The 251,396-nt window shown below is 37.8% G+C and overlaps 2 protein-coding genes across 5 annotated transcripts; one reads left to right on the top strand and one right to left on the bottom strand.

The window, feature by feature from the left end:
• Positions 1-23,073: 23,073 nt before the first annotated feature.
• LOC149789241 (uncharacterized) lies at positions 23,074-144,932 on the bottom strand. Of its 3 annotated transcripts, none has more exons than XM_089975411.1 (18): positions 144,737-144,932; positions 119,895-120,087; positions 81,299-82,097; positions 80,369-80,471; positions 79,559-79,704; positions 79,058-79,204; positions 78,714-78,808; positions 75,158-75,301; positions 72,804-72,944; positions 66,302-66,438; positions 63,777-64,022; positions 62,195-62,319; positions 57,921-58,145; positions 51,744-51,834; positions 36,560-36,808; positions 35,893-36,052; positions 30,982-31,164; positions 23,074-27,667 (listed from the first exon to the last, which is right to left on the bottom strand). In XM_089975411.1, exons 2-18 carry the CDS (start codon positions 119,977-119,979, stop codon positions 27,654-27,656), a joined length of 3,090 nt encoding a protein of 1,029 aa, XP_089831537.1. In that variant the 5' UTR covers positions 119,980-120,087; positions 144,737-144,932; the 3' UTR covers positions 23,074-27,653. The 3 variants fall into 3 exon arrangements, with proteins under 3 accessions (XP_089831537.1, XP_089831538.1, XP_089831539.1); XM_089975412.1 differs by lacking the exon at positions 144,737-144,932 and adding an exon at positions 132,308-132,433; XM_089975413.1 differs by lacking the exon at positions 144,737-144,932 and adding an exon at positions 131,102-131,168.
• Positions 144,933-172,350: 27,418 nt separating this feature from the next.
• LOC149789240 (uncharacterized) lies at positions 172,351-186,846 on the top strand. 2 transcript variants are annotated; one of them, XM_089975409.1, is made up of 3 exons: positions 172,351-173,211; positions 182,819-182,950; positions 186,240-186,846. In XM_089975409.1, exons 1-3 carry the CDS (start codon positions 172,923-172,925, stop codon positions 186,341-186,343), a joined length of 525 nt encoding a protein of 174 aa, XP_089831535.1. In that variant the 5' UTR covers positions 172,351-172,922; the 3' UTR covers positions 186,344-186,846. The 2 variants fall into 2 exon arrangements, with proteins under 2 accessions (XP_089831535.1, XP_089831534.1); XM_089975408.1 differs by lacking the exon at positions 186,240-186,846 and having other exon boundaries at positions 172,352-173,211; positions 182,819-183,147.
• The last annotated feature ends 64,550 nt before the right edge of the window (positions 186,847-251,396 follow it).

The raw sequence follows: 251,396 nt of genomic DNA, 5'->3' as shown, positions 1-251,396 counted from the left end.
AAGCTCTCTTAATTCTGGATCAAGCGCTCTATGATCATCGGTTATTTCTTCATAACAATCTACAAGCGTTTTTAGTCATTCGTGTGGAGACAATCCAACAAAAGGTGGCGGTTGACCATGATCGCCGCATATTATTACATCAATATTTTTTGTCAACAACCAATCAAGAAATGTTTTCAATGTTTTTAACGATACTGTACATATTTTATCCCTAACGATAATCATTGTAATGTATTTTTCTCCCATTCGCTCAGGAGTTCATTTATCTCCCTTCCATCGAAATAATTTGTGATAAGTACATGATTTAATTTTTCTTTCTCTCGTTTCTCTTGCGAGTCTGTGTGGAGGGGTTAAAACGACCATATCAAAATTCCGAAATATAACCCACACCAGTTGTTTTACCAGAAACTCCAGGTCCATTGAGATAAACAATCTTATTTCTGGTCACATGATCATACACTGACGGTTGATGAGGATAATTTTGATATTGATGATTATTTTTGTACTAAATATCTTTGATTTCAACGTCTGCGGATTCAGAATAATAAAGTATATGTCCTTGTTTATTCTCCATTCGTGCCGTGATGCATAAGTGCCGATATTCAATTTTTCCAACAATCCTGAATATTTTTTATTGATATACAAAGAATACATAGCGACTCTGACAGGAAACTTAGAAATTCTATTTATCATCGAGAATAGATTTATCGAAGCGTACACAAGCATTGAAGATTTTAAATGAGTAAACTGCGGTGACTCACCATCAATATAACTCACAATTGTACCTAATTTAGTTCCGTCCGATAACTTAACAATACTTCGACTTTTAAACGTATTTCTTTTTGTTGAATCAGCAATTATAAAATCTAACTCAGCATCGTCTATAACTAATCTTGTACAATGTCGTTTATGATCATATGATCCTCCTTAGATAAAATGACCGATTTTCTGCCGTGATCTTTTGGGATTTTATTTTCGTAATCGGTTATATCTGGATTTTCATCATCAGAATATTTCTTTTGTTGTGGTAACCAAACTTCTTTCTGCGGACGATATGATATAATTGCTTCACTTACTGTCAGAAATATCAGTATTTTTACATCGAACATATACCTTAATAATACTGTTGGTGCCCACATTTTTTCTGAAAAATGTTTGCCAAACCAGACATAACAAATCGGATGAAGATTTTCGGCGAACTTAAATGACTCGATACAAGCGAATCCAGTCAGGTCAAAATCTGGTAATGGTCCATTTATCGATACTCTGGTCATTTCGTGTGTGGGATGACCAAATCGCTCAAAATACTAAGAACATTCTCCTATACCAAGAAAACTTCAGGAATAACTTGTAACCATATCAACCGAAATAACATCTTTATGATCGTATTTACTATTCCACAATCCACCTTGTCCGTATTCGACACAACTCGATATTATATCAGTGAGAAAAGCCAATCATGGTGGTTTCCACGAATTTTTCTCTCTAGCAAAATGAGCAGCAACTGACGGAACAGTAAAACAATTACTCAGTAATTGTTCAGCATCATCTGTATATGTTAAAGCAAGATTTTTAATTTCAACGTGGAGAGATTCTATGCAATAAATAACGCCATTAGGTCGTATAAACTGATCATAGTTTCCATCATCAGAACTTTGAAATAATCATACTGATACAAGGTCGTTTTTACTAATTTCGTTAATAAAATCAAATATATCATCGTTATAAAACTTAACAGTTCGATTTCGTGGAAATATTGTTACTGCATTAATCCATTGTTACTGCATTATGATCAATAATTTCAATCGAAGCTCCTTTTGATTTATATTTTGATTCGTACAAAATCTCTTTGGCTATAGATTTTACTATTTTTGGAAATTTTAGTTTCTTTCCTAGCTCAGCGACATCTTTGACAGACTTTCTGGTATCTTTAACTATGTATCCCCACTCGTTTATTATTTTACGTCTTTTATCCGTTAGACCGTTTCCACGAGTCGAAACGGTAAAATGTTCCGTTACTCGTTCGGCTACACAATTTAACCTTGAAAATTTCATTGGTTGTAAATTATTAACGCTGATTTTATCATTTATCGGATACAATACCAGTCAACTTTCCTAGTTTGGAATTTTTACTCAGCAGGGCAATTTTTTCACCATGAAGGACAGGATTATGTTTGCCAGGATAATCGAAGTATTATTATCTGTTTCTGCTAATACAATAAATTTTACTTTTAAAAGATATTTTCGATTGTCGAGATAAATAATGATCATTCCAGTTCGTTTGTCGTTCATCATAGCATAGATACCTTTGGTGTTGCGAATGATTTTGAACGTCAACCACACATGAGATGCGCAATTCTTTCTTGGCGTCATAAATTTTATTAATCAAATTTTTATTCGTCGGATCAGCCAGAGCTATTATCGCTAAGTCAGAGGATATTCTTTCAAGATTAAATTTACATTTAGAAGCCTTAATCGTAGATAATCACTCAAATTCGTTCATATTATAATTAAGACAAATATTTAAATTGAAATATTATATATATATATATATATATATATATATATATATATATATATATATATATATATATATATATATATATATATATATATATATATATATATATATATATATATATATAAAAGGATTCAAACAAAGAACAAATGCAAGTGGCTAATGATAGGATCTACGACTCCTTGTAACAAAGACTGCGTAAACGAATTCTGCGGAAACCATTTACAAAGATTTCGAAATGGAAGTCTAGGGACCAAAACAGTGTTTGAAATGCGGCGTTGGAGTTAGAGGAGAAACGCAGTTGTGTGTGCAACGTGGTGGTAAAAAATACAGAGAACTGAAACGATATTATGATAAAAGAAATAGCAACGACAACAATATAAAAGTCATAAAAAGTGCAGAAGACTATGTAGCAAGATTTTCAAAGTAAGGATTTAAACAAATCATTATTTAAACAAATGATATTATTATATAAAATGGAAAATAAGTTTGTTAACCGTCCAATCATCAAAAATTACGAAGCAAATCGTGATGGTATAATTAGGGACTGTCGACTGAAAAAAAAACAGTCGGTTATGTCATTAATACTGGTTATTTCATATTCAGTAACGGGCAAAATAAAATATATCTTTGTCATAAATTTATTTACAAATGTTTTCGGGGGTAATCGAAGACGGTCTTATGATCCATCATATTGACCCAAATCCCAAATATAACTCTTTATATAATTTGCGTGCTGTCACACAAAGCCAAAATTGTATATATATATGTATTATATTTCACTTTTATCGTCAGTGGTGAAAGTCAGATAATTACCACTATAATTATTATATAATTTTTGAGACTTTTCCCAGTCACAGGAATATCCAGGTAGAATATGTTTTTTCTTTCTGATACCTCGATAAAATTTCAGTGTTATTAAAGAGAGATAACTCTTTTCTCTTCAGCGGAGTAATTCAGTAGTTACCTCCCTTTGTTGATGTCAATGAACTGAAAGAAGGGTGATATCTCTGTTGTATATCTTTTTTTCGTAAATCGTAATTCATTTTGTCATCATAATTAATTAAATAAAATCTATGTCATAATTCATATCAGTGAAGGAACATAATTGTATAACAGTTCAAATTAATAGAAGGATAGTTTATGGTATCTAACTTGAAAACAAAATCTAGGAAGAAAAACACGCGTTTATATGTACAATATAACAAAGCTTTTTTTAGATGTTTTACGGAAAATACATATTTTTCAAACCTGACTTTGTCAAGGCAGAAATATATAATATACAATTATTTGATACATTGTACTGGAAAATAGAAAATAAATCCACGCTGTAATTTTTACCCAGTATAATAAGCATCTATAACAATCCAGCATAGGTAACTTTGTAATGATTTCTGATATATATAGATATAGATATAGATAATATGCCCATCAATTTAATGAAATCTGATTTTTTATTCAGAATTAGACAATATTTTAAAAAATTTAATACAGGAATGGGCATACTTCAGAATCTTGTCACTATCACACATGATCATAATAATATGTTCTTTCCGCAGATGATTCAATTGTGAGGCGTCTATAATAAGTCTTCGTTGACGTATTGATCAATAATTATGTAACACTAAATTGTTCTGTGTTGACTGGAGACTTTGTCATTATTGTTCTGATGGCGTTTACAAGTACATCCTCCTTGTCAGTATGAAAACTCTCACACGTTGGTACATTATATAATCCACCTCTTGATTTTAATTAATTGTAATTCACTCTACAAAAATATCTCGTTAAGATTTGACATACAGATTTAATTTTAAATATTCTCCACGCAAGTCAAATAAGTGTCCGCTCTGGTTAGTAAGTTTGAAATTTATTCTTGATAATAACGGATTATGACAACGTAGATAAACAGGATTGATTGTTTCTTGTACGATTAAATATCCAAGAGGTACTTGGGGAGTAAATGTATATAGAATATATCTTGATTTGATTTTTCAAGATATATATGATAACTTCCATCAATTACATCGCATATAAGATTGACTGCAATAGTTGAAGTTATATTAACGATTGCTGATAAAAATGACGACCTTCACCATACGGATTATTGTTATGCTTGAGAATACCTGGAGGAGGGGCTATTTTTTCCATTATTCAACGATTTTAGAAAAGTTTTCGTTGATAATATCGTTAAGTCTTCTTTTTAGATCACCGGTTTCAAATCCTGGTAGTACAAATTTTAAGAAATTCGCTTAAGCTATTTTATAGTGATTAATATATAATTGCCTGATACTTGTTGTTGTTTATCTACTATATCATAAGTACTAGCATTTATTATCTCAATAGTAACTCGAGTAGCAAATTCAAGATCTGATACAATTTGATATAAATGTTGTATCGTTTCAGTAATTTTCTTTCTTAGATCGTTATTAGGATACTCCAGGATATAATATTTAAATAATTGCACTAATATCGTGGACGTAGTTATATACTCTTTTTTAATTTTATCAGCCAATGATATAAAATATTTTCATAAACAATATGATCGGAAGTTTTTTAAAAATCAAAATCTATTATTGAAAACGGTCTATTAGGAAATATTCTACCATCAGAAAGTTTAATACGATTATCTGTACATTGACGCAAGGGATATCCATCTCATTTGTTAGAACTTCACTTAACTTTGGTTCTAGTGGTCCATGATACTCTGGTGGAATTTCAGGCCAACCTAAACAGATCTAACTGACGACTGATAAATATCTACAACGTAATCTGTCGAATTTATTTCAATTACAGCCGATAATGTTGGTTCGTGAACTGTTATAGCTATTTTTGCTTCTCTTCCACTTATAGATTTTATTCTGCGCTGAAATTCATCATTGATTTGTTCAATCTCATAACTTCCTGTATGAATAGAAACAATTAACCAGTCGGGGGTTCCACCTTGTTTATTTTTATTTGCAAATACAAGCGAATTATCCGCCTGTAATCCACCAAATGATTTTGATCTGATATTTGGCCAACTGTAATATACTCGTAATTGTGCAAGGGCTATTTCTTTCACTGGAATTGCAGTTGGAAAGTTAACACTAAATTCTGGATTAGTTGAGCTTACCGATATCCTTTTTGTTTTTGACGGAGTTGTGTTCGTTAGGATTTGTTGAAGTAGCTCGACGTCAGTGGAGTTGACATTCTTATTTAGATCTTGATTTCTAAATCAATCTCAGTCATTATTTCTTACTAGATTTTGATCATATCCGTGAACTCAGAAGCTGATATTTTTCCATCACTAAGACTTGTTGATAATAGCGAGGATAATCTGGAGTAGGGTACCGTCGCTGTGTGTAATTTTATTATATAATCATGCAATTTTTGCATTTGTGCACGTGCATATATTTTTTGCAATGATATTAAGAATACCGGCAATCGTTGTCGCAGCTTAAACACAAATTGTCACAACTGCTGGCGGCATTACAAGTGATGGTGTTATTGCTGATAATAATACACCGGTTCAGCAATAACAGCATACGCTGAATAAACACTTATATGAACAATGCCTACACGGCTGCGATATTTCTTTATTTTTACTATATACCCGTTAATGCTATTTTTAATTTAGTTTGCCATTCACGTACTTGGTTGTATCTATTATGCTGCGCTGCAACATCATTTTGAACGTTGATCGGAATACTCATTGTATTTTAATTAGGTGGGAATTTAGCTACTAATTCAAGGCACCAATAATATATCAAACCGAGCTTTTTCCCCTCAGGTTCCACAGTAAATGTTACCTCGTCCTATTGATCTAACACCACTAAGATAGATCCAGGAGATCCAGTCAGTGGATAACGCCGCGAAATCGTGGTTATAAATGTTACAACACCAGTTACTGAGAACATGTATATACCGGTAACTTTAGCGCGATGTTTATTGGATTTATTGACTGGTTACCATTACCAGGTTCATAATCTGCTTATGGGGAATTTTGATCAGTTCAATTTTTTTTAGCGCTACTAGGAATTCCACTTATAACATCTAGTTTTTTCTAATCGTTTCAATGTCTGACATAGCTGTCTTAATATCATCGATTTCTGTGTTAATATCAACGAGTTTCACGTCAACAGTCGACGGGGTGCCAAATAAATCATCTGCGATTTTATTAAGTTTTTGAAAATTTCTACTAGTGTTCATAAACATATTTACGTGAACGCCATACTCGGCCCGCAGCGTGGATGATTTAGTATCTACTGTATTATAGTTATTGTCTACATAATTTTTCTGTTGCGGCATCTTCATCAAATGTTGGATCTCTTAAAACAATTATTTTATTTCCGTTCATGCTAAGTTCACCTGTCATTATATCACCGGTAGATGTTAAACGATTCGCAATACTTTCTGCAATTTCATCTTTAATAGCTGAAACTGATATTTTTGAATCTCTGATTTTACCGTCTATAGTAAATACCGGAATGTTATCCGTAGTAGCACCCAGTACTCTACGAACTACGTCGCCTGTAGCTTCTCGTGGGTCGGTGGTTCTTTCTGGGGTTTTCTCGGGTTCTTCCTCCACCATTAATACTGGCCGCCACATATAGCCTATCGTGTGCTGAAAAATGGCGCTAAACCCTACAACAACAACAACAACAACAACGAACTACGTCATTCCACTTAATGTTATTAGTCTTTAGAACACTGTGTTTATCCTGAAAAATAATGACCTTATCTCGATCAACTCCATAGAGGTTCATACTATCGGCAAGTTCATCTTTAGTTGCGTAATTTGACAAATCAATGTCATCTTTTTTTCTTGCCATAAGTACCACTAAGAGAAGATCTTCCGTAAATATCAACCATTATATTTTAAGATTTGTTTAAAACGACGCGGTTACTTGCATACTCGTGCACGACTTAATGAGGTGGTAATGTTGATAAATATATAGCATTGAGTACATTAATTATTTCACGGCCACATGTCGGTGGATCTGTCGTTGTTTGTGTTGGTAATGTTGAATACCAGACTGGGATATTTTTTTATTTATTTGTATATTTTAAAACTTCAATTGGTGGTGCCAACCCATACAAATTAAAATAAACAATTCCACGTAGATCAATTGCGTATGCAACCCAGTGAGTTCCTGGACCAGAACTGTTATCAAGATGAATAATTCCTGTTTCAAAGTTGTTTGGTTGTCATGGTTATTTGGTCACTCATAAAAATACCACTGAAAGTTTTTATATTTAAGTTTTTAGCAGCATCGAAAAAATCAAAATTTGACATAGGCAAAATGAGCGAAGTGTTCCTGGAAGTCTCAGATCTTTTCCGTATTGAAAAGGGGTTCCTCGTAATCTTAGACTCCTTCCCTTTTTTATATCTTTTTCCCGTTATTTTATCAACAAGCATACTACCAAGCTTTCCGGCAGTACCGCTTAAAAACCAAGTGCAGCTGTTTTTGCAGTGGCTGGGGCTTCAGCGGCTATTAAACCTGGTATAGCTGCAAGAAGTGGAAATACTCCATGAACTTTAACTACATCTTTAATAGCGCTCGAAGATGAAGTTAAACTCCGGGTTTTTATTCTAAGGACTTATTAAAATGTTTAAGTTGAGTCTTGGTTAATGATAATTTGTTTGGATCATCACTAGAAATTTTATGATGTTTTTAGTGATATTTTTGTTCCGCATTTACTTGCAAGTTTTGATTATAATTGTTTCACCTGACCGGAAGCTAGAGTGACATTAACGTGACTATACGACATTTGTATAATATGATAAGTGATTTAATTACATGTTTTCTACTGGTGCGTCAACAACTCGCATTCGTTCACCAACACCTTCGAGTAACTTTGATTTATCTCTCAGTATAACATCGATTGCTCTGTAACCAGCAGCGGTTACGTCGTTTACTCGAGCTCGGAAGTGTATATCAACGATAGTTTGTCGTGCTAAATCAAGATGCTCTAGTGAAAAGTAATAGATTGGATATAATTTTGTAAAATCTAATTGTGATATTTGTAAACCAGTATCTATATTTTGATCACGTCCCATAAATGTAATCAAACGATGATAAGCACGTGCTACATGATTTGCGGTATAATCTAACAATATATCCTCAGCTGGCTCTTGTTGGCAATTCATTCTTAAAGAAACCTCGGTGACCCTGAGTTGGTCAAATATCATATAACTAAGTTCTTCGGAATTTAGTCGATTATTTTATTTTGCAAAGCAATAAAACATTGACGCTGTGCAGAAACATCCTGTTGTGATGCTACATGCCATGTAAATACACATCGAACAATGCTTTGAACGCTATCTGTGGTCACTGTTAACCACGATAATAATGATTTACCGCCTTGACCCATAAAAGAAAGTAATTTTTGTTCTTCAGCAACTGTTGGGGTCCATACTGGCATACACAACGAGAGTTTTATTATATTTACTTGACCATCACCAGTAGCACCAGCGCCCCGCCAGATTGCGTCGTTGTCATTGCCTTTTCTTACAAGTACAACTGTATGCTTAGCCTCGAAAAAACCTGTCTAACATTTCTACAAAATCCAAAAATATGTGACGGTGGAATTGCGCATGAAAATCTTCTACGTCCTCCTAACAACAATAATGTACGTGTTGCAAATCCTATGTTGTAATTCATATTAACACTTCCTAAAATATAAAACTTAGAATATAGTCTAGCCGTAAGTTCAAAGTCATTTGGTTGTGGATCAACTGCAGTATTTCGTGGTGTAAATATTTTAGTATTTTGAACATGATCATCATTGTTCGTAACATCTATAGCAAACATCATTGATAGACCAGCTGATTTTACATAATCATCAGAATATCTTGCTAAACCAATTATCGTTGTAGCAACGTCGACGTCCTTCTAATTGATTCAGTATTTCTTCCATCAATCATATATGTAGCGCTATCAAAACAACGCCATAATTCCATTATTAACAAAACCAACACGTAGATTTTCATCATATGGAGTATCAGCTGCAACATTTGTTACAAGTTGCCCTTCTACTTCAATAAATGCTTCAGCGGGTAAGAAATATTTGTTTCCTGAACTTGGAATTCGATTCTTCCACGCTGATTTGTTTGTCTTGCTTCATAAGAATAAAACTGATAATCACGTATCGATTCATCTTGGAGAATCGGTGCGTCCATGTTGAATGCTGGATCAGATATACTTTTAAACATTTTATTATATTTATCATCGTCTAAAACGAAGACCACTGCCTGCTATTCAATTTGCAGTTATATTTCTTTCTGCTTTACCAGCCAACTCTGATAGTTTTTGATTTGAGGCTTGATTTATTATTTTACTGACATTTGCAGTCATAACTTCAGTGCTAGGTAGTTTTACTGGTGGTTGCGGTTTTCGTCTAATTAACCGTGCTAGTCTATCCTTGATTGTCGAGAACGCTTTACCGGCAAAATTACCAATAGCGCCGATGCCTTTATCGCGAACAAAATCAATATCTTTCACTCCTAGTTGTTTTGCAATCGGTATTGCTTTTGGGGATATCCTTCTAAATAAATCTTGAACAACATCGCCGATTCCATCTCCGTCAGTTGCTTTATAGGTTGGTAATCGCGAATTTACTACTCTAACCATGATTGGTCCACGTTAAGCAGTGTGTATAATCATTTTATTTATTACTTATTTATCTAATCACTGTGATACTCATCAGCAATTTCATCATTGAGAGAACGATAAACATTGATATCCATAATACCGCAAGTAAATAATCTTCGACAAATATCAGATATTTCATTAATGATTTCCGGCGAATTATTTCCAGCACGATTTCCTCCAGTCAGAATTTCTAATCTACCTACGTCAGAAAGAATATTGTTAGGACAAGCAACAAGACCACTTCCTTGAATTGTAATACCACTTCCGGTTGATTCTCCTGGATAATAAAATTCCTCTCTTTCAGCTTCTTTTACTCATCTTATATTCCTTTAAAATTCAAGAAATTCACCATCAAATTTGAAAGGTTTATCTTTATATACAGAATATTCATCTCTAACCCAATCATCCTCATCTTTCCAATATTCAATATTTCTAGGTTTTACATATTTTGATTTTTCATGGTATCCATGTGCGGCCACGTACAATGCATCATTTTTGATGAGTTCAATACCTCGAGTAGTAAATTTATCCTTGAGATTAACTAGTTCTGGAAGTTCTTGCTTAGGTTTTTGAGGAGATGTTGGTTTAGTAGGTGATTTTGAAAGTGGAACTGTCGATGGATCAATTTTTTCTGTTTTGCGTTTAGTTTATATTCTTTTGCAGAGAACTTAACAAAATCGGGATCACCCGTACTAATACCACCCTTATTACGACGAATTCTCAACATCATTTTACGATAATCATCCTCATAAAGTCCATGATGTTCTGGTAAAATATCAGACGAATAATTAGAATCGTCGGCAGTATATTCAGCTAATTGATCATCATCCATATCTTTAATTTTTTTCATAGGTTCCAGGTCTAAATTGATGGAAGAATTTCTTTCTCTTGTGTTTTCTGCTGTTCTTATTCTTTCTTTCGTTGTTTTTGTTCTTTCATTTTTTGCTGTTTTCGTTCTTCATATTTGATCATACACATCGTTCACCGCCTTGATGTATTCTATATACGATGCACTGTTTGTGTCGATTCGACCTTTTTAAGTTTTAATTTTATAAAACACATCAGCCCAGTGTTGTAGACTGGAAATATATTTTCCATGTGTTTGTCTCAACATTTTATTTTTCTCATTTCATATTGTGTAACAACAAGAACTGGAAATTCATCTGGATCAGTTTTATCGATTTATTTAAAAGTATTTTCAGTAAATTTATTACGTAATTCTTAGACTATTTTACTTTAGTAATAGGGTTTGCTGGTTGAGGCATTCGACCAGGAATATCTTGATGTTTCTACAATTTTTTAAGCTATTTTTTTCAAGTTGCGGAAGAAGGGGTTATTTGTTTCAGTAACAGGTCTGACTAATTGCTGAGGACTTTCTGCAAATTCTACCAGAGATTCTTAACGTTCTTTAAGTTTTCGTCTACAGGAAGAAATGCTTTGAATGCTTCCAATCTTTCTCGAGCTAATCTAGCTGTATTAGATTCAGTACTAGGTGCCATTATTGATATAATAATGATTTAATTACAGCAGCAGAGAGGGTGTGACCTTAATGCAACGTTTGGTGAGTAAACGACAAGACACATACAAAATTAGAAAAACGCAAAGTTCGACAGAAGATAAAGTAACAAAAAACCTAACCAAATTAGAGAAACTCTCGGTACGTTAGAGGTTTAGCGTTATTGACCTTATTTTTTCATTTCGTAAGAAGCTTTTATTTTAATCAAATGGCGTTTCAGCAAAAGGTCTGTTCACCCTCTCTGCTGCTAAATGTGTCTTTGATTCCTTCTTTATTGATTGCATCATTTAATCCATTGAAATGTACTCCACTTAACCGGTAGAGGACAACCATATTGCTTTCTACCTATGATGAGAGACTGTAGTGGTCACGTTCCTAGAACCATTCCTTACCGGATGACGCTGGTATGGTACGGGGGATCATACCAATTAAATACAAAAATTGTGTGTGTGTGTGTACGCATGTATGCATGGTTTGTGATTTTATATATGTAATTGTACGTCATTTCCGTATTACCATGGTGTCTGTGTTATTTTCCTGTGTTATTAATCCCCAGAAGGGGAAATTAAGATGGTTCATGAATGTGTAAAAATCAATACCTATTCCATGTCAAGTATTATCAGTCGCATGTTGAGGTATGAAAGAAAAATCGGTCATTCCTAAAGTTATGGTAGCTTTGATCTGCATTACATACTACATTTTAACAAAAGTAGACTGTTTTGATGGGCAAAACATAAAAGAACTATAATGCAAAGGTAAGAACCACATAAGTAGAAGATGCATACACTTTCTACTTTCACTTTTGTAGTCTGATTGTCAGTTGTCTAAAAACTGAATTATTACGTTAATCAGCTTTAAGATAGAACATTATCTCCGTATATAAATATGAAATTCTCTTATTTTTAGAAAAATAATCTTCTGATAATATTTTGTTGTGAATCGTTTCTTTTAATATGTCTCAGTATAATTTTTCCTCTTACAGCACCCCCCCCCGAACTTTGATATAGCCAATCATTAAATACACTGCAACTGTTTATATTAAACTCGTGAAAGATTGCCGCTGCAAAACGTTTTAATGAAAGTATTATTTGATGCAATCATCCTATGTTTTTAAGGGACGATAACAAACTGTTGCCCTTTCATATTATATTTTTATAATTAATTATCTTGAAAAAACTTGTCTCGAAAAGGAACAAAATTCTGGTAATCCGTTTTCAAACTCAGGGCTCAAAACCATTTAGTCTCAGTCTATATTAGCGATATATATGTTGACAGTGCTGCATGGAGATATTATAATATAATAGATATGATAATATAAATGATTTGGTCTTAAAAATACTAACAGTCTCTATTGAATAAAGTCCAAATAACATTGAAATGTAAGATTTGTTTTTTTTTGACACATTATCATAATCGGTAGATACGCGTTGAATTTGTGACACGCACGTTCCGATTCTCAATACAGAACCGACTAATGTGATGCTAGTTTTCATTTCTTTGTCAAGTACAATCGGACATTCGTTGTATGCTCTATTCAGAGTAAAAGTGAAAAATAGATGACTATACGCATTTAAAACAAAAAATTTAAGTCACACCAGTGACGAAACAAGGGCTAAATGCTCACTTAACCTAAATGTTAAAGTTTATCCAGTGATAATATGACAACTTGGTTTCAATTCCGTTTACCCATTGAATGCGTTCTTGTTTCACGTTTACCTGCACTTCTTGTCAATGAAATGGGTTGATACTGATATGGACCATTTATAGAAACGCAGTGTTGTTTAGACGTGTCACATCGTAAGGAGAGGACATATGATTTATAAAAGGTGACCGATAATCCCCATATGATCGGAAATACCCTTGTTTACCATGTGATAATAGACGAACCCTGTACTCTCACACATACTACACATTTGATCCGACATCACCGATAATCACGAATTTGAATGCCTAGACAGGATTATATCTGCACATAATATATCTCAAAAAGTTGTTTCCAAACAGTAAATGGTTAAATGGGATAGGCTGAAGGATAACAGCAGGCTGGTTAAACCCACCTCAATGAATCCGAGCAATGAAGTCAATGAAGGGCCACCTCAATGCTGGTCAAAAAAGTCTATCGGTTGTTTTCAGGTGACGTCACAAAACGTCCATATCGCTATTTTGATTCTCTAGCCACGCAAGCCGGCACCTACGAACATTGTTCATCCCACATAATTATGAAGGCATGTCTCATTTTGTGCGCAAAGATATAATATAATACCACACCATGTTGTGCATGTCAACTGCACGAAACCAAATGCGTGACTCTTCCCCTTTTGTCTTCAAGTACAACATTAAAATTTCAACCATCTTTGTTATTCTTTCATAAACAAATAGATCCATCAATAAACAGACGCATACGCAAATGGATACACAAACAAGAAGAAACATGTAATGATTTTCAATTTACATGGGCTGAAATCAATCATCTGATTATAGTTCAAGTTAAAAAGCCAATTATACATACATACATACATATATATATATATTCATACTTCTAAAAGTATTTCAAGAATAATCGGTTTTCACATTCGAAACAAAGTCATGATCCGTTAGGCAAATGTTTCGTTTTAGACGAAACGTCTTTGAACGGTTATTGCTTTCATTCGTTATCATCCTACGTCCATCATCTCCAACACAAATACAATATTTGACCGTACCTATTAAAACTGGTTTGTCAGCGGGCTTTGGCACATGCATGTTTTTGCAAAAGTATTTGTACATAAAAGTTCTGGCATAATACACATGCAATGAAATATTTCCGTAACTGTTCTTCGAACGTGACAAGCTTAGGGACATCCCATAAAATACCTTTTTAATTATTAAAAAAAGACAATATTGTCTGTTGTATAAAAAAATAACTGCAGATCTATTTGATAGCAATATTCACGATTACGGTTTAACTTCACTCTTCTGTCTTTTGATATAAGCCATGTAGCTTAGTTTTATTTTTATTTTCGTGCTATAGGGGTGCATAATTTCAAGTATAATCTATGTATTGTTTCGATTAAGCAAATATCCTAATCGACAATTAAATCAGATTATCTTGAATATACGTGATGGCTTGTGTTGATAGCAGTTTTTTAGGTACACAAAATGGCGGTGAAAGGTACGCGCTCTTTGCATTGTGGGTATTTGTTTCACAATTGTGACGTCTGTAAAATCAACCCATACGGCCTACCCTAACGTAGGAGAAAGAGGTCGCACCCCCTTTGCTGCTGTTAATTAAATAAAATTATAACAAAGAATGGCCCCAGCGTTGGAGTTTCATTCAGCTAGATTAGCTCGAGAGCGACTAGAAGCAATTAAAAAATATCTTCCCGTGAGAGATTCTGTTAGAAAAAAACTACAAAGAACGTCAGGAGTCACAAGTTGAATTCGCAGAAGGCACATAATAATTATTTAAGCCTATTACAAAAGTTACTGAAAGAGTTGCAGTTACTACTGAAAAAATAGCAGAAAGAACTAAACAAACAAAAAGGCTTCTAACGAAAACGTCCAACTGATATAGCCGCCGCACAACCACAACCACAACCACAAGATTTTTGTCGTTGACCCTGTCGTGGATAAAGATGTTGGTAAAGAAGAACATAAAAAGGAAATTGGTTTTACGGAAAAATTTACTGATGGTGGTACACGAGAAATAAAAAGACGCATGTTAAAAAGTAATAAGGAAGTATCGGAGTTTGGTTTGTTTGCTGCTGCAAGTTATCAATCAAAACATATTTTTTTAAAAACCTGAATATGTTAAAAATGTTAAGTCGTAATACGTGGATTTATTGGGTGTATAAAATAAACCAGAGTATTAGTCGGATACCCAAACAAGACGATATTTATGACATTTTTTTTAGGCGGAGTTACATTGCATGATGAGATGCAACATAAACAAAAAGAACAGAAACAAAAAGAACGAGAACAGTGAAAACAAGAATGAAAACAACAGAAACAGAAATAGCAAGAACCGCAAAAACAAGAACGACAACAACAAGAGCCTTCCTATCAACTTCCACCACCTCTGCAACAAACGGAAGAAGAATATTATCCAGAAGAAGAATGCACGTATTATTCAGATGATCTTTCTGGTACTACTGGAAGTGGTTTTATTACTCGAGGTAGTGGTCTTGTTACTCCATGCCCTAATACTATTCTTTCTGATTTAGAACGACTATAAATTCTCATAGGAGGGAAACGAGCCGGTAATAATTCTCCAGAAATGATCAATTAAGCAGCTGATATTTGCCGACGATTATTTCAAGGCGGTATCATGGATATTAATGTTTATCGATCTCTCATTGATGAAATCGCGGACGGTGTTACCGTCAGTTGCTACTACAGTGGTTAGATAAATGAATAATAAATATAATGATCATACACAATTCTTAGCCTCGACCTGTGTTGGTCAGAGTAGTAAGCTCACGATTACATGTTTACAAAGCGTTTTACTGAGATGGACTCTATAATGTTATCCAGGGATTATTTGCAAGGATGGCACCCAAAGCAGCACCAATCGCAAAACAATTATCAATGAAAGCTATCGACGTTATTCGAGAAAAAGCTCCGGGTGCAATCGGTAACGTTGCTGGTAAAGCGTATTCGGCAGTCAAAGATAGAATAGCACGATTAATACGACGAAAACCATAATCAGTGAAATTACCAAGCGCTGAAGTTATGCCCGCAAATGTCAGTAAAATAATAAATCAGGCCGCAAATCAAATACTAGCAGCCTTGGTAAATCAAGGAGAAATTTTATCTAAGTAGGAAAAAATAAACACGAGTTTCATTTCAGGAAGTGGTCTTCGTGGGCCTGACAGGTCAAGGCGATAATCATTTGGAAAATGGGCAATATAATAGGATGTTCAAACGTATATCCGACACAGCATTCGATATGGATGAACCAGTTCACAAAGATGAATCCGTACGCGACTATCAGTATTATTCTTATGACGCACGTGTACCTAACGCACGAGGAAGAATTGAATTGCATGTCCATGAATCAAGTAGATATTTTCTACCCACGGAGGCATTTAATGAGGTAGAAGGTGAGCTTGTAACATATGTTCCTCTCAATACAGCATACGGGGCTAAGGCTGTAGTTGGTTTTTTGTTAATAATGGTATTATGGCGTTATCTGACAGCGCCACATATATGATTGATGGAAAAAACATCGAGACAATTCAAAAGGACGTTGACGTTTCCACAACAATAGTAGGGTTAGCAGGATAGACCGACGATTATACAAGATCAATTGGCCCGTCAATGATGTTTACCAAAAATAACGATGATTATCCTGATCACATGCAATTTCTTCAAGTAAAAGTACCATGAAATACTGCGACTGACCCACAACCGGCTACAACGATATATAGACCAGCTGCTGAATTTTTGATGTTACAGAGCACCAACAACAATTATAATTATGGATTTGCTGCACGTAAATTAGTGATGAAAGATGGCCGTAGAAGATTTTCATGCCCGATTCCACTGTCACATAGCTTTGGATTTTGCAGAAATGTCAGAAAAGTTATCTTTGGAGCGAAACACACAGTTGTGCTTGTAAGAAAGGGTAGCGATGATGAAGCTATTTGGCGATCAGCCGCAGCTGCTGCTGGTAAAGTAATACTGTTTCACCTCTACTATGGATGCCAGTGATGACTCCATCAATGGCTGAAGAACAGCGATTACTTTCTTTTATGAACACAGGTGGTAAGTCGTTATTGTCTTTGTCTACAATGTCCACATATAGCATTCAGAGTAATGTTACCGGGTTATTTACTTGGCAAATAGCGACTCAGCAGGGTGTTTCTGCACCGAGACATATATTCATTGAGCTGCAAAATGTTCATCGGTTACATAATCAGAAAAATATCACATGATATTTGACAGCCTTGGAGTCAGTGAAGTTCTTTACGAATAAATGGACACGAAGAACCATCTGAGGGTATAATCTTAAATTTTGAATATAATCGTGTTGCGCGCGCATATCATCGATTGTTGTCGTACATGGGACGTGATCAAAATGTAGACACTGGGTTGCAGATATCTAACATGGATTTTACAACACTGTATTCAATCTACTGCTTTTCACTGGAACATTTAGATTTATTTAGGGAATCTGTTGTTGATATACACTTCAGAGCTAACGTGAATCCAGGTGGTATTAATTACAGAGCAATCGCGGTCATACTAAGCGACAAAGCAGTGATGCTTGAAGGCGCTGGTGGTCGAATGAGAATCGTTGACGCACCAGTAGAAAACATGTAGTGTTTTCCAAATATGTAATCGCACGGTGATTTAAAAACACGAGTATTATCATAAATGTCATCATACCATCATGTTAGTGTCAGTCTGACTCCTGGTCAGATTAAAAAACTACAATCCGCACGAGTGATAAAACAGGAACCACAATAACTCTAAAGCACAATCAGATCACAGGCGGTGAAAACAAGTTGTCGCTGACATCGCGTCAACGAAACCATCTTGACAAACAATCCCGAACTGGAATACGACTTGTACTCTCCGCTGGAGCCATCAGCGATGCCGCTAAAACCGGTGGTATATTTCCAGTTTTCGCGCCGATGCCAGCATTGATAGCTGCTGAAGCTCCATCCGTCGCAAAAGCGGCTGCGTTAGATGCTGTTGGAACCGCTGCTGGGATGGCATTAGAAAAAGGAACAGGAAAAGGTCGGAGACTTCCAGGAACTCCCTATCGACACGGAAAGGGTCTGAGACTTCCAGAAACATTTCGTTGATTTCACCTATGTCAAATTTTGATTTACTTGATGTTGCTAAGCAACTAAATATACAAATCATTATAGGTGTTTTTATGCGTGATCACTTACCGCAACGATCAAACAACACGGAGACAGGTATTATTAATCTCGATAATAGTGACAGTGTAGGAACTCATTGGGTAGCATACGCGATTAATCCCCGTGGAATTGTTTATTTCGATTCATATGGGATAGCTCCACCGCAGGAATCCCTGTTTGGTATGCAACATTACCAACACAAACACTAACCGATCCACCAATATGCGGCCGTGAAGCAATTGCTGTACTCGACGATGTATCAAAATCAGCGTTGCCACCTCACAAAGTCGTGCCCAATTATACAAGTGGACGTTATAACGAATAATGGTAAATATTTACGGAAGATCCCGCGGTGATACTACTAAGAGTAAAAAAAAAAAAAATCGGCGAAATAGATTTTGTCAAATTACGCGACAAAGGATGAACTCGTCGATATTATGAACCTCTCTGGAGTTGACCGAGATGAAGTTGTTGCTTTTCAGGATAAATATGGCGTTCTATAAACGAGTAATGTCAAGTGGAATGACATAGTTCGGAGAGTTCTTGCTGCTACCACGGATACTATTTCAGTGTTACCAGCGACGGTAAGATCAGAGACTCAGGTATATCAATCGCGGTTATCAGAAATGAAATTGCAAGAAGCGTTGCTAATCGTTTGAAGAATACCGGCGACACAATGACAGGTGAAGTCAGCATGAACGGAAATACAATAGTTATTTTAAGCGATCCAACATCCGACGAAGGTGCCACAACAAACAAAATACGTGGACGTTAACTACAGCACCGTAGACAATAAATTATCTACGCTACGAGCCGAGTATGACGTTCACGTAAATATGTTTATGAACACCTGTAGAAATTTTCAAAAACTCAATAAAATCGCAGACGATTTCTTTGGCACCCGGTTGACTGATGACGTGAAACTCTCTGATATCAAGACGAGCTTTGAAACGAGTAAGAAAGATACTAGAAGATGTCATAAGTGGAATTCCTGATATCGTTAAAAAAACTGATCTGATTAAAATTCCCCAGAAACAGATCATCAACGTAGTATACACGATATCATCAGGATTCTCAACATGGTCACATCAAAATAATACTATCAAACATACCGCGGAAGCCACTGGTGTGTATAGACTGTGTTCAGCGCTGCAAAATTTAGTATATACACTACTTATCCCTGGCGTCATTCAACCGATAAGTTTTCTGGGGTTGTGTATATTGTGTTAAATAGCGGAGACGAAGAAACATTTATACTAGAATCAGCTGATAAGAAATTAAACGCAGCATCTTACTGGTGGTGTCTGGAATTTGTTGCTGAAACGCCTCACATGGTTACTGTGTAAAATATAATAATGGCCTCAGCAGTGTTAGGCGTTCAAAAATTTAGATATGATCAAGTACGTAAATGGCCAGCAGCTATAAAAACCATCGTGTACGCGTATACAACGAAAGGAAAAAAATATCGAAACGTGCGGTTCTCATTGATGTTGTTGTATACTCGGTATCTGTGCTCACTGCTGGTACCGGCGTCGTATTATCAGCGTTAACAACAGTAACATCAGCAGTAGCAGTGACAATATGAGTTTCATCATCGGCAACCATCGCTGAATTTTTTAATATTACCGCGAAAAAGATATCCCCGTTCACGAGCACCAAATTGCAGCATTACTCTGTAAAATTACACACCGCAACACACGCGTATTCTAAATTATGGTCGTTGATATCATCAAGCCTTAACGATAAAACGATATCAGATTCTGAATTATTTGACACAATGCTTAAGAAATACAACGAAGTCAGTGATTTAGAAAATGGAAATTTGAATAATGACAGAACTACTTCAGCAGACAGTCGCAAATGCAAGTTCGCTGAAAACAACAATGGTATCAACAAGCTCAGCCTGTCCTGAATTCAACATTGTTTTTCCAACCGCGATTCCAGTAAAAGAAATAGCTCTTGCGCAGTTGCGAGTATACCACAGTTGGCCCAATATCCGGTCAAGATCATTTGGCGGTCTACAATCGAATAATTCGTTAGTGTTTGCAAATAAAAATAAACCAGACGGAACACCCGATTGGCAGAGGTTGTTGGAATACACACGGGCAATTATCAAATCGAACAAATCAGTGATGAATTCCAGCGTAGAATAAAATCGGTAACTGGACGGGAATCCAAGATAGCCATAACGGTTCATGAACCAACGATATCAGCCGCAATAGAGATACATTAACCGGATTTAGCCTTTGATATATGTCAGTCATCGATTGATCCGTGCTAGGATGGCCTGATGTTGCTCCAACGGTGACTGCTACACTGATACCTGAACAAACACGGGATGATTTGTTTACTAAAGTAAAGAAATATATAAAGGTACCAAAATATCGAAGATAATATCTGTGGAGAGGAACAACCTATTATCACTCTACTTCCAGTGGTTAATGAACCTTTGAACCTTATCATCGAATAATAGGTGATTTATACACCTATGATGATAAATTAAATCCGATTGTCCGTGAGCAATTTATCAAATCACTTTCCGAACCTTTCAACGTCGAGATTAGATGATCATTAAATCGATTACAAAATTTATTTTCCAGCGCTACACAACACTACAACGAAGGCATAAAACAGAGACATCATTGCAGATACAACATATAAACTAGGTTATATCAGATTTTGAACATACGAATAATACTGTTATTTGGAATATAAATCGCCTCGGCATTAAATTTGTTGATTACCATGGAAAACCCCGCACAATAACCCTTAACCAATTGTTTCTAAAACACTACTCGATAAAAGAAGAACAAATACAAGATCTTATATTTTCAGGATTTGAAACTATCCTACTAAGAAAATCCGTCAAAGATATCACTGATGAGTTTTTTTCTAAAATGCTTTCTCGAAGCATGGAGAAAAAAAAAACGCCGCCACCAAGTATTCTTCGATACAATAATAACCAACACTGTGAAGGCCGTCATATTTCGCCGGGAATTATAAATATAACCTCAACGATAGCTGTCAATCTAGCATGTGACGTAATTGATGGAAATTATCAGACAAACACTGATATATCAAATCAGGCGCAGCAGAGATATATTCTTTATACTTTTACACCGCAACTTCCGGCCGGATATCTGATTGTGCAAGAACCGATTAATCCGGTTGACTTACGATGTCATAATCCGCTATCATCAAGAATGCATTTTAAACTAACTGAAAAGACCGGCCACTTGCTTGATCTTCGTGGAAAGGTTTTTGAATTTAAATTTATATGTGAGGTCTTAGTGATTTTTAATTGTAGAGTCCTTGATTTTATCAAAGAGACAACATATACTTGAAAAACAGGAGAAAAAAATGCATAACAATCTCCCTCCTTGATTTTTATCCTTGACAGAGTCATTGATTTTATCAACGGTTGGGGGTCATTTTTTGACTAACAAATCTACTAAAATCAGTCATAAAAAGGGACAAAAATCTGACATACTTTCAATTTCATTTTCACGAAATGACTCTAACTTTCATTTTCATTACTATAATTACTGACAGATTCTGACATAATCTTTCTTAATTGTCTTATGCACTTGTTGATTGTCTTTTTTGCTTCGTATTCACGAGACAGTTCTAATCTAATTTTTTCTATTGTGCGAGAGAGATACGAATCACCCCACTTCAGCGCCCGAGAAACTACCAGAGGCACAAAACTTGACCTGACGGACAGATGGACAGGGTTAGCAGTATATGTACTCGCCATCTTCGAGTCGAGGTAGGCTTATGCGGAGTAGCCAACATACGGGTAACTCTGTTTTGGTCTGTAAATGCTTACAATATACAAATTAAACTATAATAAACAAAAAAATTAAAAAATCTATTGAGATTTTGTACACATTAACTTAGGGCGGGTGAAAAAAGAAAGAAAAAGGAGTCGTACACGTATGAAAAATGATGTCATCAATGTGTCTAATTACATTATGACGTCATCATATTGTCATCCAAAATCTTAAGGTTCGCTCAAGAGATATTACGTACTTAGAGTGACATGTGTGAGGTACATTTGTTTGCATTTGCAACAAGCACAATGGAAAGAATGCTTGCATACCTCTATGCTAGTTTCATGTACTGTGGTTGACATTGCTCAGCTTGTTGTATCTGTGTAAGTCTTGTTCGAAACATCACCCTGAACAAGTCCAAATTTATAGTTATTGAAATAGGAAAAACAAACATTACAAGAGTTTCTGATACCATCTTCGGAAAGTGCAATGAATGAATTACAAAATATATAAAAAGCAACAATCATTATCGGCTCGTGTTTTTACATCTTATCTTTGAAGTAGAATAAGTGAAGCTATAAGTCAAATAATATATACCAATCATACGCCATAATGAAACAAATAAATTGAAGAATGCCTAGTATACAATATGTTTATTTTAAAAAGCCATATTGACTAGTGAGGAAAACCTGGGAAATTCTTTATTTTAAGAAGTCTAACCCTGTGCAAATTATAAAACAGTAGAGCGCAGCGTAACAAAGACAAGATCGCAAATCGTATCTCATATGGGTAGGAATGATTTATTCAACACAAAATAATAAAAAATTACACATGTGCACTGAAAAAAAAAAACAAGATTTGTTTTGGAACAGTCTAACAAAGTAGTTACTATCACAAAAAAACAAAACGCTGTTATTCACATTACGGAAAAGATGAAGAGTTCTTCAACGAAGAAAACCATTTAAAATGAATGGCAGGCAAAAGTAAAAGTGCTGTAATAGAAAACTAATAAAACTAAAAGTGCTACAAGCCTTGAGGTTTTGCGTGTTAAAGCTGTCCAGGCTGCTAATTAGAAAATGAATGTATGCCATGACAAAGGGAGCTACTGATGTGGTGCAGGGTATCCAATTAGCTCATGACTGAACTAGCAAAGTTTTAAATAGATCCCTCTAACGGCTAGATAAAAGAAAATCAAATCATGTAACCACACAAGTATTAACATAAAGAGATTAAATGAACTAATTTTCAATGATTCAAGTAGCTGTTGATGAGGGTAAGTAAAATGGAATAATAGTTAAAATAAATATACAATATCTTATATCTATGTTCATAATTACATTACTTTATCCTATAAAAAAGATATAAATACAAACCCATAATGTAACTTTCTCTCTGAAGGTGTTGATATTTTCATGTAAAATTACATGAAGATGTACACTTAAAACTAATATCTTTTAAATTAACAAGTCGTATATATATATATATATATATATATATATATATATATATATATATATATATATATATATATATATATATATATATATATATATATATTGAAAATCAGGTTTAATTCAATCATATACTGTCCAACATGTTAATCTTTACATGTGATATGCGATTTCACCTTCTGATATTATGTAAATTAAAACAATCATAGAGAGAAAGTTCTATTTTCGAGAATTTCTATCGGAAGCAGAGGGTTATATCGCAGCATTCAAGAGGTAATGAGAAGGAGTGTTCAATTGGAATAACAAATTGAATCAAACCCCCACAACGCAGTGATAGGAACTAAAGCAATACAACTGACACAGATTAGATAAACGACAAGTTATAATAAAACCACCATTAAGTTCGATGATGGTTATATTTGCTATGCAAATACTTGTATAGCAAAGTGGTGTTCGTGATATTCTAGATGACAAGCACAGAGATTTAATTACAATTCAGAACAGATTATCTTGACAGAGATGATTTAGCTTAAGAAAGATCCTGGACAGCAATAAAGAGAATTAAAATTAAAATTAATTAATTAAAATTAAGAGAACAAAAATTATTTTTAAGAATCTATACTCCATCTCGAGATTTTATAAGCAAAATATTGATTAGAGGTCTGATGATTGATAAAGGAAGAAACAATGTACATCTTTTAAGAAAGTGATTATGTCAATATGATTGCGTTTTAAAATAATAAAAGAATGTATCAAGCATCAGATGGAAATCGTACAACCTAACTACTGAAATTATTAAGTGGTCATTTTGATCAGATGGCGTAATTAAATGGACTTGCAATATAGATATTTATAGTGCTTTTATTTTAATAACCTGTTATTTCCGCTGAAAAATTGGAACAAACACATTTCCAAGGAAGCTGTACTTGCAACGTAAAAATTATATATAACTATTTGTTTTGGTAAATCTTGATGACCAAATGTAATACAGTAAGCCTGAGCAAAAGCAGCGCATTAAAGGAAAGTTTAAAAAAAGTAATATTGTCATCCACAGCAAATGTTTACTCATCAAATAATTTTCTTTTAATTAAATTACAAATTCAATTTAAGGTCCATAAAGCGGGTTATATACAAGCGATGTAAAAAGTTTCAGCGATTCGTCAAATTTATTGTCTGAAGAAATAAATGTCGTACAACGTTTAATCAAGTTTTGAAACTTTGAAATATAATGAGACAAAACAGCAGCAACATTTCTTCAGCGGGAGGGTTTAAAAGTGATTAAACAATGATTGCTGGTCGTAATCGAAGTTAATGTTTATTCTTTCCTTGTATATCCAGTCTTTATTAAGCATACATAGAATAAATAATTAATAAATTAAACGGTTTATGGTCATTAAGTACAATACATTAATCGCTGTCATATATGTTGTGAATAAAGTGTTAAAGGGAAATATCCATTACTATAGATAATGTATGCTTACTAGGTGAGCAAAAATCTCAAGACTATTAGCGTTCATGATTAACATGAGCGGTAAGTTTTAATTACAAGAGCAAATCGATGGTCAAGAACAGAAACTAAGAAACATCTTCCTTGTTATTGTATCTTCTCTTATTTGTAGCTAATCGCGTTACCTAATCAGCTTTGTTAGACACTGGAAGCAAACATTATATACGTTGAATCAACAAATACTTGTCATTTTTATTTTCAAACTTGTAAAAATAGTCACAAATGTTCAGAGCAGACCTAACTTACATCCTAGGTACTAACTTCAACGGTCGATATTTTGTAACACGCCTTATCCTCGGTTAGTGAGGAGTATATGCTCTACACGTGTTTCAGTTTCACAGTGTTGGTTCTACTTGTTCGCGTAGCGACAATTCTTGTACGCGTAACACAGTTTGCATATTGGTAGTAAACAGGATAAATAAAGTCAGATATTGTTTATAAAATGGCAGGTTAAGAAATAATACTTCAAATAGTACATTGCATCTACAAATCAACAGACACATAAAATGAATAATCGATTTTAAAACTAAATTATTGAGGAAAGTGGTCTCCTAAAATTAAATATAAATTTATTGTATTGAATCAATATTACACACACAGAACAGTTGATGAATGGGATCAGGTTTCCGCAGTGTCAGTGGTTAGGTTGTACAAAGAACATCCATCGATCAGTGTAACTACCTATCAATCTTAGCATGACTAAGGCCAAAACTAGCATTGGAAGGCAATAAATCTAATAAGAATTATGGTCCTTTATAAGTAGTTTTATAAGTAATGCGATAAGTTTCAACACATAGTGCAAACGAAGTTGCCAGTCCTCCAGTTATAAGAGATGCTTCATCATGGATTCATTGCCACAGTACCGACACAAATTTCTTCTTTCTTTATATACAGATCTACAAAAATTTATATTCATTAAAATAAATTAATGCACTGTGCTGTGCAACATTTGTTAGGGATCAGATGAAGAAAAAAAAAACCTCCAGAGAAATGAATGTGTATTTACTTAAGTCAACTATCGCGACAGGGTAACAAATACACGTGAATGTTGCGCAGCTATGGCACTACCATTCCTTTACACATTACCTTTCCTCCATTAATCCCATGATAATTAGATTGTCTTTTTCATTAGCCTAGATACTCAGCTTTATCAATTATTACATTGCTATCAATCCACCAAACTTGTCTGAGTTATATTTAATATTTTAGTAGCGAGACTGTATTCATGCATGTTGTGGTTTTTCTCTGTTAGAATGTGCGTAAAAATATTAAGACAATTACCGTTCAAATTGTCCCCGACTTTATGTTTCGTACAGGTTGAACAATTATTAATTGTTCAACATAGGAATTAATAGGAATTACATATAGTAGTGATGTTTGAATTTTTATATCTTTCTAATGCTCTCTTATCAAAACTGACGTTTACAAACGTGAATGGCTCGTTAATAGCAGGTTCAGCCATTGCAATGTTCTTTCCGCTAAAAAGGCAAATGTTGGTTTTCCAACATTTGAAAAGGATCAGCTAAGTTTATTAATGCTCCAATTGTTCACGTTACATACGCGTCATTCTTCTTCTTTTGCATATATTTGTTGTCATTTTTCCAAACATCCTTACTAGATTTTGTTCTTTATTATTTTGTTACTTCCTCTCTTAAAACCAGCAACTATGTGGAGAAAACCATTCTATCATCCTGAACATAATTTTAGATTCTCAGAAGAATGCTTATATGGCGTTTACGTAAGGTCGAATTCCCCATTCGATAATTTCTTTATCGCAAACCGAATGAGTTCTAGAAACTTCGTGTATTCACTAGCTTGCCGTCCGCGTATGATCAACAAAAACCCATGGATAGTTAATGATGAAAAGAAATTCAACAACTAATATAGGTTTGCATCTGTTATGAATCTATACGATATAAATTACAAAATATGGAAGAAAGTTAATTACCATTATAAGCAAGGCATAAAGATTAGTATGATTCATGCAAAGGCTTAAAAAGATATATACTGCAAGAAAATTCAGAAATTACATTAAGTCAGAGGAGTTTTTACACATGACAATCCACAGATTATCTATGTGTTTGGTCTACCAACATGTTTATTCTTCAGTTTAATTCGTGACTATTTATATGCAAATGTTGTACATGTCATGATCCCTTGCATATAAAGCTAATTCGAAACGTATATTGATAGATACAGCAAATATCGATGGAATCTGTCAGTGCTTGAGGAAAGGAGACATATTGTTTAGTTTTACATGATCATTTTTGATTTGACCAGGTTTTCGCTTGACATTCCTTCGTACAACAGAACGTTGAGTGATAAACTTTCAAGTCTTTTGCTTGGAATCAGCCGTTTAAGACTTTTTCGTGCGCATCCATACGACTTGCTTTCTGTACTATTTTACTTTTTTTTGCCTGCAAAATAAAAAGTTTCTATGAATATCTATTTTTCAGATACTGAGCTACTAATGCTAATTGAAAAAATCATCTAAATTGACAGGTAACTATTACGGAATCGATATCCAAAGGATCCAGGTTAGGAAGTTTGCACCAAAAACATCTTAAACAAGAACTAGAACTGTCAGTAGACAACAAAGCGCTCCTTAATAAGTTTAATACGGCTTTATAATTTATTTTTGAAAGCCCATGATTATAAATTTGCATCTACTTCAGATATTGTAGTGTAGTACTCCGTAGTAAGCATTAATATGTCCAAGATATTTTCATCAAGCTTAAAAGAGCCTGAATGTGACTTAAGTATGAAACTAAGTCGCAGCGACTTAATATTAATATCATGGTATTGAGTGTTTAAGGATGTATGCATATAATCAGCATTAGTGTTCAGAACACTTAATAAATTATGAAAGGTGTACAATATTTTATGGTGGTTGATAACAAAAAAGACAATAACAACAGGAATGATTAAGAAGATGGATGATATATCATGACCTTTCATGCAGTATCGATCAGAGGAACCGATTCATCGATGTAGAAAACAACTAAATATCGTTTATTACACATTGCATTAAATATTACATTAAAAATTATCACTCTTAGAAAAAGTTTTATCGCAACTGTAGCATTATTAGCACTGGAACTACAATCGTTTCCCATTTATGAAATATATCTGCTCTTACGTATGGTATACCTCCATATATATGTCAATTTTATTTCTCAGTCTTTCTCTCTCTCTCTCTTTCTATCAGGATGAACAGATCTTGTATATGCAAACGCCGATGAGGTACTATAAAAAGCTTTTAAAATCAATACAGTATGTAGCTTGAAAGTATTAGCTATTTAAAATAGTTTTCCAGATGAATCTGGCAAATTGTTATTAACCGAATTTACGTGACCTGTTTATATTCAATATTCGATGTCACTCATAACTGCTACACTCTGCAACAATAGATAAAACATGTATGGCAAAGCTATGGATTAAATATAAAGTTTGGTACCAAAAACAATTTTGTACTGCGATATAACTCGCTATTTCTGAACGTACCTCGATACGTACGACGTTATATACATAGTTTCATCTATACCTTCATAACGATTAAACATTCATGACAATGAATTTGCAACATATGTCTGGTACAATTCACCATTTAGAAAGGGTACATCATATTTATTGTCATCTCATTCAAGTAACAAAACAGACTCTCTAAAAATGTTATGACTCTCTAAAACTGTTATGACTCTCTAAAACTGTTATGACATAACTTTTACATACATCATATAGAAACCATATTAATAAAGGTTTACTTTATACACTTCTACAACCCTGAAATTAACACCGTCGTTCAAAAATACTGGAGAGAAGTCACAGGTCAAATAGCGTGAACAAAACTGGTTGTATATCCAGTCTCTCCTTTGGTACTATTTTCTGATCTTTTCTGAATCTCGTACAAGGTCTCAAGAATGGTATTTGGCCTGACCAACTTGTATAGATCTTCTCGTACTTTGGGCAGACGAAAACAGGTTTTAAGTCTTTAACTTTAAACCTGTGTGCATGCACTTCCCATTATATCTAACTCAGGAAGAACCAAATTCTATCTTAGCGTTCATTTTTATCCCTGTTGTGTAGGAGACGAAAAAAATAAATGATTTTATTTCACTGTTAACTATATTACTTATGCATAGTATTAGATACCTCATGAGCAAATGTCAGAAAACCCCTTACAAGTCGTGGCCAACACAGACTGGGCAGCACACCGGAAAGCCATGCTTCTGGTATACAAGTCTTTACTGAGATTTGACTTGCTCATGGCTCAATCGTGTTATGCATCGACAAGTAAATCTCACCCAAGAATGCTTGATTTTACATACAATGAAGGATGCAGACTTTGCGAGCATTTAGAGCTTCCTAAACAGAAAACCTCTATCCTAATTTAAATGAACAATCAGTTTATATTAGACGAATAGAACTGTCTCATCAGTATAACTCCCAACATATCGCCGAATCGTCCCAATCTTGCATATAACGTAGTCCTTAGGCCAAATCACCAAATATTGTATTCTCAGAAATCAGATTTCATTCAACCTTAAAGCACGAGAAGTAGTCTTCCCCTAAATGTAGCGAAATGATAATTTTCCAGCTACCACCATGATTATCAATACACTTCAAGACAATAACTTCATCCTTACCAGTAGAAACAAATTCTCATAAACATCCTGCCTTTTTGTAGATAAATTCAATAAATTCAGGGCCTACTATCGTGGGGAATAAACCCCATATAAAGGCGGTTAAAGTAATAGAGTCAAACTAGGAGCTAAAGTCTCGCGAAACCTTATAATTTCAAATACTTATTTCAAATATTATATAAATACGTATTTTCAATATACTTGCAAACTATGTGGAATGAAATCAATATCACAAATTTCGTAGCATGAAACTCATTGGAGAGTGACATTTCTCATATAGAACAAAATTGCAAAGACGGGTTAGCATTGTGCCAGTCGTGCATAGGACTCACATCCCAGACTCACGCATACATCCAAAAGGGTGAAATTCAACCAGAGCATAATTCATGCACCTTTTCAGTGACGGTGGAACACGTATTGACTGAGTGTATAGATTTCCACCCTGTGAGACATAAGGTGCTTATTATTTGAACTCAGTCTATGAACATTATGATGAAGTGCCACCAGACAGAATCTCACAATTATGAAATAATATGGTTTATTTAAGATATTTTAACGATATATTGTTAGGATTTTATATTTGTAACCTTTATCTTATATTTGACAAACATTTTACATGTGTTTAAATCTTTGCTTTTTATTGGCTTATTTTGTGGCACTTATGTTTAAACTAATGGTTTTATATTTCTTAATTTATTTTGTGAAATTCTATAAATTGATATATTTAGAACTTTACCTTTAATCGTCATCATGTAGCCATTATTGTGCTGACATACTGCTGAAACTTCAATGCTTACCTACCTACCTTCTTACGTACATACACACATACATACATATATACTACATACATACATACATACATACATAGATACTGAAGTGTTCACACACAACTGATAGAACATATCCTATGAACTGCGAAGGAGACCGAAAGCTACATGGAGTCATATTAAGATAGGTTAAAATTGCACACTTTTATGGTGGTGGTCCCAGGATCTAGGATGCATTACACGAATAATGCATAAAATCTCGAGATATTGAAAACACTTTATATATTCATTGATGGGATCCAAAAAGGATGAAAGTTTTACCTTTACAAGATTGCTTGTGATTTGACCAGTCCATAGCTTGGCAATCCCTTCCACAGTAGAACGCTGATCGGCATCCTGTACAAGTTTTCAAGAGCTGCGTTGGTCGTAAACATTTTTGACAAACCTTTGTAGTACTGTCCAGGTTTTCGTTGACGGACGAATTTAGCTTTGCATCGTTTGTGCCTGTCAAAGTTACGTTAAACTGATTATTTAACTCCAATAATACGCTTCAACGCGTCACATCTGTGAGGCAAGAATGGCTCTGCAGCTAAATAATCTAATTTCAATTGACACTTTATGTTTGTAACAGTGGGCACAATCCAGTGATTGGTCTTTGTCGGATAATTATGTTCGAAAAGCTTTGAAAACCGAAAACCGTTTTATGAGAGTACATGCACATTTGAATCTGAAAGGTGTTCATAGTGCGTCCAATAAGTACAATTTGACAAAAATAAAAAATGAAACTAGATTTTGAAATTATGACTTTTAGACATTTAGCAATAATATTTTATCTATGTCTTATCAAAAGTATCCATACTATTTATGTCAGTCCATACTATTTATGTCAGTCCATTCTATTTATGTCAGAAAAAGATATGCATGTCAGTAATTGTCCTCTAAAGCATAGATTTATAAACTATGGAAACTTATAGAATTTTTTAGCCAAAGTAAGGATTATATTTTGTAGTAAAAAGGAGACATGCAGTTTTACATGCGAAATAACACGTTTACGCAATTTAAAATTATGTCAAAAACTAATTGCTACTTGGGATTCGGGCTCAATATTGGGCACAGGTTTAAATTACAAGTTTTATTTTTGAAGTTAGTAAGTAACTTTTAAAGTCAAATATGCACTTTTATGTTAAAACTTCAAGATCTGTCAAGCCTGAAAACCCTGCACAGTTCTAGTTTTACATATTACGTAAAACTGCATTGATAATTTACATGGATTAAAGTTGAGACAGGCGATATCTCTTCCTCCTGATACCTTTGCGGAAGTGGCCTCTCGGGGGGAAATCAAATACTTGCCAAAAGAGAGGCTTTAGTGAAAGATAATATCGGACAAGAAGAAGAAGGAGAAGAAGAAGAAGAATTAAAGAAAAAGAATGACGAAACGAAGAAAAAGAAGAAGAAGAAGAAAAAGAAGAAGAAGAAGTAGAAGAAGAACAAGAAGAAGAACAACAACATGATGAAGAAGAAGAAGTAGAAGAAGAAGAAGAAGATCAAGAAAAAGAAGATCAAGAAGAAGAAGAGCAAGAAAGAAGAAGAAGAAGAAGAAGAACAAGATGAAGAAGAAGAAGAAGAAGAAGAACAAGAAGATGAAGAAGTGTGGGTGTGTGATTTTGTTTTTTAACGTAGCTTTAACAAATTTTCAGTCATATGGCTAAGATGTCTGCAGTGTGACAGTTTATAGTAATGTCTAGCACTGGGGCATCATGCCGCAGACATATAGCACGAAGAAAAAGAAGTGTAAGCAATTCAAACTCAATTGACTTAAGTTACACATTCAGTCAGTTTAGTCATCCACGACTAAATGTAAAGGCAATAACTCAAATGAAGGCAATGGTGTGTAAGAATTACGAATATACTGTGCATTCCAATGCATTAGTGCAAACTTCTGGGTGATACATTTTCTAACCGTGATATTATGTAATGATACAGAAAAACTAATTGTAGCACATTACCGATTTAAAAAAAAACAAACACTTATAGTCATAAACGTTTAAGAAGAAACAACACTTGACTGTGATTTTAATGAGGAAAAAATTGTTTCCTTTGTTTTGCTTGATGTTGTAAACTGTTGAAATTACAAAATGTGTTAACGTTTTTCTGCAATAATTGAGAACGATTTATTAACGTAATCTCTCGGTTACCCACTGGACATAGTACCTGCTGTGAAAACCCCGATTACCTCGAGTCCTCTGGCTTGATGATTTCCACTACAGCCAGGGAGTAAAGAGAGTAAATTCTCTATATCTTATCACAAAAGAACGAATTATGCCAGGAAACTGTCCACATATAGGAGCAATCTTCAGCTGTAGAGGTGTGTGAAATATACAATTGGATTCTTTCTTGCTATTCCTTTTATATTATAGAGATGTATCAGATTTTGATATTTCAGAATTTATTGTAACTTTTTACAGTGTCAGGCCAATGTCACATAACGCCATGCTATCAAATAGAGTAAAGTCTATTTGAAGTATCGATCTTTTAAACTGAACAGACGAATCGAATACGTTGCATGGCTTAAAAATGATTAATGTTCGAGTTCTTATAATTCAGTGAGAGTATTCTTGTCAAACACACATATTTGTGTGCGATCGTGGTTACGATAATAATTATCTCTTACAGTAGTTCTGATAAAATGATTTAATGTATACCGAAAACAATTCAAGTGCGTTCGTTAGTAATGTATACTATTGCATTCGTACCTAATCGTGTCTTATGTACTACACGGCTCAGTCATTTTATGTTTAAGTGTTTTCGACGGGGAGTTTAGGTTAGGTTATTTTAGGTTTCATGGCTGTGGGGACAGAATTGGTTCACTCATTGCGCGTGACCAAAACTTTGGGACGAACGAGTTTGTATAAAATATTCAGCCTTTCGATGTATCTTTTGGCAGTCTGGGAGTGACGACAAAACGTCATGGCTCCTTGACCATTTGACGGGAGATGTGGAACCGGATAAATCGTGCTCGTCAGCTGGACTCCCACGAACTATATATGTTTCGCATTTGAATTAATATTAGTAAAAATCACTATATTATTGAAATCAATAATTCAACATTGCTATATGAGTGACAATCAATGATATACACATCATATTTGTAGACGAATCTTACATTATTCAAATTTGTGTATCGTTTCTTTAACAGATCTAGCGTGAAGAATAAAAGACGCCATTATATACATATGTTTCACTTCTGAATCAATATTCAGTATCACTATGTGAGTTAAATCAATAATTCAATATCGCTATATGAATGAAAATCTATAACACAAACAGCATTCTTACGGATGAGTCATACAAACATTTATATTTGTGTATCGATTGAATGCTTTGATCACCCGTGATATTAGAATGAATCGAGCATAGCTCATATGTATATCTATATTATGTCATCCATGGTGATAGATCCATGCATCAGTGATATTTGTTTATAGATTCCGTAAGTTGATTCTCGTTCAAATTACATATACTAATTAGTTCTGTTGTGGAAAAATATTATTTTATTAAATCAATTGTTAAACTCGGTCCGCATAATTCTTGCAAATCCATTATTGGGATCTATACCCACGATTATGTTGTCGGAATCATTCATCTTTCAATTACGTTGTCAATAAACAGGTTATCCACACATTTGCTTTTTGTGCCCTCGATAAATCCAATCCCAATCCGGCTTCATCTTGTCACACGATGTATACTATCTGTGCCAGTCTCCCTTTTAAGCAAAAGGAAACGAATTGGCCTTTTTGTTTTCCATCGCAAGCTGTGACTCTATGCTGCACGAGGAAAAGTGTGTTATTTTTTTTACTTATCATATCAGGTTTATAAATGTACTTCCATAGCAATGCACAGTTAGCTCTTTCTGGAAAAACGTCAAACATAACAACGAACCAGCATTAAGTTATGGAAGATAATGTGCGTAATTTTAAGCAGTCCAACTCCTTTATAATTATAGTGCCAATTACTGAAATGTATCAGTAGTAAACGCTACGTCTAAATCATGTTTTCATATAAGAGGTATTGTGCCATTCAAAACATAAACAATTTAAGTTTTGAAGGTTTTAACCAAAAATTAAGCTTTACAATGTGAACATGTACCAGTATATAATGAATTACTACGACTCTGTGGTCTTAAATAAGTAATATAAAAGAGTTATAAAACCTAACAACAAGCTTCGTAAAATTTAGCAAATAGTTTATTTCCCTAGAATAAAAGTAAAAATGTGAAAAAAGGAATGTACGGCATTGCGAATTAAATCCCAAATAATCCTAGAATTACAGACACAAGTCCTAATTATTCACTACCTGAATAAACTTAGAAGAAATCGAAATTAAATTCAACGCTGAAAGTGAAGACGCGCCTGTGGTGGCCCGTGTCGTGGTGATGTAAAAACAGTCATTATTTGGATCAAAATAATACAATACAATCTAAGAAATAAATCCCTATTTTAAATTTTACTATAAATTCAGGTCTCAATTTCCTAAAATGTTTTTTGTGAATAGCAGAGAAGAATCACTTGAGTTAAATAATTTGAATAAATAAATTCCAGCACAATGACTTTCTTGTTACGACAATAATACAACTGTTCTGCTAAGATCATACAGCGCGAAAAAATAATTGCTAGAAAAAAGCAAGGTTACTTAGTCCTCTACCTGAACTCATGTCACAATTAGCATTTTTAAACAAAAATTATATTTAACCAAATACCCGAACCTCGTTAATATCTGCATGGCAGTTCCCATAGGCAGATAGGGTTGCCAAAGAAAATAGCTCGTCAAAAGATCCAACCTGATGAGTAAAATACAAAACTATACAATATATGTCCTTTCCCAACAAATATTGCACAATATATATCAAACACCCATACGGATTAATTAAATACGTTGTTGGACCTATTCTGTTCTACATGTGATCAAAAACTGTGAACTTAAATTATGTTCTGAGTTCTAGGTTAAATGGGACTGTTATTTGATCTATCATATCCTTAAATCAATAGGGTGTTTGAAAACGTCTTTTCATTAATATCTGTTGATACTGGATCCATAAAAGCACTCTTTCTCTTTCTATCTCCCTCTCCATTAATGTATATATATATATATATATATATATATATATATATATATATATATATATATATATATATATATATATATATATATATATATATATATATATATATATACCTGTCATAGCCTTCATTTGTTCTTGATTGAGATAGTTGTTATTGATTGTGAACACTGGTTGAAGAAAGGAGTTAAAAATCCATTTGCATCTTTGATCCACGGGTCGCTGCTTGGACTTCATTGTGTTTAGTTCCAGCCATTTTCGTAGCAAGAGAGCTTCCTGGAGGAATTATATAATTCAAAATTGTAAGTGCTTAAAGTTGAGATATAAATTAAGATAATGTATGGAGTCAGCTTACAAATTAAATGTTTTAATTTGAATGCAAATTACTTACCACTACTGTGCAAGAAATTATAGAGATATATACAAAATTCTGTCCCTCATCATATACCAAGTGAAGTAAATTAGAACAAGTCCTAAAGCGCTAAGAAATTCAGCAAAAGAATGGTAATATCGTGGCATTACGAGTGTCCGAAAATAAATCTCGGGCGTTGACGTTATGTTATAGAGATCTCAAAGTCAATGTACGGGATTTGCCGCCCTGAAATGCCTCCATGTCATTTTTGTAACATAGCACTAACATATCCGAAAAGTATCCTGTTTTATAAGCTATCAAATATTTCTGAAAAGAAAACACCTAACTGGCATTTTTTCTCTCTTTATATAAGGTTATACAAAGTAAAATAGCAAGACACATAGACATTGATTTTGACCGGACTGACTCACCTTTCGAGTAACTTTCAATTTACTATGCCTTGCCGAGGATTTTGGGCAGTATTTATCCACTTCCCTCTCGGAGAGTTTGCCTGTTTTAATGAATAGGTTGACTTTCTCAAAGTCAACCCAATCGACGTCAACGCTCAGTATTTCATTAATGAGGTGACATTCGTGAAGAAAGATGAAAATGTTGTCAGGGACGTCCCCGAATGATTGGCCAGGATTTGTTTCGTTTACCTCGATGAAATAAGATCTCACCTAAAATGGAATGATGAAAGAAGAATACAAAAGTTGTTCGCTTTGAAAAGAGTACGATTGTTCAGAACATCTTCCTATTATCCATCTAGACTGATCTCTACCATATATTATTTTATTGTATAATGGACACTGGACAGCAAGGATGGTAGCAAAAATGGTACAGTTTGTGTTACATATAATAAATATGACAATAATTGTAACATAGTGAAATTTTTTACATTGTTTGCTTACTTGAAATCCAGTTATAACAAACATTACAAAAAATATTTCCTTTATAAAATAATCTGGGAGAAACAACCTTCGTGAATTTGGCCGATTATCATCAATGAAAAATGAAAATGTTCTAAATTCATTTTTACGCTGCAGAACAGTATTAAGATTGTAATTAATGAGAGTCACTGAAAATACTGCGCGATGGGGAACACACTATGAGGTATCGTTGTCGTAAACACGCCTAACTACATCGCCGAGGCGCACAGGAATCTTTCATATTAGTGATTTCATAAGAAACTCAGTTATGACGCAACAGCTGAACACCCTGACATCGTGTGTCAGACATAAAAATACATGCATACCATTGGTCACATTGATTACAGAACGCTTACTTAAACTCCTGCCAGTTCACCTCAAAGCTCATATCACACATATTGCCGAAAATATATATCCTAAATTGTGCATTTACACACAATGTGCTTTAAAGTAAATGATAAGAATTTGGCCGATTATCATCAATGAAAAATGAAAAATGATGTGCAAATTTCCATTAGGTTAGGTCGATTAACTTTGACCCATATTATCGTTGTCATTTACGATTAGCTTGCCAGAATCAAGCCAGTAAAAGGAATCTTATCATTGTACAAAGATTTGCAGTTCATACACTTTGTAAATTAATATGATCAGAATATTGAAACTGTGCATTAAAAAACAATTAAAAATGTTTACAACTTCAGCGATGAAAGCTGATTTGTTAATGCGTCATGGGTTGTATAAGCTTACTTTATGTTATTAATAATTCGAGAGAAAAAATATTCCATATGATGATGATTCATCCCAAAGATATCACATATTTCAACCAATTTTATAAGAAAGAGAGAGAGAGATGGAGAGAGTTTTTAAAAACAGCTATATCTTATATAGCGTGTGAGGCATTTGTTCTCTCTCTCTCTCTCTCTCTCTGTATATATATATATATATATATATATATATATATATATATATATATATATATATATATATATATATACACACTCCACATACCGAGGATAACAGTTCTGATAGATTTATTGGTAAGACGTTGAGTGAACAGGCACTGCTTTCTTATTATATGTCAAATGAATCTCCAGAATGGAAGGTATGAAAAAAATACAAGACAGATTATTACAAATGCATTTATTCCAGTGCACACTTCCCCCTACCAATGAACATTCATCGACAACATTACTGTGGCATACCCAATTAGAACTCAAGATTATTTCGTCATTTCTTTTTCTAAATTACTTGGAATTTATCCCTTAAGCTACAGTATATTTAACGGTTAATATAATCAGGAATGGCTTTAACTGAGGACGGCATATAATGCAGAGGTGATCTGATGCAAGTTCATGGGATACCAGGGAGGACCGTAGAATGTTATCATCAGGTCTATGAAGAATCCAGTCTAAAATGTGACCATGTTTATGGGTGGGTTGGTTAACTGACTGTTTGAGGATGAAAACATTAATGGAATCTAGGAGTTTTGATGTGTTTGGGTTTCCGGGACAGTCAAAGTGAAAGTTGAAATCTCCAAGAATAATCAGGTTGCCACCTATCGAATTTCCATACTCCAAGAGATTCGGAAACTGCTCCAAAAAGAGAGATTCAGTCAGCTTGGTTTTTCTATATGGAGGAGGGCGGTATAGGCAGAAAAAAATGGACTGCTCCAGTGTGAGAGAAGTTTGGACTAGTTCAAACGATGTGTGGTCGAAATTGGATGTTTTGGTGTGGTTAATACGTTTGATCATGGAGTTCTTTGTGATGACAGCAATTCCACCTCCGCGAGAGTTACGGGGGAACTACTTGACGGAGTAACCAGTGGATGTTAGATCCGCGCACTTGGGCTCATAGCCTAATGTTTTTAGCCATGTTTCTGTCAGGAAAAAGACGTCGATATTCTGGTCGTTGATAAAATTAACTATTTCTGTGCGCTTTTCTGGTGGTCCTACTGAATGGACATTGAATAATGCAATACGTAGAGGTATCTCTTGGATAGTTGACACAAAGGTTGACGATTTAATAGGGATTTGAATTAGGTTATCTAAATTAACGGTCAAATTTTTAAATTGTTGAACCGGAAATGACATCAGGGAGATAATTGGAATTCTTCTTCTTGTTCTATGCCGGCCAGATTTGAAACAACGTTTCTTTGTTTGTTTCTGTTTACATTTAAGTAATGCTGAATGTAGTCTCAATTCGTTTAGTCTAGAGTACAATGTAGTTTGGAGAGCCAAGGAGTGGTCATTGAAAGCAATTAATGAGGATCCATCATAGCATAAACGGGTTGACTGGCGAATATCACGTGATGGCGGTTGTTCAAAAACAAAGGAAGTTGTAGCAGTGGAGCAAGACAGCAGAAAAAGTCTAATTGTTCTCGTTTCCAAAACAAGGAGCTGAAGAAACACATACGAACTGAACAGCCAATACATGAAGAGCTCAATAACGTATACGAAGACAGGCAAGAAGCACATATATCATGAAAACGGCACAAAAAAGGTATATATAGATTGTTGCAGTGTCGGGTTCTTTTGTGTTCAAGTCACTTGTGTCCTAAAATTCGTCCGTTTAATAAATGTTTTATTCATACCTTTGCGTGACAAGTAGAGTAAAATGTATAACATTGAAATAAAATACCGTTCTTCAATAAATACTTCTTTAATAATTACTGCATTCAGTTTGTCAGCTGGAGACCCAAATGTATTTTATAGCAGAGGATACTAAGAAGTTGTTTACTTAAGCAATTCATCAGATTGGAAATATTGAATAATAATAATAATAATAATAAACACATATTGAATTTTAAATTTGCTCCATGCTGATTTTAGAACTTTCATAACTTGAATGTTTATGATTCACAATATTATTTCAAATGTTGAAGAGGTTTGTTAGAATTTAGGATAGAGAATTCATATATTCGTATAATATAGTGTACAAAACGAATTAAAACAATACATACTATTTTTAATGATCGTTGTAAATAAAAGATACATTGCATTACTGTTTCTATCATCTTCAATTATTTTTTAGGCCCCTTTAGTAAACTAAAATTGTAAGATGCTTGTTGTTGTTACAGTTGTCGGTCGCCTTCCTTAATAAGCCTATTATGCATTTAACTTCCCTTTTCCAAGTATCCAGAATGTTACAAAGCACTATTAGAAAAAGGGCACAAAACTACAAGTCACCAGCCATATTTGAATGTCAATTATTTATTCGAAACAAGACGAGACAAGGGGCATTTTGTGATACTTTATACTTGTGTGTTCCATATGGCAATGGACATAAGAGGTGAGCTGAGAACACTGTCTTATTTGTCTTTCTGTTACGGAAGAGCGCATATGAAAATACATTTGACATTTTTATACATGTTACATTGTTTAAAAAACGTGTCTGCTGTCGAAGCTAAAACATGTTCTCAATGATCTTTAGTTTGTGAGGTCTTTTGAAGGTTCATAATTATGGCGAAATGTGTGGGCTTTTAGGAACATACGTCCGTTTATTAAGAAACAAGATTAAATGTTTATTTCACAGTATTTCAGTATCATATTTATACGTGTTACTGTTAACATATAATTATTGTGGTATGTGTCAAAATCATTTTATGCGTTTATTGTAACAGAAATGTCAGTTGAGATGTAATTAATACTTGACCGTTGTTGAGATGCAAGGTACAGACCTAAATTTTATCATTTTCCATATGGACCTCATCCGGGAACCAGAATGATATTCTAGAAACAAAAGTCATTCACGCATACCTTTATAGTATGTAAAACTATAAATTTGTTTTCCGCTTTCGGACTACCTTAATTTCTACATAATAGCTTCAATTTTAGCACAAAGTAGGTATCTCATCGCCAAAAATGACGTCATAAGCACATGCCGATGATGTTATATCAAATATGTTTTAAAAATCGATTGAAGTTTAAGTTTTTCAAATTTTTATTCATTCTTGGCAATGATATTATCAAATAAACAACGTTTTTCAAAATTTGTGAATTTTTGGTCCAGCGTGAATATGATCATCTGTGTGTGTGTGTGTGTGTGTGTGTGTGTGCGTGTGTGTGTAATATCTATATTGTGAACAATGTTCTTGACCAATGAAAACAGACAATTGAAACGTTGAATATTGCAATGAAGAGGTATTAATATGTCCAAAATAAGGTAGCTATCGAGTACAGTTTAGTAAGTGTCTTGAGTCTGCTTTGCGTGACCGCGAGATTTTAAATACACATTAGTGAAAGTAACCTTAACGAACTTATTGTACCAGCGCTGCCAGTCCCTCCAGTTACTACTAATATGGCTCCAACAACAATTCTTATTAGTGCGCCTATAATAGTTGATGCGTTTGCTCTTCACACCACACTCAGACCAAAGGTGGTTGCTGCACCGATTCCACAAATATCATCTACAACCGCACACATGCGTTTGTATTTCCCGAGTAGTTAGGTTCTCTTGGTGATTTCATCCCACAGCTCTTGTTCCGCTTCAATTATTTTCTCGCGTCTCTAACCTTGATTTTTTTGTAATGTTTTCAATAAATAATGTGATTGCAGAGTATAATTGCTCGACAGGTTGGCCTTGTCAGGTGCAACACGCACAAGAACTTTTAACCAATTAATCTTTTACTTCTACAACTTCCATGTAATCATATAAACTATCTACTTGAAGAATATAAGTCTCTGATGATTGTGCGTTATCGGGGTCTAGCGTCTAGATCACTTAAAACCTTATTGATTTGCGCCATTATTTAATGTCAGAAATGATCGTTCTCGTTTATGTCCAAAAACTGTTACACGGACAAGTGCGTTCTTGTTGAATAATAGTAGAAAATTTTCTATTCTTAGCTGAATCAATGTTGGTTCAACATTTATTGATGGAGAATGCATCCAGCATGGATTTATCAGTGAATTCCACTTCATCGTTGTAGAAAATATTCCTGGGTGTTTTAACTCCTGGTAGTGAAGGCTGCAACCGGGTGTTATCACGTTCAAATGCAATGATTTCAATCTCGTAGTTCCAGTTCATATAAACAAGTATGCTCCTGACTCGTGCACCTTTAAGATGCGAGGTTTAGGTGTATCCCGGACCTTACTGAAAATAGGTCGGCCATTTGCAAGGCCTTTAGTATTTCCTTTGCATCGCTGGTTAATATTTACGTCATTTACGTCATTCCGGACCTTATAGTTACTACGCGTACTGGCGACGGCATGGCTGATAGCAATCGGGCAACCTTTTCACGGACGTAAATTACACCAACACATCCACGTCTCTGATTTACTGGCGCTATCATGGTTTCAGCCGGGTTATTTTTTGCGACGGCATCAAAACGAAACCTTGAATGTCCACATTAAACATTTTAAGTTTTCCAGTTTGATCATAGAAAATGACAATCTTGCCTGGGTCGATGTCAACAATTGGGCTGCTTTACTCGGACAAATATAATAAACTGGATTAGGTCTACATCAGGGCTACGTCGGGTTGATACGAATTCGTGTCCGTAAATGTCAACATATATTTCATATACTATAAAGCGTAGTTTCTAAGTGGTAATGTAAAATCAATAAACGCTTGCCGGGTTGGCCAACAAGATGTCCATATATTGCGCCGTCCATCCGAGTTTGTAATATCAGTGTTGAATAAAACATTGGTAGCCGACAGTCACCAGTGCACTGGGTTAAATAATCAACAACTTCATTTGGTTGTATAAACCCGCACGAGTCAAAAACAAAAACAAATGTCGAGATGTTACCACGAATGAGACTTAATGCGTTAGTTATGTCTACGTGCCTTTTGTTGAATCCAGGTTAGTAATGCCCGGCTTCCTCGTGCAGGGGAATCATCGGTGCAAGTTTATCTCGCATAAAGACACTTCGGAAATGCTTGACTAATTTTTTCATAGCGAGTAAATCAAAACTGGTCATTGGTGAGACCAAGCTGGAAGACCTATGTGAGTAATACCGGGTAGTGAAATACTTCTGGATGAAAATATTTCGCGAGTCATCCCAGGCATTCGAAGGCCTTTTCCTTATTTATTTTTCTCCGAGACACTATATGTCGACCAACCACCTAATTTCAGCGCTATCCCCAATGCTATTCCGACGGCCCATAACGCAGCCACTTTCTCATTCGCGCCAGCTTCAGCCGCTAACAACACTAGCATGGCTGCGAGTGACTGAAATATTCCGCCACTCTTTTACATTTCCATCACTTCTGATTTGGATAACTTTAACATCACTGATGCATACTTTTGTATGACCACATGAAAATAATTAAGTAGTGTATGGATAAACCACATGGGGATAATTCAAATTTACTTTGCCCGAGAAAGTTTCAATGTGAGCCCGCAGTCGTTTCTTATTGCGTTTTTTTCATATTTTCGCAAGCTTGTTTTACTAAGGTCAGCCTTAACTTCGTGATATGACGCTATTGTTAACTAAGCTGTTGAGAAAACCACTATAGTGTTCCCACATGCACATCAATATGTCTCATTATATTAGGCTACCTGCGCCCTCAAACAACTGTAATTGGGGACAGCAAGGAGACCAGTCAGATCAATAACACGTGCATGAAAGTACTTGTCAAGCACTGACTGTCTGAACAACTCTAAGTGTTCTAACAAAAAGTATAATACAGTGACATCTTTCTGGAAATCTGCATACCCGTGCCAGGTTTTGGTGCCGGTGCATCCATGACCATAGCTTGTGATATGCACATGCGACTTGATTGTTTCAGAAGTCATGCAAAAAAATAATCGGTGGAATTCTGATCACCCTTTGATAGCAGAGAAAAGTCAGACACTCCTAACTTGTCAAACATTATCTCACTACGTTCATGATCGCCAGACTGAGATGTATCTTGAAAAGGCATGAACACGTCTTTAGGTTCTCTGAAACCGTGTTGGGTATTTATTTACCATGAAAACTGGCATGAACAGTGCTTCGAGTCAGTGGTGAGCGCGAAAAACGACACCGCTGATGCGTCTAGAGATTGCATAAACGTAAATAAACGGACTTGTGTGGTCATTGAAGGGATTAGTGCAGGCACACACAATGTCAATATTGACAACACAGCGTGGCCATCGTTAACACCGTCATGGTACCAAAGTGCATTGTTGGCGGAACTCATACTTGTTAACATGACCGTGCACCTAGCGAACATCTATGCAAAACCTGACATTATGACTGATATGATTCGCACATGAAAACGACAACAAAGCTCACTAAGTGTTTACCGGTTACGCGAATTCAAGGTAGAAATTATCGTTTGCGCCAGTTACTCTATCTTATACATCTACGTCACCGCTGACTGCATGCTTTCGAGGTCGCAGGCTTCCGCACGGGAAAGGGTCTGCTTGATTTGTTGTATCTTTGATAAATATCGTTGACGGGTCAGCGGATCTCACGTAAAGGTCTTTGTCTCTGTCGAGTCCGAAAATTATAGTGGCAATGTGAACGTTTTCGAGAATTGAATCGATTTCCTTTCCGTCGATGGAATAATTGGCACTGTCGAAACAACGCCATGAAACCGTTGTTGATAAAGCCATTAACATTGACAGAGTCATCCTGTACAAAGTTTTCCTCGATTTCAAAGAAGTTCTCACAAGGAAAAAGAAACCTAGAAGTGTAATGCTACTTTTAATGGCTTCATGACCCTAGCTGGGGACGATAATACTGAAAATGTCTGATGCTGCGATCTCGACCCAGGTACATCGTTGAATTGGGCCATTATTTGGCACTTATACATCATTGGTTTGATCAAATACCTTTTGCACCCAGTCCAATTTACAATCGTCGAAACGGCTATATGTTTTTGTCACTTTCACTAATCATTTTACCATCCGTAACTGGCGTTGCTGCTGTCAATGGAAGTGTAAAAGCTTTTGACAGTGTGTAAGTCACTAATCGTCGAAGTTGATCTAATGGATCGCCTGGAATCCCAGATTTGTTAACCGATTCACAGCAACATTTTTGAAGCCCTCACTGGTTCGCATTGCCACTTGTTTAGCGTTTGATGAATATAGCGAGGTCAGGGCCACGAGTACATTTGACGCGCCTTTTTAGTAATATGCCACATAAACAGGTTTACACGCAATGACAACACGCACATGTATCTCACGTCCACGTACAATTTCCGAATATTCGATCAGGCCAGTCTCAAAAGTTGCATTGTTAAGGTCTACTCCCGATATCTAGCATATGACCGTCCAGGTCCACAAATGTAAACGAAGGTGTTTCAACCGGGAATAGAGGAATGGAAGATAAGCGGGCGTTGAAGGAGTAATCGAGAGGAAAGTACAAGGAGATACATTTGTGAGAACCCAAGCAATATATAACGCTGTGAGGATACTCTTGCGAGATCTCCGCTTTCGTAACTGTCACAAGTAAGATTAATCTAGACTGTTGAGGTAATCGTTTAGAATTCATTTGTTCACATGAATCTTGTTAATATCTTCAGACCAACCTTGAATTAATGTCAGCGACGACAGTACGATGTCAACTTCGTAAGATCCAGATTTAATCTAGTTGACATATGTAAGTATGGTCTCGTTCGCATATCAAAATTGTTGAGTCCTTGCTAGTCATTAACTAAATTCTTTATCTAATCTCCTCATTGACTGTGTTAATGTCATCGGCGTACATGGAAAGTTTAACAACATGCTAGGTTGAGCCTTCGTCCGACGAAAACATAAACGAGTTATTCACATAAAGACCCCCGAACGGTCGCGATTGGATATTAGGCCAACAGTAGTATACGCGCAACGATGCTAGTGCAATCTCACGTGTGAGTGATTCCCCCGCAGCGAATGTTATAGATAAAACTACCTTAAATTCTCGTTTCGGCTACGAAATCATCATCATCAAGGTAACGCTCGGGGTTTAATTTGCAATGACACGCTGCATCGCAGCATTGATTTCGAGAACAATGGAAGGGGCTTCAGATCTCATCATCAGTTTCGACAATGAGTTTGTGCATCAAAGCTCAAAAATACTCCGGCTCCATGTGATCGTTGCAAATCAATCGCTGACAAATTGGTGAAGCCTCATTTGTGACATGTAGTGCATTGTTGCCGGTGCGAACCGACCCAACGAGTGTTTCTGACCGATACACAAGGTCATCGGGTAATAGTCTATCAAGGCCCTCAACCTTTCTATGTTTCTCTAGTCATTTCTTTCTTTTATTTTTCTTGTTCTTTTAGAAAGTTGAAAGAATCTTTAATTCCTTTGCGCGTTTGCATGAGGGTGCATGTGTTTGTTGCTGTTGATATTTTCTTTGCGCCTTTTCCTGTTTTAAACATCTTCCTTCAAGTTCTTTTTCCCGAGCTGGTGGGCTCAGGAAAAGTCCATAAGTGGTGATTGGTAAAAGGGTCCAGATGGTTGGAATTCGAGTTGAAGATCAGATGGGAATGTTTGCCCCCGAAATGTTGTTTCGTAGGTCTCATAACATCTGCGAACATTGCCTTCCCTTTCTTCAAGTTTTCAACTTGAAATATGTAAGTATTATATTATAATAATCCCACGGCTTGCAAGAAGCTTATTTATACCAGGTAATTTCCTTGAATACCTCTATAGTCCATACGTTATTCATGTTATAATCACTTGAGTCCGCTGGTATTTTCAAGACGAGCTGCTTCCAGTTGGGGCTTAAGGTACGAGCGGCATGTACAAGAGTTTCAAAGATCCAATAGCGTCATTGTTCATTGAGCTGTCCTGGTAATCCGACTGGTCTCTTCGTTACGTCGGTGGTTCTCACGATTTTTATCCCCCGTTCCGCGGACTCGCTCGTGGGTTTGATCAGCGTTGCGAGTGTTTCTTTGAATTTCACTGTTAGTAGCAACAGGAGATGATTTTTTTCATAATTACAGAATATATAAAAATGGAATCTTTTCGGCATAATTTGAGTGTGCAGATTTAAAAAATGAACCCACCTTTATGATATCTTTTCAAATAAATTCACAGGAAGCAATCAAACACATGGACCGTCCACCATTTTAAATATTGGTCTTTGGCAATTTTTGAAAATTCTTGACCTCATGTTATTTTAAGCTGAAATTTGCATATTTCTTACATATATTTTATACAGAAATGTTTTGTGAACATTCAGCTTTAAAAATAAATGGACTTTTTATATGTTCCAGGTAATTCATAAGCACCCCTGTGCCTTTTCATCAACCCCCAAACTCTTTTGCATGAAATACTATATTTTTCAGTCATACACAAGTTGAAGTTATATGTTGCTTTTAAAATGGAATGTTTTCTGCTTAATTTGAGTGTGCAGATTTCAAAAATGAACCCACCTTTATGATATCTTTTCAAAACAATTCACGGGAAGCATTCAAACACATGTACCGTCCACCATTTATAATATTGGTCTTTGGCAATTTTTGAAAATTATTTACCTCGTGTTATTTCAAGCTGAAATTGCATATTTCTTACATATATTTTATATAGAAATGCTTTGTGAACATTCAGTTTTAAGAATAAATTGACTTTTTATATGTTCCAGGTAGTTCAGGAGCCCCCTCCGTGCCTTTTTATCATCCCACCCAACATTTTTGCATGAAATACTATATGTTTGAGTCATACACAAGTTGAAATTACATGTTGCTTTTAAAATAGAATATCTCTGCTTAATTTGAGCATGCATATTTAAAAAATGAGCCCATCTTTATAATATCTTTTCAAATAAATTCACAGGAAGCAATCAAACACATGTACCGTCCACCATTTTTAATATAGTCTTTGGTCACTTTTTGAAAATTCCTGACTTCATGTTACTTCATGCTGAACGTTGCATATTTTTTACATATGGTTATATATTAATGTGTTGTGAACATTCAGCTTCAAGAATAAATTCACTTTTTATGTTCCAGATACTTCTGAAGACGTTCTGTGCCTTTTTATCACATGCCCCCTAACATTTTTGTACGAAATAGCATCATCATGAGTCACACCAAGTTGAAATTGTATGTTATTCTTAAAACCAATAGTGCATATTCATTACAGTGTTCTTGTACATATATACATTTATCTGAAATCACAATTTAGTAAATAACAATTGCTATTTTAGAATTTATTTATCATAAGATATATTTGGTCAGTTTTCATATCTATAAAATAAAATCAATGACAAAAGGTTTTCACTAAGTTTTCAATACAGTAAGTCAGGATTTCTATAGTGTCAACTTAGGATGGTGTAACATTAAATTTTGGATGTCCTAACTTTGCGATATTTTCATAATAATTCTGACCATTGTTTTGAGCAATATTACATAATTCATGAAGTAAAGACAATTGTGGTATCAGAGACAGAGAAGAAACTGGCACTGAGTTGGTTCTCAAGAAATATTTATGATTATGTATTTGTTTAAATGGAGAAATACTACAGATCGATTGTCTATTCCTTGGCTTATGATGACAATATTCATATTGATATTCACAAAAATGGCATGATAATTTAAAATGAATTTGTTTTCATTTTTCAAAAGTCTGAAAAATAGTTGAACTTTTACCTCTTTTCCGTCTGAACATTTTAATTTTAATACCAGTGTCTCTAGATAAGAATCGTACGTAGAACAGCTGACCTGACATTGATAATATCTCAGTGATCACAATCACATAATATTATCAATACGTTTAGTATCACTGAGTCGGTGAGTGAAATTCTCGTCGAGTCTCTAACCTCGAAAATATATTACACAACAAAAGTTGTACAAATATATTGTAATAAGTTTGGTATAATAAATGACAGTACGTCTGTATAATCCGATTCCTTGCTATAAACGTCTGCCTTTTCATACAATCAAGTTTTCGTGTGTTTTTGAACCCAAATTATGTCGTATTGTTGTCATTGTTTACATTTGTACGTACCCATGTGCAGGGAAGAGTTACCGTTCTTGCTGGCATGGGTGACCTTTGAAAAAGACATAATTCATGGATTTTCCGCAAATATTCGCACACATTTTACCATTATTCTCGTAAAAAGAACTCCAAAGTATTTAAAAAAGCAGACGTAGGTGAGCGTATATGTTCGTTTATTTAGTTTTTCAGCGTTTTGAAAAGTTCGGTTTTCGTTTTCTTCCGCTGAATAAGTTGTAGAAATGGCCCAGTGTCATATACGCTAAACATAGACATTTGACCTTTCAACCATGAATACATTCAGATGTAATAATGTCGGCTTTTTACATATTAAAGCGGAGAATGTACCGGGTGTAATGAGGTTGACATTTTGAGAAAACGTTAAGCTTGATCGCCAGTGCCCTCTAGCGGCGTCCTCTGTTGCTACTGTCAGGTCTTCTCATTCAGTCTGTCGCTATTCTAGCATGTGTTTGGCACGTTTGCGGGAATCTAAGACAGTACAGATCAGTTCCAGGTGAACGCGTGCAGCTTTACGCCGTGGTGTTTGTCAGCGTACTCTGGGATGATATCAGTCGCAGGTTGTAAAAATTTATTAAGGTCATTTTAAGTGTCGCGTGGGACACATTAATTTCCAGATCCACATGGCACTTAAACCGTGCACTTCCGCTCAAGTCGCTCGCGAGGAAACTATACGGGTCCTGCGTGACCTCCATGAACTTATTCCGATAATCATCCCTCTATTGGTAGGTGTCACAAAATGACTGTTTGCATGGCCATGCTCATCAACGCCACAACATATCAGGAACATGTTACAGTTGTCACGGATGACTTCAGGCATTGCGCTAATCGTTTTGCAGAATAGATCACTTGTCTATCTTTATGTTGGCCTCAGGAAAATATTCTCGTTGGGTTGTCATGGTGTTCAAGCATCCCAATGTAGTAATTAGTTTCAATAATTCAGCAGCCTTCCTTCTTTTTAATATAGTATTTAATATACCATCACATGTATACTGGTTCCGTGACTCATATAATAATTATTTGCCTGTGACCTCACATTACATTTTGATTTATATATTCTCAGTCAGCAGCGCTTTCAATGAAAAATCCTGCATAAAGGATATTTGTTTCCCAACTGACGTTTTGAAAATATCGAGGAATTTATTTCAGTTTGGTAGCCTTCTCAAGTAATAAATTGATAATATTGTCCACAGAAGAATAGAACATTTCCTCACTGAAACATCTTAACATATCACAAAAGAGAGGTCTTTTGATTCCTATATGGATATATAGTGCGTATCTTAGGCTCAACGATTTGCAACACACATAGCACCAAGACTCTGACAATGGGAGGTGTTTCGGAATTGTTACATAGGCTCCAAGTTGACATAAACTGTTCCAAGCTCTTACGTTTCTCAAAATATTATTCAACGTTATTTGAGAGTCCTTGCATAAAATTTGTATAAATTTGCCTTTGTTTCTTTAGAGAGCGATTTCTGGCAGATGCTAATATGAATAGTGAGCGTGTTCATGACTGACGTAGAAAAGGGAAGTAAATCTTGGAGCCCACTTCTTTTTCAAAGACCACACTTTTCTTCACGTTTTTGAAACCAAATCGGTTCAACTCGGTGTTACTGAAATCCCAAGTGAAATAATTTAATAACTATCAAAGGGAAATATTTCCTCAAACATCAGCGTCATTGTACGAAAGGAAGAGTGCGATACACTCGTAATAGAATCAGTCAATCATTACAGAAAATGAATGAAAATGAGAGAAAAAAGAGAAAACAAACATAAATAAATTGCCTTGTGCAGACAAGATAGTAGACCTATTATATGTAACCATGCAATCTCGTTTAGTGGTGTGGCTTTTTTCTGGGTAGGTGCACATGATTTGACAAAATAATAAAAGTTGGAATATTTTTTTTATATATACAAACTTGAGTTCTTGTTATTGTTTGGGTGTAACACCATTTTTTCAGCACCTGATAGGCTATGCATTGAAGGCAGTATATCTGTTGGAGGAAAAACCAGGAAAAATCCCGGGAAGAGCCACTGTAATTATTTGCTTGTGACCTCACATGCTGGCAAGCCTAAGCACATATCCATCCTGGGCGAGCCTGAGACTCGAACCTGCACAGAGGTGAGTTGTTGGTGATCAGACAAGCGCCTTAGAACACTCATCCACCCGGGGTCCCACAAACTTTAATATAAAAACTGTGCAACTTTTTATCCTATGACATTAATAACAGTATTTACACAGCTACACCTTAGAAAGTCGAGAACTGTGAATCAAACATTTACGTTCTTGAAATTGCGTTTTGGGGGATATATATATATATATATATATATATATATATATATATATATATATATATATATATATATATATATATATATTCCTAATAGCGCTGCTGAAACTATACATTATGCAGCGTTTAAGTAAGCACTCCCTTAATGAAGGTGTTAAATATTAAATGTCATTTAAATTGTTGCTGGAAGTAAAAATGTCTAAGATTTTCACACCTGACAACTTATTCCTAAATTTGAAAATTAATTCAGCCAAACTGGCTCATAACACGAGTGAGAAGGAGTTTACACATTATTCCAGTCCTTAATGGGGTGGTGGTGGTGGTGGGCTCTATAAATATTGTCTACTTCTGAGAGTGTGACAGGTGTAACGTGAAGCTGTTTGCTTTAGCAAGATGCACAGTGGAGAGAATGTTGGCATGTCGCTTATACCACAAGTAGACGTCATAATATAAGACAAGTTATCTATTAGCGCTTCAGTGCGTATGTGTATGTGTGATTAACATTGAATATTCATTACTTACCCTTGGTTGTACCTTGGTAGATTCCAGAATGTCTTGCACGTACTGGGTAACATTTAACAGAGTGTCGTCCGTATCAATTAGCATCCTTTTACTGCAAGAATATTGAGATGATACTATTTCCATCGTATAGTATAAAGAACATATGTTCAGTGCATGGAGAAAAAATGATTATAATATTGTTATCGACTGATGTTTATACTTCAAAGGCGAGTTTTGATGATTTTCTAAATGAATGAGAAGAGTGATGAAGAAGAAACCAGTTGCAAAATGAGGAACATTTGGATTAGGACGCAGACAATCTGAGCGCAGGGTACATTTGATGATTTACTCGTTCAAGAGCACACGCTATTTACGCCAATCCAGTAACCTCTTTAACACGCCAGGTACAGCTTTATAATACACAAGCATTGACCTTTGCTGAGGTGAATAGGACGTATTATGAAACAATATCGTAATAGACCAGGGGGCTCTAAAGCTTTAATATGATAGATGGGGAGGGTGGTTTTCTGTCATAAATTTAACATGTTGTTCATGTCAATGAATATATAAACTGCTGAAAGAATGACTTTGAACATTATAATGTATTAGAAATATATAGATTACGAATTACGTTGATATCTGTATTAAACCGTTCATGTCGTACGTCAAGTGTGATTGCCGGTCATGTGGTAACATGCGTCATCAAATTCAACCTCGCACATCGTTAAATATTCACAAAATCTTCTGGAATCTTATTTTACATGAATTTGTCACACTCAGAAATATGTCACACTTAAATTCCCATCCAAATCATCCTTTGAATAGCACTAAGCTCGATGACTCCAACAGCTGACATCTTGAAAATAAGTCTGCAGGCAAGATGGTCGACATTAGATCACATGACCGGTTCAACACAGTAAATTTGTCGAGTTCACATTTTTGATTAAATTTCAATTGTTAATTGTAAATGCTGGCCTTTTTTATACAGGTATACCGGTAAGTATGTTTTGAATATTAAATAGTGTAGTCTTCATTTTTATGCTGGTCAATATATTTTCAATATTATCAGCGTTCATTGGTAGTTGTGTACTCTTCACTCAAGCTTAAGAGTCTTGGTTACGATTTCAAGTACGTTGATGTTTGACGGACAACACATAGTACGTAATGTTTAACTATTTGCTAATGACAGAGCGTAAATGGACAAGTGATGATAATTAAATTGTATATTAACCATTTTGTGTCGCTGGTTGTAGAGAATCTGTTCGGCACCATCAGACCTATTCGGCGTCCCGGACAAGCAATGACTGGTTAAATTTACGTCACATGACTATTTTCCGAAGAGTATATATTGGAGAGAAATTCTAAATTCGGCAGATAGCTGTAACATTAGCGCCTCTATCAACATCTCTTCGCCAAGTAAAAAGAACACTGTATTCAGGTAGTTAAAATTACAACTTTATTGAATGACATTAACAAGTTCATAGGTACTTATAACAATAAGACAAGTCTACAAATTTTAATTTCTTTATTCTCAAAAATTGACTGGAATTTTATATATATATATATATATATATATATATATATATATATATATATATATATATATATATATATATATATATATAGTACGACAATAGGAATAAATTCAATTCAAACAAATTCAACTCACTGCTATTCACTCAAGCTTAATATAAAAGTAATATTGTGCCACATAAATAAGTAGCTATCTCCCGCCACGCTAAGTATTTAAGGTTAACTTTCAAAATACTTACTCCGTGGGTCGTCCATTTCTTGCTGAATAACTACGTTAAGATTATGAAGGCCAGTATATTATAATATCTGTGTACTGCATATGTGACGCGTGACCAAACACATACATTCATGTTTTAGTCATATTTCTTTCATTAAGCATCTTATCACAATTTCATAGTCAAAAATTAAAAAAGATCCTGACTTTGAGCATTTCTTTAAATTTATTATTACACTTACACAAGTTAGCCCATACTCTCCCAATTTGTTACAATAATTAACCGATAAAAAAGTTGTATGCTCGCAGAAACAGGTCTACAATTGTATTCAATCTGTCAGCCATGTCAGTCATGTAGATTTAGTTGAAATCTTTTAAGCTTAACATATCTCCTAATAGCGAACATCGTTTTACATGCTCATAACGCTACTATTTTAAAGTTATGAAACCACGTAATAATAAAAAAATTAATAAATAATAATAATAATAATAATAATAATAATGAGGACTTTGTATAGCGCCTAATCTTTAGAAGCTCTAAGCGCTTTACAACATTAGACAACATCTATAAGATAAAAAACATGTAATGATATGATTACTAAAACAAACACCATGAAATTAGAAAACATAAAAAACATGCTGATAATATTTAAGGTATGAAACATTATTAGGTCTTTAAGTTTGTTCTTGGAGTCGGAATAAGTGAGTTTTGAGAGCACTCTTGAATGGGATCACTTTGTCTTTGTGTCTATGTTCAGTGGGCAATTCATTCCACGTTGCTGGGCCCTGGTATGCAAAAGAACACTGTCCATATGACTTTGTTTTCATAGTGGGAATAATGAGTATACGATTGTCAGAAGAGGAGCGTAAGTATCTTGCTGGTGTATATACTTAGGTGAGGTCGGATAGGTATGTTGGACTAGAGTCCGACAGTGAATAGTAGCACAGAGAACAAATTTTGAATTTGATTCTGGATCGAATGGATAACCAGTGTAGGGTGCAGAGCAGCGGCTAGGTGTGCTCTGATCATGGGACTCTAATTATGATTTGATCAGCTGTGTTTTGAACTTTTTGAAGTTTCTGGAGCAGATATTGAGTTGAACCAGACATAAATGAGCTACAATAGTCCAGTCTTGAAAGTACTAATGAACACACAAGTGTTTTAGTGATATCAACTGAAAGATATTTGCGAACTGAGCTGATGCGTCTCAGCTCAAGTTATGCAGGCTTGCATATGTTCATGACATGTTGGTGGAATGTGACAGTACTGTCCAGAGTAACACCTAGGTTTCATACTGATTGTGTGAATTTAATGTTGGTGTTGCTGATATTTATTGTTTGAGGTAAAGGATGTGAATGAGAAGCTCTTTGTGTTGTAATCAGAATGGCCTCAGTTTTGTCATCATTCAGCTGCAGCTTGTTACATGTCATCCATGATTTCACATCAGAAATGCACCTCTCTACACCTTGGATGGTCGCATCAACTTCAATTGGGAGGCTAGATTTGTATATTTGGGTGTCATCAGCGTACAACTGATCAGACACTGGATGATGATCTATAACACTTGAGAGCGACTGAGTGTATGAAATGAAGAGAACAGGTCCAAAAACAGACCCCTGTGGAACACCACAACATGGATCAACTGGGCTGGAGTGTATTCCATTTGCAGATACAATTTGTGTCCTGTTGACCAAGTAGGACTTGAACCACAGTAAGGCTGTATCATGAATGCCAAATGCATCCTGGAGACGGTGAAGTAATATATAATGGTCTATTGTATCAAATGCTGCAGACAAATCAAGGAGGGTGAGAACTATAATTTTTCCGCTATCCAAAGCAGAGAGAATGTCATTAACTACTTTTAGAAGAGTAGTTTCAGTGCTGTGACAAAAGCGATATGCAGATTGTACATTGCTAAAAAGACTGTTTGAATTCAGATGAGATACAAGCTGGAATAGAACAACCTTTCCAAAGATTTTTTTTATATGAACGGGAGATTAGAAACTTGGCGGTAGTTCTTTAAATCGTTATGGTCTAGTGTTGGTTTCTTCAGCAGAGGCCTTACAATGGCAGTTTTGAAAATGATGGGAATTCCCCGGATGAGAGAGAGAGAGAGAGAGAGAGAGAGAGAGAGAGAGTATTAATAACATCAGTTAGTGAAAGCAATGCTGGATCTAAGCACTCAAGCAGCAGTGATGTTGGAATTGGATCAAGTTCACATGACTTTGGTGCACTCTTCATCAGGATTGTACGTACGAAATCCATAGAGACAGGTTCAAATGCTGTTAATGGTTGCATCTCAAATTCTGCATCCAAACTGTATGGTGATAACGAGTTAATTGAAATTGTAGTGTTAAGCTGATCTCTAGTGGTTTGTACTTTGTCACGGAAGAAATTTGCAAACATGTCCGGAAGGTCGACTGGAGCGAAGGTACTTGGAAGTGGTGTAGATTTGTTCCTTGACATTAGCTTGTTAGTAATCTCGAAGAGTTCTTTGCAGCTGGAACTTTCCACGATCTTAGTAGTGTAGTGGGTTGATTTCGCTGCATGGACTATATTTGTGTCATTCTTCTTAGCGGCTTCGCAGATTTGCTTATGAATAGTAAGTCTGGTGGAAAGCCAAAGCGTCTCAGCTTTAGGGTGGTCCCTTTTAGCAGTGCAAAGCTGGTCCCTAACACTGTTACACCATGAAGAACACTTTTGAATTGATATTCTGCACTTGGTAGCTGGGGCATGTTTGTCTATCAATGAATGCAGGCAGTTATCGAGTTGTTCTGCTGTAGGAGGTAAGCAAGTTATTAGGTTTGCTTGGCTGTCGTGCATTAGTTTAGTTCAACTTATCATAGGGAGGTTTCTCTGAGTAGCAGATAAAGGTGGAGGGTTAGGGACAGATACGTCAAGATGGCATATAATGCAGAGGTGATCTGATGCAAGGTCATGGGATACTAGGGAGGACCGTAGAATGTTATCATCAGGTCTATGAAGAATCCAGTCTAAAAGTGACCATGTTTATGGGGGGGGGGGTTTGGTTAACTTACTGTTTGAGGTTGAAAAAATTAATGGAATCTATGAGTTTTGATGTGTTTGGGTTTCCGGGACAGTTAAAGCGAAAGTTGAAATCTCCAAGAATAATCAGGTTGCCACCTATCGAATTTCCATCCTCCAGGAGATTCGGAAACAGCTCCAAAAAGAGAGATTAAGCCAGCTTGTTTTTTTCTCTACTAGGAGGAGGGCGGTATAGGCAGAAAAAAAATGGACTGACCTTTGCTCCAGTGTGAGTGAAGTTTGGACTAGTTCAAACGATGTGTGGTCGAAATTGAATGTTGTGGTGTGGTGTGGTTAAGACGTTTAATCATGTAGTTCTTTGTGATGACAGCAATTCCACCTCCGCGAGAGTTACGGGGGAACGACTTGATGGAGTAACCAGTGGGTGTTAGATCCACACACTTGGGATCATCGCCTGATGTTTTTAGCCATGTTTCTGTCAGGAAAAATATGTCAATATTCTGGTCGTTGATAAAATTAACTATTTCTGTGCGCTTTTCTGGTGGTCCTACTGGCTGGGCATTGAATAATGCAATACGCAGAGGGATCTCTTGGATAGTTGACACAAAGGTTGAATAGGGATTTGAATTAGGTTATCTAAATTAACGGTCGAATTTTAAAAAAAAATGTTGAGCCGAAATAAGGGAGATAACTGGAATTCTTCTTCCTGTTCTACGCCGGTTAGCTTAGAAACAACGTTTCTTTTTTCGCTTCTGTTTATATTTAGGTAATGATGAATGTAGTCTCAGTTCGTTTAGTCTAGAGCACAATGCAGCGTGGAGAGCCAAGGAGTGATCATTTAAAGCAATTAATGAGGGTCCGTCATAGCATAAACGGGTTGACTGGCGAGTATCACGTGATGGCGGTTTATTCAAAAACAGTGGAGCAAGACAGCTGAGAAAAAGTCTAATTGTTCCCGTTTCCAAAACAGGGAGATGAAGAAACGCATACGAATTGAACAGCCAATATATAATGAACACAATAACGTAGACGAAGACCAGCAACAAGCACAAATATCATGAAAACGGTACTAAAAAACGGAACAGCTGCTTCAAGCAGGTTGAGCGATAGCGCCATCTTGTTTTCCTACCAAGTATTATTGACTTCAGCAAGGTGTTGAATGATCAATTATCTCAAATTATACCACATAATCAACTGATAAAAATATATCTCATGGGAATCAAGTAATGATGGTATTTTTCAGCTCCTCAACTGATTCTGTGGCTAATTGTTAACCACAGTTATTGCTTTCTCACACTAGTCACATTCATTATTGATACTAATGTCAATAATCCTCAGAAAAATCCAAATACTCTTTAAAGTAATGTCTAATAATTATATAAGTATATGACCATGAAAAGAAGACCATATAATAATAATAATAATAATAATAATAAACACATACCACGACTCGTGGGTAAAGTTGTTAGAAAGGATCCTGTCAAACTGCCAGGTACTCTTTCTTTCCGTAGGATAGCGTTGTATGTCCAAACGTCTGTATTTCAAGATGAATGGCCCGTTTAGAGCTTTGAGATCTTTCTTCGCTCTAATTGTCCAAGATTTATCAGATAAGGAAGGTATCGTTTGAACATCTGTTACTGGACACTTGAGTCTGCATGTTGACTTCGAGCTAAACAAGGTATGAAATAACATATCAATATAGAGATTATTAGTTTATTATTACCCCCGCCCCTTTTTATACAGTTTGTATTTATTCTTTTATAAATATTCAATATCAAATTTAATACTTTAAATATCTTTTTATGAAATTTACAATAAACTGTATTTACTTGGTGATATTGGATGAAAACAACAACTGTTATTCAGAATAAATACCATACCTTTAGTACAAAGCGACTGTACATTCACATGAAGCAACACTATGGCATAGTTAATTCATTTGTATTTTGAAAGGCACGAGGGCAATATGCAGCCATAGATCTATGTATTGATGTGTCAGTCTATCTAAATGTTTGTGAGTTTATATAGACTATGAACATAAAAATTATAATTTCTATAAACTGAACATTTTGCAACAAAATGAAACTCCTTTTCTTTGTCAAAATATCATTTCTTTCCCCCCTTTCTAGCCATTTTTATATGAAGATTATGGATCACATGGTGGCCTAGTGGTTAGAGCGTCCGACTCGGATGCGGGAGGTCGCGGGTTCAAACCCGCGCCGAGTCCAAAGATTATAAAAATGGTACTAACAGCGGCCGGTGTTAGGACTGGTCGGACTGGTGTGAGGATAATGTTACTGGGTGGGACATGATGCTACATGTCTGCGGCATGATGTCCCAGTGCTAGACATTTCCATAAACTGCCACACTGAAAAATTGTTAAGGCTACGTAAAAAGTCCAAATAACACACATTAAATTTTGTTTGTTTCAAAAGCTCGAACAAACCATCCCATCGTTGAAGTTTTTTAACTGCATATTGGAAAATAAGAGTTCGAAAATCAGCAGCATTGCCAACACTTTCGTTCAGTTGATATTGAATGCTTTCTTGTCCTGTACTAATATTTTCATTTAGGACTTGACGATTATGACTATTTATGAAAGAATATGTTTACGAACAAGCCTATGTGTGACAAACACTTTCTTCAAATGCAAGGAGATCCACCAGGTGTCGTGGAGACACCCACGTTCACGCCACTGGCACCAGCTAGACCTCGTCATCACCAGGCGTGCAGAAATGGCCAGTGTCCTCCTTACCCGCAGCTACCACAGTGCCGATTGTGACACGGACCATTCCCTCGTGGCCAGCAAGGTGCGAATATTACCCAAGAAGCTGCACCACGCCAAGAAGAAGGGTCACCCACGTATCAACACCTACTGTCAAGCAACCCAGAGAAAACACAGCAGTTCATCAGCAAACTGAAGGAAGCCCTCACCAAAGTGACACCTGATGACACCATTGATTCCAAGTGGTCCCATATCCGTGACTCTGTGTACAAATCAGCCATCACAGCTTACGGGAAGAGGGAGCGAAAGAATGTCGACTGGTATGAGGCAAACTGGGAGGAGATGGAGCCCGTGACTGAGGCAAATAGGAAAGCCCTTCTGGTATACAAGGCTGCACCTAGCCCCAGAACACTACAAGCCCTCAGGATTGCAAGGAATAACGCCCAGAAGACCGCCCGCCGCTGTGCCAACACCTACTGGCTGAACCTTTGCAACAGTATACAGACAGCTGCTGACACCGGGGATACAACAGGAATGTATGAGGGTATCAAAAAAGCGACAGGCCCCCCAGCTACAAGACCGCCCCCCTCAAGTCCAAGACGGGCGAAGTCATCACAGACCAGGGGAAACAACTGCAGCGATGGGTTGAGCACTATCTTGAGCTATATGCAACCCAAAACAATGTCACTGGAACTGCCCTGGACGCCATTCCAGACCTGCCTGTCATGGAGGAGCTAGACACACAGCCCACCCTGAAAGAGCTCGGAAAACAGGGATACATCCCACAGGACATGCGTGATGCCAACATCGTCACTTTGTACAAAAACAAAGGAGACCGTAGCGACTGCAACAACTATCGGGGCATCTCCCTCCTCAGCATCGTCGGAAAGGCTTTCGCCCGTGTTGCTTTGGCACGCTTGCAGATCCTAGCCTCCCGCGTCTGTCCCAGAATCCCAGTGTGGATTTCGAGCCGGCAGGTCAACTGTAGACATGATCTTCTCACTACGTCAGCTGCAGGAGAAGTGTCGCGAGCAGCGGATGCCCCTCTACATTGCCTTCATAGACCTGACGAAGGCGTTTGACATGGTTAGTCGGAGTGGACTCTTCAGACTCCTGCAGAAGATCGGCTGCCCCCCACGTCTGCTTGCTGTCATTATGTCGTTCCACGAGAACATGCACAGCACAGTGTGCTTCAATGGCGCAACATCTGAAGCATTCCCAGTCGTTAGCGGAGTCAAACAAAGCTGTGTCCTTGCACCGACGCTCTTTGCCATCTTCTTCTCCATGCTTCTCCAGTACGCATTCAAGGACTGCAGCGAGGGAGTGTACATCCATACCAGGGCTGACGGCAAGCTGTTCAACGTCACCCGTCTCCGTGCTAAGACTAAAGTCACAGAGGTACTCATCCGTGAATTGCTCTTTGCCGACGATGCAGCCTTGACATCACACACGGAAGATGGACTTCAGCAGCTGGTATGCTGCCTCTCCCATGAATGTAAGGAATTTGGACTGACCATCAGTTTGAAGAAAACAAATGTCATGGCACAGGACACAGACTCCCCTCCCTCTGTCTCCATCGATGGGTACAATTTGGAAGTTGTCGAGAACTTCACATACCTCGGGTCTAACATCTCCAGCTCACTCTCCATTGATTCTGAGGTGGGCGGCAGGATTGCCAAGGCAGCAGCAGTGATGGCCAGACTTAACCAGAGGGTCTGGAACAACCCCAACCTCACAGAGAAGACCAAACTGCGTGTCTACCAAGCGTGCGTGCTCAGCTCACTTCTCTACAGCAGCGAAACATGGACCACCTATGCAAGACACGAGAGGAAACTCAACAGCTTCCACCTGAGATGTCTGCGGCGCATTCTGCACATCCAGTGGCAGGACAAAGTACCCAACACAGAGGTTCTAGAACGCGCCAACATGAACAGCATATTCTCCATACTCAGCGAGAGGCGCCTTCGCTGGCTCGGCCATGTCAAGAGAATGGACCCAGGTCGCATTCCCAAGGACCTGTTATATGGGGAGTTAGCAGAAGGTGCACGACCAACTGGACGACCACATCTGCGCTACAAAGATGTTTGCAAGAAGGATATGAAGACAGCAAACATCAATGTCAACGACTGGGAGAGCTGTGCAAACAACCGTTCCAGCTGGCGTCTAGCTGTCAGGCAGGGAGTTCAAAACGCAGAGGAAAAGAGAAGAATAAAGCAAGCTGAAAAGAGAGCTAAAAAGAAGGATAAGCAAAAGCGTACTTTGGAGCTATGCCATCGTCTCTCGTAGACGGACGGATGCCAAGAAGATGTTTACGAACAGCTTAATTTATGTATAAAGTTTCTAATGAATTCTATGCCCAACTATATAAATGATATGTTCAGTAAAATGATAAATAATATCAATACAGCTTCTAGTCTATTCATTACACTCTCTATGTCAGCTAATAACATTCTTCTTCCAAAGTGCAAAACGGAATTGTATAGAAAATAGTGTGGCTGTCACAGGTCCAATCATTTGGAACTAACCAAAGATGTTAAAGAAGCATCATTAAATAACGCTTGGTGTTCACGCGCGCGCGTGTGTGTGTGTGTGTGTGAATGAAAAACATTTTAATAATCCATGTTGGTGTACGCAATGCCGTGTGTGCTGAATCCATACTTAGTTGCTCTAATATACGCCAATCCATTATACATTTTCTGTGTTGTTTTTATTTTCCCCGAGCTTTATTTGATATATTTGCCTGTACATTTGCAGATAAATGAGTTCGCAAGGGAGATTCCTTTATGTACTAATTTTGTCACCCTCATAAAATAGGGACTTTATTATTATTATTATTATTATTATTATTATTATTATCATTATTATTATCATCTTTATTGTTATTATTATTATTATTATTATATTTATTATTATTATTATTATTATTATTATTATTATTATTATTATCAACCAGCCGATATGATATATAATGCAGGATCTAACCATGCACTTACCTTTTACTGACTATAAGCAGTTCGGTTGGATCCGGACCACGTTCAACTTTCAAAAATGGAAACTCTCCAAGGCTTTCGTGCCATTTCATATGTATTTCATACTTATCTTTATATTCCGTCACTTTCTGTAAATGACAAAAAAAAGCAATATTCTTCGACCTATGTCATTAGTACAGTAGAGTTTAATGTTATGTATGGAGGACGTTAAACAACCGGCATCTAACTGAACCCTACAAATGGATGAAAGTCTACTAACTGGGTTAAACAGGTTAATGCGCGTGCTCTGTTCTCTTTATGGATTGTGTTATGAAATTTTCAAGCTCCGCCCGTCTCTTTATGTTTGTGTAAAAGAAAAGTTCATAATGCAGATCTGGTATACCCAGAAACTTATGTCTGGCTGCTAAATATGTGCTGCTGATGCCAAAGGCTTCTGATAATGTGTTAGATTCTCACACTAAAAATGATTCATTTTCCGTAAAGATGCATTCATTACACATAGATTTTAGAATCATTATAAGATGTAAAACTGAACAAGTTTTAACAACAAAATCAAACAACTTGAACGGAAATTTCGTCAGTAAACCTGATAAGTATAATATTAGTCATGTTTGATATAGTTGCAGTCGAAAGCACAAACAGCAGACAACCATGTCTTGACAAGAAACGAAGTAACATATACAAATCCACATTTAAAAAACGACGAACATAAACATTCAAGTAGGTGTTGAATTTGAATCATTGGATTCGTTTGGGATGTAATGGTGTGTGTTTTAATAATCAAGTTGGTGATGGCTTGAAGTTCATTTGTTATAATATTAAGTTGTATGGATTTTGACGGATATGTTCTTTGTACTAATGCTCGTAATTACAAAGGCTTTATTATATAAACGTGTCTATGTGGATGATGCAACGTAAATGCATTGTTACATATTCCTGTTACAAAACTATGCCTTATAAAAATACTATTCTGAACTCTTTTCGAATTTCAAATTGTGATTTTCAATAGATGCTAAGGGTTTAAAAACCTAAAATTGTAGTATGAAAGATACCAAATCAAATCCTTTGTATTTTCTCGCACTTGAATTTAATGCATCTCTTCCTCCGTTCTCTTCATATATTTAGGTCTCTCTCCATGTCTAAATGTATTTGTTTCAATACATTATTACAAAAGGGATCCCTGAGAAGGAATTAATAACGAATAAAATGTGTTTATAGTTTGTGTTCTGGGTGAATTACTGCCTTTGTTTTTGTCTCAAAAAATTTTCATCATCGTCTCGTCTGTATTTGGTGTCACTGACCTTGCTGAGGTATGAGAGCACATGCACTGTATAGGAGATTCGGCGACCATATAATAATGAACTATTCTATATTTTAAATTCTCTTTTTTTAAATTTGTATCGATATATTTAATGCAACGTTTACTTACAGCAAAGAAATAAAAAACTCTTGTGTTCCGTATCTATTTGACCTATACGACACTTTGATGAAAATAAAAGTATGTCGGCATTTCATTGAACAAATAAATTTTCTTATCATTTATTATATTGAATTTATTATTATTATTATCAATGAGAAAACATACCAACTGGCTAGGTTTCTCTTCCTCGGTGACTGCTTTGGATGCTATAAAGAGGCGTTCAACTTTCTTCACTGATGAAATGGCTATCGGTACAAATAACTGATCTGCCCTGCCAGAAGCTCCGTGTAGTTCTAGAATGGATGAATGTCCTAGAGAATCCCATACGTCTATCGGTAACAGGAGTTCGATTCTTCCCGCCATATTATATGCCATCGTAGTAACGAAGAACCATGGCTCATTTGGTGGTAACTATGAAAATGGAAGCAATGAAATTTGGAGAAAATGTCTGTATCTATCTGTCTGTCTTCCTGTGTGTCTGTCCGTCCGTCTATATATATATATATATATATATATATATATATATATATATATATATATATATATATATATATATATAATTTGTTTGTTTGTTAGTTATTAATATTATTTATTTTTTATTTTTTTATTTTTGTTATATGCTATGGGTAATGAAACATTGTATCTCTTGCTGACCTTGTTTCAAAATGAGTGACATTTTTGGTAAACAAGAGTTTTTATTTTTTTATCTTTCTCAGAGTAAGAATCATTAAGTTGAGTCAAGGTCATACTTGGACTACGTGAACCTTTGACCCTCATCCGGGGTATCTGTTTTGCGTCTTAATTTAGTCGTATAATTGAGGTTTTAATAAAGGTTTGTCAGTTGCGCTTTAAACACTTTCACGTCAAGTTGTATTATGTTGTGTACAGTTTGGGCTGAATTTATTTTCTTCAAATTACTGAATTCAAGTGACTATTTTCCCTGGAAATACAAAAGTGCTCTGACAAAATATTTGGATAAAGACATTCATTGGAATATATATTGAATTCAAACCTGGAATAATATTTCTGTGATTCAAGAAGAGACTGTTGACACATCATTACTTCGCTGACAACAACAGACACGTCATCGCCTTCAATTTAGGATTTAGGGACTTGAACTCTGTTTCATTCAGGACTTTTTATTACTAGGACTTATGTTTTTAATTCTAGGATCATTTTTGTATTTAATTCGTAATACCGTAAGTTATTTTTTCTCATTTTTTACTTTGTATTCTAGGGAAATAAATTACTTGTTAAACTGTACAAATCTTGTTGTCCTCACTCTTTTCTGTTACATATTTTAAGAGCATAAACTCATAACAGAATATATATATATATATATATATATATATATATATATATATATATATATATATATATATATATATATATATATATATATATATATATATATATATATGCACATATGTGTGTGTGTGTGTGTGTGTTGCTTGAGTGATTGGCTGGTTGCATTTAACGGCGCTTTCAACTTAGAAATTTGGAAGTTAAGTACCTTTCAAACCGGTGTGCATCTTTGAATTACGAGTTGAACGCTATGCTAACTGAGCAACAAAGATTCTCATGTATGTATGTATGTATGTATGTATGTACAATACAAACTATATCATAACTGAGTAATTTTCTAACTTCCCGAAAATATTTTCCCATATTTTATTAATGTCCATTGATGAGTCAAGGTACTTTAGAAAATAACACAACTTTGTTGGTATTTAACATAATTATAAGATCTGGCTCCTTTTTAAGTTGAAAAAAAACTTTATCATACATAAAATAAATAAACAGATTGAAGTATCTCTTCATTGATTTAGTCAATAAATATGAATATAATGAACACATAGTACGGAAATATACAAAGTGAACCATACAGTCTATGACATATATCCTTTGGCAAGTTGAAATTTTCCCTTTAAAGAAACTCTTCGACGTGTGGCCTTTTGTTTCATTTATTTGACTTGTAATATCTGGGTGGCAGCAGCTGTCATATTATACACCTTACAGTTTACAGTCAAAACGCTGTGTAAATAACGTTGCAGCCGTATTTTTTTTAAAACTCTGACAACCAGATAAACATAATTATCCTCGACCGTATTTCCTGGAAAAGTCTCGTTTTCCATATGTACAGATTCAACATTCAGACACATATAGTCTGCGAATTCGAACTGTTTTTTGTGTGCATATTTCAAAGGGTTTTCACTCTATCATTTCATGTTTGTAACGTATTCATGCTTTTAAATAACTAGCATAATGTAGCTTACAAAATACATTTCTCTTTGTTTTCAATGCAAATCATAATAATGTTGTGTTTTTACAGATAAAGAAAAAATAAACAATGCAGCAATTTCATATTTTTTTTATTAAAATCTTTTCCGAGTTTTCTCACGTCAAGCCTAAAGGAACAGGGTTTCAAGGTGATTAACAGCTAACTGGTACATAATCTTACATTGAAATAAATTATATTTATTTTTATTTTGAAAAACATTTTTAAAACAGTTTTAAACTGTAAATTTTGAATGAATATACATTTTAAAAAACTTGCTTTCTCTTTTATTAAAAAGCATTAAAACCTGCCACGTAAGATTTTGTTTTGATACTTTAATTATTTATTTTATAAAATAGGTAAACAAAATTTCGGTGTTTTTTTCTTCTATAAAATGATTATATATACGAACCGCATCGTGTGGATTAGCCAAAGAATCCTCAGAGTTCCTGGAGATTTTCCCTATCTGAAGTCTTTCTTTGCTGAAACCTACTTCCTTATTGGGTTTTGTATAAATTTCAACCATCGAAAGTCCATGTTCTTCTTGATCTAAGAAAAATAAAAAAAAAAAACATTTTAAATATGAAATACACAATGGTGCATACACCCCAGGGACAACTAAATGACAAGCTACCGTTTATTGAACAGGATTACACTTTGTCAGTTCAACCAGTTAAGGAGAGAACAGTCATAATATGGGACACACGATGAAACGCAATATTGTTATTTTACCTGCAAGTGGGACATTACAGACGAGTCTTTCAGATTGTTCTTTCGTACCTTTAAGCAAACTCCAAACGCTTCTAAAATTTACATTTCAATGACTTTTAACTCATAATACGATATCATGAGGACGTAGTAGCTTTCTCAAGCACTGTCAAACACATACACACACACATTTTATATATATATATATATATATATATATATATATATATATATATATATATATATATATATATATATATATATATATATATATAAAACTTGTTTATTTACAACGCTTATAGTTTCAAAATTAGGACAATTTAGGTTTTAATTTGGCGTTTTTTTTGTCTCAGTGGTGCATTATATATATATATATATATATATATATATATATATATATATATATATATATATATATATATATATATATATATATATATATATATATATATATATATATATATATATATATATATATATTGGTGAGAAAACCGGCACTAAACCCTGAACCACTTTGTGAAGGTATATCAGTCGGATCATACTACGCTTGTCTTGGAGTCTTGGAGTGTTGGTCGACCCTGGTCATTTAACATTTTGGTGACGTATCTTGCTTCACTAGTTATATAGTCGCCAGATACAACTTGGGCTTCCTGGCGATGAACCTTCTTGTCAATATCCTTGGGATCTCAGACAATACAAACAATTTCTAACATGGATCTGACTAGTGCTAGATTGGCGGTTCGTCTGCATGTGTGTGGACAGTGTGGTTTCTTTTGAGAAATGTCACTGTGCAATTTGTTTTATTGGAAGCAGGGCCGGCGCCAGACACGGCCAGACTATCTGGCGCCCTAGGCAAGGTTAGATTCTGGCGCCCAAACCGGAAAATATCAATTTCAAAATTTATAAACAATATTTTGTTTTTTAAAAATGCGTCCTCTGAAATCAGCGCCCTAGGCGGCTGCCTAGTTTGCCTATATGGTAGCGCCAGCCCTGATTGGAAGATTTGATAATATGCGATTCCCACTTGAAGTCCTCGGGTAATGTTAGTCCAATATACGAGTTTTCACTGACTTGTTGTAGTAGGAGATTATTTAAGTTGGAGAAGTGAGATGATTTTGTTGATTTGCTGGTCATACTTATGAGGTAAAATTTAGTGGCATTAAAAGCCATACCCCAATCTGTCGCCCCATTGATCGAGAGATGTGAGGTCATTCTGGATGGTATGTGGTCACTCTAGTTTTGAATTATTGTGTAAAGGAGACAGTCGTCTGCAAACAACCTAACCTGAGATTTCACAGTCTAAAGGTCATTTATGTAACTATGGAAGAGTAGCCATCCCAACACGGTTTCCTGAGGGACACCGGAGTCGACAGGGACTGCTTCAAATGATTCTCCATCTACCACCACTAGCATGTCGCTTTGTCAAGAACATCTCAAGCCAGCAGTGTAGTGGCCCAGTGATTACATAGTTTTCCAACTTGAACAGTAATTTATGATGTGGAACAGTATCGAACGCTTATAAAAACTCTAGTATCACCATGTCGGGTTGTATGTCTTGGTCATCGTTTTGGAGTAGGTCATGCATTGCTGTAAGAAGCTGCGTTTCGCAAGAGAATATTAATCTAAAGCCTTTGTTCAGTTTAGATAAAATATTTTTGTTTTCTCCAGGTGTTTAAGAAGATGCTGACAAATTATATGTCCGAGAACTGATGCGACTAAATCATGGCACAAATACTGATATTTTGTATAGTTTTGATGGAATCTTTTTGTCCATGATGCTTAATGAGTGACCATAGATTTTTTAACATTATTTCCATTTTCGTATTCTTCATTAATTGGTTTAACAGATGTTCTGCTTCTAAATAGACTGTGTCCCAGTCGGCTAAAAGTACACAAATTATTTCCTTGTGTTTCGCTTGGTAAGTTGAGGTGTCATATCAGTCTGTATCCACGATATCATGATCACTAATGTCTAGGGTATTGCACGAAGTCTTCACTAAAGTTGGGTTGTTACTGAACACAAAGTCCAACACGTTTCCGTAACGGGTAGGTTGATCATGCACTGGAGTTAGTCTGTGGTCAATGGCTAAATCAATCAGAGCTTGTTACATGTCCCTGTCTAAAGCTCCAGGTTTTATGGTTAATTTCCCCAACTCTACATCTGAACAATTGAATAAAATAATGTTTTTTTTCTTTTTTTAAATCACACTGTGACACAGCTAATGTAAAGAGACATACAGTTGCTGGATATCTTTCATCTTCCGGTTGGGCATATGGATGATAAATATAAATCTATGTTGCTTTTAAGTTTAACCTTTGTCAAAGCAATCTCGCACTCGGTAGCAAGTTGAGGTTGTTCATCTGACTTTTTAAGTTTATTACGGTAGATTTCCACTATCAAAATGACGGAAGTATTAGTCTACTAAAACCAATCACAGTACTATTTGACTACTAAATTCTGGACACAATGATATATAATTATTAAAGTTAATCATTGTAGTACTGACTGCTATGTATCATATTAGATATTTCACTGTCATACGCGTATTATTCATTGTCATGATGTGAGAGTGAGATACTAGATATATAAATACATACGTACAGTTATTTGATAATTGAGATGTGCTTTGTAAAGTTTGAAGGTAATAATATTCTTTTCATTTGTTAGGGATGTAACCTCTGTCAGCTAGAATGTTTTCATGAAATAGAAATCTGCACTATCAGACACACATTAAGTACCAAAGGAACCTTGTATATATGGTTGTATCGTCTATACATACTCATATAATCAAATGAACAAATATAAGTCTTGACCTAAAGTTATGTTTACCTTCGTGAAAACATTATAAAGTCTTTTTTCACATCTGTCTTATTTACGCTATCTTTAGTTTGCCACATTCATGTACTTGTTATCATCAACGAGTCATCAAAGGAAAAGCTGATATTTCATTGTTGTAGAGATTGGAGTATTTATATAGGTCTATGTAGTTAACTGAATAATTGTTCAAGTTGTGATTAAACGAATCTTCACCTTGAAATCTTTTAAAAAATTAACATCTATTTATTAGAACAAAAAAGTTTTGTTCTTCAGCGAGATTCACTTTGACTATCATTAAGGATGTTGACCGTAGTAAATACTTTTTGGACGCCATTTATGTACAACGACACAATGGATATCATGTATATATCTACATAGTCTACACGCAATACGATTCTTGAAAGATTCAGTTGACCTCTTGGTTCCGAATATGTTGGTCAATTAAAACAAACTTTGAAGTGTAGTGCTTTCCAGTTTGACCATCCAACTTGGTGTCTGTGTTTACTTGATTACATTTTTACATGTACATCTTGGTGTTTAGAAAAGGATTTGCCTAAACGAGTGGGTCACCTGGAGAGATGCGTAGATTCGGTTACAAAACATCTACAGTTTCTTAATTTTACAGTTTATCAGATTTTCATGAAACTTTACAACTTACAAGCACTCTGTCAGACGAACGCCGACTGAAATAAAAATGTGCTAATTACTTAGCTGAGAGCTCCGTTTAAATCACTGGCATCACTTGTAACAGTGTCCAATTATATTTGGCAAAAAGCAAACAAATTAAATATATGCATTGGTAATACAGCCACTATTTGATTCCTGACTCACGGTGATAAAGCAGGCTGGCTTATGTCCTACTATAAAAGTGTGTTTTCTGAAAAGTAAATTATTGATCCAGATTTTTGTCAACTAATTTAAAGGTATTTAATGCGTACTGCTTGTGAAACAAAACTTGAAAGGCTGATATTGTCACTTTGGCTGCATATGCAGTTTTGAAAGAAAAAGAATAATAAGAAAGATATTTTCGCCAGAGCGGCGGAATAGGGGTGTTTGTAGCAATTGTCATTTCTCAGGGTGTATAAATTGTTTCACAATATCTTTCATGGAATGCCAAATGCCTAATCCAACTTTTAAAAGTATACTTAAAAAATATTGAGAAAAAAAACTGAACAAAAAGGATAGTTGTAACAATCACAAATCCATATAAATTCTTTGTTCCGACTGGAGGGAAAGAACTTGTTTGATACGGAGTAGTACGTATTCCTACGTTGTATCAAACTCGTTCCGCCCCCTCGGAACATAACACGTATGTAGTTTTGGCTATGTATTGAATAGACGATATGGCAATGATATCGATGTTCCTCGATTTTCAAAAACACTTATACGATTGATTTATTCAATTATGTCGAGTGAGGCCTAAAAAATGTTTATCATTTTAGAATATTTGTACATCGCCCTCTTTTTTAAGGGAAGGCCGATTTAATTAAGAACACAACAGAAGTTCAGTCCAAGTAATATTAAGACAGACTGCTTTTGATGCACATACCAACATATAATCTAGTAATAGGACTTATATATATATATATATATATATATATATATATATATATATATATATATATATATATATATATATATATATATATATATATATATATATATATATATATATATGTGTGTGTGTGTGTGTGTGTGTGTGTGTGTGTGTGTGTCATTGCAACCAAACACATAATTCAAGTAATAAAAGTTGGTTATTAAATATTATACAGCTATAAAAATACATCATTAAAATTTAACACAGATAACTAAGGCGAATCTTATTAATCCACGCAAAGTATACGAGTGAAAAATCAACATTTTGTATTAACAAAGAGTTAAGGTCAATGCAAAATAGATCGACGACCCTGGAAAGGAAAGAGGAGTCAAATATCAAAAGTGAAGATTATTTTATCACGTTTATAGAAACCAAAATACCTCTAGCGGGGATGAAAACGATGAGAATAAAGATGGTATAAATAAATGTTAATGATGACGATGATGATGATGATGATGGTGATAGTGATGATGAATTACTTCATTCAGTCATTACTAAATCAGAAATTCTAACCTGCCTTAAAAATACCTAAAGTCCATTCTTAAGGCAATGTTGTAAATGAACTATAAAATTTACATTTAGCTTACTAATGTTATTGGATGTTTCATTTTTCATTAAAGCTTATACGGTTGGGTGATTCTAGATGCATGGCTAACGAAAATAATTATACATATATATGTAACGTAAAAGGCGATAGAACACAAATCAACAATTATAAACCTACTACAAATTTAATCTGCTTTGGCAAGAGGCTTCACTGTTTTCTTGATTTCCATGAAATATTTAAAGAAAAGCAATCTGTATTTTAGGCATAGTTATTCAGTAATAGATAATATCTTTGTCCTTCACTCATTTTCTGAAGGATTAAAAAGTACAAAAATACAACTTGTTCGTGTTTTCATTGACATTAGTGAAGCTTTTTACTCGGCATGGCGGGGAGGACCGTGGATGTGTGTGTAAGATTGTGTGTTAAAGAGTTTTAACGTAGCTTTAACAAACTGAGTCAAGTCGTTACGATGTATGCAGAGGGCAGAGGGGCAGTTTGTAGTGGTGCCTATCAATGGGTCATCGTGCCACAAATATGTGGCATCATGTCACATTATCCAGACACCGGGTCAACCAGTCCTAACACGACCCTCTTAATACTGAGCGCCAAGCAAGGCAGCTGCTAGTGCCATTTTTAGACGTCTTTGGTATTACTCGGCTGGGGTTCGAACCCGTGATCACTCGCATCTGAGGCTTAGGCTGAGGCTCTAATGTGGATGATGTTATTAGGCAACAATGTTAATGAGACGTTTTTCAGGTCTATGCACAGCATGTATCAACAAATCAAGTCCAATATTTTTCTCGCACTAATTAAACTAGTGTAAAAATATGACAAATATGACAATTTGTAATTTGCTCTCAAAAATTCTTGTTTTATTGCTTGGTGCTGATACAATTAGTTTTGGAATTAACGATAAAACGTTTCAGGATTATCGTGAATATTCACATTGAATATTAGCTTTGCGGAAACTAAGCTTGAAGATGAATATCATTTATTTAGTATGTCTTTTAAATACTAGCTTGCGTGTAAACCTAATTCGAATCTATGTCAGCACAAGTGCAAGTACATTGAGTGGTTAACTTCTAGAAATAAGAAAATAACATCGTCAGTCTTAAAAAATCTTTTAAAATAATAACTTTATTAAACTCTTTTCATAAGCAGTCGAATGATTCAAAAGAAGAAAAATATCAGTTTCTAGACTTGAAATATTTGGTTCATCTGACTGACAACAATTATTTGTTTACCTCCAGGCCAATCACAACCGAGTTGATCTCTGTATGCCATCCAAACAGCCCGAAAGCAGTTTTCGTGGGGATAGAAAACGTTACCAGACTTGGTCTTAAGGCTTGGCATTGAGTTGATAATGATATCAAGTAGAGTCTTTGCTGAAAAATAACATAAAACGTGCCAAAGATAAAGCTCATTGGGTGTACTCACTGTTAAATCAAGCAAGCAATTCACATATTGTCATTTTATTGAAGTAAATTTTGGCACGAAATTAGGATGATCCCAGTCCATATACTACTAAGTCATCTCTCTCTTTCTCTCTCTCACACACACACAAAGACACACACACACACACACACACACACACACACACAGAGGACTACACACACATTATTAAAAGGTAAAACAACGGACACAAGAAATTTAATACAAATATTTCAAAGCCAACAAATAATTTTGTCAATATATATATATATATATATATATATATATATATATATATATATATATATATATATATATATATATATATATATCACAAAAAACGAAAAATAAATCAGTCTCCCTGATGCAAAAACTCAGTGTAAAGAACCTTTTAAAGTACTTTGGCATTTAAGTGTCTCTGTTCATTTTGTCACAAACTAAGTTCATATGGTCACAAACTAAGTAACAGAAAGAAGCAAAAGCAGCAAGTTTGGCAACTTAACAAACAATTTAATTATCAATATTATAAATGATAATGTGAGAGGAACTTACAGTATTATGAAGTAAATTAAAGTACCAAAGAATGAAAATTTCCGTATAAATTTCAGAACTGGAAATGTACCGGTTCGCCAAGAATCATATCCTTGTCAAAATGACATTGCCCAGAACTCATCTGAATAATTCACAATACTAAAATTATAGTCCATTGAGCACTTTTATTTCCAATGGACGGTCCAAGCAAATGTTTTCTCTCTCAAATAATATACAAGTACAACATAAAACACGTCTGCAGACTTACAACAGGAACACAAAACATAAGAATGAAATCTGATTGCTAAATTTTCTCCTTATGTACACCTTCAAGAGTCTATTACGACGATATGTCCCAAAACCCCATCTGACCTAACTCATCAAACAGGAATTAACCTTATTTCTTATAAGTTACCACCTGTCCAATGGGAAAAAAGCCGAATCTTGTCAACAAATATATTAATACTTTTATTATTGGCAACTGTAACGCATATGTATCTGTTTATAGATCGTATGCAATTTTACGTATGCTACATTACAATTGACTCTGTGTGTATGTGATCTGGATTTTTAACGTAGCTTTAGCAATTTTCAGTCATATCGCTACGATGTATGCAGTGTTACAGTTTATAGTGATGTCTAGCACTGGGGCATCATGCCGCAGACATGTAGCGTGATGTCCCACCTAGTCACATTATTCTGACATCAGGCCGACCAGTCCTAACACCACCCTCTTAATGCTGAGCGCCAAGTAAGGCAGCTGATAGTACCATTTTTGTAAGTCTTTGGTATGACTCGACCGGGGATCAAACCCACGACCTCCCGCATCCGAGGCGGACGCTCTAACCACTAGGCCACCGGAGCGGTCAAAATTGACTCTGTGCACGTACGCCAAATCCAACTATAGATGATAATTACCATAATTTACAGTCACAAAAATTAAACAAAATCATGTACCAGGAGTTACAGAAAAGATATACATAGCAATACAAAGTTTCAAACATACCGTTACTTAAACTGGCGTAGTTCCAATAATTTCGTGACACTTTCATTATGATCAACCGATCTCATACTTGTAAGAGACTTTCAATATATTTAAAAATTACATAATATTTTGACATCCAGATTGACATGGACACCTTTGTGAAATATTTCCCGCATGACAAAGAACTAATGCCATGACGTCTCGACAAACCACTACCATATTCGTGTATTTTTGTGTGCTGCATACAAACGATTACAGCTTATCATGTTGCCTGACGTCACTACATTGTACCGAAGATCATAATACCTAATGGCTGCAAATATCTGACTATGGCATGAGCAAGCAATACGATTTATGCTTTTTATTAAGGACCCTATTTCGTTACCAGTAGCGTACTAACGGGGCCGGGGGTGCGCACGGGGCGGTTGTCCAAGAGGTCGTGGGGCACCGAAACCCCTTTGGGCCATCTTCGTCGTCCCGGGCCCCATTTACCCTTAGTACGACACTGTTCGTTACAAGGATATACTACCTTCGTTAGTGCATGAGATGATTTAGCAATTTAGCCCTACGTGACAATAAGAGCAAAGTACTCTATGATTAACAATGTGTCCATCAATTTTGAATGTTTATCATGATCTGTGGAAATAGTACCTCCGCCGACTATATTGTCCTTCATTTTCCTCACAATATGGACAAGCAAAGTGGGGTTCTTGGAGCCTTTCAGTAAACAGTGTAGATCTAGTGGCATACACTCTTGTACAAGACCTCTGAAAACTGCCAGGAATTCTGGAGAACCTACAAAGACACTTACATTTTAGATTAGACAGATCTATTTGCTTACCTAGCATCATTCAGGTCTAATTTCGAACCTTCATAAATGCAGTCAGCTAGCAATACATACATACCTAAATACATACATACATCTGAGCATAAAGTTAAAGAACTAATAAGCGTTAGGTAATATTACTGACATCAATGCAATTTGGTAATAATCTTTTCCTAGGAGTGAATACACTGGAGTTACGAAATACCTGATATGACGCTTCTGACATGCAGTAGTTTTGTAGTTTTAAAAAAATAAAAACATTCTTTATCTCTTAAATTTACTCATTTCCCAATGTGCACGTAGAAATGAAATTGCTTTAATCTTCTGCGCGGCACGTGCGAAGTATAGAACCCAGCTACATCTTTAGGCAATAGGTATAATGCAGCAGACACTGCCGTGGAGGGTCATTTTACGCCTAGTCTTAGAATGTGTCTTGATGGTGGATGTATTTCTTCTTGTTTGAGCCCAAATGTTGCGTGAGTTAGGTTAAATATTATATTTGAAATTAGTGGAAATGGACTCGTGTTCATCTTCGTATTATGAAGCAATGGTGTAATGTAGGTTTGCGTTGGTGTTTTATTCTAATCAGTTGCTGCCGTAATTTTAGCGTAATTCACCGAGTATGTTTGGTTTGTGTAATGTGGTTATAGGCGATGTTTATGGTTATTAGTCATACATATGGATATGCTCACCTACAAAATGCACCTTAAATAAGTTGAATGTGTTGTAATATTAACTAATAGTTAATGGGATGTTGTTATATGTATTATAATATGACAGATCATGTTTTAGGCATCATCAACAGTACACGTCATTCATGCATTGTTGGAATTCTTTCCAATGGAAGTGCTTGTAGTATGCAGTGCCTGATTACCAAATAGGCAGAGTAGGCACCGTCCTATGGGCCCCACGCCTTTTAGGGGCTCCGCGACAATAATATTGATAAAACGAATTCGAATTTGCGAGGGGGCCCCATGATTTCGACTGCCTAAGGGCCTCCACAGGGTTTAATCCGGCACTGGTAGTATGTATTTACCCATTAGTGTTTTGGGATGTGTATTGCAGAGAGCATCTGTATTTACTAATTAAGGCAGTATTCGTGAAACATTATTTGTAAAGTATTATGTTTAACTAACCATATGTGACTGGGAGCACGAAGGTGAGTGGAAATAAGGAACTACTTGGAATGCAGTGGAATAATTTGCAGTAAAACTCGGCGATATAGATACGTGGTATTGGGCCTGAGGTAGACGGGTGAATGGTTACCAGTTTTACCTATACAACTGTTTGGCAGCCGTACCGTTGTATTGGAGAGGCCTGAGCCACCAGTCGGACCCAGGAAGTGAAATAGTATGCTGGGAGCAACATAATAATAATAACATTATTATTATTATTATTATTATTATTACATTCTGTATCGTAAAACCTATACGTCAGTTATGTATTTTAGGATATAATTTTCACGTACGTCATTTGTTCGATGTTAGTGTGATACAAATATCATTTTTATAACCTGAAATATACCAGCTGGGCGGTATCTCCAACGTGTGGCCACAGCTGCCCTCTTCCGACAATTCTAAAACATGTCATAAGATTCGACAGCCTCTCACTATATCATGCTTTCAAATGAATTTATGCTCGTTTCATTATTTAAAAATTGCACAAGAGTGGTGACACATGCAAGTCTACTAACAAAGGAGAGATTAGAGGATGACATACATGCAATTTTCTGATGAATCATTTAACTCAAATTAGTGAGTTATTTTTAGTAACTTTTATTCTTTTTGAATGCAGTTAGATAAGTATGACTCATCATTTGATCGTTTAGACAACAACAATTTACGAAATGAAGGAGATGACTTATTTCCAGTCTCATTTCGGTGTAGAAAACACAGAAATGAATGATTATGGTAGATCACCTGCTTGCCTGTGAGGGAGAGCAAATTTATTAAGGATCCTCATAATTGCGATTTTTGTTTGGAACCTGTCTCACTTTACTAAAGATGTATTTTCAGTTAATCCTGAAGATTTTACACAATGTGGATGAGAAATGAAGTTATTAAACATGGAAATTATACATTTTATAAAATGTAATCTGCAAGTGTCTAAACATGAAAGCAAACGTCATACAAATTTAGCACAACTGGTGTCATTTAGAATGATCTACTTTTATGTGCACACGGACCTTTGTAACCCCATCCACCAAGAATAAACTCTCTCTCTCTCTCTCTCTCTCTCTCTCATACCTATTCTCACGAGTTTAAGAGTTTGTGTGGTGAAAGTCCCTGTTGGTCTTCAATATAATTAATTCTCATTGTAACGAACAGATGGAAATGAGTATTCTTGGAGTACTCTTCGTGGGCCTACCAATTTCAATTGCCTTGCTCAGTTTCTGACTAAATGTTCTTACGAAAGTCTGTATTTAAAAGCAAAAAGTCAAATAGCGTCATCTATTTATATGAATATTCACTTGCAATTGTTTCTCAACGATAGGCATTTTCTACACGAAGATGGTGACTGCTAGGATATAAGTTCTAATAGTGCAATAAAAAATTAAATATATGAACCAACAAATAAACGTTACAACAATATTACTTAAATGTCATGTGTAAATTTGCATATGAACATACTGACTTTTTGAATTTCCTAGGAAAAGCGCTTCTGTGCATTTATGCCAGAACAATGTCAACAGCAACACACACACATACACACACACACTGATAAAAAATACATAAAAAATTAAAAGTGCCTAAATTGGATAATAAAAGAATTATGTAATCTACTTATGCATATAGATATAGAAACCAAATGTCATTTTCCATCATTCTGCAATCTTGCTACGTACGGATATGGACTGGGGCGAATACAAATACCATACTATACTTCTATTGCGGGGTCAAACTTTTGTAGTCGGAGAAGATACGTTAAGGTTGATTCTGTGTACTAATTTGACTTTTGTCTATAAACATTTGAAATAACAATTGAAAAGGTTTACACCAACGCTAGATTTTTTAAATCATCCGCACAACTATTTTAAAGCTCAAAATCGGGCGAAATACTGAATGTATGACATTGTTTTTTTGTGAAAGTTCGGGAGAATGTTTACCCCACCTAAAGATGCTATGTATAAAGTAGAATTCTGTATATTTTCGTTCCTGAAAATGTATATTGTTCCCTAAAAAGTATGAAGTACATAAACTGTACAATGTTTTGTAAAACTGGATTAGATAAAAATTGCACGATCTCATAAATACTCCAAGATGGCCATTTTAATGGATTATGTGGCATTTTATATTTATCCTGCCCAAGATGATATCACAATATAAGATCGATGAGATGTTGACAAACAGGATTGCGACTTTTTTCCTTCAGCTTTCTCACCATTGATATCGATGCGTTCCGCTGCTTTTCCAGAATCCAGCCAACGAACACGAACATTTACCGAGTCAATGTGGCCAGGAAGACTTCTAGGGGTACTGATCAAATAAGGAAAAAATGGCAGAAATGTAAATGTATTAAATATGAGCACCAAAACCGAGAAAACTAATCAATAATACGCAAAGAAAAAACCAAATTTGACCTTCTCACCTCTCTTTAGCGAACAAAAAATCGAGGATCGAGTGGAATTAAATAAACTGGCATTGAAAGAAATGAAATTATTTTGACTGGAAACTAACTATATCTGTATTTCGTCCACTTACCAATGATAATTAAAGTATGATTACCTCGTGCCCATTTTAAAATCTTCTGCCAAGCGTAAACCAAACACAGTGGGAAAATATGAGGACGGTACGAAGATCTGTTGAAGGTAATCCTCCATGGAGCAAAAATACTCAGTCCAATGCATAATTTCCATTGTCAGCAACCCCGATCTGGCAACGAAAATTATTACCAACATGAGAAAATACACATCGAAGGCAAATATAAATTATGGATAGAAACAAAAGACAAAACTCTGTGAATAATGCGGAAATAAAACAAATATTTTTAAAACTAGATTTCTACACATAAATACATTGTCACAGTACTATTTCGAGAAAGGTGTGGTTACAGTCTTTAAAAAGTGTTTATTTACAAGTCTTTCATCGGGTCCCCACGTCTGGTTGCAAAACGTGACATAATATGCAAAAATATGTACCAATTTTAGGCCGAAAGCGACCTTAGAAGTTTCAATTTGAATTTGCTATTTTCCGTTCTTTCGTTTAAAGAAAAAATTGCATACTTACCTCTTTAGCAGGCCTGAGCACGCTACGATGAGGTTTAGTAAGCCCACGTGATCTGCGAGGTTAGATGTATGAATAAAATCAAACTTCCTGTCAGATGGTGAGATGTTGTTGCAGAGTGTCAAACAATTTTCAAGGCACAATGATACCTAAAATGTAAATAACGTTCGATGAACAATTACAGCTGCATTTCTCATAGACTAAGCTAAGATTATAAAGTTTAATGAATATTTTAAATATGGAAAATGGGCATAATTGTTACAGGCCGTGATCAGGAGATTAATTCTAGCTCCGAACAGTTTCTAAAATTGATTCTTCACAATGAAAAATTCTTGGTTTTGTTCGCAGACTTTCATTCTGTTGACCACGAGTGCTCAGTCGTATCAAGTATCAGCTTCCTTTCTCTCGTAATTTGAATATCCGCCCCATTTATAGCCATCTCCAGGAAACATGTTCATATAAATGTTTTTCTCTTCTATATTGTTTTCCATCTCATTAATATAGAGATCTTTGACGCTGTTAGCTTTCAACAAAAAGTTAAATTTGTGTCTTTACATAATTCTTTAAACGGATGATTTATTTCTTGTTCTTTGTACATTCATGTATTTATACAATTTTTGGCCTGTCTACCTGACTTACCTTTATTCATTCTGGCTCGCTTCCGGATTGACGGTCTACTTATTAGAACCATCCATGTGAAAGAAAGCTCAATATGCTTAGATGATTTCAATAAAGAAATGAAACGATATATGTAATACCATGCATAGAAAGTCTTTTCTTAGTAGAAAGAGCTTTACCTTCGAAATAAGTTACCTTTATCGTACTGCCATTTCTCGTTCTAAGCCGTTTCCATGCCAAAACCATCATCTTCAATTGGGACAAACAATTGTAGAAAAGGCTATGTCCTTCAGTCAACCTAGTTACAAAGACGATAATGCAAGGAGATATAAGTTTTAAGTAAGGGTCAAGTTCGTGATTTTTAAGTCATCATATATCATTTAGAGTGTCAAGTTTTCCGACGATTTTTTGTCTTCGTTTCAAACATTGTCTGTATCTCGAAAGAAAATCGACTAGTCACGTTGTCCGTTCTGTACATTTTATGGAACAAGATGTAAGGTAAAGGCCTTTCGTATAACTACGTATCTCATCATACAATATGGGATCCATGAATATGCGCTTTCCTCCATCTGGTATGTTGGTGTCAATTTATCCATATGAAATATATAATACAGAGAGGACAACTCGCAGAAGATCAAATATGGAAACGAAAACGTAGTCGCATAGGAAAACTGGTCCTAAACAACGGTCTCTTTAAAATCTGAAGTATACGCTTTTTAAATCGGAGTTTGTGGTATTCACTGTTTACTTGTATTTATATGTGCTACCTCTGGTATCATAAGATGCAGCTTACAACATTATCAATGTTTGATTGCCTTATCTTTAGACAAATCTCTAATCAACATTGATGTTGCAAATCAAAATGCCCAAAAATGTTGTTATATTAGTCAACAAAAAGACAAAAAGTAACAAAACAAAACAACATTGGATGTCTTCAGTTGCACCTGAAATGAAATAGGTCAGACAGGTATGCAATACGCAAATTGTTGATAAATGACGACAAAATAGAACAGTTGTTATACAATAAAGAACTCAAACGAGTAGCTCCGTAAAACTGGCTTTCGAAGAAAATAGGTGCAATAAACTGGAGTCCAACTTAAAGTATAATTTTACGAAATATCTTACCCATTCAGGTTGTATGAATGGAAAGGAGTTCCATCAGGATGAACCCGCCATCCAGCTACACAAGGACAAATGAGCGTGGGGTTTGCACCAAAATCGCCCGACCCTTTCATATAGCCTTCTTTATAAGTTGACCCTGTATCCGCAAAGTTCACGACTTCTTCTCTCCATGTTCTGACTTGATCTTCATTGTGAATAAGAGGTGGTACTATATTTTTCTCCGTCATCTTCGTTCTTTCCAAACGTTCATGAAGTACTGTAAAACGTGACCCCTTAACGCCTTCAAGAGTAATATTTCCTAAGAGCCAGTACTTAAGGACATTCTTCAGTTCTTCCTCCGTCTCCTCATTCATGTACTCAACAATTGATGGAAGATTTTGCAGAAGGTCCTGTATGATAACGTTTAATCTGCTCAGAGATTCTTTTGGTATTGCCGCGTCGTACCAAACGGACCATAAAAACTCAACGTCCTCGTCCTTTGATGGATCAATTTTCTCCAATATGCTAAGAAGAACCAGATTTCTGGCAAGGATGACACCCTCAATATCATTCAGGTAAAAATGAAGATTCTTAGACTTGCTCTTCTCGTCATCTATCTCGTCATCTAAAGTTTTGATTGTGAATAGAATATTACGAATGTCACCACATCCTAGTAGGAGAAAATCAACGTCACGGTTTGTCTGGCAACCTCCAGTAAGATCTACAGCAGGACAGTTCCCATACGGGTAGAGATAACTGTGATTTAGATAAAATAATGCTGTGGCGGGATTCGATGCTATTTTGTAGACCTGGCACATTGCTCCTGGACAAAAATATAAAGCAGTGACTCAGTCTATGTATAAACAAAATGATTATATTTAAAAATTTACAAATCCAGTACTGTTGGTAGACACTTTGTGCTTATGACACCAAATATTTACGTTTCAAAATATTGACAAAAATTCATATATAATGGTTTAGCTAGATCCAACAATATTTAATACAGTATAAATTTCTCTCTAACAGGTTTTCGTCAAGTGCGATTATATTCACTACTTGGATTTAAATGGCAAATGTGTACATCCTGATTGTTGAACCAGTGAACAAAATATTCATAAAGGTCTAAGTCAACTTTCTAAACAATGAGCAAGTTTTTTTTAAATTCTCTATTTTTGGATCGTAGTTTTCCTTTAACATTTCTTTTAAATCCAAAAAAAATTTTATGACAAGAAAAGCGAATTCAGCAGAGCTCATGTTTAGCACGAATTTAATTAACAATGTATGAAATTATATTTGGTTTCCTTTCCAGGTAAGAAGTGTTACAGGTCAAGAATGATTAAAACAATATCGTTGAAAAGTACCCACACTAGTTTCCAACCTCTTTCCGAAACTTTGTAGCTGTCTTGGCACTATGATCTTTACGTGTCATGTTCAATGTTCTTTGAATGCGCATTACTATATTTTACTTCACTCCGTGACTAAGCGATCAGATCTCTACTTAACACTACTCTTTTTGAAAGACCCCTCCAATATTCATTTTCATTACTGAATGTTGAATTAAATTGCATTCATTTTGGACATAACGAAATATTTTTTTTTATGGCTGTATTTTGTTGATTTATCGTATAGATGTCGAGTTAAATAGTAGATAGTGTGTCCCAAATGTTTGTAAATGTACATTTTGTAATGCGTGTTTAGTTCTTAAGTTTTAATCGGTATAACATAGTAACGATATAGTCTCTCTCTCTTGATTTTCTTTCCAGGTAGGAAGTGTTACAGGTCAAGAAAGATTAAAACAATATCGTTGAAAAGTACCCACACTAGTTTCCAACCTCTTTCCGAAACCTTGTAATGTCTTGGCACTTTGATTTTTATATGTCATGTTCTCTGTTCTAAATGTGCATTACTATTTTTTACTTCACTCTGTGACTAAGTGATCAGTCTCTCTCTCTCTCTCTCTCTCTCTCTCTCTCTCTCTATATATATATATATATATATATATATATATATATATATATATATATATATATATATATATATATATATATATATATATATAATAACATGACATTTAAAGTGTTAGTATAAAGCAAATTTATATACCAGTACTACTGATATATCAAATTGTGATCCGTCCATGGCACAGTAGTACGAATATATACATTCTTTAAACTTCAGCTGCAGGCCTATAGATCAATGACGAATTTCTACTCATTCTTCAATCATAATGACATATGAAAGTAACGATAAAAAGTATTAATAGTTCCTGTTGTCTAAATAAAATTAAAATGGTACACAATTTCATCGGTATCCCTTATTTTTTCCATTCCCCTTATTGCGTTGGACGAAAAAATTAAAACTGAACTTGTACCATGTATCCTACAGTAAGCTGGTTCGTCATAACGGTAGGTTTACGGTAGGTTTACGCTTTCGTTGGGATCTATCTACAGTGTTTATAATATCAATAATACACAGTTGCAATAACCAGTCGACACTAGGCCTATATGATAAATTTATCGTCAACGAGGCACACATACTTTAATTACCTCTTCCTGGTTAATCATTTCGCTTAGCTTCTATTCCACGCTAATTTCCATAATTTCCATATGCCAGTACGTAAATGCCTAACAGTTCAACTTCAGTGTACAAGAAGCAAACCGTGTTTATAGTGCACTACTTTCTTCATAAAAATCATATTTTATGTTTAAATCATGAGTGTGTCTTATATTGATGCATGTGCAGTTTCATATTTTTGATATTGCCACACTTAGCAGCAGAGTGGGCGAACAACCTCTAATTGGTTCACCCTCAGATTTGCAAAATAAGCCTTCCTGGAAAATCCCAAAAATCGCGATTTTTTCTCAGTATCCGACATGAGACAGCCCTGTTCACCGAACTTAATAGACTCCAACTTGACTTACTGGTTATCGCGACCAGCAAAAAAATCTCAGGAAAATCAGCGATTTTGTCGGTGCCAAGCTGAGAGTCCGCCCTCTCTGCTGCTATGAATTAAACCATTGTTATATCAAATAATGGCTAACGTCGGAGAATCATATACAACTAGATTAGCCCGAGAGCGACTAGAAGTAATCAAAAATTTCTTCCCGTACGAGATGTTGTCAGACAACAACTTCAACAACGACAAGAAGCACTGGTTGAATTTGCTACGGGTGCAGAACAGTTATTTAAACCCATTATAGCGGTTACTGAAAAAAGCTATATGGGGAGATATTAAGGATGAGGAGGAGAGGAAGAAGGGTATTCTTCCAGTATTAAAACAAACCGCTACGCAGGCTGAACAAATAGCAGAAAAAAAAAGATTTTACGAGAACTTCCAACTGATATAGCTGCAGCTCAACCTCCACCCGTCGGCGAAGAAATACTTGAAGGTTTTAGCAAAATTCGTACTGAAGTCGCTGACGTAAAAAAAGAACTTGCATCTAAACCAGTAAGAGAAAATATTGAACTGATTGCAAGATTTAAGGAAGGTTTTGTCGAAGATATTAGAAATACTAAAAGAGAAAAATTACCTGAAAAAATATTAATTAGCATGTTAAATAAATCCAGTATTTTAAACCCCGGTTCTGAAAAAGTAAATCTTATTAAATGGATATATGGCATATATAGAAACAAAAAACAAGCCAGAGATGATGATTTAGAATACAGAAGTCTTTTTGAAGAAATACAGAGACTTTATAAAGAGAGTGTAAAACAAATAGAACAACAACATCTCTCCCAGCAGAAACATATAGAACAACAACAATCTCCTTCACCGCAGCAAAAAATGACGCAGGAACTTAAAAAACAAAAGAAGAAAGATCACCCTTAAGATTATTTAAGAAAAATACGGAAACAACAGAAGAAGGAGCAACCGGAAGTCGTTTGGAAAGTGGTTTTTTTTCCTGTCCTGATAATATCCTCAATGATGTGCAACGACTAGAAATTCTCATAGGAGGAAAACCAGCTGGAAATAACTCACCGGAAATAATTATTGAAGCATCTGATATTTGCCGACGATTATTTCAAGGTGGTATCATGGACATTAATGTTTGCCGAGAGGTTATTAATAAGCTCGTTGACGACTATCATAGTGACTAATTGTTAGATAAATAAATAATTAAATAAAAATGATCGTACACAATTCTCATCGTAGACAAATTATGGTCAGGATGGTAAATTCACGATTACTGGTATACAGTATGACTTTTGGAAACGGACTCGGTGATGTTGTTAAGGATTTATTTACAAGAATAGCTCCTAAAGCAATGCCAATTGCAAAACAATTATCTATGAAAGCTATTGATGTTATTCGTGATAAAGCTCATGGTGCTATTGGTAACGTTGCCAGTAAAGCATTCATGACAATCAAAGACAGACTAGCACGATTAATACGCAGACCAAAAGTGGTTCAGTCAGTAAAATTACCAAGCACCGAAGCGATGACCGCAGATGTCAGTAAAGTAATAAATCAAGCCGCAAATAAAAAATTAGCAGCGCTGATAAATCAAGGAGCTGAACAAATAAATACAAGTCTGGTGTCGGTAAGTGGTCTTCGTTTTAAACGATAATAAATTATAATAAAATGTTTAAACGTGAATCCGACACGGCGTTTGACGTGGACGAACCGGTTCTTAAAAACGAATCAGTGCGTGATTTTCAGTATTATTCTTATGACATACGAAGTCCAGATCAACGTGGACGAATTGAATTGCATGTTCAAGACACAATGCCAACAACGCTGACGCTGATGTACAGGCGGTGGTTCTTGGTGCTAATACAGAATTTAATTTAGGATTTGCAGTGCGTAGATTAATGTTAGATGGTAATCGTAGAAATTTTTCATGTGCAATTCCGCTGTCGCACATATCTGGATTTTGTAGAGATGTTAGAAAAGTAATTTTTGGAACAAAACACACAGTTGTGCTCGTGAGAAAAGGTGATGATAATTACGCTATCTGGCGACCTATAGGTGATGCTGGTAAAGTAATACTAACAAAACTTTCGTTGTGGATGCCAGTAATGACTCCGGCTATTGCTGAAGAACAGCGATTACTTTCTTTTATGAATCAAGGTGGTAAATCGTTGTTATCATGGCTTATAGTAACCACAGATAGAGTAATATTAATGGTACATTTATATGGCGTATAGCATCTCAGCAGGGGGTTTCTGCGCAATGACATATTTTTTATTGCTCTCCAGAATACTACACGGTTAAACTCGCAAACGCATATCCATATGATATTTGATAAACTTGGTGTTACTAACGTTTCCTTGAGAATAAACGGACATCAAGAACCATATGAGAATATACTGTTAGATTTTAGGACTAATCATTTTGCACGTGTATATCATCATTTGACAACATATCTGGGACGTGATCTAAATATTGATACTGGTTTGCAAATATCACAATTAGATTTTACATCATATTATCCGATTTATTACTTTTCACTGGAACATCTTGATTTAGTTAGACAATCTGTCGTTGATATACACTTCAGAGCTCAAGTGTTAAGAGGAGCTATAGATAATTACAGAAGAATTGCTGTTATACTCAGCGATAAAGCAATGTTACTTGAAGGTGCTAGTGGGCTGATGAGAGTTATTGATGCCCCAGTGGAAAACTTGTAGACAATTAGATCAACAGTTAATTAATAAAAATGTCATACAGTCACGTTAATGTCACTCTGACTCCCGGTCAGGTGAAAAAATTACAATCGAAAAACGCGAGTACATGGGGGACGACAATAATATTAAAAATTGATCAAATTGCTAGTGGCGGCCCAAACAAGTTATCATTGACTAAAACTCAACAAAAACACTTTAATAAAGAGCAGCAAGCAAAAACAGGAGTTCAACTTGATTTCGCTCCAAGTGTCATAAAAAATATGATTAAAACCGGTGGTATATTTCCAGTTCTCGCAGCAATACCAGTGCTGATAGCTGCTGCTGCCCCAGCTTTCGCAAAAGCCGCTGCGTTAGGGGCTATTGGAACCGCTGCTGAAATGGCATTAAAGAAAGCAACTGGACGCGGATATAAAAAAGGGACGATTCGTTCACGGATACGGTCTAAGACTTCCAGGAACCCCTCCCTCATGGTACCCAAAACGGTTTAGACGCAAAGCGTCTCACACCGATGTCAAATTTTGATTTAATCGATGCTGCTAAACAATTAAATATAAAAAATTTCAGATGTGTTTTAATGCGAGATCAGTTACCACAACAACCAAATAATCCAGAAACATGAATTATCAATCTCGATAACAAAAACGGTACTCACTGGGTTGCCTACGCGATTGATCCACGTGGAATTGTTTATTTCGATTCCTACGGGTTAGCACCGCCAGTTGAATTTCTAAAATATGTCAATAGAGTACAAAGTGCTCCAGTTTGGTACTCAACACTACCAACACAAACACTTTCCGATCCACCAATATGTGGCTGTGAAGTAATTAATGTCCTTGATGCGTTATCAAAATCAACCAACCCACCTCACAAAGTCGCGCACGAGTATACCGCGGATAAATTTAACATTTTAAGCAATCCCTAAAGAATAATGGTTGATATTTACGGAAGAACTCTCACAACAAAGACAAAAAAAACCCAAGATGTTGATTTATCAAAATATGCGACTAAAGATGACGTCGATAATCTTTTATCGCTGTCCAGGATAGACCCAGATGAGGTTGTTATTTTTCAGGATCGATATGGCAAACTAAAAGCCAGAAATATCAGATGGAATGATATAATTCGCAGGGTTCTTGGATCTACCACGGATAACATCCTTGTGTTTACTGATGGCGGCAGAATCAGAGATTCAAATATATCATTTACAACCATCAGAAATGAAATTGCAAAAAGTGTTGCTAATCGTTTAAAAAATACCGATGCCACAATGACAGGTGAACTCAACATGAACGGAAACAAAATAGTGGTTTTAAGAGATCCAACATCCGACGAAGATGCCGCAACGAAAAAATATGTTGACACTGTAGATAATAAATTATCCACGTTGAAGTCCGAGTAAATTAATGAAACCGCAGAGGAATTCTTTGGTACTCCGCCCACCGCTGACATGAAACTTTCTGATATTAAAACTAACATTGACACAATCAAGAAAACACAAGAAGATGTCGTAGCGTGGATTCCTGAGATTGTAAGCAAAATTAATTTGATTAAAATTCCAACCGGAGTAACTCCCGGGCATATTACCAACATAGTATACACTGTATCATCCGGATTCGCAACATTGTCAAAACAAAATAATACTATCGAATATACCGCAACAGTCACTGGTGTGTACAGGCTATCTGTGTTCAGTGCTGAAAAATTTGAGATATTTACAACATATCCTTGGATCCACTCCACCGACAAGTCTCCTGGAGTTGTGACTATCATATTGAATACCGGAAACGAAGAAACATTCATACTAGAAGCAGCTGATAAGAAATTAACCGCAACATCTTACTGGTGGTGTCTGGAAATTTTAGCTGAGACACCTCAATTGGTTATTGCGTAAAATAATAAATGGCCTGGACGAAAACGGAGTCAACAACAGCATTAGTTGCTCAACAATATAGATACGATCAAGTGCGCGAGTGGCAATCAGAGTTAAAAAATACTGTCAGCGCATATACAACAAAAGCAGAAAAATACAAACGACGAGCCGTTATTCTTGACGTTGCAGTATACTCGGTATCCGCGTTAGTTGCATCCACCGGAGTAATATTATCAGCGCTGACCCCGGTAACAACCGCAATCGCGATAACAATTACCGCATCAACATCAGCGGCGATCGCAGTTTTTTAAATATCATCGCGAAAAAAACATCAGCTTGCACGAGTACGAAATTACAGAATAGTATTACACGCTTAAACACAGCTACAGCAGCGTATTCTAAATTATCGTCGATGATATATCATCAAGCCTCAACGATGAAAAATATCAGATTCTGAATTCGCGCTAATGGTTAGGATATATAAAAACTCCAAGCAGTCCGAATCTCACTATCTGAAAACAACGAAAATAAATAATGACGGAATTACTTCAGCAGATAGCCGCAAATACACGTCCCGCGAAGATCTCAATTATAACAGTAAGCTCTACCAAACTTGAATTCAGTATTAATTTTCCAACTGCGATTGCGGTGACCGAAATTGCGCTAGCACAATTACGAGTATAGCACAGTTGGCCAAATATCAGATCAAAGTCATTTGGTGGATTACCAGCAAATAATTCGTTTGTGTTTGCAAATAAAAATAAACCAGATGGTACTCCCGACTGGAACGTCATTGAGATACCAACCAGGTTTTATCAAATCGACGAGATCGATGAGGAATTACAATGTCGAATAAAATATGTCACAGGAAAAGAATCCAAGATAGCAATAACCGCCCATGAACCAACACTGTTTTCTGCAATCGAGATAAACTCTCCTGACTACGCCGTGGATATATATCAATCATCGATCAGAACAGTGATAGGTTGGCCTAAAATTCCTCCAACGGAGAAACCAATACCACCAGAACCTAAAGAATCTGATTATGTCACTGATAAACAATTATATCATGAAACTTCTCAATATATTAAAGATCGTTTAGTTAACCTAAAAGACACATAAACGTTTGATGAAACTTTTATCTTTAGAGATGACAAGAAAAATATGTATTTGGGTTTTTGCTACTGAACATGGTCTTTCTCCAGGATCATTTATATCACTAGCTCTGAAAGATATCACAACATATTTTGATATTATTAAATTTGATCATAACACGCGACAAGATCAGCTACGACAAAGTTTCCAAGAACATATTTTTGCTATAAAAAGTTCACGTAGTGAAATCATTAAACATATTGAAATATTAAATCAATATGCATCCGATATGGAACATTTTTACCAGCGAATAATTCGAACAGTAGCTAAAAGTGACAGCGAAAATAGAAATTTTTAGATGAATATAAAATAACAGAAGCTGATCTGCCGAATTTTACATTTCCAGGGGCGTATAACCCAGCTGAGTTAAGAAAATCAACCAGCAAAAACATCGATAAGTTCTTTCCTGATATTGTCGCTGAGTGGAGAAAAACCCAACCCGTGGCAACTATCCTCCAACACAACAATGACTCATAGGGAACAGGACGCCATGTATCTCCGGAAATCGTAAATATAAACCCGGTGGTCGCGGTCAGTCTTGTGTGTGATGTAATTGATGGAAGCCTCAGCATAATCACGACAATATCAAGTCAAGCCCAGCAAGGATTTATTCTTTATTCATTCACACCAAAAGAACCGCCGGGGTTTCTGATTGTGCAAGAGCCGATCAATCCAGTCTATCTACGATGTCATAATCGTCTGTTAACAAGAATAATTTTCAAACTAACAGATCAATCCGGGCACTTGTTGGATTTGAGGAATGGTTGCAAATATTAATTTACTTGTGAAATCCTAATCGCGAGGAGTTTCAATCTTCAAATCAGCCTGATTTGATAAATTTTGAAAGTATTTAGGTAGGCAAAATCATAACATTTCAGTGAAAAGCAAAAATATTATAAAAAATTTATTTTTTTTGCTAAAAATCAGGCTGTTTTGTTAATTCTGAAGGGTATTTAGGTATCAAAAATCATACGAATCGACTCTTTTCTCAACGTTGAAGAGGTAATAGGTATTCAAAATCATACAAATCAACTGATTTCTCAACGTTGAAGGGGTAATAAGTAGTCGAAATCATATAAATCCAACAATTTTCAGTGAAAAAATACAATATTTTACTGAGATTTGTCAGTGAAAAACGAAAAAATAAATAAATCTGTAAGTGTAACCAGAAATTTAGTTTTTACATTCGATTTCATTTCCACGTACTTGATTTCCAAGTACTCCTTGATGATATCAACGAGTCTAACTTTCGTTTTCGATCGTTTCACGATTTGACATAATTTTTCTTAGTTGCCTCACACGAGTATTAATTATCTATTTTGCTTCATATTCATGAGATAATTCCAATCTATTTTTTTTCGATTGCACGAAACAATGAAACAAATTCCTTTATTCGCGTTTCTTCTACCGTAGCTAGCCGTCACATAGCCGTCTGAATCTTCTTGATAAATCTATAATGGGATGGCAGGATTTAATTCATCAGATAAATGTATACCGTCATGTTTTAATTTTTTAATAGAAATTACATCATTGATATTTTCGTAATTCATTATATATATATATATATATATATATATATATATATATATATATATATATATATATATATATATATATATATATATATATATATATATATATATATATATATATATATATATATATATATATACCGAATATTATATATTTAAAAGAAAAAATATTTTATACCATTATGTGAACTTCTAGGTTGCTTTACGATATCCTAGCAAGTCCAGAATGTTGTACACAGAGGACAACACAACCACGTATGAGTCTCTAGGGTGTTATATAACACCCTACCAGGCTCAGGGGCATTAGGTAACACAAACCCCCTTTGTGAACCTCTAACCTGTCAAACAACAGTCTAGCGGCTCAAGAGGACGTGTTTCGGGAAAGACGTCACAACACATATTTACATCTGTAAACTCCTAAGGTGCCACCGCATCTTAGCGAGTTTACAAACATTAATTAAGGGACATAGCAACACATGGAATTACACTATTTACAACAAGGACGGTACGCTACATGTATTTACAGGTATTTACACTATTTACAAGTATTTACAAGTATTTACACTAAGGACGACACGGTATATATATTTACACTATTTATAGTAAGGACAGCACAACATATATATTTACAGGTATTTACAACAAGGACGGCACAAACAGGTACGGGGTTATATTCTAAGCTCAACAGATTTTCACACCCTCCCCCAAGTCAATCCCGTGGGTGATGCAAAAACGTTGCACCCACTACGTGGGTGATTATGGGAGAGATGTACATGGGCCTACGTCGACAATATGCTGGTCACTAGATTCGAACTCTAAGCGTCGAGAACGAGAATTCTACACTCTACTACTGCGCCATGTTTCAATCTACTGGTATAGGATTTAAAAAAATTATTATGTAGTTAACCGTTAACGAATTATAGGGCTAACAGTTAACATTTCTCAGTTGGATCATAAAATACAGATGAACCAAGAAACCAAACGAATGTAATAAAACAAGTATATTGTCTGTGAAAAAATATTATTTATCGTGAATGCCAGCCCGTGTTAAAATCTACGAGAAGTAATTGGAGATATTTACTTCCGTGTTATAATCCGTACAGCTAGGACGGTGTTGTAGTGTGTATAGAATAGACGGTTCGTCACAAAATCTTACTTTGGAATAGATTGCAAAAAAATAATAGAACCTGAATTTAGTTCTACTTTTTCTGGATAATATATTACCTGTAAAAGGTAATGACGTGTGTTGCGCAATCCCAAGATAGGTCATTCCATCAGTGACTTTTACACAATCGCTGAGTTATCTCCGTTATCTGTATCTACATAGGAAAACGAAATCCAGCTTCCAAACCGGTATGAAAATGATGATTTGATTATCTTATTTGCGATTGTTTGTACTGAACGCGGTTGAATACCAAAATACTTGCCAGCTGAATTCATTGACTGAAAAATTCTCTCTTCACCGGTATCTACATTGAAAGATTTAACCGCTCTCTTTCTAATGCTCATAAACCTACCAGTCCCTCCTCGTGTAGAATTCTTGCGCTGTGTGATGGCCTGAAGATTGTGTAAAGAATTATCGAGCTTGTCGTTGTTGATGTGATTGATCACAAGACCATCTTTGATCTCTCCAAAGAAACATTCGAATATAAACCTGTGATTGTAATACCCTCTTTTATTTCCAACGTTGAACATTAGATAACCAGAATTGCTAACAACACCAAATGGTGTTTTGAACCTACAATTTCTAACAACACCATTACAAGACGCTTCATAATTTTTGATGGTGGGATGTCTGAGAAATTCATTTTGCTCCATTTATGTATAATGTATTTGTCTAAATTATAATTTGTCTGAAAACTTCTTTAGATAATCTTCTTCACACTTTACCACTCTGCCCCTGACAGGGTCATTATTGTTTTATCATAATAACGCTTCAGTTCCCTATACCGTTTACCACCACAATGCGCACACAGCTGTTTGTCCTCTCACTCCAACATCACATCGTAAGCAGGGTTTTGGACCTAAACTACCATTACGAACACATTGTGAATGTTGCCCGCAGAATTCGTTTACACATGATTTGTCACCTGGAGTTACATATCCCACCATAAGCCATTTGCATTGATCCATTATATATAATATTTTTATTTAAATACTTGTCTGAAATATAATATTGATGAGTTTGAGAGATTATGTGTAATCAAGCCTTGGAAAACTTCCAGATTCGATCTTGACAGACTAACCCCTGACTCGCGGAGACAAGCTCTGACTGATCTGGTTAATATTATCAGAGATGCCAAGAAAGAATTTCGTGATGATGGAGCATCTCATGTATGGTCGACATTCGACATTATACACAACGCTGACGAAGTAAACGTCGACGACGTCGTTGATGCCACAATGAACGATACACGGGCGAAGACGATTATCGATTACCTCACTGGTGATCAAAAATATCATTTCAGAATAAAGTTTATAGTGCGTTCGGATAATAGCACGTGGATTATCCGCAACAAACGCGACCCTGTCCTTGTTAATGGAAAAACCGTTATATTAAGTAAAGATTCCAAGCCAGGAGCGCTGACTGAGATTGACAGACCATATTATGCTCGAGCGTATCCTGTGACCGCGGTTGTTTATGGAGTTTATCAACTAAATGATAGACCTAACATTAATGATCTTGCCCTGATGAGATTCTCAAAGCTAAATTGTGTAGCCGAGCGAGTAACAGAACATTTTAAAAATGCGAGCGAAGCGTGGAAATGGTGTAACTGATTTGCGACATGAAAAAATAGCGAAGTGGGCTGAACAGGTCAAGAATACAGGAACAACAATAAATGCTGCGTTATCAAGTAAATTAAAATTTCCAATAACTGTAAAAACGTTAACGGAAGAGGTTTTTTATGAATCAGCGAATAAAGGAAATGGGATACCAAATGAAATTATTGATGATAACGCTCACGCATGGACCAGCGCAGTAACAATATTTCCACGAGATCGTGTTGTAAAATTGTACTCCCCGGGGGGTGGGGTGGGGTGGGGTGGAAATATGTTCGATGCTATCAACCAGATAAGTAAAAACGATCCTGTGGCAGTGTGGTTGTTTATGAGTTCCGAAGATGGCGAGTATGATCAATTTGTAAGACCTAACGGTGAAATATATCGTAAAGAATCTCTCCACGAGGAAATGAGAAATCTTGCGCTGAAGTTTTCAGCAGAGAATATTGACGAATTACTAACTAAAAATTCGTGGAAGCCAACACGATTTGAACTCCTCGAGGATGTACAATTAAGTTGTTGTGAATACCGACACGGCGGATTGTGGAATACCGAATAAAACCACAAGGATGTCATTTCGGTGGATATGGTTGCGTGTTATCCAGGAAGTTTTTCGGAATGGGTGAGTGTTCTGGATACTTTAAAAGATTTGGACACCCCACAAACGAGATGACAAGAGTGGCCATTAATGGACAATTACCCGATTTTGACCTGACTGGATTTGCTCGTGTAGTGTCGTTTGAATTCGCTAAAAACTTCATCCGTGTTGTTATGTTTGGTTTGACAGAAACTTTTCAGAAAAACGCTGGGCATCAATAATACTATTACGATATATGCTTGATTGTAAAATATTAATGTCGTTGGTTGTAGGTGAAGCAATTACATCATATCGGAAGCAGACCGAAGTTTGGTTACCAACCCGTCAGAGTTCTGATGATAATGATGATAAAACCGCAAAAGATCTCGGCAGAAAAATTATTGGCAAATTTACTCAGGGCGGAGGATATAATCATAAACGGCATTATGCACGATTAATTTTAGATGATGCTGAATATGATTTTATAATTGCCGATGCAACAGCGAGAAATATATTTGTAAGCCGAGAAAACGCCTATTTATCCGACAGAACAAAGTTGGCTAAATTTGTTAGTTACATTGATGGAGAGTCACCTCAGTATGTTCATTTAAGATCTTCAATGCTCGCTTATGTTTCGATAAATTTATTATCAATGATAAACAGATTCCGTGACACTGCAGTCAGAACTGCAACGGATTCGTTTTATATCGATAAGAAATATGCAACGTTGGTAACGGGTTTTACAAACACTGATGCATCATGGGGATCGTGGAGAATAAAAGAAGAATTATTATGTAATTATTCCGAATCCGCAGATGTCACGATTAAAGATATTTATTACAAAAATAATCAGATATCGGAAATGTCGAGTGCGGCATCTGTGTATGATCTAGTATCCAGACACAAGACCGGGGGTTCTGGTAAGACAACTCGGGTGATCGAATTACTTCGACAAAATTCAGATATGATTGTGCTAACACCAACACACAGACTCGCCAGGGAGATGAAACAACGAGGAGTCAATTCTTGTACTGATCACAGCTTTTCAAATACAGCGGCGGTGTTTGCAATTTTGATTGCATTAACGGGTTTCAACGCAGTTGTTTGACTTATTTCATTATTTACCACAGCTATCACACTTGATAATCTTGCAACCCCTTCGAGAGATCTCTTGTCTTGAATGAATTCCTTCGCGTATTGATATCCAAATAACCGCTCAGCAAGTGTTCGATTAAATCATTATACAATTGCCTGATCACGTTGAATTGCAATATGTCCTCGTCTGATGGTGACGTTATGTTGCTTCATCACCGATGATACTGCACCCTGAAATTCCTTGCCAGGATCAACCTGTAACAGCTTTGGCCATCGTAGACCACCACGTTGATAAATTCGTTCAAACGCAGAAGCAACTTCAGCAGCTGTCTTTATTGACAACAGTTCTGCATCTTTTTATCTACTTGCAACATCAACTACAGTTAACGCGTACTTGTGTTTTATTTGACGTCTTTGGATTTTTAACGGTATCATGAGGTAAAAATAAAATATCAGCCTGATGAACTTCATTAGGAACTCTAACATCACAATGTGCAAAGTGAATTTGTTTAGATGGTGGTTGATAAATTTGCCATATTGCCTGTCGGGATAACAATATTTTAGCAGTGGCACGTGTAACCATTGCCGCTTCGGCGAGTTTGCTAATCCAATATCTTCTTGGAGAATAATAAATCGATTCCATGTATAATTAATTACCAGCACCTAGCGCTAATTTACCTTTCATTGCGGATTTTATTAACCAACTAGCTAACCTTTCCTTGACACATTTATCAATGATGGAATTTAGCGCATAAATCAATTTCACATCTGCGATATGTCTCTGCTGTAGATCCCTACTTTTGTAAGCTACATCATGAGCATGACACGCTTTATAAATAGCGTTTATTGGTTCCTCGCCTGGTTTTAGTTGGTCTTGGTTGTCAAGTCTGATATCAAGTCAGGTTCCAGGCCCGCAGTAATTATATCCTGGAAGATGTTTTTCTCCTGGATATTTAGCCCAAGGGGCTCCGGGTAACTTTGTTAATTTTGCTGGAATATCACCTCCATATTGCATTTTTTAAAACCAACTGTGTGGGAGTAAATTTAAATTTTTTGGTACCGCATTGTTCACACTTACCTGTAACCGCTGATCTATTATTTATTGTTGTAACAGTTGTTAGATTACTTGTTGGGGTGCGCGCCCTGCATTTTACACAATATAAATCCATATTATTTTATATATTTTCTTTATGGAAATCACTGACTTTTCTGCAACAAGGAAACGAGAACCAGTTAAGCATCATGCAGCGCTACCAAATTCTGTTCGTATGATTATTATAGGTCCAGCTGGAAGTCGTAAGACGCAGTTGTTACTTAATTGAATAATGAAGTGGATGAAGTGGGATACGTTGTATTTGGTAGTCCCATCAGCTGATGATCAGCGGTGCTACAATGTACTAAAGGATTTTAATGAAAGTGCAAAATCGTTGGATGAGCGCGAAAACGATGTTGTTGAATTTATAACCGATATTGATGAAGCACCAAGTATTGATGATATTGATGGATTTATTAATAATTTAGTAGTGTACGATGATGTAATGCTTGATAAACAATCAAACCCTCCTCGGATATTCTCACGCGGAAGGCATAAAAACACAGATGTGATTTATGTAACCATGCGGTATACACAAATTCTTAAAGTGATCAGGGATAACTGTAATATTCTTGCTGTGTTTAACGGAGTTGATACTCACACGTTACGAAATATTCATCAGACCTGGTGTGGCGGTGATATGGATATAAATAAGTTTAGAAACTTCTTTTCAAGAGCGCAAGCTACTCCACACGGATTTATAACAATAAACTTACACGATCCTCGAGCACAATACCGAGTCGGCCTTGATGCAATTTTTGGATAAATTTATAGCAGCAGAGAGGGGGCTCTCAACTTGACACCGACACAATCGCTGCTTTTCCTGAGATTTTTTTCGCTGGTAATCGCGATAACCAGTAAGTCAAGTTGGAGTCTATTAAGTTCGGTGAACAGGGCTGTGTCATGTCGGATAATGAGAAAAAATTGCGATTTTTTGCGATTTCCAGAAAGGCTTATTTTGCGAATCTGAGGGTGAACCAATTAGAGGTTTTTCGCCCTCTCTGCTGCTCACGGTAACATATCACTTTATGTGAATCTGATTGGTCAAAATCAGCTCATGAAATTATTGTGCAGTATTCTCTTTACTGATTGGCTGAGATAGTGTGAAAACCTTTTTAACCCCGCCCACTGGATTTTTTTTTGTTTTCAATGAATATTTTCGCCGCCATTATCCGATTAGGCTCTCTGAAAGGGAATTGGAAATAAATAGTCTCGTCTGTTTCAATATGGCCATTTGAACGCATCAGGGATTTGTTTTGTCATGTATAACAAATCATAAAAATTGGCTTAAACCACAAGACAAGAACAATAATATGTGAAAGAACTGGTATTCTCAGTTTATAGCGGGTGTATGGGTTGGGGGTGGAGGGAGCCGGTAGATGTGTAGCATGGAATCTACCCTATAAAAAAGTGTGATTTAAGTGTTAATTTACAGAGGTAAATAAATTAACCTCTGTTCACAGAATAATGTGGAGAAAAACCGGTCTCCAAACTGACAGAAATTTATCCAGCAACTGCGTATTTAAGCAGTAAAGATGTGATGCGATTCCGAGTCAAAATGAAATTTGATTTCATTTCCTGTAGTGTACTGTTCCAAATGAAACACTGCAAATATCCTTTCACAAATACATTACAGCAGATATGGTAATTTCTGCATCCATTAAACCTTCTTTCATATCGCAACAATGTAATATTTTGCTGTGAAAGTGACACTTTAAGGCTATCTAAACATGGATCATCAACTGTATGGGAAGTGCCTCAAACAATGCGACATCACACATATTGAACGTTCTCTGTTGAAAAATGATATTTGTATGCAAAATCTGTTCTGTTTATTCGGAAGGAAGTTTGTTCTTTGATTTATAGTTTGTAAGAAAAGTATAATTTACTTTCAAAGGTCAATACTAGTTCAACTTTGGTTGGGACTATTTTTACGCATCACATATGAAAGGTGCAGCATCTATTAAAATGAACGAAATTATGTTTTTCTTCCCGTCGAAACAATTTCCACTGAAGCAAAAACTATGTCATAAAAAGAATCTCAAATGGGTAATGATTTAAGTTTATGAAAAACGTTGAAAAATGTCCAGCTTTTCCATAACTTCAATATTGAATCATTATCTATTTGAGATCCTCATGTTAAAGCTCTGCATTGGTATATATTTCCTTTCATTATAATTGTTTTGTAAGGGTCATTTTGTTAATGACATTTTTAATACTAAAATCCCATTATCGTAGTTTGTACTTTAAAGATTAGTCATCTATCAATTGCGTAAATTCATTCATAAAGTTCCAGGTTTGAGGCGTACTGTTACTACAAGTTAAACATAACGTTATCCGACAATGACATGAGTTCTTGAAATTGCCAAGGTGACGTAATGCATGATTAGTTGTTGTAAAATATCTGATTATGTTTACGAGATCGGATTATTCTATATTTATGTGCGACGACCTATCTATTGCGTTTTAGTAATCTACATAATTAGAAGTGTTAAATAAAATCAGGCATTTTTAATAGTATAACCAGTTTTGAAAATTATTCATCTATATTGAGAAGAAACATTTATTTAATTTAATCATTTGTTGGAATTAGTGCTTGAAATATTCAGATTAGAATAATAGCTGTCAAGGAGATAATGTGAAATCACTTTAGATTTGTGTGGATATTCAATAGCTGTCATAAAATTACTGTGAATTCATGTCAAGAGTATTGGATAGCCATAGATCTCACGGAAATACTGTGAATTCATTTAAAGCCATATTGGGATTATATTATAGTAATTCTTCTGTACTGTGATACATCATTAAGATACAGACCATCATTCAGTATACCTCTTGAATTCATTTGTATTACTCGATACTTTGGAATCAATAGAACATTGATGATTTTAGGATTCCATTCACCATACTGTTTTCTTTTCCAGTTTGTAGTTTAAGGAAATAAGTTATAATTATAATTTTACAAACCTTGTTGTTGTTCGCTCTTTCTTATTTATTTTAAGACCACGGAGTAGTAACAGGAGTGAGCCATAGCGGTTTGTTGTCAGGAAGAATGGTTGGATAGTTTTAAAGTTAAGTTATGGTTGCACGTGATCAATTAGACACATTTATGAACATTTCAGTGGGATAGATGGCACAGAGTGGTATACAGTTTCATTCAATACGATATGACTTACAGGAAGCAACCGTTGTTCAAGAGTTGAACATGTTTAACATGTTGTTTTTTTATTGCTTTTTTAGACAGAGTTGTGTTTGGATACTTAATGCATACGATATTGCTCTTCTTGAAGATTTTCAATTTAATATACTTGGTTTGATTGCTGTGGATCTTATACATTTATACTTTATTCAGCTTTAGTTTATAAGAGATTGTGATATGTTTTTGTCTTTGGATTCTGATGAACATACTTATCCATTTCTTTTGAAAAGTCCTATGTTTGTTTTCTTTGCATTTGCTGTAATACCGTTTGGTATGTCATTGTTTTACTTAAGATCTGATTGCATTGCAAAATCTGCTTATATAAGAAGTTGGTTATGGAGTTAATGTTTGTTTACACGGATTTTTCTTTTGGGTAATATTTAAAAAGAAGCATTTGTCTGAGTGGAAAGACATAAGCCAATAGCCTTCCCACTTTGCTGGAACACTAATTTCAAAATGTAACTTGGTGTTATTATTATGTGATAGATAATGTTGATGGTCCCATTCAAGTCATGTATATATTTCTGCTTTATTTTTCTTTTCCTTAGTTTAGACTTATTTATTGTCGTAGAAAGTTTGCTTCTGTGTGCCAAATTGTCAATATTGACCGATGTACACAAATAACACTTTATGTTACGTCTATCTTAAGGTTTCTATTGTCCCCTATAGAACACATTAAGTCCAAACCTAGAGACGTGTTATTTTCATATATATATATATATATATATATATATATATATATATATATATATATATATATATATATATATATATATATATATATATATATATATGTATAAATATGTAAGTATAAAAATATGTATGTATATATATGTATGTAGATATATATGTATGTATGTATATATATATATATATATATATATATATATATATATATATATATATATATATATATATATATATATATATATATATACACACATACATATATATATATATATATATAATGTTAAGGTATCAGTATACATAGCTAATGTTAAGGTATATATATATATATACATATACATACATGTATCCTGTTACTTGAATTTTAGCATCATTTTTAAATAATGATATATTTATATTATCAAATAATGCTATTGCAATCACCTGAATTAATATAATTTGATTTCTCAAACATAAATAAATTATGTGGATCTTTCTCACAAGCATTTATGTACCAGTATCCCGAGTGTCACTTACACTGAATTGAGGGTGTCATACGCCGTTAACAATATATATCGTAGGTTGTAAAATTCAAAGTAAAAAAAGATAGTGCCACCTGTCATGTGTTTAGTATTTGTCTTTATACCAATATTCTGTTGATTTCATTATTGCCCTAAATGCATGTAATTTAGTAAGTTTGTCAGTTTTATATGGATTGATATTCTGCTGACTGTGCACAATTACCTTAACAATAGGACTGACTAGTAATTAAAAGGAAGAAACATAAATAGTTCAAAAATAAAAAAAAGCATGTGTGGACAGTTTCCTGACCCTTACGGACAAACTGAATGAGGACTAGGAGCTAGATTACCATACAATCTGAGAGAAAGTGAATTTGTTTTACAACTGAAAATGGTGGTTATGTCACTAATAATTTTTGACGAATATTTGGAAAGTGTAATTTTCGGTACAGTAATTTAAATTTGTATAATTTTAACAAATATGGTGATTGTCAAAAGTTTTTGTATTGTTTATTTCGAAATGTTTGCCATTAATAAAGTCTATCATTGTTAAAATTGTATTACTGTAAACCAATTGTATATCTTTACTATGGATTACCAGTGTTGTTTTGAACCACAACATTTGTATATTAAACCGAATATGTTACTGTATTTATCAGATATTCCAGTAAAGAAAGGTAGCAATACATTACACACATAATAAACTGTATATGTTAGCAAAGTCCCTGCCACTTGCGTCAAAGACATGACGATAGCGATTACAAGGTCTAGGTCTTGCCTTGTATGTAGTTTATGATGGGGCAAATTATTCTTGGAAGCGGAATGCAAGATGGAGGACCTTTCGTAGTTTTTCGGAAGCAAAAACGGCTTTCCAAGCATCAAAAACACGAAAGTGGAAGCTATGTGTTATAAGCCTTAACCTATTTAGGACAAAGGAGACATTCTGTCATTGCAGAAACATTATATATGCATTCAGTACTCGACATCCTTATTAGAATCGCTACATTTTGACTATTAATACGAAACATTGATGCATTAACACGTTGATTATTGATACGAAACATTAATGCCTTAACGTATTGACTATTGAAACGAAACATTATTTACGAAGTATTTCACAAACTTTCAAATCGCTTAGTTTTATTATTAGTTTTTAAAGTATAGTTTGTAATGAATATTTTAAGTTTTATTTAGGATTTGTATTAATTATTAATTTATAATTATAGGATTCACCACTGCAGAAATGATTTTGCTACCAACTTCATGCTTACTAATAATTAGTTTAGAATATTGCATAAAAATATTCAATAAAACTACTTTTATTGCGAATAATTTTGATATTAGTTTGAAAATTTCATTTTTAATCTTTTTGTGGATTATTGTTAACTTATTCGAGACTTACTTATTTACAATATATTCCCAAACTACAGAAGTTACTAAATTTTGAGAAGTTGGTTAGCCTGAAATAAATATAACAATTTTATTCTATATCCTAAATGTATAATTCGATGTGTGTTATACTTTTATATTGAGTGGTGCTTGGTTTCAATAAAGAATTGCTACATTAAGACTTCAGCACACTAGCGATTCAACACCAACAACGCAAAGGATGACACTGCCCGTAAAAAGATGGTCAGAATTATGTCTTTCTCTCTCTTTCTATCTGAGCGTTGTCCCATCAATAAATTGGGCATGATTAAAAGAAATTTATTCAAATAATCTGACCACAACAACAGACCGATGACCATTTCTTTCATAATAATTACAGACCGATGACCATTCCTTTCATAATAATTACAATATCATAATCGTCTTGTAAGCTAGTACAGAAAAGAATATAAAATGCATGATAAAATTATTATTATTATTATTATTATTATTATTATGTGTGAAAAAAACAACAGGCAACGCTAATGTGTCTATGCAAGCACGTTACGCTTATCAGAATATCGAGCAGTCCACTAGAATGGAATGCATTAATCATGACAATAATTATGTTAAATATCGTCTTTAGCGTTAAGCACAATCATGCCCATATGTTGACCCATTTCAACAGTACCGAGCACAACATTAGATCTATGAAGTCAGTAACAGGGCTCCCTTCAGGTAAAGAAAGATAATAATTCTATATCACCTTTTCCTTTTGATAAATAAGACCTAAGTGCAAAACACAAAAGCTCAGTGTGCAAAAGGATGAATAAAAGTGTTTATTAAAAAAAGTTCATCACTGATTTGACAGTGGCTATCTTCTTATTTTCTTTGACAAGACTGTAGATTAGATGCCTCCTAATGAAATCTGGGAGCAGTGTAATGCATTGATCAGGACTGAATTTTGTTCAGGATATTAACGGGTCTAATGATCAACGGATTCTTAACTGTTTATCATAATTCAGATATGTTAAATTAGATTAATTTATAGATTATGCCTGCCTGCTAATTAATATTTATAATAGCATCACACACCACAGCAAGACAAAAAAATAGAGGAAACGTGTTTCAACAAGTAATTGTGTAAAGAAAAATACAATTCCTTTCACAATGCAATATAATCCTTCATTTTCTAATATAAGCCTTGTAACTAATACATATTGGAGACTCAATCAACGGATTACCACTTTACAAAATCAAACCAATTCTTGTTTATGGAATACCTAGGAATTTGCAATATTTTGCTTATTAGAACTAAGCCGACAGGAAATATGAAAATATGTTATTCATCATCTAAATGTAACACATGTCGGTGCCCTCAATGTACAAATATAAGAGAAAGTACTTATTTAGCACGCCAAAACTAAAGTATTTTCTCTACACTGATTGCGTATCAGCACATATTATTTATTTAATAGCCTGTAAAAATGTAAGGTGCAATATGTTGGACATACACTTCAAAAAGTTTCTAAGAGAATGAATACTCATCAATTTCATGTAAGAACAATTGCATGGATTCTCAGTTATCCTCTAAAGTTTCAATACCTTTTAATACAAATAATCACTCTTTAAATGATTTATCAATCAATATTGTGCATTGAGAGTTCAATACACTGATTTACAAGAATGCTGTTGGATTCGTAGATAAGATAATATTTATTCCAATGGCCTTACTACCAATGCACTTTATAAAATTGTATAAAATTTTAATAAAAGAATTGATATGTTTTATGTTCTACACAAATATATTATTGTATAGATGAATGTTTGTGTCTACAATATTATTTCCTTGATTTAGGTTTCATTTGGGACTCATGTCAATTTTTTTATATCCTGTTATACATATACAATTATGACAATTTGTATCATTTATGACGTTATGTCAATAACGTAATTGTTATTTTAAAATATAAAGACATCATACGTTCCCTTCAAAACATTTTGTGCCTCAATAAGCATATAGTAAATGCGAAACTAGTTGCACATATTTATGGACGCTTGTGTTTTCAGTCATATATAGGAATAAATTTTGAGTATGCATCATTTGTATATAGCTCTCCATTTTAAGGATTTATTAGATTTTCCTGATTACTTGTTTGATTATGGGAAGACTGTGTTGGAGAAATAGTCCTCAGCCCGAATAATTACTCACTTGCTACAGGCAAACGTCACGGAGTGCAGTGTTGATGAGATTAATAGAATGTATGCTGGGGTTTGCACCGAGACAGGATATCCCAGTCAAGGGTTGTATTATATGTCTCACCGCTTACCGAGTGGGGAGACATGTAATGTAACCCCGGCAATGGGATTCCCTTGTCTCGGTGAAAAACCCCAACGCAGATTATTTTTCTCACTCAATATTTTCCTTTAAAGTAAAAGGAAATTTTCATTTTACAATGTAATTCACGCACAAATATTTACATGCGGCAGATTAATACAAACATGCTGATGAGGACTGTGACCATTTCATCCGAAGTACATAATTTTTACGCGTGAGCAAAAAGTTACAACATGAAACCTTTGATAGTATTGAGTATTACCACATTTAATACATGGATAATTAACAATAAACAATTAATATTTATTACAAGGAAATATTGCATTTCTATCAGATCCAATTTATAAAAGTTATATTGTAAAATAATGAAACGATACTGGGTACACAGTTCTTTACAGGCCATAATGAAGAGTAACGTGTTGCATGAGTGAACGTGCTTGGATTATATATGGGTAATAATAGATATGTGTCACTATCGTATATAACTCTCCTTTTCATTGGATGAGGTGAAACTGTTTGTGAAATACTGGTGTTGTAATTAATATTGAATGTAAAATAACCCCGTGTATGAAAGACCCCTTAAATAAAGACCCTAGCGGATAACCATCTGTTGTACTTTCAAGTTCACGTTTTCTTGGAAAATTTGTATTTTCTGTGTTGGAAATATGGCAAGTGTTGGTATTAGTAGTGGAAGGATGTATACAGGGAAATTTGCTTCTGGAATAACGTGTAGACGGATAAACGATTCCTTCTGACTGCTAAGTGCATTATTTGTCAAGAATCGGGAGGTGGGTGAACATACTTTTTACGGGGTGCTAAGCGACCTTTTTGAAAACAAATCCTTCTACGAAATGATGTGTGGAGGGGCTCATACCTATTTCAGAAATGCCGATCAGAACCTTGTATCGACACCAGAATCAATCCGCTGGGATGTTCCTGAGGCAAAAATAAACCAACGAGGATCAATACGATCCCGTTTGGGTGTTTTTAACGGTCCGTTTCCAGCACCCATGCCTTAAAGAAAATTTTCATTTCTTAATTACCAAAAGCCGATCAGAGGCTTGTATGTAAGCCTGGTTGACAAGATTCCGGTGGTGTTTCCATGTTATTTTTAGTAAATTTATCGAGGAGGGTATTGCCGCTATCATGGATGGAGACCACATACTTGTTATTGCCAGGTTTGGGTACAATCGTAGAGATAAATATGTAAAACTCAAATATATTACAACTTTTAAAGGTGCCGATTGGGTTAAGGATATATATCGCGTTCATAGTAATATTCAACAAGTCAAAACTACTAATGATAAAAAAGTCTTAAGATCTTAAAACAAACAGTAGAGGAAACTCTTTCAAGAGTACAACAAGAAATGAAAACAAAAAGAGAAGAACTGGAACGTCAATTTCAAAAGTAATAGAGGAAAGGAAAAAGTCAGGTGTAAAACATAAATCTGAAATAACAAAGGAAAAGAAGAAGTTGTATCGTCAAATCAGTCCTAGCAGCGCGCTGGAACCATAACCAAATAAGCATGACGAATCATCTGGAGAGGCAATGGGAAGTGGCCTTGCCACTCGCAATTTACATGGTCGTAAAAAACCCACAACTTCTTTGGTGTTTAAAGATAAACTTTGTCCCAATAACGTCCTTGCCGATGCTGATCGACGAGAAATTTTGATTCGTGTAAGGCGTGCCCGCAATAATATACCCGAAACCATCTATGAAGCAGCTAGTATTTGTCAGCGTTTATTGCTGGTGGCGTTATGGACATTAACGTATGTCTGGCACTTATCGATGAAATTACCGACGATCACTACAGCGATTAATCAATTAGATCGGTGATAACAAAATAACATTAGCATAAACGATGCCAACTTGAACCTGAAATGATCAGGGTGATAAATTCGCTATTAACAGTATATAAAGTTATCTACAGAGATTGGATTGGTTATGCTTTTCAATGTTTATTCAGAAGGATGGCACTAAAAGCGCACTCGATTGCAAAACAATTAGGCATGAAGACCATCAACCTTCATGATAAAGCTATTGACACTGTCGGTGACGCCGCTGGTAAAGCATTCTCTGCGGTCCGAGACAGATTTGCACGATTAGTACAATGAAAACATCAGCAAGTAAAACTAACCATCACCGAAGTGATGGCAGCAAGTGTCATTAAAATAATAAATCAAAACTGTCGATGAACGACTAAAAGTATTAGCTGGCGTGCCATCTCTGACAAAACAACAAGCTGCCGATGTAGATAAAATATAACCGAAAACCTAATAGCGGGTGGTGGCCTTGCCCATCATCGTCGCTGATCGACCACTTATTGATCGGTGTTAGAATATCATTTTAGACAACAGCGAATATAAATAAAAATGTTCAAGCGTGTATCTGATCCTGCTGGTCCGTCTATAATGTTTGCAAAAGATACCGCTTTTCACGCGGAGGAGCGATCTTTTACTTTTCGAAGACCAAAACATCACACTGTAGCTGCCGACGTTGACGTCGAAGATTTATACTTTGTAACTGTAAATTGTAATCTGGCTATCGTAGCATGTAAAACTCAAACTGATACTCACTGGAGATTTTGCTGTGCAATACCGCTGACACATATCTTTGATTGCTGAAAAATGACAAAAGAGTAGAAACAACCGTAGATCCAATAATCGGTTGATTCGTTATGACCGAAAATAGAATTTCCTGATTTGGGAGAACCGAAATCAGCCGATGACTTTGCAACGAAGAAGTGCGTGGACAATAGCATCTCCGCGATCCGCAATGAGGTACGTAGATGTGTCGCAAACACCGGTGATACAAAGCCCGATGAACTCAACATAAACGGAAATGTTGTTGTTTTGAGAGAATCAGCGTCTGCCGCTGACACCGCAACTGACAAATACGTGGACCTGTTGTAGTGATAAGGACCTTGTTAATAACAGTCAGTGATGGATTGTGGTGTTTGGAGTGCTCTGGGAGGGGTAGTACCTCTGGTGGAGGGGGACACCTCTTGCCCCTTCGGGAGTAGCTCGCCCACCTTTAGTCCCCTCAAGGCGCTCAGCTCTTACCTGTGGCTCCAAGCAGCTGTTACATGTGGAGTGGCAACACCACGGGCAACGGCTTCAACTGGCCGGTTAAACCAGGTTGAAAGTAGCCGATAGGCCTCAAACCCTCGGTGGCTTAGGAGCTTGACTATCCTTGCATGCAAAGCCAGCTTTGACAGACTGGCGGACGTGATCAGCTGAGTGATCCTACGGCCAAGAATGCGAATCTGGAAACGATTTGTGGAGAGAGCAGGGCATGGTAATACACTGACGACGTCATGACCATCCAATGCAACCGAAGTAGTCCCCAGCCATGACGAATCATAGTACCACTGAGTTCCAACTATCAAGGCCGAGTGATTGAAGTTGTCTCTGTGCAAAGGCTGTTTCACTTTAATCTCCTTCACACACATGTTATGTTGTGCACCTATCATTTATCCTCATCATCACAATCATCTTTTCTTACCTGCACCTTCCAAAGTTCTACGTTGATGGGCGACTGGCGAAGCAATAGGAGGAGATGACCATTGGGAGTTGTAGTCAGAGACCTGTACGTAGGCGGCCATTGGACAAGTGACTGCTCTGCTCTGTACCCAGGGCAGGAGAACATTTCGGCAGCATCCAGGGCGACTGAGCAGACCTTTTCAGGACAGCACCGCTGAACCTGCATAGGGAGGGGCCTAGAATAGGTGGTTTAAAAAGTAGCATGCCCCTCATAATCTGGTGAACATTCCAAGGCTGGCAAGATCATCCATATCTGCGGTTGAAACTATCACAGAAATAACTTCTTAATGAAATAAGGAAACTCCCTACTCTCATGGACAAAGAGAAAGTATCAAGACCTCACAGGAGAACAGCCCTCGTTGCCAAGGAGCTTTCACGCTACAACATTGACATTACAGCCTTAAGTGAAACCAGGTTCGCAGAGGAGGGTTCTCTGACTGAGCTAGCAAGCAGCTACACCTTCGGCTGGAAAGGAAAAGTCCAAAATGAGGGCAGAATCCACGGAGTCGGCCGGATCCACGGAGTCGACCCAGCCATCAAATCAAGTCTTCTGAAGCAGCTGACGACAAGATCACACTACTGTAGGACTGCGATTATGGTCGATGGAAAGGTGTGCTTGGCAGGTACGGTATCGGCAAGATGAACAACAAGGGCCTACTCTTACCCAGCAAATGCGCAGAATTTGACCTCCTAATCACACACTCAATGTAAATAATGGCGAACAAACACAAGAACATGTGGATGCACCCAAGATCTCGGCAATGGCACTTAATCGACTATGTACGTCCGCTAGCGCGATGCCCAGGATGTCCTCATCACCAAGGCCATGCAAAAAGCGAGATGCTGGACAGACCACAGACTTGTTCGATCTACCCTAAAGCTGCTGATTGCCCCACATCACCCAAGACGTCATAAGCTTGTGCGTACACCTTTAACATTGTCAAACTTCAACAGCCTTCATCCAGCTCAATTTCCAGAAGAGCCTAGATGACAAGCTGTCCATCAACGAACCTATACTTGGAAATGCCTTCGAGCAATGGAACAAGTTCAGGAACATGATAAGAGAAACAGCTATGACGACGCTTGGACTCAAGAAGCGAACCCATCAAGACTGTTTCGACGAGAACAACGGTGCCATTGAAGATCCGCTTCCAAGAAAGAATAAAGATTTCATAGACTTGCAGAAAGACACTAATTCCATCCCCCAAAAGACCTCTTCAAATCCTATCAAGCTGAGGCTGAGAGAGAAATCCGCAAGATGTATGACCAATGGTGGGAAAGTTACGTTGATGAAGTGCAACGCTATGCCGACACTAACAACTCCAAAAAGTTCTACAACGCCATTAAGTCAATCTTCAGCCCTTTAAAGTCTGGCTCTGCCTCTTACTTGCTGAAGATGGCAGTACACTAATAAAGGACAAGACTGGCACTAAGGACAGATGGAAAGAACACTTTAGTCAGCTGCTAAACCTTCCCTCATCGGTCAGCCAATCTGTTATTGACCAAATACCTCAACAGCCAACGCACGACCAATTGAACGTTCTGCCAAAGATACAGGAGTTGAGGACGGCCATTAAACAAAAGAACTGTGGTAGGGCACCTGGAAAGGATGGTATTCCAGCGGAGGTTTACAAGGCTCTCAGTGAACAGAGGCATTTCACGATGTGCTAATCAGCATCTGGACGGAGTAGAGGATGCCAGACGACCACCGCGACGCATCAATAGTGACTCTCTATAAGAATAAAGGCACACGTGCGGACAGCAGTAACTACAGACGCATCTCTTTGCTCTCCATTGCTCGCATCCTTCTCATTATGTTTATTGCGGCAGTGTCAAAAGATAACCTCTCAGTGTCGTTTTCGCCCAGACCGCAGCATCGTTGACATGATCTTCGCGGTGAGACAAATCCAAGAGCAGTGCCATGAGCAGAACATGAATCTGTATGCCGTCCTCGTGGCTTTCAATACAGTCAACAGAGACGCACTGTGGGAAATACTCAAGAAGCTTGATTGTCCTCAGAAGTTTACCAACCTCATCCGGCTCATAAACGATGACATGACTGGATAGATTTTCTAAGACGGTGAATCCTCTGAGAAATTACCCATATCTAACGATGTCAAAAAGGGCTGTGTACTTGCTCCGGTACTCTTCAACCTATTCTTCACACAAGTAATGCTCTATGCCATCTGTGACATTGACCTACATTAGATATCTCCTGGATGGATCAGTGTTTGCTCTCCGTCGCCTAGGTGCAAAAACCGCATGGATCAAAACAGAATCCCAAAACAGATGTACTTTGGCGAGCTAACCCAGGGAAACCAAAACGAAGGTCTCCCTCGCAAGAGGTACATAGACAATCCCAGGACGCACACTAAATGGATAGACCTTCAACCCCACCAGCTTGAGCTCGCTGCCTCAGACAGAAGTCACTGGCGAGCTCTGACCAGAAAAGCCTGTTCTATCTTTGAGGTTGACCACCACCAGCGTCTTGCTGGAACTAGTGAGAAACGTCACAGAGCTGTATAACACCCACACCCATCCACCGGTGTCACATGCCCCACCTGCAACTATATGTGTGCATCGGAATGTGGACTCCGGAGCCACATATGCATCCACCGTCGCACAACTTGTCTTCCTCGGCTCGAGAGACTACTAAGAAGAGAAAGATGGAGAGAGATGGATTAGCTTCGTTCAGATCTGAATAAAATAATCATGTAACCACGTTTGTGAAGTTTTCCAGAAGCATAAGTAGAATCGCTACTGATTTCTTTGGAAATCCAATGGGCGCAGGCGTTTAGCTTGCTAACATTGACGAAAAAAATGAAAACGTTTCAAAATCATGTAATTCATATATCCACCACCCATCATCAACGCGGTATACACGATTGGGTATGGTAAGTAACATGGTCATAGCAAAACATCTTCATCAAACATAACGCTGAGGTCACCGGGATGTACAGGCTCTCTGTGTTTAGTGCAACGCAATTTAGGGAATTTACACATATCCATTGCGTCATTCAGTCGATAGATTTTCTGCAACCGTGTCGTGTTAAATCAAAATACTGAGGAACAATTCGTTCTGGATTCGGAAAAAAAATTAACCTCAGCAAATCATAACCCAGTGACATACTGGTGGTGTCTGGAATTCTTCGCAAAGACACCTCAATTGATTACTTATAGGTAGTACGACAATGAATTCTACAGAAATAATCAGCATGCGCGTGGAAGGCATCGCTGGATAAAATCATTGACGAGATGATGACGAAACAATTTTTTTTTTACCGCAGATGTATCATCGTCATCGACAATGTTGTATACGCAGTGTCCTCGGTGGTCGTTGAAACAACGACGTTAATCGAAGCATTAGCAGCAACGTACGTGATATTGCAAGCGATAGGAATCGGTGTTTCTGTTGTCGACGCTACTGGTATCATTAATATTATCGCGAAGCAACTATCTAAATGTGCGGTTAAGAAATTACATAAATACACACAAGAAATGAACGCGGCGACGCATGCATGTATCAATATATTCTCAATAATGTTAACGGGTTTAAACGACGGTGTAATATCAAACAATGAATATCGATCCCTTCTCGCATCCTGACTGAAACGTCGTTGTGTTGCCGCTAGTAGCACCAGCTAATGTTCGACCACCAGAACCACAACTAGATTTCTATTTAACGAGAACGCATACGCCTGAATCTACTTTAAATTAAATTAATTAAATTAAAATAACTCTGGCATAAACAAACAATTCCGGAACTGCCCAGTTCAATGCGGATAGAATCACCCATGGGAGATTTAAAATGCGGTTTATTTATTGAGGTGATGTAATCTAATGTCATGGCGAAGGAATGTGAAAAGGCACTGCGCAATCTGAGAGTGATATTTGAGCAGTATGTGTTTGAATACATGAATGATGATCTTAACCAAAGTCATTAACAGAATAAAAGATCTGAACGAGGCGATAAACATTAATATACTTTTAAGGACATTGAATAAAATATGATCAATAAAGATGCTGAATACAAAAAGTTATTTGTTGAGCGTTATAACATCGCCGAAGCCCAATTATCCACTTTCAAACTACCCTGGGAGAAGGATCCTTGTAAATTGCTCCAGAATCTCAATGGCATGATTAACGAATATTTCCGAAGATTATTGCCGCATGAAGAAAAACAGGAACCTCGCCGGGTATTCTTAAACGCAACAACGATCCAGATGGTGGTGGTCGTCATATATCATGCGGACCCTTCATGGAGTACCCTTCATGAGGCTGCCGTACCATGGGATCCCTTCATATGGCACCATTCAATGACGCCTTTCTCTTACTGTCTATTTTTTGCTCATTACTCTTGCCGTCTATTTTTACCATGAGGGGTAGATGGATGTTTCCTCTCATAATCGTGGACAAACCTCACGGCGAACTCCACGATGTGAAACGAAATCTTAGACGTTCAGAGCGCCGTCAAGGCCGAAATTCAATCACCTCCCCGCTCTACGGTCAGCAGGATGTTTACTGCACGCCCAGCTTCCAAGGCGAACGTAGTGGGTGAAAAAAGGAACACTCCTTTCGGGTTTCATACGTGAGGAGGAGGAGGGCGAATCATCAATTATCAGTACACCTCCTGTTCACTTTTGAGCCATGCGCGGCCCCAATTATATCAATGTGTTTTCTAGCTACAAAAAATTGTCTGTCGCGTGAACAAAGTTCGCTAAAGAATATATTGTCAGAACTAATACATAACCGGTACCTGCGGTGTTGTTTACAACAAATATATAATATTAACTATTATGTAAGACTAAAAAGAGAGAAAGATAATTTATAATTCCTCAGTGTTGTACTATGAGTAACCACGCATTTACACAATACTAACTGTTTAGAGAGGGACATACATGGAGATAATTTTTAATTCCTTATGGTGTTGTACTATCAGTATCCGCACACATATAACCCAAATCGCACCTGTTGTGTCATGCGTACATGTCTTCTGCTTAAATAGTATAAATATTGACAGACATGCTGTTAATCTGAACGTATGCTGTAACCTTATACATACTGGACATTTACCACCTCTTGATGCTAGACTAAAGAGAGAGAGAGAGAGAGAGAGAGAGAGAGAGAGAGAGAGAGAGAGACTGTGGTCCTGGAAACCGACTTGATATCAGACTTGACTATAAAAAAATCAACCAAAACAAGGCGAATTTCTATTAAGTGCAATTGAACAAGCGTGACATACTCATATGGTCGCGTATTAAAATAAAGATCTTCAACAACGAGATATCACTGATGTCAAGTTCATACACGTTGAAGTCTATAAAAATGTAAATATGAGGGAGTCATTTGCCAACTGATTGATCAGATCGGCTATGACTGGTAAGTTAGCTGTGGGGCCGGGCAATTAATGTTCCGATAATTATAATAATGGAGTTGATTTACTTTAGTCCAAGAGGATCCTGGAAAGATACAACATAGATCAGCAAACTCGCCGATGAAGCAGGTGTCTTGCGTGATACTGCTGCAGATTGATTGTCTCGACAGATAATATGGCACATTTATCTGCCGCGACCTAAAACGATTCAGTATGGACTGCTTGATGTTAGCACCGCAACGAAGTTCATCAGGCAGATATCTTGTTTTTACCACATGACAATATCAATGGCACATCACGTAAACGTCCTTCACGCACATACATATACGCTTTGACGGTCATCGACGTTGCAAGCAGATACATGGAAGCGGAACCGCTATCGACGAAAATAGCAACTGAAGTCGCAGCCACATTTGAATTTACTCACGTGGCGGCCTGCGATGCCACATTTGCTGTTGGTTGATCCTGGAAAAGCATTTCTTGGCGCAGAATCATCGTTGATGAATCAACAACATAACGTTAAAATCAGACGTAGACTCACCGCAATACATCGTAATCAGGCAAGTGTTGAACGATTTAATCGAACAATTGCTGAGCGATTGTTTTGGCATCAGTACGACCAGGAACTGCTGCGTACGGACAGATCTCATGAATGGTTGGTGAGACTACCTTACGTGATAGCCGCGTTAAACAAACAAAGTCACGCGTGGAATTGATATGAAACCAGTCGATGCAATCGCAAAGAAACAGATCCCGGTTAAGTGACGCGGCGATTCGCCGGTGAGGGCAGTGATGGGTGGCAATGTGACATTCAGGTATTTATATGAACCTGGTGAACTTGAAGGAGGTAAAAAAAGAGCAACTGATCCTATCTGAAGAGTAACCACACATACAATTTCTGACAGCTCCTTATTTTAGATTTTTCCTTGAATAATTACATGTAATTCCTAAAAAATACACAATTATCACCAGGCTGAATACGCTAACAGGTCATGGCACTAACACCCATATTTGGGTGACACATAAGGCATGTCAGTGTGACATTTTTGCGTGTGTAGCCGAGACTACTATCGATTCCGTCTATTGTAAATTGTCGTGAGTCATTTGAAAAATATTGTCACAACCTTATTTTGTTACAGCAAGCACAGTGATTATTTTGTCGTTGTTTCAGTGTCATGATAAATTCAACATCAGGGTCAAACTCGCGTTATTTGTTTTCGTCATCACGCTGATAGCTAATTTTGTCTTTATTGTGCCGCGAACTATTGGCACGTCGGGTACATCCTGAGGTTGACTATAAACCATCTTGGAATTGTCGCAAACAGTTCTTCGCAGCTGAGATATTTTTGTAACTCTCAATACTGCCAAATTAACTAAATCTGGCCATTCGACACGATCATCGAAAATCCAAATATTGGTATATGAGATTGTTAGCCCCTGCTGAGAATAAACTGTTATTGCACAACTAGAGTCCAGCATAACGGTTGTACTATAGCCTGCTCAACAACCTCAACTGGAACATAAATGTTATCATTAAGAACATTTTTTACTGGGTCGCCGTTCCACGGATCTAAACTTGTAGATTCCTTCGACGGGTATCCGCTGTACGATAACTTTGTAGAACTGCCATCGTGGGAAAACTTTTTTTATGAAGCTCGAATAGTCTACGTTGAAGTTAATCGCAAACTATTTTGCTTGATGCAACTATTAGATCATTAAAGCGCCATAAGTTCAAGAAAAGAATAATCGCGTTTTCTGGAATTACACTGCGCATTATCTCACATTGAATCCTGTCAGAATGAAGTAATGCCTTTAGCACTCTCAGTGATACATCGCTGGATTGATGATCAATCAACATGTCATAGTAAATGTGATCATACTCGCTTAACTGTTCGTGGTGGCAATTCTAGTGTAAACGGAGGAGATTGTCCTTGATCCCCGCATATGGTAATCGCCGTTGAGTTCGTCGGCAGCCAAACGAGAAACATATTTAACTTGTCTTTGGACACAGTACATATTTCGTCCCAAATGATGATTTTAGGAATACGTTTATCACCCATTCGCTCAGGAGTCCACGCATCCACTGAAAGAAGCCGTGGTCAGCGCAGGATTCAACACCCCTCTGTTTCATCTACTCGGCAAGACGGTGGGCTATCGTTGTCAATACCATATCGGAATTTCAAAATAATTGTAATGCATGCCTTGTTTTGCTAGAACCACCAGGACTATTAAGACAAACTATTTTATGTCGTTTAAATGGAATCATTCACTGATGGTGTCGTTGACGGTTGTGATAATTTATTGTTGCACAAATACACACCAGGAGGTTTATAATCTGCAAAATCAGAATAATAAAGTATTCCTTCATTTTTTATTCTCCAATGATCCCGTGGAGCAGAATCGGTGTTGTTGGTGTGTAACATTTTTGAAAGATCTATGTTTGATTTACTTATATAAAATCAGCCCGTGGCGACTCTAACAGCGTCATTTGGAAATCGGTTGATCTTTGATAACAAGTTTTTTTTGTGATGCAAATGCAGATGCAAGAATCACCGTCCTAGTAGCGCGGGGCTCCGAATGGCCGAGTGGTCTAAAGCGCTCTTCGTTACGGATCACTGCCATCTCACCTCTGTCTGCGTGGGTTCGAGGCTAGGATTCGGCCAATGTGTGTATGTGAGAAAGCTTACCAGTAGCTTCTCGTAGGTCGGCGGTTCTTTCTGGGGTTTTCCCAGGTTCTTCCTTCACCATTAATACTGGCCGCCATGCATAGCCTATCGTGTGCTGAAAAATGGCGTTAAACCCCACAACAACAACAACCGTCCTAGTAGATGACGATGGTGTCCATAGTGGTTCTATTTGGTAAGTTTGCACACTCCCTGGATGATAATACACCTTATACCGTGGTAAAATCTAGTAGTTTTCCTCGGCGGAAATTTTATTACACTTGCTGTCAACGTATGAATGTTGAGGTCAACTACTACTATAGGGGCGCCTTTTGTTTTATAGTTGCCAGAAATATTCAAAACATCGGTTATTACTTTTACTACTATCGGAAACTTTATTGGCTTTTCTAACGCAGCGACGTCTTCTATTTAAGTTCCATTCGCTATAATACTTTAGAGCCGTTCGTTTGTTTTTTCGATTTGTTATTCTGTTAATCCATTTCCTCGTCGGGCATTCATAAAATGTTCTGTGACCCGTTCAGCCACACAATTTAAGAAATCGGTTCGCATCGGTTGAAGAGCATTAATATCAGGCCCGTTTAGTGGATAAAGAACGTAAACAACAGTAGTTACAGGATATGTTCACTCACAGTATAGCCTGTTAATTCCAGTCACCATTCCCAGTGAAGAATTTTATCTGCAACGGTGATATATAGGCGACGTGCTAGTGGTAATCTATGTTGGACCAATCCCACCGTTGTGTTCAACAATAAATTTAATTCTAAATAAATACTTTTTACCACCCATTAGACGATCAATAATCATCTGCGCTCTTTGGTCATTCCTTGTAACATCAATGAAAATACCGTCGTGATCTATCCGGAACGTTGACCAAACGTAATCTGCACCGTCGCGCCTAAATTCCTCCTTAGCCATTCTGTTATATTCGTGCAATTGTAAATCAAATGGTGGGCGTATTTTCTCATCGGTTACTCTGTCAAAATCAAACCTTGTAGTGGTCGTAGCCGCCACTGGCTTAACCATTGTTAATTTTGCAAACTCGTCTCTAATAGTTTCTAACGATTTGATCTGATTTCGCAAATATTTTTGGGCAATGTTTGCCTTAGGCAGGGCTAGTCTGACAGCGGAGAGATTTATAATACTATTATTGCAATTGTTTTGCTACAGTCCACTTATCCATTTTTTATTTAAGGCAATTAATTTCTCGAATTGAACATTATCCCGGAATATAACATAATAATGTCCAGAGCAAAAAAGTAGTTGTAAGTAGCTTATGATGGGGTAAACAACGCGTTGTGGAAAATCTTGTTGAGATGAGTATTGTGAATATCATTTAGCAAGTGTCTGCGGAGGCCAAAACCATGCGTAAAATGCGGGATGGGTGGGGGGGGGGGGGTGAATCACACTAATATGACGCTAAAGGATATCTCAGAAGATTTTCTATTGAGAGAATCCATGATTAGAAACCAATCGTGTATATGTTTTTTAGCAATATGAAATTATTAAATTAGAAAAAAGATACTATAAGATTAAACAAGTAAGCACATAATGTATTATATCTATTTACCCCGAACTACAACACCGGAACATTGCTGTAGTTATACTGCCCTGCTAAAAATAACATGGAGACACCACTGAATCTTGCCAACCAGGCTTACATACAAGGCTTGGATCGGCTTTGGTAATTAAGAAATCAACATTTTCTTTAAAGTCTTGATGATAGAAACGGACCCTTAAATACACCCCAACGGGGTCGGATTAACACTAGTTGTTTTTTGTTTTACCTCAGGGACATCTCCAAAGATAGATTTTGGGATCGATACAAGGCTCTGCTCGGCATTTCTGATACAGGTATGAGCCCATCCACACCCCATTTTGTACAAGGCTTGATTTAAAAAATGGTCGTTTCGCCCCTCCATAAAACGTATGTTCATACCCCTAGTGCTTGTCATTAGATTGCAGGTATATGTTTGATTCAACTAGGGTACGATATGGATGTTTTCTTCACTTGTCTGTAGTTGTTGAGAGAGAGAGTTGAGATTTTTGTGGTCAGTGTTGTGCATAGCCTGTGTTTTTGGAATATTCTTTACTGTTCGTTTCTGAGTCATATATTTTCTCACGCTCGAGTTTGCAATGCGTTTAGAAGCCAAATAGGGCAAATTGACATTCATAGTCATTTTTTTTCTTCATTAGTGAGTTAAGCTTTCAGGCCCCAACTGGTGCCTGTAAAACATTTCTCATTCGGCTCAGGTGCATGCATCTGAGTTAAAAGAGCGAAGTAAAATGGATGATCAGGGTCACAAAAAATCACTTGGACGTTTGTTCATAAAATATTTTTAGATAGATATAATTATTTTTAAAAAAATTTCTTTTTGTAAATTATTTGCTTCTTATCTCCAAAAAATATTTTGGTAAATTTCCCAAATTGTCGTTTTGATCGGATAACAACTCCACCAGACCAAGCAGAAGACAACAATGGTTGCGTCCTTTGACAAAGTAGTCCCTTGCGCGTGGACACCATGACTGAGACGACTGGTCTGAGATAACCAGATTGAGATAGGAAAAATAATGTTAGCAAAACAGGTAGATTTCTCTGTATTAGTTTTACTGAGTTTAGGTCAGAGTCGCATAAACGTCAATGGAGCCCAGCAGTCCCTACTAAAATCTAATTGTGTGGATTGATTGTGCGTCACCATGTGAAATATTTGTGATAGGGACCGACACATTCTATTATGGAATAAATGAGAAAATCTCTCTGTCTCTCTATCTGTGTCTCTCTTTCTGTCTCTGTCTCTGTCTGTCTCTCTCTCTGTCTCTCTGTCTGTCTCTGTCTCTCTCTCTCTCTCTATGAGATTTCGACTCTAGATGACCTTCTGAAAATTGGCTTGAATCCTGGTTGTGTTTACGGCTTTGGCTCTTCACTGCAGTTCAGCATTCAATTTAAAGGTAATGTTTTGTGTTTTCATATCTTCCACCATTTGTAGGTGATGTATCTATAATGAAGTAAATTACTGAACAAGGGATTATATTTGCATACGTGACGGAGCTAATGCTGAAAATGAATGACAAAAAACAAACATCTTGAATTTAACTGTGACAGATACTGCTATGAATTTGAATTGCAATCAAACTTTCTGATGAGCTACATTATTTACATTAACCTGTGATGGAAATGAAACATGTGCCACACACTCACCAGTATTTGCATGAACTGCCTTGATTGGAGACGCCCCAGACACAGTGTCTCCTACCGCAGTAGGATCCCTAGAGAGATCAGTCATTTCCGAGGGATGAGGCGTACCACAGGTTCAAGTAGAATGAATGAGCCAGTCAACTTCCGGCCCGATCGAGTTGTTTTTTTTTTTAATTCACCACTAGGCATCACAATTCTGAAAATTAAGATAAATAATAACATTATTATGAACCCATTTTACAACTCGAAAATGAACTGTGTATGTTACAGTAAGCACATAGTGATCCACAGATCATTGTTATCTTTCAGTCGAGTAAGCTGGAGTGTTTGAATATTTGATCCTGTGAATGCCACCGATGTTTCAGCGGTACTGCTATAAAAAAAAAAAAAAAAAAAACAAAGGACGAAAACAAAGCGTATAAGGCATATTATCATTAGAAAACTAATTGTCTCGCATACTCTACAACAGCATTACTCATTTTTAAGAAAGTCAAAATTAAATCAGATCTATTGAAATGCTATTATATTTTAAAAACATATGGTCAGATAATTTGACTGCTTTGGGTGGGGAGAGAGGGTGCATGAGGACAAATCTGTACGTGAACTTGCATAACACGGATATATATGTTTATTAACTTGTTTCTCCACTGATCTATTGGAATACATTCATCCAGTTCAATGCAAACATTAGAGATAGAACATGTTTCTTCGTATCTAAATACAGAAGTGAAATCATTTTGTGTTTGTCATGTCACTGGGATTCCATCGGGGTATTGTATTCTTGTTACACATATTGTCATCAAAGGTACTACTTGGGGCCCCGAGTGGCCGAGTGTCTAAAGCGCTCTCCGTTACGGATCACTGCAATCTCACCTCTGTCTGCGTGGGTTCGAGTCTCGGATTCGGCTGATGTGGGTATGTGAGAAAGCTTGCCAGTAGCTTCTCGTGGGTCGGTGGTTCTTTCCGGGGTTTTCCCGGGTTCTTCCTCCACCAATAATACTGGCCGCCATGCATAGCCTATCGTGTGCTGAAAAATGGCGTTAAACCCTACAATAACAATAACATAACAAAGGTACTACTTTGTGATTGACCGATCGGTTAACAAGCACAGATAACTCAAAATATAGTATACTCATAGCTATTTCGCTGCATAACTGGCGCAGCGTGTCAACAAACTGAAAGACCCTCATTATGATATACAAGAGTGTCCACATGCTGGTGACAGCTGTCAGGGAAAACCAATTGACATCAAATTGGTTAACTTATTCGTTATTCCCGATTTAATAAGGAATAAGTAACCAGATACCGAGTCAATACGAAATAGTTACTTATTCTCGATTAAATCATTTCTACATAATTTGGCTACTTATTCTTCATTCACATTAAGTTGGCTATTCATTCCTTATTACCACTTATTGTCGATTGAAAGCTCTTCAGGGCATTCATTGCTGTTCTTCTAACGCAACTGGCGAAATACGAGTGTTCTTTCGTACCAGTTATATGAAGCTGAATACAGACATATTACGGACTACAAATAGGAAGAGATTAGGATATTATTAGATATAAATGTTTAGTAATTTGAAATATGATTAATTAATTGTGTTAGGTGTTTGGGTAGTGTCTTTTGACGCGTGCCATGAAATATTTGTATTCTGCTTCGAAAAGCTTACTAATGACTAGTGCAAAAATTTCCCCCCACCCCCACCCCATACAAGTGTGACATTGGAAATTTCTCTTGTGTGGTCATAATGTGCTTAGAGGATAATTATTTGGAGTATTTACAAGTTTAAGACACCTTCAGCTGTCGTCGACTGTTGCCATTAATTCCTTGGAGAAGGGGAAACAAGCATAAAGGTACTGGGTATGAAATCACGCATAATGTGGACAAATTCTGTCAATGTCTTGAAGGAACTAAACCGCCATCGAAATGATTTTTATTTCAACGTTTCTTGGACACTTTCTAGTCCGGAGTCTGTTCCAACAATAGCCAAAGTAAACAAAACAAAAATCCTTCGAGCAGATTTCGAGAAACTGGACGCAACATAAAGTCCTGGGGGGGGGGGAGGGGGCTAGTACAATACATGCCGTAAGAAGATTATATCTAACATATACTGTAGGGCCAATACGTCCCCACATTAAAGAGATTTGACATAGATCGTTCTTTGACATTTTATCTCTAGGGAACTGAGTCCACCCAGAATGGAAGTATTGACGAATTTCGTCTAGACGAATCAGAGAAATAAGGGCACCCAGATGGTACCTTGTATGAAAAAAAACAACAACACACAATGTGGATAGATTATATCAATAATTTTGTTGCAATTGACATTTTATCTCTAGGAGATAGAGTCGACCCACGAAGGAAGTTCTGATGTCTTTTGTCTGGAGACATCAGCAACATAAGGTGCATCCTATGGGCACCGGGTATGTAAATCACGCAACATATCGATAGATTGTATCAATAATTTATACTAATTCAATCCCTACTTACAACTTTTTGATATCAACACCGTTTGAAAGTCTATAACCAGAGACCAGTTCCAACAGTAACAAAAGGTCAAAGACAATTCGTCAAGCCGATTCCGAGAAATTTGCCGTACAAATGTATAAAGTTGGGCCATTACATTGCTTCTTTAATGTGTTTTGACATGGACCGTTCTCTAGGGAATAATGTCGACCCATCGTTTTAGTTCTGATGAAGTTTGTCCAGAGGAATCAGAGAAATAAAGGGCACCCTATAGGTACCGGTTATGAAAATACCGCAAGATGTGGATAGATTCTATCAATGCTGTATTTTGTACCGATTGCATCCCTACTTACAGGATATTGACTTCATCGCATCTTGGACTGTAGATAAGGATCTGTTACAACAGTAGGAAAAGTTTAAAGAAAATACGTTGAGCCGATTACGAGAAACTCGCGCAACATAAAGGGGATCGGGTTCAACATAAGCAGAAAGGACATGGACCCTTTAACGTTTTATGTTTAGGGAATAGAGTCGACACACGAGGGATATTCTGACGAATTTTGTCGAGAGGAATCAGTGAAACAAGGGCTAGCCTGTGATTACCGGATATGAAAGACACGCATTTGAATAGACTGTATCAATATTTTGTACTAAGTGAACCCCTACTTAGAGGATCCTGATTTCATCGCCTCTAAGAGAGTATCTATTTAGTAATTTGATCTAACAGCAGGAAAAGTTTAGAGAAAAGGTGTCAAGCCGATTTTGAGAAATTCTCAACTAGCTAAAAGAGAACACTTGCTGTAAGATTATGTTTTACGTATACAGTTGGGTATTACGTACCCTGTTTAAAAATAATTGGCATGGACCATTCTTTGACATTTTATCTCTAGGGGATAGAGTGCACCAACGAAGGAAGTTCTGACGATGATATAAGGGGCGCTCTTAGGGTACCATATATGAAAAACACGCACATGTTAATAGATTGTATCAATTTTTTGTACTAAGTGAACCCCTACTTAGAGGATTTTAAATTCAATGCTTCTCAGAAAGTATCTATTTAAGGATCCGATCGAACAACAGGAGGAGTTTCAAGAATATTCGTCGAGTCGATTTCCAAACATTTGCGGGTAGATAAAATGGGAATCGGGTACAACATGTCGTAACAAGATTACATCTTACGTTTACAGTTGGACTATTATGTCCACTCTTTAAATAGTTTTCACACCGACCTTTCTTTGACATTTTATCTCTAGGGGACATAGTCGACCCACGAAGGAAGTCCTGATGAATTTCGTCCAGAGGAAACAGCGAACTAAGTGGCACCCTTTGTGTCCCGGGTATGCTAAACACACTTTGCATCTATAGCATCAATATTTTGTACCAACTGAACCCATACTTAGAGGAGTTTGATTAATCGGCTCTTGGAAACAATCTAGTCAGGGTTCTGTTCCAAAGGTAGGAAAGGTTTGAATATAAATCGTCAAGACGATTTCGGAAAAATCACGGCTAGATAAAGAGGGTCGGGTACAACACATTACATGAAGGAAATATTGATGAATTTCGTCGAGAGGTATTGATGAATTTCGTCGAGAGGAATCAGCGAGATAAGTGGCATCCTATGGGTACCGGACATGAAAATCATACACAGTGATGTAATTATCGTTTGTACTGATCGAACCCATACTTAGAGGAATGTGATTTCAACGCCTCTTGGACAGTGTCTAGACAGGGACCTACTCCAACTATAGGAAATGTTTGAAAGAGTTCATCGTACAGATTTTGAGAAATAATGGGCGCAGGGTATGTTAGATGCAATCAAGTCCATAAGGAGATTACCTCTTTAGCCCATAAGTGAACATATGTGAGACAGATCAACACTTAAATGATTTTTACAAGGATCGTTAATTGATAGTTTAGACGTAGTGATACATTTATCTTCCAAAGGAAATAACGATGATCTCCGTTGAAAGCAATCGGAGAAGTAGAAGGGTCTTTATCAATAGCAGCGGCACAAAAGCCGCTATAGTCTTTGGACAGAATGTAGGCAAACACTGCTATGCGGAAACTTTATCTTAGAGAATTTTGATTTCAATCCCTGTTTTACAGTTCGGAGTTAGGGATCAGTTCAAACAGTAGACAAAGCTAATACAAATATTCGTCAATCTGATCTCGAGATATCTGACGCTAAATATATGGGTGGTGGGAATACAAAGGATTACAAAGGCCGTACATGTATTAAAGCTTATATATATATATATATATATATATATATATATATATATATATATATATATATATATATATATATATATATATAGAGAGAGAGAGAGAGAGAGAGAGAGAGAGAGAGAGAGAGAGAATTATCAATATCTACCAGACAGAACGAAAAGTGCTATCCCTGGATTCTATAGGAGAATGCTTGATAATTGTAGGCAGAATTAATATTTAATACAAATAATACAATCATACAGTTCAGATAATTTTTAATTCGTACTCTACGGAGATTCGAACCCAGGTACGCGGGTAAACGGCACCCATCGTCTTGCCTGCACACACCAGACCATATTCCATCAGGACTAAGCACACATCAAAAACATAATGATGCAGACACACTCGCATGACGACCTAGTAATTAATTCTCATCTATCTACACAGTCATTCCGAATTTCTATGAAAGAAATCAAGGTGGATAGGATTATGTATAGTGTAAAGTGTCTGGTGTATATTTCTAATTCTCTATAATTAATACTATATACTTTGATTTCTTTCATAGGAATCCGGAATGACAGCGGCAAACCGGTGGATGTCCTGCTCGGCCAGAAAACGCCGCCGCGAAATATAAGTTGATCGCCAAGACATTGCCGCAAAGACGTACGTCGACGACAAAGACACGATCAGAAAACAATACCTCAACAGAATGATTGAGAGGTTAGTCACAACAGTCAACAACATGCGTCGACTAACATGTCGCCTTTAATATTAACGTGGCCGGCAACAAGGGCGACGATATCATTGTCGAATCTTGTATATGGCCACAAACAAGATCGTAACTTGAGCGAACTCTCACGTACCGCAAAACACCGTTCGAAAGGCTTATGTCGACAATATTAAACGACGCTTTAACTTCTTAGTCTTCTTTGTGACAGATAATATGCTTACGCTGACGAAAATATTATATTCCCTTTCATCTCCTCCAGGAGGAACCGTCTTTTGGAGAGAGCAGAGGGCCTTATAAATAAATAAATAAATAAATAAATAAATAAATACATACATACATACATACATATATATATATATATATATATATATATATATATATATATATATATATATATATATATATATATATATATATATATATATATATATATATATATATATATATACACTACATGCGAGTGTTTGAGGCTGAACCTGGGGTGTATCCTTGTTCTATCAATGCATATAGGATCCTGGATTTTCGAACTAGCAACGAATTAAGCATTTCAGCTATGTGCCGTGACAGCGTAAACGACATTGGTTGCACCATGCTGCTCGTCCCAAATATATGCCACGCGCTGGTTAAAGGTAAATGAAAACGGTTTTATTTTACATAATTCGGCTATTAATTCTCCAACCCGTGTAACACCTATTATATAAAGTCAAGTAAAATGTGGAAAAAAACACGCAAGAGCTCACGGTTTCCTTGCTTATGGAAATACGGCCTAGGTACTTTGAACACGCCCAAACAAATACCGATCGAAGAGCCTCAATACAATGGGCGCAAAGAAGGATTGTCGATATCACAGTAGAACTCATCATATACCTATGTGTGTAAACAAACTTCGTGTCACCCATTATACAGCTTTTGCACCAAAGAAGCACCGGGAATGCCAATTGTGTAGTTCACAGATAATGCCGCCGGTGTCGGTGGAACTATAACGCCAAACTCGCCGGTTTTGTTTTCAGATGAGACTCAAGCAAGCGTTTGTCGGTTTTGCCCCAAACAACAACGGCGACACTTTCACTGTCACGGGAGTAGACTTCTACTTAGTAAACCTCGATCTGGAACACGTTGATAGGCCGTTGGTGGTATATTTTATTCACAGCGGAGAGTTCATGTTCACCGTAGGGGCCATCCGTGGCTAGGGCCTCAAAGTCTACGTACAGGGTTCAGGCGCCATAGTTACTTTAATTCTTTGGACCTTCAACAATTTAAACTTGCATCACTGAAACGTATGGCCGAGGGGCATCTAGCAAAAGAGGTGCCGATATCAGCAAGATATATAAGCTATTGCGAAAGGGTACATTCCCCTATCAGGCTGCAAAGTGATGAGGCCACGGTCCAGATCAACATAGAGCAGTGGGGCCACCGAGACCACCCGAAGCCTATTCGCTCACATCTGGGGTTAATCGCTCATTCTCTGCAGCAAAATGTGTTTAATAGGAAGTGGGGGTGGGGTGGAGGTAGCGATTATTACTACAACTTCAGCACTTAGGTCGGCAGTAATCTTACGACGATTCCCCTGCCATTGTGGTAGGGACGTCCCACTCTTACCCAAGTCGGGGGCCTGAAAACCGGTTCTGTTTCGAACAATGCGTCGCACGGGGTCTTCGCGATCGTATTAAAGCAGTGTCGATGACGGTCAAGAAAGCAATAACATCAAATTCAACCACGTATCCGTTGCTCACAATAAGCGAAAGGTGTGCATGCGCTATCTGCAAAAATGCCCGGTATCGCTGAAAAGTTAAAGATCCGACTCGTCTTGCTCATTAATAACTATGTATATCGAGCTCAAAAACCGTACTGCAAAGAATCTCCGTGGTGGAAGGTCAAACATTAACGGTTTAATACTGCCAATAATCCATAGGAAACTCCTATTACTCTCGACTAATTTTCTAAGTACATTTTTCGTGGTCGACCAAATACCTTGGTAAAAAATTAAAACAGAGTCCATGTCAAAATAATTTTAGGATTTGGACTGCGTCTATATGGAATTAAGAGATAATCTCTTTTAGGGCTTTATTAAACTTATCATATATTGATCTCCCTTTTTCTCGAAATCGGCTCAGTGAATTCTCTTTTAACTTTTCCTACTGTTTGAACAGATTCATTACTAGATACTGTCCAATATGCCTTGAAATCAACGCCTCTAAGTAGGGGTTCAGATAATAAATTATCGATACAATCGATGCACAGTGTCTGTCTTTTTCCTACCCGGTACTCATAGGGTACCACTTATGTCACTGATTCATATGGACGAAAATCGGCATGACTTTCGCCCAGCGTGGATTCGATCCTCCAGAGATAAAAATGTTAAAGCGGGATCCATGTCAAAGATGTTTGAAGAAGGGACGTAACGGCCAAACTGTATGCGTAAGATAAAATCTTAGGAGATGTATTGCACCCGGTCCCCGTTATCTAGCGGCAAATTACTTGAAATCGGCTCCACGAAGTATCTTTAAACTTTTCCTACTGTTTGAACAGATCCCTAAATATATACTTTCCAAGAGGTGTTGAAATCAAACTCCTCCAAGTAAGGGTTGCATTTGTACAAAATATTGATACAATCTATTAACATTTTCCTGTGTTTCATACCTGGTAGCCATAGGGTGCCCCTTATTTTGCTGATTCCAGGGCTTCCTTCCTAGGTTGATTTCCTCTAGAGATAAATTGTACAGGTGGGTCCGTGCCAAAACCTTCTAAGGATATAATATTACGGCATGTGTTGTACCCTACCCTGTATCTAGCCGCAAATTTCTCGAAATCGGCAAAACGAATTTTCTTTGAATTCGAAATCAGCTCCACGCAGTTTCTTTAAACATTTCCTACTATTTTAACTGATCCCTAACTAGATACTTTCTAAGAGGCCTTAAAATCAAACTCCTTTAAGTAAGTGTTCAGTTAGTACTTTGTATTGATACAATCGATGAACACTGTCTGTGTTTTTCATACCCGGTTCCCATCAGATGCAATTGATTTCGCTGCTTTCTCTTCCTTCCTTCCTGAATGTTTGTTAGATTTCATCATCTTCTTTTACACAATACCCTTATCTTCCGATAGTTGGTGTGAGAGTTTAGATGCTACATAAGGTGTGTTTGGATTGTGTATGGGTTGCTGAATGATATAGGTATATTCTATATTATCTTTGTGAGATTTCATCTCCTTCTTTTACACTCGAAGCTACCACAATACGTTTGGAATAGTGTGTTTAAGGGTGTTGCATGGTATAGTTGGTGTGATGGATATTATTTTGGGGATTTAAGGGATAACATATTTTGTGAGATTTCATCTGCTTCTCTTTCACTCTAAGCCAACACAGAATGTTTTGGATAGTGTGTGGGGTGATGCATGGTATAGATGGTGCAATGGAATGTACTTGTATGGGATGTTGGATGGTATAGTGGTGTGATGGATATTATCTTTAAGGGATAGTATATTTTGTTTGCTTCCAGCTTCTTCTCTTACACTCTAAGCTCACACAGGACGTTTTTGGGATAATGGGTGGGGGTAATGGATGGTATAGATGATATAATGGATAGTATTTTTATTTAGTATTGGATGGTAGAGAAGATGTCTAAGAGTATGTTTTGTTTGCTTTCAGCCCATTCTCTTACACTCTAAGCTAACGCAGGAATTTGTTTGCTTTGTGTTTGGAGTGATAGATGGTATAGATAGTATAATGGGTAGCATTTTATGGGGTTTCAATGGTGTATAATGTGTATGAGTGTAGGTTTTGTTTGCTTTCATCTCCTTCTCTTACCCTCTAAGCTAACACAGGATATTTTTTGGATAGTGTGTGGAGTGATATGTGGTATAGATAGTGTAATGCATATTATTTTACTGGGTGTTGGATGGTATTTAAGATGAGAGTATGTTTTGTTTGCTTTCAGTTCCATCTCTTAAACTCTAAGCGAACAGAAGGCGATGAAAATAGTGTTTATGGGGTGTGTGGGATTGTGATGGATATTATTTTTGTGGCGTAAGGAATATTATGTTTTGTTTGTTTTCAGCTATTCTCCTACATTCTAAGCTAACACAGGATGTTTTTGGATAGTTTGTGGGGATGATGGATGGAATATATGATGTAATGGATAGTGTTTTTATGGGGTGTTGGATGGTAGGTAAGATGTGTGAGAGTACGTTTTGTTTGCTTTCAGCTCCTACTCTTACACTCTAATCGAACACAAGGCGATTAGAATAGTGTATGTATCGTGTGTTGGATGGTATATATGATGTAATGGATAGTGTTTTATGGGGTGTTGGATGGTATATAAGGTGTGTGAGAGAATCTTTTGTTTGCTTTCATCTCCTTCTCTTACATTCTAAGCTAACAAGGTCTTACATATATGTGTGTATGTCTAATTTTTAGATAAAACCCCATCTCCCTATTCTAATTTTGTATTTGTGTGAGAGGGTTAGTGGTGTGACTATAGAGACTTACTAACATTGCTTATGCGAGAGTGTCTTTGGTGATTGGATGTCATTGTTAGTATGTTTTTGTTAAAAAAAAGGGCTTCCCTGCTGGAATATGTGATAGTATAGAGTATTGTGTGTTTTGTTTTCAACGGTGTGTTGGTTTGTAAAACCTATGCAAAACAGTTTCTTATAGTCCATGCTAACATCTCTTGTGAATGTTTGGGATGTGATATGTGTAGTTTGGGTGAGGGGGGTTTTCCTTCACGTCCATTTTTGAGGAATATAAAGCGAAGCGTTCGCTAGTGTGGCTATCCCTCATTGAAGTGTCAACAACTAAAAACATGAGCTGCTTAGATGATTTTGGAGTGGTTTGGGATTGTATGGTGAGGCGGAGTAAGTGGTAGAGGAGAACTATTGGGAATATCCAGCTACTCAACAGTGTGTAACAAGACGGGTGACAACATTAAAGAAGCGAGGGACTTGATTAAATAAGTATGGTGGTAGGAAGAGAAGGAGATGAGAGGACTGATTCCATACGAACACTTCAAAGTGGGTTTGTTGAAAAAGCCTTGTGTTTGATGGTAGTGACAACGGATTTTTTTTTAGAAAAGATAGAGGCGTTCTTGTATTGTCCGTACCCACCCTTAAGTTGTGTAAAAATGAGACTAACTGACTTATATAAGACCGAGAGTCTTGTAAGAAACGTAATGGAAGAAGAAGTGAAAAAGGTCAAACCTACCTAGGCAAAGGAGAGGAAGGAAAAGGAAAATAAGAAGAAAAAAGAAGACTTTGACAGACTTAATGAAAACTGGAGGAAAATACAAGAAAAGTTTAGAAAGATGGGTCATCTAGATTAGATCCCGAAGGAAAAAAGAAGGAGAAGAAGATGAATTTGATAGAAAGAATAAGATATTGGTGGACGAAGTGGATGAAATAGAAGAAAAAAAAAAAAAAGAAATAAAAGGCCCTTTTTCAGGGCCATTCCATTGCCTCGAAAAGATTTATACTCTGTTGCCAAAACATTTTTTTGTCTTTATGTAGTATAAATGTTTGTTTATTTGTATATATTGACCCTATACACCCTTGTCCCTAGACAGTCCCACCCTGTTCTATTTCCCTTGACTCTATACAGGCCTTATACATTTTCATTTGACCTACACAGACCTTATACATTTTGACCTAAAACATTTTGACCTATACATTTCGACCCTATAATACTACCCCCTTGCTTTCCATATATAAAATGATATGACTCTATGCAGGCCTCCTTTGCTACTAGTGGGTTAGTACGTACAAATTATTAACAAAAGTGATCCACATTATGAGTTCTTTCATACACGGTACCTGTATGCTTGTTTCAACGTTTCCATGGGCTTCAAAAGAGTCGATGTCAACTGAAGGCTTCTTAAACTCGTAAATACCCCCAAATAATTATCCTCTAAGCATATTGTGTCCACACAAGAGAAATCTTCAATTTCACACTTTAGAATCCGAATACTATTACTTCACGCCATGTACCAGAAGACACGATCCAAACACCTACAAAACAACTAATTAATCATATCTCAAATTACTAAACATGTATACCATACCTAGCAATATCCTGAACCGATCCTACATATAATCGATGATCTGTCTGTATTCAACCTTATACAGCCCCAACTGAGTCAGAATAATAGCAATGAATGCCATGAAGAGCTTCAATTGACAACAGGTAAGTGGTAACCAATTACTTATTGATTTGGGAATAAGGAATGAATAGCCAACAGGATGTAAGGAATAAGTAATCAAGTGCATTTAGAAATGGTGGAATCGGGAATAAGTAACTGGTTACTTATTTCTTATTGAATCGTAACTGGTTACTTATTTTTTATTCATCTGAATAAGGAATAAGGAATAAGTAAAGAACTCGATATCACTATATTTCGCCACCTTCTATTGATCTTAAAAATATTACAAAATTGTTTGCTTTCTGGTAGGTCAAATGACCCTTGACATTCAGAAAGGTTGTATATCCGTACATTACAATGTTGCAAATACTGCTACACACAATCAATGTATGTTACTTTTAATGCATGAATCAAATTACTCACGTCCCATTATGATATTAACCTCTCCACGAGACTTTTCTTATTCAAATAGCACGTATTTTCTGTCACCGGGTACAATTTCTTACTATTTTAGGAATATAATACGTATGATGGTTAAAGGTTTATGGTATTCATTTGTAGACGGAATCAGAAAAAGAAACAGGCCTGAAGTTACGAATGTAATATTTTCTAGTCTAGCATAAAGTAGATTGCATACAAGTTACATAAATTATGGAGTTTCTTCTTTGCCTTATTGTAACATTGATATAGTCCAACAATACATGTTGATAACAAATTATCAGATACGGATTAAAATTAAGCTAGAACAATATTAACAAAAAGATGTCAATGAGAAACACGTTCACAATTAGAAGCTAAATGGCTGTTCCTGATTCTGAAATAAATGAATGTCACAAAATACATACTGACACGTACAAAAATGAAACAAAATCACACTAACCTGCCAGTGGATTCTAGTAGTTATCTATAAAACGAATCTATCTGCAGAATTTTCTGAAAGAGTCGGGACTTCAATTACTAAAGCACGAGCTTTCACGAGGAACTTACTACTCACTTCAAGTGTTCGTGGTGCATAAGTGTACAAATACGAACACCTATTAAAATGACTCTCCTACTGAATTACCTTATGTTTGAAAAAAGAGTCACACCATATTTTGGTACATAGTATGCGGTATGCATATCCATACAAATTAATACAAGAGATAATTTTATTTCGAGCTATTAATATCTATGACATCGTTATATAGTTGAACAGTCTTAAATTTAAATATGGCAGCTTTCTCAAACTCGAGTGAGAAAATCACATAATATACTTTAGTCGCCATCTAAGAAGTGCTGTCAAATAATTTCATTGAAATTCTTGCACATTACAACCCGATCAGTTTTACATGCCGAAGAAAAATATCCGTAATTCGTCAAATTTCCTTTCAAATACATTATTTCAGTTCGATGGGTTCTTTTCGCATTATCGATCAGGTTGTATTTATTCTAACTCCCAGGAATTCTTTCATGGTTATCCACTTAAATCCACTATAGGGCATTGCCATTGACCAGTCATATCAGTTATTTTTGTATAGATAAATAATATACTTGATAGGTTTTTCTGGGTTAAAATCTTTCATGTATTTATTGTTGGCGCGTGCGTGTTTTTTTATAATAAAAACTATTACATTGATGCCACCGCGGATACTTTTCTCGATAAAATAAAACATATTAGGATCTGTTAACAACTCAAGTTTTTTCTGCGATGTTTTTTGTTAATGCGTCCCAGGAAAGGCTTGTCGCTGAGTAATACCAGGCTTGATCTAAGCCGTAACAGTCTAGGCCGGTTTTGCGAAATTGTTGGAAAATATCGGATAATAACAACACGTCGGTGTATAAATATAAATCATGATAATCGCCAAAGATTTTACTATTAAATTCTTTCCAAACTTGTGTTGCATGCTGATATTATGCATCAGTTACATTTTTATGTCAATCATGAATAAAACCTGGATTTATCCGGTCATGCAGCCTAGTAAATCGATCAGTAAATCGATCAGTAAATCGATAAGGGCCATCAAAGTATTCGTATGGGAAAATGCCTTTTGCAGTAAGATATTTTATTTTTGATTTATCAAAGTGTTTACTTAATTGTGGAAAATTATTACAGTTCTTTGCTAGTGCATCGAGAGATGATTTCATAAACTGATAACTATCATAATCTGCCAATTGTAATTGCAATAAATTTCTCCATGTTGTTAGGAATGCTACAGAGTTTAGTTCTTTTTATCGATACAGTATTGTACGATATCAGGATGGCCAAGCGCTTGTAGAATAAAATTACCATTATGACCTCGTAAATTGTGGAAAATTACTGGAATAAATGTTTGCGTGTTACGCTTGTCACGGCATTGTTTGTGTGCTGGCCCTAGATAAATTCCTGTTAAACCGTTAATATATGGAACTTTTCTGTTTTCAATTGGATCATCGTTGGTAAAATATTTTTTACAAACCATAGTGTATTTCATCTTATGCAATTCTTTGTTAGCATCAGGCACTGGATGATCATTAAATCTCAATAGTATTTTTGTAATTCTGTTCTCTTCTTCGAATAAGGATTTCAACATGTGCACCTGTGGTGGTAAGTCATCATCGTTGTTAACTCGATAAATTGGTGACAGTTTTTAAAATTCCTTGATAGTACAAACTGTATTTAACGCGTACGATGCTGGAATATGCTGTTTGACTCGTATTGTTTTGTAGATACATTTGGCATGGATCTATACCACGGTAACATTTATTATTTTTGCATGGCACAAAAATGATTCGTAATCACCGTATATTACAAATGGTATTATTCTAGTTCGTTCGTACTTGTTAAAATGTAACAGTGATTTTTCCTTAGTTGGCATTGTTCTGAGAATGACGTTACTGTAATTACTATGATCGTGCAGTTTATCACGTGTTTGAAATCTGCTCAGACATTTATAACAGAAATGAACTTTATGCTGATGATTAGATAGTGTTGTACTAATAAACTTACTAAACATTTTGATCCAAACAAAGTGTTTTTTCTATAATAATAAATTCATTGTATGATCATTGGTTTGTTTTGCTAGTTGTGAGATGCTAAAGGGAAAAGGCTTGTTTGCATCGGTAATTGAAAATGCATTAATTCCACCTGGGAACAGTGAGCTGTTTTGTTGTTCTATCCTTGCTATTTGTTTGGTTGGTGTTGCAAAAGCTAATACCAGTAAGATTTAATCGGTCCTGAAATGGTTTTATTTTGTCACACGATCTGCGTTATCGTTGGTGGGAAATAACGGTGACAACAAGCTCTACATTATACACCTGTTATCGTCATTTTTGACATTAAAATATGATTTTGTCGCTATGACTGTGGCTGGCAAATCTGTGTAGGTCCCACCGGTTATCATATCAAGTGCGTGCGTGTACACTTTAATAGAAGTAATTTTATATAAAACCCATCCTGATCCATATGACGTGTGTTGTTCGGTTATTTTCGTTATCTGGTGGTATATCTCATTAGCAATATCATGTAGGTCTGTATCAGCCATTACAGTTCTTGTTGAAGCTCTGAATTCACGCTCATCTAGCACATCTGGATCAGTCGCTTTGTACATTATAACGTCATATAATAATGTTATTTTAAGTGTGGGAAATTTAGATAGTTCAGCGGCGAAAACTAGTTTTATAATTTCTTTGAGATCAAGAAAGCTAAACGACGTTGATTTTAACGTAGGCCGTCTCGACTTTGATGGTATTGTTTTTGGTGAACTTATACTCGTTATCAAGTCCGTCAAAAATTCTGTTTTATCAGTAACCTCAAGATCATAGTCGTTGGATCGTATTGTTAGCTCTTTCATAGCATTGTCAGACCTATCTGGTAGTCCTGTAAATCGACAATCTTTTCTGCTAGATTAACGTAGTCGTCATTTGATCTTGGCCAAGGCGATTTTAACGCCAGTAAGGCTCTTATATAATTTTGATATAGGTCTTGCAATGTTCTGGCGGTTGGGCATGCTACCAGTCCAGCCAGCTACATCGTAAAAGAGAAGCTTATTAATCATCTTTGTCCTTTTTTGCGACATATTATATCCTATAATATATATTTACTTACTATAAAATTAATTCAGCCAAATTATTTATTATTCAACAAATATTGCTCATATACTATGCCATATGAATACATGTAAATGTCTCCTACAGGGGTCAATTAATAAATGTGGAAAGCGCTGTTTCAAGGAACGTTGCGGCCCTCATTATTCTCTAGTGGTAAAAAACCCCACTGGCAGTTCCAAAACCATGTCATACTTGTAGTAAAGGTGTTAGGAGCTCGTATTCAATATGTGCAGGGTGTGGCGGTGATAGATACCGTATTCTTTTGTGTTAATATAACACGCGTGATGTTAAGTCAGTCCGAAGTACAAGGCCTTCTACCATTGATGAATTCCTTAATGATCGACAGGTGATTTAGACACGTATGATTTTGTCGATAAGATATTTCTAGGAGGGTTCTATCTGATTGAGATTTAGATTTTCGAAACAAGGCCTCAGTATTTAACAAAATGTAGGTATATGTAGGAGGTTTCAAATACCGGAAATACGGGTTAAAACATATCTGAGTTTGTCGACGCTTTTGATTTTTATTTAGGTTTAGATTCTCAAAATAATACGTCGTCATAAATATGTTTTTAATTTTTTTAGGTATATGTAGCAAATATGTGAAATACGGGCTAAACACATTTAATTTTCGGCGCCCATTGTTTTGTCGGCGCTTTTTATATCTTAAAAAGGCCTAAAAACCCTGAAACAACCCGTGTTTTCAAGTATTTTTAAAGGGCAAAAATTTGCCTGCTTTTTATGCGGTTTTATAGACCTCTATTTAGGAAATCCTGGCTTGTAAGGTAGAATCAGCCAACATCGGACTTATATTATACTACTAAACCTGAAAGAGAGCCAGTTTATTAGGCCTTGTAGTATTCGAAACGGACACCTTCATCAATGATGGACGATAGTCCCTTTATATGACCCAATGTCCAACGTATACATCTTAAAACAAACGTCCTAATTATGGAGAGATATTTACATTTATTCAATTAATGGCTTTTATTTTATTTTTTAAATAGAGAAAGAAACAATGCCCCAAACACATTTTAGACAATTTAATGAATGAATGGATTTAAAGTAAATAAACTGAGAATTTAAATAAATATGCAACACATACACACACAAACACACACACACACACACACACACACACACACACACACACACCGCAAATCTAGAATCAAATCAATCAATAAATATAGACATATATGAATAGGAACACACGACAACTAAATATGTTCTGACGAAAAACTGCAAATTAAATAGCTTTTATGGTAGAGAATGTTGACAATGTCAGGTATTGGCATAGGCCAATAGGAGTTAATCAGCTTGAATCTATGATGAATCTGACTTCAGCACTGGCAGAAGTCCAAGGAAGAATCACACACTATGTAGTAAGGAAGACTACTCTGACAACCGTATCGAATGATGTAGTCTCTCTTTTACATGCAAGTGAGAGGCAAACAAAATGTCATCTAGAGCTGGTAATAGCAAATGCATTAAATGAACTTACATGTTTGCATTTTTAATTTCATGTTCATTAGAACTGCACAGGTTCCCACATTAGATCAACACAAAACTGCATTGCAATCTACACTACATTTCTAACAGCAACCATATTTCAAATGAAAAACATTTGATCTATCCAAACCAAATTATTTTATCATCACAGAACAAAGCACTTTGATCTAATTACTGTCCATTTAATATCAAAAGAAAATGTTACATGTCCAAAGAACAGCCCATGTATATGCTTGAATAAATGTGTTGTGTCTGTAAAATATACTTTTCTTTTTTAAGTCTCTATTCTGTCTGTGAGTCTTTCTTTGGAACATCGCTGTCATTTTTTGTGTGTTTTCATCTTCTGTGACTTGATGTTGACGTTCCTTTGATTCATAATCTACCACGAAAGAAAACATTCACTAGAAAGAGAGGCCACTGTTGTCATCATGAATGTTACAGAAGGTACTGTGTTGTTAGGACGCGTACGTACCCCAGAAAACAACACTGCTTTTCAACGATGTCTCCTTCTCTCTGTAACTTCCAATTTGTCGTTGATCATGCTGACAATCAACCCTGATTTAGTACCAGTGTTTCCTCATTTGGTAGTTGTAACAATTGTAAATCCCTTTTTAAAAGAACTAACCTTTTTCGACAGCAGCGACGACTACTGCTCTCACCACTGTAGAAACAGTTACAAAAGTGATCCTAAGACCAAAGTAGAGACAGCGCAAATGTATTGTGAAGTTTACTGGATTTATCTAAACAATAACTGTCGCCGCGCCCCTATTTGCTACTTCTGTCTGTGATAATGACTTGTAATACTTTTACATTTTCTAAAGTCGAAATGTCTACAAGTCATAGACATATATATATATATATATATATATATATATATATATATATATATATATATATAATCAACAACGTTCCTTTACGTCCCCAGGGTATTGTGTCCAATCGGTCATGGTAGTACTTTAAGATGAGGATCGATATTCATTTTGAAGTAGTTTTGTTTAACGAGGTTCCAAATACGGTTTAAAACAATGTTATTCAGATTAAATAAAAGTGCAACGTTTACATGAAACAGAATATGCTCTTGCATCTGCTGATTGATACATTGTATCAAAGATTTTGATGTCTCTCTCTCGCACACTTTGTATTTGTTTTTCTAGCAATGTTAAATTCTTGGTTGTATACCTATTGTTTCTTCATTTAATTTAGGTGGTAGCTACATCAGATTTAGAAACAAATTTTTTGACGAGACCTATATCTATCTGTCGCGTTTAAAGTATTCGATCCTTTTTGCAAGCATATTTATACCGTTACGGTACACTGATCAAGTTTGGCGAGCTCATGCGTAAGTCCTCATTATTTTCAAATGAAGAAACAATTATATTATGAACGAACCAGGGACTCCTAGGAGATTGTAATATAATATTTATTATTATTTGTAATTATTATATGAATATGTCTTGTAAACATTTTGTAATATTACAATATAATTACTTCGAAAGATTAACTAATATATATGAAGAAAATGTGCTCACTAAAATCATGCATCTTATAAACCCTTTTCAAGCGAAACGCCAAACATCATGTACTGGTCTCATTTTGACTCAAGCTTACAATATACACTGAACAATATTATATTAATTTAAAGCCTGGTGTGTGCATCTATGCTACGGGGGAATGTCACGACAGTTTCTAGTACCCTTGAATTGTTCATTAGATTTTCACTTGCAAGTGAATGTTTTTTTTAACCTAAGTTAACCATGAACTTAGAAAACAAAACAGATACTTCATTTTCGAGGTCAAACTGATCAGAAGAAAGTTTCGAAACATTTCGATTAAATGGCATCCGTTTGGTTATTGCAATGTGTACACGTTTAGAAACTTTTGTAAACGTTGCGGGATTAGTATTTTCAATATCTCTAAGTTTTCTATGAAATAAGAAAAAGAAATTATTTTTCTCAGCTTTGTCATACGGCTGAGAGTATAAGTGTGACAAATAAACATAGTGCATGGATTATTTTTATACACACAAAATGTTTGTTATTATTATTATTATTATTATTATTATTGGGTTAGGTGTTCTTACACTAACTTAAATGTTCATGATTGCTGGTGTTGGGGAATTAACTCAAGACAAGAGATGGTAAAATACAAGTGATTAGATGATCAAATGGATATCGGCTTCAAAGTTTGATTTTTCAGAACCATGACCAGAAATGGTTCCTGTTAAGGATGCCGATACCAAACGTGGAATTTTTTCCACATCATAAATGATTTTTTCCCGTTAACTGATACAATAAACAAAAAACTTTGTTTATCGTACTTTTTTATCCATAGTACGACGGATGAGTCGAAACTGCCATGATTTAAATTCAGTTGAGAAGTTTTATTAGGAACGAGAAACAAAATGTTTAAGCCGTTATGGGAATATCTCCATTAAAATATGAAAAAGAACAGTTTCGAATCACACTTATGGAGGAATCTGTCCCGCACAGTGTGTGTGTGTGTGTGTGTGTGTGTGTGTGTCTGTTTAACATTATATTTTATCAAAATATAACGCATGTTTGAATTAAACTTCCTCTACAAACTACCAAAAGATAAAAAATGTATCAAGAAAAAAAATCATTTTGACTTTTAAAAATTGGGTAAAATGTACGTATTTTGCTTGAAAACGTACCTAGTATTTTAATATGATGGTACATAAAACGGCAATAAGGTCCCGCCGGAGCATTTTGACCAAAAGGCTCATTTAACAGTAAATAAACTAAACTTAACCTGACAATGTAGTTGTGTGAGATATAAATAAAAGTCTTGCAAATTATCAGGATTTTAAATGTCAGTTCAGCATTTTAAAAATCATACGAGCTCTGATTACTTTTAGATACTATTTGTACTTATATTACAGTTATCTTGTGAAAACGTTAATTCAGACATGTAAGAAAATAATTATAAACAAAAAAGTTTATAGGAAAATAATAGATATAACAAGTTTTACTTCAGAAATAAAATGTGTATTGCAAATGAAGATTTTTGAATGGCAAAAGGCACATCAACATCACTAGTCTAATGTGTATATTGAATGTCATAGATATATTTTAAATTGATTTGGAGGCTTGCCTTGAAAATAAAGTATTGATAATGCAATGATGCACAGAAAGATTTTTTAAAAGTGAAGAAATGAGAATATAAAGTGGTACATCGACGCCTCTATAGAGACCAGTGTTTGTCAAGGTTGAAAGAGATATCTGAAAGGTGTTTGGTGTTTTAACACTGAAACTAACGTGTGGATAATAGACGGAAAGAATAATAAACAGATCAAAACATTTTAAAATATTCAAATAATAATAATAATAATAATAATAATAATAATGAGGACTTTGTATAGCGCCTAATCTTTAGAAGCTCTAAGCGCTTTACAACATTAGACAACACCTATATTATTACAAAAACAAACAACACTAAATTAGAAAAACATTAAAAAAAAAAAAAAAACATGCTGAGAATGTTTCAGGTAGGAAACATTATTAGGTCTTTAAGTTTGTTCTTGCTGTCAAAATAAGTGAGTTTTGAGAGCCCTCTTAAATGTGATCACTGCGTCTTTGTGTCTAAGTTCAGTGGGCAATTCATTCCACGTTGCTGGGCCCTGGTATACAAAAGAACGCTGTCCATATGACTTTGTTTTCATAGTGGGAATAATGAGTATACAATTGGCATAAGAGGAGCGTAAGTATCTTGCTGGTGTGTACACTTTGGTGCGGTCGGATAGGTATGTTGGATTAGAGTCCGACAGTGAAATGTAGCACAGAGAACACATTTTGTGTTTGATTCTGGATCGAATGGATAGCTAGTGTAGGGTACAGAGCAGCGCGGAGGTGTGCTTTGATTGTGGTACTCTAAGTATGATCCTAGCAGCTGTGTTTTGAACTTTTTGAAGTTTCTGGAGCAGATATTGAGATGAACCAGACATAATTGAGTTACAATAGTCCAGTCTTGAAAGTACTAATGAACATACAAGTGTTTTAGTGGGATCAACTGAAAGATATTTGCGAACTGAGCTGATGCGTCTCAGCTCAAGATATGCAGCCTTGCATATGTTCATGACATGTTGGTACAATGTGAGAGTACTGTCCAGAGTAACACCTAGGTTTCGTTCTGATTGTGTGAATTTAATGTTGGCGTTGCTGATATTTATTGTTTGAGGTGAAGGATGTGAATGAGAAAGTCTTTGTGTTGTGATCAGAATGGCCTCAGTTTTATCATCATTCATCTGGAGCTTGTTACAAGTCATCCATGATTTCACATCAGAAATGCACCTCTCTACACCTTGGATGGTAGCATCAATTTCAGGTGAGATACTGGATGATGATCTATGACACTTGAGAGCGACTGAGTGTATATAATGAGGAGAACAGGTCCAAGAACAGACACCTGTGGAACAACTGGGCTGGAGTCTATTACATTTGCAGATACAATTTGTGTCATGTTGACCAAGTAGGACTTGAACCACAGTAAGGCTGTATCATGAATGCCAAATACATGCTGGAGACGGTGAAGTAATATACCATGGTCTATTGTGTCAAATCCTGCAAACAAATCAAGGAGGGTGAGGACTGTAATCTTTCCGCTATCCAACGCAGAGAGAATGTCATTAACTACTTTCAGAAGAGTTATTTCAGTACTGTGGCAAGGGCGATATGCAGATTGTACATTGCTAAAAAGACTATTTGAATTTAGATGAGATACAAGTTAGGATAGAACAACCTTTTCTAAGAGTTTTGAAATGAATGGGAGATTAGAAACTGGGCGGTAGTTCTTTAAATCGTTATGGTCTAGTGTTGGTTTCTTCAGCAGAGGCTTTACAATGGCAGTTTTGAAAAATGATGAGAATTCCCCAGATGAGAGAGAAGTAATAATAACATCATTTAGTGAAGGCAATGCTGGATCTAAGCACTCAAGCAGCAGTGATGTTGGAATTGGATCAAGTTCACATGACTTTGGTGCACTCTTCATCACGATTGTTCGTACGAAATCCATAAAGACAGGTTCAAATGCTGCTAATGGTTGACTCTCAAATTCTGTATCACAACTGTATGGTGACGATGCGTCAATTGAAATTGTGGTGTCAAGCTTATCTCTAATGGTTTGTACTTTGTCACGGAAGAAATTTGCAAACATGTCCGGAAGGTCGACTGGAGAGAAGGTAGTTGGAAGTGGTGTAGAGTTGTTCCTTGACCCTAGCTTGTTAGTAATCTCGAACAGCTCTTTGGAGCTGGAACTTTCCATGATCTTTGTAGTGTAGTGGGCTGATTTCGCTGCATGGACTATATTTGTGACATTCTTCTTAGCGACTTCATATATTTGCTTATGAATAGTGAGTCTGGTGGAAAGCCAGAGCCTCTCAGCTTTACGGCGGTCTCTTTTTAGCAGTGCGAAGCTGGTCCCTAACACTGCTATACCATGGAGAACACTTTTGAATTGATACTCTGTACTTGGTAGCTGGGGCATGTTTGTCAAGTAATGAACGTAGACAGTTATCGAGTTGCTCTGCGGTACGAGGTAAGCAAGTTGTTTGGTTAGCTTGGATGTCATGCATTAATTTGGTTCTATTTATCATACGGAGGTTTCTATTAGTAGCAGATAAAGGTGGAGGGATAGGGAATGATACGTGAAGATGGCATATAATGCAGAGGTGATCTGATGCAAGGTCATGGGATACCAGGGAGGACCGTAGAATGTCAGCATCAGGTCTATGAAGAATCCTGTCTAAAATGTGACCATGTTTATGGTTGGGTTGGTTAACTGACTTTTTGAGATTGAAAACATTAATGGAATCTATGCGTTTTGATGTATTTGAGTTTCCGGGACAGTCAAAGTGAAAGTTGAAATCTCCAGGAATAATCAGGTTGCCACCTATCGAATTTCCATACTCCAGGAGATTCGGAAACTGCTCCAAAAAGGGAGAGTCAGCCAGCTTGTTTTTTCTACTAGTAGGAGGGCGGTATAGGCAGAAAAAATAGAATGACCTTTGCTCCAGTGTGAGTGTGGTTTGGACTAGTTCAAAAGATGTGTGGTCGAAATTGAATGTTGTGGTATAGTTAAGATGTTTTATCATGGAGTTCTTTGTGATGACAGCAATTCCACCTCCGCGAGAATTGCGGGGGAACGACTGGATGGAGTAACCAGTGGGTGTTAAATCCGCACACTTGGGTTCATCGCCTGATGTTTTTAGCTATGTTTCTGTCACAAAAAATATGTCAACATTTTGGTCGTTGATAAAATTAACTATTTCTGTGCGCTTTTCCGTTGGTCCTACTGACTGGGCATTGAATAATGCAATGCGCAGATGTATTGCTTGTATAGTTGACACAAAGGTTGACGAATTAATAGGGATTTGAATTAGGTTATCTAAATTAACGGTCGAAATTTTTTTAAATGGTTGTGCCGACATAAGGGAGATAACTGGAATTCTTCTTCCTGTTCTAAACCGGCCAGCTTTGAAACAATGTTTCTATTTTCGCTTCTGTTTATATTTAGGTAATGATGAATGTAGTCCCAGTTCGTTTAGTCTAGAGCACAATGTAGTGTGGAGAGCCAAGGAGTGAACATTTAAAGCAATTAATGAGGGTCCATCGTAGCACAAACGGGCTGACGGCGAGTATCACGTGATGACGGTTTGTTCAAAAACATTGGAGCAAGAAAGCTGAGAAAAAAGTCTAATTATTCTCATTTCCAAAACGAGGAGATGAAGAAACACATACGAATTTAACAGCCAATACATAATGAACACAATAACGAAGATGAAAACAGGCAACAAGCACAGATATCATGAAAACGGCACTAAAAAAAGAAGAGCTGCTTCAAGCCGGTTAAGCGATAGCGGACATCTTGTCAAATGTGAATATAAAAAGTAACATCTCCACCAGTAACGTAACATGTGTGCCGAATTTAATAAAGAGATTTTCTCTATGGTTTGGAACTTTTACTACATTAACGAAAGTGTGGATAATGGTTGGCTGAATGGACAAATATACAACAATCACTTTTTTATTGTCTAAACTGTTGAAAAATATATAACAACATGCATATATGGATCACTGGTCTAATATTTACACCATAGAAAGTGTGGCTGGTGGATGTATAAGTAAACAAACAACGGTTGTAAATATCGAAATAAAAATACAGTGGAACTGTGAATAACAAAAGGCATATTTGGATTATAGGTATAATATATTCACCAATACTTGTAGTCATACTTTAAATGGTGTTTGAGTTTTGACTGGAGAGATGGATAGAAATAATGAACACAACTAAAATCATTAAAAATGAGACAAAATCACCAACGAAATGTTCATCCAATATGTATTCCAAGTTTCAAAGAGGTATCTGGAATGGTTTGCAGCTTGTGATTCCTACACGAACATGTTTGCAGATGCATATAGTTATACCCACAGCTTTGCATACAGAAGGGATACAAGGAAATTAACCATAATTATTCTACTTTACGTAATGTCAGTACACGTGATAGTAGAGTTAACAGAATTCGCAGCACTTGATCACTACCGATACGGTAATGTAGTATACCTCAAAATATGCTTGAGTATATCACATTTTATAGAAGCAAATGCAAGAGTTGCAATTTAAATTATAAAAGCAGGTTATTAATTGTCATTTCAGACATGAATAATACCTCACAGCAATCTACGTTGGACAAAATAGTATATCATGTATATTTAATACTCACATATTATTTTGATATGGATCCTTTCACGAGTCTTTGAAATCGATCAGTTCAAAGCATTGCATCTCTCTAAATCTCAATGGCGTACGAATCACTGAATGTTGTATTTCATATTTGTGATCAATCACGAATCATTTAGTCTTCCGGGTATGTGAACAACCTAAAACACCTTACAAACTAAGAAAACGATTGCTTTGTCCTTTTCGATGTTTTACCTACCTGTTGGGATTGGTCATTATAATACCAAGACAAAGACAACCAATTGCAGCAAAGCAAACGTATAACAGAGTACTTTCGATTTAGCTTCTGAGAAATACTATTTTTAGCTGGAAAATTTCAAAATGTCAACTTTCGGGAAAGAATTTTTTTAAATCGATTTTTCGCACAGAAGGTTCGTTATAGATAAAGTTCAGATATTGAGCACCGCAAGTAATAGTATGTGTTTCCTCTGACCCTTGCCACCCCATTTTTGATATTTGTTTTTTATGTTGGGGTGTAGGGTCAGAGTCCATTGCCTATCGAAAAGTTGGAATTGGGCATAGGGTACTCGCCTACTAACAGGCAAACTTAAATGACCTTACACTGAGCCATACTTACATTACATCGATAGGGAAATCATTTATCTTCTCAGAAATTACAAGTGTAACACCGACTGCGTTGATAAAATTTGACCTCGTTCGCACCATTTGCATTGCTAGTCACATGACTAGCCAAATCTCGCGGCCGATATGTATACCACGTAACAGGTCTAATAGTCACGTGATAACAACAAAACTGGATGATGCGACAGCGACATGTTTCTGGCTGGTGTCATGTCAATTAATATGTTGAAAACCATATGTTCTTTCGTGTTATTGTAGACATTGCGTGACCATTTAATATTTTCGAGTGTTTACTTCAACAACAGTGGGGAATAACTGTACTATGATCGAGTGTTCATGCTGCGGCACATAGTTTCAGAAAAAAGGATTTAAAAGAATATCAATTCATTCTAAATTTATAGGTGGGCCTAGTGAGGCAGAATCACTGAAAAAGCATATTCTGTGACATTCACGCCTGAAACACATGCATTCATTTGTATTGAATGAAGTTTGACAATAAAATACTGGATGTAAACAAGACTAACCTTGATTAAGTAGAAGAGAATTTAGAAAAATTCGAAAAACAGAGTCGTATGTGAAGATTAAAACCACGCTAATACATCGCGAAAATGCTAAGAAAACCAAAGCTATCTCCTTGCCAAGAAAAGTATACCAATCTACAGAGGTTTATGACAGATTCCTTACTGGTGAACCGGCTTCCAGTGATATGGGTTTTAATCATCAACAGCAAGCAAACTGAAATATCAACTGCCAAAGAACTCGGACGGATAAACTTTACTTTCGGTAGCGAAAACGTCTGAAACCGTCCGCCATCCCGGCTGATAACAGAATGAGTAGATCTAGATTACTTGGTTAGCACATGTGGAGAGAGATATAACCTGGTTGAACACGATAAGACTCTGCTCGGGCAAGTAATCACCTCCTACGAAGCCGCATCACAACCGCAACATACTTAACTTCTAGCATCCATTTTCTGGTTTGTAGCTACGGATTCCATTTACTTAATTCAGTACATCTAGGTCGACGTTTTGGCGTTGATGCACTGTACCTCGAGCGGTTTATCGTGGACGTAGAAAAGCCAAGATGATCTAGGTCCGCACACACGCGTGATGTTGGGTGGAATGAGTGACCTTGCTAAATGTGTCCGATTGCGTATCAACAGTAAAATGTTTTTGGCAAAGATTAAAAGCGCGGTGTACATTATAAAAGTCTAATACCAGGCCTGAGATAAGAGCGGCAAATTTTCATATTCTGCTAATCATATTTGCTAGCATTGCTGTGCGGGATCATGTCCAAAGTCTTTAATTCGAATGCCGGCATCAAAAAGTGGAGGTGGCAATTCCATCTTAAGGATGAACCATAAAGCTTGTCGTAGAGCTCAGCTGTCAATATTTTAAAACTGCATCTTTATTCATTACATTATCATTTGGAAACGCAAATCTATACCTCTTGCCCTCAGGACAATCATTCTTGAGCGAATGACAGCAGTAGTGAATAGGGACGATTTGGCGACAATGGGAATTAGCATTAAAAACACCCCTGGGACCATATAGCGACAATGGGAAATTTAACATTAAGAAAACCCCTGGGACTATATAGCGACAAGGGAAATTAACATGGGAAATATATTTTGGGACTGTTGAGCGACAAGGGAAAATTAACATGGGAAATATATTTTGGGACTGTTGAGCAACAAGGGGAAATGGAACAGGGTCGGGACCCTATTTTAATATGGTCCCGACCTGATGGGTCTATGGAAAGGGAACAGGCGAAAATTGAAACAGGGAGGGGTCTCTATTTTTTGTTAAAAAAAAAAAATAAAAAAAAGGGTAGGCAATTGAAAGTCTATCCCTTTTCGAGAGATTGGAGTGGCCTGAAAAGGGCCTTTGGTTTTCTTCTTCTAACTCCTTAACTTCTTTATCCATCCCCTTATCTTTGCCAGAATTCCCTTCTTCTTTCTCTTTTCATGTTCCGGTATCCAGTCCGGGTGACCCATGGCTCGGAACTTGTTTTGGATTTTCATCCAGTTGTTGTTAAGCCGCTCAAACTCTTCCTTTTTTCTTTTTGTTTTCTTTTTCTTTTCTTTCTACAGTCTAGATGTCTTTTATTATCTTGACTTGTTCTCTCATCACTTTCCTCATCATCTCCTCTGCTTTCATCAGTTGGTTTAAACCCCATTTCACATAGGACCATTCAGTCCACTCCAAAATATTTGTTAAAAAACACCTCACTTCAATAGCATAATCAAGGGCCTCTTTCAGTTTACCCACTTTCACATAGTCAAGTTGTATGAAGCCTCTTAACTTTTTGACCTCCTCTTCAATCATGTCCCCAATCAGATCCCTGGCAAGTTTTAGACTCGTCACTTGACTTTTGACAAAGTCCTTCATAACTTCATGCATCCACTCCTTCTCTAGCCTTTCCACCACATAGGCTGCATCTGTCATCCAGTACCAACTATCCTTTAGCTCATTAAATAGTTCTATACTCATTTTCTTGGGTTCCTCCGTGGAATGGTTCGAACATCAAACCTTGTGGGTTCTTATAGTTAAAGCGCGTACGTGAAGGAAAACATCCCCCTAAAAGAAAATTTATATTACCTAGATTATCACTTAAAACGCGCGGACGTGAAGGAAAACAGCCCCTACTTTTCTCATCTCATATTATATACTATCCACATACGTGAAGCAGCATTAAATTAAACTCAAATCTACTATCCACACACGCAAGGCATTAAAATTAAACCCAATAATCTACTATCACCACAAACGTACGTGAGCGCTTACACACACACACACACACACACACACACACTCTCTCTCAAACACAAATCAAAAAGAGTCAGTGTTTATATTCACACTACTCTACATACACACATTGGCAAATCGATTACTATTTCTTTTCTAAATGTTTGGGTAGCCCTGAAAAGGGCTGTTTGTTTTTGAACTCCAGTGACACCTGGTTAATGATGGCACCTTCCAGGCCTGGCACCACACACACATCTTCTTCCCCAGTCTCCTTTTACTTTTTTTTCTGAGAGCGCAGAGGGAGGATGATTGGCTTCATCACCCCAATCCTCTGTCTCTGGTATCTTGTAAGCCATCCTCTCTCCTATTTTCTCTTCCCTGTCTTCTCTCCTCCTCTTCCTTCTTTATTCTTTCCTCTTCTACTATGACCTCCGCAGCCAGTTCATTTACTATGCGCCTGGCATATTCCAGGTGCATCTGGAGTTCTAGCAGTTTCACAATTCTTGTATTCATTGTCTTGCTGTTAACAGGTCGACGATGGATAGACCAAACCACACAAACGTACTTGAGCTATTACAATCACACACACACACACACACACACACACACACACACACAACTAAAAAGAGTGAGTGTTTATATTCACACTACTCTACATACACACATTGGCAAATCGATTGTTATTTCTTTTCTAGAGATTGGGGTAGCCCTGAAAAGGGCTGTTTTTTTGCTTCCGTGAAGTTGAAGCTAGGGAGATCTTTTAGTTTCTAAGAATGCGACGTCCTCTGAGGATAGACTTTCTGACGATAGGTCTGCTTCTTCGGAAAGAGAAGAAGAACCCTTTGGTGTCGATACGACAATCGACAAAGGTTCAGGTTGCTGCTGCTGCTGTTGTTGTTGCTGTTGCTGCTCTCTCTGCTGTTTCTGAAGTCTGTACTTCTCTGTCCATTCTTCTTTCTCCCTGTTAATTTCTTCTCTGAAGAGCTCTTCTATCAGGTCTTCAGTGACGTTTAACATTCTCACATTCTCTGTGTCTTCAGGCTTCGGTATCAAACTGTGTCTGACCATATGCAAATTCACATAGGCTTCGTTTAGTTTTGCTAGTTTGGAGCACATCTTCGTAGGAGGATGAGTCGACAATGAATGGTTAGACTTGATTTGATTGATTAGTTGAATTATAGTGGCGTTCGCTACATAATGAGCATGTACCACTGGTTTATGTGCACACGGTGCACTAATTGATTACTCCTGAGGGAGAGGAATGGTGCCACACCCCTCAGGCATTTATGTACTCACAGAGTACTAATTGATTGGGCCGTTAGTTCGTAGACGGTAGTTGCGTTCCCAACCGAACTAAATGTAAGGCCTAAGATTTGAGTAGGAGTAGTACAAACCCACACTCATGTATTCAGTTTGCTATTGAGAGCCCCAGGCGTCAACCCAAGCAGTATGTAACGGCAGCTGCCATTGGCCAGCTTTTGCCGTCACATTAGGACACCTGGGCTTGTGGCAAGTGGAAATCGTTCCACATCTTGCCACTTTTGTACGAAATCCGAGCGTGGTAAAGGAGGAAAGGTGCTAAGCAAGCCAGCCCTGGATGTTGTTGTACTTCCCGAAACGCCAGCCCGTACTTATTTCAAATTAAGTCCAGTTGTACTAATGGACATACCTAATACCAATAATGTGTAAGCCACCTGTGCAATTGAGTCGAATTCATTTGAGTTGTAGAATTTTAGAATAAATATGAACGAACAAGTTGGGATTTCGTGTGCAGAGTGTACATAAAAAATGTAAATTAATACCAATCGGTGTAGTCTGTGCGACTTGTATCAGTTTGAATCATGCTAGGTTTTTAAGTAGTAGGTGAGTTTGACGGTGGTACCAATTCAGATCATATTAGGTTTACGAAAATAGTTAGCCAAAGAGGGAACCAAGCCAATCTGGTTCCCTATTGCATTTAAAGGCAATTTTTGTAGCCCTAAGAAGGGCTTTTTGTTTATGCAAAGGTCCCCCTCTGGTCCTCATATTTTCTGCATACTTCCGCTGTTCTCTGCTCCTGTTGGGTTGTCTCAGGGAAGTAGAAGCCGTGTATGATTGCGATGTGTCGAGCAGCTTTCGTTACGAGATCGAGGTTGTAGTAGTTGTAGGCATCTTGGTAGTACTGGCTCAGAATACGTACGCCGTAGTGCCATTGGATCGGTCGTGGTCTCTGGATTGCTAGGGAGCGCCAATTTAGATATTGAACAGCACTGATGAGATTTCCGGCTTTCTTTATGTCTGTTACTGCTGCGCTGAACCCCAATTCCTTGATTAAGTTTTTCATACTAGTTGGTAGATCTTCTTGTTCGCTTTCATCGCTGCTTGTAGACAGCTCCAGATCCTCTTCCAGTATAGACTTTTTAGCAGGTAGAGGCTTCGTTTGGGGAGTTTTTGCTGGTGCTGGTGTTGCCTGTTTTTTGCTGAGTTTTGCCTTTTCCTCAGCTGGTTTTTGTTGTTGTTGTGGTTGTTTCTTTGACTGCACTGGTGTAGTCAGTAAAGCAGTTTTTCCCTCTATCCTGGCCTCTGGAATGGTAGTAGTGGTCGTAATGGTAGAGGGTGTAGACTGCTGTTGAATGTTGGTCTGTGTAGCCGCTGGACAGGGATCACGTGGTTGCGAGGGCAACTCTCGCACCACGCTTTTACTCTATCTCCAGTTTCGACTTGAGGCCGTCTTGTAAATTTCTTTATCTCTGTCGTTTTCCCAGATTAGAAGTAGAGTTGTTCGCTTAGACTGCGCTCTAATGCTCCAATCTGTGGCAACTGCAAGCCCTAACCCTTGAAGTGCCTTCAGGACTTGTGCTGGGTTAGACTTGAAACTACCCCGGTACTTAAAGTCAAAGCGCGGACGTGAAGGAAAACATCCCTACACGGTTTTCGAGCCGAAACTTTTAATGAGTGTCATGAGAGAGATAGAGAGAAGTCAAAGCGCATGAATCAAAATTCTTATAGCCAAACAAAAGACAAAGGCATTTTTTCTTCTTCAAAACACAACATTTTTTATTCAAAATCACTTAACACTAACAAACAACTATAACATTTTTAACAATAACCCAACAATATAACATCAAATATTTTTTTCAAATACCTAACATTTTTTTCAACTCACACATTATTTTGGACAGGGCTGACAACGTTGTGAATGAAATTGTGATTTCCACTGTTGGAAGTCATTAGGCCATTGATGGACACTACGTTTCCTAGCTTGAGACAAAAGACCAGTATAATGGTCACAAAACCATCGATCTACTTTCACATCGTTTCTTGAAGAAGAACGAGGATCAAACTGATTCACTAAATTTTCAAAGGAATAGCCCTGACTGCGATGATGCAGAAAATGCACGCAATGTTGTCCACACACCAAGGAATCTGTGCCTTGTAATTTCACATTATTGAATCGGGTGGTCTGAGCATTTCTTCTCATAAAGTGAATGATATCGTCTTCCAAAGGAGGCAATCCATACGAATCGAAATATTCCACACATCCTTCTTGAGGAAAGTAGACGGCTACCCAGTGGGTTCCTGGGAGATGACTGTCGTCTGTGTTGATCACATAAGCTTGATGGTCTTCAGGTTTGCGATGAGGGAGTTCATCTTTAGCACAGACGACAGGATTCCGAGAAGCAGTGTACGAACTGTGGTTCAAAAGGTAATAAAGTTCCCAGGTATCCATGTTTTGTGTGGTTTTTTCTTCTTCTTCTTCACAGGTAATAATAAGTCATCAATTCGATCCTGACATTTTGCTTGAAAATGTCTGACAAATAACCGTTTCTTCGCTTCGTCTCCCCACTTTGATTCAGAAGAGCTTCGATACGATAGATCTCTTGAGTGGTTAATGGTGGACAAGAATGTTCACGCAAGTCTTTATACCACTGGTGCAATACGTCTTCGTCCGAGATGAGACTCCAAGCTTCGTCCAGATACTCGTCCAATTTTTCTTCTTGACTCAGCATTAGGCATTTATCGTGTTGAATTTGACTGGGATGATCGTTTTGACATCCATAGCAATTTTTCTTGATCAATTCCGTAATTTTTTCGACCAAGTGTTTGGCAAAACAGGAGACTAAATGGGCTTCTTGTTCTGGCCATCTCGACTTCATCATGACAACTTCTTCGTCTTTGTCTTGGGATTCCTCTTCCACGCTCTCCTCACATTTCATGTCCAAAGTTTCTTCACTAGGTAAAGAGGGATAACAATCTTCCATTGCTTCTAATAATCTAGAATGACTTCTCTCAAACTGTTGATTTCTATGGTATTATCGAATTCGGCATACAGGAGGACGTTCACCGTCTCAGTTACAGCTTCTGCAAACTGAAGTTCCACACGAATCTGACCTGATTTTATAGGGTGGAAATGTCCCTCGTCGCTGCCTTGGTCTGGAGTGAAATCAAATGACCACAAAGCATAGCCTCCTGCATAATCTTCGTACGTAATGCCTTGACTGGTGTTGGTCCCTAACTGTCCAGTGGCTTCGTACAGGGACAAGTACGACCTCAAGTAATTCTTCTTGTCAAAGTCAGGTTCAAAAGGTCGGGTACACAAGGTCTTACCATCGCGACTGACTTCAATCTTGGACACTTTGTAATGTTTAAACTCAAAAGGATTTTGATCGTGGACTCCGTTGAAGGCTCTATTCTCGACCATACCAAGGATTAAACGTTTGGGTAATTGCCCTTGGAACAGATGATCTTCGATCATGGATCGCTGTCCAGCAGGAATGGTGAAGGTTTCCACTTCCACGCGTCGTATGGGATACTTGGCGGTCATTCTGCTCAACGTCTGACTAATGTCGTTACCCACTTTAGGTAACACTTCCACACGTCGTACGTAGAGTTTGGTTTCTTCGATTTTGGTTTTGTAATCGGCACTATCAGCCACTAAATGGAAAGTGGTACTGCTGAGATTCAGTCTCAGGCGGACATTCAGCCCGTTCAGCAAATACTTTTCTTTTAACCACATGTCCAAATGCAAGCGATCCATCAGTTCTAAACTCTGTCCATTTTTGATTTTGTCTCTTCGTACTACAAATCCCGCATTGTGTGCTTTGGTTGTATCCGTTTCAGTTATGTCAAACTGGCCCGCATGGTCAGCTTCCCATACTACACAAGCATTGAGATGAGTGTTCTTGGCGTCTATTCCGTTCGTCAAGAGATTTTCCAGGTAGGCACGATAAGGGTAAGTATCCATGCTGCTACTGACTAGTTTGTTATTCAAGTACAAGTCCACTCCGCTAAACAAGGAATGCATGAAATTGTTGACGGGAGCTAGTTGCTCGTCATCTATAACACCTCCAGTCTTATCTAGAACTTTGACTTTCAGGTACAAGTAACTGATATTCAGATCGATGTAATCTTTGGGCTGTCATTGATTTCAAACTCGATGGGAGCGGAATCCGTCAAAGAGGAGACAGGGTGAAATTCCACCTATTGGGAATCTTGCATGGTCATCATGGTGGGTGGCATGGCAAACAGATCCAGTTCCGACTTGGAACAGGCGCAAGACTCTCGGTGCATCATTTGTTCTGTTTCTCAATAATCGAAAACGTCTAAGTCTCGAACGGTTTTTCTTTTCTTTGTCTTTCTAGCTTTAGACGTGTGAAGTCTGGTAAAAGGGTGTTTTCTTCGTCGTCTCATTCTGCCTTGTCCTTGCTGTGGAATGCCTGACTCGGCAGCGTGCAGGGCATTTATAGGCGTTTCTCGTCGACCCAAAAGGTCTTTGCCTGTTTGCAACAAGACAGTTTTGCCTGCCCTGAAGAAGGTTTCTTTAGGATTTTGTTTGTCAATGATGACATTTTTGGAGAAATTCTTTGCCGTGTGTCAATGCCGCATCTTTCAAGGCGTGCAATCCTCGTGTCACCATCGGTTTCAACACGGGGGCCACCGAACGAAAGGCCGATTTTAACATATCTCCTAAACCGTGTCCTTGCTGTCGAGCAACCCCTCGGTACACTGGATACATGACTTACGCGTCGTGAGAGAACCGTTTTCGAAAATGGAGTTTCACCGTGACTTTTCCTTTGGTGAATGGAATATTTTGTCCCAGATCTCCTTTTATAGCAATGTTGACCGTGTTCAAATAAGACTTGCTGACCGGCAAATAGTGAGGATGTACAAATTCGCGGTGAACGTGATAAGTGTTTCCACCTTCCTCGTCAGCGGCCGTGGCAGAATCCACTTTGAAAGGAATGACACGCAGTAACAGTACAGAGGTGTGTCCCACTACGTTATACTCCACCACATCCGAGTACACAAAGATCAAATTCAGTCCTTGGTTCAGTTCTACCGGGGCACGAAAAAACTTAGCAAAAGTATCGTTGTCGGAAATGACTGCTAATTCGACTTTTTGTTGTTCTATTTTCTTCCTCAGTTCCATGTCCCCTTCCCAACATGGCAAACAATTCTGAACAAAATAAAATGGACATGATTTTACCCCCGTCAGGAAATTTCATCAGGAAGCGACGAGCTACTTTGTGGTACTCCAGGGTGACACTTTTTTTTGACACTTTCCAAAGCTTTCAGAAACACGACATTAAACCTAGAGGGTATGGTGCTGACCAAATGTTGACCACTAAAATAATAGCCTGGGGGAACGAACAAGTGATAGGCAGTCGACTTTTGATTTTTTGTGCCAGGGGTTTTCTTATTATATTTGACGTGGGTATCCAAGTACTGTTGCATTTGCTCGTCATGAACTTCCACCGTAAAAAAAGTTTGATTGGGAAGGACATTGAGGACTTGGGTCGGGTGAATGATTTCCACTAAAGCCACTTCCCAATGAGCTTCGTGATCTAATTGGATAGCCTGAGGTAATTTGGCCGCGTAACAGCACAACGTGTTATGGGGAAACACCTCCATAGAACTGTCACTAGGTAAGGTTAAGAAAAATTGGTTTTGGTGACTCATAATTCCAGGGTTCTGTGGCTGTCCGAGGGTTACTGGACGTCAGAGGCGTGTCTCCGCCCAAAATAGGGTTGTTGTTGTTGTTGGAGTGGTGACTGGCACTGGCACTGGACACAAGGTTCCCGTTGTTCCCGTTTGAGGTGAATTTCAGGGAGGGATTACGAAGCAGGTAACTGATGCAACTGCTCAATAAAATGGTCCACAATTGTTTGTCTCCTTGTTGCAAACTCAAATTGGCAATGGCTACCCCGATGACACAATACACCACGAAGATTTGGCAGAAAAAGACGATTTGCGTTTTAGGCACACGTTCTCCACACCACACCCACAAGGGTTGTTTTTGTAAATCTTGCAGAGAAGAACTGGGTGAAGGAGTGCTCGCTGTAGCTGCGTCTGTGTGAAAGGGCATGATGGTCACTTCTTTTTATAGTCGATGACTTGCGAAGGGTCGATCCAAGAATCAAAACTGGGTGGGTATCCTTTCCAACGTACTTTGACTTCTTTGACACGTCGTTTGCCTACTTTACGGGTTCTGCGTTCGAGAATGCTTTCGATGTCGTACACGTCGTCTTCTTTTTTGGTGACACGTTGGAACTCGGGCAAATAAAACGTTCCTTTGAGCACTTCTCCGTTCATGTCTTCCAATTTATAGACGGCAGGATCATGACCATGCACTCGTCCAGTGACACGAAACAATTCGGTAGTCCAGTTAGGTAAGTAACCTTTGCCGAAAGTGCGCTTGGTTTTGCCAATGCGTACCCAATCATTCCACTTTTCTTGGGGACAGCTCTCGTCGGGGACGTACCAAACAGGCGATCAGACACCAGCACTTCGTTGTCGGGAGTCACCTCTTGCGGAGCACGTCCAATGCTTCGATGGTAAGATTGATTGTACGCTTGCACCAGGTGCGGTAAGATGTCGATGTACTTCAGAGTGTGGTGATGCGTAAAATATTTTCACATGCGTTCTTTCAAAGTGCGTTGAAAACGTTCCGCGATGCTTGCTTTGATTTCAGGATTTTCGGTGGTAAAAAAGTGAATGTTACGTTTCTTTAATTCTTTTTGGAAAGCTTGGTTCAGAAATTCGGTACCTTTGTCCGTTTGCCATCGAAGAGGGTGACGACCGCTTTGTTTCAACACTCGTTGCAGGGCTCGCACTAACTCGCTGCTCGATTTGGAAGTCAAGGGCACGACCCAGGCAAATTTGGAAAAGACGTCGATGACACAAAAGAAATATTTGTGGCCGCGATTGTAGCTGGCTAAATGAGAGACATCGGCTAAATCGGCTTGTCATTGATGATCGATGCCTTCCACTCGGGTGCGACTTCTGGAAAACTTGCGTCGAATGGGTTTGTGTAAAGTGTAAGTAGCTTGTTCTTGTAACCATCGTTGCACTTGAGGTAAACGGAGACTTTTTAGTCGCGTTTTGGTAGCACGATACAATTTTTGAACTCCTGCGGAACCTGCAGGATGGGAGGGATCGTAGTAAATGCTGGCTAAGACTTTTTCCATTTGTTGGTTTGTGTGTTAATAAGGCACCCACTCTTGGAAGATGCTACTCTTTTTCTCTTGGGGTATTTTCTTGGATTGTAATGCTTTGCGTGTGCGACCGGCAATAGGTGTCGAGGAGGAGAATGCCTGAACAGGGGATATTTTGTCTTGTTTCACTTCTGTCCTCACCTTCTTTTTCTCTTCTGATGAAGAAGGGGTGGTCATCATCTTTTTAATCCATCCAATTCTGGAGGTAGGTGGTGTTGTTAACTTGCGTACTTTTTCTGGTGGAGTTTGAAACCCTTCCTCTTCTTCTTCTCCTTTTTCTGTCTTGGTCATTGGTAGTAGTAGTGGTGGTGGTGGCGGTGATGGTGCTGAACTTTTCATCAAGGTCTTAAAATCTTTCAGAGTGGGAAGAGCTGTTTCGTCTGAGGCTTTCTGGTGAAAGAGTTGCAGTCGTTGCAAGAGTTGACCGTACTTTTGCGATTTTTCTGTTTCGGACAAATCTTGGCGATCCATCAAGGACTGCAGTTCGTGTTGTAACTGGGACATCTCGCTCAAATGGGGATTGGGAGGTAAATGCAGGGTGCGTTGTTCTTGCCAACGATGGTATTCCATCCATCGTTTGTAAGGCACTAAAGCTAGTTTTCGTCCTTCCATGGGATGTCACGGGTCGATTCTGTGATCGTAGGACTTCAGAGGTCCTTTTTATCTTGCTCCCATCAGTCCTCCCAATACGGTTCCCAAGACTCCTTTCAGTAAGGGGCCTAGCAAGAGGGGTAAAATTCCTCCACGTTGGACCAACATCTTCTTCTTTTGTCCGAGGGGGATTTTCTTTTGAACCATTTGGCGAAGAACATGACGATGTTTGCCTAAGCATTGTTTCTGGTGTTTAGACAAAGGGATCGTGCCTTTCAAGACGTTCAAACAACATTCGCACACGGTATCGATGACCTCTTTGGAGGCCGATTGAATGATTTTGTTTTTCTTAGGGGTGGAGAAGCTTTGGACAGGACAGATAACATGTCCCCATATCTGACTAAACGTGGAGGCAGTCCTTTCCTTTTCTTTCCTTGGGGTTTAAAAGAGGAATGTTTTCTGGAGGGTGACATCTTTGCTTGTGGGTTGCGGGACATTTACCAAACGGACACTAACTTCGATGACTTAACACACGTCCTTTTATCTTTTTTGGGGGGACTATCGCTTGGTCATAAAAGTGAAAATGTTTTTTTCCAAAATTGCCAAGGAATCCTCCCTTTTGTTGACGCCTCTTTTTCTTGGAACGACTGTGTCTTTTCTTAGGGTAATGTCGATGCTTGGCTAAGCGCTTTCTCAGATGACGAGTCTGCCTTTGTCTCTTTCTTTTTTGACTTCTTGGAGGTGACATCTTTTGGAAGTTCACTGATACCCCTACTTGGTCGCAGGCCTTTTTTATACTGGAACGCGTCGCCACTGATTGTCTTTACGGCGTATCAACTTGAGGACAGGCATGACACGTCGTGCAGGTGTACGTAACGGACTAAATCGAGCCAGTTCTTGCTTGGACAAATCCAGTAAACTTTGTAACATGCCCGATCTCTCTTGGACTTTGATTTTGGGAGCAGGTACTTTCTGAGCCGCGGCCACTGCCGTTAAATGAGAAGGCCCTGCCACTGGGGAACTTCTTGGGGTCATCAACGGAGAAGTTCTTGGTGTGATCAACGTCTCCGAGTAATGTTCAGTTCTTGATGTCATCAACGGAGAAGCGACTGAACCTGAGGCTACCGGAGACGCGGTCACCGCCGTGGCAGGTCGTGGTTTGCGAGTGTAAGGTTGCGTCCTGGCCGAAGTGCCTCTCTTGTGGCTAGTTTTCTTCTGTGGGCTTTTCTTTTTCTGGGGACTTTTTCACTGTTTCTTTTTCTGGGGGCTTTTCTTTTTCCGGGGTGGTGTCTGGTAAGAGGAGGGTCCCGCCACTGCAGAAGTTCTTGGAGACACAGGCCTCTTTGGGGACCTGGTCTTTTTCTTTTTCTTTTTCTTGGAGCTTCGTTTGACTTGTTTTTTTTTGGGGAGAACTTTGGGAGCATTAGGATCCCATCTTAAGAGAGAGCGAATGATGACCCCTCCTAGAGTACCGCTCCCTGCAGGTTTCAAAATGATTTGTTTTTTGGTTTGAGTGTCGATGCGGGGATCGGCCAGTTGGGTCAAAGCGACTTTGTTTCGATCGAAAAAGCGTTTGGTTTGATAAGGAATCTGAGGTTTTTATAGATTTTTTGGAGTGAAGTTAAGTCAAGGACGGAGACTTTTACAGGACAGGCCCTCCGTCTTGGCACCAGTGGTGAAACAAATGGGTACGAAATCGCAAATCCTCGGGGGTCGTAGGTTTCAAATCGACGAGTAAATAGGCGTGTGGAGTGTGAGTGGCATCGTCGTACGCCTGAGTCAGCCAAGGCGTTCCTAACTGTTTGGCTAAGACTTGCACTTGCGATTTATCTCGAGGGCTTTTAAACAAGACCACGTAATGCGCATTGAGACTGATGGTGCGATGGGCTTTACTTTGTTGAAACAAATTTTGAGTGATGTAAACGACACTGGCATTACGATGATGCCCTTTGCGCGTAAACCACAGTTTAATTTCTTCTTCGTCTTCTCCTAACATGTCGTCGAAAATGACCAAATGGGTTTGACGGGAGCCAGAGACGATGCCGTCGTCTTCTTTAGGAATGCCTTCCACAAACACGATGGAATCGCCTTGACTTTCTCGCAAGAGGCTGTACGACGATTGCCACTCTTTGTAACACCACACGATGCGTTGAGGTTCGATCAAACGTTTGACGAATTCGGTTTTGCCTGAACCGCTAGGTCCAGCAATAAGCATGTTAAAAGGATGGCGAAGATACAAAGCCTCCCAATTGGCACTATCTAAGTGTTCGTCGATGACTTTGACAGTAGAGGAAGAGGGAACAGAGACAGCAGAGGTAGCCATAGTGTTAGGAATGTCACTTGTGACACGAAAACAGACAAGACAAGAGTTTATATACTTTTCCAGGACACGTTTATTGAATGTTTTCAAACATGAATACGAAAGACAAAAATACATAAAAGCCAGCCAAAGGCCTAAGTACAACGATAAAAGGCACATCGAAACTATCAACGTGGAATAGAAACAAGTGTCTGTACAACATGTTTTGGGTAAGGTTCTGACCAGTTCTATAGGGGGTAAGGTCACACAAGTGTCCTCCCGAAAGGGTCTTTCAGGAATGTCCACGACAGTCCTGTCCTGGGTGACGAGTTCTTCTTCTGGCACTGTCACTAACACAGGTTGAAAAGTAACTTTTTTCCTTGAACAACTCTCGTGCATACTGGGCCACTTCTTGGGTCCAAGCCTCAAAATCCCATGCTTTCCAGGCATGGACAACTGTCCAGTGGGGGTGTAAGTCACAAGCTACACACACATCGTGATACACGTCTTGGGTAGCTAAAATTTGACGAATCTTTTTTTCCCGTAGAGGTAGAGAAGTATCCAGATAAAAACGCAAGGCTTTGAGCAAAAGGAGTCTTTCGTGACCATTTAAGGCCATTTGGTGGTAAGTATTGATCGTAAAGAGTCCACAAGGAATCGGCTGGTAAACGAAATCCCAGAAAACAAGTTACTAAGACACACACCACATGTGGACCCAAATTGAATGGATACAGTTCTTGTAATAATTAATGGTAATGATCCACGGTTTGAATATGGTCATTGAGTTTCTTCCACGGAATCTGTTCAATCACATGTGACATAAGCCGTGGCATGGATTCCTGATTTTATAGTCTCTTTATTTCGTAAGCAATAAAGGTACTTTCTAACTAGACATCTTCGTTCTCCAATTGGGAATCTAAATCTTGCATACTGTAACCTACACTTCAGAGTTTGTTTAGATGTTTCCTCTTCCGTTAAGCAGATTCCACGTAAAATATGTTGGTAATCCTTTATCTTGTCTTTCTCAATGCGTTGCTGTAGGTGAATCTCGAAGTAACCAAAATGATGAACATTTCGTTCATTCACTAACTCAAATTGTTGAACAAGGTCTGACCACTGAAACAATTTGTGAAGAATCAGTTCTTTTATACCATTCAGGTACCAGTGGTTAAAGATCTGGTGACGTAACTGATGCAATTGTTCTTTACGTTTCACTTGTATTTTGACCAGCTCTCGGTAAATGCGTTCTCTCAACTCCACAGGCAAAGCACGAATGTTCTGTTGTAAAGTATCCATAAACAGGTCAGTCAGTACAATTCACAATCTTCTCCTAGAGTAAAAGTAATTCACATAGTGAGCAGTTTCTGACCACTGCCATTCAGGGTAACGTCCAAGAATCTCATTGAAGTCTTTTGATGTAAACGGGCTAGAGTGATATATAAGGACGAATGCACACTTGACCCAGAGAAATCTAACACACTGATTAATTTTTTTCACTGTCCTCTTGTGAATTTCTCGACACAAAAGTTCTACAGTTACCCATTGAGATTTCACTCTGGCAAGTCCCTGCCAAACTTCCTTGTACATCTTCTCTTGCAGTTCTTTAGGTAATGATTCAATATCGTTTTTGAAATGAAGTTTAAATACTGGTCTCGGTGATGTCCAACATTTGATCCCTAACCAATCTGGTTTCTTCTTCTTCAACGACATGGTAAGTTACTTCAATGTCTCTTTCCCACTAAGGGTAAGTAATGACAATTCGGTGACCATCGAGCATGTTCTAGGTAGGCTGAATCTTGTGGTTCCCAGTGGTGAAGTGACACACCGCAACTGAAGCACTTGACTTTATCCCCTTCGCCCAAGTAGAACAATCCGGCTCTGGCTAATTCTTCGGGGGTCGGTCCTCCCAGATACTTAGGCCATTTTCCTTTGAACGATTGAAGACGATTTTCAAAGTCGCAGTATTCCGACAAACGCACAGGGAACGAATATTCGTCTTTCACAGGTTCGTTTCGATGAGGGTTGGGTGACATGGACAGGAGTTTGCTCAGGGCTGGATGACATCCGTAGGGGGGTTAACGTGAAGGTTGACATCCACCTTTAAAATGAAACCCAGTAAAGTGTCCAAGAGGACGAGCGGCATCGCTTTCGCATCCCTCAGGTTTGACACGCACAGCATCACTTTCCATGATAGGGGTAGTGAAAACAAAGTTCCCATGATGCTTTACGGCATCGCTAAGGTCACAGCGTACAGCATCGTTCCCATCGCAAGGCTCACAATCGCATTCTACTTCAGAAGCCCCACACTTAAATTGTGCCTGTCTGAACTTGTTTTGTGTTTCTCTGAAAATATTCATCTTGTTCGCTTGGTCTTGGTAGTCACAATGAACTATCGATCTTGAGCATAGCCTCTTTTTATACTAGGCGCAATGCAGTCTCAAGCTTGTACATCGTTCCTTTTTTATGTCTTGTTTTGGAAGGTGACGTCTCTAATGTGCCGTCATCATTGTACCGTAGTGTAATGGGTGGAAAGGCCATAGAAAAGTAAGGACAGTGCGGAGACCATCGAGTATGTTCCAGAATAGCTGAATCTTTATAGATACATAGATCCATTCGTAATTTCAGGCCACAACTGAAACACTGTACTTCGTATCCCAATCCAGTCTCAGGTCCCAAGTAGACAAATCCCGTTCTAGCTAAAACATTCGAAGTAGGTAATCCTTTCCTATCCGTAGGCTATTTTTGAAACGTTTCCAATCGACGGGCACAATCACAATAGTCAGGCAAAAAGACCGGAAAATGGTGAGGTTTAAAATTGGAGTTCTCATTGGGTTTCTCACTCGATTCTTGCTGAGGCGAAGTCATTCTTCTGGTGAGTGGCTATCCACTTACAACCAATGTTTTAAACCAACGTGTCCATAAGGCAAAGTAAAGTGGTTGGGAAGCCGCACTCGCTTCTGGTACACGATTTGATAGACTTTTTCCAAGGGTCGACTGACGATTTGGTGAGTGGGTAAACGTACAATTTTGTTGGGTTGATAGGTGGTCACTTTAAAGTTTCCATCCTCTCCAAAGTTGACCACTCGACTGGTACGATAATTCAGAGTCAATCCTTTCACTTTACACTTCGTGTGCACTTCTCCTTGTTTGTCCCGGTATTCGTAGCCGTAATTTTTAGGACCGCCACTGGCGAAACTTAGAATCTTGTCGTCGGGGTGCTCGTCTGTCCAGGCTCCTAAACGGTCTCCTTCGATGTCAGGGTGCTGTTGACTCGGGTGATGGATGTAAATGCAACTGTCCGTGTCAAAGTACAGGACACGTTCCCCTAATAGTTCTAAAGCTTCGTACAATTTTAAGCGAGCATGGGTGTCACGTAAGCCGCAATGATAACATTTCCAAAGGGATCGTCTTGTACAAAGTCCAGATCTTCATTGTAATTGACTAAGATCAAATCCTCGCGAACGACGTCCACGTGTTTCATGAATTTGGTTTTGTCGTGAATCATCTGAAAGTAGCGGGACGGTTCTATCAAATATTCCGTCTTGGGTAAACACGGTCGTTGTGCCATTTTGCCCCACAAGCAATTTAACATCACTTTGGCAAACGATCGCCTACCTTCGTTTTTCTCGACGTGGTCTAGAGAGATGCCTTCTTGTGCCCAGTATTTCTCTATGAATGTCTTTTGGTCTTCGGGAGTGTGACACCAGGAAGGATAGCCGCTGGCTTCTTGCTTTAGTTTCAAAAAGGCATCCACGTAGTCTGCAAAAATGCTTTTCTGAGTGGGGACACCCTTGTGGTATTGTTGTGTCTTTGGAAAGTGACAAATTTCGTACACTTCTAACAGCTGGTATCCCATGTCCAGAGCTTTGAACAATTCTACGCTGACCCACGTCCCCGTCAAGGCCCGTTCTTCCTGGGTGTGCTGACAAGTCTGGTCTTGGTTGCACGTTTCGGCACAAGTACGGCACAAAGGAAACATCAGTTTGCCTTGACAATGGGGAGGTAAGACGGGATGGTACAAGTCCGTGGGAGGCAAAACTTTACACTTGATCAGACCTTCGTATTGTCGAATGTTTTTCAGGTCGATGTGTTCGGTCAACAATTGTGGGTGCCCTGCAGGAAAGCGATAATATTTGCACACGTAGGGATACAGCGAACACACGTCCAAGTATTTCATTTCTTCTCCTTTCTCTTCGTCAGTTTGGTACAGCAAATAGGTTGCATTGGTCCTTCCTCCGCACAAACTATCCCGAGGTTCAGCGGGTCCATGAACTGGTAACTTTCCACGAGACGTTTAAACTCGGGATCGGTTTTCAAACGGTGATCGTATTCGTGTTCCCACAGTTCCACCACTTGGTATCCTTCCTGTTCTAACTTTAGACGTCGCTGACAAGTGGCCTGGTACAAGTCTTCCATGGTTCGTTGTAAAAACTGATTTTTAGTGCCGCGGTCAGGGTAACAGACGGAACATCCGTGAAATAACCAACCGTTAAACTCGTACACGATCTTGGGGTTTTCTAAGTCCCAGCCATCGACCGAATGGGTTCCGATGGTCTTTTCGCACCCTCCGTTGCGGGCATGCTGAATCCATTTGTCTTCCTTGTCGCACAAGTAATGTAACCAGCGTAGGGCTTTGACCGAGTATTGACGTTTGACATAGTTGGTCGTTTGAGGACTGATGACAGCCACGGTGTTTTCAGGCATGAATCGTTGCCGGTACACTAAGGAACACGCTTTGGCAATGGTGCAAGCTTCTTTCAAAGGATCGACCCCTCCGTGTTCCATGAACAGTTCTCGAAATTTTCCACAGCAACGCCGTAAAATGTCCACGTCGGAACGACAATACTTTAGCATTTCTTCCTGAAAGTCAAAAGGGCCTGAGGCGTGAGCCTGGTACCAAGCGTAGAAAGCTTCTCGTTGTTCGGTACGCATGTTGTCAGGGTCGTAATAGTGAGCTTCAGGCAAATGGGGTAGAACGGCGTGTTGATTGGCTTCCGTATTGAAAAAGTGTGGAAAGTACCCTTTAGCCATTTCTGTCATTCCAAACGTTTTAGGCATTTGACTCAAAGGCATGGCTAAGTAGCTCATCGAATCTTTAAACTGCACTTGTCCCACTTGCATGAAAATGATTTTGGCTCCGTTCAAAGTGACTTTAGGACGTTCGGTGCCATGTTCCGTATAGTACCTCAAAAGAAACTGTCCATCGTATCCGGAGAAATTGTGAGCCATCACCGTGGCATGACGATGACAATCTCCGTAACGTTCGATGTCCTCTTGGCTCCACGTCTTGTCGATGGGGTCGAAGACCCATCGAGCGAAATCGGCTAGCGTGTTCGGTCCTCGAAAGATTTTTTCACGCCCTCCAGGAATCTTACTGCAGTGAGGGCAATAACTCAAGATAGGTTCTTGAATGCACTTCTCGCACGCTCGATGAGCCACGCAGAAATTAGGAATGTGAATGCCGGTCTCTTGCATGCATTCGAAATCGAAAAAGATGAAATTGCCTTTCTTCTTGTGACCTTCTTCCTCTTTCTCTGGTTGGGGTTGGTATTTTTGCACGTAACATTGGTGTTCCAAGTCCACGATGTGGTGACAAATGTGACATTTTTTCTTTCCTCGACATACGTGTGCCATGGCACTATTGGTACATATGTATTGTCCACACGTAGCGCAGAATCTCAGGAGTTGACAAGTACATTTCTGCTGTGAACCTTGCGTCTTCAGATGTTGTTGGTAACAGGCGCGACTGACAAACGTACGCAGACAAGCAGGACAATGCACTGGTTCTTGTCCTTCGCTCAAACAGGGTGGAGAGGCCAAACATCCTGAGCATTTCGATCCACAATGTTTGTGTTGCTCTCGATTATTATAACCATAGTCACATTTCTCACAGTAATAACCGTATCCTAGGAATCCGGTGATAATGGTAATGGTATCGAAATGTTCATCGTGATGATAGAGGTGAATGTATTTTCCATCCTTAAAGTCTGTCCCTCGAAACAACAGAGACCCGCGCACTTCCTGAGGATACACTTTCAAGGTGTAGCGTGGAGCTAGGGCATCTTGCAATTTTTGCATTTCACTAATGCCACAGGGTGTGTCTTTGGACGGCTTGTCGTAACAGGAGTTCTGCTTCACTTCGTTGTTTGGCTCGGTCCGATTTTTGAATAGTTTTCCAGGCTCTTTTCCATTCTACCGTGTCGTTCTTGTTGGCATAGGTTCGTCCCACCACATCTGGTCTTGAGAATTGTGAATTTGGACGAGGCTCTTTTTGGTGCTGCGAAAGTCGTTCACGAATAACACCTTATTGCGTTGTCCGGTCCCTTGAGGAGGAGTGACGTGGGTCATGTCCAATGTGGTTTTTCCATCGGTGACGTCAAACTGGTCATTGGATTGTTGCACGTGTTGAATCTTGTCCATGACTTTGGAAGCAGTCAATTCTGCAGGGGTGCTAAACCCGATCCAAACAGGGGATTTCAAACCGTAATGTTGTATGGAAAGTCTCACGCGATCGTATTCTTTGGGTTGACATTGTCGCTTGAGTGTGGTAAGCAAAGAATCCCACACCCCGGTGATGAACCCTTCTGCTTTCTCTAAGGGTACGTCGGACTTGAAATCTTTAAACTTCACCATGTATTTGTAAGCCGTGGTTCTAAATTTTCTAGAGGAGCGCTTTTCTGTCTCTCGAATGGAATAGTATTTTTCAGGGTTAACTAAGGGTGGTGAACTTTGTTTAGAGGGTTCGGATTCTGGTTCACTCATGTCCTCTTCAAAATCACTGGCATGAATTTGTGACAAGACTTCAGCTCTGGTACGAGGCGATAGATCACGTTTCTGCCTCTTACTTTCTTCTTCTTTCTTCTCAAATGAATTGGATCGTTTCATCTTGAGTGAAAAACGTCAAATGACTAAAGTTTAAACACCATGGGCTACTTTATAGTCAATGCAGACCAGCGTATATAAAGGGTATGTGTCTTGTCCTTTCACTATTCATTTCACTCTCAAACCGAGTAGAACGATGGAAGAGACTACCCAGATCGAACGTTTCATCAGAGCTTTGCGAGGGGTCATTAGAATATTTTCTTCAGACCAGTCGTCGGACTACTCTCCTTCCTTGCGAGATAAAAGTGAAGACACTTGCTATATCTGTCAGAAGATAGGGCATTGGTTTTCAGAGTGTCCAGACCGTCAAAAAAGAAAAAAAGGGGTTAGAAAAGACAAAAGTCAAGATACCTGTTATTATTGTCAAGAAAAAGGACATTGGTCTCCAGATTGCCCAAAAAAAGAAACAAGAGGAGTCAGAAGAACAGAGGGATTCTTCAGAGAAAGAAGACGAAGAGGAAGAAGAGGATGAAGAAATCAGACAGGTAAAGAAAAAGAAACAGGAGAAGAAAAGAAGAAGGGAAGAAAGTGAGGACGAAGAAGAGGAAAAGACTGTGACTGTGAAGAAATTTAAAAAACAGAGAGAGTAAATAATGAGACAGAAGAAGTTTATGAACTTTTTAAAGTGATTTGTTGTGAATTGTGAATGGTATTGTAAATATTAATAAAAGAATAAATGAATTATAAAAGGTAAGTGTCTTTGGGTTTTTGATTTTAAAATAAGAACCTATACTCACGCACTCATACACAGACACGTACTATAGGGATAAAATTTTTTTTTTTTTAGTTATTGGCAATTGAAAGTCTATCTCTTTTCGAGAGATTGGAGTGGCCCTGAAAAGGGCCTTTTTTTGGTGTAGGGGTGAGTTTAATCAATCAACTTTAACTGCCTTAAGCCTTTGCCACGGCCGAGGCCTACTTCTGATGATGATGATGATTTGGTTGGAATCACTAAGGGTGGTACGGTAGGCTTAGTCACAGGGCTGGAGTGTTTAGCTCGGGAAGGTCGTATTCTCTTCGGTCGTGATAAAGAAGTCAGATACATTTGTTTCAGACTTCTTAACTCCGCTAAAATGTCCAACAGTACCGTGACGGTTTGAATTTCACCCTCTTGTTTCTTTGCTACTTCTTCTTCTTCTTGTTTTTTTCTTACCTCTTCTTCTTGCTGCTGTTGCTGTAGAAGAAAAGCTTGTTCTGCTTCCTTTTGCTGCTGCATGAATTTCTCCAATTCTTCTTTCTGTCTCTGTCTAAAATTCTCCACGTGTGGTAATGAAGAAGAAGGTGACAAAGGTTCTGGAACAAATTCTTGCGAGGTAAGAAAATCCACATAATCCCAATTCACGTCTTCTGAAAGTAAATCCGGGTTCCCTTGTGTAGTCTCAACGTCTGGTGCACCCCAATTTATCGTTTTCTGAGTTTCCGTCATGTTGAAAAACTGTCGCATGGATTGACTGCACACAGGCGATAGCGAATCTATATAGACTTCGTGACGTCACAGACTGCTCTCTTCGGATTGGATGTGGGCTGACTGAATTTTGTAACGCTTGTTTGGATTGGTCAACGAACTCAATCCGTTTCAATCCTTTCTCTCCCTATAAATAAGTGCAGTTCAGTGCAATCACTCACCTGTTACTTGCCGCCTCAAGCTGTGGACCGACGTACACTCTTCCACGCTTGTGTCTTCGATGATGTTCAGGACGGATACACCCATGTATGTCCGATCCGAGTGGACCGTTGTCCATAGGAGCGACACGAGCCTATGAATACGTAGAATTTACGTGGAGAGGCAAGGATGCCTCAAAAGAGTGCTAGTTTATGGACCTACAGTGAGACGAAGTTTAAGGCTAAGAAGATGTCTCAGATGCCCCTTAAGTTAAGGGCATATTAACATAAACCCAAAGGCCCTTTTCAGGGCCACTCCAATCTCTCGAAAAGAGATAGACTTTCAATTGCCTACCCTTTTTTATTTTGTTTTTTGTTTTTTTTTTAAAAAAAAGAAAATAGAGACCCCTCCCTGTTTCAATTTTCGCCTGTTCCCTTTCCATAGACCCATCAGGTCGGGACCATATTAAAATAGGGTCCCGACCCTGTTCCATTTCCCCTTGTCGCTCAACAGTCCCAAAATATATTTCCCATGTTAATTTTCCCTTGTCGCTCAACAGTCCCAAAATATATTTCCCATGTTAATTTCCCTTGTCGCTATATAGTCCCAGGGGTTTTCGTTATGTTAAATTTCCTATTGTCGCTATATGGTCCCAGGGGTGTTTTTGATGCTAATTCCCATTGTCGCCAAATCGTCCCTATTCACTGCTGACAGCCCAGTCGGCTTCGATCAGCTTTATGAAACTATCAGCCAACTCAATAGAATTGTACGCTTGCAACCTAGCTGCATAAAGTTCGGCAACTTTAACAGGTTTAGGTGTTTTCGTTTCTCTCAGTTTTCTCAGATATATTTTGAAATTCTTCAGTTGTTTCTCCGTTATCTTCCTACAGCACCCGGCGATGCAACAAAAAGAAGTATATCCTCAACCGTAGGCGCCTCTGACGGCGTCATTGGTGAGCATGCAACACGGCTGAATTGCTACGATGGCGGTAAGGATACCTACGTAGGCGGCTCATGTGTTAGTCGTGGCGGCCTCATTGTTTTCCCAATTTTAAAATTTCTTATGTTTCTTTTGATCTCTGTCTACATGTAATTTTGTCAGCTAGTGGTTTTGGTTTTTCTTATTATAGTTAAACCCATCCTAGTCACATTTCGGCACCAGTTGTTATAACATATGATTCGTCTGCTATCTATATTCACAATTTCTTTCCTTTCCTTGGGGAAATAATATACGGACAACTTCTTCATAATCCTCAATTGTTTTAAGGTAATCAATGGTTCTTTGAGGAAGAAATGGTTTTCTCTTCCAGACCGAATCATCGATAGCCTCCACATCTTGTCAAAGGTTTCTTGAACCAATACGCTACTGGCGCCAATCGAGCTTTTTCTATCGCCGCCTTGGCATGTCGTGAATTACATTTCGCTTTGCTAAAAAGGATTAAAAAGCGTAGTGACTGGGAAACGTAAAATATATTTACAGTTTAACGTAGTAATCTGAAACGCACTTAAACTCGCACGCTGTCTTTTGTTCTCTTGGAGTTCTTAAAGGCGAAAGCCTCTCCCCATTTTTGAATTCTCTTTGTATTACAGGATCAGGAAACTATATTATTGCAAAATATGGAGGCTGGTGTAAGGATCTTTTGACAAGTTACATTAATACTACATAAGACTGAATACATTTGTAAATATTATTAAAACACGTGTTATTGCCTTTAAAAAAAACTAACTTATTCTAACGATATGTCTTATTAGAGAACTTGAACTATTTGTCTTCTTTTTTTCTCGATACGTAACCTATACTAGTACCGGCAAAGATGTAAAAACAATGAGCGTATTTCAGTATTTACTAATAATCTAAGATAATCTACAATGTCCAGTTGTCTTATTGCTGTTAAATTTGTGGAGGTTTGAAAGCCTCAAAAATAAAATGGGTACATATAAATATTGCAAGTGGTCACTAGATGTCAGAATTTGTGACAACAATAGGTTTGCATACAAAGAGTTGGACCTATACCCACTTTATATTGATGTGTGCGGGTCAGTAAGTTGCAAATTGCAAAACACACACAAAATTATTTACAAAAATATACCAGTTAATACTTATTGATTGGGTTTCTTATCGACAAAGATAGAGATGTTAGACGTTGGATAATTCCGTTACTACCCTTATTCATTCGAGATATCTTCCTTTTTAATGAAGATTAAAGTACATATTTGATTCTGACTGGAGCTGAGCAGTTGCTTCGAAATCGTCGCATATGTCAAATGATATAAATTATATTTTCAAAACCTCTTTCTTTCTTAAAATATTTGGTACTGCCAGCCACATAAAGGCTTGAAGTAAATTAGGGATTTCATCACACTTATTTATTATAGAAACTGTTAGACATAGAAAACAATCCTCACGAAAGGAAATGTAATATTTGTATAAATAATGCGGTCCAAGGTGTATATAATTTTGTCTTAATCAGTCCTTTATACCTCTCACTAAGAAAATCTTTTATTGATCCCTAGTAGTGGCAGAAACCAAGCAAATATAAATGACTACATTTACTTAAAAATAAAGACTTAACAACTAAACAATAGCAAGGAATATATATATATATATATATATATATATATATATATATATATATATATATATATATATATATATATATAATGCATTCCAACTTCAATTATCTTCTCTCCTGTCTATTTCTCTCTCTCTCTCTCTCTCTCTCTCTCGGAGGATTACAGGTTTATATCGTCATTACTGATCATTTATTGATCATTCACACATTATTTTGATAATATTATCAGTAAGAAAAAAAATCATTTGACATAGAAACAGTTTGATTATTATATTAGAACTATGGGGGTCTAAACATTATCGTTGACAAGTCATGATAACCCCATCATGATACTGAAAATTGAACAAAATTAATTGTTTTATGATTTGTTTGGACTGAAGTTAAAGCTGAAATATCACATGTTGAGGTATAAAAATAAAAAAAAATAGTTCAGTGCTAAGGTTTTGTTTAGCTTTGGGCCGTGTCCTGTTGACGACTAATTAAAGTTAGACCTTTTATTTTTCTACGCCACACTTCTCGTCAGGAATGCGAAAAAGAAGCCGTATATTATAGACCTGTTTTGTTGTTTCAAACATAGTACTTTACAAAGCGGTATTTTGTTACACTGGTAATGTACAATGCCAGTTTGAATTGTTTAAATATTTGAATTGAGTTTGGGTAAAGTATGCATGCCAACACTTTACATTATGATAGCACTAGAATCACACAAGGATATACCCCACTTCGTACGCTTTGTGGTGACATCAGAGCTATCGTACACTCAACATTTTATCTTCAAAAGTACATACTTTGCAAAGGTCACTTCGTCTTTAGTTATGATTTACTAAGTTTATGTACATATCTTGAAAATTTACTTATGAAATAATTGGATTTTGTATGCTCATTATTCGCTAACAAAGCCTAATGAAAGTGTAACCAAGTAGATTGCATAATCTACTTATGTATCATAACTTTGTTTATAAATTCTTTGTTTCCTTTCGGTATATGTAACATAGAAATAAAACATATGGTAGCATAATCTGCAACTATTTGAAATGTAGTTATTTAACTTTTTTTCTGGCACTTTTTTCACTGTACCCAATTTTTTTTTCTTTTTGTAAGATTGCCAAACTCAGATTTGAGAATATTTTTAATCGCATCTAATTTCATGTTGTGGATTTATTTTCAGGCACACATTTATAAACTTATACCATGATGTCCAGAATGGATCTACAGTTATAATCATGCAAATTAAAATGACTTATAAAATTATATTTTGGAAAAGGAATAAGAAACAGGAAGAAAAGAATCCCCTTTTTACCAATACTGAAGTAATCACTTCCATACCTAATAAAATATTACCTAATAAAAGATCAGTTAATAGCTCCTTGGAGTTACCAAACTGTTCCCTTGATGGTCCTTAGATAGCAAGAGCTAAAGCAGTCACTGGGGGCTTCACTTATAAATAAAACTGGAGCCAGACGCAGAACCAGAGAGGACTTCGATATCAAGCCCTGTGTAATCAACGTATTTATTTGAACTCGTGTTTTACAGAGCATACTAGTTCCCGTTTCTTTATCTAATATTTGTTCAAGACGGTGAAGATATTGTTCATAATCATAATGTATAAAATTTAAATTTCGAGTGTCCTTCGCTGTGCAGAGAGAGAGAGAGAGAGAGAGATGACGCCTATCACTGAATGTTGATTTTGAGTTCATAAATTGGTTTCCGATATCAGTTATATGGGACACATTCACATCTGGTTGATAATGTCACGCTCGACTTCACCTACCTCGCTAAGAGCAGACAGGTATACCTTACCACTGAAATTGATACTGTGAACCTATTATTTCGCTCACTGTTACATAGGAAGAGGTTTTATAATGTTAACCTGGAACAATAATGGCGGGTAGAGATGGACCGTGCAGGTGTCATGAGAGATTTTGTGTGACTTGCGGATTTAAGACATGATATTCGTGTTAGTTGTGTAGTTTAGGCAAGTGGCGCCTCCAAACTGTTTAACGTAAACCCAATAGTATGTGAATAAAAATGAATATTCATGCGGTTGCGTGGACGCTTGAACCATGTTAGTGTACGTGTATTACACAAACAGTCATGGGCGTTTAATAACAACAAACTTACGATAGAGTAAATTTACTGATACCTTCGTCTCAAAATTAGAAGAATACCGCTGATGATACTGTCTGGTTAGATTTGTGTCAGGGTGACACTCTAGGTCGTCTTTGCTGGGTAGTGTTTGGGTATTCCATGGAATGTAATTATTTAAGTTTGACCTAGTTTCGTACATGCCATTCTTCAGGAAGTATCACCGGATGAATGGACGATAGATTATTCTGTGGGCCTAATTTCCTTTTTATGTAGCCAATGATAAAACAATATATATTTCTTTGGTGAATTTCTGAAGACGAGGTATTCATCATGTCTGGATATTCCATAACTCTTATACTGTTGTTCCTTATTTTAAAACTTCTTCCTGGATCTAACTCTGCTGGCGCCCCCGGAATGGAGTATTGTAGAAGGACGCGCTACAGTCGAGCTGGTGACATAATGATCGCCGTGTATCTCGCCATGCACGAGACGGAAGCTGGTCGCTGTGGCAAAATGTCTGCTTCTCAATTTGCATTGGCCGTTGGTGTGGATTATATAACATCTCTTCTTAACAGAAATGGAAGCAAGAACGCGTCTTTCATCCCTGGATTCAAGTTCGGTAGATTTATTTGAAAGATATCTTTGTTCATATTTTCACTATTGTATTTTGTTGTTTTTGTTTTGTTTTTCTTCTTTGTTTTCCAAGTATTTTAACTGGATATGACTTGTAGAAAGCTGTTCATAATTTTGATACTGGGCACATGTGCAGTCATATGAACATGTTCCTCTCGTAGTATTAGGTCATGTTTTCAACTTAGCATGTTTCATTTCTTTTGTCTATTTTTTATTGGAACTGTGCCGTACAAGACGATACATTTCAAGGACAGTTCATATTTTCCTCTCAGCCTTTCTCGTCATAAAAGTATAATGCCAGTGACTTACTGACATTGAGCTGCCATGACATGAACTTGTCTGTAAGGTATCCTTTTTACGGTTTTGGATATGTTTCATGCTTTTGAGGCACTAAAACATCAAGTAGCTTTAGCCGTTACTTGCTTTGGGCAAAGTGTAAAGATTACCTTTGACGTTGCATGAAAATAACACATTCAGTATATGATTCATCAGCGCACTAGTCGCTTTCGGAATATCGTAGAAATGACATTAACACAACATAATACGCTTCTTTGATATATAGCGAGCGTATGATAGGGCCTTAAGGTAGGGACATAAGTGCAGTTCTGATTTAGAGATACAGTAATAAATGAAGTGAGTGACTGTATTTTGCTAAATGTTCTTCATTGGGGCCCCGGGTAGCAGAGTGGTTTAAGGCGCTCGCCTTTACCGATCAATGACATCTCACCTCTGTCCGCGTGCTTTCAAGTCTCAGGTTCGGCCAACACGTGTAAGTGAGAAAGTTTGTTAATAGTTTCCCATGGATCAATGGTTTTTCTCGACATTTTCTCTGGGTACTTCAACCATCAAATATACTAACCGCCATGTATAGTCTATCATGTACTGGAAAAGAAAAGGTTGAACCCATAACAAAATTATCCTTCATAGTCACTGAGAGACTAAAATAATTCACAACAACAATTCAGTTACAAAAGTTTAGACACGAGGTCTTCCTTCAAAGAAATTGTCTTTAATATTTAATACAGTTTTTTAAATCATCAAATGCCTAAGAAGAAATTATTTTATTCTCATTAAAGCCAAGCGTGAACTGTACATTTCAGGGGCAGCTTTATAAATATAATTTGTTAACGTTCAAGTGGAGCGTAAACAAGCTGACCAGTTGTCTCTAAGATATAATCTCCAATGTGGCCTGGATCACGATTTCCCCCACTCCTACCGAAGTTTTGGCATTGTAAGCATTACTTTTAACAATCCAACTGTAAACAGAATTTTACAAAGCATTCCGTTTGTTTTGTATCCAAATCTCTAGGCGTACAACAAAAATTGTGCACGTACTTAATTGAAAAAAACTGAATGCTGTATTTATAACCGTGTCTTAGTATATATTGATGAGGGTAAATACAAAATCATAATAAATTTTAGCGAACAGATTTGGCTTTTATAAAAAGAACAACTTTTGAAAAACTCAATTAAACTTGTAATAACCATATATGGCTATATAAAAGAGCAGCTTTGAAGAAATTAAACAATTGCTTTAGAATTAATAATTGGATCTACCACTCGTAGATGCGAATACTAAACATACGTTTTCTACTTTTACAGAAAAATTAATTGAATTTGTCAACAAAACTGTCCTCATAAAGAATGCAGTACGGCATATATAGATAAACTTGGTATAGTTCTGAAATAGAAAAGATTATCTGACTTGAGTAACTTAAAAAGAAAATATTGCTTGCAAACTAAACTAAACATAATCGAACAAACTACACAAATCAGTGAAACAAATCTAATAATATGAAGAGATATACCAGTGAAACCTTTTACTCAAGTTACGCAACTTTAAAATCAAGATGTTTTTTATATCCACATTATCCATGTACCATTAAACTGTAAAAAATAGGGCCAGCCATAATTGTGGGAAATTTTTCAGGTTTATTCCTGACCAATTAAGGTGATATTTACTATCACAAGTCCAGAAGTGAAGAATGTTCCAAATAAATTCCAATAGTCTTGAATTTGCTGATTTATGAATGACGACCAAATCTGCCTGTAAAAAATAAAATAAAACAACAAGTAATTTCCTTACCGATATTTTTTATTGCTAACAGAAAATGCGCGTCACTAAAAACATATATAATGGCAGCCATTTGTCTTAATACTTTTGACTCCTGTGTGTAACTATGTATGTACATGGTTTGGCTATATTATACATGTGCAATTATGTTGTTAGAATGACTAACGTGTTTATGTTACTGTTATATTTGTATAATTGTCAAAATTACAGCAATAAGTATTTTTCAAATTGTCGAACGAAAAAGCAGTTTCTTAACTTATTACAAGACCCAACCCTACTTTCCAACAATGATAGAGAGTACCTGACGATCGGGTATATCTAGCCATCGACAAGACCACCGAGTACAAAATAATTATTGCAAAAAGTGAATCACAGGAAGGAAGGTTAAGTCTGGCAGGTTCTTTTCTATCTGAGTGCATTTCTTTAAATCTGATAAGATTCAAGCAAGTTCTAGACACATTATCTCAAATAGGGGGCGACGCACGCAACATGGCGGCTGCCTTTATGTTGCCATCATTGACACATTTATATTAAGTTTCATGTCGGCATACCGATCTGAGATAATGTGTCATGTACATTCCCAATAACGTATCAACTGATAAAAATAAATAAATAAATAATTAAATAAATAAATATTGCCGTAGATTAGACACAGCTGGATTGAAACTATCTCCCCGTTGGCCGTACGACATCACATTCAAAGACAAACAATAACATATACAGTACGCAGGGCAATATATCTGATAAATAAAATATATATATATATATATATATATATATATATATATATATATATATATATATATATATATATAAGACAACTGTGCTAGTAAAATGCATGTACAAAGGTCAGATTATTAACTATGATGTTAAGAAATATGCATGCCAATTAAAATATAACTAATTAATCAACATAAGTAAATAAAATGAACAGTCAGAATAAGGATGCAGGATTCAGAATAAGAACAGAATAAAAATAACGCAGAAAAAGTTATTGAACACAAAGCTGATCGCCACTGACTTCTAAATAGAAGGACATAAAGCATATTGACAAATTGACATCGTGACCCATACCATGACCAAATCACCATTATTCAAATAATAAATGGTTGTAATACCGTTGTGCAAATGGATCTATTCGTGATAATTTTCTTTCATAATTTGTTTGAATGAATGTTTTACAACCAACATGTAAAGGTTTCCCGGAAAAAAATTGTGTAGGTCAGACAATACATTATGACATTTGCAATGATTTTGAATATGAAAACAATACAAAATCGAAGCAGAAAATTGTTTGAATGTTGGTTTGCTTCCGTCTTTAAAATTCCAGAAAATCTGTCATATGAAAGCACTATAGTTTTATATAGACACCCAAACATATGTATTGCGTTTTATGTAACCAACTTATTTTTGTCTTCATATTTCGTCTGACAGGCGACCTTGTAGTAAATAAACTCGGTAATTCCTAGAGACATTCCATAGAATCGACCCGGAATACTTACCACTAAAACAGTATGGCTACTGCATCCATCATATAACTTGCACATTAATTTCTCGGCGCAACTGTTAGGGCGATTGCAAAGGAAAGCAGTCGATTACGTATTTTTGCGTTCTGTCGAAAGTCTATAAACACTTTGCAAAATGACGCCTCTGGTGACCTTTGAATGCCAATGTTCTTAAGAACCTTGAAGCTGAAATGGGTGGGGAATATATTCAAGGCTCTGGGTACTACAAAGGGATGAGTAGGACAGGGGTTACTTCTCGTAAGATAATACCCCCAAACTGACCCTCTCCCCAACAACTAGACACTTTAAGTTAAGTGAAACGTTATACAAAGCCAGATATTTATTTTATTCTAATGTTTGCTTAGAATCTAAGTCTATTTATTTTACATTCTTATTTATAATTTCTGAAACTTCATTTGAAAAAGAAATTTCTTTATATTATCCGATACTACACTCAATGTTTGCATGGCCGAAGTTAGCATGTGTGCCACAAATTAAGTTCGTCATTGGAATATGAGAGAGAGAGAGAGAGAGAGAGAGAATACATTTAGATGCTTTTGTCTCAATTGGACAAAACCGGTCCAATAAGCTTACGTCCATATTGGATAATGGTTTCCTTTTCAGATATTCACAAAATTGCACTATCATATTTCAAATCCTGTTCGTTCTGCTGTAGTTATTCAACTGCGAAACGTCAATATTTAATTATTACACGATATAGTTAATTTATTTTCATATTAAAATCGTCATGCCCGCGTTATACTGTTAGTCATAATGTTTGAAATAAATTATTAGCAACGTGCTGTTAAAGAGAATGGTTTGACGTTGTTGTAACAAATATGACGTGCGCTCGCCAGCCACACACACACACAAACACACACACGCACACACACTCAATATAATGTGATTGCTTGATTCCAGAACAAGGCGATTATTAAACGTAGAGTGACACGAATGGCTGCCCAAAGTAATTAATCTGAAATATTTTCCTTATAAAAAACGGAAATTTGGACTAGCAGTATTTTTGAGAAAAAGAACAATAACCTGTCACGTGTCACTTACCCATAAGCATGACATGGTGCTTATAAAACGGTGACTTCTAATGTCGAAACCCATATCCGAAACAATTTATAAGTCTCATAGGCTTTTATAAAATACGTAAAATGACTTATTATAACGAAATATTAACTGAGTTGAAATGCTACAAGATTTTATGGTGAAACCATCCTGCCCTTTTCTATAGCGGTCAAGTAACTACCTTAAAAACAAGTTCCATCTTCTATCATCGAATGTAATATCGATGCTTGAGAATGATCGTTGTCTGAGTAGAAACCGATCCGACCCCTGATAACCTGAATTAATGGTCTATTATTGATGCCTAGTCTACCAAGAGATTTTTTTTATAATTGGAACGCTTTGTACAGAACAACTAACAGGGTCTAATGCATCGAAGGTTAAACAAAACGGGCTTGTCAGCAGCGACAAACACCCAATGAATATGAAGACACTAGTGTCAAGACAGGAACTACCTGAGACAACGTAAGCACAATAATTACATAGCTAATAATTTATTACAATATTCTAACATTTTCTTAACTCTACTTTATTTTTCAAACAAGTGAAAAAAAATAATATGAAAGAAACAACCTTTAACATATAAATGTTATCATATTAAATGGAGAACATTTTTTTTTGTTCCAGTTATAATCCCGTATCGCTAGGGGCCGCGGGTGGCAGAGTAGTCTGAAGCGCTCGCCTTTACCGATCACTGTCATCCCACTTCCGTCCGCCTGGGTTCGAGTCTCGGGCTTGGCCAATACAAATGTGATAAAGCTTGCCAGTAGCTTCCCGTGCTTCGTGGTTTTTACCAGGATTTTTTTCCGGGTTCTTCTTCCATCAAATACACTGGCCATTATGTATAGCCTATGTGCGGAAAAATGGCGTTCAATCCGTGGCAACAGCAACACCATTTCTTTTATCAAATTTACAAGTATTGTACCATTTTATGAAGGAAAATGTACAAAATTTGTTTTCAAGACATTTTCTTGCTTATATCCGTTTAAGAATATTTGTTTCTGTTAATTATGATACACTCTGTGTTAAAGGTAATTCTATATTAAATTGTTATTTCCGGAATGTTGAAATTGTCCGTTCTCTTACTGATCCACAGTCATTGCATATAAACTAACAAGGAAGGCTTTCAGCAGGTCTATAATTACATTGGAAAAGCCTTGCAATTAACTAGGTAAATTTCTTAGGTCCAGTGTTGCGCCTGGAATCCCACGGACAGGAGGAATTGTGTTCCACGCGCTCGAAGCCTGGGGGTCACGCATCATTTTAATGCGACAAGGGAAAATTTTAATAAATATTGCCTTAGTATTGCTGAAGAGTGTTTAAATCTTTTTCTTCAACAGTTTTGCAACCTGTATCGTCTGCAATCACATTTATCTTGGACACTTATATTATTCGAGTATTGGTGTCAACATGTGCTCAGGTAAATTGTAAATCATGAAACCGTTACCATGTTTGAAGTTTAGTTACCTGAAATGAGCTGAGCCATATACTTTTCCTTTCTGGATTTCGCTCTTATTTTACTTTAGTGTCCACTCATTTCATCAGTAGCATTTATGATGAAAAATACCCATGTTTCTGTTATTTACTGAGTTAAATGATAAATAAATTTAGTCTCTTTTTCCATTAGTTCATCCTAGAAATAAATTAAATATTCTTTGCAGTAGGTGGGACTTTAAACTTGAAGAAAAATTATACTTTTGGTTGTTACAACACCTTACATTTGCAACTCAGAAGACTACCAAACACCTTGAATGATTCTATTACGACATACATTATTTTAAAATGGATTTTCGTTGTGGTCTTAAAGTTTTTACTGCCTTGCGCGATTGTTGCCATTGCAAGCGTCAACATTGAGGTAAATGGACTTGAGGCGTATTTTTAATTTAACGTACGCGGAGTGGGGAGCCACAGGGGCAAGATTTGGGGGATATACGACAACAAACTGTGGTAACCAGCGCTCCCGCGCTCAATATGCGACGCTAATTGTGAATAAACTTTATTTCGGGCATGGGCGTGCAAATTTTTGAAAGGATTAAAACGAAAAGGTAAGGGAGATCAGTTTGATTGACTGGCACGTGATTAGTATTTCCATAGTTTCATTTTGGTCAAAAACGAAGTGTTGTAAGAAGTAGATGGCAACATTTGTCTATATTTGTTCTGTTAAAATTGTGTACGACCTAGAGAAGTTTAATCATCTGAATTTCGATTCTTGTCTATATGGGTTAGTGAGTTTATTAACATATGATTATAGTTAAGTTTAGTTTAAATCAACCCATAAAATATTTCCTTTTATTGCACACGCAACAATATCGCATGATGTTATTAGCGACCACGTTGCATTGTCTAAATCAAAGGCCTCATCTGAGACATCGATGTATCTAAGATTCGTTTCATGGTTCTATATAATATATTTTGTGTGATAAACATATTCTAATATATGTGTTTTCAAGATAAGAAAAGTAAGGTCAGAAAATCAGCAAGATTGCTCTGTCGCATGGGTGAGAATAAGTAGGATATAACGCTACTTTGGGTCGAGATAGTCAACTCTCAGAAATTTTCCATTGTTGTTTCGCTTTCACTAAAGCTAAAGCTAAATTGTCTAATATGTTGTAAACAAAATTATCGTAATTATTCCTCTGGTACTAACACATAGAAGACATTCGAACTGAGAAAAAAAAGAAGAACAAACCCCAAATACATACAAAGAAATCAAAAACCTATAAAAAGAAAAAAAGCCGTCTATCAATTGAAAGTACGAAAGTTAATTAAAATGACGCATATCGTGCTGCTCAGTGACAAAACATATCATCCGACTCGACCTGATCTGGTCTGAAATCTAACACTTACCCTTGTGGCACAAATGACCTCGCAGTCATCGCATCGGGGTTCTCAAGAAACACGAAGGCTGGTCTGGTCATGGCTGGATTCGAACCCGCAACCGTCTGACATTTAAAACGGCAAGCTAATAATTAGCTTATTGCAAATCGTTTTGTTTGACCATAATTATAGATGTTGCCCAGTCAAATGATCGGTCTTTGGAGGAATCAAGGACTGACTGGCGGGACTGATGTTTAGCACCACTGTTTTGTGTATCTATATTTTTGTAACTTTTGCTCATTACTGTAAAGTAATAGATTATCTAAACAGAAGATATTGCATAATTAATTATATACACGGGTATAGATGCTATTTTAAGATATTAAGAGTGCATGTAGATTGCATAGGATCTATAAATAGATGCTATCAAGTTCCTAATAATAACATGTTTTCGAGCTTGGAGTTATTTATGGTTGGCTAGTTAAAGTCAGGTGGTTTAATAGTGTAACGTAGGTCACACAAATAAGTAGCGCTCTACAGTTTCGTATTTTGCATAGGGAATAGAATTTTAAAGAAAAAGAATTTCACGGGGTTTCCTCACTGGGTATGCTGGCTATTTACAAAACACGTTGTATATCTTAGGTATGTTTAAAAGAACCGTTAATTCCCTTTAATTTGGTGTATGATTGATGGGTACAATACGGGTTATAGAGTATACAGCTTGGCCTTACTCCAGATGTGCATCTTTCAAAAACTGATAGCTCCGCTTGGTTATTTTTACTTCCTGGACTCCAGAGGTAAATTGTAAAAATAAAGAGCCGATAACTTTTATCTTACATTTTATATATGTAGCAATTCATCCATTACAATTTCAGAAGCTGGTATTGCCTAGCTGGGCAAAATTCATTTTCCGTATTTTAATAGGTGCTAAAGATAGTGTACTTTAGACTAACTCAGGCTGACTTTTTTTTGCATAAGGGAGCAGTCATTTTAGTTATCATTGTGCTTAGATCATGTACAATTTCCATAAGTACAATATCCAAAGAAATGTCAGCCACATTACATAAAAGTAGCATAGAGGTATGTCAACATCGTCTTCACTGTGCATGTTTCAAATGCAAACAACTTAACCTTACATACGTCACTCTCTCAAAAGTACATAAGAACTGGTGAGCGCACCTATATGTATGTGAAATATTAGATTGTATATAAGGAGAGAACTGAGCAATTAATTCATTAGATTCATTCCTATTTAGAATTCCTATTTCTTATGTTCTTGTTGTAACAGTCAGTCTGCAGACGTATTTAATGTTGTCTTTAGATATTATTTGAGAGGAAACATTTTTGTTTGGATTATTACATTGAATTACAAAGTGCTCATTGGACCATAAAATGAGCTTGGGACTGTTGTGGATTATCCAAAGAAGTTCTGGACAATGCCATTTTAATACATCAATCCAGCTGGCAGACCAGTACATTGGTGGATTTGAAACTAATGCAGAACATTCGATTCCTTTGGTCTTACAGAAATGTTTTGAGATTATTTTGGATTCAATTCATAATACTGTAAGTTCTTCTTAAAGTTTCATTTTATAACTTTGATAATTAAATATTTTGTTAAATTTTACAAAACTTGCTGGTTTCGCTTCTCTCTGTTAGTTAGCTGATGACCATAAAGTCGTAACAACCATATCAAACATAGATTATATCGTGCAGATGCAATTTATGAGTAAAGTGCCCTATCCTGAGACACACACCATTTATGCTAACCTGGCCTGGTTTGTGGAGGACAATCATGACATACAATTCATCCCCACACGAGCGAACTATCGGGCCTTGTCTGTCTTCTTTTAAGGCCAGAAATACGTGGTAAGGATAGATTTGGGAGGCATCTCATAGTATAATATATGTCCCTGAGAAATCGTAAGTTTTGTTTTGTCAATTATATGTTCATACAGCTCAGCGAATCATGGCTGTTTTACTGAGAATCTCTCTAACAAAAACAGACAATAGTAAAGACAATAGTCCAGTCAAGATATGTGAAGAAAGATAGCACTTATTGTTACTGACAATATTGTTCAAGTGATTGTGTGAGATTTTTTGCTTATCTGTTTCTGCTTCAGGGTACGACTTCTTTGACAACTGTAATAACGAGGACCTCACGATAGACATGATGCTGGATTCCCGTCAGGTTGGAAGCTCTGTCAAAGCTGTCGAGTGCTTGAATGACACTACACTTCCTAGATTATACGCAGGTAAATGGAATGCACATTTCTTCACGGATGATTTGTCTTGCTCAAGTCTGAGAGTATTGAACTTCAGGAACATTTTGTTGGAACCATACCTTTGTACAAATACAAATGATAAATTTAGAACAGCTCTTACTCGTTCTTGAACAGTATCACATAATCACGATGGACAATTAAGTCATGAAATAAACATCTACAAAACAGAGATTTTATGTATAATGTATCAATATACGATTGAGATAGAGCATATTTTCCTCCATGCATGCAATTTGTATCGTGTTAGTATTGTATCGTGTTAGTATTTTTGCTTTTGTCCTAGATTATGCATTTGAATCTATCATGTCTTCGCAGTTCAAAGATACAATTATTAGACTACATAAAAACATTTATCAGTTTTAATTCAGGGAAGACGCCGAATTAACTATAATATATTCTGTATTTAACTAAATATTTTTGTTATGGGGTTTAACGCCATTTCTCTATACGAGATAGTCCATACATGGCGGCCAGTAGAACTGGAGGAGGAAGAACCCGGGAACACCCCGGAAAGAACCACCAAGCCGTGGGAAGCTACTGGAAAGATTTTTTTAACGTATCAACATTGGCCGAGTCCGAGATTAGAACCCATGCAAATTAATCTCAAGTATGAAATATCCATTTCATCAAAACACCCAATTTTTTCCTTGAAATTTATGAACCATCTATTATGAGAATAGCGACCTATTGTATGTTCATCTGCGCATGCTTATGAATTTGTAGAATAATAATTCCAGTTGTTATAAAGTGACAACGGTTTTGCCAGGTGATTGGCTGTAAACTGTCACGTGCCATAGCTCACAATTTCGCACACATTGGTAAATTCTTGGGACTGTATTTTGGTCTAATCTGCTTCCGGTGAACTAAAGTTCAACCTTTGTACCAGCTCCGTAATAATGACAACAACAACGTCACCACTTCCCGCTTTAATGCTTCAGATCAAACTTTGCAGCTCCACATATAATCTGCTGTTAGACGTTTACACTAAAGTTCACAGTCCTTCCTGTGCACCAGCAATACTACATGTAGCAGATTTTACGAGCGACTCTAATGCGTTTTTAAATAATTACATTATTACTTTGATATTATGATTCAGTTAGAGGTTGTGTAATGTCATGGCCATACGACGTACGAAACAGTTGATCTCAGTAAGAAAAAGGGCACTATTTTTATGCTGAAGGCTCGAAACGCGTAAAAAGCGAGTACAGTGACTGCTCAACATATAAAGTATACTACACAACAAAAGATCACCGTCGACGTGATCACCTCATAAAGTCTGATTCTGTGCAGGCCAGGCGATCTAAGCCAGTAAAGAGTCCTTGATACACTTAGTTCCACATCAACGATAAAGGAAATGAATAAACGACCCGATAAATCCGGCATCATGTGAAGACACTAATGAAAGAAAACTACGTGCTGCCTAATGTAAAATATATTGATATTATTTTATGGTAGAGTGTTGAGAAAACTCTATCAGTAACTACATTAAACGTATTTTACTCTTTTGGCGTAATTGTATCTCAATAAAATAGTACTTGTATCGTTGTCATAACAATAGACAACTTACTTTGGGGTGTTGGGTGGCTGGAAGGTAAAAATACTCTATAATAGTCTTTACTTACGCTACAAAATGACTTGACCTAAGAGTTTTAGTGCGTGGGGGAAGGTGACACACAGGTGTGCCAGTGGATAATTACTATTCTGGGTGGGAGGAATTCGTTCTGTGTGGACAAACTACACCGCTCAACGGGTATGTGGCCGATGGATTGTTTTTCACAGAGAGAAAATTGTCAGATAGAGAGGAGAAATATTACTTTTTGAGATTTTTTTTTTAACTCGGGCAAAGTGTATCTGGGAGGAAATTTGACTATTGACATCGGCACTCACATTACGAGATACTCCGTTTTTTCAACAGTCCTACTTACATTTTCTTCCGCTAAGTATAAACAAGTATTCACTAATGTATGTGGTATGTTGCTAAAGCCATACATCTATAGTAAGACCAGTATAACTTCCTGTTAGCTAAAATTACCATATGTACTCACGTATATAGATCGGTTCAAACTGCAAACAATATAGACCCTGGTGCCAGTTCAGGATCTATATTATTGTTCTACAGATTAGTCCTGCATTGAACAATTAGATCTATCCTTTATTACCACAATTCACTGTAATCGACGTCTTTACATTCTAACGGCTTCATGTCAATTATAAATCGTTTAACCGCCACAGAAGATGTATGTTTTTAAAGACGATTTGGGGCAATTTTTCAAGAACGATTTCTTTCTAAAAAAATCCATCTTGTATTCTAAAGCATATGGGGTATTTGTATCAGCGTTAATGGCCAAGTGGGCTGCTTTAGCTGTGACACCACCACACAGTTTGTATGTTAATGGCAAAGTGGTCTGCTTTAAGCTGTAATAACACTACACTGCTTGTATGTTAATAGCAAAGTGAACTGCTTTTATCTGTGATACCACCACACTGCTTGTATGTTAATGGCAAAGTGGACTGCTTTAAGTTGTAATAACACCACACTGCTTGTATGCTAATAACAAAAGTGGACTGCTTTTATATGTAATACCACCACACTGCTTGTATGTTAATGGCAAAGTGGACTGCTTTAAGTTGTAATAACACCAAACTGCTTGTATGTTAATGGAAAAGTGGTCTGCTTTAAACTGTAATAACACTACACAGCTTGTATGTTAATGGCAAAGTGGACTGCTTTAAGCTGTAATAACACCACACTGCTTGTATGCTAATAGCAAAAGTGGACTGCTTTTAGCTGTAATACCACCACACTGCTTGTATGTTAATGGCAAAGTGGTCTGCTTTAAACTGTAATAACACTACACTGCTTGTATGCTAATAGCAAAAGTGGACTGCTTTTATCTGTGATAACACCACACTGCTTGTATGTTAATGGCAAAGTGGACTGCTTTAAGCTGTAATAACACCACACTGCGTGTATGTTAATAGCAAAGTGGACTGCTTTTAGCTGAAATAAGACCACACTGCTTGTATGTTAATAGCAAAGTTGACTGCTTTTAGCTGAAATAAGACCACACTGCTTGTATGTTAATAGCAAAGTGGACTGCTTTTAGCTGAAATAAGACCACACTGCTTGTAAATTAACCACACTACCTTTACATTTTCCGGTAAAACATTTCGAATACGAACACGTTACCCCGATAAATGGAAGTTATGAGAGTATCTAGGTATTATTACATTGCAACGAGAACTGCTTGTATTCCAGGTGTTCTAGTTACCTCTTCCATCGAAACGGCCAAAAATCATCCTTACGATGTTGCCAAACAACATGCCCGTGATTCGACCTGTTCTGTCGGCTCCAGATCTTGACTCATTCCCCAACTTGTTCAAGACTTCAAGCCGTCCCGACACTTACGCTCAGGTAGAAACTGACATGTCTCATTCACCAAGATAACCACATGTACTCATACGTTTTTATTTGTATGAAAATATTGTAAGAAACTTGGATGTGCAATAATAAAACTATTAAACATTAGAGTACGACGTACCGCTAAAGAACGTTTTGGCACAAGTTACAAGTTATTTGTAAAAAAGAGTAGATAAAATATGCCCCGACGGCGTTTTTTTCTTCGATAAGGAAATTAAAGAAACCGTGTCCATGATTTGGATTTTTATTAAACTCCAAAAGATATGTAAATAAGTCAATTTCACTAGATTTTATTAATGACTAACTACTACTACTACTATAACTACTACTACTACTGGAAAGAGAGGAGGAAAACAAAAGCTATTCGTTATAATCCGTGATGGACGAAACATGTAGACAAGCTGTATTAATACATTGATGCTACAAACGTAACAAAACATACTATATTACCCTACTTTACTAAGGATTCAATAATTTTGGTGTGATCTAAACGCCTTGAAAAAAGAACTTGCTAATACGGGACCAGTCTTAAAAACAGAAACATTATGTATAAAGAAGATTACCAATTTGAAAAACCAGACTGAGCTTCATTATTCACCTCCCTTTTTGACGATATCGTGACGCTAGAATTATAGACGGTTAAGCATATCGGTGTTTAGACCTTGACACTTGTTAGGATCATATACTATGCCATTTTTGAATATCGGACGAGTGATACTTTCTCGCCAGGCAAAATTAACAGTTTGAAATAGAGAATGGCACAGATACTTTAATATTTGATTAGTTTCTGTCAAAGTGTTTTTAACAACCGCGGCCATTTCCTGACCGGATATTTCTAATAGTTCTTGCAACTTCTTGTACATCAATAGGCTTCTCATGGAAATCGTCAACATGAAAATGATACGAGTATGAGCCAGATGGGGTTGCAGTGTCGATAAATCTCTACAAAAATTATTACACTTCTCTTGACATAATATGGCCCTGTTATATACTCGGTTGACTGTTATCCAAAGCATTATTGTATCGGTGAGTGCTGTAATTAGCTTCCTTTTGAGTTTATTGTGGCATTAGTATTCTTTCATTCCAAACATATTTTTAAATTTACTCTTCAAGACAATATAGGTATTCAAATTACATAGTTCTTGAAACAACGAGATGGCCTTGAATTTCAGTAATTTTTGAGCTTTTGCGTCCCCCCCCCCGCGCACCTGGCTTTTGGCATATTTGCCATATTGTATGCTGATGATGCATCCAGTTGTGCAGATACAGCGATACATCTACAACTCCAAATTAAAGCTGTGGAGGAATTTAATGATAAAACAGATATGAAGATTGATCTTGATACAACTAGAATAATTCTTTTCAGAAATGGAACTTTCTATGCAAATTATAAAATTATAGTAATCGTTCTACCGACGTTAGATAATTAAATCTCTGCAAGCATATAAATATATATAACTTTTGTTTGGTTCTGTACTCATCAGGGCCAAGGCAAAAGCGATATATATATATATATATATATATATATATATATATATATATATATATATATATATATATATATATATATATATATATATATATGGGCTTATTTTGGACTTCTTACTTTTTAAATCAGTGAAATTGTATGACTAGTCTTTCTAATGTAGTACTTTGGGGAAGAATAGTGGGGCTGTGCATATTCAAACCATGTTGGAAATGCCCATGCATGACTATTTTATACAAACTATCTCAAATTATCAGTGCATACCAGATTATGTTCCCTTGACATCTCTAGCCCTACGAGATCCGAGTACAGTCGACAAGGACAACTTATCTGGTGTCTGGACCTAGCTAAATACTAATAGATTTTAAACAACTTATATACAAAAATATAAATAACATAGATAATTATAAAATAAGAACATATCAAATTAGGCCAATTAAACAGATTAATAAAATAGCGAAAAACCCAGATTAGGCTTCCTTGAACATCTCTAGCCCCAAGAGATCCGAGAACAATCGCCAAGGAATACTATCTGGACCTAGCTATATTAACCCAAATAGATTTTTAAAAAAAACAACTTCTAGGACAAATAATAAGAAAAATATTTTTTTACAGACTGATAAAACTAAACAAATACCAAACATAAATTAAAACCTAAACACTAAAAGTAACTTGACTAGACCAATAATCAGGAAGGAATATGCGGGGGGGGGGGGAGAAATTAACAACCTGTACTCTACTATTCCTATCATACCACTCTTCTACAACATCCTATCCTAACAGCTAAAACTTACACCGTCTCTACCTAGGTGACAGCTACAACAAACGTAGACTTAACCATACAACCCCAAAATAGAACGTATAAGGTGGTCGCAAGACAAGACCATCAGGCACACCCGCAATAGGACCCCAAATTAGTCCATATAAGGTAGTCGAAAAAACCCAACGACTATCAGGCCCGGCTGCACAAGGCTGCAAAGTAACAAAACCCACATAGAATAACACAATAAAAATTACATATATAAGGTAGTCAAAAACCCAATGACTATCAGGTCCAGCAACACAAGGCTGCAACCAAAAATCAAACCTAGGAAAATAGGACCCCAAATAAAACAAATGAGATGGACAAACACCAACTCCATGCAGGGCCAGCAGCACAAGGCTGCAAAACAAATACCGAAATAGATTCCACTGCTGTCACCTAGGAACTAACCTTGACCTCATAACCTCGATAGGCTGTCTCTCAAAAAAACAGCACAGAGTTTATTATACCAATTTCAAAGATGGAATTTAGAACCAAAATATCCTGGATTGGAAGAGCACTACTGACCTGTGGCAAGAAACCACCTCCTGAGCCTAACCACTTTCACCCTTTGCCACGGACAGACACAAAACCCCATACGTGCAGTGCACGCATTATAAATTAGTAAAAGCGCACTTAGATCGGGTCCAAACCCACTTGTCGCAGCAAAATGCAACTGAAAACTGAGTGTGTGCTGGGTCCAATCCCTCTCAACTTAGGCCTTACAATCAGATCGTTATGTACACAAATAGTACCTCGATCTGACGGCCCAATCAATAAGTGTTCTGTGAACACATTAAAGCCTGGAGGAAGTGGACCATTCCTTCCCCCAGGAGTAATCAAAAAGGTGCCTGTGGCATCATAAACCAGTGGTACATGCTCAATGCGAGCGCACACAACTTTAATCCAACTAATCAATCAATCATTCTGACTCTCATTCACATCAAGACCACTGAGGGGAGAAGACCTAATTTGACACCGGACCAATACGCTATACCTATCTCGGCACGCACTCCGCCCTGATAGATGGTTTGTTCTTCGACTTTTAGATTGCAAATCCTTTGATCGCCAAATCCACACAGCTTACATATCCAGCCACAGAGGGAAAAAGACCATTAAAATCGGACCTAACCTGACCGACTAGCAGCCCTTAGCCGCCATCTGACCAGAGCAGACAAAGGAAATCCAGCCAAGCAGGACATAGGACACAATTAATTTTACTATATGTTCTGTACATTTGTTTCTCAGTACTGACCTTTCCACTGTGTGACAATCAATACAAATCATATGTTAATCTAAAATACCTTCAAAGATGACTTCACGGTGAAGTTCTCGTCAAAGGTTGACCTGCTCTTTTTTCAGATGCTGAACTGTTAACATAGCAGCATGTAAACAGAACACAGATTTCACTTCCGGATCATCACCAAGGCCTTATTACTCACTGTGCACTGTAGCCGAAATACACACATACAACAACACCCTGAGCTCATATTATCAAGAATAAACAGTTACCTTTAAGTCGCTACCAAAAATACATAAATAAAACTCTTCTATCACCACCAAAATGAGAGAGGAAAAAATGTTCTAAAAATAGACTAGAACTACATTCATGGGTACTGAACTGGAAGTATTAATTGTGAACCGATTCCTGACAGGGTTAGACAATTTCACCTCTATGGACAAAACTTCCATCCGTGATCAAATCAATGTTTCTTAAGTACTGCTGCAAAGTTTTAAGGACTTTCATCCATGAATAGGACAGATACAGGCTTTTAGCTGACACCACTGTAACACAAGCACAACTCAATTCCAAATGGCCGAATTTCAAAAATGCACGAAACTTAAAGTTTAATTGTGATTTTGCTAATCAAGATAAACACTTCAAATAAACTGTAATTAATTTTTAGTTCTAACACCAATCTGGAAATTACTAGAAATTAAACTTGACTGTTTAACTTCCTTAGAAAATTCAATTTTAAAAAATGATACATATTTTGATATGAAAATTTAAATTTAACTTAAATTTTAATGAAAATTTAAAACCTGAAGTTGACAAATTTTGTTCTATGGGAAAGTCTCTCCATTCCTTTGTCATAAACATCAATGGTTTCCCTTATCAGGTGTGAAGCAATTAAACCAGAGCTTGTGAATGAAAGGTAACACCTGAAATCTGGTAGCATCTAAATACGCAAGCTAGGTCTAACCAAGTACATGACATCATTTCCACCCATGAAGGGGAGGAGTCTTCAGATGTCAGGCTTCCAGTAGTATTGAAGAGTTGGCGAAGTTCTCTGAAACCAAGCTAGCATGCCTTCTCCTAGCTATATAAGTGAGAGAGAGAGGATAATTCTTGTATTTTACATGCAGTTATTGTAACTGAAACCATGAAAGGGTACAAGAAGAGGAAGACAACTTTTTTTTAAACCTGGATATATTCCACATAACAAAGGAGTCACATATCTGACTGATGATACTCTACCAAGTTCCAGTGTTACATCTGTTCCAGTGACCAGAAGAATTGATGCAGACAAGTTCTCTCTCATAGCAGTGACAAGGCCGACAAATGGGGGTCTCAAGTCAGTTCGGGCACCAGACTGTAATGGCACACCTGGGTCTGCAACAATTCTACGACCATCATCCAAAGCAAAACTGGACCTGAAAGAGACAAATTTGAATGAGCACGATGGGACACGTATGATCTGTATGAAAAAAAATGTTGAAATGTGGAATGATATCATTCATCGCCATGGCAATCAAGTCAACATATGTGGTAGACCAGAGTTCCAAATTGCTAATGAAATAAAATGGGGACTTGCTTGGAAGCATACTATGATGTGTAAAAACTGCAGCTTTAAGTCACCAGAGTATAAGTTGTATGATGAGATAAAAACAAATAAACCTGGGCCAAATCCTGCTGCTGTAAATATGATGTTTCAAGCTGGACTACAAGATACACCAATGGGCAACACCAGGGCTAGATACTTGCTTGCAGCCACTGACACTCCACCACCTAGCAGAACATCTATGCAAAGGGCCTCCAACCTTGTAGGCAAAGCAGCTGTGGAGCTCAATAAAATGGACATGACAGACAAGCTGAAACTAGTCAGACAAGTTAATGTTATGCGTGGTGTTCAGCATCCTGAGCAAATAAATGTTGCTTTTGATGCAAGATACAATGCCATTAGCTTTGGACATGAAAAGAAACCTGGTCAAAGTTCATCACAAGCTGTTGGAATTGCCTGCGAAACTGTTACAGAGAAGCAATACATTGTGGGAACTACAATAGAAAACAAGCTGTGTTGGACTGGAGCATGGCTGAAGGGGAAAGGTTTTGATGTGAAATGTCCAGGAGGCCATGTTGACTGCACAGCAAATCTGTCACCAGTTGCACCACATTCAGAGTATGAAATGGCAAGAGAAATGGGAAACAAGTTTGTTCTGCAAGAGATTCTCATTAGACATGCAACAACAGATGGAGATGCACAGGCTGCTGCTGGCTTCCAAAATGCTTACACCATTCTGCATCCAATGTGGAAACTAGAAAGTCTGTCAGATCCCATCCATTTGGGTCGTTTACAGTTTAAACGGTGTAATTCTGCAATATTTAGTGAAAACAAGTTTCCAGGAATAAGAACAAGAGAAGGAAAAACGCTCAAACAGAACATTGTCAGCCAAGACATTAAAGCACGTTGCGGTTTAATCTTCAAGCAAATGATGGAGGACAATAGTGGTGATGTTGCAAAAATTAAATGTCAACTTCCCCAAGTATTGGATGCCACTCTGCGCTGTTATTCAGGGGACTGCTCCAAATGCCGGCATTATTCAAAGGTCTGTGGGGGAGGAAGTACTAACAGCTGGTGGATGCGATCAGCATACCTGGGCCCTCATTAAATGACTCATCTCAACATGACAGAAAATGATAAGAACATCCTGCTAGAAGTTCTGAAAATGAAACTCTCCTGTGATGTTGTAGAAAGATTGCGACTGAACACAAACACACAGAAATGTGAGGCGGTGAACAGATCAATCAGTGTTTCATTACCTAAAAATGTGAACTATTCCAGAAACTTTGAGGCAAGAGTGCATTCAACAATACACAGACTCAATAACAGCCTGGGATCATCACTGAAAATAAAAGTGACACACTTGGGAGGTAAACTTTCAACAAGGATTCTGAGATCACTGGAGACAATGGATAAAGACTGCACTTACCATCAGTTGTATCAAAAGCATCCCCAAACCAGGAAACATATTCTAGCAAGACGAGGAAATATGATACAGGCCCATCTGAGGTACAGGACACAGCAAGGCAATAGGAAGTCTGACTACTGCAAAGGACTGCTAGATACCAAGGGCGATCACTCCTATGCAAAGGTTTAGCAGGAGCCAATGGACACTGCAGACAGAAAAAGTTATCTTAATTCCATGTGCAAAATGAAAGCGCTCAAATACACCATGAACACATTGTACAGAAGGAAAAACTAGTGGGGAAATCCGTAGGTAACACAACGCATGTTATGTGCAGTTGTGTTACCTACTACCACCTGATAAGACCTATGGAAAGGTCGAAACAGTTTTCTCTGAATATGAAGACACAAATAAAGAAATTAAAAAGCAAAATAAATAAAGATTAAAAAAATCAAAATTAAAATAACATGGCATGACAAGACATGACTTACTAGACTAGCTGAATGAATGAATGAATGAATGAATGAATGAAAGGAAGGAAGGAAGGGAGGGAGGGAGGAATGTATTTAAGAAAGCACTGTCATACCAGCATGGTCTACTGAAATAAAGACCACACTCTTTCCTTTCTCCTTGTTACTCAACACATCCATCCATCCTTCCTTTCTTCCATGCCAGACATACATTGATATGGATGTAGGTGGGTCTGAAGGATATATCATGATACCTGAATTTATTCCATATTACAATTTCAACTTTATCATGCAGTCTGGATAGTCACCATGGCCAATGCAATGACCATAACCTTTGCAGTACTGTCTATTATTGTTAATGGAATGACGCTCTAGAACCAGATGATCCACATTCACACACAAACTATTATGGCATAAATGGGATGCATCTAGCTCCTTTGGTATAGTCAGACTTCTCAACTTCACCATCAGTGCCAGTCTTTGAACATGTTTTTTCTTCCATGTGTTTGTCATAGGATCCTTATATGACAATAGGCCATATAATCCATTGGCTGTCACATTTCCTGTCCATATTTTACAAACACTATTATGTGCTATTACAGAATTCAATGCAATTTTTGCTGACAGGCTTTGAAAAAAATCCTCCATTGCAACTTCTGTATGGTGTAGGAATACATCGCTGCTAATAATAATGAGTGTCATCTCCAACAGATACCATTTCTGTGAATTTATAGGGAAATTTTTAAATTGTTTTAAAAAAAAATTTAAAATTAATTTTTAGAAAGAATTGATTAATTTTTTAAAATTTTCATTATATTTTCTGATTGCTACAGTCAATATACACATGGTGTGAAAATCTCATGTGTATATCATTAATAATACAATTTTTATAGCAATTTAAAGTTGAATCAATGCTTGCATGACAGGGCATAGGACACAGTTAATTTTACTATATGTTCTGTACATTTGTTTCTCAGTACTGACCTTTCCACTGTGTGACAATCAATACAAATCATATGTTAATCTAAAATACCTTCAAAGATGACTTCACGGTGAAGTTCTCATCAAAGGTTGACCTGCTCTTTTTTCAGATGCTGAACTGTCAACATAGCAGCATGTAAACAGAACATATATTTCACTTCCGGATCATCACCAAGGCCTTATTACTCACTGTGCACTGTCGCCGAAATACACACATACAACAACACCCTGAGCTCATATTATCAAGAATAAACAGTTACCTTTAAATCCCTACCAAAAATGCATAAATAAAACTCTTCTATCACCACCAAAATGAGAGAGGAAAAAATGTTCTAAAAATAGGCTAGAACTACATTCGTGGGGTACTGAACTGGAAGTATTAATTGTGAACCGATTCCAGCAGCCCGCCACGCAGCCATTTTGGATCATACCACCTCGTATAATAACTAAGTACTTTAGTACAAGGTAGGAAAATTACTAAGCCTGGGGGCAATTAAAACTCTGTGCTGTTTACATCTCACTATAATATATTTTACCTTACTTATACTAAATTCCGTATCTACTCAATTTGCCGCCTATTCTCTTAAACAGTCTCTAGGAACCATACTAGAACCGACTGGATTGAATCCACACATGGTAAAAGCACCAAATATCATTGTGTGATTTTCAATCATAGAGAATAAATACGACAAATTACACAACTAACCACTACCTTTTTCTCATAATAACAACTCTAGCTGTTAGCACTGTTCCCGAAAACAGGCACAAGGAAACACACTAGTACCATGCCTGGTCACCTAGTCAGAATCCTCACAAGTTAAAGCTAACCGCTGTGAGATTTTCCGATACACGGAACGTAACAGAATCTCCTCTCTCCTTGTTTCTTCCTAACCACAACCGCTGTTAACAACAATAACTAACCTAAACCTTATTCAAAACCAAAGTAGGAAAGTCTGAATCAATCACAAACAAACTTAACTTTAACACTAGAAAACAAATTCAGAGAAACAATAGGCTTGAAAAGGAAATGAAATCACATAAACCCCCCCAACCCCTATGACACCAAACCCGCAAATAATCATGGGGAAATTGGATCTCAGTGCAAACTCCAAGCACCTTGAACTTTGCGAGAAGAAACTCAACTTCTCATCCACTTCTGAAAGGAATGATTTAACAACACCGCATCTAACCACCCCTGAGAGAAATGAACTAATTCAAATATCAGCAGTCGACTTAAGTATCAACTCAACTGTAAGTTTCAAAAACTTACTAGATCCATCGGCAAACAAGGAACTGGACGATACAATACCTATAGAAACACCAATATCGCCACTCCAAAAACAAGACCAGCCACCCACCCCCAAATACATGGCCATAGCACAATCCCCGAAAAAAAACTATAGCCATGATAATAGGAAACCCACTGAAAATAGGGCCCGACTCTTGTAACAAAGGAAAAACTACAGCTAAAATGGCGCCCAAGGGGACGATAACTCCACTCCCACCCATTCATATAAGTAACAACAAACCGAAATATCATAACAGTCAGACCCCTGGACCATCAAAACCCTTAACTGAATAACAATTACTCAGCAGCCAAAACAAAACACAAGCTAACCCAACCACCCCAACTACTAAATCAAAACTTAACGTGTGGGATGGCAAGGGTAAAGCGAAGGGACCCATGTTTACCAAGAACAAACCTACCCCCCAAAATAATTCAAACTCACCCACCAAAAAAACCCAAAGAACCAGGTCAAATTTTCATACCACCCCATAGAACACACACTTTATATCAGTAGCAACTCCAATAAACTGATAAACTTAACTGTTAACAGTCTCACACAGGCCCTCCTTAGGGTTCATCAAGGACAATTCAAAATATTTAGGCCAAACACAAGATACGTAATAATACACTGCAGCACTCGGGTATGCGGAGAACTCGCCTCATGGAGAACCCGCCCTGGGAGAACTCGCCCCCACGTATCTGGAGAAGTCGCCCCAGAGTGGTTGGAGAAGTCGCCACAATTGGTTGGAGAAGTCATCCCAAAACTTGTCACCCAAATAACCTTTTAAAAACAGAATGTAATCATCTTTTACGTGATTCATATTTATATTTCTATATATACGCGATCACAAAGGAAATATTAACTGGTAATCATAAAAAGCAATATCTTAGTAATATTTCTAAGGACGAAATTAAGTCTGTATATAATCTAATGAATGACGACAGTATAGTGATTAAAAAGGATGATAAGTCAAACACTATTATTATTATGAATCAAGATGATTATGTTAAAGAAGTTGAACGTCAATTAGAAATTAAATAAAAAAATTCAACATGCATTTTAATGAGATCGCTAAAAATAATAATTCCGTATGTGAGGAATTTGATACTTTCCCTCTTAACATACCTACACCTCAATTCTACATATTACCAAAAACTCATACAAATCTTGACCATAATTTACCTTTAAATTCCAGGACGACCCATTATATCCGGTTGTAATTCATATAGTGAAAACCTATCCAAATTTATAGATAGTGTTTTACAACCTTTAATGAAATCACTTCCTTCATACATTAAAGATACAACTACTTTCATTAAAAAGTTGAAGTCTATTCCACATCTATCTGATAATTTCAGTCCTGGTATCATTAGATGTAACATCACTATATACCAACATTCCGCATGCAGATGGTATTGAAGCGTGCAAATATTTTCTTGATAACAATCCTAATAATAGCATACTATCTAGCGAAGATATCTGTAAAATAATAAAAACTTATCTTGGAAAATAATTATTTTCAATTTAATAATACGAATTACATACAGATAATGGGTATTAATATGGCTCATATATACTCTTCCCTTTCATGGGTGAATTAGAAAAGGATTTTATTCAAAACGAAAAGTTTAATCCATCTCTTTGGTTCAGATTTTTAGATGACATATTTATGATCAGGGAGCATTCAACTGAAGAACTGAAAAAAATTATTGATCGCCTAAATCATTTTCACCCGACGATTAAATTTACTTATACTGCATCTAGTACGCATGTTTCATCTTTAGATGTAAATGTAATAAAAAATATTGATAACACTATCTCTACAAATATTATTAAAATGCATCTAATGATTCGAAGAGCGGAACAAAAGGGACAGATAACACTCATTTTTCGTTAAGTACAAAAGCGGAGTTGATCAAATGGAAAAGTTGAAAAATTGCAAATTTTATAAATTTAATAAGTTATTAAGTTGAAGAAAAACAACAATAAATAAAGCCTTAACAACCATGTGGCGACATCAGTAGTGAATAGGGATATCCTAGGGACAAGGGGACGTCCCTGTTAAACTAGGGGGTTGTACCCTGGGGACTATGTAAAATTTAACATTAGAGAAAAAAATTTGTACCCTAGGGACAATGGGAATTAACATTGGGGAATAGTTCGTGGGACTGTCTAGGGACAATGGGAATTTAACATGGGGAATACATCGTGGGACTGTCTAGGGACAAGGGGAAATTTAACATGGGAATAAATTGTGGGACTGTCTAGAGACAAGGGGAATTTAACATGGGATTTTTTTTTTAAAAATAAAAAAATAAAAACGGGGTAGGCAAAGAAAGTCAAGGTCTTTTCGAGAGATTGGAGTGGCCCTGAAAAGGGCCTTTGGGTTTTTCTTCTTTTTCTTCTTCTAACTCCTCCACATCTTCCACCAAGTTCTCACTTTTTCCATTATTCCTTTCTTCTTCCTCTTTTCAGTTTCTGTTATCCAGTCAGGATGACCCATCTCTCTGAATTTCTGTTGAATCTTCATCCAGTTGTTATTCAATCTTTCAAACTCTAATTTCTTCTTCTTATTCTCTTCTTCCTTTCTCTCTTTGCTCCATTTTTCTTTTATCTTCATCACTTCTACTTTCATTACCTCTCTAATTAGTTCTTCTGCTTTTATCAACTGGTTAAAACCCCACTTTACATACCACCAGTCAGTCCAATAAAAGCTATTTACTAGGAAGCTTCTGACTTCTATGACATGATCCAAGGCTTCCTTTAAAGTACCTACTCTCACGTAAGGTGGGTCAATGAATCCTCTGATTCTTTCTACTTCTTCCTCAATCATTCCCCCTATTAGATCTTTTGCTACTCCAAGACTCTTCACATTGTTCAGGCTACCTTCAAATCTTCCTTCCTTATTCAATCTTTCTACTACATAAGTCCCATCCATGATCCAAAAATAGCTGTCTCAAATCGTTAAATAATTTTGTCACCTCTATCTTCTTTGTTTATTCCTTAGAATGGTGCGAACGACGAACACTGTGGGTTCTTATACGAAAAGCGCGGACGTGAAGGAAAACATCCCCCTAAAACCCAAAACTTATATTACCTAGATCATGACCAAACAACGCGCATACGTGAAGGAAAACATCCCCTACATTTCCCATTTCTTATTATCTACTATCCACATACGTGAAGCAGCAATAAACAAACCCAAAAGCTACTATCCATACACGCAAAGCATTAAAATGAAACCCAAATCTACTATCCACAAAAACATACGTGAGTGCTTACAAACACAAACACATACACTCACACTAGGAAAGAAAGAGTCAGTGTTTATATTCACACTACTCTACATACACACATTGGCAAATTGATTACTATATCTTTTCTAAAGGTTTGGGTAGCCCCCTGAAAAGGGCTGTTTGTTTTGAACTCCACTACACCTGGTTAATGATGGCACCTTCCAGGCCTGGCACCACACACGCATCTTCTACTCCAGTCTCCTTTCACTCTTTTGACTGGGAGCGCAGAGGGAGGATAATTGGCTTCAACACCCCAATCCATGTTTCTGGTACCTTGTGAGTCATCCTCTCTCCTATTTTCTTTTCCTCCTCTTCCCTCTGTCTTATCTCCTCCTCTTCCTTCTTTATCCTTCCCTCTTCCACTATGGCCTCTGCAGCCAGCTCATTCACTATACGCCTGGCATATTCCAGGTGCATCTGGAGTTCTAGAAGTTTCACAATCCTTGTATTCATTGTCTTGCTGTTAACAGGTCGACGATGGGTAGCCCAACTGACGATTAGTTTTCAATTTATAGTTAAAGCGCGGACGTGAAGGAAAACATCCCCCTAAAACCCAAAACTTATATTACCTAGATCATGACCAAACAACGCGCGGACGTGAAGGAAAACATCCCCCTAAGACAAAACTTATATTACCTAGATCATGACCAAACAACGCGAGGATCTAAAAGAAACACTCACTTTTTTACTACCCATTATTAATTTTATAATTTTCATTAATCACTTAAATATACTATCCACATACGCAAAGCAATCAAATCAAACCCCAAATCTACTCTCCACGCACATCAAACAGCAAAAAAAAAAACATTATCATTATCTACTATCCACACAAACGTACTTTATCGCTTACAATCACAAACACATACACCAGAAAAAGAGTGAGTGTTTATATTTACACTACTCTACATACACACATTGGCAAATCGATTGTTATTTCTTTTCTAGAGATTGGGGTAGTCCTGCAAAGGGCTGTTTTTTGTGTGCAAAGTTGAAGCTAGGGCGATCTTTCAGTTTCTAAGAATGCGACGTCCTCTGACGATAGACTTTCTGACGATAGGTCTGCTTCTTCGGACAGAGAAGAAGAACTCTTTGGTGTCGATACGACAGTCGACAAAGCCTCCGTCAGGTTCAGGTTGCTGCTGCTGCTGTTGTTGTTGCTGTTGCTGCTCTCTCTGCTGTTTCTGAAGTCTGTACTTCTCTGTCCATTCTTCTTTCTCCCTGTTAATTTCTTCTCTGAAGAGATCTTCTATCAGGTCTTCAGTGACTTTTAACATTCTCACATTCTCTGTCTCTTCAGGCTTCGGTATCAGACTGTGTCTGACCCTATGCAAATTCACGTAGGCTTCGTTTAGCTTAGCTAGTCTGGAGCACATCTTCGCAGGAGGATGAGTCGACAATGGATGGTTAGACTGGAAACTACCCCGGTTTTTAAAGTCAAAGTCATGAGAGGGATAGTAAGAAGTCAAAGAGCATGAATCAAGGTTCCTATAGCCAAACAAACCACAAAGGCATTTGTTTCTTCAAAACACAACATTATTTATTCAAAATCACTTAACACTAACAAACAACTCTAACATTTTTAACAATAATCAAACAATATAACATCAAACATTTTTTCAAATCACAAACATTTTTTTTTCAACTAACACTATACTTTAAACAGGGTTGACAACATTGTGAATGAAATTGTAATTTCCACTGTTGGAAGTCATTAGGCCATTGATGGACACTACGTTTCCTAGTTTGAGACAAAAGATAAGCATACTGGTCACAAAACCATTTATCTACTTTCACGTCGTTTCTAGAAGAAGAACGAGGATCAAAATGAGTCACTAAATGTTCTAAGGAATAACCCAGGCTGCGATGATGCAGAAATACACACAGTACTGTCCACACACCAAGGAATCTGTGCCTTGTAATTTCACATTATTGAATCGGGTGGTCTGAGCATTTCTTCTCATAAAGTGAATGATATCGTCTTCCAAAGGAGGCAATCCATACGAATCGAAATATTCCACACATCCTTCTTGAGGAAAGTCGACGGCTACCCAGTGGGTTCCTGGAAGATGACTGTCGTCCGTGTTGATCACATAAGCTTGATGGTCTTGAGGTTTGCGATGAGGGAGTTCATCTTTAGCATATACGACAGGATTCCAAGGAGCCGTGTACGAGCTGTGGTTCAAAAGGTAATAAAGTTCCCAGGTATCCATTTATTTGTTTTTTTCTTCTTCACAGGTAATGATAAGTGATCAATTCGATCCTGACTTTTTGCTTGAAAATGTCTGACAAGTAAAAGGCGTTTAGCTCCGGCTTCTTACTCTGGTCAAAGAGAGATTCGATGCGACGGCACTCCAGAGACGTTAATGGAGGAGAAGAATGTTTATCCAAGCCTTTTTACCACTCATTCAACACGAATTCTATTTCGATGAGACCCCAAGTTTGTCCAGATATTCGTCCAACTTTTCTTCTTGACTCAACATCAGGCAATTGACGTGTTGAATTTGACTGGGATGATCGTTGTGACATCCATAGCACTCTTCCTTGACCAAATCTTTCATTATATCTGCCAGGAATGTAGCAAAACAGGAGACTAAATGGGCTTCTTGTTCTGGCCATCTTGACTTCATCATGATGACTTCTTCGTCTTTGTCTTGAGATTCTTCTTCCCCGGTCTCCTCACATTCCATGTCTAAAGTTTCTCCACTTTGTAAAGAGGGATAACAGTCTTCCATGGCTTCTAATAATCTAGAATGACGTCTCTTAAACTGTTGATTTCTATGGTATTATCGAATTCTGCATACAGGGTGACGTTCACCGTGTTATTTACGGGTATAAGTTCTGCAAACTGAAGTTCCACACGAATCTGGCCGGATTTTATGGGGTGAAAATGTCCCTCGTCGCTGCCTTGGTCAGGAGTGAAATCAAAAGCCCACAAAGCATAGCTCCTGCATATACCTCGTACGAAATACCGTGACTGGTGTTGGTTCCTAACTGTCCGGTGGCTTCGTACAGGGACAGGGACGACCTCAAGTAATTCCTGTCACCAAACTTAGGTTCGAAAGCCTGGTACACAAGACCTTACCATCGCGACTGACTTCAATCTTGGACACATTGTAATGTTGAAACTGGAAAGGATTTTCATTGTAGGTTCCGTTGAAGGCTGAATTCTTGACGATACCAATTAATCAAACGTTTGGGTAGCTGTCCTTAAAACAGATGATCTTCGATCATGGATCGCTGTCCAGCAAGAATGGTGAACATTTTCACTTCCACTCGTCGGATTGGACACTTGGCGGTCGTTCTGCTCAACGTGTGACTGATGTCGTTTCCCACTTTAGGCAACACTTCCACTCGTCGCAAGTAGAGTCTGGCTTCTTCGATTTTAGTTTTGTAAGTGGCATCAGCAGCAGCCATCAAATGGAAAGCGGCACTGCTACGATTCAGTATCAGACGGATATCCACCCCGTTTAGCAAATACTTCTCTTGTAACCACATGTCTAGATGCAAGCGATCCATCAGTTCTAAAGTGCGACTTCTAGCAATTTTCGTTGTCGTTCTACAAATCCCGTTGTATTTTGATCATCCCCAGCAACTGTAATGCTGTTGAACTTAGTTGCTTTGTCAGGTTTCCATACCACGCAAGCATCCAGATGAGTGTTCTTGGCTTCTTTTCCGTACGTCAAGAGATTTTCCAGGTAGGCTCGATAGGGGTAAGTATCCATGCTGCTGCTGACCAGTTTGTTATTCAAGTATAAATCCACTTCGCTGAACAAGGAATGCATGAAATTATTGACGGGAGCTACTACATCATCATTGTCTAGGTCAGTGTTGGGTGGTTCGATCACTTTCACTTTCAAGTACAGGTAACTGCTATTCAGATCGATGTAATCTTCGGGCTGATCTTTGATTTCAAACTCAATGGGAGCGGAATCCGTCACAGAGGAGACGGGGTGAAATTCCACCGATTGGGATTCTTGCATCGTCATCATGGTGGGTGGCATGGCAAACAGATCCAGTTACGACTTGGAACAGGCGCAAGACTCTCGGTGCATCATTTTTTCTGTTTCTCAATAATCAAAAACGTCTAAGGTCTTTGCCCGTTTGCGGCAAGATATTTTTGCCTGCCCTCAAGAAGGCTTCTTTTGGGTTTTGTTTGTCGATGATGACATTTTGGAGAAATTCTTTACCGTGTGTCAATGCCGCATCTTTCAAGGCGTGCAATCCGCGTGTCACCATCGGTTTCAACACCGGAGCCACCGAACGAAAAGCCGATTTCAACATATCTCCTAAACCGTGTCCTCGCTGTCGAGCAACCCCTCGGTACACTGGATACATGACTTACGAGTCGTGAGAGAATCGTTTTCGAAAATGGAGTTTCACCGTGACTTTTCCTTTGGTGAATGAAATTTTTTGTCCCAGATCTCCTTTTATAGCAATGTTGACCGTGTCCAAATACGACTTACTGACAGGCAGATGATGAGGATGTACAAATTCGCGGTGGACGTGATAGGTATTTCCACCTTCCTCGTCAGCGACCGTGGCAGAATCCACTTTGAAAGGAATGACACGCAGTAACGGTATGGAGGTGTGTCCCGCCACGTCATACTCAACCACATCGGAGTACACAAACATCAAATTCAGTCCTTGGTTCAGTTCTACCGGGGTACGAAAATACTTGGCAAAAGTATCGTTGTCAGAAATGACTACTAATTCGCCTTTTTCTTGTTCTGCTATCTTTCTCATCTCCATGTCCCCGCCCAACATGGCAAACAATTCAGGACAAAATAAGAAAGACATGATTTTACCCCCCTCAGGAAATTTCATCAGGAAGCGACGAGCTACTTTATGGTACTCCAGGGTGACACTTTTTTTGACATTCTCCAAAGCTTTCCCAAACACGACATTAAACCTGGAGGCTATGGTGCTTACCAAATGTTGACCACTAAAATAATAGCCTGGAGGAATGGACAAGAGATAGGTGGTCCACTTTTGATTTTTTGTGATAGGATTGTTTTAATATGTTATATTTGCCATGGGTATCCAAGCACAGTTGCATTTGGTCGTCATGAACTTCCACCTCAAAAAATTTTGATTGGGAAGGACATTGAGGACTTGAGTCGGGTGAATGATTTCCACTAAAGCCGCTTCCCAATGGGCTTCGTGATCTAATTGGATAGCCTAAGGTAATTTGGCCGTGTAACAGCACAACGTGTTCTTGGGAAACACCTCCATGGAACTGTCACTGGGTAAGGTTAAGTAAAATTGATTTTGGTGACTCATAATTCCAGGGTTCTGTGGCTGTCCGAGGGGTTAGTGGACGTCAGAGGAGTGTCTCCGCCCAAAATAGGGTTGTTATTATTGTTGCTGGAGTGGTGACTGACACTGGCACTGGACACAAGGTTCCCGTTGTTCCCGTTCGAGGAGAATTTCAGGGAGGTATTGGGAAGCAGGTAACCGATGCAACTGCTCAATAAAATGGTCCACAATTGTTTGTCTTCTTGTTGCAAACTCAAATTGGCGATGGCTGCCCCGATGACACAATACACCACGAAGATTTGGCAGAAAAAGACGATTTGCGTTTCAGGGACACGTTCTCCACACCACACCCACAAAGGTTGTTTCTGTAAATCTTGCAGAGAAGAACTGGGTGAAGGAGCGGTCGACGTAGCTGCGTCTGTATGAAAGGGCATGATGGTCACTTCTTTTTATAGTCGATGACTTGCGAAGCGTCGATCCAAGAATCAAAACTGGGTGGATATTCTTTCCAACCTACTTTGACTTCTTTGACACGTCGTTTGCCCACTTTACGGGTTCTGCGTTCGAGAATGCTTTCGATGTCGTACACGTCGTCATCTTTTTTGGTGACACGTTGTAACTCGGGCAAATAAAACGTTCCTTTGAGCACTTCTCCGTTCATGTCTTTTAATTTATAGACAGCAGGATCACGGTCATGCACTTGTCCAGTGACACGAAACAATTCGGTCGTCCAGTTAGGTAAGTAACCTTTGTCGAAAGTGCGTTTGGTTTTGCCAATGCGTACCCAATCTCCTACGGCCAACACTCCACTTTTCTAGGCGACAGCCCTCGTCGGGGACGTACCAAACAGGCGCTCAAACACACGCACTTCGTTGTCGGGAGTCACTTCTTGCGGGGCACGTCCAATGCTTCGATGGTAAGATTATCTGTACACTTGCACTAGGTGCGGTAAGATGTCGATGTACTTCAGAGTGTGGTGATGCGTAAAATATTTCCACATGCGTTCATTCAAAGTGCGTTGAAAACGTTCCACGATGCTGGCTTTGGTTTCGGGATTCCCGGTGGTAAAAAAATGAATGTTACGTTTCTTTAATTCTTTTTGGAAAGCTTGGTTCAGAAATTCGGTACCTTTGTCCGTTTGCCATCGAAGAGGGTGACGACCGCTTTGTTTCAACACTCGTTGCAGAGGTCACACTAACTCACTGCTCGATTTGGAAGTCAAGGGTACGACCCAGGCAAATTTGGAAAAGACGTCGATGACACAAAACAAATATTTGTAACCGCGATTGTAGCTGGCCAAATGAGAGACATCGGCTAAATCGGCTTGCCACTGATGATCGATGCCTTCCACTCGGGTGCGACTTCTGGAAAACTTGCGTCGAATGGGTTTGTGTAAAGTGTAAGTAGCTTGCTCTTGTAACCATCGTTGCACTTGCGGTAAACGGAGGCTTTTCAGTCGAGTTTTGGCAGCACGATACAATTTTTGAACTCCTGCGTAACCTGCAGGATGCGAGGGATCGTAGTAAATGCTGGCTAACACTTTTTCCATTTTTTGTTTCTGTGTTAATAAGACACCCACTCCTGGAGGATGCTACTCTTTTTCTCTTGGGGTATTTTCTTGGATTGTAATGCTTTGCGTGTGCGACCGGCAATAGGTGTCGAGGAGGAGAATGTCTGAACAGGAGATATCTTTTCTTGTTTCACTTCTGTCTTCACCTTCTTTTTCTCTTCTGATGAAGAAGGGGTGGTCATCATCTTTTTAATCCATCCAATTCTGGAGGTAGGTGGTGTTGTTAACTTGCGTACTTTTTCTGGTGGAGTTTGAAACCCTTCTTCTTCTTCTCCTTTTTCTGTCTTCGTCACTGGTAGCGGTGGTGGTAATGTTGCTGGACTTTTCATCAAGGTCTTAAAATCTTTCAGAGTGGGAAGAGCTATTTCGTCTGAGGCTTTCTGGTGAAAGAGTTGCAGTCGTTGCAAGAGTTGACCGTACTTTTGCAATTTTTCTGTTTCGGACAAATCTTGGCGATCCATCAAGGTCTGCAATTCGTGTTGTAACTGAGACATCTCAGTCAAATTGGGATTGGGAGGTAAATGCGGGGTGCGTTGTTCTTGCCAAGGATGGTATTCCATCCATCGTTTGTAAGGCACTAAAGCTAGTTTTCGTCCTTTCATGGGATGTCAGGGGTCGATTCTGAGATCTTGTGACTTCAGAGGTCCTTTTTATCTTGCTCCCATCAGTCCTCCCAACACGGTTCCCAGGACTCCTTTCAGTAAGGGACCTAGCAAGAGGGGTAAAATTCCTCCACGTTGGACCAACATCTTCTTCTTTTGGCGAAGGGGGATTTTCTTTTGAACCATTTGGCGAAGAACGTGACGATGTTTGCCTAAGCATTGTTTCTGGTGTTTCGACAAAGGGATCGTGCCTTTCAAGACATTCAAACAACATTCGCACAAAGTATCGATGACCTCTTTGGAGGCCGATTGAATGATTTTTTTTCTTAGGGGTGGAGAGGCTCTGGACAGGACAGATAACATGTCCCCATGTTTGACTAAACGTGGAGGCAGTCCTTTCCTTTTCTTTCCTTGGGGTTTAGAAGAGGAATATTTTCTGGAGGGTGACATCTTTGCTTGTGGGTTCCGGGACATTCACCAAACATACACTAACGTCGATGACTTAACACACACCCTTTTATCTTTTTGTTTTGGGACTATCGCTTTGTCATAAAGGTGACAATGTTTTTTCCAAAATCGCCAAGGAATCCTCCCCTTTTTCTTGGAACGACTGTATCTTTTCTTATGGGAACGTCGATGCTTGGCTAAACGCTTTGTCGGATGACGAGTCTGCCTTTGTGTCTTTCTTTTTTGACTTCTCGGAGGTGACATCTTTTGCAAGTTCACTGATACCCCTACTTGGTCGCAGGCCGTTTTTTATACTGGAACGCGTCGCCACTGATTGTCTTTACGTCGTATCAACTTCAGGACAGGCATGACACGTCATGCAGGGGTACGTAACGGACTAAATCGAGCCAGTTCTTGCTTGGACAAATGCAGCAAACTCTGTAACATGCCCGATCTTTCTTGAACTTTGATTTTGGGAGAAGGTACTTTGTGAGCAGCGGCCACTGCCACTAAATTGGAGGGTCCTGCCACTGGGGAAGTTCTTGGTGTCATCAACGGAGAAGTTCTTGGTGTGATTAACGTCTCAAAGTACTCCTCAGTTCTTGGTGTCATCAACGGGGAAGTGGATGAACCTGAGGCTGCCGAAGACGCGGTCACCGCAATTGCACGTCGTGGTTTGCGAGTGTAAGGTTGCGTCCTGGCAGAAGTGCCTCTCTTGCGACTAGTTTTTTGTGGACTTTTCTTTTTTTGGGGACTTTTTCTCTGCTTCTTTTTCTGGGGGCTTTTCTTTTTCCGGGGTGGTGTCTGGTAAGAGGAGGGTCCCGCCACTGGATAAGTTCTTGCAGACACGGGTCTCCTTGGGGACCTAGTCTTGACACCATGGCTTTTTTTCTTCTTCTTCTTGGAGCTTCGTTTGACTTTTTTCTCGGGGAGAACTTTGGGGGCATTAGGATCCCATCTTAAGAGAGAGGGAATGATGACCCCTCCTAGAGTTCCGCTCCCTCCAGGTTTTAAAATGATTTGTTTTTTGGTTTGATTGTCGATGCGGGGATCGGCCAGTTGGGTCAAAGCGACTTTGTTTCGATCAACAAAGCGTTTGGTTTGATGAGGAATCTGAATGATCCTTTGCAGTAATTGACGTGCAGTCACCGTGAACCATCGTAAGACTTCTTTGAGACTAGCTTCTAAGACATGAGCCCGTATTTGTGGATTTTTTTCTCGACTGATGCCATACAAGGCACGAATTAATTTGACTGGAAGATGCGACTGAAGGGACGTCATGTTCAAACTGTGTGAGACAGACGAAAAGTGTTTAAGGTTTTTATAGATTTTTTTTGGTGCGGTTATGTCGAGGACGGAGACGTGTACAGGACAGGCCCTCCGTCTTGGCACCAGTGGTGAAACAATTGGGTACGAAATCGCAAATCATCGGGGGTCGTAGGTTTCAAATCGACGAGTAAATAAGCGTGTGGAGTTTGAGTGGCATCGTCGTACGCCTGAGTCAGCCAAAGCGTTCCTAACTGTTTAGGCTAAGACTTGCACTTGCGATTTATCTCGAGGGCTTTTAAACAAGACCACGTAATGCGCATTGAGACTGATGGTGCGATGGCTTTACTTTGTTGAAACAAATTTTGGGTGATGTAAACGACACTGGCATTACGGTGATGCCCTTTGCGCGTGAACCACAGTTTAATTTCTTCTTCGTCTTATCCTAACATGTCGTCGAAAATGACCAAATGGGTTTGACGGGAGCCAGAGACGATGCCGTCGTCTTCTTTAGGAATGCCTTCCACAAACACGATGGAATCGCCTTGACTTTCTCGCAAGAGGCTGTACGCCGATTGCCACTCTTTGTAACACCACACGATGCGTTGAGGTGGTCGATCGTTCAAATGATGTTTATGTTCGATCAAACGTTTGACGAATTCGGTTTTGCCTGAACCGCTAGGTCTAGCAATGAGCATGTTAAAGGGATGGCGAAGATACAAAGCCTCCCAACTGGCACGATCTAAGTGTTCGTCGATGACTTTGACAGTAGAGGAAGAGGGAGCAGAGACAGCAGAGGTAGCCATAGTGTTAGGAATGTCACCTGTGACACGAAAAACAGACAAGACAAGAGTTTATATACTTTTTCAGGACACGTTTATTGAATGTTTTAAACATGAACAGGAAAGACAAAAACACATAAAAGCCAAAGGCTTAAGTACAACGATAAAAGGCACATGAAAACCATCAACGTGGAATAAACACAAATGTCTGTACAACATGTTTTGGGTAATGTTCTGACCAGTTCTATAGGGGGGTAAGGTCACACAAGTGTCCTCGCGAAAGGGTCTTTCAGGTATGTTCACGACAGTCCTGTCCTGGGTGACGGGTTCTTCTTCTGGCACTGTCACTAATACAGGTTGAAAAGTAACTTTTTTCCTTGAACAACTCTCGTGCATACTGGGCCACTTCTTGGGTCCAAGCCTCAAAACCCCCTTTTTTCCAGGCACGGACATCTGTCCAGTGGGGGTGTAAGTCACAAGCTACACATGCATCGTCATACAAATCTTCGGTAGCTAAAAGTTGAATCTATTTTTTCTGTTGAGGTCGAGAAGTATCCAGATGAAAACGCAAGGCTTTGAGCAAAAGGAGTCTTTCGTGACCATTTAAGGACATTTGGGTGGTAAGTACTGTTCGTGAAGTGTCCACAAGGAATCGGCTGGTAAACGAAATCCCAGAAAACAAGTCACTAAGACACACTATGCGTCGTCCCAAATTGATTGGATACAGTTCTTGTAATAATTGATGGCAATGACCCACGGTTTGAATATGGTCATTGAGTTCCTTCCACGGAATCTGTTCAATCACATGTGATAAAAGTCGTAGCATGGCAGCCTGTTTTTATACTCTCTTTGTTTCGGAAACAATACACCTACTTTCTACCCAGACATCTTCGTTCTCCAGTGGGGAATCTAAATCTTGCATACTGTAACCTAAACTTCAGAGTTCGTTTAGAAGTTTCCTCTTCCGCTAAGTAGATTCCACGTAAAATATGTTGGTAATCCTTTAACTTGTCTTCCTGAATGCGTTGCACTAGGTGAATCTCGAAGTGACCAAAATGATGAACTCGTGGATCATCGGTGGCCTAGAAGTATTGAACAAGGTCTGACCATTGAAACAATTTCTGACCAATCAGTTCTCTTATACCATTCAGGTACCAGTGGTTAAAGATCTGGTGACGTAATGGATGCAACTGTTCTTTAAGTTTGACTTGTATTTTGACTAGCTCTCGGTAAATGCGTTCTCTCAAGTCCACAGGCAAAGCACGAATGTTCTCTAACAAAGTATCCATGAATAGGTCATACTAAATTCTCTTTCTGACACAAGAAATGTACCGTTTGCACAGACATAGTTTTAATTCATTGTCGAATCTAAATCGCTTAATCACTAATTTACACATTACAATTCGTTCAGAAGTTTCCTCTTTCACTAAGTTGACATTGTGTAAAAGATGTTGGTAATTCGTTAACTCTTCCTCTGGAATTCGATGCACTAAGTTTACAATGTAGTACACAGAATCATCAATAGCAAACCAATCCTTTTTAAAACTAGGGGATCGTTGATCAATGTCTGTCCAATGGAACACTTTCAACTGAATCAGTCCTTGTATAGCATTCATGTACCAGTGGTTCAAACACCGGTGACGTAACGGATGCAATTGTTCTTTACGTTTGACTTGTATTTTGACCAGCTCTCGGTAAATGCGTTCTCTCAACTCCACAGGCAAAGCACGAATGTTCTCTTGTAAAGTATCCATGAATAGGTCAGTCCGTACAATTCACAATCTTCTCCTAGAGCAAAAGTAATCCACATAGTGAGTAATTTTTGACCACTGCCATTCAGGGTAACGTCCAAGAATCTCATTGAACTCTTTTGATGCAAACGGTCTAAAGCGATATAATAGGATGAATGCACCCTTGACCCAGAGAAATCTAACACACTGGTTGACTTTTTTCACTTTCCTCTTGTGAATTTCTCGACACAAAAGTTCTACAGTTATCCATTGAGATTTCACTCTGGCAAGCCCCTGCCAAACTTCCTTGTAAATCTTCTCTTGCAGTTCTTTAGGTAATGATTCAATATCGTTTTTGAAATGGAGTTTAAATACTGGCCTCCGTGATGTCCAACATTTAACTCCTAACCAATCTGGGTTCTTCTTCAACGACATGGCAAGTTACTTCAATGTCTCGGTCCCACTAAGGGTAAGTAATGACAATTCGGTGACCATCGAGCATGTTCTAGGTAGGCCGAATCTTGTGGTTCCCAGTGGTGAAGTGACACACCGCAACAGAAGCACCTGACTTTATCCCCTTCGCCCAAGTAGAACAATCCGGCTCTGGCTAATTCTTCGGGGGTCGGTCCTCCCAGATACTTAGGCCATTTTCCTTTGAACGATTGAAGACGATTTTCAAAGTCGCAGTATTCCGACAAAGGGACAGGAAACGAATATTCGTCTTTCACAGGTTCGTTTCGATGAGGGTTGGGTGACATGGACAGGAGTTTGCTCAGGGCTGGATGACATCCGTAGGGGGGTAGACGTTAAGGTGGACATTCACCTTTAAAACAAAACCCAGTAAAGTGTCCAAGAGGACGAGCGGCATCGCTTTCGCATCCCTCAGGTTTGACACGCACAGCATCACTTTCCATGATAGGGGTAGTGAGAACAAAGTTCCCATGATGCTTTACGGCATCGCTAATGTCACAGCGTACAGCATCGTTCCCATCGTTGTTCGGTACGCATGTTGTCAGGGTCGTAATAGTGAGCCTCAGGCAAATGGGGTAGAACGGCGTGTTGATTGGCTTCTGTATTGAAAAAGTGAGGAAAATAACCTTTAGCCATTTCTGTCATTCCAAACGTTTTAGGCATTCGAATCAAAGGCATGGCCAAGTAACTCATCGAATCTTTAAACTGCACTTGTCCCACTTGCATGAAAATGATTTTGGCTCCGTTCAAAGTGACTTTAGGACGTTCGGTGCCAAGTTCCGTATAGTACCTCAAAAGAAACTGTCCATCGTATCCGGAGAAATTGTGAGCCATCACTGTGGCATGGCGATGACAATCTCAGTAACGTTCGATGTCCTCTTTGCTCCATGTCTTGTCGATGGGGTCTAAGACCCATTTGGCAAAATCGTCTAGCGTCTTTGGTCCTCGTAAGATTTTTTCACGCCCTCCAGGAATTTTGCTGCAGTGAGGGCAATAACTGAAGATAGGTTCTTGAATACACTTCTCGCACGCTCGATGAGCCACGCAGAAATTATAAATGTGAATGCCGGTCTCTTGCATGCATTCGAAATCGATAAAGATGAAATTGCCTTTCTTCTTCTTCTTGTGACCATCCTCTTTCTCTTGCTGGGATTGGTATTTTTGCACGTAGCATTTGTGTTCCAAGTCCACGATGTGGTGACAAATGTGACATTTTTTCTTTCCTCGACATACGTGTGCCTTGGTATTGTTGGTACATAGACCTTGTCCACACGTAGGGCACAATCTCAGCAGTTGACAAGGACATTTCTTCCGTGAACCTTGCGTCTTCAGATGTTGTTGGTAACAGGTAGGGCTGACAAACCTGCACAGACAAGCTGGACAATGCACTGGTTCTTGCCCTTCGCTCAGACAGGGTGGAGAGGACAAAGATCCTGAGCATTTCGATCCGCAATGTTTGTGTTGCTCTCGATTATTATAACGATAGTCACATTTCTCACAGTAATAACTGTATCCCAGGAATGAGGTGATACTGGTAATGGTATCGAAATGGTCATCGTGATGATAGAGGTGAATGTATTTTCCATCTTTAAAGTCTTGGCCTCGAAACAACAGAGGCCCGCGCACTTCTTGAGGGTACACTTTCAAGGTGTAGCGTGGAGCAATTTTTGCATCTCAGGAATGCCACAGGGTTTGTCTTTGGGCAAGTCGGCTTGTTGCAACAGGAGTTCTGTTTCGTTTCGTTGTTTGGCTCGGTCCGATTTTCGAATGTTCTAACAGGCTCTTTTCCATTCTACCGTGTCGTTTTTGTCGACATAGGTTCGTCCGACCACGATAGCCCTGGCTAAACACATCTGGTCTTGAGGGTTGTGAATTCGGACTAGACTTGTTTTGGTGCTGCGAAGCTCGTCCACCAATAACATCTTTTTGCGTCCAGTCCCTTGAGGAGGAGAGACGTGGGTCATGTCCAGTGTGGCTTTTCCATCGGTGATGTCAAACTGGTCATTGGATTGTTGTACGTGTTGAATTTTGTCCATGACTTTGGAAGCGGTCAATTCTGCAGGGCTGCTAAACTTCATCCAAACAGGGGATTTCAAACCGTCGTGTTGTATGGAAAGTCTCAAGCGATCGTCTTCTTTGGGTTGACATTGTCGCTTGAGTGTGGTGAGCAAAGAATCCCACATTTCGGTGATGAACCCTTCTGCTTTCTCTAACGGTACTTCGGACTTGAAATCTTTAAACTTCACCGTGTATTTGTAAGCCGTGGTTCTAAATTTTCTAGAGGGACGCTTTTCCGTCTCTCGAATGTCATAGTACTTTTCAGGGTTAACTAAAGGTGGTAAACTTTGTTTAGAGGGTTTGGGTTCTGGTTCACTCATGTCCTCTTCAAAATCACTGGCATGAATTTGTGCCAAGACTTCAGCCCTGGTACGAGGAGATAAATCACGTTTCTGCCTCTTACTTTCTTCTTCTTTCTTCTCAAATGAATTGGATCGTTTGATCTTAATAGCAAAAAGTCAAATGACTAAAGTTTAAACACCATGGAATAATTTATAGTCATAGCAGACCAGCGTATATAAAGGGTGTGTGTCTTGTCCTTCCACTATTCATTTCACTCTCAAACCGAGCACAACGACGGAAGAGACTACACAAATCGAACGTTTCATCAGAGCTTTGCGAGGGGTCATCCGAAAATTCTCTTCAGACCAGGCGTCGGACTACTCACCTTCCTTTCGAGATAAAAGTCAAGATACTTGCTATATCTGTCAGAAGAAAGGGCATTGGTCATCAGAGTGTCCAGACCGTCAAAAAAGAAAAAAAGGGGCTACAAAAGACAAAAGTCAAGATACCTGTTATTATTGTCAAGAAAAAGGACATTGGTCTCCAGATTGCCCAAAAAAGGAACAAGAGGAGTCAGAAGAAGAGAGGGATTCTGAAGAGGAGTCAGAAGAAGAGAGGGATTCTTCAGAGGAAGAAAGCAGACAGGTGAAGAAAAAGAAACAGGAGAAAAAAAGAAGAAGGGAAGAAAGTGAGGAGGAAGAGGAGGAAAAGACTATGACGGTGAAGAAATTGAAAAAACGGAGAGAGTGAACAATGAGACAGAAGAAGTGTATGAACTTTTTAATGTGCTTTGTTGTGAATTGTGAATTGGATTGTAAATATTTATAAAAGAATAAATTAGGTATAAAAGGTAAGTGTCTTTAGGTTTTGATTTTAAAATAAGAACCTACACTCACACTCTCATAGACACGTACTATAGGGGTAAAATGTTTTTTTTGAGTTATTGGCAATTGAAAGTCTATCTCTTTTCGAGAGACATGGGTGGCCCTGAAAAGGGCCTTTTTTGGTGCAGGGGTGAGTTTAAGCAATCAACTTTAACTCTCTTAAGCCTTTGCCACGGCCAAGGCCTACTTCTGGACTGCGTACTGTTGATGATGATTTGGTTGAAATCAGTAAGGGTGGCACGGTAGGCTTAGTCACAGGGTTGGAGTGTTTAGCTCGGGAAGGTCGTGTTCTCTTCGGTCGTGATAAAGAAGTCTGATACATTTGTCTAAAATGTCTAACAGTACCGTTGATTTTCACACCCTTGTTTCTTTGCTGCTGCTACTTCTTGTTGTTGTTGTTTTTTTCTTACCTCTTCTTCTTGCTGCTGTTGCTGTAGGAGAAAAGCTTGTTCAGCTTCCTTTTGCTGTTGTACAAATTTCTCTAATTCTTCTTTCTGTCTCTGTCTAAAATTCTCCACGTACGGTAATGAAGGAGAAGGTGGCGAAAGTTCCGGGACAAATTCTTGCGAGGTAAGAAAATCAACAAAGTCCCAATTCACCTCTTCTGAAAGTAAGTCCGGGTTCCCTTGGGTGGTCTCCACGGCTGGTGCACCCCAATTTATCGTTTTCTGAGTTTCCGTCATGTTGAAAAACTGTCGCATGAATTGACTGCGCACAGGCGCTAGCGAATCTATATAGACTACATGACATCATAGACTGCTCTCTTCGGATTGGACGTGGGCTGACTAAATTTTGTAACGCGTGTTTGGATTGGTCAACGAACTCAATCCGTTTCAATCCTTCCTCTCCCTATAAATAAGTGCAGTTCACTGCATTACTTCACCTGTTCTCGGCGCCTCAGCATGTGGACCGACGTGCAATCTTCCACGCTTGTATTATCCATGATGTTCCGGACGGACATACCAATGTATGTCCGAACCAAGTGGACAGTTGTCCATAGGGCAGGCACCAGCCTATGGATACGAAGAGTCTATGTGGAGAGGCAAGGATGTCTCAAGAGAGTACTAATCTATGGCCCTACAGTTAGGCGAAGCTTAAGAAGAAGAAGATGTCACAGATGCCCTTTATGTTAATAAACCTTAATATTAACATAAAACCAAAGGCCCTTTTCAGGGCCACTCCAATCTCTCGAAAAGACATTGAGTTTCATTGCCCACCCGTTTTTTTTTTATTTTTAAAAAAAATCTCATGTTAAATTTCCCTTGTCCCTAGACAGTCCCACAATTTATTCCCATGTTCAATTTCCCCTTGTCCCTAGGCAGTCCCACGATCTATTCCCCATGTTAAATTCCCATTGTCCCTAGACAGTCCCACGATCTATTCCCCATGTTAAATTCCCATTGTCCCTAGACAGTCCCACGAACTATTCCCCAATGTTAATTCCCACTGTCCCTAGGGTACACTTTTTTTCTCTAATGTTTAATTTTACATAGTCCCCAGGGTACAACCCCCTAGTTTGACATGGACGTCCCCTTGTCCCTAGGGTATCCCTATTCACTGCTGACATCTCAAAATTACTATATATGATCCTTGGGGCGACTTCTCCAGGCGAAGTGGGGCGACTTCTCCGACCACCATGGGGCGACTTCTCCTGACACCTGGGATGAGTTTTCCCAGGGCGAGTTCTCCATGGGGCGAGTTTTCCCAGGGCGAGTTCTCCGCTATTCCAGCACTCGCAGTCAAATGGCCAAATTCCTAGAAATTGAAATTATTAACAACATTAGGGTTAAAGTCGAAAGACACAAACAAATAGGGACAAAGAACATAATAACCAAAACGCACAATAGCAACCAGACCCTCATAGCATTAAACAATAACGCACGAACAAATGACTTAGCCACACACCCCCCCCCCGCACGAACATTCCCACATTTAAAGCAGTTCTAAAACTCACAGGACAAAATAAAGGGATAAACAATGAAACCCTAACTGCCAAACTCAAATAAACTCAAAAATCATTTAGGACAGGAAACCAACACAGCGATACTAGAATCAAACTCCCCATTCTCAACCGTGATAAGACTAGGTCAGTCTGGGGCACGCCACCGCCTTGAGACCTACATAAACAAACCCAGGTTCTGCAGCAATTGCCAACACTGGGGACATTTCTCTAACAGATGTAGATATACCCAACTATGCTACAACTGCGGGGGAAACCACAAAGGTGTATGTCGTAGAACCACACCCAAATGTACCAACTGCAGGGGCCCCCACCTACCTAAATCCCACGAATGCCCCAACACTATCAAGGAATATCAAACCATAGATATCATGAACAACAAGCAAATCCCGTATCATGCGGAGAAAAAAAATACCCCCCAGTATTAAAAATCACCACCATATCATGACCCCAAACAAACCAGCAACTGAAGCAACCACAGCCCAAACACCCAGCCAACCAAGGTCAAACATGATTAAGTAAATAAGATACATTCTTAATCAAATCCCACAAAAACTCACAACTCCACCCCGAAGAATCAGATAACAATAACACCAAAAACAAATCACTGTCAAACCCGACAATAGAAAAGTTACTCATAGAGATCAAAGCCGAACTTATCAACAACCACCACTCCATCGTGGATAAAATAACACAGATAATAGGCAAAATCGAATCAAATTTAAAGTTAACATCATAACCCTCAACACAAAACAATCAATAAGGGACCACCCCAATAATGGATTATACAACAAACCGCAACATTATAATATGTCAATGGAATGCTAGAGGGCTAATAAGTAATATCAGTGAACTCAAAGCCAAATTACAAAACTTAGAACACAAACCAGATATTATATGCATTCAAGAAACAAAAATAACAAGTAGAACCAAACAAATACCCAAACTCCCAGGATACGCCCCAGGTCACTTCAAAAATCGAACCACGGGACAAGGAGGTGGGGGTTTAGCCATCTATAGAGCAGATAGCATCCCGAATGTAACAACAATAACCATAACACCAACCCCAGGTAGCAACGAAGCATTCGAAATTCAGTCCCTCATAATTCATACAAGCAAGGGTCAAATACAAATATTCAACATTTATGACCCAGGGGGAAAATCAGGCACAGCCAACTTAATTACTTACAAACAAATAAATGATCACAAACGAGTAGATCAGATCGTCATCTGTGGAGATTTCAGTGCCCATAACGAGCTGGGGGGGGGGGAGGGGGGCGGTGTGACGGACAAAAGAGACAAATTGATTGAAGAATGGACCGCACAATCTAACCATTTCAAATGACGGTACAAAAACACGCCTCAACCCAGAAAACGGTCTCATGTCCGCCATCGACCTCACCATTTGCTAACCATCAATAACCCAAGTGGCTGACTGGAGAGTGGATCAAACTGACCCCTTGGGCAGTGACCACTTTCCAGTAATAGTCACCCTGCAGATGACGGTCCAATACAACTCGCTAAAAAGAACCCCTAGATGGATATATTCAAAAGCAGATTGGACCACATTTAATGAAACACTAAGCAAAGTAGACACCAAAAACCTAGAAAATGATAATATTAATAACTATTACGAAACCCTGATTGATACCATACTAAAGGCAGCCACCACCAACATACCCAAAACTAGTGGTAACCCAAATAAACAAGCAGTCCCATGGTGGAATGATGAATGCAAACAAGCCATCACTTACAAGAAAAAAGCCCTCAATAAATTCAAACGCACTAAAAACTCTATTGATTTCACTATATATAAACAAAAGGAGAAAAACCTTAAAAACATAATTAAACAGGCAAAGGAATCAACTTGGCATAATTACTGCACGAATATCAATATCACAACTAGCACCAAACAAGTCTGGGATAAGATTAGATCAAGTAGAGGGAAGACAACTAACACCACCCCAAAAATACTGGAGCCATTACTAATAAAGAAAAAGCTGACCGACTAGCTCAGCATTTCTCAGATATGAGTAGCAACACCGACCACACCCCAGCATTTCAATTACATAGGGACAAAGTAGAAAGAACCCATAGCAATCTCTTTAAAGACCTCGGTCCAAAGTTTCGAACCTAAATAAAGACATTACAACTTACGAATGGGACCTAGCATTGAAAACCAAAAACGAAACTAGCCCAGGGGAAGATCAATTAGGATACACAATATACAAAAATATCCCAAATAACATTAAACAAACAATTATTAAATTACTAAACCAAATATGGACCTCAGGCAAACTGCCCGATAAATGGAAGCACGCAATAGTAATTCCAATACCCAAGCAAGGAAAAGACCCTAACGATATTAGCTCCTACAGACCCATTTCCCTAACAAATAAACATTTGTAAGATCATGGAAACCATAGTCACCAACCGACTCAGACACCACCTGAGAGCAATAATTTAATCTCCGATAATCAATACGGATTTAGAAACAAAAGATCCACCACGGATCAACTAATACAATTGAAAACCGCAATCAAATTAGCGTTCAACTCCAAACGCAATTTAATTGCAGTATTTATTGACCTCGAAAAGGCATTTGACCTTGTATGGACCAAAGGCTTATTAGCCAAACTCAACCACTACGCCATCACAGGTCGAATGTTTAAATTCATTGAAAACGTCCTCGCTGACCGTAAAATGTCAACCAGAGTCGGCGACACCTACTCTGAACCACACACACTTGAAAACGGTACATCACAATTGAGCGTACTCAGCCCAACTCTTTTCAACATCATGATTAATGACTTGGACACCAACTTAACATCAAAACTAATTGAACTCTCACAATTTGCTGATGATAGTGGACATTGGAGAGCAGGAAACCCCTCCAACCACAAAGTAATCAGCGATATTCAAACAAGTTTGAACAAAATAGGGAAATGGGCTGATAAATGGGGTTTCAAATTATCCCATGAAAAAACCATAGCAGTATTATTCACCACCAAACGTAAATTACTAAATAGTTTCCAAAACTCACCATCCAAAATCAAGAAATTAAATTCGTAAAAGTAGCACGATTTTTAGGAATGCATTATGACTCCAAGCTAAACTGGGGACACCACATAAACGAACTAGTCAAAAGGTGCAATAAAGACCTTAACCTCCTTACAAACCTTAAAGTAACCACCTGGGGATCCAATCAAGAAACCTTACTAGCATTATAAAAATCATTAATTAGATCTAAACTAGATTACGGATGCCAAATTTACAACTCGGCACCCCAAAATAAATTCAAGAAAATAGATAGCATTCAAAGAAAGGCCCTAATTATTTGCACTGGAGCATTACCATCCACATCACTAGTGGAGCTTCAAATCTTAACTGGAGAACTGCCGCTCCACCTTAGAAGACAAGAACTCACCCTTAGATATGCAGCCAGGCTAACAACACACCCCGACACCGCCCCTCCCCCCACCCGGCTAGCTATAAATAAATGCAACATACCTTTTAGAACTAAATTAACACAAAGCATACCAGCAGGGAAATTAGTCCATCAATTAGTTGAACAACTTACTATAGACAACCTCCAAGCAGAAATTGCAAATCACTATGACAAAGAACCATGGATAAATATCAACCCCTCATTTAACACCCTCATTACGAAATATGGCAATAAAAACGAACAGGAACTCAAACTAAACACAATCTGTACAGAAGAAATCAACTCAAAATATTGCAACTACATAAAGATTTACACTGATGGATCCAAAATAACAGAACCACCCAGAACAGCAGCAACTTACGTAATCCCCGAACTTAACATTAAAGTAGGACGAAGACTACCTAACCTCTGCTCCATATACACAGCTGAATTCTGGGCCATACTTGAAGCACTCAAATGGATCAAAGAGAACAAAATACCCCAAGCGGTAATAATAATAGACTCGCTAAGCGTCATAATCTCAATACTTAATAACAACACCAAATCAAGAGAAAACTATCTTAGGCAAACCAATTTATTGTTAAAAAAAACTGAACAATAATAACTTACAAGTAGAATTTATGTGGATACCATCCCATATTAACATGCCAGGTAACGATATGGCAGATATAACAGCTAAACAAAAACTAAACGAAACCACTCACATCAACCTAGATTATAGCATATGCGAACTCAATAGCATATTTAAAACCCTCATTGACAATAAATGGCAGGAATTATGGAACACAAGCACTCAAGGAAGGAAACTAAAAACCATCATTAAAGAAGTCTGTAGAAATAGGAAACCACCCAAAACAAAAGGCAATGAACAAAAATTCATAAATAGAATACTCACGGGCAAAACCAAGCAGGCTAACAGCTTCGGACAGTACATAGGACCACAACCACATAACCCTAACTGCTACCACTCAGGGTCCCAGAAGACCTAGATCATATTTTTAACAACTGCCACACACTTGAAAAAGAAATGGCTAAGTTTAAAGTTAAACAGCATAATATTGGATCCCCTGCAACATACCCAGAATTCTTGATGAACACAAGCCCCAATATTAATCTAACATTGGAAAATATCATAAATTTTATACACGAATCCAATCTAATCAAAAAGATCTAAGAAAGTAAATCAAAGCCCAGTCAAAAAAATTACAAATCACTGTTTGGGAATTATGACGGTCGGCTCGGTCTCGTGGGTTCACAGACTGACACAGCCGTTCATAGCCCGAATAATAAAAACCAGTTAAGGACGAATCGAATAAAAAAAATAAAAACAAATTACAAAATCACTGTTTGGGAATTATGACGGCCTGCTAGGTCTCGTGGGTTCACAGACTGACACAGCCGTTCATAGCCAGAATAATAAAAACCAATTAAGGCCACAAACAAATTAAATAGGAAAATAGGAATTAATTAAAACAGGACTACATGATAACATACAAACAACCATAAAACAAGTTTTCACTCCAAACCAATAAGATAAGGAATCAAAATAAATAAGGAATTCAAGACGAAAAGGAAAATTAAAAATATTTTTTTACAAACAATTTACAAAATTTAAAATTTTTTAAATTATTTTTTTTTTTTATCTATACTGCCTTCCTGCTCTACTCTTAACCGTCTCCTTGTCTGTTAAACAACATCTGGAATGAAAATTAATACATCTACGAACTCACTCACACAAATCCATGGTGACAGCCATCAACAAATACCTAGAGTTACCGACAGGACCCAAAACCAGATTGTATAAAGTGGTCTTGAACCCAGACCATCAGGATCGTCCACACTAAAACAGATTAGGAACAATACGACCCCAAATTATCAATATATAAGGTGGTCTAAACTCCAAAGACTGTCAGATCCCGCAGCACAAGGCTGCAAAATAAAAAAGCTCTCTGCATAAGGAAGTATTACCCCAAATTAACACGTATAAAGTGGTCTAAAACCCAACGACCATCAGATCCAACAGCACTAATTAGAATACTAAGACCCTAAAACCAATACCAATCAAGGTGGTCCCAAATACCCAAGACCATCAAGGCCCGCTACACAAGGTGGCAACATCAAAACGCATGGCTGTCAACCTGGCTATCTTTCTTTAACCTACTCTAAAACAGCACAGAGTTATCCTCCAAACTATGCAGGACGACACTTTTAGAACTATGCCCTGGAGCTTAGAAACGCCAAAACTGTGCCACGAACCGCCTCCCGATCCATAAGCCTCTTCCTCCTCTACCACGACCGGACATCAAACATCACGCGTGCAGTGCACGCCCCCATAGCCAGATACACGAGTGCGCGTTGGGTCCAATCCCACTCGTCTCAATCAGCAAAGCAATGCAACCTTAGCAATGAGTGTGTGCTGGGTCCTATCCCACTCACCTCGGCCATACATCCAGATCGCTAGGAACTAAATAGTACCTTGATCTGACGGCCTAATTAATAAGTGTTCCATGAACACATAAAAGCCTGGGGATGTGGCTCTACTTCCTTCCCCCAGGAGTAATTAAATAGCACGCTGTGCGTGCATTAAACAGTGATACATGCTCCATTGGAGCGAAAATCACTTTAATCCAACTAAGTAAGTAAGTAAGTCTGACTCTTTAAAAATCATACTTTTCATCATACTAATACTTTCCGAAAACAGGTGCTAGGACCCATACCAGCATACACATGGACTGTGTCCTTCCATATCAAGCACGTGAAGATACTGGGCGACTCACAGTTAAGGAAAATCTCTCCCACTAAATTAACCACTATCCTCTCTCTACTCTAACAACTAACAGGCGCAAAAGATTTGAAAACAGGTTCTATGCATCACACTAGACATACACCTGGGCGGAATCCTGGCAAGATTGCTAGCACTCGCAAACCACTGCTCAGTTTTTCCACCACCGAGTCTCTACGCCCTTCTATACTTTTACTTACGCTCCATAACCATCTCTACACATATAGCTCAAAACCCATTCAATTAAGTCATAAACTAAGTTAACTCCACATAATTAACAATCAATAGTCAGACAACCAATCAAAATCAAGCTTACAAATATAACCGTCTATAAGTCATCATTCAATGCTAGATGCAATTTAAGTAGAAGAAGGCAAACTAGGTCCAAACAAATGGCTCTATTCAAACCAAACACCCCAACACACAAGCCACCAAACAACCCTATCAATAAATCAGTAAAAATAATGGATGTATCACAACTCAAAACAGCAACAATAAAGCAGGTAAAACAAGCAAGATTAACGCAAGTCGTACTTACCACATCAATCTCCAACTCAACCAACCAATATCACACTGGGACCCCAAATTCTGGTCACAAACACAGACCAAACAAACCACAAACCAGCAGACATAACTAACACCCCCCCAATCTCACCATTAGAAACTACTAGAAATACAAAACTAAACTCCAGGGAACAATATAAATACAATGCCAATACTATCTCCAATGATCTTCAAGGAAGCGGAAAAACCACACTCAAATGAAGATATAGACACCACTATTCCAAACCTAACAAATGAATTTGACAGTAACCGAATTACCTTAAACTCCCCACAATTAGACCACATAACCATAACCAGCACCCCAAAATTCACCAAAAATGAAATAACCAATCCTAGAAACATGCAAACAAACCAACAACAGGAAATCAAGCAAAAAAACAATAAATCAAAACACTAGGAAAGAAACTATACACTCAAGCCAAACTCTTGGACCATCTGGGATAATAACACCAAGGGAACCACCAACCTCTGGGAACAAACCCAATGAATTAAATACTACCAAACTACCCAGCAGCATCACTAATAAGGCAACCCAAAGACCCCAAACAACCCAAAGCCGCCAAAACACATACGTAGGTAAAGGCAAGGGCCCGCTAAAACCAAAAACAACCAACTCCCCCACAAGTAAGGTTAACACAAAACAGGAAATAAAACAACAACAGAACCCCCAAAACAAAATTCACAATTATCACTCCATCGAACACACCATATACATAAGCAGCAGGTGCAACAGAATTACTAGTCTAAATACCAATAGTATTATGACAGCACTGGCCAAAATTCAAACTGGACAATTCAAACTGATAAGGCCAAGGCAAAACTACCTGATTGTCCAATGCAGCGCAATTCAACAGGTGGAAAAATTCATCCAAATTGAAACTATTGGCCCAATGAAGATCAAAGTAGAGAGACACCATATCACTCAAAGGAAAACACGAGTCACTTCGAACTCCAAACACACTGAAACCACAGCTAATCTGGCTAAACCCACTAAAACCACTATCTTTAAAACAGTAATAGCACTAAACTGATACCACAAGGACCTAAGCAATGAGCTCCTACTTCATAAACTCACAGCAAATGGAATACAGGCTACCAAAGTCTATCGTCAAGGGACAAGAAACAAACAAAGCAGTTATAGAGGATATCGAGCCAATACCCTCAATAATAAAACTAGGACAGTCAGGAGTGTACCATAAGCTGGAAAACTACATAAATAGGCCAAGATTTTGCACCAAGTGCCTGCACTGGGGACACTATGCCATCAGATGTAGATTCAAATCAAGATGCAAGTACTGCGGAGGTCCACACAATGAAGAATGCCACACAACTAAACAAATATATTCAAACTGTAGAGAAAACCATTATCCTAGATCGGCAGAATGCAGATTTGCAATAAAAGAGAAACAAATAGTGGACTTAATGAACGAAAAACACCTCACCTACCATCAAATCTACTTGGAATAAACCCGTTTAAACCGGTTTTGAACCAAGATACATTGGTTTGAAAAGGGTTGAACCAGAGGGAACCTAAATGATCCTGATTGAACCGGTCTAAATTAGTTAAAATCGGTCAAAACCATTCCAAGACAGCCTTAAACCACAAAATCTACTTGAAATAAATTGGTTTGAACCAAATTCAAAACAGTATAAAGTGGTTTGAACCGGATGCAACCGGTTTGATCCGGACTGTACCGGTTTGAATAGGTCAAAACCGGACAAAAGCATTCCAATACAGCTTGAGGCGATAAAATCTACACGGATGAAACCGGTTTGAACCGATTTCGAACCAGGATAAACTGGGTTGGTCCGGTTTGAAACATACGGAACCGGTTTGATAGGGATTAAACCAGTCTGAACCGGTTAGAACCGGACAAATCCTGTTCAATACAGTAGAAGAAACCAGTTTGAACCGGTTTTGAATCAGGATAAACTGGATTGAACATGTTTGTACCAGATGGAAATGGTTTGATCCGTATTGAGCCGGTATGAAGCGATAAAAACCGGTACAACACCAGACAAATACAGAATTCAACCATAAAATCTATTTGGAATAAACTGGTTGGAACCGGTTATGAACCAGGAGAAACTAATTTGAACCGGGTTGAACCTGACGAAACCGGTTTGATCCGGATTGAACCGGTGTGAACCGGTTAAAACCTGATGAATCCAGTCTTATACAGCCTTAAACGAAAAATCGACTTGGAATAAACCTGTTTGAATCGGGTTTGAACCAGGTTTTAACCGGTTAGAAGCGTATGAAAACGGTTTGATACGGATCGAACCGGCCTGAGCCAGTTAAAAAGGTCTAAAACCTGTCCAATACAACCTTAAATCATAAAATCTACTTGAATAAAACGGTTTGTATCGGTTTATTAATCAGAGAAATCTGGTTTGAACCGGTTTTGAAGCGGAGGCAACCGGTTTGATCCGGATTGAACCGGTATAAACCGGTGAATACCTTTTCATTACAACATAAAACCATACAATCCATTTAGAATAAACCGGTTTGAACCAGTTTCGAAGCAGGATAAATTGGTTTGGACCGGTTCGAACCGGATGAAACCTGCTTGATTCGGATTGAGCCGGTTTGAAATGGTTAAAACCGCTCAAAAACCTCTCCAATAAAGAATGAAACCATAAAATGTAGTTGCAATAGACCGGTTTGATCTGGTTTCGAAACAGGACATACTAGCCTGACGCGGGTTAAACCGGATGAAACCTGTATGAACCGGATCCGACCAGTTTGAGCCGCTTAAACCTGTCAAAGCCAGTCCAATACAGCATTAAGCCATACAATATAACTGGACTAAACCAATTCAAACCGGTTTTGAAACATGACAAACTGGCTTGAACCCATTTGAACCGGATGTAAACGGTTAGATCTCCGTTAAATTTGTTTGAACCGGTTCAAATCGGTCAAAACGTATCCAATACAACCTTAAACCATAAAATCTACTTGGATTAAACCGGTTTGAACCGGGATAAACTTACTGAACCGGTTTCAACTGGATATAAGCGTTTTGATAGGGATTGAACCGGTTAAACCGGTTAAAATCTGGCCACTAAAGTCATAAACCAAATAAATACTTGGATTAAACCGGTTTGAACTGGTTTTGAACCAGGATTTATTTGCTTGAACAGGCTTAACTGGACGGATCCAGATTGAACGGTTTGTACTTGGTAAAACCTGTAAAAATCAATCCAAAACAGCCTTAAACCATAAAGTCTACTTCGAATAAACCGGTTTGTATAAACTTATTGAACCGGTTTTAACCGTATGAAACCGGTTTGTTATGGATTGAACGGGAATTAACCGGTTATAACAGGTTAAAAAACCTGCCCTATACGTCCTTAAAACATACAATCTACTTAGAATAAACCGGTTTGAACCGGATTTGAACCAGGACAGATCGTGGCTGCATCGGATGGAACCGGTTTTGTCCGGATCGAACCGGTGTGTCCAATACAGCCTTAAACCATAAAATCTACTTAAAATAAACTGGTTTGTATCGTTTTGGATGAGGATAATGTGCTTTGAACCGGATTGAACCAGATGGAACCGGATTGATAAGAAATGTAACCGGTTTCAACCGGTTAGAACCGTTTAAAAACAGTTCAACACAGCCTTAAACCAAACTATATCTTGAAATAAACAGGTTTCAGCCGGTTTTGAACCAGGATAAGCTGGTCTGGACTGGACTGAACGGATGGCATCGTTTTGATCCGGATTTAACCGGCATGAACCAGTGAGAACAGGTCAAAACCGGTCCAATACAGATTTAAACCAAAAAATCTACTTGGAAGAAACCAGTTTGATCCATTTTTGAACCAGGATAAACTGGTTTGAAATGTATGGAACGGATGTAATTGGTTTGATCTGGATTGAACCTGTTTGAGCCGTTAAAAATCGGTCAAGACCTGCAGAATACAAACTTAAGCCAAACAATCTACATGGAATAAAGCAGCTTGAACCGGTTTTGAAAAAGGATAAACTAGTTTGAACCAGTTTGATTAGGATGCAACCGGTTTAATCCGGCTTGAACCGGTTTGAATCTGTCAAAACCGGTCACAACCTATTCAATGCAACCTTAAACCATACAGTCTACTTGGAATAAACCAGATCGAACCGGTATTTAACCAGGATTAACTGTTATCGGATGGAACCAGTTTATTTCGGATTGAACCGGATAAAAACGGTAAAATATCCATTGCAATATAGACGACTAAAACTATAAAATCTATTTGGATTAAATCACTTTGAACTGGTTTTGAATAAGGATAAAGTGTTTGAACCCGGTTGAACCGGATGGAACCTTAATGATCCGGATTAAACTGGTTTAATCCGACTAAAACCGGTCAAAACCAGGCCAAGAAATACTTAAGCCAAAAAAATATACTCGGAATAAACCGGTTAGAAAAGGTTTTGATCTATGATAAACTTGTCTGAACTGGGTTGAACTGTTTGGAACCGGTGTGATCCAGATTGAACCGGTTTGAAACGGTTTAAACCGGTCAAATCCTATTCAATACAATGCAACCTGAAACTAAAATATCTGCTTGGAATATACCGGTTTGAACCGGTTTTCAACCAGGAGAAAATGGTTTGAACCGGTTTGAACCAGATGGAACCGGCTTGAGCATGATTGAAACGGTTTGAACCGGTTATATAAGGTGAAAAACTGTCCAATGCTGCATTAAATCATAAAATCTTCTTCTACTAAACCGGTTTGAACCAGAATAAACTGATTTAATGCGATTCGAAGCGGATCGAACCGATTCGATAGGGAGTGAAAAGGTTTCAACCGGTATAATCCTGTCAAAACCTGTTAAATACATCCATAAACTCTGCTCGGTATTAATCGGTTTGAAACGGTTTTGAACCAGGATAAACGTATCGAAACCGATTGAAAAGGATAGAAACGGTTTGATAAGGATTGAACAGGTTAAAACCGGTCAGATACTGTCAAATACGGTTTGGTCCTGATTGAACCTGTTTGAACCGGTTAGAACCGGTACAATCCTTTCCATTTAAAACTTAAAACATAAAATCTACTTGGCCTAGACCAGGTTGAACCGGCTTTGAACCAGGATAAACTGGTTTGAACCGGTTGCAACCGGATCGAACTGTGTTTGAAGCGGGTCGAACTGGATTGATGTGGGGTGAAAAACGTTTCAGCCGGTTGAAACCCGTCAAAACCTGTCCAATACATCCTTAAACTATGACATCTACTTGGAATAAACAGGTCTGAACCGGGTTTGAACCAGGATAAACTTAGTGAAACGGTGTGAACCGGAGAGAACCAATTTATTAAGGATTGAACCGGTTGAAACCGGTCAGATTCTGTCAACTACGGCCTTAAAACATAGAATCTACTTGGACTAAACCAGTTTTCAACCAGGATAAACAGTTTTGAACTGGCTTGAACCGGATGCAACCGGTTTTGATGCGGATTGATCCGGTCTGAACCCGTTAAAACTGTTCAGAAACGAGTCCAATACAGACTGAAACCATAAAATATACTTGAAATGAATCGGTTTTGGACCAGGATAAACTGAAGCAGACTTAACTGGATGGAACCTGTTTTATCTGGATTGAACACTTTAAAACCGGCCAAAACCAGTCCAATCATCATTAAACCATTAAATCTAATTGGAGTAAACCGGTTTGATACGGATTTGATCCAGGATAAATTGGTTTGAATCTGTTTGGACTGGATGGAACCGGTTTGATCCGGATCGAACCTGTTAGAACCAGTTAAAACCGGTCAGAACCTGTCAAAACAACCTTAAACCATACAATCTTCATCGAATAAACCGGTCTGAAACGGTTTTGAACCTGGATAAACTTATTGAAACGGATAGAACCGTATGAGATCAGTTTGACAGGGATTGAACCAGTTTTGAATCGGTTTAAACCAATGCGGCTTTAATGTTCAATACGGCTTTAAAACATACAATCTACTTTTAGTAAACCAGTTCGAACCTGTCTTGAACCAGGATAAAGTGGTTGAATCCGCTTTGAACCGGATGAAACCGGTTTTATCCGGATTGAACGGATTGAACCGCTTAAAAGCGTTTTGGTAGGGATTGAACCGGTTTGTATCGGAAAAAGCGGTAAAAAGCTGTTTATAAGTACCTTAAACAATAAAATGTACATCGAATAAACCGTACTGAACTGGTTTCGAAACAGAATAAATTAGTTAAACTAGTCAGAACCATTTAAAGCGGATCGAACTGGTTTGATAGAGTGAAAAGGTTTCACCCTGTTTAAACCGGTTAAAACCTGTACAATACTGACCTAAACTATAAAATATACTTCGAATAAACCGTACTGAACCGGTTTCGAACCAGAATGAATAATTTGAACCAGTTGAAGAGGATCGAACCGGTTTGATAGGACGTGATAAGTTTTCAACGGTTACAACCGGTCAAAACGTAAACAATGCAGCGATAAAATATAAAATTGACTCGGAAGAAACCTTTCAAACCAGTTTTAAACCAGGAAAGAATGTTTGGAATCGGTTTGGTAGGGATTGCACCGGTTTGAACGGTTCAAACCGGTTAAAACCAGTAAAATTAAGCCTTGAACCATGATCTGCTTAGACAAAACCGGTTTGAACCAGTTTCGAACAAAGAGAGACTGGTTTGATCTGGATGAAACCGGTTTGGACAGGGTAAAATCGGTCACAACCAGGAAAATAAAACCCTGAACCGGTTTTGAACCAGGTTAGACTGGCTTAAACCGATTCGAAGCGGATGGAACCGGTTTGAACCGGTAGAAAACGGTCAAGACCAGTCCAATACAAACTTAAACCAAACAATCTAATTAGAATAAACCGGTTTGAAAATATTTTGAACCAGGATGAACTGGTTTGAACCGATTTTTATCGGATGGAACCGGTTTGATCCGGATTGAACCGGTTTGAACATTTTAAAATCGGTCAAAACCTGTCCAATACAGACTTAAACCATAAAATATAACTGGAAGAAACGTGTTTGAACTAGTCTTCAACCAGGGAAAATTGGTTTGAACTGGACTGAACCTGATGGATCCGGTCTGATCCGGAATGAACCAGGTTGAACCTGCTAAAACCGGTCAAAACCTTTCCAATGCAGCCTTAAACCATAAAATCTACTAAGAATAGACCGGTTTGAACCGGTTTTGAACTAGGATGAACTGGATTGAAAGGTATGGACCGGAAGCAACCAGTTTGATCCGGATTGAACCGGTTGTACCAGTTGAAACCCGTGGAAACCTGTCTAATATAGCCTTATAGCATAAAATCTACTTTGATTAGATCTGTTTGAACCGATTTTAAATCAGGACAAACTGGCTTGATCCGGTTAAAACCGGAAGGAAAAGGTTTGATCCGGATCGAACCGGTTTGATCCTTTTAAAACCGGTCAAAACCTGTTAAATATAGTCATAAACCTCAAAATATGCTTGTAATAAAATGGTTCGAACCTGTTTTGAACCATGATAAACTGGCTTAAAACGGATAGAACCGGTCACTTCCGGATTGAACCGTTTGAACCGATTAAAACCGGTCAGAACATATCCAGTATAGTCTTAAACCATAAAATCTACGTAGAACAAAATGGTTTGAACGGGTTTCGAACCAGGCGAAACTGGCTTGATCCGGTTTGAACTGGATGGAACTATACTGATCCGGTTTGATCTGTACTGATCCGATTTGAACCAGATTAAACCGGTCAAATCGTGTCCAATACAGCCTTGAACCGCAAAATCTATTTGCTATAAACTGGTATGAACCGTTTGTGGAACAAATAAACTGGTCTGAACCGGACTAAACCGGATGCAATCGGTTCTCTCCGGCTTAAACCGGTTCGAATTGGCTAAAACGGTCAAGACCTGTCAAATACAGCTTTGAGCCATAAAAGCTACCTCAAACAAATCGGTACGAACCGGTTTTGAACCAGAATAAACTGGATTGAACCGTATGAAACCGGTTTGATCCGGCTTGAACCGGCTTGAACCAGTTTTAAACCAGTTAACACAAGTCAAAAACCTGTTCTACATCACATCAAACCAAAAAATCTACTTGGAGTAAACCAGGTTAAACCCGGTCAAAACCTCTCCAATACATCTTTAAAACATATCATATACATGGAATTATCAGGTCTGAACGGTTAGAGTCGCTTAAAACCGTTCCAAACCTGTCAAATACATATTTAAATCAAGAAATCTATTTGGAGTAAACCGTTTTGAACCGGCTCTGAACAGGATAAGCTAGTTTTAATCGGTTTGAACTGGTTTGAAACTTTTAAAATCGGTCAAAACCTGTCCAGTACAGCCTCAAACCATACATTCTACTTAGAATAAACCGATTTGAACATATTTTGAACGAGAACAAACTGGCTTAAACCAATTTGAACCGGATGGAACCGGTTTGATCCGGATTGAACCGGTTAAAACAAGTCCATTACATCTTTAACCCGTAAAATCTTTATAGAATTAAACAGTTTGAACCGGTTTTGAACCAGGATAAACTGGATCAAACAGGTTTGAACTGGATGGAACCGGTTTGATCCGTATTCAAAAATTGGTCAAAACCTGTCCAATACAGCTTCAAACCATAACATTTACATGGAATAAACCAGTATGAACCAATTTTGAACCAGGATAAACTGGTGTGAACCGAATTGAACCTGACGGAACCGGTTTCATCCAGATTGAACCTGTTTGATCCGGTTCAAACCGGACAAAACCTGTCCAATGCAGTTTTAAACCAACAAAATCTACTTAGAATTCTCCGGTTTGAACTGGTTTTGAACTAGGATAAACTGGTTTGAACCGGACGCATCTGGTTTGATCCAGATTGAATCAGTTCGAATATGTTAAAACCGGTGAAAACCCTCACAATATAGGCTTAAACCATAAAATCTACTTTGAGTAAAACTGTTTAAAAAACCTGATATATACAATTTAAACCATACAATCTACTTGGAATAAACCGGGTTGAACCTGTTTTGAGGAAGGACAAACTGGTTTGATCTGGTTTGAAGCGGATGGAACCGGTTTGATCCGGATTTAACTGGTTTTGTCCAGTTAAAACCGGTCGAAATCTGTTCAAGAGAGCATTTAACCATAAACTCTACTTAGGGTAAACTGGTTTGAACCCGTTTTGAAACATAATAACTGTTTTGAACCGGTTAGAACCGAATGAAGTCTATTAGTCTGGATTGTTCCTGTTTGAACCGTTCAAAGAGGTCAAAACCTGTCTAATACAGATCAAAACAATAAAATCTACTTATGACACCGGTTTAAAACAGTCTTTAAACAGTATAACCTGGTTTAATCCTTTTGGAACCGGATGAATTCAGTTGGTCTTGATTGAACCTGTTTGAACCAGTTAAAGCCGGTCATAACACGTCCAGTACAGGTTCAAACCACCATAGAATCTGCTTGGAATAAACTGATCTGAACCGGTTTTGAACCAGGACAATTTGGCTTGATACGGTTTGATCCAGATTGAACGGTTTAAACTTTTTAAATCGGTCAAAACTGACCGATATAGCCTTCAAACACAAAATCAACTTGGACTAAACCGGTCCAAATTGGTTTTGAATCTGAACAAACTGGCTTGATCCGGCTTCAACCGGAAGGAACCCGTTTGATCCGGATAGAACCGGGGTTCGAACCGAAAAAAACGATCAAGTCCAATTCATTACCGATTTAACCCATAAAATCTGCATGGAATAAATTGGTTTCAACCGGATTTGAACCAGGTTAAACTGGTTTGAACCGGTTAGCACCGGATGGAATCGGTTTGGTCCTAATTGAACCGGTTTGATCCAGTTAATACCGGTCATAACCTGTAAAATACAGACTTGAACCATATAATCTACTTTGAGTAACATGGTTCTGCACCAGCATAAACTGGTTTGAAGTGGATGGAACCTGTTTGAACAGGTAGAAAACGGTCAAAACCTGTCCAACACAGATTTATTCCATAAAATCTACATGGAATGAAATGGTTTAACCGGTTTTGAACAAGGACAAACTGGTTTGAACCGGATGGAACCGGTTTGATCCGGATTTAACCGCTTTGAATCTGTTAAAACTGATCAAGACCTGTCCTTTACAGCTTTGATCCGTAAAATTTATATGGATCAAAACGATTAGAACCGGTTTTGAACCAGGATAAACTGGACCGAATCGGTTTGAAAAGGATGGAATCGGTTTGAACCTTCTAAAATCGGTCAAAACCTGTCCAACACACCTTCAAACCATAATATCAACTTGGAATAAACTCGTTGGAACCGGTTTTAAACCAGGAGAAACTATCTTGAGCCGGATTGAACACGACGGAACCGGTCTGATCTGGATTTAACCAGTTTGATCTGGTTAAAAACGGTCAATACCTGTCCAATACAGCTTTAAACCATAAAATCTCCGTCGAATAACCGGTCTGAACCGGTTAAGATCCAGGATAAACCGGTTTTAACCGGACAGAACCGGTTTGATCCAGATTATAACAAGTCAAACCTGTCTTATACATTCTTGAACGATCAAATGTTCTTGGAATAAACGAGTTTGAATAGGTTTTGAACCAAGATAAACTGGATGGAAACTGTTAGAACAGGATTGAACCGGTTTGAACCGGATTGATCTTGTTCGAACCGGTTTAAATAGGTAAAATTCTTACTAATACAGCATTAAGCCATAAAATCGACATGGAATGAACCAGTTAGATCTGGTTTTGATACAAGGATTAACTGATTTGAACTGCTTTCAACCGGTTGGAATAGGTATGATAAGGATTAAACGGTTCTGAACCTGGTGAAACGGACAAAACCTGTCCAATGCAGCCTTAGACCATACAGTCTGCTTGGAATATACCTGTTCGAACAGGTTTTGAACCATAATAAACTGGTTAAACCGGTTACAACCTGTCCAATACAGCTTTAAAACAAAACATCCACTTAGAGTAATGAGGTTTGATCATGTTTTGAACAGGATAGACTAGTTTGAACCGGTTGTAACAGGATGGAACTGGTTTGATCCGGATTGAGCTTGTTTGGACCGGCTAAAATGGGTAAAAACGTGTCCAATACAGGTTAAAACCATAAATTCTACCTGGAATAAACCAGTTTGAACAGGTTTTGAACCAGAATGAACTGGTCTGAGCCGGTTTGAACCGGATGGAACCGGTTTGATCCGGATTGATCCGGTTTGAACCGGTTAACATCGGTCAAAACCTGTCCAATAGAGCTTGAAATCAAAGTATCCACTTAGATTAAACAGGTTTGAACATGGTTTGAATGGATAAACTAGTCTGAACCTGTGTGAACCGGATAGAACCGGTTTGATCCGGATTGAATCGGTATCAACCTTTCAAAATCGGTTATAACCTGTGCAATACAGACACAACCATAACATGTTCATGGAATAAACCAGTGTAAACTGGTTTTGAACCAGGACAAACTGGTTTGAACCGGTCGGAAACGGATGGAACCGGTTTGATCCTGATTGAACCGTTTTAAACCCGTTAAAGCCGGTCGAAACCTGTCAAATTTTACCTTAAACCATATTATCTACTTTGAGTAAACCAGTTTGAACCGGTTTTGATGCTGGATAAATTGGTTTGAGCCGGGTGGAAGCGGAGGAAACCGGTTGGTCTGGCCGGAACATGTATGAACCTGTCAAAACCAGTCACAACCTGTCCGATACAGGGTTAAACCAAACATGGAATGAAACTATTTTGAAAAGGTTTGAACCGGATGGAACCGGTTTGCTCCGGATTGAACCAGCTAGAACCGATTTAAATCGGTCAAAATCTGAACAGTACAGCCTTAAACCATAAAATATACATGGAATTAACCAGTTTTATTGGGTTTTGAACAAGGATTAACTGACTTGAAATGCTGTGAACCGGATGGAATCGGTTCGAGTGGGATTGAAATCTTTTAAACAGGTTGAAGGTCAAAACCTGTCCAATACAGCCTGAGACCATAAAATCTACTTGGGATAAACCGGGTTGAACCGGTTTTGAACCCGGATAATCTGGATTGAACCAGTTTGAACCGGATGGAACCGGTTCGATCCGGATTGACAGGGATTGAACCGGACAAAACCAGTCAAATCCAGTACAGATTTAAAACATAAAATCTACATGGAATAAACCGATTTGAACCGGTTTTCAACCAGGATAAACTGGTTTGAGCCAGTTTGAACCTGATAAATCCTGCTTGATCTGGATTGAACCAGTTCAAACCGGTTTAAATCGGTCAAAATCTGTCCGAAACAACTTAAACCATAAAATCTACATGGAATGAAACGGTTTGAACCGGTTATGAACCAGGATAATCTGTTTCGAACCTGTTTGAGCCGGTTGGAACCGGTATCTTCCGGATTGAGTCGGTTTGAACCGGTTAAAACCTGTCAAAATCTGTCCAAAGCAGCTTTAAACAACAAAATAGTCTTGGAGTAAACCGGTTTCAGCCGGTTTTAAACATGATAAATTAGTTTTAACGGGATTGAACCGGATGGAACCGGTTTGATCAGAATTGAACCGGTTTGAACTCTTTAAATTCGGTAAAATCTGTCCAATACAGACTTAAACCATAAAATCTGCTTGGAATAAACCGGTTTGAACCATGATATACTGGTTCAAACCGGATTGAACATGATAGAACCGGTTTCATCCGGAATAAACCGGCTTGAACCGGTTAGAACTGATTAAAACTTGTCCAATACTGCCTTATACCATAAAATCTATTTAGAATAGACTGGTTTGAAACGGGTTTCAACCAGGAGAAATGATTTGAACTGTTTTTTACCGGGTGGAAGAAACTGTTTTAAAGCGGTTTTGATCCAGGATAAACTGGGTTGAACCCGTTTGAACCGGATTTAACCGGTTTGAACAGCATGAATCCGGTCAAACAGGATTTATCCAGTTCAAACCGGTTCAAACCAGTTCCAAGCGGTTCTGAACTAGGATAAACTGGTTTGAACCGGTTTGAACCTGATAAATCCTGTTTGATCCGGATCGAACCATTATGAACCGGTTTAAACCGGTCAAAACCTGTCAAAAACAACTTAAACCATAAAATCTACATGGAATAAAACGGTTAGAACCGGTTTTGAACCTGGATAAACTGTTTTTGACCTGTTTAAACCGGATGGAACCGGTAGGTTCCTGATTGAGTCGGTTTAAACTGGTTGAAACCGGTCAAAACCTGTCCAAAGCAGCTTTAAACAAAAAATCTTCTTGGAGTAAACCGGTTTGAACCGGTTTTGAACAGGATAAAGTAGTTACGGGTTTCAGCCGGATGAAACGGGTTTGATCCCAATTGAAGTGGTTTGAACCTTTAAAATCGGTAAAATATCGGTCCTATACAGACTTAAACCATACAATCTAATTGGATTACACCGGTTTGAACCGGCTTTGAACAGGATAAACTGGCTTGAATCGGATTGAACATGATAGAACCGGTTTCCTCCGGACTAAACCGGTTTGAATCCGTTAGAACTGATTAAAACCTGTCCAATGCTGCCTTATACCATAAAACCTATTTAGAATAGACCGGTTTGAAACGGGTTTCAACCAGGAGAAATGATTTGAACAGGTTTGGACCGGATGGAGCATGTTTGGTCCGGACTGAACTTGTTTGAACCAGTTGAAACCGGTCAAAACCTGTCAAATACAGCCTTAGACCATAAAATCGACGTTGAATAAACCAGTTTAACCTGTTTTGAACCAGGATAACTGGCTTGAACTTGTTGGAACCGGATAAATCCGGTTGGTCTGGATTGAAGCGGTTCGATTTCGTTGAAAGATGTCAAAACCTGTCCTATTGAGGCTTCAAATATAAAATCTACTTGGAATAAACCAGTTCGAAGCGGTTTTGAACCAGGATAAATGGTTTGAACCAGTTTGAATCGGATGAAACCGATATGAACAGCATTAAACCGGTTTCAACCGGTTGAAATTGGTCAAAACCTGTCCAATATAGCCTTAAACCATAACATCTACTTGGAATAAATCGGTTTAAATAGGTTTTGAACCAGGACAAACTGGTTCAAACCTGTTTGATCCGGGTAGATACGGGTTGGATCGGAATGATTTGGTTTGAACCTGTTAAAACCGGTCAAAACCTGTACAATTCATCCTTAGAGCTTAAAATTGGTTCAGAATAAACCGGTTTGAACCTGGATAATGTGCTTTGAACATGATTGTTACAGATTGAACCGGCTCGATCCTTTGGAACCGGTTTGAACCGGGTTAAACCGTAAGCAACCTGTTCAATACAGCCTTAAACCACAAAATAAATTTGGAATAAAACTGTTTGAACCGGTTTTGAACCAGGATTAAGTGGTTTGAACGGATTGAACTGGATGGAACCGGTATTGAACCGATCCAAACCTGCCCAATACAGCCTTTAACCTTAAAATCTACCTGGAATAAACCGGTTTGAACAGTTATGGACCATGATAAGCTGGTTTCGACCAAATTGAACCGGATGGAACCGTTTTTTCCGGATTGAACCGTTTGACCCGGTTAAAACCTCTCAAAACCTGTCCAATACTTCCTTATACCATTAAATCTACATTGAACAGACTGGTTTGAACCGCTTTTGAACCAGGATAAACCGATTCGAACCGGTTTGAAACGGAAGGAACCGGCTGGATCCGGATTGAATCGGTTTGAACCGATTAAAACCGGTCAAAACCTGTCCAATACAGCTTTAAACCAAAAATATCTACTTGGAGTAAACGGGTTTTAACCGGTTTTTAACAGGATAAACAGGTTTTGACCGGCTTAAACTGGATGGAACCGGTTTGATCCGGATTTAAACGGTCTAAAACCTGTACAATCAGTAGAATCCTGTATAATACAGCTTTAAACCAAAAAGTCTACTTTGACTAATTAGGTTTGACCTGTTTTGAACATGATAAACTAGGATGAACCAGTTTAAACGGATGGTACCGGTTTGATCCGGATTGAACCGATTTGAACCTTTTAAAATCGGTCAGAACCTATCCAATAGAGACTTAAACCATAAAATCTACTTGCAATAAACCGGTTTGTATCTGGTTTGACCCGGTAAAAACTGGTTTGAACAGGATGTAATCAGTATGATCCGGATTAAACTGGTCTGAACCAGCTAAAACCGGTCAAAACCTGTCAAATATAGCCTTGAGCCATAAAATCTCCTTGAGTAAACCGGTTTGAATCGGTTTTGAATCAGGATGAACTGGTTTGAACTGGTTGAAACCGTATGAAACCGGTTGGTCTGGATTGAACCTGTTTGATTTGGTTGAAACCGGTCAAGACCTGTCAAATACAGGGTGAAACCATACAATCTACTTGGAAAAATCGGTTTGAACCTAATTTGATCCTGGAAGCAGATGGAACGGGTCTGATCCGGACTGAACCGGTTTGAACTGGTTTGAATCGGTCAAAACATTTCCAATATAGCATTAAGCTATAAAATCTACTTGGAATAAACAGGGTTAAACCGGTTTTATAACAGGACAAACTGGTTGAAACAGATGGAAACAGTTTTATTCGGATTGACAAGGTTCGAATCGGATGAAACTGGTCAAAACATGTCCAATATAGCTTTAAACATACAATATACTTGGAATCGGTTTGAAAATGTTCTTAACCTGGAAAAACTGGTTTGAACAGGTTTGAACCGGATGGAACCGGTTTGATCCCGATAGATCCGGTTTGATCCGGTGCAAACCGGTAATAACCTGTCGAATACAGCTTTATATAATAAAATCAACTTGGAATAAAACTGTTTTAATCGGTTTTGAACCAGGATAAGCTGGTTTGAACTTGTTTGGACCGGATGGAACTCGTTTGTTCCGGATTGAACCTGTTTGAACCGGTTAAAACCGATCATTACCTGTCCAATACAGCCTCAAACCATAAAATGCAATTTAAATAAACCAGTTTTAACCGGTTTTGAACCGGATGAGATCGGTTGGTCCAGATCGAACCGGTTTGAACCGGTTCAAACCTGTCAAAACCTGTCCAATGCATTGCTAAACCATAAAATCTACATGGAATAAACCGGTTTGAACCAGTTTTGAAACAGGATCAACTGCTACACGAACAATCCCTCTGTGGTGCATTTGAGGAGTTTTCTCAGTTTTGTGATGGAGTTTAGCACTGCAATATTAATTTGATAGTGCATGGTTCTGTATGGAAGTAAAATATTTTCCTTGAGATATTTCATTTGAATTCCAGTAGTGGTAGTTACATCTATGTGTATATATATATATATATATATATATATATATATATATATATATATATATATATATATATATATATATATATATATATATATATATATATATATATATATATATATATATATATATATATATATATATATATATATATATATATATATATATATATATATATATATATATATATATATATATATATATATATATATATATATATATATATATATATATATATATATATATATATATATATATATATATATATATATATATATATATATATATATATATATATATATATATATATATATATATATATATATATCAATTATCCCGGCTGATAGCCTATATACCAACCATATCTGTCTACTATTCTCTGTGTGTTAAAGCCGAGGGTTTTATTTGCCTTGCCCACAATTGTGTTTACATGTTGATCCTATGGTGGTTTACTGGACAGTTCCACGCCGATATATGCAATATTCTGAACCTCCTCAGACATGCATCTTAGTATTGTGTATTCATAAATGACCTCTTTTGTATGCTGTACATGACAAGGGGACATGCAACGTAAAGTGATTGAAGGACATTTGCCATTGTTATGACCATTCCACAAAGGCATACAGGCCGGACAGTAAGCTCTTGACATCCTTAGAAGAAAAACCTGCCAGACGTAAAAATGACGTAGAGTTAATGTTTTTTTCAAATACCAATATCAGACGGAATAAGGCAACATAAGTTTACAACATCTACTATTATGTGATTTATATGATATACTGGAATAAATCAGACCAAACTGACACCAGTTTACACATGCCAACGCAGGTGAAAGTTGACTTGTCATGTAAGAATTCTGAACATTTTTTTCTATACGTAAGTTTGGTAAATCAGGCGGTCCCTATCAGATTTGAATTCATTCAGGTGCATATGCATTCAGGTGCATATGCAAATAAGATCTAAACTGTGAAGGTGTCTATGGAAACAGACGACTTACCTAAAATATGCGGTTGTGTCCTACCCACGCATTTGGCAGTATGTCATTATCATAGCACACCTTTCTTTAAATACAGCCACATGTAAGATTCATTATTACCGTTGCAGGGAGATAAATCTTTTAGAAAATTTAAGATTCCTTATTTATTAACTACTCTGCAGATAGTCCCTGTGTTCTATTCATGCACAAATTTGTTCCTTTTTTTCACAAAAACGAAGAAGATGATGAAGAAAGAAAATAAGATAAAAGTGATGATAATGTTCGAAAATATCAGGATAATATACCGTGATACAAACTCTAGATTAAGAAATGTTTATGAGGAAAACAAATTCGAAAAAGTCGAAATTTTCGCGAGTACAGTAATTTTATGTTTTTTATTGCATGCACAATTTATAAGAAAATCTAATATTACATAGCAACTTAATTAAGCATTAAACACTAGTGTGACATAAATAGATAGATTATTTAATTTATATATTTGTTTTATTTATAAATATTTTCTGTATAAATATCATACTAGAAATATGGATTTTTTTGGTCAAATACCGTGTGAGATCTTAAGATCATCATACATATAACTATAATTGACTGTCGAAACATGTTTTTGAGGGTTTTTCTCTCCCTAAAAAAGTTTCAATAAATGAAGCAGAAATATTTTCTGAATATAAGTTATTATGACTCTATGGTCATAAACTAAGTAATAGAAAGAAGTAAAACTAACAGCTTTTGTAAAACCTAACAAACAATTTAATTATCAAAGTTGAAAAATAACGTTTAACAGAATTTCACAGTATTATGAACTGAATCCATAATAATCCTGAAAAACTTCTATTAAAGTACAAAAAGAGTCAAATATTCCGTATAAATTTCAGGTCCACGAATATACTAGTGCGCCAACAGCCCTGACATGTCAAAATGGCGTTGTCCAGAACTCCGTTGAATAATTCACAATGGTTCCAGGGCAATATTATAGTCCAATGATCATTTTCTGTTTCCACTGAATAACCGAAACAGTTGTTTCCTCTCAAATAATATCTAAATACAATCTTAAAATATGTCTGAAAACTTGATGTTAGAACGCATGAAATAAGAATGAAGAAATTGTCCAACGACAGGTACTATATACAGGCATAAATGGTAAAACACACATTTGCCCCTCCTTGTTACGTGGCAAATTGCAAATTTCCAACACAGTACAAATAATTCACATGATGTAACCATCCTATGGGACACAACTTAATTCTTATAGTTATAATAATAATAATAATAATAATAATAATAATACTAATAATAAGGACTTTATATAGCGCCTAATCTTTAGAAGATATAAGCACTTTATAACATTAGACAACAACTGTAACATAAAAAACATATAAAATGATATTATTACAAAAAACAAACACCAGGAAATTAGAAAACGTAAAAACCATGCTGAACATATTTAAGGTAGGGAACATTATTGGGCCTTTAAGTTTGTTCTTGCAGTCGAAATAAGTGAGTTTTAAGAGCACTCTTGAATGGGATCACTGTGTTATTGTGTCTAAGTTCAGTGGGCAATTCATTCCACGTTGCCCTGTTATGCAAAAAAACGTTGTCCATATGACTTCGTTTTCGTAGTGGGAATGATGAGTATACGATTGTCAGAAGAGGAGCGTAAGTATCTTGCTGGTGTGTAAACATGGGTGAGGTCGGATAGGTATGTTGCTCTGGAGTCCGTCAGTGAAACGTAGCACAGAGAACAAATTTTGTATTTGATTCTGGATTGAATAGATAGCCAGTGTAGGGTACAGAGCAGCGGGGAGGTGTGCTCTGATCGTGGTACTCTAAATATGATCCGAGCAGCTGTTTTGAACTTTTTGAAGTTTCGGAAGTAGATATTGAAATGGACCAGACAGAACTGAGTTACAGTAGTCCAGTCTTGAAAGTATTAATGAACATACAAGTGTTTTAGTGGCATCAGCTGAAAGATATTTGCAAATGGAGCTGATGTGTCTCAGCTCAATATATGCAGCCTTGCATATGTTCATGACATGTTGGTGCAACGTGAGAGTACTGTCCAGTATGACACCTAGGTTTCGTACTGACTGTGTGAATTTAATGTTGGTGTTACTGATATTTATTGTTTGAGGTAAAGGATGTGACTGAGAAAGTCATTGTGTTTACCATGTTGGAATACCCCCTAAAATGCCTTAAATCACAGTCTTTGGGTTTGTTATAGACATATTCGATTGAATATTCTAACGGCACCGCAATATTTTACCACAGACGATATAGAAGTTTACATTATTTAACCAAGTTCAGATACAAATGTAGTAATTTCAAGCTTGATAAATACCTAGTAAACCTTTCACACCTGCTTATGTAAATGTCAGCTTTAAACTTCAACAAGAACGAATGAAAATGTGTTAACATATTAGATCGTTTCTGCCTGTCGCTGCCTTTTATCTTAAAAATGGTGGCACTAAATACTGACATAAAATTTATCCTTCAACAAACTCGATTTTATAGTTAGAAAACTCGTCAGTAGTAAATGGGGTCACTTTAGGGACAATGGGACTTAGCATTAAAAAACACCCTGGGTCACTTTAGGGACAATGGAAATTTAACATGGAGAAAAATCGTGGGTCACTTTAGGGACAATGGGAATTTAACATAGAGTTTGGGTCTGTCTAGGGACAAGGGAAATTAACATGGGGGAATAGAGTCCGGGTTTGTCTAGGGACAAGGGGAATTGAATATAGGATTTTTTAAATTTTTTTTTAAAAAGTTTTTTTAAATTTAAATTTAAATTTAAATTTAAAAAAGGGGTAGGCAATTGAAAGGCTATCTCTTTTCGAGAAATATGGCTGGCCCTGAAAAGGGCCTTTGGGTTTTCTTCTTCTTCTTCTTCTTCTTCTTCTGCTTCTAATTTCTTCTTTTCCTCCACCAACTTCCTATTTTCTCTCCTACACTCTTTCTCTTCTTTTCTTTCTTTTTTTTCTCCTCCTCTTCTTGCTTCTTGTCTTCCTCCTCTTCTTTCTTCCTCTTCTCATTTTCTTCTTCTTTTTCAATTTTTTCGTTCCATTTGCTTATTCTTATCCTTTCCTCTTCATCCTCCTTCTCCTCCTTTATCTCTTTCATTACACCACTAATCTTGTCCTTTACCTTTTTCAAGTTATTAATTTCCATCTTTACACGATGGGGACTATAGGAATAATGGTCTTCAACGAGTCTTATTAACATCTGCTCCATCATTCCTAAGTTGTCTAAAACGTCTTGCAATGTTTGCATTTTTTCCATTTGGTTAGAAGCCATCTTCTTTGTAGAATGGTTTGAACGACGAATACTGTGGGTTCTTATAGTGAAAGCGTGGACGTGAAGGAAAACATCCCCCTAAAACATAAAATTGATCTTACCTAGATCATGACCAAAGAAACAACAACGCGCGGACGTGAAGGAAAACATCCCCTACTTTCTCATTTCATATAATAAAACCAAAACTATACTCTCCACATACGCTAAGAAACAATAAATAATCTACTATTTACACAAACTTAGGTGAGCAGTTACAAACACAAACACAAACACACAAAATAAACAATAAAGAAACCCATAATCTACTATTCACACAACCATACCTGAGCTCTTACAAACACCATCACACAAACACATACCCTCACATTTTTTCAAAAAGAGTTAGTGTTTATAATCACACTACTCTACCTACACACATTGGCAAATCGATCGTTATTTCTTTTCTAGAGTATTGGGTAGCCCTGAAAAGGGCTGTTTTTTTTGGGAACTTCATGGACACCTGGTTAATGGTGGCACCTTCCAGGCCTGGCGCCACATACACATCTTGTCCCCCAGTTACTTTTTATCTTTTTGGGGGAGAGAGCAGAGGCAGGATATGTGGCTTCAGAATCCCAATTTTCGGTTTCTGGGATTCTGAAATTTTTTCTTCTTCTCTCCTTTTCCTCCTCCTCTTCTTTGTATCTTCTCTCCTCTTTGTATCTTCTTTCCTCTTCTTCTTTATATCTTCTCTCCTCCTCTTCTTTGTTTCTACTTTCCTCCTCCTCTCTTATCCTTCCCTCCTCCACAATGGCTTCCGCGGCCAGTTCATTTAATATGCGCCTGGCATATTCCAGATGCACATGAAGTTCCAACAGTTTCTCCAGTCTCGTGTTCATTTTTGGTGTTGATCAATCAACAAGGGTAGTTGGACTGCCCAGCGAGTTTCAATTTATAGTGAAAGCGCGGACGTGAAGGAAAACATCCCCCTAAAAACATAAAATTGATCTTACCTACATCATGACCAAAAACAACAACGCTCGGACCTAAAAGAAACACTCACTCACTTTTTTATGCTACCCATCACTATTTTAAATTTTTTTATAAATCACTTCAATAGACTATCCACATACGCAAAGCAATCCAATCTAACCCCAAATATCCACCTCAAACACCAAAAATGACATCATTTTAATCTACTATCCATACCAACTTACTTGAGCACTTACAAACACAAACACACAATCACATACCCTCACATTTTTAAAAAAGAGTTAGTGTTTATTTTCACACTACTCTACCTACACACATTGGCAAATGGATGGTTATTTCTTTTCTAGAGTATTGGGTAGCCCTGAAAAGGGCTGTTTTTTGTTTGCTATGGCATTCTTTTTTAGTTTCTAAGAATGCGATGTCCTCTGAGGATAGACTTTCTGGCGATAGGTCTGCTTCTTCGAAAAGAGAAGAAGAACTCTTTGGTGTCGATACGACAATCGACAAAGCCTCTGTCAGCTTCAGGTTGCTGCTGCTGTTGTTGTTGTTGCTGCTGTTGCTGCTGTCTCTGAAGTCTGTACTTCTCTGTCCATTCTTCTTTTTCCGTGTTCATTTCTTCTCTGAAGAGCTCTTCTATCAGGTCTTCAGTGATTTTTAACATTCTCACATTCTCTATTTCTTCTGGCTTCGGTATCAGACTGTGTCTGACCCTATGCAAATTCACGTAGGCTTCGTTGAGCTTAGCTAGTTTGGAGCATATCTTCGTAGGAGGATGAGTCGACAATGGATGGTTAGACTGGAAACAACCCCGGTTCTTAAAGTCAAAGCGCGGACGTGAAGGAAAACATCCCCCACACGGTTTTTGAGTCGCAACGTTTAGTGAGTGTCATGAGAGGGATAGTAAGAAATGAAAGAGCATCAATCCAACATTCTTATAGCTAAACAAAAGACAAAGGCATTTTTTTCAAAACACAACATTTTTTATTCAAAAATCACTTAACACTAAACAACAACTCTAACATTTTTAACAATAATCCAACAATATAACATCAAACAATTTTTTCAAAACACAACATTTTTTATTCAAAAATCACTTAACACTCAACAACAACAACTCTAACATTTTTTAACAATAATCCAACACTAAAAGTTTCTCCACTAGGTAAAGAGGGATAACAGTCTTCCATGGTTTCTAGTAATCTAGGATGACTTCTCTCAAACTGTTGATTTCTATGGTATTATCGAATTCTGCATACAGGATGACGTTCACCGTTTCATCAGGGTCTCGGTCTTTAAACTGAATTTCCACACGAATCTGGCCGGATTTTATAGGGTGGAAATGTCCCTCGTCGCTGCCTTGGTCTGGAGTGAAATCGAAAGCCCACAAAGCGTAGCCTCCTGCATAATCCTCGTACGTAATACCGTGACTGGTATTGGTTCCTAACTGTCCGGTGGCTTCGTACAGGGACAAGTACGATCTCAAGTAATTCTTCTTGGTAAAGTCAGGTTCGAAAGGTCGGGTACACAAGGTTTTGCCATCGCGACTGACTTCGATTTTGGACACGCCAAAGTGTTGAAAGTAGAAAGGATTTTTTTCGGCAGCTCCGTTGAAGGCTGTATTCTCGACGATACCAACGATCAAACGTTTGGGTAACTGTCCTTGGAACAGATGATCTTCGATCATGGATCGCTGTCCCTTGGGAATGGTGAAGGTTTTCACTTCCACGCGTCGTATGGGATACTTGGCGGTCGTTCTGCTCAACGTCTGACTGATGTCGTTTCCCACTTTAGGTAACACTTCCACACGGCGTACGTAGAGTCTGGCTTCTTGGATTTTGGTTTTGTAACCGTCACTATCAGCCAATAAATGGAAAGCGGTACTGCTACGATTCAGTCTCAGGCGGACATCCACCCCGTTCAGCAAATACTTTTCTTGCAACCACATGTCCAAATGCAAACGATCCATCAGTTCTAAACTTGTGTCGGCTCCCGTGATTATCTTTCTTCGTTCTAGAAATCCATCATTGTTGTCTTTCTTTTCATCAGTTTCCAATATTTCAAACTTGGTAGGTTCGTCAGCTTCCCATACCACAAAGGCATTGAGATGAGTGTTCTTGGCATCTATTCCGTACGTCAAGAGATTTTCCAGGTAGGCACGATAAGGGTAAGTATCCATGCTGCTACTGACCAGTTTGTTATTCAAGTACAAGTCCACTCCACTGAACAAGGAATGCATGAAATTGTTGACGGGAGCTACTGCTTCATCGTCTATAGCACCTCCAGTCTTATCTAGAATTTTGACTTTCAGGTACAAGTAACTGCTATTCAGATCGATGTAATCTTCGGGCTGTCCTTTGATTTCAAACTCGATGGGAGCGGAATCGGTCAGTGAGGAGACGGGGTGAAATTCCACCCACTGGGATTCTTGCATCGTCATCATCGTGGGGGGCATGGCAAACAGGTCGAGTTCCGTCTTGGAACAAGCGCAAGATTCTCGGTGCATCATTTTTTTTGGTCTCTTTTCTCAATAATCGAAAACGTCTAAGTCTCGAACGGTTCTTCTTTTCTTGGCCTTTCTCGCTTGAAGTCTGGTGAAAGGGTGTTTTCTTCGTCGTCTCTTTCTGCCTTGTCCTTGCTGAATGCCTGACTCGGTAGCGTGCAGGGCATTTATAGGTGTCTCTCGTTGGCCTAAAATGTCTTTGCCCGTTTGCAGCAAGACATTTTTGCCTGCCCTCATGAAGGCTTCTTTAGGGTTTTGTTTGTCGATGATGACATTTTGGAGAAATTCTTTGCCTTGCGTCAGTGCCGCATCTTTCAAGGCGTGCAATCCGCGTGTCACCATCGGTTTCAACACCGGGGCCACCGAACGAAAGGCCGATTTTAACATATCTCCTAAGCCGTGTCCTCGCTGTCGAGCAACCCCACGGTACACTGGATACATGACTTACTTACGAATCGTGAGAGAACCGTTTTCGAAAATGGAGTTTCACCGTGACTTTTCCTTTGGTGAATGGAATATTTTGTCCCAGATCTCCTTTTATAGCAATGTTGACCGTGTCCAAATACGACTTACTGACAGGCAAATAGTGAGGATGGACAAATTCGCGGTGGACGTGGTAAGTGTTTCCACCTTCCTCGTCAGTGTTCGTGGCAGAATCCACTTTGAAAGGAATGACACGCAGTAACGGTACGGAGGTGTGTCCCACCACGTTGTACTTCACCACATCGGAATACACGAACATCAAATTCAGTCCTTGGTTCAGTTCTACCGGGGCACGAAATAACTTGCTAAAAGACTCGTTGTCGTAAACGATGGGTAATTCGTTTTTCTTGAGCATGGCCTTTCTCATGTCCATGTCTCCGCCCAACATGTCAAACAATTCAGGACAAAATAAAATGGACATGATTTTACTTCGTTCAAATTTCATCAAGAAGCGACGAGCTGCTTTGTGGTACTCCATGGTGACACTTTTGTTGACATGCTCCAAAGCTTTCAGAAACACGACATTAAACCTGGAGGCTATGGTGCTGACCAAATGTTGACCACTAAAATAATAGCCTGGGGGAATGAACAAGTGATAGGTGGTGTACTTTTGTGTACGGGTTTTCTTGTCATATTTGACATTGCTATCCATCCACTGTTGCATTTGCTCGTCATGAACTTCCACATCAAAAAAATTTTGATTGGGAAGGACATTGAGGACTTGGGTCGGGTGAATGATTTCTACTAAAGCCACTTCCCAATGGGCTTCGTGATCTAACTGGATGGCCTGAGGTAATTTGGCCGTGTAACAGCACAACGTGTTCTTGGGAAACACCTCCATGGAACTGTCACTGGGTAAACTTAAGTAAAATTGGCTTTGGTGACTCATAATTCCAGAGTTCTGTGGCTGTCCGAGGGGTTAGTGGACGTCAGAGGCGTGTCTCCGTCTAAAATGGGGTTCTGGTTGTGGTTGAAGTGGTGACTGGCACTGGCACTGGACACAAGGTTCCCGGGGTTCCCGTTCGAGGTGAATTTCAGGGAGGGATTAGGAAGCAGGTAACCGATGCAACTGCTCAATAAAATGGTCCACAATTGTTTGTCTCCTTGTTGCAAACTCAAATTGGCGATGGCTGCCCCGATGACACAATACACCACGAAGATTTGGCAGAAAAAGACGATTTGCGTTTTAGGCACACGTTCTCCACACCACACCCACAAGGGTTGTTTTTGTAAATCTTGCACAGAAGAACTAGGTGAAGGAGGAGTGGTCGACGTAGCTGCGTCTGTGTGAAAGGGCATGATGGTCACTTCTTTTTATAGTCGATGACTTGCGAAGCGTCGATCCAAGAATCAAAACTGGGTGGATATCCTTTCCAACGTACTTTGACTTCTTTGACACGTTGTTTGCCCACTTTACGGGTTCTGCGTTCGAGAATGCTTTCGATGTCGTACACGTCGTCATCTTTTTTGGTGACACGTTGTAACTCGGGCAAATAAAACGTTCCTTTGAGCACTTCTCCGTTCATGTCTTCCAATTTATAGACGGCAGGATGACGACCATGCACTCGTCCAGTGACGCGAAACAATTCGGTCGTCCAGTTAGGTAAGTAACCTTTGTCGAAAGTGCGTTTGGTTTTGCCAATGCGCACCCAATCTCCTACGGCCAACATTCCACTTTTCTTGGGGACAGCCCTCGTCGGGGACGTACCAAACAAGCGCTCAAACACCAACACTTCTTTTTCGGGAGTCACGTCCTGCGGGGCACGTCTGATGCTTCGATGGTAAGATTGGTTGTACGCTTGCACCAGGTGCGGTAAGATGTCGATGTACTTCAGAGTGTGGTGATGCGTAAAATATTTCCACATGCGTTCTTTCAAAGTGCGTTGAAAACGTTCCACGATGCTGGCTTTGGTTTCGGGATTCTCGGTGGTAAAAAAATGAATGTGACGTTTCTTTAATTCTTTTTGGAAAGCTTGGTTCAGAAATTTGGTGCCTTTGTCCGTTTGCCATCGAAGAGGGTGACGACCGCTTTGTTTCAACACTCGTTGCAGGGCTCGCACTAACTCGCTGCTCGATTTGGAAGTCAAGGGCACGACCCAGGCAAATTTGGAAAAGACGTCGATGACACAAAACAAATATTTGTAGCCACGATTGTAGCTGGCCAAATGAGAGACATCGGCTAAATCGGCTTGCCATTGATGATCGATGCCTTCCACTCGGGTGCGACTTCTGGCAAACTTGCGTCGAATGGGTTTGTGTAAAGTGTAGGTAGCTTGTTCTTGTAACCATCGTTGCACTTGAGGTAAACGGAGACTTTTCAGTCGCGTTTTGGCAGCACGATACAATTTTTGAACTCCTGCGTAACCTGCAGGATGGGAGGGATCGTAGTAAATGCTGGCTAAGACTTTTTCCATTTTTTTGTGTTGGTTGGTGTGTTAATAAGGCACCCACTCTTGGAGGATGCTATTCTTTTTCTCTTGGGGTATTTTCTTGGATTGCAATGCTTTGCGTGTGCGACCGGCAATAGGTGTTGAAGAGGAGGAGGATGTCTGAGCGGGGGATATCGGTTCTTGTTTCACTTCTGTCTTCACTTCTGTCTTCACTTTCTTTTTCTCTTGTGATGAAGAAGGGGTGGCCATCATCTTTTTAATCCATCCAATTCTGGAGGTAGGTGGTGTTGTTAACTTGCGTACTTTTTCTGGTGGAGTTTGAAACCCTTCTTCTTCTTCTTCTTCTTTTCCTTTTTCTGTCTTGGTCACTGGTACTGGTACTGGTGATGGTGCTGGACTTTTCATCACGGTCTTAAAATCTTTCAGAGTGGGTAGAGCTGTTTCGTCTAAAGCTTTCTGGTGAAAGAGTTGCAGTCGTTGCAAGAGTTGACCGTACTTTTGCGATTTTTCTGTTTCGGACAAATCTTGGCGATCCATCAAGGACTACAATTCGTGTTGTAACTGGGACATCTCGCTCAAATTGGGATTGGGAGGTAAATGCGGGGTGTGTTGTTCTTGCCACCGATGGTATTCCATCCATCGTTTGTAAGGCACTAAAGCTAGTTTTCGTCCTTCCATGGGATTGTCAGGGGTCGATTCTGAGATCTTGGAACTTCCGAGGCCTTTTTATCTTGCTCCCACCAGTCCTCCCAACATGGTTCCCAAGACTCCTTTCAGTATGGGGCCTAACAAGAGAGGTAAAATACCTCCACGTTGCACTAACATCTTCTTTTTTTGACGAATGGGAATTTTCTTCTGAACCATTTGGCGAAGAACGTGACGATGTTTGCCTAAGCATTGTTTCTGGTGTTTGGACAAAGGGATCGTGCCTTTCAAAACGTTCAAACAACATTCGCACACGGTATCGATGACCTCTTTGGAGGCCGTTTGAATGAGTTTTTTTCGTAGGGGTGGAGAAGCTTTGGACAGGACAGATAACATGTCCCCATGTTTGGCTAAACGTGGTGGCAGTCCTTTCCTTTTCTTTCCTTGGCGTTTTCTGGAGGGTGACATCTTTGAGTCTTCAGGAGCACCAAAAAACACTGATACCCCGACTTGGTCACAGGCCTTTTTTATACTGGAACGCGTCGCCACTGATTGTCTTGACGTCGTATTAGTTTGAGGACAGGTATGACACGTCGTGCAGGGGTACGTAACGGACTAAATCGAGCCAGTTCTTGCTTGGACAAATCCAGTAAACTTTGTAACATGCCCGATCTTTGTTGAACTTTGATTTTGGGAGAAGGTACTTTGTGAGCAGCAGCCACTGCCACTGGGGAAGTTCTTTTGGGGGTCATCAACGGAGAAGTTCTTGGTGTGATCAACGTCTCCAAGTACTCTTCAGTTCTGGGTGTCATTAACGGAGAAGTGGACAAACGTGAGGCTGCCGGAGACGCAGTCACCGCCGTGGCAGG

The sequence above is a fragment of the Sinohyriopsis cumingii genome, chromosome 11, assembly GCF_028554795.1.
Source record: "Sinohyriopsis cumingii isolate HCF-2022 chromosome 11, ASM2855479v2, whole genome shotgun sequence".
In the NCBI taxonomy this organism is placed as follows: Eukaryota; Metazoa; Mollusca; class Bivalvia; order Unionida; family Unionidae; genus Sinohyriopsis; species Sinohyriopsis cumingii.
The sequence above is the reverse complement of the archived record's forward strand: the minus strand, read 5'-3'. Positions and strand labels throughout refer to the sequence as shown.

Bases quoted from the DNA above. Each gene is read 5' to 3' on its own strand.
- LOC149789241 (XM_089975411.1), bottom strand. From the start codon at position 119,979: ATGACTGATCTCTCTAGGGATCCTACTGCGGTAGGAGACACTGTGTCT. The intron at 82,098-119,894 runs GTGAGTGTGTGG...ATTTTTGTCCAG, and splicing joins GGCAGTTCATGCAAATACTG to GAGCAATGTGCCAGGTCTAC. The intron at 31,165-35,892 runs GTATATATATAT...TAACTTTGACAG, and splicing joins ACAAATGAAGGCTATGACAG to GCACAAACGATGCAAAGCTA.
- LOC149789240 (XM_089975408.1), top strand. From the start codon at position 172,923: ATGTCTGGATATTCCATAACTCTTATACTGTTGTTCCTTATTTTAAAA. The intron at 173,212-182,818 runs GTAGATTTATTT...TTTCTGCTTCAG, and splicing joins CATCCCTGGATTCAAGTTCG to GGTACGACTTCTTTGACAAC.